The sequence below is a fragment of the Rhinoderma darwinii genome, chromosome 4 (assembly GCF_050947455.1).
Source record: "Rhinoderma darwinii isolate aRhiDar2 chromosome 4, aRhiDar2.hap1, whole genome shotgun sequence".
Classification (NCBI taxonomy): domain Eukaryota; kingdom Metazoa; phylum Chordata; class Amphibia; order Anura; family Rhinodermatidae; genus Rhinoderma; species Rhinoderma darwinii.
This window is the reverse complement of record NC_134690.1, coordinates 229,288,316-229,576,673: the sequence shown is the minus strand read 5'-3', so window position 1 is coordinate 229,576,673 and position 288,358 is coordinate 229,288,316. Positions and strand designations below refer to the sequence as shown.

The window sequence follows — 288,358 nt, the reverse complement described above, 5'->3', positions numbered from 1 at the left end:
CCTTGTATATAGTGCCACCCTGCTTCCCCCTTGTATATAGTGCCACCCTGCTCTCCCCCTTGTATATAGTGCCACCCTGCTCCCTCCTTGTATATAGTGCCACCCTGCTCCCCCATGTATATAGTGTCACCCTGCTCCCTCTTGTATATAGTGCCGCACAGCCCTCCTTGTATATAGAGCCACCATTCTCCCCCTTGTATATAGTGCCACCCTGCTCCCACCTTGTATATAATGCTGCCCTGCTCCCCCTTGTATATAGTGCCACCCTGCTCCTCCCCTTGTATATAGTGCCACCATGCTCCCCATTGTATATAGTGCCACCCTGCTCCCCCTTGTATATAGTGCAACCCTGCCCCCCCTTGTATATAGTACATAGTGCCACCCTGCTCCCCCTTGTATATATTGCCACCCTGCTCCCACCCTTGTATATAATGCTGCCCTGCACCCCCTTGTATATAGTGCCACCCTGCTCCCCCTTGTATATATTGCCACCCTGCTTCCCCCCCCTTGTATGTAGTGCCACCCTGCTCCCCCCTTGCATATAGTGCCACCCTGCTCCCCCTTGTATATAGTGCCACACTGATCCCCTTGTATATAATTTCACCCTACCCCCTTGTATATAGTGCCACCCTGCTCCCCCTTGTATATAGTGCCACCCTGCCCCCCTTTTATATAGTGCCACCCTGCTCCTCAATTGTATATTGTTCCTCCCTACTTCCCCCCGTGTATATACTGACACCCTGCTACACCCTTATATATAGTGCCACACAGCCCCCCTTGTATATAGAGCCACCCTGCTCCCCCTTGTATATAGTGCCACCCTGCTCCACCCTTATATATAGTGCCACATTTCTCCCCCCTTGTATATAGTGCCACTCTGCTCCCCCATATATATATATATATATATATATTGCCACCCTGTTTACCCCTTGTATATAGTGCCACCCTGCTCCCCCCTTGTATATAGCGCCACCCTGCTCCCCCTTGTATATAGTCCCACCCTTCTTCCCCCTTTGTATATAGTGCCACCCTGATCCCCCCTTGTATATAGTGCCACCCTGCTTTCCCCCTTGTATATTGTGCCACCCTACTCCCCCTTCTATATAGTGCCACCCTGCTATCCCCTTGTATATTGAGCCACCCTACTCCCCCTTCTATATAGTGCCACCCTGCTATCCCCTTGTATATTGAGCCACATGCTCCCCCTTGTATATAGTGTCACCCTGCTCCCCCTTGTATATAGTGTCACCCTGCTCCCCCCCTTGTATATAATGCCACCCTGCTCCCCCTTATATATAGTGCCACCTTGCTCCTCCCTTGTAAATGGTGCCTGCCTACTTCCCCCCTTATATATAGTGCCACACAGCCCCCCCTTGTATATAGAGCCACCCTGCTCCCCCTTGTATATAGTGTCCACTCTGCTCCCCCTTATATATATATATTGCCACCCTGATTCCCCCTTGTATATAGTGCCCCCCTGCTCCTCCTTGTATATAGTGCCCCCCTGCTCCCCCTTGTATATAGTGCCACCCTGCTCCCCCCTTGTATATAGTGCCAAACAGCCCTCCTTGTATATAGAGCCACCCTGCTCTCCCTTGTATATAGTGCAACTCTGCTCCCACCTTGTATCTAATGCTGCCCTGCTCCCCCTTGTATATAGTGCCACCCTGCTCCCTCTTGTATATAGTGCCACCCTGCCCCCTCTTGTATATAGTGTCACCCTGCTCCTCCCTTGTATATGGTGCCTCCCTACTTCCCCCCTTGTGTATAGTGCCACCCTGCTCCAGCCTTATATATAGTGCCACACAGCCCCCTTGTATATTGAGCAACCGTGCTCCCCCTTGTATATAGTGTCACCCTGCTCCACCCTTATATATAGTGCCACTCTGCTCCCCCCTTATATATATATTGCCACCCTGTTTCGCCCTTGTAGTGCCCCCCAGCTCCCCCTTGTATATAGCGCCCCCTGCTCCCCCTTGTATATAGTGCCACCCTGCTTCCCCCTTTGTATATAATGCCACCCTGATCCCCCCTTGTATATAGTTCCACCCTGCTTTCCCCCTTGTATATAGTGCCACCCTGCTCCCCCTTGTATAGAGTGTCACCCTGCTATCTCCCTTGTATATTGTGCCACCCTGCTCCCCCTTGTATATAGTGCCACCCTGCTCCACCCTTATATATAGTGCCACATTTCTCCCCCCTTGTATATAGTGCCACCCTGCTCCCCCTTGTATATAGTGCCACCCTGCTTCCCCCTTTGTATATAGTGCCAACCCCTTGTATATAGTGCCACCCTGCTTTCCCCCCTAGTATATAGTGCCACCCTACTCCCATTTGTATATAGTGCCACCCTGCCCCTTGTATATAGTGCCACCCTGCCCCTCTTGTATATAGTGCCACCCTGCTTCTCCCTTGTACATAGTGCTACCCTGCTCCTCTCTTGTATATAGTGCCCCCTTGTATATAGTGCCACCCTGCTCCCCCTTGTATATAGTGCCACACTGCTTTTCCCCCCTTGTATATAGAGCCACCCTGCTCCCCTTTGTATATAGTGCCACCCTTCTCCCCCTTGTTTTTAGTGCCACTCTGCTCCCCCCTTGTATATAGTGCCACCCTGCTCCCCCCTCGTATATAGTGCCACCCTGCTCTCCCCTTGTATATAGAACCTCCCTGCTCCTCTCTTGTATATAGTGCCACCCTGCTTTTCCTCCATGAAAATTATGCCACCCTGCTTCCCCCCCCTTGTATATAGTGCCACCCTGCTCCCCCCTTGTATATAGTGCCACCCTTGTATATAGTGCCATCCTGCTCCCCCTTGTATATAGTGCTACCCTGCTATCCCCCTTGTATATTGTGCCCCCCTTCTCCCCCTTGTATATAGAGCCACCCTTCTCCCCCCTTGTATATAGTGTCACTCTGCTCCCCCCTTGTATATAATGCCACCCTGCTCCCCTTTGTATATAGTGACACATAGCCCTCCTTGTATATAGAGCCACCCTGCTCCCCCTTGTATATAGTGCCACATAGCCCTCCTTGTATATAGAGCCACCCTGCTCCCCCTTGTATATAGGGCCACCCTGCTCCCACCTTGTATATAATGCTGCTCTGCTCCCCCTTGTATATAGTGCCACCCTGCTCTCCCCCTTGTATATAGTGCCACCCTGCTTCCCCCTTGTATATAGTGCCACCCTGCTCCCCCCTTGTATATAGTGTCACCCTTGTATATAGTACCATCCTGATCCCCCTTGTATATAGTGGCACCCTGCTATCCCCCCTTGTATATTGTGCCACCCTGCTCCCTCCTTGTATATAGTTCCACCCTGCTCCCTCATGTATATAGTGCCGCACAGCCCTCCTTGTTTATAGAGCCACCATGCTCCCCCTTGTATATAGTGCCACCATGCTCCCACCTTGTATATAATGCTGCCCTGCTCCCCCTTGTATATAGTGCCACCCTGCTCTCCCCCTTGTATATAGTGCCACCCTGCCCCATTCTTGTATATAGTGCCACCCTGCTTCCCCCTTGTAGGTAGTGCCACCCTGATCCCCCTTGTATATAGTGCCCCCTTGTATCTATTGCCACCCTGCTTTTCCCCCTTGTATGTAGTGCCACCCTGCTCCCCCCTTGCATATAGTGCCACCCTGCTCCCCCTTGTATATAATTTCACCCTGCCCCCCTTGTATATAGTGCCACCTACTCCCCCTTGTATATAGTGCCACCCTTCCCCCTTGTATATAGTGCCACCCTGCTCCTCAATTGTATATTTTTCCTCCCTACTTCCCCCCTTGTATATACTGCCACCCTGCTCCACCCTTATATATAGTGTCACACAGCCCCCCTTGTATATAGAGCCACCCTGCTCCCCCTTGTATATAGTGCCACCCTGCTCCACCCTTATATATAGTGCCACATTTCTCCCCCCTTGTATATAGTGCCACTCTGCTCCCCCTTATATATAGTGCCACACAGCCCCCCTTGTATATATTGCCACCCTGTTTCCCCCTTGTATATAGTGCCACCCTGCTCCCCCCCTTGTATATAGCGCCACCCTGCTCCCCCTTGTATATAGTCCCACCCTTCTTTCCCCTTTGTATATAGTGCCACCCTGATCCCCCCTTGTATATAGTGCCACCCTGTTTTCCCCCTTGTATATTGTGCCACCCTGCTCCCCCTTGTATATAGTGCCACCCTGCTATCCCCTTGTATATTGTGCCACCTGCTCCCCTTGTATATAGTGTCACCCTGCTCCCCCCTTGTTTATAATGTCACCCTGCTCCCCCTTGTATATAGTGCCACCCTGCTCCTCCCTTGTAAATGGTGCCTCCCTACTTCCCCCCTTGTATATAGTGCTACCCTGCTCCACCCTTATATATAGTGCCACGCAGCCCCCCTTGTATATAGAGCCACCCTGCTCCCCCTTGTATATAGTGCCACTCTGCTCCCCCCTTATATATATATATATTGCCACCCTGTTTCCCCCTTGCATATAGTGCCCCCCTGCTCCCCCTTGTATATAGTGCCACCCTGCTCTCCCCCTTGTATATAGTGCCACCCTGCCCCCCTCTTGTATATAGTGTCACCCTGCTTCCCCCTTGTAGGTAGTGCCACCCTGATCCCCCTTGTATATAGTGCCCCCTTGTATATATTGCCACCCTGCTTTTCCCCCTTGTATGTAGTGCCACCCTGCTCCCCCCTTGCATATAGTGCCACCCTGCTCCCCCTTGTATATAATTTCACCCTGCCCCCCTTGTATATAGTGCCACCTACTCCCCCTTGTATATAGTGCCACCCTGCCCCCTTGTATATAGTGCCACCCTGCTCCTCAATTGTATATTTTTCCTCCCTACTTCCCCCCTTGTATATACTGCCACCCTGCTCCACCCTTATATATAGTGTCACACAGCCCCCCTTGTATATAGAGCCACCCTGCTCCCCCTTGTATATAGTGCCACCCTGCTCCACCCTTATATATAGTGCCACATTTCTCCCCCCTTGTATATAGTGCCACTCTGCTCCCCCTTATATATAGTGCCACACAGCCCCCCTTGTATATATTGCCACCCTGTTTCCCCCTTGTATGTAGTGCCACCCTGCTCCCCCCTTGTATATAGCGCCACCCTGCTCCCCCTTGTATATATTCCCACCCTTCTTTCCCCTTTGTATATAGTGCCACCCTGATCCCCCCTTGTATATAGTGCCACCCTGTTTTCCCCCTTGTATATTGTGCCACCCTGCTCCCCCTTGTATATAGTGCCACCCTGCTATCCCCTTGTATATTGTGCCACCTGCTCCCCCTTGTATATAGTGTCACCCTGCTCCCCCCTTGTTTATAATGTCACCTTGCTCCCCCTTGTATATAGTGCCACCCTGCTCCTCCCTTGTAAATGGTGCCTCCCTACTTCCCCCCTTGTATATAGTGCTACCCTGCTCCACCCTTATATATAGTGCCACGCAGCCCCCCTTGTATATAGAGCCACCCTGCTCCCCCTTGTATATAGTGCCACTCTGCTCCCCCCTTATATATATATTGCCACCCTGTTTCCCCCTTGTATATAGTGCCCCCCTGCTCCCCCTTGTATATAGTGCCACCCTGCTCCCCCCTTGTATATAGTGCCACCCTGCTCCCTCTTGTATATAGTGCCAAACAGCCCTCCTTGTATATAGAGCCACCCTGCTCTCCCTTGTATATAGTGCCACTCTGCTCCCACCTTGTATATAATGCTGCCCTGCTCCCCCTTGTATATAGTGCCACCCTGCTCCCTCTTGTATATAGTGCCACCATGCCCCCTCTTATATATAGTGTCACCCTGCTCCACCCTTGTATATGGTGCTTCTCTACTTCCCCCCTTGTGTATAGTGCCACCCTGCTCCACCCTTATATATAGTGCCACACAGCCCCCCTTGTATATAGAGCCACCCTGCTCCCCCTTGTATATAGTGTCACCCTGCTCCACCCTTATATATAGTGCCACTCTGCTCCCCCTTTGTATATAATGCCACCCTGATCCCCCCTTGTATATATTGCCACCCTGTTTATCCCTTGTATATAGTGCCCCCCTGCTCCCCCTTGTATATAGCGCCCCCTGCTCCCCTTTGTATATAGTGCCACCCTGCTTCCCCCTTTGTATATAATGCCACCCTGATCCCCCCTTGTATATAGTGCCACCCTGCTTTCCCCCTTGTATATAGTGCCACCCTGCTCCCCCTTGTATATAGTGCCAACCTGCTATCTCCCTTGTATATTGTGCCACCCTGCTCCCCCTTGTATATAGTGCCACCCTGCCCCCCTTGTATATAGTGTCACCCTGCTCCCCCTTGTATATAGTGCCACCCTGCCCCCCCTTGTATATAGTGTCACCCTGCTCCCCCCTTGTATATAGTGCCACCCTGCTCCCTCTTGTATATAGTGCCAAACAGCCCTCCTTGTATATAGAGCCACCCTGCTCTCCCTTGTATATAGTGCCACCCTGCTCCCACCTTGTATATAATGCTGCCCTGCTCCCCCTTGTATATAGTGCCACCCTGCCCCCCTTGTATATAGTGCCAACCTGCTCCTCCCTTGTATATTGTTCCTCCCTACTTCCCCCCTTGTATATACTGCCACCCTGCTCCACCCTTATATATAGTGCCACGCAGCCCCTCCTTGTATATAGAGCCACCCTTCTCCCCCTTGTATATAGTGCCACCCTGCTCCACCCTTATATATAGTGCCACATTTCTCTCCCCTTGTATATAGTGCCACCCTGCTCCCCTTGTATATAGTGCCACCCTGCTTCCCCCTTTGTATATACTGCCAACCCCTTGTATATAGTGCCACCCTGCTTTCCCCCCTAGTATATAGTGCCACCCTGCTCCCCTTTGTATATAGTGCCACCCTGCCCCCTTGTATATAGTGCCACCTTGCTTCCCCCCTTGTATATGGTGCCACCCTGCTCCCCCCTTGTATATAGTGCCACCCTGCTCCCCCCTTGTATATAGTGCCACCTTGCTCCCCATTGTATATAGTGCCACCCTGCTTCCCCCTTGTATATAGTGCCACCCTGCCCCTCTTGTATATAGTGTCACCCTGCTTCCCCCTTGTACATAGTGCCACCCTGCTCCCCCTTGTATATAGTGCCACACTGCTTTTCCCCCCTTGTATATAGAGCCACCCTGCTTCCCCTTGTATATAGTGCCACCCTTCTTCTCCTTGTATATAGTGCCACTCTGCTCTCCCCTTGTACATAGTGCCACCTTGCTCCCCCCTTGTACATAGTGCCACCTTGCTCCCCATTGTATATAGTGCAACCCTGCTCCCCCCTTGTTTATAGTGCCCCTGCTCCTCCCTTGTATATAGTGCCACCGTGCTTCCCCCCTTGTATATAGTGCCACCGTGCTTCCCCCCTTGTATATAGTGCCACCCTTGTATATAGTGCCACCCTGCTTCCCCCTTGTATATAGTGCCACACTGCCCCCTTGTATATAGTGTCACCCTGCTCCCCCCTTGTATATAGTGCCACCCTGCTCCCCCCTTGTATATAGTGCCACCCTGCTCCTCCCCTTGTATATAGTGCCACCATGCTCCCCATTGTATATAGTGCCACCCTGCTCCCCCTTGTATATAGTGCAACCCTGCCCCCCCTTGTATATAGTGCCGCCTTGCTCCCCCCTCTGTATATTGCAACACTTCGTCGTCCCCCCCAAAAAAAAACAATATATTTTACTTACCTTGACCCGTTCCTGCGATAGATGGAGCACTGCACTGCCTCAGGGCGGGATGCATGCGCAGACCAGCGTGATGCAGTTACGTCATCACGCCAGCTTGTGCAGGGAGTCTTCCCAGCATATTATTGGCTTCAAGCCTAACGTGGCCAGCAGCCTAGAGTATTCATTTGTATCTGCGTCCTAAGGACGCAGATACAAGTGAATGTGGCTGTCGCTAGCCCCATGTCGCGGGCCCAGTAGTGGTGTCGCTACCGCTGTTGCAGCCATAACGGCTGCTAGCAGCGCCACCGGGCATGTGGCGACATGGGCCTCCTCATGATGCTGGCCCCGTTGTAGCCGCTACGGCTGCTACAGCGGTAGTTACGCCACTGCATATGGTATATACCAGGGGTCTCAAGCACGCGGCCCCTGGGGCAGTCATTTGCGGCCCGCGGGACACAGAGCCGCTAGTACAGGCTCTGCTCCGGGACTCTGTGGAATTCCCTGACATCGCTGTACACATATGGACAGAGATGTCTGGGGCTTCCCCAGAGCTGGAGTCCCGTGCAGAACGCTAGTATCGGCTCTGCTTCGGCACTGCGGAATTCCCTGACATCGCTGTCCATATATGGACAGTGTTGTCAGGGTCTTCCCCAGAGCGGAGTCCTGAGCAGAGCGCTAGTACAGGCGCTGCTCAGGGACTCTGGGGAATCCCCTGACATCGCTGTCCTCATATTGACAGCGATGTCTGGGGCTTCCCCAGAGCCTGAGTCCTGTGCAGAGCGCTAATATAGGCTCTGCTCCGAGACTCTGGGGAATCCCCTGACATCGCTGTCCTCATATTGACAGCGATGTCTGGGGCTTCCCCAGAGCTGAAGTCCCGTGCAGAGCGCTAGTATTGGCTCTGCTCCGGAACTCTGTGGAATTCCCTGACATCGCTGTCCATATATCGATAGTGATGTCAGGGTCTTCCCCAGAGCAGGAGTCCCAGTGATGTCAGAAGCACAGCTGGAGTGCCAGGAAGAGCCTACTAGCGCTCTGCCCGGGACTCCAGCTCTGGGGTTGCCCCTGATATCACATTCTCGTCCTGGAGAATCCCCTGACGTCACAGTGTATGGACAGTGAGGTTAGGGGCTCCAACAGCAGAGGAATTGCCGACGCTTTGGCTGGGGATTCCACTCCTAGAGGGAGAGCCAATGGAGCTATCTACTTGGGGTGTTTGTGGCAGCATATCTACAGTGGGGTGTGTGGCAGCATATCTACAGTGGGGTGTGTGGCAGCATATCTACAGAGGGGTGTGTGGCAGCATATCTAAAGAGGGGTGTGTGGCAGCATATCTACAGAGGGTTGTGTGGCAGCATATCTAAAGAGGGGTGTGTGGCAGCATATCTACAGAGGGGTGTGTGGCAGCATATCTACAGAGGGGTGTGTGGCAGCATATCTACAGAGGTGCGTGTGGCAGCATATCTACAGAGGGGTGTGTGGCAGCATATCTACAGAAGGGTGTGTGGCAGCATATCTACAGAAGGGTGTGTGGCAGCATATCTACAGAAGGGCACTGTGGCAGCATATCTACAGAGGGCACTGTGGCAGCATATCTACAGAGGGCACTGTGGCCGCATTATCTACAGAGGGCACTGTGGCAGCATTATCTACAGAGGGCACTGTGGCAGCATTATCTACAGAGGGCACTGTGGCAGCATTATCTACAGAGGGCACTGTGGCAGCATTATCTACAGAGGGCACTGTGGCAGCATTATCTACAGAGGGCACTGTGACGGCATTATCTACAGAGGGCACTGTGGCAGCATTATCTACAGAGGGCACTGTGGCGGCATTATCTACAGAGGGCACTGTGGCGGCATTATCTACAGAGGGCACTGTGGCGGCATTATCTACAGAGGGCACTGTGGCGACATTATCTACAGAGGGCACTGTGGCGGCATTATCTACAGAGGGCACTGTGGCGGCATTATCTACAGAGGGCACTGTGGCATTATCTAAAAAGGGGCTGCCCAATCTTGACATGTGTGTCTGCCAACTGATCCGCCGGACTGCATTTAGCGACACTTAAAATGGAAAACTGGATTGTTGAAATAAGCACGTGGAGAACTCTCTCAAATTTTAAACCTAGGGGTATTATTATAGTAATGTAGTATTATTATTATAGTAATATAGTGTTATAGTAGATCAAATAACTAATTGATTAACAATAATTTTGTATTGTATCAAATTTGAAAGTAATGCGGCCCGTCAACTTCCCATTTTTTCTATATGTGGCCCACTTACCCGGCCGAGTTTGAGACCCCTGGTATATACTATCTATATAGATGAGTTCCTTTTGACAGCTCTAGATTGTCCATGCTTAACATTTCTTCAAAACTGATGACAGTACACAACAGTCAAACATTTATAATATAGTTGCTTCTTCATTCGGTCCTTTCTTTTCTCTCTATTAGGCCAGATTCACACAAGCGTGTTCAGTCTGATATATACGGTCCGCAGGTCGGCCGCATTTCCCGGACCGAACACAGTGCAGGGAGCTGGGCTCTTATCGTCATCGTTATCTATGACGCTAGGAGTCCCTGCCTCTCTGCGGAACTACTGTCCCGTACTGAAAACATGTTTTCCGTACAGGACAGTTTTCCCGCAGCGAGGCAGCGGTTCCTAGCGTCATAGATAACGATGACGATAAGAGCCCAGCTCCCTGCAGTGTGCTCAGTCCGGGAAATGCGGCCGACCTGCGGACCGTATATCACGGCCTTAGAGAGCAATTGAGGGAAAATTGATGGATATGAGGGTGTTACTTTTTATGCAGTTCCCTGAGGCTACATGCACACAACCGTTGTTTTCGTCTGTGTGCTGTGTTTTTTTAACGGATATCACACTAACCCATTCATTTCTATGGCTCCATGCAGACTACCATGTTTCTCACTGATCCGTGTGGGGGCCTTGAGACCAGTCCGCAAAACTCAGAACAGGTCCTATTCCTGTCCGTGTTTGCGGCTCAGTCTCGTCTATTCAAGTCTAAGGCGACGTGAAAACCATGGACACCACACAGATGCCACATGTCAAATTCTCTTGCGAAAACGCTGTGGAATTTCCGCATGCAAATTACGGTCTGAAATTCCACTGGGTTAATGCTGTGTGTGGACGTACCCTAGTATATTTTGTGTTCATCTGACTTTTTCTGCCGCATTTTTGTAATGTAATAAATCATTTAAAGTATAACTAATTCGGTTAGTTGTATTGGTCAATGTTTTACAGCTGCAGTCGTTCTGTAGTCAGAAAGAAGTTAAATAAGAGGCTGATGATAAGTTTGGTTCTCCTGCAAGCACAAGTGATATTATTTGGCAAGGAAAGGATACACTGCACACCCTTCCTCTGCTGCTCGAGTAATTGACCTTCTACACAACTTTAGCATGAGAGCAGAATGAAAGGGAAGCACCTTTGGTCTAGTCAGGATATCTAACCCGGGCAGCAATCTAGGAACATAACAGTGTGTTTGATTGGAAACTAAGCAGCTTAGTGATATTTTTTTTTTTCAGAGATGGATGTTAGAATGTTAGTTGCGTTCATATTTATGTGGGCACCAGCTGTATATTACTTGCTCATTTAACTGAAAGGGATTTTCCAGGTTATAAATTAATAATATTGATGGCCTATCCCTATGGGAGGTCACTAATGTGTGATCGTGGAAGTATGACCGCCACAAAAGGCCTCACGCACATGCGGAGCCCTTCGCACGGTTCATGTGTGGAGCTTGTCCAGACTCCGTGCCCTTCCGTACATGCTCCATCGCACTCCGTGTGTACAGATACATTCTTCCGTAATGCTTCAAGGGGGAATACCTCTGTTCATATGGAGTATGATGGAGCATAGATTTGCTTCTATTGAATTCATACAGATTCTGACAGAATGTATGCCTGTGTCTGAAATTGGATGCATACAGAGGTACAGTAGTGGCCTCATGGACCTCTATGGCAGCCCTATTACCGCTCCATACAAAATGGAGCGTTTATATGGCCGTGTTCACTAGCCCTTTATACAACCATATGCACTTAGCTTAAAGAGGACTTGTCAACTCTTTCTAAATATCTATTTTAGAAAATAATTGTATTACCCATGAAATAAAAATTCTGGAACATCTTTTATTAGAACTCTACGTTGTGCCGTTCCTCTGTTACTTCTCCTAGAAATGTATGAATACATAGACAACTGGGCGTTACCAGTGTGTCCCTACACAGTCTGACTCTATCCAATCAGTGCTGTCAGAGGGTGTAGGGACACACCCCTTAGACAAGGGGAATGTTAACACCCAGTTTAACTCAATTTATTTAGATTTTTTTTTAGGAAGAATAACATAGGAACGGAATAATGCAGAGTTCTAAAAAAATATGTTCCAGATTTATTGTTTCATGGAGAATACAAGTATTTACTACAACGGACATGTCAGGAGTGGTGACAGGTTCTCTTTAACCCCTTCCCGACATCAGCCGTATATATGCGGCGCTGTCGGGCAGGGCTTCCCGCAAAGTGCAGTACCATTACGTTGCGGTGATAGTGCGGGCTCAGGAGCTGAGCCCACACCATCACCGCCAGGTGCCAGCTGTATGTTACCATACTAGCTAGCCTCGGATTCGGCCGATTAACCCCTCAGATGCTGCGTTCTATACAGATCTAAGAATGTGAGGGGTTTTTAGCCACCGGAACCCCAGCAACGTGATCGCTGGGTTGCCTGTGGCCGCAATGGCAACTGGAGGCCTAATACTGGCCTCCCGGTCTGCTAGCAACAGAAGCCTCCTATGCCCCACTCGGAGATGGGGCCTAAAAGGCTTCCGGGAACCATCGGCAAGGTGGCGCCGGCTCAGAAGCTGTAACAGCAGCTCCGATTCCTGCCATTAACCCCTTAGATGCAGCGATCGCTGCATCTTAGAGGTTTGTAGCAAATCGGCAGCCCTGCCATGCGATGGCAAGGCTGCCGACTGCTACTATGGCATCAGGAGGCCTAACAATAGCCTCCTGTCTGCCATTATGGAAGGCGATTAGGCTCCGATCGGAGGCGGAGGCTGATCGGCTTGCTGTCAGTGAACAACTGACAGTTCTAATACATTGCACTACATAGGTAGAACATCAATCAAACAGTTGGACCTTCAAGTCCCTTAGTGGGACTAAAGAAAAGTGTAAAAAAAAGTGTAAAAAAAGTAAAAATAAAAGTTGTAAGAAATAAAATAAAAGTTTCAAGCAATAAAATAAAACACAATCGCTCTTTTTCCCTTATCAAGTCATTAATTATTGAAAAAAATAAATAAAACCATACATATTTGGTATCGCTGCGTCCGTAACGACCTGAACTCTAAAAATATTATGTTATTTGTCCCACACAGTGAACGCCGTAAAATGAAACCTAGAAAATACTGCCAGAATTGCTGTTTTTTTGGTCACTTTGTCTTCCAAAAATGTAAATTAAAAGTGATAAAAAATTTGCATGTATCCAAAAATGGTACCTATAAAAACTATAGCTCGTCTCGAAAAATACAAGTCCTCATACAGCTCCGTCTACGAAAAAATTTAAAAGCTAACATGTAATTTATGACGCGTGGTGAACGCTATATAAAAAAACTATGCCAGAATTGCTGTTTTTGGTCACCTTGCCTCCCAAACAAAAATCTAAAAAGTGATCAAAAAGTTGCATGTACCCCAAAATGGTACCAAAAATAACTATAGCTCGTCCTGCAAAAAAACAGCCCTCATACCACTACGTCTATGAAAAAATGAAATAAGTTAAGGCTCCAATAAGTTAGGAAAGAAAAATATGCAGTTGTGCAGGCTCGAGGGGAACACTTCTTCTGTTTTAAGAGGCGATTTAACAAGGCCCTAAAATTAGGGAACCAGGAAGGGGAGGGCCCAAGCATATCTGTTGGAAGCGAGGGCGCACGTATTATGCCAGGACAACAGTTCCCAGCAAAATTCCCCAAACTGTAAAGGTGCAAAGTGTGTACCAAAAGGGGGATAAGAAAGGACACCATTTATCTGTTCGACACTGGCCTGGGCAGAAAGGATTGTTTCAAAGCGTACCAAACATCTATGGATTATTTTATTGTTTACCCTATTATTATACCACCTGACTTTGCCCCTGATGTACTCTGCCCAGCTTATATGTACCCCAAATTATAAACTGAAATACCGGTCATATTCAAACAAAACTACTACCAAGCAAAATCCACGCTCCAAAAGCTAAATGGCGCTCCCTCCCTTCGGAGCCCTATAGTGTACCCAAACAGCAGTTTACTTCCACATATATGGCATCACCATACCCAGGAGAACCTTTTTAACAATTTTTGGGGTGTATGTCTCCTGTAGCACAAGCTGGGCACAACATATTTCCCACTGAAATTTCACATCTAGGGAAAAATTTAAATTTTTACTCTGCACCATCCGCAGCGCAATCATTTATGGAAAAGACCCCTGGGGTGAAAATGTTCACTACACCCCTAATAAATGCCTTGCGGGGTGTAGTTTCCAAAATGGGTTCTCTCTGCAACATCGAGTGCACACTAATTTCTGCAAAACACCTGCGGGGTAAACATGCTCACTACACCCCGAGGTGAACACCTTGAGGGTGTAGTTTCCAAAATGGGGTCACATCTGGGGGGCTTCTACTGTTTTGGTCCCACAGGGGCTTTGCAAATGCGACATAGTAACCAATCCCGCAAAATCTATACTCCAAAAGCCAAATAGCGCTCCTTCCCTTCTCAGCCCTACTGTGTGCCCAAACAGCAGTTTATGACCACATATGGGGTATTGTCGTACTCGGGAGAAATTGCTTCACAAATGTTGGGGTTCTTTTTTTCCTTTATTTGTTGAGAAAATTAAGAATTTTGAGCTAAAGCTACGTCCTATTGAAGAAAAAGGATTTTTTTTATTTTCACTGCCCAATTCTAATAAAATTTATAAAACATCTGTGGGGTCAAAATGCTTACTACACCCATAGATGAATTCTTCAAAGGGTGTAGTTTCTTGAATGGAGTCACTTTTAGGGAGTTTCCACTGTACAGGTACCTTAGGGGCTTTGCAAATGCGACATGGTGCCAAGAAATCAGTCCAGCAAAATCTGTACTCCAAAAGCCAAATGGCGCTCCATCTCTTCTGATCCTTGCTGTGTGCCCAAACAGTAGTTTATGACCACATATGGGGTATTTCCGTACTCCAGAGAAGTTGTTTTACAAATGTTGGGGTTCTTTTTTTCCATTATTTGTTGAGAAAATTAAAAAATTTTAGCTAAAGCTACGTCTTATTGAAGAAAAAGGATTTTTTTTATTTTCACTGCCCAATTCCAATAAAATCTATGAAAACCCTGTGGAGTCGAAATGCTCACTACACCCGTAGATGAATTCCTCAAGTGGTGTAGGCTCCTAAATGAAGTCACTTTTTGGGCGTTTTTCTCTGTTTTGGTCCTTCAGGGGCTTTGCAAATGCGACATTGCCTCCGCAAATCATTCCTGCTAAATGTGATCTCCAAAAGCCAAGTAGCACTCTTTCCCTTCTAAGCCCTGCTGTGTTTCCAAACAGCCGTTTATGACCACATATGGGATAGCTAAACCTACATTTTCTTTGAAAGAATGTATATTTTCATTTTCACGGCCTACTTCCAATAATTTCTGCAAAAAACCTGTGGGGTCAAAATTGTCACTATACCCCTAGATAATTTCCTGAAGGGGTGTCGTTTCCAAAATGGGGTCACTTGTGGGGGGTTTCCGCTGTTTTGTCCCTTTGGGGGCTTTGCAAATGTGACATGGCCTCCGCAAACCATTCCTGCTAAATTTGAGCTCCAAAAGCAAAATGGCGCTCTTTCCCTTCTAAGCCCTGCCGTGTGTCCAAACAGCCATTTAGGACCACACATGTGGTATTGTTTTACTCGGGAAAAATTGCTTAACAAATGTTGTGGTGCTTTTTCTCCTTTAGTCCTTGTGGAAATTAGAAAAAATTAGCTAAACCTACATTTTCTTTGAAAGAATGTAGATTTAAATTTTCACTGCTTACTTTCAATACTTTCTGCAATAAACCTGTGGGGTCAAAATGCTCACTATACCCCTAGATAATTTCCTTGAGGGGTCCAGTTTCCCAAATTGGCTCACTTTTGGGGGAATTCCACTGTTTTCGCACCGCAAGAGTCCTTCAAACCTGACATGGTGCCTAAAATATATTCTAATAAAAAGGAGGCCCAAAATCCACTAGGTGCTCCTTTGCTTCTGAGGCCTGTGTTTCAGTCCAGTAGCACACTAGTACCACATGTGGGATATTTCTGAAAACTGCAGAACCTGGGTAATAAATATTGAGTTGCGTTTCTCTGTTAAAACCTTCTGTGTTACAAAAAAATGGATTAAAAATTAATTTCTGAAAATTAAAATGAAATTTGTACATTTCACCTCTACCTTGGTTTAATTGCTGTGAAACGTCTAAAGGGTTAAGAAAATTTTGAAATGCTGTTTTGAATACTTTGAGGGGTGAAGTTTTTAAAATGGGGTGAATTCCTGGGAGTTTCTAATATATAAGGCCCTCAAAGCCACTTCACAACTGAACTGGCCCCTGTAAAAATAGCCTTTTGAAATGTTCTTGAAAATGTGAGAACTTGCTACTAAAGTTCTAAGCCTTGTAATATCCTATAAAAATAAAAGGATATTCAAAAAATGATGCCAATCTAAAGTAGACATATGAGGGATGATAATTAGCAAGAATTTTGTGTGGTATAACTGCCTGTCTTACCAGCAGATACATTTAAATTTAAAAAAATGCAAATTTTTGCAATTTTTCACTACATTTTGGTGTTTTACACAATTGAATACTGAATACATCGAGCAAATTTTGCCAGTAACATAAAGTCCAATGTGTCACAAGAAAACAATCTCAGAACCACTTGGATAGGTAAAAGCATTCCAAAGTTATTACCACATAAAGTGAAACATGTCAGCTCTGTCAGGAAGGTCAAAAGTGGCCAAAGAGGGAAGGGGTTAAGTCATAGGAAGACTGAGCCTCATAACAAACAGAATCCAGAGAATGAAAGAAAAGATCAGATTGGTTGCTAAGATTTTCAGGCATGTTAATGCATTAATATATCATGATAGGGTGGTCATAGGTTGATTATGGGGAATTATATGATTTTAGAGAACCCTTCTGCAGAACATAATCTAATTATTTTAGAGTATCATGTTTACCTTTTATAATTTATTTTTTTAACCCCTATCCCTTTATATTTACATCAGTACCAATATATCTATTTGAATAGGCTATTTCCTCGTGAAGTTATTTTCTAATTCTTATAGATAATTGAAACTACTACTTCATTTATGACACAAAAGAAAAACCACACACTGGAAAATGCATTGTGTTCAGATGTGAGGAATAGGAAGTCAGCTGTTATGAGGTGGTAAGGTTTGACCAATGAATAGTGCCTCTGATCTCTTCATTATTGACTTACGGTATGGGTCATGTTCAGACTGAAAGAAATATGTTACCTGCAGTTGACAAGATGTTTGCAAAGTGAAAAGTGACTCAGGGTTTGATTGCATTACGCAGCCTGAAAACCAGTTATGCTGCAGATAAAGTGTAACCAGGGTAGGGTACTGCTGAGCTTGTTGATGAACTATATTCAGATAATGATGTCATTGTCAACAAGAAGAGCTTACCTTGAATTATTTCTTTCATGGACAAACCCCTGACGTCAGGTTGTCATTATATATAAGGGTATGTTCACACGGCTTATTTACGGACGTAATTCGGGCGTTTTACGCCTCGATTTACGTCCGAAAATGCGGATCGATAGCGTTGGCAAACATCTGCCCATTCATTAGAATGGGTCTTAAGATGTTCTGTGCACACGGTCATTTTTTTTACGCCCCGCTGTCAAAAGGCGGGGCGTAAAAAAGACACCCGCGTCAAAGAAGTGCCTGTCACTTCTTCAGATGTAAATGGAGCCGTTTTCCATGGACTCCATGGAAAACCAGCTCCATTCAACGTCCGTAATGGACGCAGCGAAAAGCGCCTCAACATGCCATTACGGCTGAAATTACGGTGCTGTTTTCTCCTGAAAACAGCCCCGTAATTTCAGACGTTACGGACGCTGCCGTGTGAACATACCCTCAGGGGCTTACAGGTAATCAAACTTTGATGGCCAACCCTTAGGGCTCATTCAGACGAGCGTTTTTCTCGTCCATGTGCTGTGCGTTGAAATAACTCACAACACACGGACCCATTCATTCCAATGGGGCTATTCAGACATGCGTGAGTGTCCGTTGCGTGAAACTCACTTCATGTCCTATATTAGTGCGTTTTTGCGCACATATTCGCCCATTGAAGTCTACATCCATGTGCTGTCCGTGTTTCACGCATCAGTTACAAAGTAATGCAGAAAAATAAAATGTTTTAAAAAATGTAAAAAACGGCATGCCACACGCAAAGCACACTGATGCCAATACGCAACACACAATGGTGGTACAGGGACATGAAATGTAGGAAAACGCTACGTTTTTTAGGTGCGCAAATAGGACACGGTCGTCTGAATGTAGCCTTAGGATCCCCATGGATCAGCAGAATGAAAGCCTTTTATTGTTTACACAGGCACAGCTGCCCGTCTGTACTGGTGGCTGTGCCTGGTACTGCAGCTCAGCTCCCTTTAATCCTGGGGCCTAAACAAATTGTTAAAGTTCCATAAGGGCTCCTGTAATTTTATACTGACTTTGGGAAAGGCTTTCCTGATCACACAGGATAGTATCCAATAAACTAGGGATTTATGTGAGACTTTAATCGTAGTCAAAAGCATAAATCTACTAAAAAACCCAAAATTCAATTGTTTGCAGTAAACCTAATATCTCCACTCCCCTCGTGTGACACTCCCAAGTGTCCAGGAAGCTGAGCTATGGGGATTTGTATGATGACGTCCTCTCTCTCTAATGCTCCTTAAGCCGTTCCTTTGTGCCAGTGACATGGGAGGACACACTGATCACTGGTTATTTAGCAGCTCTGCTTTTTTGCAAAAATATATTTTTTGTCTCCTTGACTCTGCGGCGCTATTTTATTCGTCCCTGTAGATAGTGCCATCTGTAGATAGTGCCACACACATTGCCATCTGTAGATAGTGCCACACACAGTGCCTCCCTTACACAGTAACACACAGTGCCCCCTGTGAATTCAGACCTCAAACCAGACTAAAAAAGAAAAACAATGTAATGAAATGAAAAAAAGATTTCTCACCTTTTAAATCCTTTTGCTGCTCCAGCGCCGACGTTCTGGTGGTCCCCGCCACTCCTCCGGTGATGATGTCACGTACATATTTTACGTGAAAACTGCAGTCAATCACGGGCCTTGACTGGCTGCTGCGGTCACATGAATGATGTACGCAACGTCATCGCTGCAGGACCTGCGGGATCTCATCCACTGTGTTATACCTAGGGCAGTGTCTAAGGGGAGGTCTATGACACAGAAATCCCCTCTCTGGTTTTCTTTTAAGCGGTTCCCGACCGCCGGCTGTATATATATTGCCGGCGGTCTGGGTCTTTAAAACCCGCGCCATAGAGTATTTACGGTGCAGGTTTTAGCTTGCTGCCTGAGCGATCAGGCAGCTGAATGTCGGGTCCCCGGTAGTCACTGACTACCTGGGACCCTGAGAAGATAGAAGCAGCTTTCGCTGCTTCTGTCTTCTCTGATCACTTCTACACTTTGCTCAGCGCCACTGATTCTATTGGTCCCAGTGATCATGTGACTGGTCACATGATCACCGGGTGCCATTTGTGGCAGGCTGCTGCTGGGTCTAACTGGACCCAGCACAGCCATATTATTGACAATAGTCACTATAAGGCGTCATTTACATGAGCGTAATATACGCGCGTGCGACGCGCGTGCTTTTCACGCGTGTCGTACGCACCTATATTACTCTATGGGGCAGTGCAGACGATGCGTGAATTTTGCGCAGCGCGAGTGCGTTGCGTAAAACTCACGACATGTTCTATAATCGTGCGTTTTTCGCACATCACGCACCCATTGAAATCAATGGGTGCGTGAAAACCACGAAGGTCGCACGGAAGCACTTCCGTGCGAACTGCGTGATTCGCGCAAGAGCTGTCAAACTGAATGTAAACAGAAAAGCACCACGTGCTTTTCTGTTTACAAACATCCGAACGGAGTGTCTTAGACATGAGCGAACCGAACTTTACCGGGTTCGGCCGAACTCGTTTTGACCGAACCCGGCAGGAGACAGTCACTGTGCAGGGTGCTGAAAGAGTTTAAACTGTTTCAGCACCCTGGACAGTGACTTCCGATTCCAATATACGTGAACGTGTAAAAAAAAAAAAAAGTTCTGACTTACCGATAACTCCCGGCTTCTTCCTCCAGTCTGACCTCCCGGGATGACAATTCAGTCCAAGTGACAGCTGCAGCCAATCACAAGCCAAGCACAGGCTGCAGCGGTCACATGGACTGCCGCATCATCCAGGGAGGTGGGGCCAGATGTCAAGAGAGGCGCGTCACCAAGGACGCGTCACCAAGGACGCGTCACCAAGGCAACGACCGGGAAGTTCTCGGTAAGTACGAACCTCTTTTTTTTTAAACAGGTTACTCGATATAGTGATCGGAATTCACTGTCGAGGGTGCTGAAAAAGTTACTGCCGATCAGTTAACTCTTTCAGCACCATGGACAGTGACTGACGTCGACTAGCCTCATCTCTATGATGGCGGCTGCGCGAAAATCACGGATCATACACGGATGACACACGGAGCTGTCAAGTGCCTTTTGCGCACGCAAAACGCTGCGTTTTTTGCGCGCGCAAAACGCACGCGCTCGTGTAAATGAGGCCTAAGGCTGGGTCCCCACAGGACGAATATGCTGTGTTCAAATCACGAAGCATGTCCAACCTGGAATCCCCAGGACATTCCGTCCAAAAAATTGCACTACATTGTGGTGAAATTTTTCAGACTGAAATTCCACTGCTGAGGAAAGCTGTTCATACTTACCTCCTCCCTCCTCTGACGTCTTCTTTGGCCTCCCTGGATGACATTTCAGTCACATGGGATACAACGTCATCCCAAGAGGCCAGACTGCAGGAAGAAGGAGGGAGTTCTGGGTAAGGCTGGATTCACATGAGTGTGTTCGGTCCATGATATACGAACCGTATTTCGGCAGTATTTCCCACACCGAACACACTGCAGGCAGCCGGGCTTTTATCGTCATAGTTATCTATGACGCTAGGAGTCCCTGCTTCGATGCGGGAAAACTGTCCCGTACTGTAATCATATTTTCAGTCCGGGACAGTTTTCACCCACTTTGCTGCTACTGTAAAGGCTGTGGAATTTCCGGACACAATTCCGTTGCGGAAATTCCGCAGCATTTACATTATGTGGGAACCCGGCCTAAGGGGGCTGATTTGCCCTGTAACTGGGGCTGCTGTGCAGTCCCAGTTACAGTAGAAAATTAAGGTATAAATAAAAAATAAAAATAATGTCCCCCAAAGGTCTTTTCTGACCTTTGAGGGACAGACCATAATAATAAAAAAATAAAAGTAAAATAAAGTGCAAATACACCCGCCCAAAATAAAAGTTGCCCCCTAATAATTGTCGTAACGCTAGCCCTGACCCAATTACCCTAAAATAGACATGTAAAATATAAAAATTTACGGTAGACAATGACGATCACAAATAAAAGGTCTATTTTAGGGTAAAACTATAATATCACCAGAAAAAAATAGCTGAAGAGTAAAAAAGCATGTTTTTTTACTATTAGTTTCAAACTTTAAGCCTAGAAATTCTAAAATAGCAAAAAGAATGTGTCTAAGGCCTGATTTACACGAGCGTGTGCGTTTTGCGTGCGCAAAATGCACTTAACAGCTGCGTGTGTCATCAGTGTATGATGCGCGGCTGCGTGATTTTCTTGCAGCCGCCATCATTATGACACTCCATTTGGATGTTTGTAAACAGAAAAGCACGTGGTGCTTTTCTGTTTACATTCAGAGTTTGACAGCTGATGCGTGAATCACGCAGTTCGCACGGAAGTGCTTCCGTGCGACCTGCGTGGTTTCACGCACCCATTGACTTCAATGGGTGCGTGATGCGCGAAAAACGCTGAAATATAGAACATGTCGTGAGTTTTACGCAGCGGATACACGCTGCGCAAAACCCACGGACTGTCTGCACTGCCCCATAGAGTAATATAGGTACGTACGACACGCGTGAAAAGCACGCACGTCGCACGCGCGTATATTACGCTCGTGTAAATGATGCCTAAGGGCGGATTTACACGAACTTGATATACGTCCGTGCAACCCTATGCAAGTCGCGCGGACCTATGCAAGTCTATGGGGCAGTACAGACTGTCCGTGAGTTTTGCGCAGCGTGAATCCAACGTGCTTTTCTGTTTACAAACATCCAAATGGAGTATCATAATGATGGCGGCTGCGTGAAAAGCATGCAGCCGCACATCCATATGAACATGACACACGGAGCTGTCAAGTGCCTTTTGCGCACGCAAAAGGCTGCGGTTTTTGCATGCGCAAAACGTACACGCTCGTGTAAATCCGCCCTTAAAATGATAAAAAAAAAAGAAACCTGCATTGTCTATGAAAAAAACAGCACAGAAATCACGTTGCTACTAATGGCTAAACGGTGTGATGGCTCAAAATAGCGTGGTCCTGAACTGGTTAACACCTGTGTCATGACCTTCCCTCTCAGGTTCTGCACTAAGGACAACACAATAGATCAATTTTGATGGCTGTTTTGCTTTAGGGTATGTTCACACACAAAGTCAAAAATGGCTAAAAATGGAGGAGCTGTTTTCAGAGAAAACAGCCTCTGATTTTCAGCCATTTTTTAAGCTGAAAACGTTTTTTGAGGCGTTTTTTCTAGACGATTTTAGAGCTGTTTTTCTATTGACACTATGAAAAACAGCTCCCAAACTGGCTCAAGAAGTGACATTCTCCTTCTTTTAGTGTGGCGTGTTATAACGCACCGTCTTTTAAAGCGTAAAAAAATGCCGCGTGTGAACATAACAGCGTTTTTCCAATTGATTTCAATCGGCAGATGTTTATAGGCGTTCCGCTACCGTTTTTTAGGCATATTTTGAGGGGTTTACGCCTCAAAACACAGCATGTGAACATACCCTCGACTTCGATCACATCTGAATTGTCGTTTTTCTAAAGAATTTCCATAAATAACGCTAAAAGGAGGACATTTATATAAACTACAGATACCAGATTCTAGCTTTCGTTTTTCAGTCCTAGTAAACAAGTAAAACCCAAATTTTGTTGTCTGCTCCATTTTTCATACCAGGCCTATTTTCCGCAGCACGGAGACAAAGTCTGGAACGTGACCCTAACCTTAAAAAGATTGGGCGTCTGGAATTTACTGATGCGTCCATGTTTTCACAAATGCAAAAAAAAAAAAATGAAAAATCTAAATCTGAATCTCATATTACAAAAACAGGAATAAAAAAAATAAAATGTGACAGAAAAACATCGGCCGTTGCCTAAAATAAGGAACTCATGCACCAAAAGAGGATGAGCCGCTTGGTTGTATGTACCTCATGTTCTAGCCTAATTTTGGCCGACAACCAAAATATTAATTTGTTCTGCTGAGGTCACTGGATAAAGCAAACGGATTCTTTTCTTGTGTTATTATGGCCGGTTGGCAGCATTCTTCGGCCTCATATGAATTCAGTTCTTTATGTACCGGTGTAGTATTGTGACTTTTTACAGTTTACATTATATTCTGTTTTTACTCTTCATATTTTATTTATGAAACACATTTGCAATTGGAAGGAGAAGTGTGACTGCACTGTAGAGACTTGAGCAGCGCATGTATAAGGAGCTCAGGGTTGTGTCTGGACACAGCTCCAGTCGTCAACGAGTTAAGACAGAAAAGAAAAAACTGTTTGCAGAGCCTGGTGTTTTTCAGAGCGTCTTGTTTTTCACAGACTGGATTCCCGCCCACATTACGTCAGGGTTGGCCGAAGGACCCGCCTTATTTCATCACTGTCTTCGAGCTCTACTCATTGGCTAAGCATTTAGCTCTGAGTGCATTTAGATTAGTCAAGCCTCCCATGGGGGCGTGTATAGTTGACTTGGCCCCGCCCCGCTAGTTGTTTATGAAGCTGAGCACTGGGCAGTGTTCGGTGTCTGTGTGCTGCAGAGAGGGGTGTGAGGCGGTTGAGCTCCACTGTACGAGTCATAACAATAGAGAAGGAGCGGACATTGTTCTTTGCGTACCTGAGCGAGTCTCCTCCTGTGACAGTCTCTAGAGTTGTGCCTGTGTCACTGACCATAATAAGGATGAGGTTGTCACCACGGGCGGCTGTGCCGGTTCCAGAAATCATCTGCAGTCGCTGCAGCGGAGTGTGCAACAACAAAGTCAAGGTGAGAGTCGTGCGCCCGTCCTGGAGATGCTGCAGAGCTCTGCTGCCCCGCTGTTGTGCGTCTCCTCAGCGGTATATGCGATGTGCTGTAGGATCAGCGGGACGCTGTACAGGGTTTAGCAATGTATTGTGTTATACTGACATCTGTGGTGAACGATCGCTTTCTAGGAATCTGCCGATCGTCACTGGGATCGTTGTGTTCTCTGATTCTGCTGCCCGATCCTGCCTTTTGTGCTCTAGAAAAGCCTATTCTCCCACATCCCTGTTTAAACCTTACGCCCCCTTTATCGAGAAGTTCTTGTCATTCATTTGTTTTGGAAGGGATCATGTCGTGCGATGTCGCAGTGTTGCATCAACTGAGCACAAAGCCAGGATCGCTCTGGGGTTGGCTTATTTTGTCTATAGGCTGGCTATACGGGATCCGCTACTTTGCCTGTGTTGTAGAGGATTCTGTCTGGTCAGGAGGAAGCGCAGGTCATGTGTAGGCAGCATTGGTCTCGGGGTACTCACCGATGGACCCCGAGCTCTGTGTAGTGTTACAGGCATGGGCTCACATCTTGGCATGGAGTACATTCCCACTGCAAACTAGTGTCGGTGAAGTAACCGATTCCTTTACGTTGTAGCTCTCCTGGATCTTGTGTACAAGTCGTTTAACATATGTAGCAGAGCTGTACAGTGCTTTACCTGCAGCCCTGTGTACGATCATAGATCAGGATGGCAACAAGAGTTGTCTAAACCCCCCTGGCTCTGCTGCATCTGTATATGATCATGTATCTCCGTCTCGGCCCATGCACTTGTCATTCAATGATTTTAAGTGATGCATTGCCTCTGCAGTAACACAGGCCAACTGTTCGGAAACAAAGGACTGTTTACAGTCATCCAACATGCACTGCCTGCTTCTTCCTCCAGAGGAAAGCGCTGCGAATAGTCAGTCATTTGATTCTTTACTCCAATTATAACGTCTCTTAAGAAAAGGAAAATGTTTTCCTAATATCTGACATTGAATCCTGCATATTCTGTACATAAAACGTATGTGCAGGGCAATTGTTAAAAAGATAGGGCAACGATGCTAAGACTGGGTCCGTATTGTACAATGTCATTAAAGTATTCCATGCATAACTTTAGTAGTTCCTGCCGTATGAAGGCGCAGTCTTGTATTGAATGCCATCCAGTGGGTTATACAACCGCTATATAATCCCAGGAAAGCCACTTGCCAATTCTGCTATGCTGTGTAGTTGCAATTTTATAAAAAAATAAAATAATGAATAGATGTTAAATAAAAAGTGCATGCATAGCGTTTCCTCTGAGTTATTCCCTGTCCAATGATCTTACAATTTGGCAGCATCACAACCGTGAATAGACTATGAAGTGATCTCTTAACGTCTCTGCAAGGAAATAACTTGGCTTGTCCTTTCTTGCAGGAATTGGGAATCCGAATCCCCCGCCCTGTCGGTCAAGGGCCTAGCAGATTCATCCCGGAAGATGAGGTTGGTAGTTTGGATTTGTTTTAGCTTATTGAAAAAATGATAACTTGTTACAATTCACTCAAGTTGGTATATGTATATATCCATTCATACCAACTTATAGCACGTACGACGGTTGTCTGTCCAGGACTATGCAAGGCCTCCGCTGACAGCCCAATGTATTGTCTGTTCTGGATGAGGGTTCTTCTAAGTGCATAGATCAACTCTTTACCTTTTTGTGAACTCTACAGATTCTACAAGTTGGCACAGAGGATGCAAACATGCACACCGTGTTAGTTGATGCTTTTGCGGATATTGGTCGCCTGGATAATATCACCCTGGTCATGGTTTTTCACCCGCAGTATTTAGAAAGCTTTCTGAAAACTCAGCATTACTTGTTGCAGATGGATGGCCCCCTGCCTGCATGCTATCAGCACTACATCGGTATTATGGTAAGTATAGTCTTTGGCGGTGGATTGCTGCTCCTCTTACTTTACACCTACGTATATTATGTATACATTTTAGACCAGACAGTCAGAAAATTTGGCAAATTTATCAAAGTGGCACGTTCTGTATGATCTACTTGGTGCATCTTGCTAGGCACTTTTCTCTTCCTTATACCACTTTAGTTCGCTTAGTTTACACTTGTTTTGCGCCCACGTTTTTATTGCAGTGTCCTGTTTTAAGCCATGCCTACTTTGTTAGCCGCACCCTGTCACGCTAAACACTACCTTGTCCAGAGTGTCAAAAAAAGTCTAGAACCGTTAACAAATGTGGTGCATGGCCTATAAGCCAGAATTCTGACGCGTTTTGAATAGTAAATCTGCCCCTACGTACTGACTGACGTTTCTATCTGTTTCTGTCTTTCAGGCTGCAGCCAGGCATCAGTGCTCTTATCTTGTTAATCTACATGTCAATGACTTTATTCAGAGTGGAGGGGACCAGAAATGGCTAAATGGGCTTGAAAATGCACCACTGAAGCTGCGTAATCTAGGAGAGCTGAACAAGCTGCTGGCGCACAGACCTTGGCTCATCACAAAAGAACACATTGAGGTAAATGCTCATAGGCTACTTTATAGAAGGAAAGCACTACTGCTGTAAAATCTTTCCAGTGTTGTGGTCCTCTATTGGTGTAGACTGACTTTTTTATTTAATTTTTTTGCAGCAATTGCTAAAAACGGGAGAGCATAGTTGGTCTCTGGCGGAGCTGATCCATGCAGTCGTTCTTCTTGCTCATTATCACTCGTTGGCCTCCTTCACGTTTGGCTGTGGTATAAGTCCTGAGATCAATAGTGATGCTTTTCGCCCCCCATCTGTCAGTAACTACTGCATTTGTGACATAACAAATGGCAACCATGAAGTTGATGAGAGCCGCCAGATAGCAGGAGGCCTGGTAAGTTGGCTTGTAGCCAGTTTTGGAGTGTTTACAGCCAGAGCACTCCATAGTAGGCAAATGTTTGTGTAACAACTGCCATCTGCCTCATCCAGACATATAGCAGCTGCTGAATTCAAATGGCTACCAGGCAAATTCTAGTGGTTGCTTTCTAACCTTCGTTGGGTTGTCTGCTCTGGGTTAGTCTATGGATCATGGGTTAGTGTATGGAAATCCCATGTTGTACATTAGAGCAAAAAAGGCTTTTAGTATCCAGACCCAATGACTTTTCTTCCTGAATGTTGATGCCTCGTCATGTGGCTATGTAACACAAGGACGTTGGCTCCTTTAAAGATAAGCCCTACGAAAAACCTATTGAACTGAGTTAATGTGCTTATTCTACAAGAATCTTATAGCCATCCTAGAAGAATACTATATATATAATTTTTTATTTGTCTCCTGTAGGGCTCAGATTCTTCTTGTGAAGTTGAAGTTCTTATGGAGAAAATGAAACAGCTTCAAGAATGCAGAGATGAAGAAGAAGCTAGTCAGGAAGAAATGGCAACTCGTTTTGAAAGAGAGAAGATTGAGAGCATGCTTGCTTTTGCTACAGGTAAGACTTGTTAGATGGCCCACACCAATACACACGCCAGTGTCCGTACAATACGGGCAAGTAAAATGCTGATAGTCTTTCTGTGTAAAATAAAGACCTATAAGCATTGCCACATTAGATCACTGTCTTTCACGCTCCATAGAAGATGAAGACCCCCCTCCAGCCAGAGAGGTCTCAAAGCATTTTGAAGACACAAGTTATGGCTACAAAGACTTCTCTCGCCGCGGGATGCATGTTCCCACATTCCGAGTACAGGTCAGTCTTCTGTAATCTGCATAGCAGGGGTGTTTTTTTTTATTGATGACATTTAATACTGTACTCTATATATACACACTTTGACAAATGTGTGAACCTATCAGAATTTATGGATATTCAATCGGTGGATCAGTTTCAGTCCATTGGCCTCACTGGTTTAATAAAATTAAAAAAAATACCAATCAAACTGGTGTGAATATGATCTACCATGTTCACCTTTTTGACACCATTTCATTTTGAGGTCCAAACTTCTGTGCTTACTAATTTTGATAATATATCTATAGGGATCATAACTCTATACAGACTGACGTAGTCTTGATTTTCAATGGAGCTGTAGAAATTTTTATGTAGTAATCTCCCCCTAGTGGTGGCTGTTTATCACTGGCTGTGTGACAGGGAGCAGGGGATTTTGAGTTCTGTATTGGAAAAATGGAACTTATATAAAGATACATTATGAAAGTAATTGGGATAGGATTTTGGAACCCTTTATATAAAGGTGAACATACACCTTTGATCACATTAAAATAATTTTCCAACCACAGGTGGGCTTTGTGTAATTTTATAAAGACCACTTTTAGTGAAATGTTTTATGGAATGTTTAGCCAATAAGGACCATCCTGAAGTGGTGGAAGAAATGCATAGTCTGTCCATGTGAATAGTATAGCTCTATAGTCCTACCATTAATAGACTGATATTCTTTTGTTTTTCCTACATGGCCCTTGCAGGAAAACTAAAGTAAAAGCAGCTTAGGCCTCATGCCCGCTTTAGTTTTTTTTTCCTTCAGGGTGCTCTCCGTTTTTTTGACTGATGGCACCCTGACCCATTCATTTCTATCAGCCCATGTACGCTTCCGTTATTTTCACGGATCCGTTCTGTCAAAAGTAGAGCATGTCCTACATTTGTCAGTGATTCCGTGACCGTGGGGCCCATAGAAGTCAATGGGTCAGTGAAAAAAAACTGACAGCACACGGAAGCCTTCCGTGTGCAATCTGTTTTTGACGGATCCGTTGCCCTAGCAACAGCAGGGCGTGCCAATGTTCACAGACTGGGACATGTGACAAGTTCAAATGAAGTTCAATACCTTCCGTTTTTTTACGGAAACACGGAAGCACAACGTCCGTTTGAAACAAACATGGAATGGACACTGAGTACACACGGATACCATAACGGACACACGGATTCGTGAAAACAGTGATGGAAGTGTGCATGAGGCCTTATAGGCAGTGGGGGGGGGGGGGGGACCTCGGGTTTTCATCAAATTAACCTGTAACCCATATAAGTATGTGCTGCATGATGAACCGCCATTAAGCCATTATTTTTTTTTTTATATTTCCAGGATTTCAGCTGGGAAGACCACGGCTACTCCTTGGTTAATCGTCTCTATCCAGACGTTGGGCAGCTACTAGATGAGAAGTTTCATATTGCATATAACCTAACTTATAACACCATGGCGATGCACAGTGATGTAGATACCTCAACACTGCGACGGGCCATATGGAACTATGTGCATTGTATGTTTGGAATAAGGTGAGATATTTTCAGGCATATCCTGCACAGCAGTTGTGACTAATACTATAATAACAATGGAAATGAAGTGTTCATATTTTAGGATTTGGTTGTATACCGAAATCCAGTTTTATTACTTACAAATATAGACCGAAATCCCCATCCTGATGTGTATGATAAAAGCAGGAGCAACTTAATTGTCTATACTTTAGCTATTCTATGATTAAGAGGTTTCGGTCTCGTGGTGTCGTCAATCTTATATGTAACTTTTTCCTAATTTCACAGGTATGATGATTATGACTATGGAGAAATAAATCAGTTACTGGACCGCAGCTTTAAAGTTTACATTAAAAATGTTGTATGCAGTCCGGAGAAGACAACCAAAAGAATGTATGACAGCTTCTGGAGGCAGTTTAGGCATTCTGAGAAGGTGCGCTATGGTCCACTATATCTTAATAGTACAGTTATCAGTTGTTTTCTTATACGGGTCACTTTTTAGATCAGCCTCTCTAAAGATTGGTTTCTAGTATAAAAGAAATAACCGCCATGTATTTCTACACTAGTGTCCTGTGCTATGCTCACGTTATATAAGGTAGGCTCCAGTGGCCACTATGCTAAGGAGACTTCTACAACCATTACTTAATGTTACCAAATTATATTTCAGGCTCCCATCTAGTTCTAGGAAATGATATGTCACATATGACGGATGCTTTATAGTCTAGTCTCTAGGTCATCTTCAGCTTCCCTGTTCTTTAGCCTTGGACCCCCACCAATAAAATCTTTGCGTCTGACCTATCAGATGTGTTTTACAATTTAATGAATGGTCTGAGTTGCTTAACATTGTGCGTAGTGTGTTTCCAGATATGACCGTTCTAATTGACCTAATATACATTGAACCTAATACATTGTTAGGGTTCTGCTTTTTTTTAATTTTGTTCTTAGTCACAAGACAAATACTGATGAACTTGTCAATTACTTAGTTTGATTCCATATAGCAGGGGAAAATGGGTTCGTATTAAAAAAAAAAATAATGTTGCTGTAAACCTTCCATTTCTTCCTTGCTCTTGTCCTGTAGGTTCATGTTAATTTGCTTCTTATGGAAGCGAGGATGCAAGCTGAACTCCTTTATGCTCTGAGAGCAATCACCTGGTATATGACCTGACTGCTCGGCCTTCAATGACATCCCACAATGAATGTTCCACAGGGAAATCTGCTCTCTGGACTGCCGACTTCCCTTGCCTTTTTGGTAGCTACCTTTTATCAGAAGTCCATTGTGCCATAATTCCCATCATATCCGCTGGTTGGTTTCTACTGGGCTGACAGTTGAATGTTGTGACAAACATGCCGCCTTGCAATCCTGCAACTCATGAACATATACAAGTCTGGTCTTTTGGAATCCAGCAATGTTGCGTCGTTTTGCGGTGATGAACACTTTGGAAGTATTGAGGATGGGCTGGGAAACTCGTGCTTGGTTTTCCCACTGGAACTATAGTGGTGCTGCTCTTCTGTTGACAAGATGTGAGCGTTCCTATTAAGCTAAATAAACACATGGATACTGCTACAACCTGAGCCTTGGTTTCACATCATACAGACCGTGTGCATTCCCATACACTCGTGCATGTTTTTGCCATATACAGCAATTGTCAAATCTCCAAGTATACATTGCAGATTTACAGCTAGATCTAGGCTGTGTATTGCTGTACAAAAAGCTGTGAGATATAGCATTTTGAATTGTGTCTTCCTTAAAATGTGTGCGTGTATATACATAGTTGTCTTCATGCTATAAAAGGTCTGTTCGATATTCTATGACTACAGGGAATGTGGAATACCTCTTGGTTTTGGGGTGCACACTTTGGAATATCACACTGCTGTGTTCTCTGGCAGCAATCTGGGTAGGGGGATGCAGTAAGCCTTTCTGATCTAGTGATTTACTAGTCATTTGCTGCTGCTGGAAAACACCCGTGGTTTACAGTTTCAAACTTGATTCAGATGTTAAATGAAAAAATATCTGGTTTTGGAAAATGTACGGAAGAGTTTGTAATATGGAAGTATAAACTGGTAAATATCTTTTGAAGCTTTTTCAGTATTGAAATTTTCTAAATAAAGAAGAAAAAAATGTGTTTTTTTTGTTTTTTTTTGTATTCAAGAGTTTAAATGGTATCTAGTTTAGGAAAACCATTTTAAAACACTATCAGGGCACTTTGAGTAAGTAAAGGGGATTTCCTATAATCTCAATCAATTAGCCAGTGGAGAGTGACTATAAAGAGCATCTCTGCAGGACCCAGCATGCTTTATTTCTTATTGGGCACCATTTTAATGCTTTCTTCCTCCTGTGGTGGCACTCCTGGAGAATTGAAGACTTCTTCTGGTTTCCAATGTATTACAGATTAATGTTGAGGATGCCTTGTGATCAACTTTGTTCATGGATTTCTCTAACGAATGGGGATCATAAGTAGCCAACCCCTTTAAATCGTACCTCCAATGGAAATGATAACAAAACACTAATGCTCAGATCCTTATGTGGTGCCTTTCCCTTCAAAGCTCCGTTGCTTGTGCTACAGACATCCTCCTAATTTACTTACCCATAATTGTTTTCTGCCATGTTAGGCTGGGTTCACACTGTTCTCGTGGGTTTTCTTTTTTGTTTAGATAGATAAGCACCCATGTCTCAGTGGTAGTTCATCCACCAAAATGAAACAAATGCAGCTAAAACTGGCTGTCTTCACATGTGTTGGCCTACATCTGACATGTTCAGAGCTTTACCCAGTGTATGTCAATTTAGGCTGTGAGGGATGCTGAGCGGTGGCATCAGTCACCCCTATGCTATAATGGTAGAAGTCTAACAGATCCCTCATTAACTGCCATGACCCGCTTCAGTTTAGGCTATAATGGCATCTGTTTAACGCTTAAAGGTATGGGAGTTAGAGAAACGGTGTAGCTCAGAGCATTCCACAATCCCATCCCCTGCACTGATTGTCCAACTGGATGCAGTGGCAAGTTGCTGCCTCACTAGGCAGGTTGGGGTACCCCGTTCAGGAGATGGGTGAAGGCAGACATTTATGGCATGTCCTGTGGACATGTCATGAATTTCTCAGACAACCCTTTTTAACTTCCACTTTTGAAGTTTTATTAAAATAGTGTTTTAATGCCCTGAAACAAGCTTTTTATGTGATTGATAACTGCTTTACAACACTAGCTGCTGTCGCTCATATTCTGGTCAGTAGTTTAAATCCTGATCTATTCTTTCACCAGAGCATTTGTAACCATGTGTATTGGGAAGAAGTTCCTGTTTAAAGGGTTTGGCCAGTTCAAAAAAAATCTATTTTTATATAATCTATTAGGGAATTCTGCAATACAGGTGTGTGGGGTACAATGTTCAGGATCCTCCATCTCTTGGCCAGAGGCGAGAGTGGTTACAAAGAGTGTACTGCATTACCCAGATGGCCTATTGATGAAAGTGGCTACTGTGTAATGCTGAATTTCCCCTGTTGTAGCCCTGCAGGGAAATGGACCACTTATGGCCAGTTTTCCCCACAAACCGCTAATGGCGGACACTCAAATTACGAAAGCAGCATAGTATGCGGTTTCTGTAACTACCGTTCAGTTCTATGGGTGTAACCAACAGCATAGCTCATTGAGTTATGCGGTTTCTGTAATTTTTGGTCTGAAAAGACACTTCTGCCACAACACAGCAATAGGATGGGATCTAAGGGGCCCCATTCTAGAAATAGATGCAGGTACCCACATCTGACATTCTTGATATACCTTGTGGATATGTCATGAATGTTCCTGATGGGAAAACCCCTTTTTAAGGGGCTTTTCTAACATGTAGGGATTGTCCGAAGTGGAGAACCAGCTTATGTAAACCATGCTGCTGAGCCTATAATGTGACAATGTAAGGGTATGTTCACACGGCCTATTTTCGGCTGTTTTTTGGGCCGTAAACTGACGAAAAATCGGAAGCAAAACGCCTCCGAACATCTGCCCATTGATTTCAATGGGAAAAACGGCTGCATAAAAAGTGCAGGTCACTTCTTGGGATGTTTTTGGAGCGGTTTTTTATGGTCTATTGAAAACAGCTCCCAAAATGGCTGTGTAAAACACGAGTGGCTTAAAAGTCTGAAAATCAGGACCTGTTTTCCTTTGCTTTTTTTTTGCCAAGCGTGTGAACATACCCTATGGGTTCTTCAGATAAGGAAGTGATTGCAAAAATTTTGTTTTTCCCCTCTACACCCTCCCATGACAGCACCACCAGGAGGGATTCCCTGCCTTCAAAGGGACAGGAAGTAGTTTAAATGCCCCCTACAGTTGTTTCCTGTCTTTTGAGACACAAAGCCAGATTGAGTTGCGTGGGAATCACAATTCTTTTCAGTCGCCCTGGTTTTTTGCTCCCCTGGATAAATGAGCAGTGTTTGTCAGGGAGGATGAGGGCAGGGAGCTGGGCTCTGAGCAGCAGTTGCCGCCTCTCCAGCACCTTGGCAAAAGTCCTGCAGTGTGGGCAGCCTTGGGCTTCTGGCCAGTACAAAGGTGGTAATGGGGGTCAGCACTAACCTGGCAGCACTAGACTCAGGGTTTTTCCTTTTCTTGGGTAAGGAAATCCCTTACTGCATGTGGGGATGGCATCTCTAGTTTCTGGTGTGTGCGTGCCTTAGCCAGCCTTCATAAAGGGATGAAGTAAAAATAATAATAATTTGTGCCTATATATGTGCACGCACACGCACACGTACACGTTTGGGGTCACCCAGACAATTTTGTGTTTTCCATGAAAAAATGACTAGAAAATATAGTCAAGACATTGACAAATGTGAAATAATTTTTTTTCTCAACTTTGCTTTCGTCAAAGAATGCTCCATTTGCAGCAATTACAGCATTGCAGACCTTTTGGCATTCTAGCTGTTAATTTGAGGAGGTAATCGGGAGAAATTTCACCCCATGCTTCCAGAAGCCCCTCCCACAAGTTGGATTGGCTTGATGGGCACTTCTTGCGTACCATACGGTCAAGCTGCTCCCACAACAGCTCTATGGGGTTGAGATCTGGTGACTGAGCTGGCCACTCCATTACAGATAGAATACCAGCTGCCTGCTTCTTCCCTAAATAGTTCTTGCATAATTTGGAGGTGTGCTTTCGGTCATGTTGTAGGAAGAAATTGGCTCCAATCAAGCGCTGTCCACAGGGTATTGCATGGCGTTGCAAAATGGAGTGATAGCCTTTCTTATTCAAAATCCCTTTTACCTTGTACAAATCTCCCTCTACCAGCACCAAAGCAACCCCAGACCATCACATTACCGCCACCATGCTTGACAGATGGCATCAGGCACTCTTCCAGCATCTTTTCAGTTCTGCGTCTCACAAATGTTCTTCTGTGTGATCCAAACACCTCAAACTTCGATTCGTCTGTCCGTAACACTTTTTTCCAATCGTCCTCTGTCCAATGTCTGTGTGCTTTTGCCCATATTAATCTTTTCCTTTTATTAGCCAGTCTCAGATATGGCTTTTTCTTTGTCACTCTGCCCTGAAGGCCAGCATCCCGGAGTCGCCTCGTCACTGTAGACGTTGACACTAGCGGTTTGCGGGTACTATTTAATGAAGCTGCCAGTTGAGGACCTGTGAGGTGTCTATTTGTCAAACGAGAGACTCTAATGTACTTGTCTTGTTGCTCAGTTGTGCAGCCGGGCCTCCCACTTCTCTTTCTACTCTGGTTAGAGCCTGTTTGTGCTGTCCTCTGAAGGGAGTAGTACACACCGTTGTAGGAAATCTTCAGTTTCTTGGCAATTTCTCACATGGAATAGCCTTCATTTCTAAGAACAAGAATAGACTGTCGAGTTTCACATGAAAGCTCTCTTTTTCTAGCCATTTTGAGAGTTTAATCGAACCCACAAATGTAATGCTCCAGATTCTCAACTAGCTCAAAGGAAGGTCAGTTTTATAGCTCCTCTAAACAGCAAAACTGTTTACAGCGGTGCTAACATAATTGCACAAGGGTTTTCAAGTGTTTTCTAATAATCCATTAGCCTTCTAACACAGCAAACACAATGTACCATTAGAACACTGGAGTGATGGTTGCTGGAAATGGGCCTCTATACACCTATGTAGATATTGCATTAAAAACCAGACGTTTGCAGCTAGAATAGTCATTTAGCACATTAACAATGTATAGAGTGTATTTCTGATCAAATTTAATGTTATCTTCATTGAAAAAAACGGCTTTTCTTTAAAAAAATAAGGAAATTTCTAAGTGACCCTAAACTTTTGAACAGGTGTGTGTGTGTGTGTGTGTGTGTGTGTGTGTGTGTGTGTGTGTGTGTGTGTGTATATATATATATATATTTTTTTTTTTTTTTATATTCCAGTAGTCCTGGTTTGTTTTTGAGTTTACTCAGTTCTGCTACTTGCTGAATTCTGTTTGAGTTTGACCAAGCCTCCAGGCTGGTAAGAACGTGGTTTATTTATTATATATAATTTTATATATATATATATATATATATATATATATATAACACCCACACCTCTCTCCCTCTGAAAATCCTCAGTACGTGAATGGAAAAATCTTACATATGTTTATTTTTCAGGGAGGTAAAGGGTGAGCTCAGACTGTCAGAAGTATTCGAAAGAAATGTGGTATTTGCAAAAATCGCTGCTTGTTACACTGAAGAAAGCAATTATGCCAGAGATGTTTTGAGAAGGTTGCAAATGAGTAATCCCCATCCCTTCTACAGAGCATCAGAAGTATATGTGAGGAGGTGGATACATCATTCTCAGGGCTGTCCACCACAAAAAAAGTCTGATAGAAAGAAGTGGTTTCCTTCTGATACCCGCTTCTTCCAGCAGAGATGGCCCTTTCAGAACCAAAGAAAAAAAACCCTCAAGAAACTAAGAGAGGACAAGCCAAGATGACAGAATCGGAGGCAGAAAAGCAGAGGGCTCATGTTTAAGGCCAATTCTGGAGAAGGTACCACCAGAAATGCTCAATGACGCCAGAATGTTTGTGGGGAGCAGATTAAAACTCTTCACTCATACATAGTGAAATATCTCGTGTCTCAAGGTTATCAACTGGAGTTCAGCTCGTTTCCTCCACAAAATGTTATAACTTCAATACTAACCCATTTTTCCCTTCAGGAAGAGCTGGAAATAGTAGATATTCTCTTACAACAGGTTGTGGTTCCAGTCCAGGTTTTTCAGCACAACCAGCGTTATTATTCCCCTTTGTTTCTAGTTCCCAAACCAAATGGGAAAGTCAGAGTAATAATAAACCTAAAATGTCTGAACTAACACATCCAGTACAAAAATTGTAGACAATTGCTTGTTGAATCAATCTACTCACAGCCCATTCCTTAATGGCTTCAATAGACCTACAGAATGCATATTTTTTATGTACCAATATGTCCAGACTCGCAAAGATTCCGAAGGTTTGCGCTAACGTTGAAGGGGGAAGTTTATCTTCAGTTCCAAGCCTTACCATTTGTCCTCTCATCTGCCTCTAAAATCTTCACAAAAACTATGTCAGAAGTCACAGCTTATATTCATCAAAAGGAAATTTTAATCACCCTATACTTGGATGATCTGTTAATCCCAGCACCTTCAGAACGGAAATTGAGTTCCCATCTAAAAACGACTTAACAACTGTTGTCATCCCTGGGCTGACTGATCAACCTGGAAAAGTCAGACCTGATTCCAAAACAATCAAAGAGCTTTCTAGGTTAGCATATTATACAGCAATTCAACTCAATAGTTGGTTAGAATTGGCTAATCCGTGCAAAAATTTTGAGATGGTGACAATTGCTAGGGATGCATATGGTCCGTCCTTTTTGTCTGACATTTGGCTTCCACAGCCTAAGATGTACAAAGCTCCTGAGTTCAATCCATTATTGAAAGGGGTTCTTGAAGTTTGGCATGAGAGACGTACAGTACTTGCACCTACCCCCTCCCCAGTGCGTCTCCTCCCTGAGTACATAGGTTGCAGGATGGCCTCAACGACGCCTATATGGAATTCTTTTGGTGCTTTATCTGTGCATGAAATGGTTACTGACATTGTGGTTCCTAATGAACCTTCTTTTAAACAACTGGTCTCTCCACTTCGCCCTAATTTTCTTCATTACCAACATTTTAAAAAGTCTTGTTCCCTGTTCCTGAAGTCGCATGAGGTTACTAGACCTTTCATGGAATTTGAGAAAGTAATTTCTGTTAAGTCTCCTGTTTCTAGGAGGATTTCGAAATTATACTGTAATTTTCTGGTTACCCCTACAGTTGGCAGACTGAATTTCCTATTAGCTTGGGAAAAGGAATTGAATATTATCTTGTCTGACTCAGAGTCCAAATTTATATTATCTCACGCACATGGCTTTTCTTCTTGTGTTTTGCTACAAGAAAACCATTATAAATTACTGACAAGATGGTACAGAACCCCGGCGGTTTTATTTAAATGCAACATTTCTAACTCCAATCTATGCTGGAGGTGTAAAGGTGGTGTGGGTTCCCTCTCACATATTTGGTGGAACTGTCTGGGTATTTTGTATTTTTGGGAACAAATCACGCAGAGTATACGTTCTATTATGGGCTTCGATTTGGTCTTAACCATAGATATGGTTGTATTGGCTAGACCAAGTACTCCGTCTAGATTCGAGGAACTATCCAGTTGGACAAATAGGACTCATGATAAATATAGGTCTACGTGGGCGCCATGGCACAAATATAACTTGGATGTGCGTTCTAGTTGATTTATCCTTTGCTTGGTTCTAGGGGTTCGTCTGGCAGAGGGAGTTTTCTCTCATGCTCATCTCTATTAAACTCTGGCGATTCTGGTATTTTGCAGATTGTACACGATCTTTGCATAACTTGTATACTTCCATTTTGTATTATTATCTCCACTCCCCCCCCCCCCTTCATCTCCACCCTCCCCCTTCGTCTCCTTTTTCACTTTCAATTGTCATTATTAGTTGTTGTCATTGCGTGTTGATGCAGAAAATATGTCACATGTAAATTGCATGTTCTTATTCTTGTTATATTTTATAAAATTCAATAAAAAATTTGAATAAAAAAAAAAAAGAGCTTTCTAGGGGTTCTCTTGAACTCACAAGTCCAGACTTCATTCCTACCAAGAGATAATAGAGACTAAATACTCCAGACAGTCACTTCCTTCAGTTATCAGACATCGGCTTCAATAAGGGAAATAATGTCAGTATTGGGGTTACTGACATCATCCATTCCAGCAATCAGATAGGCCCAGGCACACTCAAGACAGGAGTCTCTAAACAACAAGAAAAAGATCCCTTTCAGAGTGAAACAATCTCTAATGTGGTGGAGACAAAAATAAAATCTATTAAGAGCTGGCCCTTGGTCACAGAAGCATCCAGTAGTTATAACCACAGATACCATTCAATCCGGCTGGGGAGGCTACTCAGAGATTCTAGGATCCCTGAACCATGTTCAGACCTATCAAGAGCCTCGTCAAACCCAAGAGAACTGCAGTCTGTGAAGTTCTAAAAGCCTTAGAAGTACTATTAAAAGCCAAAGATATCAATATTTTTTCAGACATCTCTACAGTAGCATACCTGAACAAACAAGGGGGAAACAAGAAGCTGTTACCTTTGTCAGGTATCAGAACAAATCTTCAACTGGGCTGAAAATAATATCTGGTGTCTGACCAGCCATACATCTAAGAGGAACAGAAAGTCAGGCAGCCGACTACCTGAGCAGAGAGACCTTATTCCCAGGAGAATGGTGTTTAAATCTGCACATTTTCAAAGACATCACAAAGAGGTGTGGACAGCCGGAAATCGATTTGTTTGCAAACAAGAAGTTGTTGGGCCAATATGGGGCTATAAGAATAGTTTTTCCTCCCTTCTCCAAGAGGTCATGGTTCCCGCTGTTACTAAAGATGTCTCAGGAAGCCCCTTGGCATCTACCGCTCAGATGGGAGTTACTGTTCCAAGGTCTACTCCTACACACAGAGGTGAGTCGACTTCGTTCAACATCCAGGCTGTAAGATGGAGTTTATTGATGGATAGGGGTCTTTCAAAAAAGGTCGTAGATACCTTATTAAAAAGCAGGAAGAAGGATACCTCCAAGATTTACCACAAAGTATGGAGAACATTCGTCTCCTTCCTGAACCAAACCTCTTCATCAGATTCTTTATTTCAAGGCAAACAAAACTGTGGGCAGAATCCTCCAGCTCACCTTGACTGCAGGTTTTCTGTGATATGTGCCTGGATCTCCGTGACGGCTCACGGTGTTGAATGCAGGAAAACGAAAGAATGAAGGATCCAGCGCAGTTGATTAAAATTAAATAAAATTGGAACTTTGTTCTGAGTATTTAAAACAAGATTGGTCCCGAGTGTAAATGCTTGGAGATTAATAGAAAGGTGCCTACGCGTTTCAGACGCACACGACGTCCTTCCTCATGGCTTTTTGTTAAAAAAAAGCCATGAGGAAGGACGTGGTGTGCGTCTGAAACGCATAGGCACCTTTCTATTAATCTCCAAGCATTTACACTCGGGACCAATCTTGTTTTAAATACTCTAAATAAAATTGGAACTTTGTTCTATTTTAATCAACTGCGCTGGATCCTTCATTCTTTCGTTTTCCTGTCTTTATTTCAAGCCAAGATATCCACTATCCTTGATTTTCTGCAATCAGGTCTCGATTTAGGCTTAAAAACCAGCACTTTGAAGGTTCACGTTGCAGCTCTCAGTGCCTTCCTGGATCAGAAACTAGCTGACCATCTGTGGATTCAAATATTTTTTTTTTAGAGCAACATCACGTACTCATGGCGGCTCCAATAATTCCTAAAGTTCCTCTTTGGGATCTAAACTTGGTACTGACAACCCTTACCAAATATGCCTTCGAACCGATTCAAGACGCCTCATTAAAGTTCCTGACTTTGAAAATGGCTTTTCTTCTAGCAATTACATTTGCTCATAGAGTCGGGCAAATACAATCCTTCTCTTCTAGTCCTCCCTATCTTAACATTCTGAAAGATAGAGTTGTTCTAACACCTTTACCATCCTTTCTTCTAAAGGTGGTATCCAGATTTCACTGTCAATAAGAGATATATATCCCTTCCTCCCCTGAAAATGAAAAGGAGGCAGAATTTCATATGTTGGATGTAAGAAGATGTATCCTCACCTATCTGGAGAGATCAAAGTCCTTCAGATGTAAAGAGCAATTATTAATTCAGTTCCATGGCAAGAACTGGGAACACAAATCAAGCAAGATTTCTATTTCAAGATGAATAAAAGAGGCTATCTCCCAATCCTATAAGATCATTGAGAAAACTCCTCCTTTGCTGCTTAAGGCTCGTCGTCCCCGCCCCTAGAAAAATCCATGTTTATCCTCCTGGTGATGCGGTTGTGGAGGTGTATAGGGAAAAATTATTATTACTTACCAGTAATTTGATTTTCCTGTAACCTCCACAACACCAAGCTTTTTCACAATCTTTTCCATAAATTTATTAAAAGAATAATTACAATTCTTGGACCACATATTATCAAGTCTCAGGTATTAACTGGAGAGGGTTAGGAGGAGGGGGATTTAACCAGCTTCCTGTTGTTTCCTGTCCCTTTGAAGGCAGGGAATCTCACCTAGTGGTGCTGTTGTGGAGGTTAAAGGAAAATCAAAATCACCGGTACGTAGTAATCATTTTCTCATGGTCAATACTAGCCTTTAACCCCTTCCCTCTTTAGCCACTTTTGACCTTCCTGACCGAGCCTCATTTTTCAAATCTGACATCTGTCACTTTATGTGGTAATAACTCCGGAATGCTTTCACCTATCCAAGCGATTCTGAGATTGTTTTCTCGTGACACATTGGACTTTATGTTACTGGCAAAATTTGCTCGATATGTTCAGCATTTAATTGTGAAAAACACCAAAATTTAGCGAAAAATTGCAAAAATTAGCATTTTTCTCAATTTAAATGTATCTGTTTGTAAGACAGGCAGTTATACCACACAAAATTGTTTCTAATTAACATCACCCATATGTCTACTTTAGATTGGCATCGTTTTTTGAACATCCTTTTATTTTTCTATGACCTCACAAGGCTTAGAACTTTAGCAGCAATTTCTCACATTTTCAAGAAAATTTCAAAAGGCCATTTTTACAGGGGCCAGTTCAGTTGTGAAGTGGCTTTGAGGGCCTTATATATTAGAAACCCCCAAAAAGTCACCCCATTTTAAAAACTTCACCCCTCAAAGTATTCAAAACAGCATTTAGAAAATGTCTTAACCCTTTACACATGTCACAGGAATTAAAGCAATGTAGAGGTGAATTTTACAAATTTCATATTTTTTTGCAGAAATAAATTTTTAGTACAATTTTTTTTATAACACAGAAGGTTTTACCAGAGAAATGCAACTCAATATTTGTTGCCCAGTTTCTGCAGTTTTAGGAAATATCCCACATGTGGCCGTAGCGTGCTACTGGACTGAAGCACCGGCCTCAGAAGCAAAGGAGCACCTGGTGGATTTTGGGGCCTTATTTTTGTTAGAATAAATTTTAGGCACCATGTCAGGTTTGAAGGGCTCTTGCGGTGCCAAAACAGTCAAAATCCCCCAAAAGTGACCCCATCTGGGAAACTACACACCTCAAGGAAATTATCTAGGGGTACAGTGAGCATTTTGACCGCACAGCTTTTTTACAGAAATTATTAGAAGTAGGCCGTGAAAATTAAAATCAACATTTCTTCAAAGAAAATGTAGGTTTAGCGATTTTTTTTCTCATTTTCACAAAGACTAAAGGAGAAAAAGCACCGTAAAATTTGTAAACCAATCTCTCCCGAGTAAAACAATGCCCCACATGTGGTAATAAACGGTTGTTTGGAGACACGGCAGGGCTGAGAAGGGAAAGAGCGCTATTTGGCTTTTGGAGCTCAAGTTTAGCAGGAATGGTTTACGGAGGCCATGTCACATTTACGAAGTCCCTGAGGAGACAAAACAGTGGAAAACCCCCCACAAGTGACCCCATTTTGGAGACTACACCCATTGAGGAAATTATCTAGGGGTATAGTGAGCTTTTTGACCCCACATGTTTTTTGCAGAAATTATTGGAAGTAGGCCCTGAAAATAAAAATCAACATTTTTTCAAAGAAAATGTAGGTTTAGCTTATTTTTACTCATTTCCACAAGGACTGAAGGAGAAAAAGCACCACAAAATTTGTAAAGCAATTTCTCCCGAGTAAAACAATACCCCACGTGTGGTAATAAACGGCTGTTTGGAGACACGGCTTGGCTTAGAAGGGAAAGAGCGCTATTTGGCTTTTGGAGATCACATTGAGCAGGAATGGTTTGCGGCGGCCATGTCACATTTGCAAAGCCCCTGAGGGGAAAAAACAATGAAAACGCCCAAAAAGTGACACCATTTAGGAAACTACACCTCTTGAGGAATTCATCTAGGGGCGTAGTGAGCATTTTGACCCCACAGATGTTTCATAGAATTTATTAGAATTGGGCAGTGAAAATAAAAACAATCCTTTTTCTTCAATAAGACGTAGCTTTAGCGCAAATTTTTTCATTTTCGCAACAAATAAAGGAAAAAAAAGAACCCAACATTTGTAAAGCAATTTCTACCGAGTACGGCAATACCCCATATGTGGTCATAAACTGCTGTTTGGGCACACGGCAGGGCTCAGAAGGGAAGGACCGCCATTTGGAGTGCAGATGTTTCTGGATTGGTTTCTGGGCGCCTGTGGGCCCAAAACAGTGGAAACCCCCCAGAAGTGACCCCATTTTGGAAACTACACCCCTCAATGCTTTTACCTAGGGGTGTAGTGAGCATGTTAACCCTGCAGGTGTTTTGTAGAAATTAGTGTGAACTCGATGTTGCAGAGTGAAAATGGGATTTTTTCCACAGATATGTGGACAATATGTGGTGCCCAGCTTGTGCCACCATAACGAGACAGCTCTCTAATTATTATGCTGGGTTTCCTGGTTTTAGAAACACCCTACATGTGGCCCTAATCTCTTGCCTGGACAGTCGACCAGGCTCAGGAGTGAAAGCGTACCATGTAAAATTGAGGCCTAATTTGGCGATTTACAAAGTATTGGTTCACAACTGCAGAGGCTCAGATGTGAAATAATAAAAATAAACCCCTGGGAAGTGACCCCACTATGGAAACTGCACCCCTCAAGGCATTTATTAAGGGGTGTAGTGAGCATTTTCACCCCACAGATCTTTTCCATAAATGAATGCGCTGTGGATGGTGCAAATTAAAAATTTATATTTTTCCCTAGATATGCCATTCAGTGGCAAATATGTCGTGCCCAGCATATGCCACTGGAGACACACACCCCAAAAATTGCTAAAAGGGTTCTCCCGGGTATGACGATGCCATATATGTGGAAGGAAACTGCTGTTTGGGCACGCTGTAGGGTTCAGATGGGAGGAAATGCCATTTGGCTTTTGGAGCGTGGATTTTGCTTGGTAGTAGTTTTGTTTGGAGTCTTACTGGTGTTTCCGTTTATAATGTAGGGCATATGTAAGCCGGGCGGAGTATATAAGGGGCATAGTCAGGTGGTATAATAACGGGGTAAAAAAAAACAATAAAATAATCCATAGATGTGTGTTACGCTGTGAAGCAATCCTTTCTGCACAGGCCGGTGTCGCACTGATAAATGGTGTCATTTCTTATCCCCCTTTTGGTCCACACTCCGCGCCTTTGTAGTTTGGGGAATTTTGCTGGGAAAAATCGCCTCTTGAAACTGAAGAAATGTTCCCCTCGGGCACAACTGCATATTTTTTTATTTCCTGACTTATTGGAGCCATAACTAATTTTATTTTTCATAGACGTAGCGGTATGAGGGCTGGTTTGTTGCGGGACGAGCTGTAGTTATTATTGGTACCATTTTGGGGTACATGCGACTTTTTGATCACCTTTTATCCTATTTTTTGGGATGCCAGGTAAACAAAAAAACGCAATTCTGGCACAGCTTTTTTCGGGTTTTTTTTATACAGCGTTCACCATGCGTTATAAATTACATGTTAACTTTATTCTGCGGGTCAGTACGATTCCGGCGATACCTAATTTATAGAACTTTTTCATGTTTTACAACTTTTTTGCACAATAAAATTACTTTTGTAAAAAGAATGTATTTTTTCTGTCGCCAAGTTGTGAGAACCATAACTTTTTAATTTTTTTGTCGACGGAGGTGTATGAGGGCTTGTTTTTTGCGGGACGAGCTATAGTTTTTATAGGTACCATTTTTGGATACGTGCGACTTTTTGATCACTTTTTATTCTAATATTTGTAGGGCAAAGTGACCAAAAAACAGAAACTCTGGTAACGTTTTTTACGGTTTTTTTTACGCTGTTCACCGCGTGCAATAAATAATATAATATTTTGATACCTCCGGTCGTTACGGTCGTGGCGATACCAAATACATATGGTTTATTATTATTTTTCAATAATAAAGGACTTGATAAGAGTAAAAGGGGGATTGTGTTTTATTTGATTACTTGAAACTTTTACTGTTTTCAAACTTTTATTTTGTGCACTTTTTTTTACACTTTTTTATACTTTTTTTACACTTTTTCTCAAGTCCCACTAGGGGACTTGAAGTTCCAACGGTCAGATTTTTTTTTTTCTAATACATTGCACTACCTATGTAGTGCAATGTATTAGATCTGTCAGTCATTCACTGACAGCAAGCCGATTAGGCTTCGCCTCCCGGCGGGGCCTAAATCGGCTTCCGTAATGGCAGAGCAGGAGACCATTGTGTCTCCTGTTGCCATAACAGCAGTCGCCAGTCCCGATTGCCTGTCAGGGCTGGCGATCTGCTAGTAACCGCTACGATGCAGCAATCGCTTTCGATTGCTGCATCGAAGGGGTTAATGGCAGGGATCGGAGCTAGCTCCGGTTCCTGCCGTTACAGGTGGATGTCAGCTGTACAGTACAGCTGACTTCCACCGCTGATGACGCCGGATCAGCTCCTGACCCGGCGCCATCTTGCCGACAGCTACGGAAGCCGATCAGGCTCCGCCGCCGGGCGGATCTTGACCGGCTTCGGTGCTAGGCAGACCGGGAGGCCAGTATTAGGCCTCCGGTTGCCATTGCAGCCACCGGAACCCCGGCAATTTCATTACTGGGGTTCCGATGAGCTGCAAACACCTTAAGTGCAGCGATCGCGTTTGAGCGCTGCACTTAAGGGGTTAATGGCGGGGATCGAAGCTAATTTCGGTCCCCGCCGTTACAGTCGGATGTCAGCTGTAAGATACAGCTGAGATCCGGTGATGATGGGACCGGCTCAGCTTCTGAGCCGGTCCCAAACATTTGGCGTACATGTACGGCAAGATGCGGGAAGTCAGTACTTTCCATGACGTACATGTACGGCAAATGTCGGGAAGGGGTTAAAACAGGCGTAGGCAAACTTTGTGAGGCAGAGATTTACTGTAATAGAGACGATTCCTAAGGTCCATTGTGATATAAATGCTTTTTTTGTTTTTTTTCCACACAGAAAAGAAATGACCATTTTAAGACCATACACTGTACTTATATAAGGTGCTATTTTCCAAAATACAGCATATTCTCACAAAAGAACAAAATTGTTTAAATAGAAGAGGGAAGAATGTGTCTGGTAAACAAAAACAGAGGTTTTCTATTGACTATGGTGATAACAATTATTGATGCTTAAAGAGGCTCTGTCACCAGATTATAAGTGCCCTAACCCCTACATAATCTGATCGGCGCTGTAATGTAGATAACAGTGGTTTTTATTTTGAAAAACGATCATTTTTGAGCAAGTTATGAACAATTTTAGATTTATGCTAATTAGTTTCTTAACCCCTTAGTGTCTAAGCCTGTTTTGGCCTTCAGGACCAGCCCCATTTTTGCAAATCTGACATGTGTCACTTTATGTGGTAATAACTCCAGAATGCTTTTACCTATCCAAGCGATTCTGGGATTGTTTTCTCGTGACATGTTGTACTTTATGATACTGAAAAAATTTTGTCGTTAAATTCAATATTTATTTGTAAGAAACGCCAAGATTTAGAGAAAATTAGCAAAAATTAGCATTTTTCTAAATTTTTATGTATTTACTTGTAAAACAGATAGTAATACCACACAAAATAGTTACTAGTTTATATTTCCCATATGTCTACTTTATGTTTGCGTCGTTTTTTGAACATTCTTTTATTTTTCTAGGAAGTTACGAGGCTTAGAACTTTAGCAGCAATTTCTCATATTTTTAAGAAAATTTCAAAAGGCTATTTTTTCAGGGACCAGTTCAGTTCTGAAATGGCTTTGAGGGCCTTATATATTAGAAAGTCCCCAGAAGTCACCCCATTTTGAAAACTGCACCCATCAAAGTATTCAAAACAGCATTCACAAAGTGTTTTAGCCCTTTAGGCGTTTCACAGGAATTAAAGCAAAGTAGAGGTTGAAATTTACAAATTCCATTTTTTTCTTCAAAAATTCATTTCTAATACATTTTTTCTGTACCGCAGAAGGTTTTACCCAAGAAATGCAACTCAATATTTATTGCCCAGATTCTGCAGTTTTTAGAAATATCCCACATGTGGCCCTAGTGCGGTCATGGACTGAAACACAGGCCTCAGAAGCAAAGGAGCACCTAGTGCATTTTGGGCCTCCTTTTTTTAGAATATATTTTAGGTACCATGTCAGGTTTGAGGAGGTCTTGTGCTGCCAAAACAGTGGAAACCTCCCAAAAGTGACCCCATTTTGGAAACTATACCCCTCAATGAATTTATCTATGGGTATAGTTAGCATTTTGAACCCACAGTTTTTTTGCTACATTTATTTGAATTAGTATGTGAAGGTGAAAAAACGTAGAAATGTTAAATTTTTACAAGGAATAAAGTAGAAAAAACACCCCAACATATGTAAAGCAATTTCTTCCGATTATAGCAATACCCCATATGTGGTAATAAACTGCTGTTTGGACCCACAGCAGGCCTCAGAAGAGAAGGATCACCATTTGGATTTCTGATTTTGCTGGAATAGTTTTCAGTGCCGTGTCGCGTTTGCAATGCACTGGAAGGATGAAAACCATGGAAACTCCCCAATAGCTACACCCCTCAGGGCATTTTTCTAGGGGTAAAGTTAGCATTTTGACCCCACAGTTGTTTTGCTGAATTCATTGGAATTAGTCTGTAAAGGTAAAAATCTACTTTTTTTCTGAAAAAAGGTAGCCATTTTTAATTTTTACAAGGAATAAATGAGAAAAAGCACCCCAACATTTGTAAAACAATTTCTCCTGATTACGTAAATACCCCATATGTGGTAATAAACTGCTGTTTGGACCCACAGCAAGGCTTAGAAGGGAAGGAGCGCTATTTGGCTTTTGGAGCTCAAATTTAGCTGGAATAGTTTTTGGGTGTCATGTCGAATTTGCAAAGCCCCTGAGAGACCGAAACAGTGGAAGCCCCCCAAAAGTAACCTCATTTGGGAAACTACACCACTTAAGGAATCTATCTAGGGGTATAGTGAGCATTTAGGCCCCACACGTCTTTTGCAGAATTTATTAGAATTAGGGCGTGAAAATTAATATCAACATTATTTCCACTAAAATGTTGATTTTTTTCAATTTCACAAAGGATAAAGGAGAAAATGCACCCCAACATTTGTAAAGCAATTTCTCTCAAGTACGGCTATACCCCACATGTGGTCATAAAAGTTTTTTCATTCGAAAGTAATTAACCCTTTACGAACTGATTCATGTTTTGCTTTTTCGTTTTTCCTCCCCGCTTTCCGAGAGCCACTACTTTTTTATTTTTTTTGTCAATAGAGTGGTGTGAGGGCATATTTTTTGCGGGACGAGCTGTAGTTTTTATTGGTACCATTTTGGGGTACATGCGATTTTGTTGATCACTTTTTATTCAATTTTTCGGCAAGCCAGGTGACCAAAAACCATCAATTCTGACAATGATTTTTATTTATTTTTGACGGCGTTTACCCTGGGCTATAAATGACTATTATACTTTATTCTGCGGGTCGGTACGATTACGGCGATACCATATGTATATACGTTTTTTAATGTTTTGCAGCGTTTGCGCAATAAAATAACTTATTTAGAAAATAATTTATTTTCTGTGTCACCATATTCTGAGAGCCATAACTTTTTTATTTTTCAGTCAAAAAAGCTGTGTAAGGGCTTGTTTTTTGCGGGACGGGTTGTAGTTTTTATCGGTACTATTTTGGCATACATGCTACTTTTTGATCACTTTTTATTGTATATTTTGGGAGGGGTGGTGACCAAAAAATAGTGATTCTGACATTGTTTTTCGTTTATTTTTTTTTGCGGTGTTTACCGTGCGGGAAAAATAATATTATAGTCTTATAGTTGGGGTCGTTACGAACGCGGTGATACCAAATATGTGTACTTTTTTTTACGTATTCATTTTTTTTCCTATAATAAAAGACTTATAATAGGAAAAAAAGCAGTTCTTGTTTATGTCACTTATAACTTTTATTTTTACACTTTTTTTAAAACATTTTTATCCTTTTTTTTACTTGTCCCACTAGAGGACACTTAGACTTGCAGCTCTGATCGCTGCTGGAATACATTACACTACACACGTAGTGTAATGCATTCCAACTGTCATTGTGACGTGACAGTCACACTGACAGGAAGCCTACGACGACCACCCTCGGGGTGGTCCTCATAGGCTTCTGTACATGGCAACCCGGAAGCCATTGTCTGGCGTCCGGTTGCCATGGGTACCATCGCCAGCCCCCGTGATTTCACATGGGGGCTGCCGATCGGCGCTAAAGACCTTAATTGTGGTGTTCAAAATCGAGCGCCGCAATTAAGGGGTTAACTGCCGATATCAGCGGCGACAGGCCGCTGATCGGCAACGGGGAGAGCAGGGCTGACACCCTGCACAGTTAACCGCCGCTGCGGTGTAGCGCCGCGCGGCGGTTAACTGTCAAAGCACTGACGTAACTGTACGTCAAGGTGCGCGAACTTACTGCTCACCTTGACGTACAGTTACGTCATGGTGCGTTAAGGGGTTAATAGACAACTGGGCATGTTTTTACTTTTTACCAACTGGGAGTTGTACAGAGGAGTGTATGACGCTGACCAATCGCTGACCAATCAGTGTCCTACACTTCTCATTGTTCCAGCCCAGCTTCTTTCACTGCACAATCACACAACTTAGTGCAACTTTAACTCTAAGGCCTCATGCACACATCCTTCACGCCAGTCTAAAACGGATCCATGTGTCCGTTGTGACATCCGTGTGGTTTCCGTTGTCACGCCGCGTCCGTTCCGTTTTAAATGGATGTTGTGCTTCTGTTTGTAACGGTCCGTTAAAACCCATCTTGTGTGTTGAATGCAGGGAACTTTGATACGCCTTCCGTATGCCATCTGTTTTTTTTTACGGATCCACAGACTTCAATGGGCCCCACGGTCACTAAATGACGGACATGCACTACTTTTGACTGAACGGACAAACGGAACCGTCAAAACAACAGAAGTGTGCATGGCCCCATAGAAATGAATGTGTCAGGGTGCTATCAGTTAAAAAAACGGGTAGCACCCTGAAGAAAATAACTGAAGTGGGCATGAGGCCTAATAATCACTCATATATGAAAATCTTTTTTTCAATGTCAAAGGTGTCCGTAGTCTTTACATTTTTATTGAATAAATATAATTATTAGCTCTTTATGCTCCAAAACCTTATTCGTGAAAAAGCACCAGTTTCTGCTTGTTCTAGGGGCATTTTAACTTCAGTTTTGCTTTCAGCAAGTTAAATGAATGCCCGACCAGAAAGAGGTCAAGCTTCCTGTTATTGAGGCTTACATTGTGGTAGTCTTCTCTTTATAGTTGACTCTGACACGGATGCACCTACCTCATGGAGGGAGTTCTTGATCCAACCAACTGCGGTTAAGGCATTTTTCTTCACCAAGTAAAGAATTCTACGGTCATCCACCACAACTGTGTTGAAGTTCATCAGTGCTGCCTTCCTTTTTTAAAGTTCATTTGGCCTCACCTAACATTTTTGCTATCTCTCTGGTTTGTTTTGCAGCCTAATAATGCTCTTCATATGAAGTCAACAGCAACAGATTCCGTAGCAGTTGTCTGTTGGGCGGTCAATAATAATGTGGTTTTACCATGGGGTGCTCACGGCTTAAACACATTTAAACCATATACTTAAAACTGTACAACTGGTACAAGCCATGCAGGAAAAAAAGGCATTGCAAAACTGCAGCAATTTGCGTTAAAAATGTGTGTGGATTTGCGTTCCAGTTCTTGACAGCGCAGTCTAACACACCTGGACATGAAACAGCAGAGCAGCCAATTGTTTAAGGTTTGCTTCTAGGGGAGTATAACTCCATAACACCGCATGCAGGGATTCTTTTTCTTTGTCCGATTAAAAAGAAATCTAAAAGAGAAAACATCTGTATGCCTCTGTATGAAATAGGCAAACGGCGGTACAGTAGGGTCTCATAGAAGTCTTTACATTCCCTTTTACGGCTCTATACAACTTGGAGGCTTTTCAGAGGTGGTGAGTGATTGCCTTTATTTTAAGGACATTTTCCTTCCACAGAAGAAAGCGCTAGAGCTTTGGCTGAATTGCTTTTTTTTTTTTTCTCTATGCCTGGCTTTCACTTTATATATACACTATTCATCCACCTAGTATTGCAGCAAAGTCTGGTTCCACTTTTGCAGTCAGACCTAAAGTTGTGCATCCCCTAGTAGAAATAAGCCCAGGCTGTCTAGTGCTGGTGCTGATAAAGTAATTTAAATCATTAACACATCAGCACCCCTCCCTGGTTCCAAGATACAGAAATTGGCACCATAAGGCCAGTTTCACACACAGCACATGACTCGGATCTTCGTGGTATTTTTTCCCTGTGTTTTTTATGCGTTGGGGAGGTCAAAAACCATCTTTAACCCACTCCATGTAAATTAACGAGCTGATAGCATGGTTCCCGTGCCAGGGACCGGTCATATTACTTGCTGGCTTTGATTGCAATGCGCATTCAGTCTGATCTTATACTGTGATTGGAATTTTTTGCTGTTTTTGCGCTAGCGGTTTTGGGGTCTGTGGCATCTTTAGCAACACGCAGAAGTCCCTACATTTATGTCAGGGTAGTTAAAGTCCCCCACAATAATTACTTTGTTGTGACTTGCTGACTGATCTATTTGACTTTTTAGTCGATTTTTTGCAGCTTCCATTACACTTGGAGCCATAACAAATCAGGTTTCGGTTTCTTGCAGACATTTGGATAAGTCAACACCCAGTTTTTTTCTGAAAAGCACTAGAATAAAGTGAAAATAGGCTATGCAGTAAATTATTAATCTCCTGTTCATACCACCAAGTCACAAAAATATATTACAGTGATAAGGTCTGAAATCCTCAGCTATGCTTCAAATAAGATCTATAACAATGAAAAGATTTGGGAGAGACCCAGCTGGACCTGACACAATGACATCCGTTGTGGTGGTGATGTTGTGAAGTTACAAGTTATACATCACCTTAAAGAGGCTCTGTCACCAGTTTATAACTGTCCTATCTTCTACCTAATCTAATAGGCACTTTAATGTAGATAAGTAACGTGTTGTTTTTTTTTAAAAAAAAAAACACGTTTATTTTTGACAAAGTTATGAGCATTTTAAGTGTTATGCGAATTTGTTCTTAATGCCCAAGTGGGCGTTTTTTTTACTCTTGACCAGGTGGGCGTAGTAAAGAGAAGTGTATGACACTGTGCTGTCACTTACTCCCGTAGTTCCTTCACACAAGTGACAGGAGAATGACCGGACATGACCTCCAGGAGACGATCTCGCGAGATCAGGTTGTGCTGTGGATTAAGCTGGACATGAATGAAGAGAAATGACGCGGATTGGTCAGCATCATACACTTCTCTTTACAACACCCACTTGGTCAAGAGTAAAAAAAACTCCTACTTGGGCATTAAGAACAAATTTGCATAACACTTAAAATGTAAAAATGTCAAAAATAAATGTTTTTTAAAAAACAAAACATTACTTATCTACATTAAAAGCGCCTATTAGATTAGGTAGAAGATAGGGCAGTTATATACTGGTGACAGAGCCTCTTTAAGGAGTCTGTTTGTTCTGTGTGGTAGACAACAAGAAAAACTATTCCCCTTTCCTACGTTGGTTCCCCAGCAAGGACACATTGTGCTGGGAGAACATCATCATGATCTTTCATGCAGTGTGTTCTTTAGAAATGATCGCATAAATTTACTGCGTTGCAAAATGCTATTGCAGTGTTCATTTAACCACAATCAAGGTCACAAAATAAGGAGAGACATCTAAGGGCCATGTCTCCAGGGTGGGTTATCCACCAAACATGTTGGCTTATACGCCAAGAAAACATATTTAAGTTGGATACGTCTGCCTATACCAGAGTTTCCCAACCTTTTCAGACTCGAGACACCCCTGGGAAAAAAAAATTTCCTCAGGGCACCCCTACCAAAAATTGTTTAATGAAAGACAGAAAACAGCTAAAAACAAAACACTACATTCTTAGGGTATGTTCACACAGCGTTTTTTGTAAGGCAGAAAAAAATCTGCCTGAAAATTCCTTCAGGAATTTTGAGACAGATTTTGAATTTCACAGCGTTATTAGCAGGTTTTTTTTTTTTGCAGCTTTTGTTTTGCCCACGTTTTTTTAAGCTATTGAAGCAAATGGAAAAGACGCAGGCAAAAAAAGCACTCCAAACGTTTTGTCTGCCTCCTATTAAATTCATATGGAGGTCAGAGGTGGAAACCACTTGAAGACCATCAGCCCATCACTCTCACTAAAATGACCATCAGCCCGCCACTCACAGATGCCCCCTGTAGGTCGTGCCACGCAGCCCCCTTGCGGGTCGTGCCACGCAGCCCCCTTGCGGGTCGTGCCCCACAGCAACCTTGCGGGTCGTGCCCCACAGCAACCTTGCGGGTCGTGCCTTACAGCAACCTTGCGGGTCGTGCCCCACAGCAACCTTGTAAGTCGTGCCCCACAGCAACCTTGCAGGTCTTGCCACACTGTCCCCTTGTAGGTAGTGCCACACCCCCCTTCCTGTAGATAGCGCAACTGTAGCTCCCTAAAAGAGCGGAATCTCCCTGTGGCTGGGGATTCCGCTCCTGGACGGAGCGCTTGATGTCTCTGTCCATATATGGACAGTGACTTAGGGGCAACTCCTGAAACGGAATCGCCGTCCACAGCGTTACCGATGCTGTGACCGGGGATTCCACTCCAGGAGAAGCCCCTGACATCTCCATTTATGGATAGTGTCAGGAGCTTCTCCTGGAGCCAAATTACCGGCCACCGTGCCAGCAACGCTGTGGACGGGGATTCCGCTTCAGGAGTTGCCACTGATGTCCCTGTCCATATATGGACAGATATATCCAAAGCAGAAAATTACCACAGCACTGGACCACAAGTGGGTGCACGCCTCAATAGGACCGGATCCGCGGTTCCCGATATCAGATAGACAAAATAGACGAGGAGACAGCACTTCCAACATATGTCAGCTTTTTAATCACCCGTGCAACGTTTCAGTCCAGCAGGACCTTTCTCAAGCATAGTGAACACAGCAGTACAGGAGTATTTAAGGACTCAGAGTCAACAGTAATAAAAAATGTGATTAATACAAAAACAGTTTAAAAGGATCTGTGTATAATAAAGCAGTGTAATATAAAATCACAGTCAGACCACCTAGGTGCTTATGCATAGAACTATATAAGTTTTAACCCCTTAATGACCAGCCTATTTTAGACCTTAATGACCAAGCCATTTTTTAAGTTTTTCCATCGTCGCATTCCAAGAGCTATAACTCTTTTATTTTTGCGTCGACATAGCTGTATAAGGTCTTGTTTTTTGCGGGACAAGTTGTACTTTTTAATAGCACCATTTTGGGGGACATATTATTTGATTAACTTTTATTAACTTTTTTTTGGGGGGGAATAGAAAAAAACCTGAAATTTCGCCACTCTTTTTTGCGTCTTAAATGAACGGCGTTTACCGTGTGATATAAATAACACCATAACTTTATTCAGCGGGTTTTTACAATTGCAACGATAGCAAATTTGTATAGTTTTTGTATGTTTTACTACTTACACAGTAAAAACGCTTTTTTTTCAAAATTATTTGTTTTTGTGTCTCCATATTTGAAGAGCCGTAACGTTTTCATTTTTTCGCCGATGCGGTTGTATGAGGGCTTTTTTTTTTGCGGGAAGACTTGTAGTTTTTATTGGTACCATTTTTGAGTAGATGCGACTTTTTGATCACTTTTTCTAACATTTTTTTAAAGTCAGGATTCACAGAAAACAGCAATTTTTCCATAGTTTTTTATTAAATTTTTTACGGCGTTCACCGTGCGGGTTAAATAATGTTATAGATTTATAGTCGGGGTCGTTACGGACGCGGCGATACCAAATATGTTTAACTTTTTTACTTTATTTTGTTTTTTTAATAGTAAAGCATTGTGTAAGGGGAAAAGCTGGGTTTTCATTTTTTTTCACATTTTTTTTTTCATTAACTTTATTAAACTTTTTTTTTACTTTTTTACTAGTCCCACTAGGGGACTATAATATGCGATTCTCCGATCGCTATTGTAATACACTGCAATACTTTTGCATTGCAGTGTATTACTGCCTGTCCGTTTAAAACGGCCAGGCATCTGCTAGGTCATGCCTGCGGCATGATCTAGCAGGCAGTCGCTCCAGGCAGACCTGGGGGCCTTTATTAGGCCCCCGGCTGCCATTAGAGACACAGACACTCGGCGATCGTATCGCCGGGTGTCGGTGGGGGAGAGAGGGAGCTCCGTCCCTCTCTCCAAAACCACTCAGATGCGGTGCACGCTATTGCGCACCACATCTGAAGGGTTAAACGGGTGAGATCGATACTAATATCGATCTCACCCGGCAGAGCAGCGACGCTCCCAGCCCTCAGCTGCCTCTAGCAGCTGAGAGCGGGGAGATTTGACACTCCCTGCTCTGTTTACTTTATCCTGATGCAGTGCCGTAAAAAGGCATATGCATCAGAATAAAGCCCGTTAGTGGCCGCCGTTAAAAGGCGTATTGGCGGTCACTAACGGATTAAGGGACTGGTACATCAATAAGCAGTCCGAATAAACAAAAAATAATAATAAATAACAAACTCACCAAGTGTGTGTATAATCAAAAACGATTACAGGATATTATATCAAGATGCCAGATGGAACTACTCCTAATGGATAACGGCGTCCCGGAAGTCCAGATATCCACGTGTATAGGTTGAATAACATTCTATACTTCCTGTATTCAAAATGTGCATACTCTCGCGAGACTATGCTAATTAGTTCCCACACATGTGCAGTGCATCTAGTGACTGCACGGCGGCCATTTTAGAAAGTGGCAATGACGAACATTAGAGGAAGAAAAATAGGGAAAAATTGTCAGTATCATTTAAAAAGGGGGGGGGAGAGCATATTCTGTAGGACAACTAGGAGTTAGGGACAATGATATACTAATCAGTATTAAATCGTAAAAAACAGCACACACATGCTAATGTGTAAACATTCTGACAGGGTGTGTGTGTAAAACAATATCATTGAGTATATGTCCCACATAATGTCACAAAAAGTGTCCAATCCCACAAAAATGACAATGTATTATTATATCCCTTGGCCTCATACGTATGGAAAAAATTATTATATCTAACCACACGTTTCATAAATATTGTCGCCACAGGAAGAAATGTATTCGCAGGATTCCGAAAACCAGAAAAAGCAGTCCATTCAACAAATTGAATCTGTAATAATAATAATAAAAAAAATATGTGTGTATATATATATATATATATATATATATATAGTAATAAGACCTCATTAAGAATGTGTTCAATTCACATAAAAGGAGATGATGCATAAAAAATCAAGCAAGGTACATAAGGGAAAAATACGTTACAATATATGACATACTTAAGTGACTACACCGACTTTAAAATCAATGTTCAAACCATGTGGGGCAAGGCAATTTAACTTGAAAATCCATTCAAATTCTCTCCGTTTGAGTCTGGAGACCCTGTCCCCACCCCTACGGTGTAGGGGAATATGGTCAATGATCCAAAATTTAAGGTCGCTGACCATATGCCCCGCTGATACAAAATGTGCTGACACCGGGAGATCAAATTTTTTAGTTCTAATAGTCGATTTATGTTTATTAAGACGAGCCTGACATTCCTGGGTAGTCTCCCCCACATATAGCAACTTGCATGGAGACTGTAAAACATAAATGACATGAGATGATGCACGTGTCAGAAAATGTTTAATGGGGTAAGTCTTGCCATTAGTCGGATGAACCAACGTGTTCCCTTTAATCATATTATTGCAATTGACGCAATTAAGACACTGGAAACATCCCAATTTTTTGGGAGCCAGAGTCAACTGGCGGTTCATTTGAAAGGATCCGACATCAGCATGAACAAGACGATCCCTTAAATTTTTTTGTCATCTAAATGCCATCCTAGGAAGACAACCAAATTCAGGACCAGATTTAGTAAGATTTTTTAAAATATGCCACTCCTGGCGAATAATACTAGAAACTCTATTACCAATATCTGAATATGTAGAGACAAAAGTTAATCTATCAGATGATTCTCGTCTACGTGGTATAAGCAATTCTTCCCTAGTGATGGTTTGAACGCTGTCCCTCTATTTTTGTAAGAGGGACAAAGGATATTTACGTCTGGCAAATTTGTCACTCATTTCATCTAAATGTAGTGTAAGTTGTTGGGGTTCAGTCACTACACGTTTAAACCTTAACATCTGACTAAAAGGTAAGGACCATTCGGCGGGGATGTTGACTATCGTATCGCAGTAAACTGTTACGATCAGTCACTTTGTTGTAAACATCAGTAATTAACTTGTCACCCTCCCTATAAACTAGGGTATCCAAAAAAAATGTAGGTGTGTAGTTGATGATTCCATCGTAAATTTGATGTCATCATCGATGGAATTAAGGAACCCAAAAAAGTCTTCCAATTGTGACGTATTACCAGTCCAAATCACGAACACATCGTCTATGTACCTCCACCACCTCAGAACATGGCTGAAGTGGTGGGATACATAGACGTGGCGCTCCCACTTTTATAACCAGCCAGATACAACACAGCAGCAGCAGCAGCAGCCTAGCATTACAAGGGTGGGAAGGTCCACTGTTTTTGGCCCTTCCCAGCCTCATGATACCAGCCTGCGGCCGCCCCTGAGCCCGACCATCACAACAGATGGTCGGGTACTGGATCGTACCTGGCTCTTCCCGGCACCCCTAGTGGTGGTGGGTACCGGGGAAATAATGGTGGTTAGTGTTAGCCTCTGCGCCGGCTAACACTAAGCCTCCCCTTAGTAATGGACGTTGTCACTCAGACCGCGGCCATTACTAAAGTGGTAGTAATAAAACTTGAAAAGAAAAGATATAGATAAAATATTTTATTGAAATAAAGCACCCCCAACACAACCCTCATTAACCATTTTATTGTAGAAAAAAAAACTTAATCTACGTAGTCCTCGAAACCGACGTAGTCCAAACACCAAACCTGTAAAAAAATATATATATAAAAAAAAAAAAAGAAATAAAACATGTCGTAGGCTTAGTTTCAGTTTCATGTGTGATACTGACTGTTATACCATGTATAGAAGCCTGCCGCCAAGTTGACTTAGATACAGGGCGCCAGCAGACAGTAACATACATGGCCATACAGACATATATACAAACATGCACCGACAAACATACATACATGACAACATACATACATGACAACATACATACTAACATGCACATATATACATACAAACATACATACAAACATACATGCACACATATACATACATGCACATATACACATACATGCACATATACACATACATACATAACAACACACATACATACATGTAAACATACATACTAACATGCACATATATACTAACATGCACATATATACATACCAACATACATGACAACATGCATACATACATGACAACATACATACAAACATGCACATATACACATACATGCAAACATACATACATAATAACATGCACATATATACTAACATGCACATATATACTAACATGCACATATATACTAACATGCACATATATACTAACATGCACATATATACATGCCAACATACATACATACACATATATACATGACAACATACATGGCAACATGCATACATACACATATATACATGACAACATACATACATGGCAACATGCATACATACATGCACATGACAACATACATACATGCACATATACACATACATACATGCACATATACACATACATGACAACATACATACATGACAACATACACATACATACATGCAAACATATATACATAACATACATACATGGCAACATGCATACATACATACGCATGACAACATACATACATGCACATATACACATACATACATGCAAATATACACATACATGCACATATACACATACATACATACTAACATACATACCAACATGCACATATATACATGACAACATACATACATGGCAACATGCATACATACATACACGACAACATACATACATGGCAACATGCATACATACATGACAACATACATACATGGCAACATGCATACATACATAACATACATACATGCACATATACATACATGCACATATACACATACATGCAAACATACATACATGCAAACATACATACATGCAAACATACATACATGCAAACATACATATATAATAACATGCACATATATACTAACATGCACATATATACATACATGGCAACATACATACATGGCAACATACATACACATATACATGACAACATACATACATGGCAACATGCATACATACATACACATATACATGACAACATACATACATGCAAATATACACATACATGCAAACATACATACATGCACATATACGCGCTAACATACATACATACATGCCAACATACATACATGCACATATATACATGACAACATACATACATGGCAACATGCATACATACATACATACACATATATACATGACAACATACATACATGGCAACATGCATACATACATACATACATATACATAACATACATGCACATATACACATACATACATGCCAACATACATACATGCACATATACACATACATACATAAATAAACTCACCTAAGACGTTCCCACCAAGATTTGAACGGTCCCGTCACTTTTCTTCTTACTGCTCCCATTCACAATAACAGAGCGGTGGGCGCAGATGACGTAATCACGTGTGCCTGATATGATTACGTCATCTGCGCCACAACGCATTGTTACTATGAATGCGAGCGGCGCCAAGAAGAAGATGGCAAGTGACGGGACCTTTCAGAGCTCCGTAGGAACGTCTTAGGTGAGTTTATTTTTTTTATATATTTTTTGTTGTTCGCCGGGCGCTGATGCAGCATCGGTGCGGCGGCTACAAACATTACATGTAGTGACAGGGTGGGGGGGGGGGGGGGGGGGAGAAGTTGTTTGCCGAAACGGGGTGAATGTAGTGTAGTGTAGTGTAGTTGACATTCACGGTAAGTTCGTCTCAATCGGGCTTACCATGCCCGCTTGAGACGAACATTCTCCCGATGTTGCTAGAACTACAGTATCTAGCAACGTCGGGAGCGCGCACACTGTAGAGCAGAGCGGCTTGATTGACATCAAGCCGCTCACGCCCCTTTTTAGAAAAGCTAACCAGCACTTGCTGAGTTATCAAGTGTAAAAAAAAGGTACTTAGGGAATGAATTTTTAAAACATTTTAACAGCAAATGTTTTAAAATTCATTTCCTGCTTAGAATGTCTAAAAAAAAAAAAATTGAATCTGTAATAATAAAAAAATATGTATATATATATATAATGTGTGTGTGTGTATGTGTGTATATATATATATATATATATGGTAATAAGACATCATTAAGAATGTGTTCAATTCACATAAAAAGAGATGATGCATAAAAAATCAGGCAAGGTACATAAGGGAAAAATACGTTACAATATATGACATACTTCAGTGACTACACCGACTTTTAAAATCAATGTTCAAACCATGTGGGGCAAGGCAATTTAACTTGAAAATCCATTCAAGTTCTCTCCATCTGAGTCTGGAGACCCTGTCCCCACCCCTATAGTGTAGGGGAATATGGTCAATGATCCAAAATTTAAAGGGTTATTCCCAAGTTGACAGTGTCTTACTTTCTTTTTATCCCCAAAAGCCCCACTATGTCTTACTTTCGGGGTATGTCTTACATTGGCAAAAAATATTTTTTTTTTTTTTTTTTTTTCACAAACTTTATTTAACTGTTTTACATTTTTTTTTTTAGTCCCAGCAGGGGACTTCACTATGCGATGTGCCGATCGCATATATAATGCTTTGGTATACTTAGTATACCGAAGCATTATTGCCTGTCAGTGTAAAACTGACAGGCAACCTATTAGGTCATGCCTCCGGCATCGCCTAACAGGCAGATGCTGAAGGCAGACCTGGGGGTCTTTGTTAGACCCCCGGCTGTCATGGAAACCCGACGGCGACCCGCGATTTGTTTGCGGGGGCGCCGATCGGGTGACAGAGGGAGCTCCCCCCTCTGTCAAACACATTAAATGCCGCTGTCACTATTGACAGCGGCATTTAATGGGTTAAACTGCCGGAATCGGCGCGCGCTTCGTTTCCGGCAGTTGCAGCAGGAGCCAGGCTGTGTATAACAGCCGTGCTCCTGCCGCTGATCGCGTGGGTACAGTCTCAGTACCCGCGCTATCACAGGACGGATATATCCGTCCTCCGGCGCGAACTAGCAGCTGCTGAGGACGGATATATCCGTCCTTCGGCGTTAAGTGGGAGTGGAAGTGGGCAGGAGGCGGCAATACCCCCGTGTTTCCCCGAAAGTAAGACATATGTCTTACTTTCGGGGTACGGCTTATATTAGCCGACCCCCCTGAAACCCCCGATACGTCTTACAATCGGGGGTGTCTTACTATCGGGGAAACACGGTAGTTGTCCTACAGAATATGCTCTCCCCCCCCCCTTTTTAAATGATACTGACAATTTTTCCCTATTTTTCTTCCTCTAATGTTCGTCATTGCCACTTTCCAAAATGGCCGCTGTGCAGTCACTAGATGCACTGCACATGTGTGGGAACTAATTAGCATAGTCTCGCGAGAGTATGCACATTTTGAATACAGGAAGTATAGAATGTTATTCAACCTATACACGTGGATATCTGGACTTCCGGGACGCCGTTATCCATTAGGAGTAGTTCCATCTGGCATCTTGATATAATATCCTGTAATCGTTTTTGATTATACACACACTTGGTGAGTTTGTTATTTATTATTATTTTTTGTTTATTCGGACTGCTTATTGATGTACCAGTCCCTTAAAACTTATATAGTTCTATGCATAAGCACCTAGGTGGTCTGACTGTGATTTTATATTACACTGCTTTATTATACACAGATCCTTTTAAACTGTTTTTGTATTAATCAAATTTTTTATTATTGTTGACTCTGAGTCCTTAAAGAGGCTCTGTCACCAGATTTTGCAACCCCTATCTGCTATTGCAGCAGATAGGCGCTGCAATGTAGATTACAGTAACGTTTTTATTTTAAAAAAACGAGCATTTTTGGCCAAGTTATGACCATTTTTGTAGTTATGCAAATGAGGCTTGCAAAAGTCCAAGTGGGTGTGTTTAAAAGTAAAAGTCCAAGTGGGTGTGTATTATGTGCGTACATCGGGGCGTTTTTAATACTTTCACTAGCTGGGCGCTCTGATGAGAAGTAACATCCTCTTCTCTTCAGAACGCCCAGCTTCTGACAGTGCAGATCTGTGACGTCACTCACAGGTCCTGCATCGTGACGGCCACATCGGCACCAGAGGCTACAGTTGATTCTGCAGCAGCATCAGCGTTTGCAGGTAAGATCGACTACGAAAAACGTTACTGTAATCTACATTGCAGCGCCTATCTGCTGCAATAGCAGATAGGGGTTGCAAAATCTGGTGACAGAGCCTCTTTAAATACTCCTGTACTGCTGTGTTCACTATGCTTGAGAAAGGTCCTGCTGGACTGAAACGTCGCACGGGTGATTAAAAAGCTGACATATGTTGGAAGTGCTGTCTCCTCGTCTATTTTGTCTATCACATATGGACAGAGACATCAAGCGCTCCAGGAGCGGAATCTCTGGCCACAGGGGGATTACGCTCCTTCAGGGAGCTACAGTGGCGGTACAGGAAGGGTAGGGGGTGCGATCTACAAGGGGGCTGAAAAAAATCTCACATGCAATTTGCACTGTGAGGGGGAGGAGAGAAAGCACGGCAGTGGTTCAGAGGAGTGTCGCAGCATCCCTGGAGGGTTTGCGGCACCCCGTTTGGGAACCAATGGCCTATACATTCGGTGTGACCATTTCAAACCTAAAACACCTAACGCTGGGAAGCTCAAGACTTACATGGTGTGTACACCTGCATAGTACAGGCAGTGTAAATGTCTGATATTAATACTACCAAATTTAGGCAGATTAGCTGCATTGTGAGCATCTGGGCTTCTTGAATATTTGTATGCAAAATACATTATAATGTAAGAGGACCAGCCAGTCTTCCAATAATAAGGTTGAGATTAGGGTCAATAAGGTACTTGGTCTGACTTGTCAATATTTTCTGTTTCGAGAGTAAAAAAACCTTAGCCATGTCATAGTGACATGTCAGAAGTTTGGATCGGTGGAGGTCCGAGCATGGAGACCTCCACCGAGCGCTAAAACGAATCGGCGCTTGTTTCTGATAGGCTTTCTTCGGAAAGCCGATTGAGCAGCGTTCGGACTCTCACATGCTCTATTGAGACCGTGCACCACTCTGAGTAATGGCAATCAGAAACTATTGGTAGGTGTCTCCGTGCTAGGACCCCCACCGATCAAAACTTGTAACATGTCATTATGACATGTCATAAGTTCTTTTTAAAAGTTTAGTTACCCTTTAAGAATTCTGGAAGGCCTGGGTATTTAGGGTACTATGTAGCACAAATTAACTTTTAGGATGATTCAGTTTTACTGTTAAAAACACATGAAATCTAAGAAACATGTTCAAGAGTCAGCTTATGGAACTGTTAAATGAACATTTCATAAATTTTTTACATGAACAATTACTATTGAGAGTTTCATGAAATCACCATAAGAAGTATCATGTACACTCCAGCCATAATTTGCTATACATTTATTTCAGGATCTTGGAACTAAGTAATAGACACATTTTTTGAAGGTCAGCCAAGAATGTTCACCTATTTTTAATAAGGCTACACAGAACCAGGCAAGGTTTCCAGATATGAATGATGGCTGCGAATTTTGTCCAAGAGTAGTAAAGCCACAGGTTTAAATTCTACTTCCCAGCATTCCCTTTGGTAGTCCATTAAGTCTACATTCCATCGGCAATGAAGTGCGATTTGTTCATCTTTAACGGAAGAAAAACATAAAAAATATTGTTATAAAATTTGAGAAAACATTAATATAAAGTAACACTCACAAATAATGAAAACACATTTATAAGAGAACTGCTTTGAGCTTTGTCTTAGAAACCTCATTGCCCCTAAAACCTGATAAAGCTTGGAAGAAGAAAGACAATGGCTCTTCGATACCAATATAGATTTTAAAATTTGTGTTTTAGGACAAGAAGCACACATTGTCCCCCGCCCCAAGGTCTTACCAAGAAAGGAGGACAAGAGGTCCAAAAGTTTGTTGGTTTCTTCCAATCCAAGGTTTAGTCCTGTATCTGTCCCACTATCCATGAAATTCCAGAAAGCTTTGCACACTAATCCAGCTAGCTGCCAGTCTGAGCAGCCAAAGTCCCGCAAACACTCAACCAACCTGTGTTACAAATAATTATTTTACTGATCATTTTCATCTTGACATAACAAAAAACATTCTCACTGGGATGTTTCTGTAAATTCCATAAAGTTGTATAGAGCGGCTTGACCACCACTCCCATACAAATCCTCCTCATCACTAACGTGCCAATGTTGAGGATAGGTAATAAACATGGTTAGTTGAAAATCCCTTTAAAGTATTATTTACATAAAAAACTTAAAAAAAACGTAAAAAAATAATGTAACAATACAGACACCCCCTAAGTAAACTACTTATGCAAAACGCATTTTGGGGTGTGACACCGTGTGGGTAGATCAGCATACAATATGGGTAAGGAATAGTTTCCATACCAATAACTTATGTTACCCTGTATTATTACGGAGTTGGGCAATGGTAGTTGAGACATTTATATGTGCTATGATAAAACACATTGTTATGGTCATTTGTAAGTGACAATATATGTAATACGCATTGTTACGCTATACCGGGCCACCTACACTGTATTAGTTTACAATACTTCATCCCAATTGGCTCATATTTGGTATGTTTTTAACTATTTGTGTAAGAAAAAGCAGATTTTTTTTTTTATTTGATCAATGGTAGTATATAATTCATTTTTCTTTGTGTATGAACAATACAGACAATATAACGTCTTATTATAAGTTGTACATAAAAGAACATTATTCAATCCAGAGTCATTTTAAAAGTTATACTTACTTTACAACAGCCCCTTCTTCTTTCAGTAAAGTTTTTTTATTACTGTCGGTCGCCAGATTAATCAGAACCCCACAGGCGGAGAAGCAAATATCTTGTTGTCCAGAATCCAGTAAGGTAACGATGAATTTATATACTAGATGGTAAAACAACAATGCACAAAGATACATAGTATGTTCATTATTCAAGTTCATCTTGACACACATCTAAAATAATATAATTGGCTTTTTTATAAGGTTGTTCCTCTCTCCATTACCTATGTTGTAAGATTTATTAGCTTTTAAACAGTGTTCAAATAAATAGGATTGTACACTAAAAGGGAAGGTAATTGTTTTTATTTTTTTACATAATGAAAAACGAAAAAATTCCAGCTGGATGAAAATAAGCTTTTCAGTAGTTAGAAAGATCATACTTTACATTGGATGTGTTACGCATCAATGATGGCAAGGAATACGGGATCAATTTCATGGTATGTATTTATATTTGGGAAACTTATTTTTTGTCTACTACTTTGGAGAGACATCGATTGTTAGCGTATAGAGGTCTTTTTTCAATTATATAGCTTCAATAAATTGTTAAGAACCCATGGTGACCACACCAACCTATTCTGCATTGGAGTTGAGGTATGGAGACACTTTGAGATCCTCTGACATATGAACAGGGGCAGTAGCTATCTTTCTCCAACAAGCTTACAATGTGAAAAATCCGTTAAAGGGGATATCCAATCAACATTTATCACCTATTCACAGGATAGTTCATAATGTTAGATTGCTGGGGCACCAATCACTAATATGGGAGTCCTGAGTTCCCCGTTCCTCCTCACCAGCCTTTCCACGATAAGGAGTTTATAAAGAGCAAAGGTCGAGTATGCACACTCTATGGGACAAGTAGTGTCTAGATAGCAGCACTCATCTCTGTATAATCATCAAGTTCGGAGATCACCATGTGAGGTTTACACAAATCTTATTTACAGACACGTTAATTAAAAACTGCCATTTAAAATGTATTATGACGGGACACTACTACTTGTAATTAATAAAACAAGATGGTCTTGTTTTAACAAGCATGATCGCATGTATGTGCAGTTTACATCTACTGGCCAAAAAGAAAACTGCGACACACCCACAAAAAAACTGCTTATGAAAAGTATTAATACGTCTATTTACATTTTAATTGAAGTTTTAATAAATATGGCACAAATCCACAGACCAGACCCCTAATTGATTGAACCCCAGACCCAGGCCACAAAAATTCAGACCCCAGACTAGAGCCCTAAATTAATTCAGACCAGACATAAAACACTAAAATTAATTCAGACCCTAGACAAGACCTCTTAATTAATTTAGACCCCAGACCCCTCTACTCAGCTCTTTTTGCTCCCGGCTCTTCTTCAGCTCCGGGAACTGAAGCACACAGGGTCCTGAAGTAGGCAGCCTCAGGACGGTGTGTGTGTGTGTGCTGCCTGGTCCTGACACTGGACAGCGTCAGGACCCAGTATGGTGGCAAATGGAGTAAAAGAGGAGTCGGGAGCGGGGAGAGGTCCGGCGATTATCTGATTAATCTGTTATTTGTTGAAGCTATTTAAATGGGGCAATTGCCCCTATCGTCCCTCTCCCTAAATCCACCCCCGTATGTCGGAGATATTCTCCAGTAGAAGCAATGTTATCTTATAATTAGCATAGACCATAAACAGACACTCAAATGAAATATTTATATGAATTTATAAAAGATGGGATTTACTCTAAAAAAAAAAAAAAAAAGAATGATAGACAGTAATAATTTTGTAGTAGACATAACATTGCTTCTCACCTTTTTGTTCCAAAATAAAATCCTGTACATCTTGATATTGAGACAAATTCCCATATACTCGCGTAGCTTCAGAAATTCCCTCCATGTTGTTAGACAGCATTAATTGTAATAGAACTGTTAAGACAAGATATTTTATTATATTTTCTTCTGCTAAACCAGGAGTGGCACGAAAACCCAACAGCATCCAAGTGGAAGCCAGTGATGGAAATTCCTAGCATGATTCTAGGACGTGTTGAAATATAAATCATGTTTTAATTAGGAATGCACAAGATTTGTCGGACTTCTACCCCATAAAAAAAAATTAAGATCCTCTTAGTCTACATTCAAATATTGCAGTGTGATGTAGAAGCACAACAAATCCACAGATTCACATCCAGCAGCCGTGCGGATCTCCATAACAGATCCATATTGATTATCGATCATATCAACCTGCGCCACAGTCGCTATCTTCCTGGATCACTCTGTGTCACTCAAATCCTGGTGTGGCTATGTCACATTATAATGCATTAGGTCATTAGAGAACCAGGGGGGCAAGGATAGCACTGGGATGATAATCAGTTACAAAAATTGCCTCTACGTGAACGGTCCAAAAAAAATAAAAGGAAGTGAAGCAGCACAGGTCCTATTGAATGGGATGGTATCACGTTGTCCTGTGTCTGACAAACCCCAGCTGATCGTCTACAGTACTTACACCAGTGTTCAGACAACAGTACACAACACCGGTAGTATCCAAAAAAAAGTGGTATTTATTCGTCAAAAATCATATGCTAAACAGCAACGTTTCGACCCATTGTGCAAACTTTCTCAAGCCTATGTTAGGGAGCCGACGGAGCCTATGTGGTAGTACATGGAGGCTGTATGGATGCGTACTAAGGAGCTCATTAAAATCATTGCGGTGTACGCCTGGCAGTCAGCACTACAGTCGTTTCTAGTTGTCAGCATCGGAATGACCCTAAGATCTATGCCTAAATTGGTAGAGTAGACTTTTTGTGAAATAAGTTGTCTGGTTTTAATAATATAAAGCTCATTTGTTGAATAATGAAAGATTCTGAAACTTTCTAATGAACTTTTGTGTTCCTTACCATTTTGAAGATCTCTGTTTGCGGTCAGTGAATAAACACATTAATTGATTATTATCAGCATCATGCACAACAGACACTGGTGCATGAGTGGGCTCTGATACACAAGCTGTTCACCTATGTCAGCTGGACATAATCATCTAGAAGTGAATAATAAATATTTTAATTCACTGACAGCAATCAGATATTAAAATGGTGAAGAATTGAAACACAAAGAATATTAGAAAATAGTACACTTTTCTTTAAATAATGATTAAGCTTTATATACATATACTGGAAAACCTCTAAATAAAATGGTATCTTACCACGTCTGAAAACTTATGGGGGGGGGGGGTGAAATGTGCATGTAAAGCCGCATTTTAATACAGTCTCAATGTCAGATGATTCAAAGACAAAAAATTATTCAATAGAAATTAATTTAGTTCAACAGCAGGTTAAATGAAGGTGTGTGACAGCCTACTATGAGCAGAGTACACCTAATATACAGCGTGCACTATTAAAAATAATCACTTGAGTTTTCAGGATGGAAGAACTTATTGCAAAAATCCTAGATCATGCGGACACTTTCTTCACGCTGGTCTCCTTGGCTGTTATACCGAAAGAGTGACAGTTTCTCTGCTTGGTTATCTGCACATTAAATGTGGATATTGGGTGAGCACACATGCGCACAGTACTCCCCCCTTCTTTCCTTCCTTCCGCCTGTCCTTTCCCGTTCTTGTCTTTTCTACTACATTTCATAAATACCATTGTCTGTTGATGCTGCGGCTACGAGAGATATCTTAAAGGGGTTGTACCAGAATCAACAATTATCACCTATCCACAGGATAGGTGATAATTTTTTGATCGCAGGGGACACCACAGCTGGGACCCCCACTGATCGCAATAATGGGGGTCCAAAACCACCATTATTCCTACCGCATTGAGGAGGAGCTTTAAGTGGTGATCAAGTATGTCTAGTGGCGCTGTTTCTGGGGAAGGGGCAGACCTTTTTCCTAATCTGACAACCTCTTCAATATACATCTTTAGCTGTTAAAAGAAGGGATTGTGACAATAAGTACACTTCAACCCTTTTCTACAGCAGATCAAAATGCCTAATGCTTCAACAATTGTGCCAGGTCTCGCTTTTCAGTATTCAAGGTCTACTGTAAGGCATTTAGATGATCATTAGAAGAGTCACCTTCCCCCTTACCACAAATAAAATATACATTGAGGCCTTCTTTTGAACAGTCATGTGAGTTTTCTAAGAGCAGAATCAACTTCCTACAGTGTAACAATTCTTCTTACAGTCTAACAATAAAAGGGTTAAAATAGTAATGCAAATCTTTATAAGGGTATTCAGATTAAACTTACAATTAGAAATCTCCATTCTTCTTTTGGTAATAACAGAGCTGTCATTTTGATAGTAAGATAAATTGCTTAACGCTGCCAGAGTACTGATCACCAGTTCCTCACATTCATCAATTGACTTGTATTCTAATGTCAAAAGAAAATCAAAATCACTAAAAATAAATAAATAATTACAACATTGTAGCGTCTCGTCAAAAGGAGAACTGGAAAGAGAGAACTTACACAAATATGTACAACACACTTAAGAGTAATTACCATAGAAACTTATACCGTAGAGACTGGGATACAACAGACAGAGACCCCCCAGGCCTCATACATCAACACTCAGAGAAAAAGTGTCGCGGTCATCCAGAACAACAAATCAGAGCAGTGCAGAAAAAAATAAAAAAAAAGGTGGCTTCTTATTGGTTGTTATAGAAAAAAAAAAAACTATGGTATTAGATTACACTACAACCCGGGTGGGATACAGCCGGCTCGCCCCGGTTCTCTTGAACCGGTTAAAATTACTGCCAGTTCGTATAATTGAGGTAAAGCGGGAACCCGGGACCGGTCCCCTGCACTCAATTGTATAGGTGTCCTTAGAACGGGAATACACTTGATTTGTCTAGTCTAGCACTGCTTGGCCAGGCACATTATGCTTCGCCATTCGGGGCTTCAGCAATGATGCAGTTGGTCCAATGACGTCATTGGGTCGCTGCGTTGTTCCGCTGGACGAGGCCTGAGAGTTTCTGAAGGACGCCACGGGAACGGGGACAGGTGAGCATGTAATGTTTTCTTTTTTTTCTATTTCACTGGGCTGTTGCACTATCTACAGGGGAATCTACAGGGGGCACTATATACAACCTGTAGACTACAAAGGGCACTATCTACAGGGGACTTTATGGGGGCACGATCTACAGGGGGCTCTGTTAGGTGCCCGATCTACAGGGTGCACGGTTTGTCTGTGGTGCTTTAATTTACAGTGTTTACTCATAGCAACTGGATGCCAACCGGCAAAAAAAAACAACCTATTTCCCAACTACCGTGAACACGTTAAATTATAAATCTTTATTAAGCTATGAGAGCAAATAGACTATCCAAATAAATTGATTAAAATGCACTGCTAGAGTAGTATCTATACAGGGTGGGCCATTTATATGGATACACCTAAATAAAATGGGAATGGTTGGTGATATTAACTTCCTGTTTGTGGCACATTAGTATATGGGAGGGAGGAAACATTTCAAGCTGGGTGTTGCCCATAGCGGCCATTTTGAAGTCGGCCATTTTGTATCCAACTTTAGTTTTATCAATGGGAAGAGGGTCATGTGACATCAATCTTATCGAGAATTTCACAAGAAAAACAATGGTGTGCTTGGTTTTAACGTTACTTTATTCTTTCATGAGTTATTTACAAGTTTCTGACCACTTATAAAATGGGTTCAAAGTGCTGCCCATTGTGTTGGATTGTCAATGCAACCCTCTTCTCCCACTCTTCACACACTGATAGCAACACCGCAGAAGAAATGCTAGCACAGGCTTCCAGTATCCGTAGTTTCAGTTGCTGCACATCTCGTATCTTCACAGCATAGACAATTGCCTTCAGATGACCCCAAAGATAAAAGTCTAAGGGGGTCAGATCGGGAGACCTAGGGGGCCATTCAACTGGCCCACGACGACCAATCCAATTTCCAGGAAACTGTTCATCTAGGAATGCTCCGACCTGACACCCATAATGACATAAATAACTCATGAAAGAATAAAGTAACGTTAAAACCAAGCACACCATTGTTTTTCTTGTGAAATTCTCGATAAGTTTGATGTGTCACATGACCCTTTTCCCATTGAAAAAACTAAAGTTGGATACAAAATGGCCGACTTCAAAATGGCCGCCATGGTCAACACCCAGCTTGAAAAGTTTCCCCCCTCCCATATACTAATATGCCACAAACAGGAAGTTAATATCACCAACCGTTCCCATTTTATTTAGGTGTATCCATATAAATGGCCCACCCTGTATAGAGCAATGCTTAATAGATATGTGTGGTAGTAGTAAGCACTTAAGATAAAAGTGCATCGGAAGCCGGCAGCTGCAGAACGCTATAGCTACACTAACTGTTAAGTAACGGTGGATCTAGCAACAAAGCACGTAATTAAAAGTCAAAAAAGCCCCCCCCCCCTACATGGATTTCCTGTTGTTAAATAGGCCGGGCGTACTGAGCAGGTGGAGATTCCGTGAGAGGCAGCTTAATCGGCATTGCTATACTTAAACCCCGTTCATACACCTTCCTCTGCGCATGCGCGAAGGACGTCTTAGCACTGGTCACTTCAGTGGCAATTTCTATTGGTCTGTTCCTGTGTCCATCACATGGTAGGGGGCTCGACCGTCTGCACCAATTCCGTTGCCTGCCTCTCACGGAATCTCCACCTGCTCAGTACGTCTGGCCTATTTAACAGGAAATCCACGGCGTTCTGTCATTAGCCCCTGTACCCCTGAGGACGCTACATATGTAGTGAAACATGTCGGGGGGGGGGGGGTTAATTTTAATTACATGCTTTGTTGCTTGATCCACCGTTCCTTAACAGTTGGTGTAGCTATAGCGGTCTGCAGCCGCCGGCTACTTATGCACTTTTATTTTAAAGTGTAGCTAAACGTTTGACAAACTTCTGACGTCATAGTGACGTCAGAAGTTTGTATTTGTGGGGGTCCGAGCACGGAGACCCCCACCAATCGCTAGAACAAAGCAGCTGAAGCGTTCGTGTGAGCGCTCAGCTGCTTCGTTTGTTTGGCTTTTTCCGGAAATAAATGTATCGTGTACGGACTCAATAGAAAGTCTATGAGTCCGTACTCCAATACATTGGCTTTCCGGAAAAAGCCGAACAGAAACTAAGCTGCTAAGCGCTCACATGAACGCTTTGTTCTAGCGATTGGTGGGGGTCACCGTGCTCGGACCCCCACCAATACAAACTTCTGACATGTCACTATGACATGTCAGAAGTTTGTTGAACATTTAGCTTCACTATAAGTGCTTACTACTACCACACAGATCTATTAAGCATTGCTCTATATAGATCCTACTCTAGCAGCGCGCAGGGTACATTGTAATCAATTTATGTGGTTCGTCTATTTGCTCTCATTGCTTAATAAAGATTTATAATTTAACATGTTTACGGTAGTTGGGAAATAGGTTGTTTTTTTTGCCGGTTGGCATCCAGTTGCTATGTGTTTATAATGTGCCCGCCAACTACCAGGGTCTTTTTTTTCGTATTTGAGTATTACTTTACAGTGTTTGACACAATTTTATTCATGGACACAGTGTATGGTGCGATTATATTCAGGGGCACATTGTATTTGAGTGTGGCACCATGAGAATTTTATCTTCATTTATAGGTGCGGAAATGTTAGAAAAGTGAGCAGTCTAAGAAATCTGAGTGGCAAACTCTGCAGAAATGGGTTGTGGCCAGGAGGCGTCGTCATGGAGGTCTGACCGGATGGAAAAGAAAAGAGAAAAATAACTACTTGAATCTGAGAAGATGTCACCTGTGAGTCACTAAATGTAAAGGTTTATTCTCCCCGTGACTGATCAGCGAGATGATGGGTGTATTGTACTTTTTTGTGAAACAGCAACTCCCAGCATATCCTTATCATTGTTCAGGCTATACTGGGAGCTGTAGTTTTATATCATACAAACTTACATGGCAGGGGTTAAACTGAATTTGCAAATGATCTCTGTACTGAGCTTTATTTGTGCTTGTGCTGTATATATGTACTCTGCTTAGTTCTTGCATTGTATTTATGCACTGAGCTTGGTTCTGGAGCGGTTTGTATGTACTAAACTTGGTTATGGTGCTGTATATATGTACTGAGCTTGGTTCTGGTGCTGTATTTATGTACTGGGCTTGGTTCTGGCACAGTATGTGTGCATTGGCTGGGAGATTTGTTGCGGCCTACTGCGCACGCCGCACTGTCCTCCACCCTTCTAACAGTGCACAGCCTAACAAAATGGGCTGAGCACGCTTAGGATATTGAATGTGCACATATAGGTCTATACATAATGGGGGAGTTTAATATAATGAGTGTGGGTAGGTATGTATGCTTATGTAATTATATACATGGTGTGGCAATCCAGTTAAACATTATGTGCAGGGGATTTCTTTATTTAGAGTCCACTTTAATATAGGCTATATTTGAAATATTGTATTTGTTTTATATGATTAGAATAATTTTAAATTGCGAGATACACCGCGATCCTCCCGCGCATATGTCTTTGTCGGCAAAACAGAGAAACTGTTAAAAATTTGAATCCCACCCCTGATTACAACACAGATATGGATATAGTTGCATTAAATGGATCATGATGTTGCATGTAGCCCTATCACTTCTGGTTTAGAGTGGCCATGCGAATTATCACAGTAATAACTGCATTGTTAGATAATAAATTAATAAAACTAACACCCTGCAAACTAGACATCCATTTACATAGTCAAGTATGAAAACATGTACAATGGGCTTTACATTTGTTTATGAGCATAAAACAGGATATAGCACTTACCTAGAATCTGCATTAAACATAACACACAATCCTGGTCAGCTGCTAGGTCTTCGCCAACTTTCGGATGGACAGATAGGTTAGCCAGAAGACTTACTATTTTAATTATGATATCTTCTACTTCAGTGGGCTGTCTTTGGCCCTTGGGTTTTTCCTTTGCAGAAGGCATAACACTTTGTGCCTTTTTATCAAGGACACAGTAAGTGTGCAATAAACGTAAAAGAGTTTTAATGCTTCCTTCCAGTTCATAAAATTGTTTACGAGCCATATCACTCTTAGCTGTTAGATTCCCAAGTGTGAAAACTATGCGCACAAGAAGGTCCTAAGAATACAGAAATATAATTTTATATATATATATATATATATATATATATATAAATAAAACTAGTTAATGCAGAATTAAGCTTTTGTATTAGTACAAAGAAATTACAATAAAAATGAAACCATATGTACAGGGCTAAGCCACAAAAACTTAAAGGGTTGTCAAGGATAAGAAAACGAAAATGTTCTGCTTATTTTTTTCTACAAACAGTAGCTCTATTCCAGAGTCGTTAAAATTACAGATCATCTATATTTAGGTGAATGGGGCTGTGCAGTACCAGTCACAGCCCATGGACAAGAGTGGCACTGTTTCTAGGGGAAAAACAATCCTGGACTACCCCTTTACAGCAGGGCTTTGAATCTTATTATTAATGTTGGTCTTCATTTTTAGTAGTCAACCCAATCATGTTAGCTTTGATATGTTAGATATACTAGACACAACTCCGATATTGAGCGCCGCATCTGAAGGGTTAAACGTGTGAGATCGATACTGATAATCAATCTCACCCGTTAGAGCAGTGATGACCCCAGCCCTCTGCTACCTCTGGTAGCTGAGAACAGGGAGATTTAACGGCTCCCTGCTCTGTTTACTTATTCCGATGCGGCGACGTAAAAAGGCTACTGCATCGGAATAAAGCCCGTTAGTGGCCGCCGTAAAAACACTATGCGGCGATCACTAATGGGTTAAATATGTATTACAATAGTTTCAGATGTCTTCAGAACAGGAATATTGTTATTAAGTGAGAACTAATAACTTTCTTGGAAGAAGTAAATGAATAGACTATTAGCAAATATGACCTTGATTGGTATGGCAATAAAGCATGTTATAACTGCCTAAATAGCAATTCACACTGCCAACTATTCTCCGATTTCTAGGAAATGTTTGTCTGTCTCCTGCGCTAAAGAAAAATGGCTTTTCCCAGAGGAATATTCCATCTTGCTTGTATTAAATACTGGCAGACATTTCTTTCCATGCTTTCCTTCATGCGGTTGTCGTGAGGACGCTCAGTGGCTGGGTGTGGAATCCTAATGAGAATTAAAACTAACCAAACGAAAAACTTTATTGTAGATATAAACAGATTTTCTGATGTAATATAAAGGGTCTGTATGTAAAAGTAATCTGTCACGTTGAAAATGCAGACAGATCTGCGTGCAGCATGCTATAGAGCAGGAGTAGCGGAGAAGATTAATACATATTTTTGTATTAAAAGATTCAGTATAACTTGTAATTTATTTCTGTAACGGTTTGCTCATTCTGGGCGGTCCTAATCACTGAGTGACAGCTATCTCTGTATTCACACTCATACAGGGGACTGTCAATCACTGTGTAGGACCGTCCACTGCACTCCTAAGCCCAGAATGAGCAAAAGTTTACATAAGTCAATTACAAGTTATACTGAATCTTTTGCTAAAGAAACCATGCATCAACCTACTCATCTACTCCTGCTCTATAACATGCTGCCCGCAGATTGGATTTTCAACGTGACAGGTTCGCTTTCATATGAAGGAACATTGTAAATATTTATAGGAAAATAAAATATGATTGCATCTATACAATCCTTCATATAATAAACAATATGCAGCTTGTGCTAGGATACCACAGCCTACACAATTTTCGGCCTCTTGTCCAATAGCCGCCGCCACCCCCACCCGCACTGATGTAACCTGTTCCTGTTAAGAAACAAACAGGAATATTTCTGAAATAGTAAGAGGCAAGATATTAGGGATCAGGTACCCAATGAGTGTGAACACACTGCCAAAAGTACCAATACCTGGTTTAATAACCACAGTATCACTGCGCTTGATTGGCCAGCAAACTCACCCGACCTAAACCCCCAAGAGAATCTATGGGTTATTGTTAAGAAGATGATGAGACACCAGACCCAACAATGCAGACGAGCTGAAGGCCGCTATCAAAGCAACCTGGGCTTCCATAACACATAAGCAGTGCCACAGGCTGATCGCCTCCATGCCACGCCACATTGATGCAGTAATTCATGCAGATTCGGAACCCCGACCAAGTATGGGGGCATATACTGTATATACTTTTCAGTAGGCCTACATTTCGGTATTAAAAATCATTTTTTAAATTGGGCTTATAGAATATTCTAAATTTTCTGAGACACTAAATTTTGGGTTTTCATTAACTGTTACCACAATCATAAACATTAAAATAAAAAAATGCTGGAAATAGATCACTCTGTGTGTAATGAATCTATATAATATATGAGTTTCACTTTTTGAATTGAATTACTGAAATAAATTAACTTTCTGATATTCTGATTTGTTAAGAAGGACCTGTGTGTGTGTGTGTGTATATATATATATATATATATAAATCCTTTCAAAATACGAGACAGCACACCTTGATAGTGAAAACTACACACACACACACACATATATATATATATATATATATATATATATACACACACACACACTACCGTTCAAAAGTTTAGGGTCACTTAGAAATTTCCTTATTTTTGAAAGAAAAGCACAGTTTTTTTCAATGAAGATAACATTAAATTAATCAGAAATACACTCTATACATTGTTAATGTGCTAAATGACTATTCTAGCTGCAAACGTCTGGTTTTTAATGCAATATCTACACATAGGTGTATAGAGGCCCATTTCCAGCAACCATCACTCCAGTGTTCTAATGGTACATTGTGTTTGCTAACTGTGTTAGAAGGCTAATGGATGATTAGAAAACACTTGAAAACCCTTGTGCAATTATGTTAGCACCGCTGTAAACAGTTTTGCTGTTTAGAGGAGCTATAAAACGGACCTCCCTTTGAGCTAGTTGAGAATCTGGAGCATTACATTTGTGGGTTCGATTAAACTCAAAATGGCTAGAAAAAGAGAGCTTTCATGTGAAACTCGACAGTCTATTCTTGTTCTTAGAAATGAAGGCTATTCCATGCGAGAAATTGCCAAGAAACTGAAGATTTCCTACAACGGTGTGTACTACTCCCTTCAGAGGACAGCACACACAGGCTCTAACCAGAGTAGAAAGAGAAGTGGGAGGCCCCGCTGCACAACTGAGCAACAAGACAAGTACATTAGAGTCTCTAGTTTGAGAAATAGACGCCTCACAGGTCCTCAACTGGCAGCTTCATTAAATAGTACCCGCAAACCGCCAGTGTCAACGTCTACAGTGAAGAGGCGACTCCGGGGCTGGCCTTCAGGGCAGAGTGGCAAAGAAAAAGCCATATCTGAGACTGGCTAATAAAAGGAAAAGATTAATATGGGCAAAAGCACACAGACATTGGACAGAGGAAGATTGGAAAAAAGTGTTATGGACAGACGAATCGAAGTTTGAGGTGTTTGGATCACACAGAAGAACATTTGTGAGACACAGAACTACTGAAAAGATGCTGGAAGAGTGCCTGACGCCATCTGTCAAGCATGGTGGAGGTAATGTGATGGTCTGGGGTTGCTTTGGTGCTGGCAAAGTGGGAGATTTGTACAAGGTAAAAGGGATTTTCAGTAAGGAAGGCTATCACTCCATTTTGCAACGCCATGCCATACCCTGTGGACAGCGCTTGATTGGAGCCAATTTCATCCTACAAACAGGCCAATGACCCAAAGCACACCTCCAAATTATGCAAGAACTATTTAGGGAAGAAGCAGGCAGCTGGTATTCTATCTGTAATGGAGTGGCCAGCGCAGTCACCAGATCTCAACCCCATAGAGCTGTTGTGGGAGCAGCTTGACCGTATGGTACGCAAGAAGTGCCCATCAAGCCAATCCAACTTGTGGGAGGGCCTTCTGGAAGCATGGGGTGGAATTTCTCCCGATTACCTCAGAAAATTAACAGCTAGAATGCCAAAAGGTCTGCAATGCTGTAATTGCTGCAAATGGAGCATTCTTTGACGAAAGCAAAGTTTGAAGGAGAAAATTATTATTTGAAATAAAAATCATTATTTCTAACCTGGTCAATGTCGTGACTATATTTTCTAGTCATTTTGCAACTCATTTGATAAATATAAAAGTGTGAGTTTTCATGGAAAACACAAAATTGGCTGGGTGACCCCAAACTTTTGAACAGTAGTATATATACAATAAACCCTGAGAAATGCGCATTAGGGATAGAGGAAGCCAGATACTTTAGGTATACCATTGGCAGAGGGGTTAATCAAGCCATAGGTTAAAAAAGTTTAGGCAATACAGAACTGGTCTAGACCGCTGACAAATAATAAGGTCAGGGTTTTTCTCTACATCACTGGCTACCATCGTAGATTTGTGCCAAATTTTGCCTCAATTAGAGCCCCAGACTGACTGACTTGACAAATGTGGGAAGTCAGTAAAGGTGACAAGGACCTCAGAGGCCGAGAAGGCTTTACAAAGCCTTCAAAGTCAGTACTCATTACCCCTAATTTTAGTATGGATTTTCTAGTCCAGACGGAAGTTTCGGATGCAGGTTTGGGCACGGTACGGTCACAAGTGGTGAATGGGAGGAAAACTCGCTCATATATTTGAGCAGGAATTAGACTCCTGCTGAAAAAAATTATGTAATAGTTGAGCGTGAAAGCTTGGCTGTCAAGTGAGTATTACCTCCTTATTAGAAAGTTTATATGGTCAGATCATGTCCCCCTGGCATGGATGAACCAAAACAAGGATAAAAACCGCAAGGGTAATTAGGTGGTTTCTGTTGCTACAAAATGTAAATTTTGTTCTGGAACACAGATGGGGAAAATACAGGCTAATGTCAGTGCACGCTCTAAAGTGCATTGCTTGGAGGCTGAAAGTGCCGAACCTCCGGTTTGAAGAAAGGGGGGGGGGGTATGTAAGCCCGCAGAAGAAAAAGTACTGGAGGGGGTGTATATCTCACTCAGTTGGTTAAGATGGGTGAGATAAAGGAATCCAGTAAAGCTTTTGTAAAACGTGTGTACTGGGACTTAATTACTATAGAATGCCAGGTAGGATTGGTAGTGGGACCTGTCATTCCGCTCCCCACGCTAGTAAAGGCTTTACCACTAGCCCAGGTGAATCTACTGGGCTCCTTACCGAGCCATAAAAGTTCTACAGTTAGTGCAGAGAGGGTCAGAGCCGGGGAATCCACACAGGGATAGTGTGGAAAGCCTGATCCAAGGAACACTGTATTCATGGTGTACCATAGGTGAAGAAACCTGATGTTTAGTTAGTACCCAGATGGGCAAGGTGTTAGTCTTATTTATATGCGTACGTATCGAAGAAACATGCACATGAATGCGAGGACCCAAGCAGAACATTGGCCAGAGCATCACACTGTCTCCGCCAGCTTGCCTTCTTCCCATAGTGCATCATGGTGCCATCTTTTCCCCAGGTAAGCGATGCTCACGTATCCAGCCAACCTCATGATTTAAAAGCAAATGTGAGTCATCAGACCAGCTCATGTGCCCATTGTAGGTGCTTTTAACAGTGAAAATAGGTTAGCATGAGCACTCTCACCTGTCTGCGGCTACACAGTCCCAAACGCATCAAGTTGCAATGCACTGTGTGTTCATACTTTCTATCATAGCCAGCATGAACTCTTTCTGCAATTTGTGGTACAGTAGCTCTCCTGTGGGATCAGACAAGATGGGCTAGCCTTTGCTCTCCATGTGCGTCAATGAGCCTCAGACACCCATGACCCAGTCGCTGGTTCATCAGTTGCCCTTCCTTGGACTTTTGGTAGGTACTGGGAACATCCCACAAGACCTGCTGTTTTGGAGATGTTTTGACCCAGTCATCCAGCCATCACAATTTGTCCCTTGTCAAAGTTGCTCAGATCCTTATACTTGCTCAATTTTCCTGCTTCCAACACATCAACTTTAAGAACTGACAGTTCACTTGCTGCCTGATATATTCCACCCCTTGACAGGTGACATTGTAACGAGAGAAGAAATGTTATTCACTTTACCTGTCAGTGGCTGATCGGTGTGTGCATATAAGATGGGGCAAACATGCTAATATATCTAACTAATGTTGAGGAGATATTGATAAAGATATTACATATATGTATATACAAAGAGAAAAATATAGGGTAGTACATTGCTGACTCTATTCAGTGTTACAGTAACATTCTGAATCCCCTTTTTACTATGTGTAATAGGACTACAGAAAGAGAACTATATTCACAAACCAGAAACTATTTCACTCCTCAGCTCATATTAATAACGTAATATGAGGTTTACACACAATATACATTTAGAATGGAAACAAAACAAACAAACCTGTTTATTTGGATGTTTGTTTAGTGTGGACAAGAATATGGGGTAACAGTTGGAGCAATCTGCCAAAGCCATTGAACAATCGTGGTAGAGAGAGAGTTTGCTAAAAAAAAAAAAAAACAACAACAAAGAAAAACAGTTTTTTTTGTATATACAATGCTATAAGGCATAGTCATTTTCATTGTTCTGTTCAACATGTCCAGTCATTTAAAAAGACTATAATCTACTGAAACGGCATGCCCTTACAATAATGTAATTTCAAAGACAAAAGTAATGTCTGAATGTAACCACTTTATTGCATATTATGTAAAATAATAAAAACAATGAGAAACTGGTTATTAAAAATGTGCTAGAAAGTAAAGTATGACGCAATGAAAGAAAAAAACATCGGAGTATGACTTAGGAAGCTGCAGTTGTTTAATGGGTAATGACAATACAATAACATTAGTTCTCGATGGCAAGCAAAAGTCTAATCTCAATATGAATCATTCTATGATCACCTATAAGCCATGAATTACCACAGTTCTGTACATTATGACTCACTCTCCATATTGCAAGTCACATGCAAATATTAATATGAAGATTTTACTTTTTTTTTAATTAACTAGAGGCAGGAGATTAATGTTGGGTCATCTACTTTTAGAGAATCCCATGGCTGGTGCTAACATGGTCAGGCGGTGACAGGCCAATCTGGGTGAATGCATATTATATTGTGAATATTATTCTAAGTAATAATAAAACGAATGATAAATACCTTAGTATTCGTGAAACATTGGTGCATATATCTTTATCATGTATGTAATGCTCCAAGAGAACACACAACTCCATTAAAGCATTAGTTGCGAGAAACTTTGGACGTGACTTGGAAAGATCAGCAAGGTTCCTTAGTGTTGCGGTCAGCTGAGTGAAAGTTAAAAAAAACAACAACATTTTGTTTTAACTGTAACATTGACTTTGTTATTTATGCAACTGGAATATATTGGCATGAATGTAACTGGCGAGGGAACAGTATATCATAAAAAAAAGGCACAAGATTAAAAATTAATATGACTGCTGAGCAACCATAGCTACTGAAGATGAAAAACGACTAATGTGAATGTAGCCCTAGCTTAGTGCTACGTTAGGACAACTTCTGTTTCCTTTTTCATTACAGCTGGTACTAGCCCCCGTGACCGGGCCAAATAAAGAACACAATGCCACTGACCCCCATAAAATTAAAAGGGAAAAAATTTCTGCCTGCATCTAAGGGATTTATACAGCTAGTAATGAATTCAATGGGATCTCTATAAATCTGTATGTAATGTGCTCCCCTAGTGGTGTATGCAAGCAGCCAGAATTTTATCATGTAACTACAGTATATGACTATGCAAGCAGGGCATGTGTAGTTCTGTATTATACAAAAATGTAACTTTGTCCCCTATGAAGTTATATTATTATATTGGACCTATTGAGTGTAAATAAATTCAATTATAAGTACACAACCCCTTTACTGCCCTAGACCTCTACAAATAATGGCATTACCCTAAACAGCAGGAATCTCCCACTGGTTTATCATCAGGGAAAATATGCCTGTTTTCTCGCATTCCTACTTTGAAAAAATGGCGTTGACACAAACGTTATATTTATTAACCCCTTAATGAGCAGGTCTGAAAAGGCCTTAACGACCAGTTAATTTTTAAAAAAAAGGTTTTGCCTCTCTGCTTTTCAACAGCCGTAAGTTTTGAATTTGTTTCATTGACGTGGCTGTAAGGCCTTGTCTTATGTGAGAGAAATTGTATATTTTTCTTGCGCAGTTGGGGGATACAAACAAATTACTGTCTAATTCATGGAATTTATTTTTGCGGTGTAAATATAGAAAAAAGCGGTTGTTAAATTAATTCTTCTGGTTATTACGGTCATGGAGATACCCGATATGTGTAGTTTTTTGTTTTTTTATGTAATGTATCGGCAATAAAATATATTTTATACAAAGTAATTACTTTTTGTGGACATTTCTTTTTTTTGTTAATTTTTTTTTAAAATCCCATGAAGGGACAATTTTTTAATCACTATTTTTTACTTATAATGTATTAGCATACTCCTGTATGCTAATAAATTAAACTGTCACTTTGACAGAGGCTGCTGTTAGGGCAACACATAGTGTGAACGAACAGCAGGCTTACTGAGCAGACAGCCCCGGGGTCCTTTCTATGTCCCTAGGGCTGATTGCAGAGCATTCCCCAGTCTCCAATCGTTCCCTTTGATCATGCAGCAGTTACAGACCATGGCAATCAAAGATTAAACGGTTTGGATCTGAGGTTCCTACGATCCCAGACATATTTAGGAGGCTGCTCTAAGTACAGGAGTAGTTAATGATACAGTGAGGGATCATTCTCTAAGCAGGAGCTGTTACTCATTAGCCTTTTCTACAGTCGCTGTAGACTCTGGTCCGGAACCGCCCGCCGTCAAAAGACGGTGGGCAGCTGTGAAGGGGGTTAAACAGGTAGAGCACTTTTACACGGGCAAATTATCGGGCAAACGAGCATTCACAGAACACTCGTTACCGATCATTGCCATGTGTAAACAGGGCAACTATCAGCCGATAAATGAGCAAACGCTCGTTCATCGGCTGATTGTGTAGTTTTAAATGCCGAAAATATTATCGTTGTCGGCAGCACATCTCCATGTGTAAACAGGGAAACGTGCTGCCGACATGATAATAATGTATGAGGACGAGCGATCGTAGTAACGATACTAGCACTTTGTGAAAGGGGCAAACGATTGCCGATCAACGAGCGGTTTCGTTGATCGGCGCTCGTATACATGGCCCACATCGGGCTGTGTAAGACCACCTTAATTGTACTTTCAGAAAACGTTTGCAATATCAGAAGTTTTAATCTCTGGGTGTCTGGTTGCGGAGTCCCCACCATCGCTGGAAAAAAAGCGACAGATTGTGCTAAGCTGAGCGGCCTGCTGTGATCGGTGCCCCTCATTTGGCTGAAGATGTTCTATGTGAGCTCTCTTAAGGCTGATGAGGAGAGCCGATAACGCTGAGTGCCCCTTAGTTTCAGAAATAGTGGGGAATGGCATCCAGACCTCTACCAATCAAAACTTCTGATATGTCTCTTGATATAACAAAACTTTTCTGAAACTACAGTTACTCTCTAATCCCTCCCCCACCTGCAATTTTCTGAAATAAAAGTGACGTTTTTGTAAAATAAAGGGGATAACTCGTATCCCAGCCGTTGTAGCGGGTTGTTAGCGTCTGCTGCTGTTGGGCACAGAAGCGGTGTCTGTGCAATCCACTGGACATACTTTTATGTTCTGTTGCAGTAAGAGGTAACAGTATGTCCTTTGCGGGAAGGCGGTTAAAACAGTAACCTCTCTCAGTTTTAACATTTGACAGGTCTAGACCATTATTTTGTGTTAAGCGAAACAAAATTTTAGTGTTTTTGTGCCAAGCACAGTAGTCGTGTGTAAAACTATTTCTTCTGTGGCAGCACATGTTGCTGTGACAGCATATAGCACTACTAAGAGAACATAAGTGGAGGATAATGAAAAGTCAACAACCTAGTTTTGAGTGGTCTTTAAAAGTAAAAGAAATATTATAGTTGATAAACTACCATGAGCAGGTTAATGAGCCATGGTGGCTAATCTTCTGTTTTGCTGCCTCTGGCCATGCCTAAAGTCCCCCTTGAACACAACCTATTGAGATTCATTGTAACTACATAGGTAATAGAGCAGTCATGTGAAATTGCTACTCTTTTCCCTATTCAAGTATGGACATTCCAGAAGAGACAATGTGTAATTAACCCCTTAGTGACCAGCCTATTTTAGGCCTTAATGACCAAGCTATTTTATTCGTTTTTCTATAGTCGCATTCAAAGAGCTATAACTTTTTTATTTTTCCATCTACATAGCTGCATGGGACTTGTTTTTTGAGGGATTAGTTTTACTTTTTAATGGCACCATTTAGGGGTAAATTTTTTTTATTAACTTTTATCAACTTTTTTGGGGGAGAATAGAAAAAAACCCTGAAATTCCGCCATTGTTCTATGCGTTTTAAATTGACGCCGTTCACTGTGTGGCGTAAATAACACTGTGGCGTAGTAACGTTACCTTTATTCTATGGGTCGGTGCGATTACGACGATACCACATATGTATAGTTTTTTTATGTTTTATGACTTTTGCACAATAAAAACACTCTTGAACTAAAATTATTTGTTTTTGAATTGCCGCGTTCCAAGAGGCGTAATTTTTTTATTTTTCAATCTATGTAGAGATTTTTTGGGCTTGTTTTTTGCGGGACGAGACATAGTTTTGATTGGTACTGTTTTGGGGTACATTGGACTTTAACTTTTATGACTTTTTTGTGAGGCAATGAAAAAAAAAATAGCATTTTTGCCATTGTTTTTTGTGTTTTTTTTTTACGGTGTTCACCTTGCGGTTTAAATGACATATTAACTTTGTTTGGGTCATTACGCTGGCGGCGATACCATATATGTGTACTTTTATTTATTTTTTACACTTTTACTAAATAAATTTATGGAAAAAAATGTTTCATTTCACATTACTTACTTATTTTTTTAGTCCCACTAGGGAACTTTACTATGCGATCTTTAGATCGCTGCTATAATGCTTTGGTATACTTCGTATACCAGAGCATTATTGCCTGTCAGTGTAAATCTGACAGGTAATCTATTAGGATGTGCCTCCGATACATCCTAATAGGCATATGCCTAGGGCAGACCTAAAGGCTTTTTTCAGGCCCCCGGCTGCCATGGCACCCCATTGGAGGCCCACGATTGTATTTGCAGCCGCCCTCTGTAAACAAGTTAAATGCTGCGGTCGCTATCGACCACAGCATTTAACGGGTTAAACGGCCACGATCGAAGTAAACTTCGATCGCGGTCGTTGGAGCAGGAGTCTGGCTGTCATCAGATTGAGCCCCGGCTCCAGCCTGAACGGAACACCCGTGCAGGGCTTAGACTGGGAAGCCGTGAAAGGGCGACGGCCTAGCCTAAGGCCCCTTAGTGACCGTCATGAAAAGGCGTATTGGTGGTCACTAAGGGGTTAAAGGAACACTCTAGGCATACCTGATGAAGTGTGTTATGCCTAAATCAGGGCCTGACGGGGTGTTGTATGACAGAGTTGCTCTTTGAATTCCTGTCATTCACCAACCCCTCAGGCATTGTTTTAAGGTCTCATTCACTTTTGCATAAAGCAAGAGGTGGCAATAGTCAAGAACCTCTTTTATATTTCTGAACTAGAAAATCTCCAAAATCCTTTGTTTGTAGCCACTCTCCATGGGTTCTCCATCATTTGTACCACAAGAAGAACAAAGAGAAAAAAAAACAACACAACCATTTCCTAGGTTCCTATACACACAAACCTTAGCAGGCTAATATTGAGATCAGCAACCAAGGTTATAATTGTTATGAGTAAACAGACCTGAACTAGCAGATGGCTCATATTCGAAGAAGTATTTTCTGGAACAGTGTTAAATCGGATAATCTTCATTAACTCTATTAGTACTTCTACAGCTTCCTTATTGAGTAGTTCATTTAGAAGCACTGTATTACCAGACAGGAATTTGATAGTCCCCAAACAATACAAGAAAGCCTCACTGTTAGCTTGTGCATCCTCATTTTGCAGGACCTCAAGCAGCACACCTGCAAGAAACATTGGCAAGTCAGTATCAAAGTAAAGACTGTAGGAAGCGAATATAAAGCAAGGTACAGTTGTAAGAAAAAGTGAACTCTTTGGAATTACCAGTTTTTCTGCATTGATTTCTAATATAATGTGGTCTGATTGTTATCGAAGCCAGAATTATAGACAAACACAACGTAACTACACTGCTAACACAAAAAACAGTTGTACTGTTCATGTCTTTTATTCAGCACATTGAGTAAACATCCACAGTGCAGATGGAAAAAGTAAGTAAAACTGGTTAATGAGTTATCCAAGATGTAATTGGCAAAAGGTGTTTCAGTTAAGTAGATGAGATTGGAAGTGTGGGTTTCACAGATGCCTTGCCCGTTTAAGGCACACAAAGCCTGGTTACTGACAAATCTGTTCTCAAGAAAGATTGGTTATTGTGAACTGTGTCTCGAAGCAAACAACGTTCTAAAGACCTTAGTTCTAAAGACGCATAAAACTGGAAAAGGCTACAAAAAGCATTGCTAAAGACCTGGGTAAACATCCATCCAGAGTTAGAAAAATTGTCTTCAAATGGGGAATGTTTAGGACTGTAGCTACTTTCCCTAGAAGTAGGTGTTAAAATCACTCCAAGAGCAAAACCAGCAATCCTGAAAGAGGTGAGGAAGAATCCAATGTGAACAGCAAAATACCTACTGAAGACTACAAACGGCAAAAACCCATTTTCACGTGTCCACTATTAGGTAAACACTAAACAAGAAAGGCGTTCACAAAAAGGACACAACGAAAAAAGCAGCTGCTGTCCAAAAAAACCTATTTAAGTCCGTCACAAGTTTGCCCAACACCATATGAAAGCTCCACAATACTTTTGGGAAAATGTTCTATGGACAGATGAGATAAAAGTAGAACATTTAGCACAAATTTACACTGCTATGTTTGATGGAAAAAGAACACTGCACACCAAAAACTCATCCCAAGTATTAAGCATGGTGGAGGGGAGCATTATGAGTTGGGGCTGCTTTGCCCCCTCAGGGCAGGACACCTTGCAATCATCGAGTGTACAATGAATTCAAAGGGGTGTCAAAACATTTTACAAAATAATATTCCCGCTCCTTGACGTACTATTACGTCATGGCAGCTGTATCGTTCGCGCTCCATGCCGTAATAGTACGTCTCGGGAGTAACGGCCGTTTCGGCCGTCCTCCCGACACATACAGGAGCTGTGACGCTGCTGTCTTGTTCAGCAGCTGTCACAGCTCCTACAGCGGGGACCGATCGCTGTGTCCCCGCTGATTAACCCCTTAAAAGCCGCGTTCTATAGAGATCGCGGCTTTTTAGGGGTTAAGCTGCCATCGCCGGCCTGCTACGCGATAGCGGCCGGCGATGGTGACTATGGCAACCGGACACCAAACAATGGCGTCCGGCTATGCCATAGACGGAAGCCTAGTGGGTCCTGACAACGTCAGGACCCACTATGCTTGCTGTCAGTGAGTAGCTGACAGTTCTAATACACTGCACTACGCATGTAGTGCAGTGTATTAGAATAGCGATCAGGGCCTCCTGCCCTCATGTCCCCTAGTGGGACAAAGTAATAAAGTAAAAAAAAAGTTAAAAAAAGATGTGTAAAAATAAGAAAATAAAAGTTTTAAAAGTAATAAAAGTAAAAGTCCCACTTTTTCCCTTATCAGGCCTTTATTATTAATAAAAATATATAAACAAACAAATAAACTATACATAATTGGTATCGCCGCGTCCGTAACGGCCTGAACTACAAAATTATTTTGTTATTTATCCCGCACGGTGAACGCCGTAAAAAAAAATATTAATAAACCGTACCACAATCACAATTGTTTGGTCACTTCACCTCCCAAAAAATGGAATAAAAAGAGATCAAAAAGTCGCATGTACCTAAAAATGGTACTGATGGAAAATACAGTTCGTTACGCAAAAAATAAGTCCTCGCACGGCTTTATTGATTGAAAAATAAAAACGTTATGGCTCTTAGAATAAGGTAACACAAAAAGTGAATGATTGTTTACAAAACGTATTTTATTGTGCAAACGCCATAAGACATAAAAAAAAACTATAAACATCTGGTATCGCCGTGATCGTATCGCCCCGCAGAATAAAGTTAATATATCATTTATAGCGCACGGTGAACGCTGTAAAAAAAAAAGTATACAAAAACAATAGTAGAATTGCTGTTTATTAGTCACCACGCCACCTAAAAATGGAATAAAAACTGATCAAAAAGCCGCATGCACCCCATGAAAACTACAATGGATTCCTCAAGGGGTCTAGTTTCCAAATTGGGGTCACTTTTGGGGGGTTTCCAATGTTTTGGCACCACAAGACCTCTTCAAACCGGACATGGTGCCTAATAAAAAAGAGGGCTCAAAATCCGCTAGGTGCTCCTTTGCTTCGGAGGCCGGTGCTTCAGTCCATTACCGCCCGAGGGCCACATGTGGGATATTTCTCTAAACTGCAGAATCTGGGCAATAAGTATTGAGTTGCGTTTCTCTGATAAATCCTTTTGTGTTATAAAAAAAATGGTATAAAAAGAGTAAATGTCACCTCTACTTTGCTCTAAATTTCTGTGAAACACCTAAAGGGTTCATAAACTTTCTAAATGCTGTTGTGAATACTTTGAGGGGTCTAGTTTCTAAAATGGGGTGTTTGATAGGGGTTTCTAATATATGGGCCCCTCAAAGCAACTTCAGAAATGAACTGGAACCTAAAAAAATAAATAAATGAGGCAATACTTCGCTTCTTACATTATACTGATAATGAGCCGTGCCCACTCCGAGATGACCCCAGTTTTGACCGTTTGTATAAACGGAGACCCCTATTAGACCGTTCCAGTGCCCGGTTTTCCCAAGCATACACCCCCGAGAAGTGTTTTTCTATTGATGAGTCCCTGGTACATTTTAAAGGGAGGGTTCAATTCCGCCAGTACCTGCCAGGTAAGAGGGCAAGGTATGGCGTGAAGATGTATAAGCTGCGAGAGTGCATCAGGGTATACCTACAGATTTAGGATATATGAAGGAAAGGCCACCCCCAAACCAGACTGCATCCTGGACTACAATAGGTACATGGGAGGGATGGACTTGTCAAATCAAGTCCTGAAGCCCTACAGCGCCATGCGGTGAGGTATAAGAAGCTGGCCGGGCACATCATACAGATGGCATTGTACAATGCGTATGTGCTACGTCGATGTGCAGGCCAGAGGGGAACTTTCCTGGAATTTCAAGATCTAATCTTTAGGGACCAGGAAGGGGGGGCGCATCGTACCAGGGCAACACTTTCCAGGAGAAGGTCCCCAAACCGGTGGAAAGGGAAAGAGTCAAAAGAGGTGCAGAGTCTGCTATAAGAGGGGGATAAGGAAGAACACAATATACCAATGTGACACGTGTCCCGAAAAACCAGGGCTCTGTATAAAAGATTGTTTTAAAATGTATCATACATCCCTTGATTTTCAATTTACCCTGATGCACTCCGCACAGCTTACCCCCCTCATCTTTCCCTTCTGAGCCCTGCCGTATGCCCAGGCAGCTGATAACAGCCACATGTAGGGTATTGTCGTACCCAGGAGAACCCACATTACAATTTAAGGGGTGTATATCTCCGGTGGCGCATGCTGGGCACACTATATTGGACACTGAAATGGCATATACATATATAAAATTGCAAATCTCACACTGCACCATCTGCTGCGCATTATCTTTTACACAGTACCTGTGGGGTCAAAATGCTCACTACACCTCTAGATGAATGTCTTAAGGGGTGTAGTTTTTAAAATGGGGTCACTTCTCGGGGGTTTCAACTGTACTGGTACCTCAGGGGCTTCTGCACACATGACTTAGCACCAGAAAAGCTCCAGTAGGCCAAATGGTGGTCCTTTCCTTCTGAACCCCCCCCCTATCCCCAAAGGGCAGTTTATCACCACAAATGGGGTATTGCCGCACTAAGGACAAATTGGGCAACAAAATGGGGTATGTTGTTCCTTGTGAAAATAAGAAATTTTGATCAAAAATGACATCTTATTGGAAAAAATATCATTTTTTTCATTTCACAGCCCAATTCAAATAGGTGCTGTGAAAAAACTGTGCGGTCAAAATGATAACAAAAACCATAAATGAATTCCTTGAGGGGTGTAGTTTCCAAAATGGGGTCACTTCTGGTGGGTTTCCATTGCTTTGATACCTCTGGGGCTCTGCAAATGCAACATGGCACCCGAAAACCAATCCAGCAAAATCTGGACTCCAACAAACACATAGCGCTCCTTTCCGTCTGAGCCCTCCCATGGGCCCAAACGGCAGTTTATCACCACAAATGGGGTATTGCCGCACTAAGGACAAATTGGGCAACAAAATGGGGTATGTTGTTCCCTGTGAAAATAAGAAATTTTGATCAAAAATGACATCTTATTGGAAAAAATATAATTTTTTTCATTTCACAGCCCAATTCAAATAGGTGCTGTGAAAAACCTGTGCGGTCAAAATGATAACAAAAACCATAAATGAATTCCTTGAGGGGTGTAGTTTCCAAAATGGGGTCACTTCTGGTGGGTTTCCATTGCTTTGATACCTCTGGGGCTCTGCAAATGCGACATGGCACCCGAAAACCAATCCAGCAAAATCTGGACTCCAACAAACACATAGCGCTCCTTTCCTTCTGAGCCCTCCCATGGGCCCAAATGGCAGTTTATCACCACAAATGGGGTATTGCCGCACTAAGGACAAATTGGGCAACAAAATGGGGTATGTTGTTCCCTGTGAAAATAAGAAAATTTGATCAAAAATGACATTTTATTGGAAAAAATATCATTTTTTTCATTTCACAGCCCAATTCAAATAGGTGCTGTGAAAAAACTGTGCGGTCAAAATGATAACAAAAACCATAAATGAATTCCTTGAGGGGTGTAATTTCCAAAATGGGGTCACTTCTGGTGGGTTTCCATTGTTTTGATACCTCAACGCCTCTTCAAACCTGGCATGCTGCCTAAAATATATTCTAATAAAAAAGAGGCCTCAAAATGCACTAGGTGCTTCTTTGCTTCTAGGGCTTGTGTTTTAGTCCACGAGCGCAGTAGGGCCACATGTGGGACATTTCTAAAAACTGCAGAATCTGGACAATACATATTTAGTAGTGTTTCTCTGGTAAAACCTTCTCTGTTACTAAAAAAAAATTGAATAAAATTGAAATTCAGCAGAAAAAATGAAATTTGCAAATTTAATTTCCACTTTGCTTTAATTCCTGTGAAATGCCTGAAGGGTTAAAAAACTTTCTATATGCTGTTTTGAATACTTTGAGGGGTCTAGTTTTTAAAATGGGGTGTTTTATGGGGGTTTCTAACACATAGTCCCCTCAAATCCACTTCAGAACTGAACTGGCACCTTCAAAAAAAGGCTTTTGAAATTTTCTTAAGAATATGAGAAATTGCTGTTTATGTTCTAAACCTTGTAACGTCCAAGAAAAATAAAAGAATGTTCAAAAAACGATGCCAATGAAAAGTAGACATATGGGAAATGTGAACTAGTAACTATTTTGGGTGGTATAACCGTCTGTTTTTCAAGCAGATGCATTTAAATTCTGAAAAATGCTATTTTTTGTAAATTTTCTCTAAATTTTGCAATTTTTCACAAATAAAGACTGAATATATCGACCAAATTTTACCACGAACATGAAGCCCAAAGTGTCACGAGAAAACAATCTCAGAATCGCTTGGATAGGTTTAAGCATTCCGACGTTATTACCACATAAAGTGAAATATGTCAGATTTGAAAAATGGGCTCTGAGCCTTAAGGCCCAAACTAGGCTGCGTCCTTAAGGGGTTAAGGGCAGTAGTCCATGACCTCAAGCTGAAGAGATGTTGGGTGATGCAACAAGACAATGACCCTAAGCACGCAATTAAGAATGGTTTTAAAAGGAGAAGATTGAATCCTGACCTTAACCCTATGAAGATGCTGTGGCATGACATGTAGATGACTGTGCATGCAAATACTGATGAACTGAAACATTTGCAGGGAGGAATGGTCCAAAATTCGTCCTCAACGTTAGGCGAGTCTTATTTGCAGCGACAGGAAACGTGTCGTGGTGGCGATTGCTGCTAAAGGGGATCAACATGTTATTAAGTTCAAGGGTTCAATTACTTGAACTGTGGATGGTTACTTGTTGTGCTCAATAAGAAACATGATCAGTACAACTGTGTGTTATTAGTTTAGTTACATTTTGTTTGTCTATACTTGTGACTAAGATAACAAACAGATCTCATTTTATTACTAATCAATGCAGAAATCCCGATAATTCCAAAATACAATTTCACTTACTTTTCCTTGCAACTGTATAGATACAAATTCTTCAATAAAAACATATTTATTTATGCTTTACAATACATACAAATCTGCAATGGTTTGACAGCCATGGCTGATTCAAGTTATCAGATTATTTTTCAATCCATATCTCTTTATAAAAATGCAGATAGGTCAGATATTTATGCTGCCCTGTCTGAGGGCATCATAAAGCAGCGACAGACACGCTGATTTCCGTGTGCTGTCATTTATTCGGTAATGTTAATTAGTTTAGGAGTGTCGCAAGCATGAGTCCAAGTATATATGATTATACTTGAATGTGCGTGAATATATAAATATACTTGGACTCATACCAGTGGCGCTGGCCGAGCGCCACAAGTTCTAAATTTCCTAAAATTCTAAATTTTCTTCATGCTGCCCTGTCTGATCTATCCATTTTAACCCGTTAGTGACCGCCAATACGCCTTTTAACGGCGGCCACTAACGGGCTTTATTCTGATGCATAAGCCTTTTTACGGCACTGCATCAGGATAAAGTAAACAGAGCAGGGAGCCGTCAAATCTCCCTGCTCTCAGCTGCCAGAGGTAGCTGAGGGCTGGGAACTTCCCTGCTCTGCCGTGTGAGATCGATATAAGTATCGATCTCACTCGTTTAACCCCTCAGATGCGGTGCACAATAGCGTGCACCGCATCGGAGTGGTTTTGGAGAGAGGGAGGGAGCTCCCTCTCATCCCACTGACACCCGGCGATAAAATCGCAGAGTGTCTGTCTCCGATGGCAGCCGGGGGCCTAATAAAGGCCCCCAGGTCTGCCTGGAGCGAATGCCTGCTAGATCATGCCGCAGGCATGACCTAGCAGATGCCTGTCCGTTTTAAACGGACAAGCATAATACACTGCAATACGGAAGTATTGCAGTGTATTATAATAGCGATCGGAGAATCGCATATTATAGTCCCCTAGTGGGACTAGTAAAAAAGTAAAAAAAAGTTTAATAAAGTTCATTTTAAAAAAAAATGTGAAAAAAAAATTAAAAACCGACCTTTTCCCCTTACAAAATGCTTTACTATTAAAAAAACAAAATCAAGTAAAAAAGTTACACATATTTGGTATCGCCGCGTCCGTAACGACCCAGACTATAAATCTATTACATTATTTAACCCGCACGGTGAACGCCGTAAAAAATTTAATAAAAAACTATGGAAAAATTGCTGTTTTCTGTGAATCCGGACTTTAAAAAAATTTGATAAAAAGTGATCAAATAGTCGCATCTACTCCAAAATGGTACCAATAAAAACTACAAGTCTTCCCGCAAAAAAAAAGCCCTCATACAACCGCATCGGCGAAAAAATAAAAACGTTACGGCTCTTCAAATATGGAGACACAAAAACAAATAATTTTGAAAAAAAAGCGTTTTTACTGTGTAAAAGTAGTAAAACATACAAAAACTATACAAATTTGGTATCGTTGCAATCGTAACAACCCGCTGAATAAAGTTATTGTGTTATTTATATCACAGGGTAAACGGCGTTGATTTAATACGCGAAAAAGAGTGGCGAAATGTCAGGTTTTTTTCTATTCCCTCCCAAAAAAAAGTTAATAAAAGTTAATCAATAAATAATATGTCCCCCAAAATGGTGCTATTTAAAAATACAACTTGTCCCGCAAAAAACAAGACCTTATACAGCTATGTCGACGCAAAAATAAAAAAGTTATAGCTCTTGGAATGAGACGATGGAAAAACGTAAAAAATGACTTGGTCAATAAGGTTTAAAATAGGCTGGTCATTAAGGGGTTAAAACATATGCATTAAGAGATATGGAATATATTACTTGAAACCGTGAAAGACACGAACGACGATAAGATATCACAATACCTATAGTTGTATTCATTTTAAATACCCAATATGATGTCCAATCATCAGAAACGAAAATCTTTTATATTATTGATCACAAACAAGCTATGGCACGTGCCTGGAGAACGGTCATATCACAAAATGAATATCAATTCTTATGTTCATTTGTTGGGCTGGTTTCAAGCAGTAGAACTGTGTCTGTGGATGCTTTAATCTTACAGTAGTTCTCAAATGGTATATTCATTTGCTTTTAAAACCGGGTAAAAGTTGGCATTGCAGTGCTTTATTAGAGTGTCTGTTAACATATAAAAATCTGATAAAATATATATCATACTATATTAAAAAATCAAAACTGCAATGCTAGCATTTCTGGGGAAAATAGAGAAAAATAAAATAGGAATAAATGATCTCACCCATCATGTTGTCACTTTGGAAGAGGCAATCATTGTTCTCACTTCTGCTTATTTTAAATACAAGCTTGCAGATGTTTAAGAGGTTTTTGCCACTTACTCTCAACTGGGCAGAAAGAAACAAAAAGTTAAACTCACAATTCATAACATCTAACAGAAATGTGTAAATACGTTAAACATAATATTAGCCAATGGCTAATCAGCTTTCAGTGCACGAAATGAGCCTTTACTGCACAGTATGAGACAACTTTACAATGAGTAACACAATCTCTCCAGTCAGATTTCAGACTGATTCCTAAGATCACATTGGTGGCTCAGTGTGTACTACACCTAAAATCAAATATCTTTACACATTTTTTGAAAATGTGCCATTCCTGACTTATCACCCTCCAAAATATCCCATCCCCACTCGGTTTACCTTCCGTTGCTACCCCACACGTCCTCCAGTAATTCTCCCCTCTAGGTGGACCATGCTCAGTTCATCATGCATTACTCCTATGTAGTCACTGTCTCTCTGTCTTCAGCCCACAGGGCGAGCATGCGCAGAGAAGACCTGTGTCTCTCATCCCTGCATTCAGTAAGTTCCCATCGGATCCCCCTACCCACACTTAAAGAGGATCTGTCACTAGTTTATTAATTCCCTATCTCCTAACTAATCTAATAGGTGCTATGATGCTGAAAACTAGTGTGATTTGTTTTCAAAAACATTTATTATTTGCAAAGTTATGAGCATTTTTCTAAATATGCTAATTTGGCTATACTATGGGAGTTTATCCTTTTTTTTCTCTCTGGGCGGTGTAATGTTTTCTGTATGACGCTCACCAATCATCATGCAGCTTCTCCTCTTCCCAGCCCAGCAACACAGCCTGATCATATAGTACACAGCTTCTATTCCCGACTGCATGGGCGTAAATATGAAAGACTGGGCCCCATAGCAAACTTTTGGCTGGTCGCCCCCCTCCCTTCTCCTCCCCTGGGTGCCACACACAGCCCCCCTTGTAGATAGTGCCCCCCTGTAGATTGTGCCATACAGCCCACCCCTGTAGATTCTGCCATACAGCCTCCCACTACCCCCTGGTAGACAGTGCCCCCCACCTCCCCCTTGTTGATAGTACCATACAAACCCCCACCTCCGCCTGGTAAACAGTGCCCCCCAAACAAATAAAACAAAAAAAATTATACTCACCTAGGCCTCGTTCCCACAATGAACTGAGCTGTTCCACTAAGCCGACAGGATCCTTGCATAGGCCGGCGTGATCCAGTGACGTCGTACCTCCCTTCTCTGCCATAATGTTCAACAACATCTGCGTCCTAAGGATGCAGATACTATTGAATGTGGCGTCTCTACCACTGTAGCAGTCATAGCGGCTGCTACCGGCGCCACTGGGCATGGGCCCCCTCATGCCGTGGGCTCTTTAGCAGCTGCTATGGCTACTGCAGCGGTAGTTACGCTACTGCCGGCTGTGTTTTCAACGAAAGATACCTCTGTTTTTTTCACAGCTAGAACTGCCATATGTAAGGTGAGTCTCATATTTCATATGCCACTAGAAGCACTGTTCTAGGTGGTCCACAGTCGGAGATATGGCTATTTGAAATGATCCCCCTTCCCTCCAGCCTCAGTCTCTCACACTGTGTGAAGCAGCTTCATGCTGATAGGACAGCGTCAGAGGCTGTGAGGCAGCTGCACCTCAGGAGAATCGCTGCTGTTGACACCCATTTGTCCAGAATAGCCTAATTTGCATATTTAGAAAAAAGTTCATAACTTTTAAAATAATAAACGTCTTGGGACACAATTTTCACTTGCATTATTAGTGTGACAGTGCCTATTAGATTAGCTAGGAGATTGGGCATTACTAAACTAGTGGCAGATCCTCTTTAACCCTTTCACAGACAAAGTTGATTGTCTTATCAGGGCTTCTATAGTGATAGAGGCATATGTAGATATGTTTTGCAGAGCTCTCTCCCCTCCCCTCCTACTGCTTCTGCTTCTCACAAGCTCAGGGGGCAAACAAAAAGTTAATCTGCTCCTATTAACCCTTTCATGTGCACAGGAAGAGTTGTGCTGGTCTTAGTAGGGCTGAACATTGTATAGTGACAGAGGCACAAGTTGGTGACATGAACAGTACATACTACAAGGTGTGTGTGTGTGTGTGTGTGTGTGTGTGTGTGTGTGTGTGTGTGTGTGTGTGTGTGTGTGTCTAGAGAGGTTTACTTTTATCATTTCTGTCACCCCAGGGGACATATTGCTTTTATTTGTACCCAATCGTGGTGCTTTACTGATGTCTAGTGGTAAATGCATGAATATGGGAGGTGGTAGGTGCCTGGAGCCAGAAGGAGATGTAGTGTGCTTCTGGGAACGGTCGTTTCCCAGTTAGAAATGCTGGTCATGTGGGTAGAGCATCGGGACCGCCCTCTTTGCTCATTGAAGAAAGCTGCTCCAACCAGAGAAACGGAGTAAAAGTACGGTAAATAAAAGGGAAGCACATAGTAATTTTATTTGGGCAAGTGGTATTCTATTTTCTGATGCTAAGAGGGTACTGGGCTTTTGACAAAAACTTTGAATTGTGGGATAACCCCACACTAACAAGCTTCTGTACCCAAAGTTGCTTTTGTAGAACATAGATCGCATTTTAATTATTGAGCACTAGACATGATCTAACTTTGTAATTTGCTTAAACTGGCCATACACTAGAGATTTTGGATAGCCGAAAAGCCAGATTTAGACCATTTCCTGACAACTGTTGGTCTTTTTGGTGACATGAAAAAAGGTTGACAGACGGATATCTGTGGAAAAGTTGGATTTTTTCAGTTTTTTGTCGGGTGCAGTCATGTAAAGTCCTTTGTGGCAGATAGCCGATCAATTGGTGACTTTTGTTTTACCTATGGAGTGGTACTCCAGAATGACAACCTTCACAGATCAACTATGAACAACAAGTAAATCACAAAATGGCCATCTGAAATCTCTAACGTATGGCCTGCTTTACGGTCAGGGGCCACAGGTCCATTTATGAATGAATGTACACAAATACCGCGCCAGCTAGACCTGTAGTTCCCTTAGGCCCCACGTACACGACCGAGCCCGTAATCACGGTCTGTGATTATGGGCATGGCTGGCCGCGGACAGCCACCCGCATTTGCGGGACGTGCGCCCACTCTAAAGTATGAGAGCAGGGTCCGTAAAAAGCAAAAAACAGGACATGTCCTATCTTTTACGGAGCCTTTCTATGGCACAGACACTTTCCCATAAATATATGGGAAGGTATCTGTGGGCAATAGAAGTGAATGGGTCCGTAATAATTACGGATGAATTCTATGGACGTGTGCATGGGGCCTTAGAGATCAGCGGACCCATTTATCCCATACTGTGTTCTCCTCACTATCTCCTTTCAGTTTAAACAGATCTGAAAATAGGGGTCGAGTTGCAGATTCTGTGAGAAAGTAAAAGTTATAACTCAGAGGAAGGAGGGAGCAAGTAAGAATAAAAGATAGGCTCGGTCAGGTAATGCATGTTCATATGAACGTAAACCTAACTTTTTGACAACTCCTGTAGTCCAAGGCAGAGTAGTAGAACTACAACTGTAAATGGAAAAATTCAATGTGAATGTCTACTTGGCATTCATTTTAAAATATAAGGCGGCTAATGCCTTGTTCGCAATTACAACACAGCATGGTAGTGACTGGCATTATCTATATACTATTTGTATGTATTTGCGGTTTAGGCTGGGTTCACACGACCTATTTTCAGGCGTAAACGAGGCGTATTATGCCTCGATTTACGCCTGAAAATACGGCTCCAATACGTCGGCAAACATCTGCCCATTCATTTGAATGGGTTTGCCGACGTACTGTGCCGACGACCTGTAATTTACGCGTCGTCGTTTGACAGCTGTCAAAAGACGACGCGTAAAATTACAGCCTCGTCAAAAGAAGTGCAGGACACTTCTTGGGACGTTTTTGGAGCCGTTTTCTCATAGACTCTATTGAAAACCGCTCCAAAAACGGCCGAAAAAACAGCGCGAAAACGGCCCGAAAACCGCCGCGAAAAACGTGAGTTGCTCAAAAAATGTCTGAAAATCAGGTGCTGTTTTCCCTTGAAACCAGCTCCGTATTTTCAGACGTTTTTGGCTCAGCGTGTGAACATACCCTTAGTCACAAAACTGAACACTAAAAAAAAAAAATTGAACTGCAAGTCACCACTAGGTCCTAGAATATTAACAGATACAAAAAGTGCAGCCTGCTGTGTTACCCTAAAAATCTCAAGGTGAATATGAAACTATTTGGAACTGCAGCATTATTACATTTGTTTTTCTCTACTACAATGTATCTTAACTAATTACTAACAATACATGTATATTTATGGTTTAAGCAGTTTGTATGCTTACCTCTAAAATTAACTTCGCCAGGGTTAGATCAAGTCTATCTGAACCAACATCAACCAACTTGTACAAAGTCTTTAAGATGTGAGATCGCCTCTTGCATCTCTTTCCTAACATGCTGCCGTCATCCAAAGTCTTCCACAACTTGACACACAAACTGCACATGTCTTCAAGATGTCCATCTAACGTGAGAAGAAGAGCATACTCATTAAATGTGGGTAACTGTTGCTAAGAAAAGGAAATAAAACTGTTCAACAAACTAAGATTTTGAAATTTCATTTATATATAATCTGTCAGGCATTAAGATTTAAGAAATGAGGACTCTTAAAAATGGTGTGACTGTCACATGATATGACAACACTGGTGAATGGATAGAAGAGCTCAATGTACACAAGTGCTAAACGGGTGATGGAGATATAGAGGTTGTGCAGATTATGTACCCCTGCATTCGGATATTCAGAGGTTTCCAAACACCAGAAATAAGTAATGTGTAGCCACTTATGTGAGACTTTTTAAAGAAAGAGCCCTTTCTGACGGATGCCCACGATGACGCACAGTTCTTGTAAATACACTTCCAAGATTATCCATTAGAACATTGGCGACGAGCGATCCAACGCAGAGGTTGATGGCAGTTTTCGCAGTCCAGATTGTTTGCATGTAAATAGTGCGGTTTCATGAACTCCATGACGTCTGTTTTATTCGTACCAGCTATAATAGGCTGGAGTGTCTTCTCAAAGAAATGTCCATCCATTTTAATTTAAGGGCAACAAAAAATTGCAATTAATGGGGGAGATTTATCAAGCGGTCTTATAGGAAGAATTGTAAAGAATCTTCAAAAAACGGGACTGCGTGAGGCGCTGCTACTCAATGATGATTCAGTTGTAATGCATAATAATATTTATTGATAAAGGCTACGCGTTTCAATGCCGCACCGGCATCTTCATCAGGCCATATGAATTGCAGTCCAAACACCAGCCCTTTTGGGGGCGTGGCCTAGAGGTGAATGTGAGAGGACGTGTGTGACCGGAGCTCCTGCTGTAATCATCCTTTAAGGTCCATATATCCCGTAAAACTCGGGGAAAATAGCTTCCCTAGGGGCTTACCAGAGTCTGGAGGTGGAGGAGCACGAATACCCGGTCATAATGACGCGCTCTAAGAAGCAGAAGTCGCCGCCAGCGAGTCCCGGGTCCCGCGCTCAAGATGGCGCCGAGGAGAAGGAAGGCCGCAATAGAGGCCTCCGGCAGGAAGTTGTGGAAAAGCTGGAGAGGTTCGCCCGCACGCCGAGAGCAGGGGGGGCGGCTGCACAGCAGCGAAAGTCGGCTGGAGATCAGGCAGCTGGAAGCTCATCATATGGATCCAGGTATTCTCCTTTGGCGGGGGACATGAGAAGTGAGGAGGAGGAGGATGAGGAGGAGATGAGTGGCGCCATGCAGGATCAGCCAGGTGCTGGAGGGAAAAGTGGAGTAAGGAAGGAGGAACCCTCCCTAAAGGACATTTTGGCAGCGGTGAAGCAGAATTCTATGGTCCTTAATACCTTAGCAAGTCAGATGGGTGGATTGAAGGAGGACATTTTGCTGCTCAGGAATGATTTGCAGAAAGTTGCGGAACGCACCACTGCAGTGGAAGGGAGAGTCTCAGACATGGAGGATGCGATTCCTCACATAAAGCAGGATGTACAGGCACATTCGCAGGCAGTGGCGACATTGATGGCTAAGACAGACGATATGGAAAATCGGCTGAGACGAAATAATGTGCGCCTTGTGGGGGTTCCGGAAAGAGTGGAGGGAACGAATCCGGATGACTTCTTTGAAAAGTGGCTGATAGACACATTTGGTAGAGAGGAATTGACCCCTTTATTTGCGGTGGAGAGAGCGCACAGGGTGCCGACCAGACCTGGCCCTCCCGGAAGGCCGCCGAGACCGGTGCTGATAAAGATTCTACATTATAAAGATAGAGACAAGATCCTGAGGAAAGCTAGAGAACGTCAAGACATCTCCTTTAATGGGGTGAAAGTGTCCTTCTTCCCGGACTTCTCTTTGGAAGTACAACGGAAAAGATCACAGTTTATGGATATAAAAAGACGACTAAGGGCATTACAAGTGCAATATTCCATGATGTATCCTGCCCGTTTGAGAGTGGTGGCGCTGGGAACAACTTCCTTTTTTGAGACACCGAGAGAAGCGGTTAGATGGTTGGATAGCCATGAAAGTCAGCTGAGACCGGCAGAGGGACGGCGTTGATCCGGAACAGACCGGCTGGCAAAAGGAGGCTGGGGATGCAGGACTGAACCAGGTGTCGTAGGAAAAATTGCAAGATTTGGCATTTGATTGGACTTGGAGTTGGAGGGCATGGTTGCGGGGACCGCGGAAGACCGGAAGAGGAGGAATGTGTTTATGGACATTGAGGGGTATTGATATGCTGAAGGGATGGTAGTTTATTTGTAAGAAAATGGCAGCGGGAGGGATGGTCAGTTAAGCGGGAAAAGCACATAACGAGTTATGGCATTGTTGAATGTATGGTGGGCGGAGTTGACCTGCCGATGTTTGTTATGGGTAATGGCAGATACGTTCTGTTGCCCCAACCCTTGGAAAGGGGTAGGTTTACGGGGGAGGTTGCAGGGGGGGGAGGGGAGGTTGCAGGGGGGGGAGGGGAGGGAGGGAAAGGAGACCCAGCCGGTCGGATATGTAAAATTAAGAGAACAGGATAGGAGGAGCTGTGATATGTTGAGGGATGATGGGATCAATTAATTGTTTGTCCTGGAATGTACGGGGCCTGCGGGAAGCCAGAAAACGACAGGCGGTATTTGATTTTATTAGAAAACAGGAGTCGAGGGTGATAGGACTACAGGAGACACATATGACTAGGGATTCAGTTTCCATGATGCATAGGGCCTGGGTAGGCCATAGTTTTCATTCTTACCATACTACATATTCAAGGGGGGTGAGTCTTCTCATACATAGGGCAGTGCCATTTGTATGTCACGACTCCTTCCAGGATGGGGAGGGGCGGTATGTGGGGGTACACTGTACATTGTATCATTGGAATTGTGTGTTGGTGGTGTTGTATGTACCCCCTCCGTTTTCTAGTGGATGTATCAAGAAAGTGGTGGAGGAACTGGCTAGGTACCCGGAGGTGCCGTTAATAGTGATGGGGGATTTTAACGCAGTATTGAATACCAATATGGATAAATTTGGCATGACAGGGGGAGGTGTAACAGCTTTTGGCCATCTGGTTGCTGAAATGGGCTGGCGGGACATATGGAGGGATAAACATCCAAATAGCTTTCAGTATTCTTGTGCGTCTTCCACATATCAGTCTTTATCCAGGATAGACTTAATCTTGTGCTCACCGACAGCGGTACCATTTGTAGCTCAGATAGAATACTTGCAAAGAGCGTTATCGGATCATTCTCCTGTGTTAATGAAGGTAGAGACGGAGGAGAGGACAGGGCGGGGGCAAGGGTGTTGGAAACTTAATGCCTTTTGGCTAAAGCTGATAGACAATAAACAAATTTTAGACCTCATAAAGGAGTACTTTCAGTTCAATTCAGGAACGGTACCGCAAGAGATACTGTGGGACGCGATGAAGGCGTGGCTGAGAGGGGTGTTCATCCAGCACATTTCAGCAGTAAAAACACGGTCTAGACAATTAGGAGAAGCACTGTTGGGAAGGGTAGAGGAGACAGAAAGGCTGCATATAATAGATAACACAACAGACACATTGAAGCATTGGGTGGAGGCGCAGCGGTTGTTAAAGCAACATCAGTTGGAGAGGGCAGATAACAAAAGGATGTTTTTAAAACGCCAATATTATGAGGAGGGGGAAACCACTGGACGGTTACTGGCAAGGATGGCGCAGGCTCAGAGGGAGAATAATTACATACACACCATTAAAGGGGAGGGGGGGAGGTTGGAGACTGATACAGGACAGATTTTGAAAGTGTTTCAGCAGTTCTACTCGGATTTGTATGCCTCTAGGGCAGAGCACACGCCTCAGCAGCTGGAAGAGTATATAGGGGAGATAGAATTTCCTAGGTTGGGGGGGGAGGAGAGAGGGACATTGGAGGAGCCAATATCTCTGGAGGAAATACAGGCGGCTATAGGGATACTAGCCAGTGAAAAGGCGCCGGGGCCGGATGGTCTTCCGGTGGAAGTTTTTAAGGAATATGGGGAGGAGCTTGCGCCGCAGTTACTGGCCACTCTTTTAGATAGCTTCAATAGGGGGCGGCTTCCAGAAACAATGTATGAAGCGACTATAGTAGTTCTGCCTAAAGAGGGGAAGGATCCTCAACTCCCGGGCTCTTATAGACCAGTCTCACTGCTGACGGCGGATATTAAAATCATGGCGAAAGTATTGGCGCTTCGACTAGCTAAAGTAGTAGCTGGGGTGGTACACGGAGATCAGGCCGGTTTTATGCCATCCAAATCGACGGCGGTAAATCTGAGGCGGCTGTTTTTGAATCTACAAGTTATGCCGGATAATCGTGGGGGGAGAGCCATAATGTCCTTAGATGCGGCCAAAGCATTCGATTGTGTGGAGTGGAATTATTTGTGGTCAGTTCTGGAAAAAATGGGATTTGGCCCTAATTATATAAAATGGGTAAAATTGTTGTATGTAGCCCCGACAGCAAAGATAAGGGTGAATGGGGTGTTATCGGATCGGTTTGCGCTGGAGCGGGGAACGCGTCAGGGATGTCCATTGTCCCCATTGTTGTTTGCGTTGGCGGTGGAACCCTTGGCGTGTGCAGTGAGACAACATGAACACATTCAGGGGTTGAGATATGGGGGGGTGGAGGAAAGAATTGCATTATACGCAGATGATATGCTGCTATTCATGGCGGATACCGAACGCACATTACCGTTAGTGATGGCCCTAATTAAGCGGTTTGGGAAATATTCAGGACTACTCATTAATTGGTCAAAATCGGCCCTAATGCTCATGGACCCGGGGGATATTCAGAATGGGGAAGAGGAGGTGGAGATACCTGTGGTGAAGGAGTTTAAGTATTTGGGGGTGAGGGTGACGGCGAAAGTACAGGATTATATGTCCCTTAATGTAATGCCACTGTTAACAAAGATAAAAGCCAAAGTAGAGGCGTGGAATAAGTTGCCCCTATCGGCTCTGGGTAGGACAAATTTGATTAAAATGATCCTTATGCCCCAGGTGTTGTATGTCCTACATAACTCACCGGTATGGATCCCCAAATATTGGTTCAGGAGATTGCATAACCTTTTTAGAGACCTAGTATGGAAGAAGGGGGTACCTAGGATTAAACTGGAGAAATTACAGCTGCCAAAGGAGGAGGGGGGCCTGGCTGTTCCTAATGCTTGGGTGTATTATTTAGCTGCCCAATGTCAGCATTTCTGGGGGTGGGAGCAGGAAGAGACATGGGGGTCCAGTGCGCGCATCCTATCATATCTGGGGGGGGGGGAGAACCCGTTGGCAGGACTGGAAGCGCACAGATATAAACAGATGGCGAGTACCAGACCCACTCTGCTTCTCATACATAAGGTGTGGTGGCAGTGCAAGCAATTGCTGGGGATAGGGGAGTGCACTAAATATACACCGCTCTGGAGGAATGCTTATTTGGGGGAATTGGGTAAATTGGAAGGGATGCAGGGGTGGGAGCAGCAAGGCATAATACGGTTGAATCAGTTGTATGAGGGAGACATACTCAAATCTTTTCAGCAAGTAAGGGAGGAGTTTCAACTGGACTCCCGCATGTTTTATCAGTACCTGCAGATTCGGCACGCAGTGCAGACACAAGCGGTCAGTGTGGACCTGACGATGCATGCCGCGGGGGTGTTGGAGCATATTGCAAAGGCAGTATCATCAAAAGGATTAATCTCATTGGTTTATCGCAGGTTGTTGGTGGAACATCTGGGAGATCCTATGGCAACAGTGAAAGCAATATGGGAGAGGGATGTGGGTCCTATTACAACAGACCACTGGGAGGCGGTATTGGCAGCAACATGTACTTTGTCCATTAATGTAGCACAACGAAGATCGCAGTTGTTTCTGATACATAGGGTGTACAGGACCCCGTGGGTGCTGAAACAAATGGGATTAAGAGCGGATGCAAAGTGCCCTAGGTGCCCGGAAGAAAAAGCAGACATCCTTCATATGTTCTGGACATGTGGGAAGCTGGGGAGTCTGTGGACGGAAATATTGGAACTAGTGGGGAGAGTGTTTGAGGTACAGATCCCATGGGATCCGGTAGTAATGCTGCTAGGGTATGTTGGAGATTTGGGGGGAGATAGGATGTCAGGGTTGGCAATTGCTAAAATACTGTATCAAGTTCGGAAAGGAATTGCAAAGCACTGGCTGGATGCGGAGCCACCATCAAAACAAGAAATCATAGGGGCACTTAACTCACAGGTTCTGATGGAGTATAGGATATACTCCAAGAGGGGGTCCAGGGTCAAGTTCGACAAACAATGGGCTAGGTGGATTGATCAATCTGGGTATGCTTCTGTGGAGCTAATGACACTAAGGCAACAAGTGCAGGTATAGGGCCACTGAGGGGAGAGGATTGGAAAAGTGGTACTGAGGAGATCGGCTGGGGGGGATACAGGGGGGAGTTGGGGGGAAGGGAATGTTTGGTTAAATGTAAAGAATTGGGTCTGTTGAAAATTGCTTGTACACTGTATGAGAACGTACAATGACCTGTAATAATGTGGAGTTTTGTTGAATAAACTTGAACTGATTAAAAAAAAAACACCAGCCCTTTTAAATACACCACGCGGGACAAAAACCGCCAATGTAAACAGGGTCAGAGTGCACCAGTGACGTAATCACTGGAGGAAGTTATACTTAAAAATACATCAAAACCTACATTTGTCATACCAAACACATCATTAATTAGAACGAGAAAAGTAAAAGGTTAGAAAAAGCATAAAATATAAAATAGTCACATTTAGTAACAGTTAAAAAAAAATCTGACAAATTCTGTAGTATACATGCCGGTGAGTTAAACATAAGTTCAACCTCAAACAATCATCTGGATGTGCAGAAATTTTCCTATATCACATTTTCAATGTTTTACAGTACTAAACATTTAATTGGAAAGAAAACGAAATTAAAAGAAATAAAAGTAATGAATAAAAAAAGATTAAAACTACTGTCGAACTAAAACCAAGAGGAACTCAACTGGATGAAGAGAACAACCATCATGATGTCTATAATAATAAAAAAAACAATAACCATCCATTTGGATGGTCTTATTGATATTCTCAATAGTAACCATTTGGACATAGTTGCGATGATTCAGGCTTCCAAATACGTCCCCAGTGGAGACTTCCATCATAAATGAGTAAGAATATCAAGCATACAATTTGATGCAAATAAAAGGTAACAGAATATATGAAATACTGAAAATTAAAAGCAAGAAAGAAAGAAGCCACCTAATTGATATATAAATAAATCAACCTTGCCCATAGCAACCAGAGCCGAGCTTTCATTTTACCGGAGCTCATTACCCCTTCAGGATACAGCCGGTTTTGGCCTTCCGGACACATGATTTTTTTAAATCTGACATGTGTCGCTTTATGTGGTAATAACTCTGGAAAGCTTTCACCCATCCAAGAGATTCTGAGATTGTTTTCTCGTGACACATTGTACTTTATGTTAGTGAAAAAAATTGGTCACTAAATTCAATATTTGTGAAAAAGTTCCAATTTTTAGCGAAAATGTGCAAACATTTGCATTTTTCTAAATTTAAATGTATCTACTTGTAAAACAGATAGCAATACCACACAAAATAGTTACATATAAAGTAGACATATGGGAAATGTTATGTTTGCATCGTTTTTTTCACGTCATTTTATTTTTCTAGGAGGTTACAAGGCTTAGAACTTTAGCAGCAATTTCTCATATTTTCAAGAAAGTTTCAAAAGGCTATTTTTTCAGGGACCAGTTCAGTTCTGAAGTGGCTTGGTGGGCCTTATATATTAGAAAGTCCCCATAAATCACCCCATTTTGAAAACTGTACCCCTCAAAGTATTCAAAACAGCATTCAGAAAGTGTTTTAACACTTTAGGCATTTCACAGGAATTAAGGCAAAGTAGAGGTGAAATTTACAAATTACATTTTTTTTGCTGAAATTCATTTGTAATAATTTTTTTTTCTGTAACACAAGATTTTACCAGAGAAATGCAACTTAATATTTGTTGCCCTGATTCTGCAGTTTTTAGAAATATCCCACATGTGGCCCTAGTGTTCTACTGGACTGAAACACAAGCCTCAGAAGCAAAGGAGCACCTCTTGGATTTTGGGGCCTCCTTTTTTTAGGAATATATTTTAGACACCGTATCAGGTTTGAAGAGGTCTTGCGGTGCCCAAACAGTCGAAACCCCCGAAAAGTGACCCCATTTAGGAAACTACACCCCTCAAGGTGTTTCTCTAGGGGTATAGTTAGCATTTTGACCCCAAAGTTCTTTTGCAGAATTTAGTGGAATTAGTCTGTGAAGAGAAAAAGCACCCCAACATTTGTAAAGCAATTTCTCCCGATTACAGCAATACCCCATATGTGGTCATAAACTGATGTTTGGACTCACAACAGTGCTCAGATGGGAAGGAGCGCCTTTTGGATTTGAGCGCAGATTTAGCTGGATTGGTTTTCGGTGCCATGTCATGTTTGCAATGCTCTGGAGGGACCAAAACAGTGGAAACCCTCCAAAAGTGACCCCATTTTGGAAACTAAACCCCTCAAGGAATTTTTCTAGGGGTATAGTTAGCATTTTGACCCCACAGTTTTTTTGTAGAATTTAGTGGAATTAGGCCATGAAAATGAATATCAACATTTTTGTCCACTAAAATGTTGCATTTTTTTATTTTCACAAGGGATAAGAGAGAAAAATCACCCCCAAAATGTATAAAGCAATTTCTCCTGAGTACGGCAATACCCCACATGGTCATAAATGTTTTTTATTAGAAATTAACCTTTGCAGGACTGATCCTTTTTTGCTTTTTCATTTTCGTTTATCACTCTCCACCTTCTAAGAGCCATAACTTTTTTATTTTTCCATCAATAGAGCGATGTGAGTTATAGATTCTATTAACGCCATTTAAAGTACCATATAATGTACTCTGAAACTGAACAAAAATGATTTGCAGGCTGAAATTGGAAAAAACTGATTCCTCTATTGTTTTTGGGGTTTTGTTTTTACGTCTTTCACCGTGCGGTAAAAACGACGATAATAGTTTTATTCTGCATTTCAATATGATTACGGTGATACCAAATTTATATTTTTTTTATATTGTACTACTTTTACAAAGAAAATACTATTTGTTAAAAAAAATAAACAGTTTTGTATCATTACAGTCTGAGAGGTATAACTTTTATTTTTTAGTCGATTGAGCGGTGTGAGGGCTTATTTTTGGTGGGACGAGTTGTACCTTTTTTTTTTTTTTTTTTTTTTTTTAGAGCTGACCAAAAAACAGCGATTTTGGCGGTTTAAATTCTGTACTACGGCGTTCACCGTGCGCAATAAATTACATGGCATACCCGGAGGCCGTTGCCTGGCCTCCGGATGCCATAACAAGCATCAACCTCCACAATTGCATGTGGGATACCGATGTGCTGCAAACCTCCTAAACGCGGCGATCGCAATCGATCGCCGCATTTAAGGTATTAATTGCCAAAATCAGCGGCGATGAGCCACTGATCGGCAACACTGGAGTGTCGGGGACAGCTGACCTCCCGATGCGCACCTTGTCGCCAACAGTGTGCACCGGAAATAACTCAGTAACTATACGTCCTCGTGTAGGAAGTAACCGCCAGCGACGAAGTATAGTTACTGACTCGTGCGGATAGGGGTTAATATATGAAAGCTGTGGGATTACTATGGCCAACAAAGTACATTCTTACTATAAGACAGCTCAATAAATCTCCCCCAATATCAGAGGAAGCAGGGGGACATAAACTTCACTTGATCCCACTCCACAACATTAAAATCGCAAACACCAAGAAGGACAAGCTGTAAGGTTATGCAAATCAAGGAAGTAGAAGGTGTCGCGAAGATCTTCAAATGATCACATTTTCAAGCACCTAGCTCCAATCTGCGGCATGTGGAAGGGGCATAAAAGCCAGATTAAAAGCAAGGTTTCTAGCCACATGAAACCTCAAAAATCGGATGAAGTGTTGTGGAATGATTGTGCGATGCCTCCGGTTAGTCGACGTGACAGTTCTCGCAAACAGAGGGATAGAGTCCTTGAACTGAGAGACCTTTATCACTCCGGAAGATCGCTACGTGCTTATTGCCGAGATTTCAGCACTGTTCAATGTTGCGTGTCCCGTAGGTTGAGAGAACAATAACGAACGGGAATGACGGCAGCAGGTGCGCGGAGACGAACCTCTGCATACATAGATCGACTGATTGGAAGAACGGTGCGTAGAGATCCATTCTGTGCTGCAAGTGAAATTGGACATCACATCGCAAGCCTAGGGCTGTAACCAGTGTCGCCACAAACCATCACAAGGTGTTTGCACGACATTGGGCTACCGTTCAAAAGTTTAGGGTCACTTAGAAATTTCCTTATTTTTGCAAGAAAAGCACAGTTTTTTTTCAATGAAGATAACATTAAATTAATCAGAAATACACTCTATACATTGTTAATGTGCTAAAGGACTATTCTAGCTGCAAACGTCTGGTTTTGAATGCAATATCTACATAGGTGTATAGAGGCCCATTTCCAGCAACCATCACTCCAGTGTTCTAATGGTACATTGTGTTTGCTAACTGTGTTAGAAGGCTAATGGATGATTAGAAAACACTTGAAAACCCATTATGTTAGCACCGCTGTAAACAGTTTTGCTGTTTAGAGGAGCTATAAAACTGACCTTCCTTTGAGCTAGTTGAGAATCTGGAGCATTACATTTGTGGGTTCAATTAAACTCTCAAAATGGCTAGAAAAAGAGAGCTTTCATGTAAAACTCGACAGTCTATACTTGTTCTTAGAACTGAAGGCTATTCCATGCGAGAAATTGCCAAGAAACTGAAGATTTCCTACAACGGTGTGTACTACTCCCTTCAGAGGACAGCACACACAGGCTCTAACCAGAGTAGAAAGAGAAGTGGGAGGCCCCGCTGCACAACTGAGCAACAAGACAAGTACATTAGAGTCTCTAGTTTGAGAAATAGACGCCTCACAGGTCCTCAACTGGCAGCTTCATTAAATAGTACCCGCAAAACGCCAGTGTCAATGTCTACAGTGAAGAGGTGACTCCGGGATGCTGGCCTTCAGGGCAGAGTGGCAAAGAAAAAGCCATATCTGAGACTGGCTAATAAAAGGCAAAGATTAATATGGGCAAAAAGCACACAGACATTGGACAGAGGAAGATTGGAAAAAAGTGTTATGGACAGACGAATCGAAGTTTGAGGTGTTTGGATCACACAGAAGAACATTTGTGAGACGCAGAACAACTGAAAAGATGCTGGAAGAGTGCCTGACGCCATCTGTCAAGCATGGTGGAGGTAATGTGATTGTCTGGGGTTGCTTTGGTGCTGGTAAAGTGGGAGATTTGTACAAGGTAAAAGGGATTTTGAATAAGGAAGGCTATCACTCTATTTTGCAACGCCATGCCATACCCTGTGGACAGCGCTTGATTGGAGCCAATTTCATCCTACAACAGGACAATGACCCAAAGCACACCTCCAAATTATGCAAGAACTATTTAGGGAAAAAGCAGGCAGCTGGTATTCTATCTGTAATGGAGTGGCCAGCGCAGTCACCAGATCTCAACCCCATAGAGCTGTTGTCGGAGCAGCTTGACCATATGGTATGCAAGAAGTGCCCATCAAGCCAATCCAACTTGTGGGAGGGCCTTCTGGAAGATTGGGGTGAAATTTCTCCCGATTACCTCAGCAAATTAACAGCTAGAATGCCAAAGGTCTGCAATGCTGTAATTGCTGCAAATGGAGCATTCTTTGACAAAAGCAAAGTTTGAAGGAGAAAATTATTATTTCAAATAAAAATCATTATTTCTAACCTGGTCAATGTCTTGACTATATTTTCTAGTCATTTTGCAACTCATTTGATAAATATAAGTGTGAGTTTTCATGGAAAACACAAAATTTTCTGGGTGACCCCAAACTTTTGAACGGTATTGTATATATAACTTTATCGTCCACCCTCAAATTAAGCCTTCTGGCACGGGCTTATACTATTGCTTATCTATTGAACGCCCAATAGCCACTTAGGGCTGATATCTACTCAGAATAAAGAAAAATACATTTATATAGTAGATGGACTGTTAGTTTCCAGAATCACCAGAACTGATTTGTTTTAGGAGTTGCATTTCTGCTGTAAAATTAAATATCAAAGTCTTATCATTGACTCAATACCAGCCATTGGAGTTTTAGGTTACATATCCACAGGCTTTATGCCAATTCTCTAATTGCAATGAAATACATAGAAGAATAGGAAATTCCTAGAACTACAATAAGATCAGGACCCAAGCCAGAGGAGAACATTAGCAGATTATTAACAGAAGGTAATAAAATCTAAGGAACATTCACATTTCCTAGATCTGATAATGTTTACTTTTTGGTTAAAAACAAACTGAACTGGATCAATATTAATGAGGGCTGTTTTAACTAACTTAGGCTTCGTTCACATCTGCGCCAGGGCTCAGTTCCCGACGGAACGTCTGAGCTTTCCGGTCGGAATGGAGCCCTGACTGACACAAACAGAAACCATAGGTTTCTGTTTAACACCATTCATTTCAATGGTGACGGATCTGGTGCTAATGGTTTCCGTTTGTCTCAGTTGTGCGAGGGTTCCGTCGTTTAGACAGAATCAATAGCGTAGTCGACTACGCTATTGATTCCGTCAAAACAATGGAATGTGAATGAAGCCTAAGTAACATTTTTTTTTATAATACTGCAACTTGTTTTACATAGGACTGCCAATATATACAGGTTCTCTGTCACACATCATAGGATACAGTGTCCAGAGCTGGTAGGGTAAAGAGGGAGTATACTGTATCTGATGGCCAGTTTCTTTCTAAGTGTGGCCACCTTTATATTCATTAAGTTATTTAAAGTGCACCACCAGTCCTCTGAAATGGGCTACCCCGGACAATCAGATTAGTTCCCAAAATCAACAGATTTAGGCGTTCCCTGAAAACACATTTTTATGTTCTCAGGTCCTAGTTGGCATTCAGTTGGTATAATTCTGTCCACATTAACCTGGGCGAGTGACTAACTGGTCAGACCATAAGCAAATCCGATTTATTTTCAATATATTATGCTATAATTGTTTTGAGATATCAGAAGTTGAAGTTACAGGTCTGGTATAAGAAGAGTTACTTTACAACCACTTTCTCCCCATGTACCAGAGAAGCTTAGGATATGTTCACACGGCAGCCTCCGTTACGGCTGAAATTACGGAGCTGTTTTCAGGAGAAAACAGCTCCGGCATTTCAGACGTAATGGCAAGTGCAGGCGCTTTTCGCTGCGTCCATTACGGACGTAATTGGAGCTGTTTTTCCATGGTGTCAATGGAAAACGGCTCCAATTACGTCTCAAGAAGTGACAGGCACTTCTTTGACGCGGGGGTCTTTTTTACGCGCCGTCTTTTGACAGCGGCGCGTAAAAAAAATCACTGTCGGCACAGAATGGGCAGATGTTTGCCGGCGCATTGGAGCCGTATTTTCGGACGTAATTCGAGGTTAAAACGCCCGAATTACGTCCGTAAATAGGGTGTGTGAACCCAGCCTTAGTGTTAAACACAGACAAGAAAATGGAAAATAGCTCTGAATCGTTAATATGAGGCTAAGTGTCCCTAACCTAAGGTGTGGGAGCTCAAGAAAAAGAAGTTGTGTCATGGGGACAAAAGGAAAGTAGTGCAACTGGCATGCGGCTTGTAGGTTCAACTTTCAATAACACAGTAAAAACACAGGCTAACGGTATCACTAGTGCCCCATGACAACACTTACGGTGTGGTCATACAAATATTGTGTGGATCCACATACATCTGCATACCTATACACACACATTACCACTATTGAAGCCAGGTGGCATGTTAACACTGATATGACTAGAGGCTGCATACGTGGGAGTTGAGACTTAAAGCATTATTTAAATTTATAAGAATTTAGCTAATAAAACAACTTTTGCTAAATTTTAAATTTACACTATAGGCATATATTACATCTGGAACGTCTCTTAAGATGAAAATGATGGATGCTTCTCAATTCCTAAAAAAAGTAATTAGTACATACAGACTAAGGGCAGATTCAGACGAACGTTGCGTTTTTGCGCATGCAAATAACGCGGCGTTTTGAACGCGCAAAAAACATTTGACAGCTGCGTGTGTCATCCGTGTATGATGCGCGGCTGCGTGATTTTCGCGCAGCCGCCATCATAGAGATGAGGCTAGTCGACGCCCGTCACTGTCCAAGGTGCTGAAAGAGCTAACTGATCGGCAGTAACTCTTTCAGCACCCTCGACAGTGAATGCCGAACACAATATCGAGAAACCTGTTAAAAAAAAGAAAAAGTTCGTACTTACCGAGAACTTCCCTCCCGGCCGTTGCCTTGGTGACGCGTCCTTGGTGATGCGCCTCTCTTGACATCGGGCCCCACCTCCCTGGATGACGCGGCAGTCCATGTGACCGCTGCAGCCTGTGCTTGGCCTGTGATTGGCTGGAGCTGTCACTTGGACTGAATTGTCATCCCGGGAGGTCAGACTGGAGGAAGAAGCCGGGAGTTATCGGTAAGTCAGAACTTTGTTTTTTTTTTTACAGGTTCATGTATATTGGGATCGGAAGTCACTGTCCATGGTGCTGAAACAGTTTAACTCTTTCAGCAACCTGGACAGTGACTATCTCCTGACGTCGCGTACCGGAAATTTTTTTGCCGGGTTCGGCCAAAACGAGTTCGGCCGAACCCGGTGAAGTTCGGTTCGGTTGTCCGGGTTCGCTCATATCAAAGACACTCCGTTTGGATGTTTGGAAACAGAAAAGCACGTGGTGCTTTTCTGTTTACATTCATCCTTTTGACAGCTTGTGCGCTGCTTGTCGGTTCGCACAGAAGTGCTTCCGTGCGACCTGCGTGGTTTTCACGCACCCATTGACTTCAATGGGTGCGTGATGCGCGAAATACGCGGAGATATTGAACCTGACGCGTTTTGTACGCAGCGAACAAACGCTGCGCAAAAATCACGCACTGTTTGAACTGCCCCATTGACTTCTATAGGGCTGTGCGTGGCGCGCGAAAAAAATGCGGCCTGCACGCACGAAAATCACGCTCGTGTGAATCCCCCCTAAGGGTGAAAAATCTGTGCCTGCTCCATATGACTCAGACTCATACAGAAACTTTCTTGATTGTATTTCGGTTAACAGAATAAAACTAGTGTCATGTTTCATCGCATGCCATACACGGGAGAATATCTCGGTACATACAGCTCTCATTGGAGCCTGTAGGACAGCACATAGAAGCCGTGCAGTTTCAGATTAGGAAGTCGTACCGCCTCCATGTACATAATAGCATTGGATTTTCCCAACTAAGTATACTTAAATAACACATACAATTTCATCAGATTGACAAAAAAAAAAGGTCTAAGAGAACCTGTGATGTCTAACATGCTGTCCAGTCTGTGGGAAGCATGTTCTAGAGCAGGAGGAGTGAAACAATTGCATATATACATTTTTCTGGGAAATATTTCAGTATAATTTATTTTATTAATTACCCTGCTTAGTCTGGGATTAGTGGGCGGTTCTATTCAGTTTCTGACAACCTTCCCTCTGCGAGTGTACATATAGAAATAACGGTGGATCACTGAGTAGGACCGCCCACTGGACTCCTAAATCCAGAATGAGCAGGGATCAAATCAATTAAAATCAATAAATGACAATTATACTGAATAATTTCTCATAAAACTGCTATATAACACGCTGGCCACAGAGTGGACACTATGTCTAATGTGAATGGTTATCTTTCATTTTAAAAGGGTGTGTTTATCTTTAATTACCATTTTATATTTTATAAACAGATATAACCTAAACATAAAAAATGTTTAATCACATCATAATAAAGAGTTTTCACAGTTTCTGGTTGGTATTGGAAACAGGCAGTAAGCCCTTATTCACACGACAGGGTTTCCCGGCCTGGTGACGGCCGTTCACAAAACGGCCGTCACCCGGCTGCAGTAGGAACAATAGACCCCTAATGGGGCTATTCACACGACTGATTTTTTGACGGCCCGGGAAACCTGGCCGTCAAAAAATGGGACATGTCCTATTTTCGGCCGCTTACCCAGCTGCCCGGCTCCCATAGAAGTCTATGGGGCCGGGTAATACACGGCCATCACCGGAATGTGTCCCGAGTGATGGCCATGTACTCCGTCGCTCGCTCCCTCCTCACATCGCAGAGTGCATGTAAGGAGGAGGAGTTTATGCCATGGCTGTACGCTGGAGGTAAGTATATACACTGTGTGGCAGGGCTGGGGTGTACAGCAGGTGGAAGGGAGCACTGCGCTGGCTCCCTTCCCCTGCTGGTTTTAAAAGCGCCCTGGCCCAACGACACCTTCCATGGCCGATGGCGCCGCTAGCAGCTGCTGCGGCTGCTACTACTGTAGCGATGCCACTATAGCAGAGCAGGGAGGTATCTCCCTGCTATGCTATATGCTAGCCCCACTTTAGCTCCCTGAAGGAGCGGAATCCCCTGTGTTCGGTGATTCCGCTCCTGGACAGAGCGCTTGATGTCTCTGTCCATATCTGGGCAGTGACATCAGGGGAAACTCCTGAAGCGGAATCCCCGAACACTCTGTGACCGGGGATTCCACACCAGGCGAAGCCAGTAACGTTCAGTGTCCATAAATGGACACAGACGACAGGGGCTTTTCCTGAAGTGGAATCACCGGCCACATGGGGATTCCCCTTCAGGAGTTGCCCCTGATGTCACTGTCCAGATATGCCCGGCCCAGAACGGAAGCAAACTGGCCGGGAAAAAACGGCCGATTTTATCGGCCGACACTCGGGCTCGGGCGGGACCCTGTCGTGTGAATAAGGCATTAAGGCTGATCACGGACAATCCCCTAACAATTTGGCTAAGCTCCTATATTGCAGTGGGACAGTTGTGTTTTCCTACATCAGACTACTAAACAATGCCTGGTATAAAGATGACACTTTCCAGAATGCACCAGACAAAAGCTCTGTGGAGACATTGAGCCAGACACAGAGAGTTCAGCTATAAAACTTGCAAAATTGTGAGTCTGTAACTTAAGATTAGTACAAGATAAGTAATGCAATTTATTTACAATGTCACTAAACTCTTTATATAGATTAGTTCTAAAAGTAAACGGTAACATTTCAACCATATGGCTTTCTCTCAAGAAGTGGATCAATAAAACAGAAGGAAAGAGGTTAAATTTCACAATATCTGGGACAGATGCATAAACTCCTCAGCTACTGTCTATTCCCGTTGTCCATCTTTTCATGATATATGAAGCACATATCCACACCCTCAGATATGCTTTCCCCTTGTTTGGTTTGTGCCTCTCTCCGACACACCCTGTAAAATTACTCCCATTGTATACCGGTGTTCTTTCCCATCCACCTCTCCCCTTCTTTGAATTTGTATTCCTACTTTTGTGAGCTGTCTGTCTGCATTAGGTTGAAGGTACAACACGTGGGCACAATACACTACGGATAGTTTGTAACACATACGGAGAGAAAAAAAAAAAAAAAGAGAAACAAGTATCTCCTCCCAACTGTAATGGATACGAGGTAGGGAGACGACAGGTGAGCCCTAATCTACCCGCAACTCAGTCCCTGCCTACTTGCACGGCCCGTCCTAAGTGACGGCGTACAACTGGGCGACGGTCCCTACGCTCAGTAAGTGAAAGACAGACAACACGGGACAAGGGCACACAGAAGCAAGGGGAAGTTAGGGCAGTTGGCCACGGAAAACCGTGAGCAACAGGCAGTGGTGAACGAGCCGAATCAAACCAGGAGAGTACGTAGTAGCAAAACAGAGCAGGAGAATAGTCAGGCAAGCCAGGGTCAAAAGTTACAGCGGTCAATGAGGTAAATAGCAGGAACAGCAGAGCCAGAAAACAAGAGAATCACAGGCAAGGAACATGCTGCAAGTGAGGGTATAAATAGACCAAGGGCGGGAGCTAGAACCGTCAGGCCAGGCTGTGATAGGTTCTCCTTCTCCTCAGCCTGCAAGCCTGAGTGGTAACAGATTGCGTCATTCTAGCAGACCTTGGAGCTGACGAAGGCGGATTTACCCTGGGCGTCGACACAGAACCTGTGTCAGGCAAACCCTTTACACCAACTTGTTTGGGATGGGATACTTAAAGAGGCTCTGTCACCAGATTATAAGTGCCCTATCTCCTACATAATCTTATCGGCGCTGTAATGTAGATAACAATAGTGGTTTTTATTTTGAAAAACGATCATTTTTGAGCAAGTTATGAGCAATTTTAGATTTATGATAGTTTCTTAATAGACAACTGGGCGTGTTTTTACTTTTGACCAAGTGGGCGTTGTGCAGAGGAGTGTATGACGCTGACTAATTAGTGACCAATCAGCGTCATACACTTCTCATTGTTCCAGCCCAGCTACTTTCACTGCACAATCACGCTGGAGCAATGAGAAGTGTATGACGCTGATTGGTCACTGATTGGTCAGCGTCATACACTCCTCTGCACAACACCCACTTGGTCAAAAGTAAAAACACTCCCAGTTGTCTATTAAGAAACTAATCAGCATAAATCCAAAATTGCTCATAACTTGCTCAAAAATGATCGTTTTTCAAAATAAAAAACACTGTTGTTATCTACATTACAGCACCTATCAGATTATGTAGGAGATAGGGCACTTATAATGTGGTGACAGAGCCTCCTTAATCCCTGACCTAAAATGGGACTAATTATTATTTTGCTGAATATGTGTAAGAATCATAATATCCTCTTATTCTCGTCAAAAAGTTTTATATGTGATATTAAGGACCAGAGTTTCCTTTTATTTTATCCAATAAACGTTATTGTTAAATTTAGAAAAAAAATAAAACAAATTTACATTTCCGGTTCAAAAGGCAAACATACTATTTATATTCACAATGACTTTCGATATTAATAGTGACAAAAAAATGAAAACGCCCTTGGAATCATGGATTAATACAATAAGTAATACATGTTTTTATAACAGAAATTAGAGCATCCGACACTCAGCAAAAATGGTTACGTTTTGACAAAAAGATTAAAAACATAAAACCGAAAAAGCATCATAAAAAATCCTCCTTACCTTGCTGTGCTGCCTCCAGAGCCTGTAGAATTGGTGAAATGTTCTCATTCCAGTAACTCCTCTCCCATTCAGTTTCTGTTTCATTCGCTGCTGGTTTAGCTTCTGTTTTCAAAATAAAACACAGGTAAGAAATGAAGACAATGAAAAGTCTGATCAAATAAGCACAATTATTTTATTCAAATTCATGTGATGTGATGTGATGTCTGGGGCAGGAAATGATGTATGCGATCGCTGCTATTGGTTAGTAGTCACTGACTAACCAATAGCAGCGATCGCCAGGGCGGGACCACTGCAATTGGTCCCGGAGTATTGAGCTGTGATAGCCTTCTGTCAGAAACAGCAGGTATCACAGCTCGATGAAGCAGCGGGGGAAATGGCGATGCATTTTCCCCTGGACGTACTATTCCGGAGCTGAGCGCGAACGATGCACTTAGCGGTACGGAATAGTACGTCGCTGAGCGCGAAGGGGTTAAGCTTTCTGGAAACCTTGCAGCATAGACGAACACCTTTCCGCACATTTACAGCACAGACAGGAAGTAGTTCACATCAATTTACTGCATAGTGATGGTGCAGGCTTAGAAACTGTTCCCATGCCATAACTCATGGGAGTTGTAACCAACAGCTGACATCCTGTAGTTATGGCCAGGATCAGTAAAAGTGTCAAAAAAAGTTTGAGTTAAAAAACAAAAACTAAAATAAAAGAATAAACCCCCCCTTTTTATTTTTAAATTTTTTTACTAACCCCTTAAGGACCAACCCCAAAAGGTGGAATGCATATTAAAATCAATTCTTTCTTTGTCTTAATTTTTTTGGTTTACACAGTTCATTATTTACCTGAAATATTATAACTTTTTACATGTATGATGATAACAAATATGTATATATTTATTATTTATGGGGACTTTTATGACCAGAGGTGTTTTGGGCCTTCATGCTCAAAGCAAAATTTGACCTTCTGGAATGCTACATTCTAAGGTTGCGTTCACACACGAAGGAAATGCTGTGGACTTACCCGTGCGGAAAATCAGCAACGGATCGCAGTAATGCAAACAAATCAAATCCACTAACTGCGGAACATTTTCCACTGGAAATAAGAGCATTTTGCTCATTCTGTTGAGGCTGTTCAGAGTGTATTTAACCCTTTTCAACGTAGAAGGGGGGAAAATCTGCAGTAAATCCACCCCAAAATCCATACATAACAGGTTTTCATTTTAAGGCTGATTTGTTGCGAAAAATTCCTCAACAAATCAGCTACATGAGTGGCCATAAAAGGTACTTTTATGTTTCTTAGTCTACTCCAAAATGCATGGCTTTCTTATTGTTAATTTAAATTGGATTGGATATTAATTCATTTTGTAGTTTTTGTTTTTTTTAGGAAAAAACGGTCAGAAACCGGAAATTATCTGGTGCCTACATTGTGTAACTTATGATGTTGCTATAGCTAAGAGAACAAAAAACTAATTTTACCCTATTAACCCCTTCCCGACCACCCCAAGTAGATTAACAGGCTGCAGCGCTGGTCCTTGTGCCTGCAGCCCGTTAATCTACGTGTGCTCCTAACAGAGCACACAGGCGCTCCCCGCAGCCCGGCATCTCCCAGTACAGTCTGCTACTAGCAGCCCTAGTACTGGGGGAAAACATCGGGTCGGATCACAGCGGTGATCCGAACCGATTAACCCCTTAAATGCGGCAGTCAATAGCGACCGCCGCATTTAAGATGTTATAGCAACATCGGCACCCCGCTACGCGATTGCGGGGGCCGATTGTTGCGGGGGGGGGGGTGATTGCTATGGCAACCGGAAGCCTAACAAAGGCTTCCGGTCTGCCATCTATGGAAGGCAATTAGGTCCTGCCAGAGGCAGGACTTAATATGCCTCCTGTCAGTGTGAAACTGACAGGTATAATACCCTGCAATACATAAGTATTTCAGGGTATTCTAACAACGATCCAACAATTGGATCTAGGGACTAAAAAAAAAAAAAAAAAAAATTTACAAAAGTAAAATGTCAAAATAATACAATTTATTTCAAAAAATAAAAAAATAAATAAAAAATCACGCGCACCACATGGAAGCACTGATTCCGCGCAACAGCGGTCAAACTATGAATGTAAACAGAAAAGCACCACGTGCTTTTCTGTTTACAAACATCCAAACGGTGTCATAATGATGGCGACTGCGCGAAAATCACGCAGCCACGCATCATACGGGGCTGACACACTGAGCTTTTAAGTGCCTTTTGCGCAGACAAAATGCAGCGTTTTTTGCGTGCGCAAAAACGCACACGCTCGTGTGAATACGGCCTTAGAATATGGAGACACAAAAACAAAATATATATATTTTTTTTTAAACCGTGATTTTATCGTGCAAACACCGTAAAACATAAAAAACCTATATACATATGGTATCGCCGTAATTGCATCAACCCGGAAAATAAATTAAATGTCATTTATAGCGCACGGTGAACGCCGTAAAATTTTTTTATAAAAAACTATAGACGTTTTGACGGTCTAATTACACTAAATTCAGCAAAAAACCTATGGGATCAAAATGGCCACTATACCCCTAGACAAATTCATTTAGGGCTGTAGTTTCCCAAATGGGGTCACTTTTGGGGGGTGTCCACTGTTTTGGTCCCTCAGGGGCTTTGCAAATGCGACATGACACTCGAAAACCAATTGAGTAAACTTGAGCTCCAAAAGCCAAATAGTGCTCCTTCCCTTCTGAGCCCCGCCGTGTGTCCAAACAGCCATTTATGACCACTTGTGGGGTATTGCCGTAATCAGGAGAAATTGCTTTACAAATCTTCGAGAGCTTTTTCTTCTTTTTTCCTTGTAAAAATTGATAATTTCTACGTTTTATTGGGAGAAAAAAAATTAGATTTTCATTTTTACAGACTAATTCCTCTAAATTCAGCAAAAAACCTGTGTGGTTAAAATGCTCACTATACCCCTTGATGAATTCCTTGAGGGGTATAGTTTGCCAAATAATGTCTTTTTGGGCATGTTTCCACTGTTTTGGCACTACAAGACCTCTTCAAACCGGACATGGTGCCTAAAATATATTCTAATAAAAAGGAGACCCCAAAATCCTCTATGTGCTCCTCTACTTCTGAGGCCGATGTTTCAGTCCATTAGCACATTAGGGCCACATGCGGGATATTTATAAAAACTGCAGAATCTGGGCAATAAATATTGAGTTGTGTTTCTCTGGTAAAACCTTTTGTGTTACAGAAAAAAATAAAAAAAAAAATGGATTAAAATGGGCTTCCCGACAAAAAAAAAAAAAATTTGTACATTTCCCCTCTACTTTGCTTTAATTCCGGTGAAACACCTAAAGGCTTAAGAAACTTTCTAAATGCTGTATTAAATACTTTGTGGGGTGCAGTTTTTAAAATGGGGTGATTTATTGGCACTTTCTAATATATAAGGCCCTCAATGCCACTATAGAACTGAACTGGTACCTATATTGGAAATATTCTTGAAAATGTGAGAAATTGCTGCTAAATTTCTAAGCCTTGTAACGTTCTAGAAAAATAATAGGATGTTCAAAAAAATGATGCCAACATAAAGTAGACATATGGAAAATGTTAATTAGTAACTATTGTGTGTGGTATTACTATCAGTCTTACAAGCAAATGCTAATTTTTGCAAATTTTCTCTAAAGTTTGGTGATTTTCACAAACAAATACTGAATTTATTGATCAAATTTTTCCACTAACATGCAGTACAATATGTCACGAGAAAATCTCAGAATTGCTTGGATAGGTAAAAGAATTCCCAAGTTATTACCACATAAAGTGGTATGTCAGATTTGAAAAAATTGGCTGCGTCCACAAGTCCAAAACAGGCTCAGTCCTGAAGGGGTTAAAGGCGCAAAAGAAATAAGGGCCAGGGTAGAAAAGACTAAAATTGGTGGCCGTGGCATAATTATTTTGTTTGACATAACATACATTATGCCTGACAGGAATGTATTAATGCCTGAACACCTCATGTTCATACAAAACGCGTTTGTGTCACATAGAATGTCTACAATTGGTTCCTATTGGGTTAGAATGGTATTTCCCTTTTTTTGAAAGGGGGGAATTTAATTCCTTCACTTAATGGTTTGTTTTTTTATTTCCCATTTTACTGTAGTTATGTATTAATTATGTATTTTTACTATAGGGGCACAAGTTAGCAGGGAACACATGTGTTACCTTCTGTCCCCATATACAGATCCCTGCTCATAGTGATCTAATGGTAACAGCCCATTGGATCACTGTTTCTAATGACCTGTATAGCCAAACATACATAGAAGACGCACATTGCATCTTTTTTGCATGTCTCCAATCCCCCTCTGCACAGGAAATCCCTGTGACGTCATTACTGACATCACAGGATTCCCCAGCAACTACCCAAATGTGCAAGCAGCAGCTTCTACGTTTGGGAACTCATCACTCAATATAAACGCGGTGTCCAGGGTTTTTTGGTGAAAGGGACCTGATTATTTCTGTTATTATTACAGTATAGGGTCTGGCTGTCACACTGACAGCCTGATCCAGCTAATGACCATGATGCAGGAGTTGACAATGATGTAGAATTGTTTTTTGCTATTTTTATAGTATAAATGCAGCCTTTCTGCCACCAGTTACAGCCAAGTTGAAGTGAATTTACAAAGTGGGAGGTATAAATTTCTGGCTCAATTTCACAGCAAAGCACAAATCCAGCATGGCGGCACACAGAAAGCAAAGTGGACAATAGTAGAAGGGCTGAGACTATGTGCACCACAATCAATATTTTTATACATTTTTTTTGCACTGTTACATTCTTTGTAAACTCTTTCATTATATATTGTAGCAGTGCAGCTACTAAGAGCCAAGATTTGGGCCTAGAATGTAATAATCAAAAGGAATTTTACTAGAGAAAGTTTCTCCTTAGTGTGAGAAACCTGGAAAAAAAGGTATGGATTGCTGGAGTGGAAGAAAAGTTCCACTCCATCGTCAGGACAGTCCAGGGTTTGGGCTGTCTTATGAGTCACATTAGCCGCCAGCTGAGAGGGCTCCTTTAACCCCCTTCCCTCTTTGGCCACTTTTGACCTTCCTGACAGAGCCTCATTTTTCAAATCTGACATGTTTCATTTTATGTGGTAATAACTTCGGAATGCTTTTACCTATCCAAGCGATTCTGAGATTGTTTTCTCCTGACACATTGGACTTTATGTTACTGCCAAAATTTGCTCGATATGTTCAGTATTTAATTGTGAAAAACAAAATGTTGCGAAAAATTGCAAAAATTAGCATTTTTCACAATTTAAATGTATCTGCTTATAAGACAGGCAGTTATAACACACAAAATTGTACCTAATTAACATTCCCCATATGTCTACTTTAGATTGGCATCTTTTTTTGAACATCCTTTATTTTTCTAGGACGTTACAAGGCTTTGAACTTTAGCAGCAATTTCTCACATTTTCAAGAAAATTTCAAAAGGCTATTTTTACAGGGACCAGTTCAGTTGTGACGTGGCTTTGAGGGCCTTATTTATTAGAAACCGCCAAAAAGTCACCCCATTTTCAAAACTTCACCCCTCAAAGTATTCAAAACCGCATTTAGAAAATGTCTTAACCCTTTAGACATTTCACAGGAATTAAAGCAAAGTAGAGGTGTAATTTACAAAATGTCATATTTTTTTGCAGAAAGAAATTTTTAATACAATTTTTTTTATAACACAGAAGGTTTTACCAGAGAAATGCAACTTAATATTTATTGCCCGGGTTCTGCAGTTTTTGGAAATATCCCACATGTGGCCGTAGCGTGCTTCTGGAATGAAGCACTGGCCTCAGAAGTAAAGGAGTACCTAGTGGATTTTGGGGCCTGATTTTTGTTAGAATATATTTTAGGCACCATGTCAGGTTTGAAGGGCTCTTGCGGTGCCAAAACAGTGAAAATCCCCCAAAAGTGACCCCATTTGGGAAACTACACACCTCAAGGAAATTATCTAGGGGGTATAGTGAGCATTTTGATCGCACAGGTTTTTTGCAGAAATTATTGGATGTAGGCCGTGAAAATTAAAATCTACATTTTTTTCAAAGAAAATGTAGGTTTAGCGATTTTTTTCTCATTTCCATAAGGACTAAAGGAGAAAAAGCACCGCAAAGTTTGTAAAGCAATTTCTCCCGAGTAAAACAGTACCCCACATGTGGTAATACACGACTGTTTGGACACACGGCAGGGCTTAGAAGGGAAAGAGCGCTATTTGGCTTTTGGAGCTCAAATTTAGCAGGAATGGTTTGCGGAAACCATGTCACATTTACAAAGCCCCTGAGGGGACAAAACAGTGGAAACTCCCTACAAGTGACCCCATTTTGGAAACTACACCCATTGAGGAAATTATCTAGGGGTATAGTGAGCGTTTTTGACCCCACAGGTTTTTTGCAGAAATTATTGGAAGTAGGCCCTGAAAATGCCAATCTAAATTTTTTCAAAGAAAATGTAGGTTTAGCTAATTTTTTCGCATTTCCACAAGGACTGAAGGATAAAAAGCACTGCAAAATTTGTAAAGCAATTTCTCCCGAGTAAAACAGTACCCCACATGTGGTAATAACCAGCTGTTTGGACACACGGCAGGGCTTAGAAGGGAAAGAGCGCTATTTGGCTTTTGGTGATCACATTTAGCAGGAATGGTTTGCAGAGGCCATGTCACATTTGCAAAGCCCCTGAGGGGACAAAACAATGAAAACACCCAAAAAATTACTCCATTTAGGAACCTACACCTCTTGAGGAATTCATCGAGGGGTGTAGTAAGCATTTTAACCCCACAGATGTTTCATAGAATTTATTAGAATTGGGCAGTGAAAATAAAAACAATCCTTTTTCTTCAATAAGACGTAGCTTTAGCACAAAATTTTTCATTTTCTCAACAAATAAAGGAAAAAAAAGAACCCAACATTTGTAAAGCAATTTCTCTTGAGTACGGCAATACCCCATATGTGGTCATAAACTGCTTTTTGGGCACACGGCAGGGCTCAGAAGGGAAGGAGCGACATTTGGAGTGCAGATGTTGCTGGATTGGTTTCTGGGCGTCTGTGGGCCCAAAAGAGTGGAAACCCCCCAGAAGTGACCCAATTTTGGAAACTACACCCCTCATTTCATTTACCTAGGGGTGTAGTAAGCATTTTAACCCTGCAGGTGTTTTGTAGAAATTAGTGTGCACTCGATGTTGCAGAGTGAAAATGGGATTTTTTTTCATAGATATGCCAATATGTGGTGACCAGCTTGTGCCACCATAACAGGACAGCGCTCTAATTATTACGCAGTGTTTCCTGGTTTTAGAAACACTCTACATGGGGCACTAATCTTTTGCCTGGACATTCGACCAGGCTCAGGAGTGAAAGCGTACCATGTAAAATTGTGGCCTAATTTGTCGATTTACAAAGTATTGGTTCACAACTGCAGAGGCTCAGATGTGAAATAATAAAAAGAAACCCCTGAGAAGTGAACCCATTTGGAAACTACACCCCTCAAGGCATTTATTAAGGGGTGTAGTGAGCATTTTCACCCCACAGGTCTTTTTCATAAATTATTGCACTGCGGATGGTGCAAATTAAAAATTTATATTTTTCCCTAGATATGCCATTTTAGTGACAAATATGTCATGCCCAGCTTATGACACTGGAGACACACACTCCATAAATTGTTAAAAGGGTTCTCCCGGGTATGACGATGCCATATATGTGGAAGGAAATTGCGGTTTGGGCACATTGTAGGGTTCAGAGCTGAGGGAGTGCCATTTGGCTTTTGGAGAGCAAATTTTGCTTGGTAGTAGATTTGTTGTTTGATTATTGCTGGTGTTTCCATTTATAATGTGGGGGTACATGTAAGCTGGGCAGAGTACATCAGGGGCATAGTCAGGTGGTATAATAATGGGGTAAAAAAACAATAAAATGATCCATAGATGTGTGTTACGCTGTGACACAATCCTTTCTGTACAGGCCGGTGTCGCACTGATATATGGCGTCCTTTCTTATCCCCCTTTTGGTCCACACTCCGCACCTTTGCAGTTTGGGTAATTTTGCTGGGCAGTGTTCTGGTATAATACGGGCACCCTCGCTTCCAGCAGATATGTTTGGGCTCTCCCCTTCCTGGTTCCCTAATTTTAGGTCCTTGATAAATCGCCTCTTGAAACAGAAGAAATGTTCCCCTCGGGCCAGCACAACTGCATATTTTTTATTTCCTGACTTATTAGAGCCTTAACTAATTTTATTATTTCATAGACGTAGTGGTATGAGGGCTTTTTTTTGCGGCACGAGTTGTAGTACTATTGGTACCATTTTTTGCGGTACATGCGACTTTTTGATCACCTTTTATCCTATTTTTTGGGAGGCCAGATAAACAAAAAAATGCAATTCTGGCATAGTTTTTTTAGTTTTTTTTATATAGCGTTCACCACGCATTATAAATTACATGTTAGCTTTATTCTGCGGGTGAGTACGATTCAGGCGATACCTAATTTATAGCACTTTTTTATGTTTTACAACTTTTTGCACAATAAAATTACTTTGATAAAAAGAATGTATTTTTTCTGTCACCAAGTTGTGAGAACCATAACTTTTTAGTCGACAGAGCTGTATGAGGGCTTGTTTTTTGCGAGACTATCTATAGTTTTTATAGGTACCATTTTTTGGATACGTGCGACTTTTTGATCACTTTTTTTTTCCAATATTTGTAGGTCAAAGTGACCAAAAAAACAGAAACTCTGCAAAAGTTTAAGTTTTTTTTTTACGCTGTTCACCGCGTGCAATAAATAATATATTTTGATACCTCAGGTCGTTACGGTCGCGGCGATACCAAATACGTATGGTTTATTATTATTTTTCACTAATAAAGGACTTGATAAGAGAAAAAGGGCGATTGTGTTTTATTTTATGACTTGAAACTTTTATTGTTTTCAAACTTATTTTTTTCACTTTTTTTTTACACTTTTTCTCAAGACCCACTAGGGGCCTTGATGGTCCAACTGTCAGATTTATTTTTTTCTAAAATATTGCACTACCTACGTAGTGCAATGTATTAGATCTGTCAGTTATTCAATGACAGCAAGCAGATTAGGCTTCGCCTCCCGGCGGGGCCTAATCGGCTTCCGTAATGGCAGAGCAGGAGGCCAGTGTCTCCTGTTGCCATAGCAGCAGTCGCCAGTCCTGATTGCCTGTCAGGGCTGGCGATCTGCTAGCAACCGCTAAGATGTAGCGATCGCTTTCGATTGCTGCATCGAAGGGGTTAATGGCAGGGATCGGAGCTAGCTCCAGTTCCTGCCATTACAGGTGGATGTCAGCTGTAACATATAGTTGACTTCCACCGCTGAGGACGCCGGATCAATCAGCTCCTGAGCCGGCGCCATCTTGCCGGCAGCTACGGAAGCCGATCAGGCTCCGCCGCCGGGCGGATCTTGACCGGCTTTCGTGCTAGGCAGACCGGGAGGCCAGTATTAGGCCTCCGGTTGCCATTGCAGCCACCTGAACCCTGGCAATTTCATTGCTGGGGTTCCGATGAGATGCAAACAGCTTAAATGTAGAGATGAACGCTGCATTGAAGGGGTTAATGGCGGGGATCGAAGCTAATTTCGGTCCCCGCCATTACAGCCGGATGTCCGCTGTAAGATACAGCGGACATCCGGGGATGATGGCACCGACTCAGCTTCTGAGCCGGTGCCAAGCATTTAGCGTAAGTATACGACATTTTGCGGGAAGCACTGGCTTTCCATGTCGTATACTTACGACAAATGTCGGGAAGGGGTTAAGAAAGGTGTGATCTGTTCACACAATGCTCCCAGTCTGAGGAAGACAGGCATTGCCAGCCTGTGGGAGTTTGTTATGAGGTGATGGGCAGTATGCCTTTCACCCTGCTAGCCTAGGACTTATTTTGTATCATTTTGTAAAAAAAAACGCTTTTCATGTATGAAGACGCTGGTTGCGGCCAGTTTCAAACCGAATCCACTGTGTTGGAGTGAAAATTTTCAAGTGTGTCAACCATACATACAAGACTTGAGCGCACAAAAGTGTTTAGAGCCTCAGTGGGGGGTTTTGTAACTTGCAGCACTATTCTTGCCATCAAAATATGGGAATCCCTGACAGTACCCATTATAAGTCAATGAAATCCGTCACAGTGTCATAGCTTACATTATAAATGGAGGCCATGACGCTAGTGTGAACATAGCCTAAGGAAGCACATGTCAGAGTGGCTGTACAATAACAGCACTCATTTTTTTTTTGTTGCCTTTGCATAATGAGCAACGGTCCTTAGAAAACTGCATAAAAACCAAATGATCATTAAAACGAGAGGCAAGAAAGATGTTGAGGTTTATTAAGACAGTGACTGGATTATAATAGGTTAAAATGGAGTTCAACAGCACCAAGCTAGCACAGAAAATAATGTATGGAGTTTTGGACATTGGATTTGTACAAATTTTGAATGGAGGCTGCATTTAGTTAATATTCAATGCAAATCTTTTTCCAAAAACAAGTCATCACTTTTTTTCTTGTTTTACACTATGTCAATAGTCTTGAGAAGTGGTTTTGCATCTATCACTTTGGGTTTCAGATAATGAACAGGAAACTTGAAAAAAAATACAAAAACAAAATAGGTATTGAGGATTGCCGAGTTATTGCGGTCTCAGTGGTGTACTCACAACAGACATGACTCTACTGGTCCCAAAAACACTACCCAGTCTTCAGCGATTGGCTACTGTTTTTAGCACACAGTTTCAGAAGCCTTAGCAACACTGCAGCAGTTTAAAGCCTCTTTCACATAAACCTAACTTCTACATTGTTCTTGGTTGTCTCCTCAAAGTTCTCACCTCAAAAAAAAGAAATAAATTTGACAAACAAGTCTAAAAGCCTGCAGAAGATATAATTGTAGTATAAATATGGCAAACGGACGTATAAAAAGACCATTAGTCTCACAATCTATGAATTCCTGTAAAAACATGGTAAATAAATCAATTTGTAAAACATAATGGGGTAGATTTACTAATACTGTCTACATTTTAGACAGCAGAAACTTAGACAAGGCAGTCAGAAAATACGCCAAATTCATCAAAGTGTTGCATGCAGTATGATAAATTTGGTGCATCTAGCTAGACACTTTTCTCTCCCTTATACCACCTATTAGTTGGCTCAGTTTAAGCCAGTTTTTTTGCGACAAAATGTTCACACATTTTTGGTGTGCGGTGCCGTATATTAAACCATGCCCTCTGTGCTAGACCCCGCCCCTTCAGCTAAGCCACACACCCTCGTCGAGCATGTCTGAAAAAGTGTCTTAAACAGTTATTAAATGTGGCGCAAAGCATGTATGCCAGAATTGTGGCGCATTTTGAATAGTAAATCTTCCCCAATACGTTGCTCGTATGACTGTGGAACAAATAATAAACAAACAATAAAAAAAACATTCAAAATGGAATGCAACATAAGGCTATCTGAATATAAAACACAACATTATAGTAGCTTGAACCCATGAATTGACAGCAATAAACCCTTAAATGGCCACTAACTTTTCAAACAAGTTATGCTAATCTAATAGCATATCTGATGTTTATCAACTTTGTAATTTACTTACTGTTAACATTTTGTTGTTTAAAGAGGCTCTGTCACCAGATTTTGCAACCCCTATCTGCTATTGCAGCAGATAGGCGCTGCAATGTAGATTACAGTAACGTTTTTATTTTTTAAAAAACGAGCATTTTTGGCCAAGTTATGACCATTTTTGTAATTATGCAAATGAGGCTTGCAAAAGTCCAAGTGGGTGTGTTTAAAAGTACAAGTCCAAGTGGGTGTGTATTATGTGCGTACATCGGGGCGTTTTTAATACTTTTACTAGCTGGGCGCTGTGAAGAGAAGTAACATCCTCTTCTCTTCAGAACGCCCAGCTTGTGACAGTGCAGATCTGTGACGTCACTCACAGGTCCTGCATCGTGACGGCCACATCGGCACCAGAGGCTACAGTTGATTCTGCAGCAGCATCAGCGTTTGCAGGTAAGTCGATCTTACCTGCAAACGCTGATGCTGCTGCAGAATCAACTGTAGCCTCTGGTGCCGATGTGGCCGTCACGATGCAGGACCTGTGAGTGACGTCACAGATCTGCACTGTCACAAGCTGGGCGTTCTGAAGAGAAGAGGATGTTACTTCTCATCAGAGCGCCCAGCTAGTGAAAGTATTAAAAACGCCCCGATGTACGCACATAATACACACCCACTTGGACTTGTACTTTTAAACACACCCACTTGGACTTTTGCAAGCCTCATTTGCATAACTACAAAAATGGTCATAACTTGGCCAAAAATGCTCGTTTTTTAAAAATAAAAACGTTACTGTAATCTACATTGCAGCGCCTATCTGCTGCAATAGCAGATAGGGGTTGCAAAATCTGGTGACAGAGCCTCTTTAACCCATGCAAATTCTGTGTGTAGTTACTGGTGTATCCCTTCCTGTAAATCGGATGTCCACCGCCTGTTGTCAAACAAAATCTGTCTCTAGTTACAGAGCAGAGGAAACGGACTGCATGAAGTGGGGGGGGGGGGGGTGTCTCTTCATGGCCTGCCAATCGAAGTCTATGAAGAGGGGAGGAGAAGACGAGGAGAGAGCAGAGATAGATAGAGAGACAGAGACATGCTACCCATAGAAGTCTATGGAGAGAGGAAGGGAGAGGGAGGAGCAAACACAGTGAGAGACACAGACACGCTGCCGTAGAAGTCCATGTAGAGAGGAGCGTGGAGCAGGAGAAGGAAGCAGGTGTAAAAAAGGCAGACAAACTGCACATCAAAGTCTATAAGGGGAAGCAGGAGCTGAGAAGAGATACAGACACTATGCTCATAAAATTCTATGAAGGGGCAGGAGGAGGGAGCAGTGTGAGAGACAAATGCACACAGATGTGCTGCAGCTTCTGGTAAGAGTTATATGTCCCATCCCCCAAGTGCTGGATTCTCAGCAACAGAGGAAGGTTATATAAGCTTTATCTGTGTGCACTGATAATACTAAGCACTCAGCCCCCTCATGTATATTAGGTGTGAGTGTGGTTGTTCATCAGTATTGTGCACCTGTGTAACCTTACTCTATGTAGCATTTTGCTTGTCTGCACCCTGCTGGGAGCTGGCGATTGAGCTTGCCCTTCTATCGGTAAGTATGGCTTTTTTTTTTAGAAAATATATGTCCCCTTTTTCTGTAGTTTGTAATTTGAGAGTAGGACCCTTGACGCGAGTTGCGAGCTTGCGTATTTTGGCCAAAATATCAACTAATACCTCATGTTTATCATGGATATTTTTTAAGGATGCATTCAGGCTTTTAGAATTCTCGGGGATAGAGGGGTGACACTACATAGAGGGGTGCACCTAGATAGTGCTGGGCAGCCAGCCAAATCTATTAGTATGTCTATGATTAATAGGCTGCAAACTAGCATGGTGCACTAAACGTTACTATGTGACTGGCACCCTTGTATAAGCTTTATCTGTGTGCAATGATGATACTAAGCACCCACACCCCTAAAGAATAGTAGGTGGTTGTTCATCAGTATTCTGCAATTTGTCTAACCTTCCTCCATGTAGCATTGTGCTTGTCTGCTTCCTGCTAGGAGCTGGCGATTGAGCTTGCCCTTGTATCAGTAAGTATGGCTTTTTTCTGTGATTTTTTTAGTAAATATAGGTCCCCTTTTTCTGTGGTTTGTCAGTTAGACTCCTCCCACTAGCTCAGCAAAAACTGGGAATTAGAGACCGAACCTGCAGAGGGGAAAACTTATATAACGTGGCATATACAAGTCATATAATGTCCAGAAATAATGTTATTCCTCATGCACACACATTTTAAAACTGCAAAGGGGCTGATTCGCAAGGCCCTATTACAGAACCAAGTTGTAAGTATCTGAAATACAGCAACCATAGAAATCCATGGGCCCCCACCGCATGCCTCTAATTCCAAAAAAAGGCATGCAGAAGTTTTTGAGTGAAAAATAAAATAAAAAATAAAAAGTCACTTTGGCTCGTAAATCTTAAAATTTGAGAGTCTAAATTTTTTGGGGTTGGCAAATAAAAAAAACAAAAACTCCTCAACATTGTTACACTAGACGGTGGACGGACTAGCAGCAGCGTTTACACTAGACTAGTGGAAATGTTGCCACTGGTCAGTCCTCAGACTGCGGACTGAGCGACCAAAGTGTTTCCACTAGAGTGTGGACTGACTGGCAGCAGCATTTACAGTACACCGTGGACTGACCGGCGGCAAAGTTTACACTAGACTGCTGACGGAGCAGTGAAAGCGTTTACTGTGGACTGACCGGTGGCAGCATTTAAACTACACTGTGGACTGGCTGTCTAAATGCTGCTGTCCATCAGTTCACAGTCTAGTGGAAATGCTGCAGTCAAACTAGAATGTGGACTGACCCGCGGCACCATTTCCACTAGACTGTAGACTGACCGCAGATTTTACACTAGATTGTGTACCCTGTATGGTACACCACAGTGTCATTAGAGAGTCCAGAAATAATGCCAGCCACGAGGGGTAACTGGCCACAAATGCAGTAAGGGCAACACCAAAGGGCCACTAGTGTACCTTCACATTCAGCAGGGCTAACCCTAGATCCCCCCCCACCGTCACAGCCAGGAGGAACAACTTAAAAGCACTACCAGCTATCCTCTCACAGCCACCAAAGGCTACCAGATCCACCTACAACAACCAAAGGCAACTTTAGGCCACCCCCTCCAAACAGCCAACTGCTATAATGCACAGACCCAGAGACTCTACCAGTCACCCGGGCCAGTGCTAAACACCTAAGGCAATTACACATAGCTCTGAACATGTTAAGCAAAAGGATGGCAATCTCCTCCACAACAGAAATCAGTACCGTAAGTAAACTGTTGCTTTAATAGCCAACTATGGCGTTTTACTTGAATTTAAATAAGTATATTATTATTATTATTTACAGTACAAAGTGAAAAAATCAGGGCTACGGATGAATGTGTAGCAGGAGTGTTTTTTAGAGATGTATTAACACAGAATAGTGCTGGATTCTCTCTTATGGGAAAGACAAATAATACATCAGGAATAAGAAAAAAAACAAAAAAAAAACAACAAAAACACTCCAAACAAAAGGAAAGGCATAGACATCCATTGAAGATTTCTTCCCTGGTGATATCGTTAGTGGGCATAAGTAACATATAAATAACCTTTTCTTGCACCCTTGCCTTTATATTGAGATCTCAAAAAAAACAAAAAAACAGCCTTGCAACAAATGACAGACACATATCCCAGTTGTAGTAAAATAATATGGTACTCAAACCAATATGTCACACACATACTAGTTGTTTTACCTCTGTGTAAAGTCTTCTTGGTTTCATTTGGGGATAAAGATGTGCTCTTGTTTGCACCAATGTCCCTAAAACATCATTGATAGAGAAACAATGTGAGGGTTAATGTTTAATCAAAAAACAAAGCCCCCAAAATATAAATATATATATATATATATATATATATATATATATGGAGTGGAGTTTCACAACAAATCAAGAAGTAACTTCTGACAATAACCTGCTCTGCACTAGTTATATAATAAGTGCCTATGAACCAATAGTACTTCCCTATATGTCATTCTAAAGTCTAATCTGCCATACCTCATCAATATTTTTCATGTGGGGAAACTCCCTTCATCCTTAGGAATAGATTACATGTTCAACTTTAAACAATTGTCTACAGTTCATACATCTATAAAAATCTATAAAAGAAAGACGAGTAACTTTGCAACTAGTTTCCTGATCCTGCGTTACATTATAATCCAGCCCAGCAACATTTCACATGGTCTATAACTCCTGTTTTTGAGGAGTGGTGGTCTGCTGGAGTATACATCGTATGATCCTTTTCAGAGCTGCTAACTGGCTGAAAAGGATCATGCTATATACCTAGCGACTCCACAGTGTTTAGTCGATACAATTACACTCACACTAGTATACCTCTATTAGGCCTTGTTCCCACAGTGTAGATTTGTTGCAGATATTGCATGTATTTTTTTTTGGGATGAAACCAAAACAGATGAAACATATATAAGGAAGTCCTTTAACACTTTTGCTGCACACTTGTGACAAACACAAATAAAACCCAAAACTACAAAACTAAAAAAAAAATATCATATGCCTCCATATATTTTATGAACATAGGCACCTGGCGCATTGTAAAAATGCCACAGAGCACGTTTGGCCCTTGTCAAATGCAAGCCCGCACAAGTAAAGACTACACACGAGAGCTCCAACCAAAATATTGCACCTACGGGACGGCTGCGCTTGTGGGAAAAGCTGTACCAGATCGAGAATTGCTGCGGTTTAAAAATTAATCTACAGAATGACCAGAAAACGGAGGGCCTTTTGCATACAACTTGAAAGATCAGTCTGTTGCAGTAATTTGCCTGCGCACTCAAAAATCGCAAACAATGGCTGCTGGGATTTGTCCGGCACTGATATATCAGACATGTCGGAGAATACTAATACTAATAATAATAAGGCAAAAATATAACTTTTTTGTGGTACTTTCCGTTACTTCATACTTACTACTATTTATAGTCCTACTGTAGCTAGCATTTTTTCGATGACTAAGTCATTATTACACGAATTAATGGTGCTTGTTATTAAGGATGTATATTGCTTATAGGAAATGTATGATGTATTTTATTTTAGTTTCATTACTTAGATGTAAGTAGGCAGAGGAGAAATAATGTGACAGATTTACTACTGTCTGGGTTTAGAATGTGTGGAAAAATGCATAAAAGTTTTGATGTTTTCACCTCATAAGACACTTTTAAATCGTGCATTACTTAATAGAAAAAGTAAGCGTGTCTTAAACTGCACCAAAGTGCACTAAAATTGTGCAAAGATACTGGTGCAAAATAAGCCGCCAAATCAAAGGTGGTATAAGGCAGAAAAAAAAAGCGTCTAACATGTCAAGCAATGATAATACATCATGCCCCATTGCGATGAATTTGGTGTATTTTGTGACTGCCTGGTCTAAGTTTACACGGTCTTACTATATAACAGCATTAGTAAATGTGGCCCATGCAGGGTAAATGCAGAAAGTGTGTATAGTGTTGCAATCCTGCCTCATCTTGGACTCTAGAGGTACAATAGAGCGGTCACTGGTTATTAAACCCGTTGCCCTATAATGATAGAGATGACTCTGCTGTTCTGTCCCAATCTACATGACAAAAACCTTATGTAAAAATATACCCTTGTCTGATCATACATTCCCTTTAATTTTGATGAGGTATTTGTCATAACTGTATATTAAAAGAAAAACCCTTTATATTACCACTAGAGGTCTACCTTGTCAAATAAGAGCTTTAAGCAAAGAATTTATGGATTTCAAAATTCCAAGACTATGAAATCGGTGAAATGGCCTATGAATTAATTTTATCAGATAATCAGTTTAAATATATTTTTATATTGTTTAACTGTAGGGCAAACCTTAACATAATACAGTACATGGCCAAAAGTATATGGACACCAAAGCGTCACTTCCACATGTGACTGTTTAACATCTCATTCCAAATCCATGGGCATGAATGAGGTTTTCCACGGGAAATCAGGGCTGTAAAACTTTCTGCAAAGAGCAGACATAGGTCAAGCACAGATGAGAGAAAAAAAAAACCATTGACTTTATGAAGCTGGATATTAACAGGATCGTGGAAAACAACAAGGAAAAAATAAAATATTTAAATACATGCAAATATTACCAGTGTAAAGTAGTTATTTAAAAGAAATCTCAGGACACTGCAGAAGTCACAATCCCCAAATAAAAAAGGGTTTTAATTGAATCCCTACCTTTAGCCACAGGAGCTTTTCGATAATAGCAGAAAGGGCTGTGAAGAATTTCAAATTCCTCATGCTTGCCCTGCAATTGCCCAGGAACCCCCCTCTATTATACCGGAACGAAGAGTTACATCAGGATAATTGGGGTGTATATTGAAACGAATGGGCACTGTAGAAAAATGTGTTTGCCCTGCAGCTGTGCTTTTGTGTTCTCGCGCAACAGTAAATCTTGAAAAATATGATAGATAAATAATTAAGTAGTCGCACAACACAAACCAGCTCTTCTCGTTATTTTGTGGGTTTGATGTTTCTTCAGCTCTTCCTTGTGGTTCTGGGTTACCATAAATATTGCAGCCAAGCCGGGTTTCACGGTTATTTGAGGAAAGGGAAGTTAGATCTTCTTTAGCAGTATCCTCCTTCATAAAGTGTGTTTGTTTTGAGATGTTCAAACTCTTTTCTGTATTCGTAAACATTAAAAACAATAACATTTCTCAGAATCATGACTTCCAAGTCAAATACATTCAAAAGGCTATTAGGTACACTTTTGAGGGCTTTTTCTATCTATCTATCTATCTATATATATATATATATATATAAAAAAATCTATATAAAGATAGATAGATAGACAGACAGAGACAGACAGACAAGACAGACAAGACAGACAGCCATTAGGTACACTTTTGAGGGCTTTTTCTATCTATCTATCTATATATATATATATATATATATATATATATAAAAAAATCTATATAAAGATAGATAGATAGACAGACAGAGACAGACAGACAAGACAGACAGCCATTAGGTACACTTTTGAGGGCTTTTTTTCTTATATATCGTATTTTTCGGACTATAAGACGCACCCAGGTTTTAGACTACTATTCAGTTCTATGGGGGTTACGAAAACCCATGTACGCTGTTTTCGGAGCTACCGAGTTCCGGAACTGCCATTCACTTCTAAGGGAGTTACGGAAACAGCGTAGCTCAGTGAGAACTCGGATGTTTCCGTAACTCCTGACCACCTAACCAGGAAGTGGCCGGGAGGCAGCAGAATCGGGTAAGCTAGAACGGGGTTTAAGAGGCCCTATTCTAGATATAGGTGTGGGTCCCAGAGGTGGGACCCGCATCTATCTGACATTTATGGGAAGACCCCTATAAATGCCGCGGTTGCTATTGGCCGCGGCATTTAACTAGTTAAGTGGCCAGGAACAGCACCATCGCTGTTCCTGGGTGTTACAGCAGCGTGTCAGCTGTAAAACACAGCGGACACCTGCAGTGTATGGAGCGGGCTCAGCACGTGAGTTTGCACCAAACATCATCCATTCCCCACTCCATGATGTGCCGGTTAAGTAAGAAGCAGTCACGGAGCCCGGCGCTGCCAGGTCCCTGGACTGCCAACTATAAAACGCGACGCAGGGACTTTTTAGCAAGATTTATTCTTGCTAAAAACTGCATCTTATAGTCCGAATAATACGATATATATATATATATATAAAGTAGATTAGTCTGTGTGTTTAGTGTAACATTGTAATTAGTCTTTATTAAAAAATAGTTTTCCTTTGGAGATATAGCCGTTTTGTATTCTCTGTACAGAACAGCTGTATTGCTTGTTTTACACTGAATCTGTCAGCCCGCGGACCTGACTGGTTCAGTGTCGGCGGGTCCGGACACACCGAATCTACCTGTAATTGGATAATTTACAGGTGGATCCTGCGTGTGCGCCGCCGACACTGAACCCGTTAAGTTCGCGGGACCGACTGATTCAGTGTAAAGCGAACGATACAGCTGTACTGTATAGAGAATACAAAACAGCTGTATCTCCTAAAGTAAATGATTTTTTTATAAAGACTAATTACAAAGTTACACTAAACACACCGACTAATTTATTTAAAATCATATGAATTTAGCACTTTTTTTAATCAATTAAGCTCTCCGAAATAATGTAAATACACAATTAAAATATATGCATCTGGTCTTTAATGTATTTATTCGTCCCATTTAAAATGTCATTTAACATTGATCCTCAATGGTGCCACTGTAAAAATCATCGTAGCATCATAGCTTGTATGTTGTTACATTTACACAAGGCATTGAGAGCATGGTTCTTGCGGCTGGGAATTTTCCGTAAGATCCTTGGCCACGGTTTTTAAAGCCACTATTTGTGGCTGGTTTGAAAAATTGTGGTGTGTACATGTCCTTCAGAAAAAAAGGAACGTTTGTATTAGTACCATTAGATACCATAACTTGCACTACATTCTACAATTAATACATAATTTAAATTATACTAATAATAATACTTTCATGCATTTTATATTTTTTATTCAGATGCCAAGCCATCTAGTCACTTATAAACATGGGAATAAGATACTACCGGGGAGTGGTTTTAAAAACGTAATACTTATATACAGTACTTGTGTAAATTTAGAAGAACAGACTTCATAGAAAGAACAATAGGGATGCATTAAAATGTACGGCATTCAGATGCTATGAAATCAATGAAACCAAAATAATGTCCTTTTCAAAGTGCAACAAATCACATTCCAGACAGGTTTCCTATGGAAAAAGAAGTATACTGATACATTTTCTCTAACTATACTTTAGGACAGAAACTGGTTTCTCTCACTCTCTGAAGCTGGCAATCAAAGGGGTATTCCCATCACACAAAGCTATGGCTTATTGCGATCATAGGTCAACGCTTTGTGATTGGTGCAGCAGCATGGCAAATTCAAGTGAAAACGGGTTGACTGCAGTTTTCTGCACAGCGGGATGACCGAGAGCGCCGCTGTGCAAGGAAATTAGCGCTTCGGCCCCTTGATTCTTTGGGTCTGTAGGAGTCTTGGCAGTCAGAAAGAGAGTCCCTAGTCGCAAAGTGATGATATATAATAGCTATATACCATCACTTTGTGTGATGGGAATTACCCTTTAAACATGGTTGTAACTCTGGAAGTGACCACCTCTGCATAAAGAGAAATTTCCTATCTGTATTAAAAAGAGGCTCTGTCACCAGATTATCAAATCCCTATCTCCTATTACATGTGATCTGCGCTGCAATGTAGATAACAATAACGTGTGTTTTTTTTTTTTTTTAAACGATCAGTTTTGGCCAAGTTATGAGCAATTTTATATTTATGCAAATCAGCCTTTCTAATGGACAACTGGGCGTGTGTTGTTTTTATAGCACCTGGGCGTGTTTACTTCTTTCACTGTACAATCTCACTGTGCTGTGGATCATGCTGGGCTGGAACAATGAGAAGTGTAGGACACTGATTAGTCACTGATTGGTCAGCCTCATACACTCCTCTGTACAACGCCCAGTTGGTAAAAAGTAAAAACACGCCCAGTTGTCCATTGTGAAACTGATTAGCAGAAATCTAAACTAGCTCATAACTTGCTCAAAAATGATCGTTTTTTAAAATAAAAACCACTGCTGTTATCTACATTACAGCACCGATCAGATTATGTAGGAGATAGGGCATTTATAATCTGGTGACGGAGCCTCTTTAACCGCTTCCCGACCGCCCACTGTATATTCACGTCGGCATTTGCTGGGCTCTGTGCAGTGCCGACGTGAATTCACGGTGGGTGTTAAAAGCGCGATCCGGGTGTCTCAGAGTAGCGCTGACACCCGGATCGCGCTGTTATCACCTACCTCTGTTCCCGGAGATATGATCGGGACCTGCTTAGTTCAGGTCCCAGTCATGTGATCGCAGGGAAAGTGTGTTGTAGCAACGAACTGGAAAGTTTGTTGCTATAACAAACTGGAAAGTTTGTTGCTACAACAAACTTTCCCGGGGACCGATTGCTGGTGCTGCAGTCGGTTACAAGGCAGAACCGGGGGCCATATAACGGCCCCCGGGTCTGCCATGCACAGCAGCCTATGAGAACCAGCCGGATGCTGGTTCTCATAAGCTTCCTGTCAGTGTGACTTTCAGCGTCACACTGACAGTTTATAATACGTTACACTACCTAGTAGGTAGTGTAATGTATTATAGCAGCGATCAGTGCTGCCAGGCTTCAAGTAAAACAAGTAAAAAGTAAAAAATAAAGTCATAAAAAAGTTTTATAAAAGTGTAAAAACAAGTTATAAAAGTTACAAAAAAAAATAATGCTAATCAGTCTTTTATTATAGGAAAAAAATGAAAATGTTAAAAAAAAAGTACACATATTTGGTATTACCGCGTTCGTAACGACCCAATCTATAAAACTATAATATTATTTTTCCCGCACGGTGAACACCGCAAAAAAAATAATTAAAAAACAATGTCAGAATCACTTTTTTTTTGTCATCAACCCTCCCAAAATATAGAATAAAAAGTGATCAAAAAGTCGCATGTCCCCCAAAATAGTACCAATAAAAACTACAACCCGTCCCGCAAAAAACAAGCCCTTACACCGCTTTTTTGACGGAAAAATATAAAATTATGGCTCTCAGAATATGGTGACACAGAAAATAAATAATTTTATCAAAGTGATTTTATTGCGCAATCGCCACAAAACATAAAAAAACTATATACATATGGTATCGCCGTAATCGTACCGACCCGCAGAATAAAGTAAAATGTCATTTATACCGAACGGTGAATACTGTAAAAAAAAAAAAATACAAAAAACATTGTCAAAATTTATGTTTCTTTGTCACTTTGCTTCCAAAAAAATCTAATAAAAAGTGATTAAAAAAAATCACATGTACCCTAAAATGATACTAATGAAAAGTACAGATTGTCCCGCAACAAATAAGTCCTCGCACGGCTCCGTTAGAGAAAAAATAAAAAAGTTCTGGCTCTCAGAATATGGCGATGCAAAATGTGCAGAGTGTTCCAAAAGCGGATAGGATCAGGCACCATTTATCAGTGTGACACCGGCCACATATCTGCGAATTATTATTTATGTACCCCATTATTATACTCTCTTATTATGCCCTGATGTACCCCGCACAGCTTACATATGCCCCCACATCATAAACTGAAATACCAGCAAAACCCCAAACAGAACAGTTACCAAGCAAAATCTGCGCTCCAAAAGTCAAATGGTGTTCCCTCCCTTCTGAGCCCCACAGCGTGCCCAAACACCAGCTTACGTCCACATTTATGATATTTTATATCCGGGAGAACCCGCTCAACATTGTATGAGGTATTTGTCTTCAGTGGCACAAACTGGGCACAACGTATTGTGCATTAAAATGGCATATCAGTGGAAAATTTTAATTTTCACTTTGCACAATCCGTTGCGCATTAACGCCTTGGAGCACCACGACTTAATAGTATGTCGTGGTGCGAGGGGTTATATATGGAGCGGGCTCACGCTCCATATTCTGCAGCTGTCAGCTGTGTATTACAGCTGACACCCGGGACTAACGGACAGGAACAGCGATCGCGCTGTTACAGGAGCCTGTAAAATGATATTATACTGCAATACATTAGTACTGCAGTGTATTGTACCAGCGACCTAATGATCGCTCGTTCCAGTCCCCTAAAGGGACTTTTGGAGGTTTCCACTGTTTTGGTACCTCAGGGACTTTGCATATGCGACATGACACCCGAAAACCAGTCCAGCTAAATTTGAGCTCCAAAAGCCAAATATTGTTCCTTCCCTCCTGAGTCCTGCCGTGGGTCCAAACAGCAGTTTATTACCACATATGGCGTATTGCTGTAATCAGGACAAATTGCTTTACAAATTTTGGGGTAATTTTTCTCCTTTATTCATTGTAAAAATTAAACATCTCTATGTTTTTTCAGAAAAAAGTAGATTTTCATTTTCACGGCCTAATTCCACTAAATTCAGCAAAAAAACTGTGGGGTCAAAATGCTAACTATACCCCTAGAACAATTCCTTGAGGGGTGTAGTCTTCAAAATGGGGTACGTTTTGGGGGGATTCCACTGTTTTGCTTACTCCAGGGCGTTGCAAACCCGCCCCGGCACTGAAAACCAATCCAGCAAAATCTGTGCTTCAAAATCCAAATGGCGCTCCTTCCCTTCTGAGCTCTGCTGTGGGTCCAAACAGCAGTTTAGTACCACATATGGGGTATTGGCGTAATCGGGAGAAGTAGCTTTACAAGTTCTGGGGTGCTTTTTAATCTTTATTCCTTGCAAAGATTATTTTTTTTAAATATTTTTTCAGAAAAAAAGTAGATTTTCACTTTCACAGACAAACTCCAATAAATATAGCAGAAGACCTGTGGGGTCAAGATGCTAACTATACCCCTAGATAAATTCCTTGAGGTGTGTAGTTTCCAAAACCGTCTCACTTTTGGGGGATTTCCACTGTTTTGGTACCACAAGACCTCTTCAAACCTGACATGGTGCCTAAAATATATTCTAAAAAAAGGAGGCCCCAAAATCCACTAGGTGCTCCTTTGCTTCTGAGGCCTGTGTTTCAGTCCATTATCACACCAGAGCCACGTGTGGGATATTTCTAAAAACTGCAGAATCTGGGCAATAAATATTGAGTTGCATTTCTCGGGTAAAACCTTCTGTGTTACAGAATTTTTTTTATTACAAATGAATTTCAGCAAAAAAAATAAAATTTGTAAATTTCACCTCTACTTTGCTTTAATTCCTGTGAAGCGCCTAATGGGTTAAGAAACTTTCTGAATGCTATTTTTAATACTTTGAGGGGTGCAGTTTTTAATATGGGGCGATTTATGGGGTCTATCTAGTACATAAGGCCCTCAAAGCCACTTCAGAACTGAACTGGTCCCTGTAAAAATAGCCTTTTGAAATTTTCTTGAAAATGTGAGAAATTGCTGCTAAAGTTCTAAACGTTGTAACGTCCTAGAAAAAGAAAATAATGTTCAAAAAACTATGCAAATATAAAGTAGACATATGGAATATATAAAATAGTAACTATTTTGTGTGGTATTACTATATGTTTTACAAGCAGATACATTTAAAATGAGAAAAATCATAATTTTTGCAAATTTTCTCTAAATTTTGGTGTTTTTCACAAATAAGCAATGCATTTATTGACCAAATTTTTCCACTAACATAAAGTACAATATGTCACGAGAAAACAATCTCAGAATCGCTTGGATAGGCAAAAGCATTCCAGAGTTATTAACACATAAATTGACACATGTCAGATTTGAGAAAATGGGGCTGGTCATGAAGGTCAAAATGAGCTCGGTCTTGAAAGGGTTAAGCTGTATTTCCTAGCAGTCCACCCATTTGCGAATTTAGAAGGGTTCCACTGACAGTCTAATATATACAACACAGACCGACTTTCTCCTACCATCTCTTACGTGGAGGACGGGGGGGGGGGGGGTGCTCTGAACAATGGTTGAACAGGTTGGATTTCATCCCATCTGAATGTTTTGTTTTACCAGGAGATAATCCGCTCCAGATGTAAGCTTGGCCATGTCAAACGTGCATGTTTATTGGGGCTCGAGTAACATAACTATTGGTTAAAATGGCTAAAAAGTACTATCCCGAGGACATTGCCGCGTGAGAAGTCTGTATCACTTTTCGTCTAGGATTTTGAAAGAGAAACATAAAGGCAAGGGATCAATACTAGCCTCCAACTAATTGCAGTTTTACCCCTAGAAGACGCAGGCTAGACTAGTTTGGGCCGAAAGGTTCAGTGCCCATTTTTTTAAAATCTGACATGTGTCACTTTATGTGGTAATAACTCTGGAATTCTTATACCTATCCAAGCGATTCTGAAATAGTTTTGTCGTGACACATTGGACTTTGTTAGTGGTAAAATTTGTTCGCTATATTCAGTGTTTTGAATTTAGCATTTTTCTGAATTTAAATGTATCTGCTAGTAAGACAGATAGTAATACCACACAAAATAGTTACGAGTTCCCATTCCCCATAGGTCTACTATATGTTGGCATCATTTTTTGAACATTATTTTTTTTTCTAGGATATTATAAGGCTTAGAACATAAGCAGCAATTTCTCATAATTTTGAATAAGCTTTCAAGCGCTTTTTTTAGGTACCAGTTCAGTTCTGAAGTGGCTTTGAGAGGAATATATATTAGAAACCCCCATAAATCACCCCATTTTAAAAACAAAACCCCTTTAAAGTATCCAAAACAGTAAAAAGTTTCTTAACCCTTTAGGCGTTTCAAAGGAATTTAAAGCAAGCAAAGGTGAAAAAGGTGAAATTTACAAATGTAAATTTTTGCAGAAAAAACATTTTATTAATTTTTGTTTCTGTAAAACAGAAGGTTTTACCAGAGAAACGCAACTCAATATTTACTGCCCAGATTCTGCAGTTTTTAGAAATATCCCACATGTGGCCCTAGCGTGCGAATGGCCTGAAACACCGGCCTCAGAAGCAAAGGAGCAACTAGTGGATTTTGGAGCCTCCTTTTTATTAGAATATATTTTAGGTACCAGGTCAGGTTTGAAGAGGTCTTGTGGTGCCAAAACAGTGGAAACCCCCCAAAAGTGACCCCATTTGGCAAACTACACCCCTGAAGGAATTTATTGAGGGGTATAGAGAGAACATTTACACTCCACAGGTTTTTTTGCTGCATTTTGTGGAATTAGGCTGTGAAATTGAAAATCACATATTTTCCCGATAAAACGTGCAGATTTTAAATTTTACAAGGAATAATGGAGAAAAAGCACTCCAACATTTGAAAAGCAATTTGTCGCGATTACGCCAATACCCCATATGTGGTCATACACTGCTGGTTGGACAAACGGCAGGGCTCAGAAAGGCAGGAGCGCTATTTGGCATGTCGATTTTGCTGGATTGGTTTTTGGGCAGCATGTCGAATTGACAGAGCTTCTGAGGTACCAGTACATGGGAAACTCCTTAAAAGTGACCTCATTTTGGAATCTAGACCCATTGAGGAGTTCATTGTAGTTTTCATGTGCCTGCCACTTTTTGATCAGTTTTTATTCTATCTTCTATAGAGACGTGGTGACTAAAAAAAAAAGCAATTCTGCTATTGTTATTTATTCCTTTTTTTAACAGCGTTCACCGTGCGCTACAAACGACATTCACTTTATTCTGCGGGGCGATATGATTACGGCGATACCATGTTTATAGTTTTTTTTATGTCTTATGGTGTTTGCACAATAAAATACTTTTTAAAAAAAAAATTATTTACTTTTTGTGTTGCCATGTTCTAAGAACCATAACTTTTTATTTTTCAATCAAGAAAGCCGTGCGAGGACTTGTTTTTTACATAATGAACTGTAGTTTTGATCAGTAGCATTTTTAGGTACATGTGACTTTTTGATCTTTTTTTTATTTCATATTTTGAGAGGTGAAATGACCAAAAAAAATTGGATTCACTCTGCAGGATAAATAACAAAATACTTTTGTTGGTCAGGCCGTTACGGACGCGGCGATACCAATTATGTATAGTTTATTTTATTATTTTTTTAATAATAAAAGACTGATAAAAGGGAAAAAGGTGGATTTTTACTTTTATTACTTTAAAACTTATTTTTATGCAACTTTTTATTTACTTTTTTTTTGGCCCTCTAGGGGACTTGAAGGCAGGAGGCTCTGATCGCTATTCTAATATACCGCACTACATGCGTAGTGCAGTGTATTAGAGCTGTCAGCTACTCACTGACAGCAAGAATAGTGGGCCCTGCCTTTGTCAGAACCTACTAGGCTTCCGTAGATGGCATAGCCGGAGGCCATTGTCAGGCCTCCAGTTGCCATAGCAACCATCGGCGCCCGCGATCATGTCGCGGGGCGTCAATGGTGTTTTAACCCCTTAGAAGCCGCGACTGCTACTGAACGTGGCTTCTAAGGGGTTAATCGGCGGGGACCACTGCAATCGGTCCCTGGGGAAGAGCTGTGACAACTGCTGTGCGTGACAGCTATTGTCGCAGCTCATGAATGTGACGGAAAAGGAGGCAGAATGGCGGTTATTCCCAGGATGTACTATTAGGTCAGTAATCACGAGCGATGCGCTCAGCATGACCTAATAGTACGTCCTGGAGCGGGAAGTGGTTAAAGGAGTTCTCTGATTTAGACAATGCCTACTTGTTAGAAGGCTCCTTTGACCATAAACTGATCATAAACTGTCCTCCTGCTGGGACCCCCAGCAATCAACTGTAATCTATTGTGGCAACATAGCAGTCAATGGTTAATTTCTCTGCAGCGCCACCACAGGATAAATGAAACATTACACAGTGCCAATTCAAATCAATGGGTTGTCTGTATAATGCAGGACAGGTCCTCCAGAGTTATAGATTTTTTTGTAGCCACTCTCCACTCCTGCCAAGAGATGAGTATCGTTAACAGAGGGCCCCATCTATTAACTCAGGGTTTTCTGCACTAGACAACCCCTTTAAGGCAAGTTTATGCATCTCCTACACAGAGCTGCAGTAAGGCTGTCTGACTGCGGCCTTATGTTGCATCTGTAAACACAAAGACAGTGACAATATCCAATGTGCAAGAATAACAAATTGGCTACTTGCAGATATGATCAGCACTAGGAAGAATGTCATCAGTCTGTAGGTAATCTTGACATCAAGAAATGTCCAAATACCCCAACTCATAGTGCCATTATTATTATGGCTACTGCCTTATGCAATATTATTTATCAAAATCTGCAGACATACCCTCAGCTTTGTGAATTCCAGAATCAGCCAAGATATCTCCATGAGATGTGGCTATTAACAAGTGTGTACGGGTCCTACTGGGCCTTCTAGATGGCACTGCATGCGAAGGTGGCTGAGGGGTTGTTGGTTTAAGTTCATCATCTGTGTCTGGAGATGGAAGTTTAGGCTTCTGTCAAATGAAAAAAAAAAAAATGATATATTGTGTTTAGACATTTGTTTGAATCTAACCCTTCAGATTTAATGCATACAGTTTCTGCTGTCAGAAAAGCACCGCACCAATAATAAAGCCAGGTCCTGCCAGTAGATGGGAAGCCAGGTATAGCTCAAGAGTGTAAACGACTGCCCTTGGCAGCTGGGGAATTATGTCTTTAGCTCATGTCAGCCACTAATGCAAGACAGAAACACACAAATGCTTTATCAGCCTAAGAGGACGACCCCTTCAAGGCTAGGAAAAGTTTAAAATGTTGTATACAGAATGTTTAGTAGGCTGTATATAACACTACATGCCAATTTCCCTTATTAAGTGAAACGAGACTTTCGTCACATGGTGGGTATAACCACAGATGCCCATGGATAGAAGTGATGGACAGGGTAGTTGAATTTAGTTATACCTGGTCTTCATTGATGAATTTGAATACATTACTTAAACTATTTAAAAACTTTTAAAATATACCCATTACTTTGTTTCAAAAGGATCATTTTGCACATCTTAAAAGTAGGTTGTAAAAATACGTGGAAAGATAAAGCTAATGTTATTGGACTGCAAAGATAGAAGAGCCCGGGCCTCCTGTTGTCCGTCCTGCACGCTATACATAAACTGAAGAAAGAAAACACTATCTCCTAGACTCCAGTATTGAACGCAGGAGCCTCTGCTGCTCTCCTATTCATTGAGCCTTACAGAAAGTAATGTACTGAATACAGGAGCTAATTTACCACTTACAGTATGGACAGAAGGAGGCCTGTGCTGCAACAGAAGGTCTCTGCAGAGTAAAATACACCTGTGAAGTAGATTATGAAATTTATAGGCCTTTAAAGGACGAGTGTCACGAAAAAAATAATTTTTATATCAATTTGCATTTAGTGTTTTATTATAAAAATCTTTTATTTATTTGTGTTTGTGTTTTACTTTTTTCTTTTTTCTAACTTTTACTTCACTATGGGGGCTGACATTTTGTTTTTCTGCAGATAAGATGCGTCTCTGCATGTCCCACTCTCTATCTCACAGACCCCCGCTCTCGTGACCCCCGACGGGCCCCCCCCCTACAGCCGCCCCCCCCTTGTATGAAGGACACATGATGAAACTGTACTGGGAAAGCCCTGAACGATAAATCTCTAGTTGTGCTGAGACTGTTTGGGGATGTGACTAATGAACCTCTCAGTCTCAGCACAACTAGAGAGGTTTACCGTTCAGGGGTCTGGGAAAGCTGGGTGACCACCATTACCCCTCCTACTGGAGTATGTGAGGTTCATTAGTCACATCCCCAAACACACTCCAGTAGGAGTAATGGTGGTCACCCAGCTTTCCCAGACCCCTGAACGATAAATCTCTCTAGTTGTGCTGAGACTGAGAGGTTCATTAGTCACATTCACAAACAGTCTCAGCACAACTAGAGAGATTTACCGTTCAGGGGTCTGGTAAAGCTGGGTGACCACCATTACCCCTCCCACTGGAGTGTGAGCGGTTCATTAGTCACATCCCCAAACACACTCCAGTAGGAGGGGTAATGGTGGTCACCCAGCTTTCCCAGACGCTGATATAACCAGGAAAGGGCTGGATGGATGGGCTGAGGGTGCACAGGGTTTTTGGTGATCCCCCTCTGTCATGTGATCGGACCTAGGTTACCGGTTCATCAGACCGGGTGTTCATGTGACTATAAATCTGTCCATAACAAGAGACAGTGCACTCAGGACAAACCCTGCCCTCATGCCGTAGTTGTGTGGTTCTGTCTGCGGTGATGGCGGTGGGTGGCTCTGACACCCGCCTCCCCTGTCGGGTCATCTCAGGACAGAAGGGGTGTCCGGTTTGGAGACACAGCGCCGCACCTGTCCTCAGGTTGTGTCTGGTATTGCAGTTCACCTCCATTGAAGTGAATAGGACAGAGCTGTAATACCACACACGACCTGAGGACAGGTGCGGCACCATGTTTTCCTGGACGACCCCTTTAAGACTTTTCCCGTGTGTGTGTGGCAGAGCGGAGTGTGCACGGGCACCGCTGATACTTCATAGCCGCTTATCAGCTGTTTTGAAGAATCAGCGGCGAGCACCCCCCCCCCACCACACACACACACAAATCCCCCCAAACACGCAAAATCAAGTGTAAGCAAGCGTTTTTATGTGTTTTATTGCACGTAAAATGTGAAAAAAAAACATGTCAAATACACGGCGTGTGAACCGGTCAACTGAAAAGTCATTCACTTCACTTTCATCATTCTAAGGCCTCATGCACACGACCGTGCTCGTAATTACGACTCGTAATTACGAGCAAGGGCGGGCACGGCCGGCCACGGGCAGCCGGCCGCTTTTGCGAGCCGTGCTCCCATTATAGGAGCACGGCCCGTAAAATGAAAAAATAGAACATGTTCTATTTTTTTTTTAACGGCACGGGCACCTTCCCGTGAGAAAACGGAAAGGTGCCCGTGACTAACAGAAGTCTATGGGCCCGTTATTGCGGGTCGGAATTACGACCCGCAATAACGGGTGTTTTTACGGTCGTTTGCATGAGGCCTAAGGCTGGGTTCACACGACCTATTTTCAGGCGTAAACGAGGCGTTTTACGCCTCGATTTACGCCTGAAAAGACGGCTCCAATACGTCAGCAAACATCTGCCCATTCATTTGAAAGGGTTTGCCGACGACCTGTAATTTTACACGTCGCTGTCAAAAGACGGCGCGTAAAATAACAGCCTCGGCAAAGAAGTGCAGGACACTTGTATACATTATATGCAGGACACTTCTTGGGACGTAATTTGAGCCGTTTTTCATTGAATTCAATGAAGAACAGCTCCAAATTACGGCCGTAATTGACGCCTCGCAAAACGCGAGTACGAGCAATTACGTCTGAAATGACGGAGCGGTTTCCTCCTGAAAACAGCTCCGTCATTTCAGTCGTAAATGCAGTTAGCGTGTGCACATACCCTAAGGGTATGTTCACACACAATGTTTTCAGCTGAAAAATCGGAAGCAGAACGCCTACAAGCATCTGCCCATTGGTTTCAATGGGAAATACGGCGTTCTGTTCCGACAGGGCGTTTTTTACGTGGTAGTTTTCCAAAAACGGCACGTAAAAAGACGCCCGACCAAAATGAAGTGCACATCACTTCTTGGGACGTTTTTGGAGCCGTTTTTCATTGACTTTATAGAAAAACAGCTCCAAAAACGGCCGTTAAAAAACGCGAGTTTGATTAAAAAATGGCTGAAAATCAGGAGCTGTTTTCCTTTTGTTTAGTAAGCGTGTGAACATACACTTAGCCTTTTGGTGTGTCCTATAACTTCCTCCAGCTGCAGAATCACACCCAATATGGCTGCCGGACACTGCTTAGCAATTTGAAGACACCTTTTCCTGGCTTGTGAGAGGGGGGGGGGGTGAGGTTCCCTCCCACATTTACAGCAGCTGTGAGTCAGGTTGCTTTGCCTTATTCACCTTGCTGTAATTCTGGGAAGTGCTCCCCCTGGTGGCCAAAATTGGAAAACATGTCAAATTATTATTTAATTTTTAATACTTTCCACCATACGAAAAAAAAATAAAAAATACAGCAAAAAACTTAAAAAATATAATAGAAATAAGTAACGACACTTAAAAAAAAAGGTTTCATTTGCGACACATTCCCTTTAACATAGGACCCATTTTCAAACTATTTTATGACATATTAGGGGCATTTTCTTAGATGGCTGCCTTTACGGTCTACTTGTGTAGCGGCTTATCCCCGTCTCATCTCTGCTACCTTCTAGAAACCCAATCATATACATGACATAATACACGAATTGAAAAGCACTTCTCATGACAGGCAGAAGTCTGACTAGCCTTGCAAAGTAACAAAAGATCCAAAAATTAAGTTCAAAAGCTCGAAAACAATTAATAGGTATGCCCCTTAGAATGTATCTATGTCACATGCTCTACACACTACTTTGATTATGTGAGCATTACGGTTACTTTTAAATACAAAAACTGAATAGCATTTTAGGATACAATACAGTAATATGCCTAGATAAAATAAAGAATTATAACTCGCTCCAAGTTTCGGATATTCTAACAGTATCTCCTTTCTGCTCGAAAAATATAGTGGAATTCAAATGTATAGAGGCTGTAAAAGGAAAAATAAAAAATAGGGTGTAGTAAGATACTCACATGTGGCAAAGGGCTTAAACGTGTTCCAGAGACCGGTCTCGAATCAGGAGATTCAAAGCTACAGGATTGCAGGCTGGAAAGAGAAGAAAGATGCGAATACACACGCCAGAAGTGGAATTAATGCCAGTTAGGGCCATGTAAAAAGTGGTCAGTCTGAAAAGGTTGTGGGTAGGGATACTTTAACATCTATGTTTCTAAAACATTTTGTGAAATTTGTATAATACATTAGACATTCCACAGGTTTTAATAGTATAGAATTAAAAAGCAAGACAATGTAACATTTTATTCTTTCTTTATGAAATACAAAATATAGTGAACATTATGTCTTACTGTAGACATCATTAACCAGAGCAAGCAACGCAAGGATTGTGTGAACGGAATACTAAACTTTAGTGCATACCCACAACAAAAAACTAATTTCAAAATGAAGTCCTGTCTCACAACTTTTATTAGAAACAAAACTGGGCTACATATAGAAACAATAATACAGAAAATATATTAGTGAAAATATGATTATTTTGCCCATAGCAACCTGCACAAAAAAAAATTGGCAAAGGGTTGGCACAAGTAAGGCGTCAAATGTAGTCCCTGCAACTTAATTCTATGGCGCCTCAGCCTAGCGTATGGTGCCTCCATACAGTGCTGTATTCTCCCCTAGAAGTGGTGTACTTTTTATTTTAATTTTTTGTGGCATACATTAGGGCTATAGGCTTATATGGGTACCACGTTATGGCTCCAGACAACCTGTAGGTATACTTCAGTCCACTCTATCTGTGCGTGACAATTTGATTATAGAATGAAGAAGGGAACGCATGTATAAATATAAAACATAGCACCGATTTCTATCACTATTTATGCAATTATCAACTAGTGTGGGGAAGTAACGGACTGCAGTGATGAGCAGCCTATAGACCTTGTATTTGTTATGGAATATTTCGCATGGATTTTTGACTTTGGTTTAACAAATCCAGCATGTGCAACTCTTATTTCCCCCTCTACAGTATTTTTTTTTTTCCATTAAACTAATGAATAGCACAATTTATCAAAATTAACTTACATAGTATAAATAGGTTTCCCTATTTATACTTCAGGAGTTAATTTATCTTTGGCCACTTCTGCCCTTTAAACCAAGGGTAAACTTACTAGCCCATTCTATGATATGTCCTATACATATACATCAATAGATTCATAGGGGGAATACAGTGAATTCAAAACTCCTAGTAGGGTTCTAGTTATGGTTATTTATTCCCCTTGTCCAGAATATCAAAACGTTTTGTATTTGCATAATTTAACAAAATTAAATAAAAGAATCAACATCTCTTCTAGTATTTAAAGATAGATATAATATCATCAAAACACAAAGTATCCGGGCTGAGACTAAGGGTATGTTCACACGACAGCGCAAAATACGTCAGAAATTATGGAGCTGTTTTCAGGAGAAAACAGCTCCTGAATTTCAGACGTTTTTGTAAGTGCACGCGTTTTTCGCAGAGGATGTAATTGGAGCTGGTTTTCAATGGAGTCAATGAAAAACGACTCCAAAAAGGTCCCAAGAAGGGTCCTGCACTTCTTTGAGGCGGGCGTCTTTTTACGCGCCGTCTTTTGACAGCGACGCGTAAAATGATACCTCGTCTGAACAGAACATCGTAAAACCCATTGCAAGCAATGGGCAGATGTTTGCCGACGTATTGGAGCTGTCTTTTCAGGCGTAATTCGAGGCGTAAAACGCCTCCATTACTTCTGAAAATAGGCCGTGTGAACATACCCTTAGATGGAAACCTGCTAGAATGGGATAAAAGTATAACTTTCAGTAGGGCTCTTTTTTCCTTCTGAAAATCAGGTTAATAACTGTTGGCAGACCAGCTGGAAGTCCTAGCCCCTTAAGAGGTTAAGAAATATCAATCATTGCCACATTCAGTTTTGCTGTTTAGGAGTCTCACGAGTCTGGGAAAGCAGGAGTTCTGGTTGCTATTGAGTTTTTACCCAAACAGATATAACTAAAAAAACAGCTCAACTGAATTTAGGTCAGGGTAGATTCACACTTTTGTTTTATGAAGGTACAATTTTCTGCTCCGCAACTGATGTAAACAAACAGTTTTTTCTAATCCAACGCAAATTCATGTAGATCATTAAAAAAACAAAACAAGAAGCGCTTTAATAAAATGTTATTTATTATTAATAATCATAATAATAATTTTTTTTTAACAAGAAATGGTCATGATTTAAACTCATGAAGGCTGAAACAAACTTGCATAATTTTATTGTATTTTTTTATGTTGTATCCTGTTCATCTTTATGGAATTATACCAGAATCAACGGACCCCAACATGAGGTATTTACAGGATATCTAGCATAGGATGACAAAGTATGAATTTATATTTTTAAGCTTGAGATGCCAATACAGGTAAAAATAATGGTATACAACACAATGTGTATATTATTAAAATAATAAAAGAATAAGAAGTGCTTTGCATTGGAAATGTATTTTCAGCAATGCACATTAACCATATTAGCATATGCTGGTTACAACACTGGTCAGGTAGAAGAGAAATTGTCCTGTGTATTGTCCGCGTAGCGATTCTACTGTGGTTTTACTGAAATTCGAAAAAAAAACACGTGGCATAACACAACCCAAAAACTGTGCTGAGGTGTGGTCACAAACTGCAACCGCACACGATTTTACAATGTGCATTTTGGGTCATGCCATTTTACAGGTGAAAGACCTTTAGAAATTACCATGCAAGTTTATGGTAAAAACAGATGCGGTTGTGCATTCTTTATCACATCGCTACCACACCTTGGCTGCTACATGCGGCCTCACCCTTAGGACTAAACACTGCTGTATGTCTACACCATTAGGCTTGGTTCACATAGCGCAACAAAAATGCACATTCAAACCGCTGCCAAAAAAAGCATATTAAAAGAGGAAGCGTTTTTACAGTGTTTTAGCTGTAATGTGGTTTTCAATGTAATGGTTAAAGGCTTACAGTTGAAAAGCTTTGTAAAAAAAAAAAAAAAACACGTATTTAAAAAAAACATGCATTTTTTTTTTTTTAGGTGTATGATGTGAACCCAGCCTAATAATTAGCGAAACATATAAAACGTGCAATAGATTGTCTCATAGTACTTCGGCACTAAGCTTAAACAACATATTGGATCAGATTTACTAGTGTGTCTAGGTCTAGAATGTATCGAAAAATGTGCCAAATTTTGGTGCAAATTGGTGCAATTTTGATGATTGCACCTCACTAGACACTTGTGTCTTAATTGCACTTGTGGCTTAATTGCAAAGGGCGTGGCTTACAGAAAAAGGTGTGTGACTTCAATGCACCAATAAAAAAAAAAAATATTAAAAAAAAGGACATAAAAAACAAACAAAATTCGACCACAAAAAAAGCCAAATCAAAGGTGGTATAAGGTAGATGAATCAAGATGCACTAAAAATCATATAGCATGCACCGTGATAAATTTGAAGCATTTAGTAACAGCCTGGTCTAAAGTTTACCTTATCTAACTAAGATCTCATTAGTTAATGCGGGCCATATTGCATTCTTGGATCTGTTCGGTGTCGATTGTACTTGTAAACATGCACGGTTGCATTGTTCATTTCAACACCAAGTAAATTTTGAAATAAACATAATCTCACACAGAAAACGAGAGCATGTGGGAGTTCTAGTAATACCAGAATGACTAAACTGAAACCATATGTTGTAGCAAAATAACAACAGATCTCCAAGATGCTGTCATTCTGCAGTTGGCACAATCTTTGGTTGTTGGTTCTTTATGGAGGACGCTGAAAAGCAGTGCTTTCTTTATCAATTGAATTCTAGAAATTAAAGGAAATTAAAGTGTGCAGGTATAAATTCAATAAAAATGTCATGATGATACCGCTCGCATTTACACTGGATAAAGAACTACAGTATGTCCTCAGAAAGACAAAGGATGAACAAGGAGAGTGCGCAGGTTACAAGGAGTGACCATGAAAAGGGAAGTGCAATGAGTAAAAATAAGAAATAATGCGCCACAATACTTGGCCCTATATTGAAAAAAAGGACTTCACAAATGCCATTCAAAGACCTAGCTAGGGTGGGTGCAGCTTGCTGTTATTTGAACAAAGCTTTTTGATTGTGATCAGTATGTTGCATCTTTCATTAGCCCATGAGCTACTTCTCTAAAAAGGCTTTTATTTAAATGAACAACAGACAAGGGTAGAGTAAATATCGGGTGGTGGGCTAGTTAACATTGGTTAGACCACACATTTGTCATCATGGTATTATGCTGGTTTCTAATACCCAAGGCTGATTGGGAAGTGGTGCATGATGAAACGGAAGGGAAACATTTACCTTAGATGACACATAGTGAAGGAAGAAAAAGCTGAATAGGAAAAGGAAACAAATAAACACAAAAGAGGAGAAAACCCCAAGAAATAATGTCTCGCTGATAAGGGGAGAAATGAAGGTATAGAATTCTGTACCTTTTATGAACTCTGAATTCCTCAGGGGCGCATGTAAACATTGCAGCCGCACTCATCTCGTACATGGCCTCTCAACATTGTACACAGTACAGAAGCTATACGATCTGGTCATGTGGCTGATATGTTTACATGTGACTGTGGCCACCCAGTGGGGAATTCTACAAGAATAAAGCGAAAGGGAACCCTTCTGGGAGCCTTAATTACAGATGCCAAAGGCATTTGTGCCCAATTTGCTAACTCTACTCCTCCAGTACGACCTAACCTCCTCTAGCTTTATCAGAATATCTAGATAGAATCAATCTCCCCTCTCTATCGGGAGAGGAGTAACTATTTGGGTTCACCTATTACGGAGTAAATTATTCAGCACACCATTTTTACCATGACCACTCATAAATCCCCTGGACCGGATGGGTGTCCAGTCAAATGGTACAAAAAGTGCAAGAAGGAACTGTGAACATCCCCACTCCCCGTTTTAGCATACCTTTGACATTAGGACTCTCCCCTCCTCTTTCTATGATGCCACTTTAGAGTTTCAGCCACAAACTGTGGAAGCCTCCCGATCAGTGTTCTTATAGACCAATATCAATAATTATTCTTGATGGGAAGATATTGGCAAAAAAAATAGCCCGTAGACTAAGAATGGTGATCCTCTTGATCGTTGGTACAGACCAATCGGGCTTTATGCCAGACAAGATAACAAACATAAACTTGAGAAGGCTTTTTACAAGTCTTCTGGTTAGTCATGATAATGCTGGTAGGTGGGTTATTGTGTCACTTTATAATGAGAAGATTTTTAACTCAGTGGAGTGGGATATTATGTAAGAGACTTTAATGGTTGCACTTATTGTACACACACAAGTAAATGGCTATATATTCGATCCATTCTATTTTTTGATTGCGTAAATAATACACTGCAATACTTCTGTCATCAGGGCCGAATAGCTCACGTCCATGGCGGACCTGGGGGCTTTAAGTCCCCCGGTTGCCATGGCAACTCATAAGCACCCCACAATTACATCACAGGGGCACGAATGGACTGTAGAACCACTTAAAAACAACGGTTACTATTGACTGCAGCATCTAAGAGGTTAAACGGTCGAGATCGGAGTTGAACGCAAGCTACGTGCTGTACATATACATCGCTCTGCGGTAACTACTTCCCACTATCGTCGTAAATGTATGGCGTGGTGCTGGAGGGGGTAACCAGGATTTGCTCACAAAGTATAACAGCGGACATATATTAGTAAATCAGAAGTTAAAGTGATAGCCAAAATTGGGAAGTTACATCACTTTCACTTAAAAATATTGGCATACTTCAGTTTTGCTGCAGCAGCCATTTTTACTGGTGTCAACAAGACGTGCAGTCATATTGGTTGTTACCTTTGAATTCTTTTCTCAGAAACAGTTGAGCAACTGTAATTTTGTCATTGGGAATCATTTTGGAACTAACTGAAAAGTGACAACCAGCATGGCTCTACTAAAGCCTCCTCTCTCCACTCCAGCTGTCAGCTATCTGTAACAGACAGTCACTGAGACAATACTCACCACCCCTCTTATTGTTCAGATAGTAATAGAGGCATATGGACAGGGGTGGTCTTTGTGAGGCGGTGCCTTCATTGAGAATCAGGGCTTAAAGAGGCTCTGTCACCAGATTATAAAATCCTTATCTCCTATTGAATGTGATCGGCGCTGCAATGTAGATAATAGCAAAGTTTTTTGTTTAAAAACAATGATTTTTGCCCAAGTTATGAGCAATTTTATATTTATGCAAATCAGCTTTTCAATGGACAACTGGGCGTGTTTTCTCGGTTTACCAACTGGGCGTGTATTGTGTTTTTACCAACTGGGCGTGTATTGTGTTTTTACCAACTGGGCGTTGTGAATAGAAGTGTATGACACTGATAAATCAGCATCATACACTTCTCATCGTTCCCACCCAGCTTCTTTCACAGCAGACACAGCGTGACGTCACCCACAGGTCCTTCAACCTTGTCGTCGGACAGAGAAGACACATGGGCTCCAGGCGTCCAAAAGGTTAATATGCTTGTCTCTAGGGAGTTTTCTATGCTTACCTGCACATACCCTGCACTGTACTCTCTGACGCCTGGAGATGATGTGTCTTCTCTCTTCCGACGCCAAGGTTGAAGGACCTGTGGGTGACGTCATCATTCCCAGCCAGCTTCTTTCACTCCAGACACACAGCGTGACGTCACCCACAGGTCCTTCAACCTTGGCGTTGGAAGAGAGAAAACACATCCACTCCAGGCGTCAGAGAGTACAGTTGAATTTGCAGCAGCATCACCATGTGCAGGTAAGCATAGAAAACTCCCTAGAGACAAGCATATTAACCTTTTGGACGCCTGGAGCCGATGTATCTCCTTTGTCCGACGACAAGGTTGAAGGACCTGTTTGTGACGTCACGCTGTGTCTGCTGTGAAAGAAGCTGGGTGGGAACGATGAGAAGTGTATGATGCTGATTTGTCAGCGTCATACACTTCTATTCACAACGCCCAGTTGGTAAAAACACAATACACGCCCAGTTGGTAAAAACACAATCAAGATCAATGGCACTAGTGCGAGGTGGACAATCGTGCCTGCGGCGCCTTGGCTGTGGCTCGTCGTCATTAGTGCTAGTGGACTATGACATTAAAAATTGCTCATCAGTCACTTGCACTTTCGGTATCCGAGCAGATCATGGCGTAGGCCTCTTCTGCCGTATACAGACGCTCAGCCATGCTAATCTTACTAACCTAATGCTGGCCCTAACTATTTCTAACTAATTTGCCCCCTAACTAACACCCCTACCACACAATAAACCGAATGCTGATAGATACTCCCTAACACTAGCCCTAACTATTTTTAACTAAATTGCCCCCCTAAAGCCCTACAACTAACGCTAACTAAACGCTATATATATATATATATATATATATATATATATATATATATATATATATATATATATATATATATATATATATATATATATAAAAGCACAAAGGAGGGGGAAGGGTAGTAAATAGGGTAGTGGGGGTGATCAAAATACTTTTTTTTATACTGTAAACAGGAGAGAAAGAACACAGATACGTTCTTCACAAAAATCTGACAGGAATGTGGAGAACGGAGCGGTTTGCCCTTCCTCCCTGACTTTAGATGCTGTGATTGGTCAGTCAAATCTGACTGACCAATCACAGCAATCGCCATACGGGGACTACTGTGATTGGTCCCCTGACGGCGTCAGAGTGTGTTTACACACAGTGCCAGTTGAAGTGAATGACGGATATAGCCGTCACTCTGTGGGAAGTAGCACCCGCCGGAGACGGATATTAAGAGGTTAAAATGACCCATCTGTACAATTCCATTGAAAAACAAACTAAAATAATTTAGAGAGGAAAAATAAAAATAACAAACCTACAATAATGTGGTTGCATAAGTGTGAACACCCTCTTATAATTGGATAATTCTGAACACAACCACATCCCCAATCACATTTAAACTCATGTTAAATAGTAGTAGTCAGTACACAGCTGGCATTATTTAAAGTGATTCTGAGTAACCCCATATAAAGTTCAGCTGTTCTATTAGGATTTTCCTGACATTTTCTTTGTTGCATGTGACAACAAAAGCCATGGTCCGTAAAGAGCTTACAACACATCAAAGGGATCCGATTGTTAAAAGGCATCAGTCAGGAGAAGGGTACCGAAGAATTTCCAAGGCATTACATATACCATGGAACACCGTGAAGAAGGTCATCAAGCAGTGGCTTACATTTGGCACAACAGTGACGTTACCAAGAACTGGACGTCCCTCAAAACTTGATGAAAAGACAAGAAGAAAATTGGTCCGGGAGGCTACCAAGAAACCTACAGCAACATTAAAGGAGCTGCAGGACTTTCTAGCAGATACTGGTTGTGTAGTGCATGTGACAACAATCTCCCGTATTCTTTATATGTCTGAGCTGTGGGGTAGGGTGGCAAGATGGAAGCCTTTTCTAACAAAGAATAACATCCAAGCTCGGCTATGTTTTGCTAAGCCCTACATCAAGTCTGCCAAAGGCATGTGGGAAAACGTGTTACGGTCTAATGAGACCAAGGTTGAACTTTTTGGCCATAATGCCAAAAGGTATGTTGGGCGCAAAGCCAACACTGCACATCACCAAAAGAAAACCATACCCGCAGTGAAGCATGGTGGAGGCAGCATTTTGCTTTGGGGCGTTTTTTCTGCAGCTGGAACTGGGGCTTTAGTCAAGGTGGAGTGAATTATGAACAGTTCTAAATATCGGTCAATATTGGCACAAAACTTAGTAGGTCTGTGCTAAAAAGCTCAAGATGAATTTCACCTTTCAGAATGACAACGACCCAAAGCATACCTCCAAATCAACAAAAGAATGGCTTCACAAGAAGAACATCAAAGTTTTGGAATGGCCCAGGCAGAGCCCAGACCTGTATCCCATTTAAAATCTGTGTGGTTACCTGAAGGGGGCTGTACACAAGAGAAGCCCTCGCCATCTGATAGATTTGAAGTGCTTTTGCAAGGGAAGAGTAGGCAACAATTGCCAAGTCAAGATTTGCCATGCTGATAGACTTGTACCCAAAAAGTCTAAACGCTGTCATAAAGTCAAAGGGTAATTCAACAAAGTATTAGTTTAAGGGTGTGCATATTTATACAACCATATTATTTTTGTTCTTTATGTTTATTTTTCCACCCTAAGGCCCCATGCACACAACTGTAAAAAAAAATACGGACCCGCCCGAATCTGTTGGCCACGGACACCTTTCCGTATCGCTATGGAAGGGTGTCCGCGCCATAGAACTGTGCCGTGAATTATGGAGCATGTCCCACTTTTCAGTTTTTAATGGGCCGTGCGCCCATACCTTGTATGAGAATGAGAGCACGGCCTGAAAATGCGGCCCGTGGCAGTCGGCCGTGCTCACAATTGCGGGCCGTGATTACAGGCACGGCCGTGTGCATGAGGCCTAAAAGATTTCAGTTTGTTTTTCAAATACATTTGTTCAGATTATAGATGACATTAAAAAGGTGGGAAAAGTTCTGAAATTTTCAATCTTGGACTGATTTTGTAACATGACAAAAAAACAGACATTTTAGCAGGGGTGTGTAGTCTTTTTATATCCACTATATATACAGTCGTGGACAAAATTGTTGGTATCCTTCTGTTAAAGAAAGAAAAACCCACAATGGTTACTGAAATAACTTGAACTGACAAGTAATAATACATTTTAATTTACTGAAAATCAACTAATGTAAATCAGACATTGCTTTTGAATTGTGGTTCAACAGAAAAATAAAAAAATAAAAAATATTGAAAACTGGCCTGGACAAAAATGATGGTACCCTTTACTTAATAGTTTGTTGCACAACCTTTTGAGGCAAATCACTGCAAACAAACGATTTCTGTAACTCTCAATGGAGACTTCTGCACTTGTCCACCGGGATTTTGGGCCACTCCTCTTGAGCAAACTGCTCCAGCTGTCTCAGGTTTGAGGAGTGTCTTCTCCAGACTGCAGGTTTCAGCTCCTTCCACAGGTGTTCAATAGGATTTAGATCAGGACTCATGGAAGGCCACTTCAGAATAGTCCAAATGCTTTGCTCTTAGCCTTTCTTGGATGTTATTAGTGGTGTGTTTTGGGTCATTATACTGGTGGAGGACCCATGACCTGCGACTGAGACCAAGCTTCCTGACGCTGGTCAACACATTTCGCTCCAGAATGCCTTGATAGTCTTGAGACTTCGTTTTACCCTGCACAGATTCAAGACACCCTGTGCCAGATGCAGCAAAGCAGCCCCAAAACATAACTGAGCCTCCCCCATGTTTCACAGTAGGTACAATGTTCTTTTCTTTGTAGGCTTTATTTTCTAAAGTTTACAATAATTTTTGTCCAGCAAATCATAAAAAAAGCAAGACTGGAATTTGCCAAAATGCATATTGACAAGCCCCAAAACTTCTGGGAGAACATCCTTTGGACAGATGAGACAAAACTGGAGCTTTTTAGCAAATCACATCAGCTCAATGTTCAGACGCAAAAATGAAGCATACAAAGAATAGAACATTGTACCTACTGTGAAACATGGAGGAGGCTCGCTTATGTTTTGGGGCTGCTTTACTGCCTTTACATTAGTAGTTTTTCAGTAAATTAAAATGTATTATTACCTTTGTCAGTTTCAAGTTATTTCAGTGACCATCGTAGGTTTTGCTTTCTTTAACAATTTACCAACAATTTTTTTCCACGACTGTATATGGCTATATATTTGCCTTGTCGTGGCAGGTGGGCAAACACTTTTTGATCACAATGTGCAAAGAACATGGGAGCTCCATCTCATCCCACTGACACCCGGCGATAAGATCGCCGAGTGTCTGTCTCCGATGGCAGCCGGGGGCCTAATAAAGGCCCCCAGGTCTGCCTGTAGTGAATGCCTACACGGACAGGCATAATACACTGCAATACAGAAGTATTGCAGTGTATTATAAATGCGATCGGATAATCGCATAGTAAAGTCCCCTAGTAAAGTCCACTAGTAAAAAAAAAAAAAAGTTTAATGAAAAGTGGAAAAAAATGTAAAAAAAAAAAGTGACAAAAAAAAAATAAAATGAAAAACCCACTTTTCCCCCCTTACAAACGGCTTTATTATTAAAAATAAATAAACAAAGTGAAAAAGTTACACGTATTTAGTATCCGTAACAACCCAAACTATAAATTTATTACATCATTTAACCCGCACGGTGAACGTCGCAAAAAATAAAATAACAAAAAACATGCAAAAATTGCTGTTTTCTTTGAATCCAGCCTTAACCAAAATGTGATAAAAAGTAAATCAAAAAGTCGCATCTACTCCAAAATGGTACCGATAAAAACTACAAGTCGTCCCGCAAAAAAAAAAGCCCTCATACTACTTTTCACTGTGTAAAAGTAGTAAAACATACAAAAACGATACAACTTTGGCATCGTTGCAATCGCAACAACCCACTGAATAAAGTTATTTTGTGTTATTTATACCACACAGTAAATGGCGTAAATTTAGGATGCACAAAAAGTGTGGTGAAATTGCAGGTTTTTTTCTATCCCCCCCCAAAAAAAAAGTTAATCAAATTCTGTGTACCCCAAAATGGTGCTATTAAAAATTACAACTTGTCCCACAAAAAACAAGACCTTATACAGCTATATCGACGCAAAAATAAAATAAAAAGTCATAGCTCTTTGAATGAAATAATGGAGAAACGTAAAAAAATGGTTTGGTCATTAAGGTCTAAAATAGACAACTGGGCGTGTTTTTACTTTTTACCAACTGGGCGTTGTACAGAGGAGTGTATGAGGCTGACCAATCAGTGATCAATCAGCGTCATACACTTCTCATTGTTCCAGCCCAGCTTCTTTCACTGCACAATCACACTGTCCTGTGGATCATGCAGGGCTGGAACAATGAGAAGTGTATGACGCTGATTGGTCAGCGTCATACACTCCTCTGTACAACGCCAAGTTGGTAAAAAGTAAAAACACGTCGAGTTGTCTATTAAGAAACTAATTAGCATAAATCTAAAATGGTTTATAACTTGGTCAAAAATTATCGTTTTTCAAAACAAAAACCACTGTTATCTACATTACAGCGCCAATCAGCTTATGTAGGAGATAGGGCATTTATAATCTGGTGACAGAACCCAAACACGCGTTGGCGGTGTTGCACAGTGTATTGGCAGTAAATATGGCTTATGGTGGGTGAAGTATCATGCGATATAGGGTCCCATGGTTCTTTGAGAAGTATCTATATTGGTTTTGGTATGGTGTAACTAGGACAACACCCGCCCTGGACTGGCGATGTTCTTAACTACAGCTCCAATGAGGATGCTGCCACAACAGAGACTTGTCTCCCTCCTCCACCAGGTCTATGGAATATTAGCCTTTTGTCCTAAACGGCCCTTGTAAGTTCCGGGTGTAGCCAGCAGGGGACTGCCGAATGGCTCCTAGTGAGACCACACAAGCACAGACATAGAGCCTTACTGGCTCAATGTGCCGGCGCCTGACTGATGTCATTATGAGCCGCCTAACAGTGCCACGCTGGCGGCACAGTACGAGAGTTTGAAGAAGTACATATTAACTCTGGTCTGTGCCATCGGTGACGTCCTCTTGCTCATAATGAATACTTACAAGACAGATTTCAAAGCATTCAGGGGCCTTTACAGGCATCAATGATGCTTGTAGAGGCGTTATTGCGACCTCTGCTACAGGCTGTGGTAAAACCTGCAATTTGTAGTCAGCTGTTTTGGATAGTAATGCAAATTATGAAATCCAGCATTGCCATGTTGCTAAAATGGAATATTGTTTCTACATAGAAAAAAAAGCATATTGGGAAATTGCTAAAAAAAAAACTAAATAGTTTATTAAGCTCCAAAAAGAGGGAAGAACACTTCAACCAATTATTAGTGGGTATCAACTCCATACTTCAAATCTAGAGCAGGAAGAACAAGGCACCAAGCATTTGTTTACAGTCAAAGGAAATGAAAAAAAAAAAATACGTATTCCAGGTTTTTTTTGTAATAAACAGTGTACAGTATATTTATATAGACGGTTTTGTGGAGAAAATAACGTGCACAGGGAGTCCACATCTGCTCATTATTTTTTTTAAATCTAAACAATCGCAGGGAAAAATGGAACAGGTCACTTACCTAAATGAGGAAGGCGGTCTGTTGTCCGGTGTCCTACATGATAAAGGACCAAACAGTTTTCTTTGATCTTCTCTCGGTGTAAAGGGTCTTTTGGTTTTCAGTGTCCGAAGAGAATTTCTGGCTTCATTTATTATTTCAGCACTAGTCTTTTGGGCAGAATTTGGAGGTTTATAAAAAGGATCTGATCTCTTATCATGCGACGAGTACATCTTCTGGAAACAATCTGGTTCTAGTGTCAAGTCACAATAACAACCTAAACGACAATAAATAAGAATGGTCAAAGAGAACAGATAATTCAAGGTGAGAAATACACTTATCCCCCCCCCCCCCCCACTTGGCCTTTCCAGAAGAAAGAAGCAGTCAATAATCGGGCAATACCAACAAATGTAAGTTGTTTGGTCTTAACTTCTTAATAGCACACATATTTTGACACCTTCAGAGCAGAACGAGAAAAACCCACCGCAAAAAACAATGATGGAATTACATGTTTTGCAAAGTCAGTTTAAAAAGGGGTATTCCCATCTCGGCCGCAAATGTCCGTTAGATGCAGGTCCCACCTCTGGAACCCGCAACGCTCTCTAGAACTTTGAAAAGATTTCGAACAAACATCCATTTAACCTGATGACCCTGACGCTGGATTACCAACAAAAAGCAGTAGGTAACTCAAAGCAGAAACTAAATACCACCAACCGAGGAACTCTCATAAATCAACAGACAACGCAAAGACCACGAAAGGAAGAAAAAACAAAAACAAAAACAAATTCCTGAGGGAAGCACTATCTACAGAACAGAATATACAGATGGCAGTAATCATATACAAGATCTCGTTATACCCCTCGAGGATACAACGAATCACCAGATTTCTCAGCCTCCAGCTCAAGGAGTGACACACAAAGTGGAAGGACGGTACCTACAAATCTATCTTTTTTAGGCAGACGCCAAAGAATGAATGGAAGACGACAAGACGAGGCAGAGGCAGGCAACAAGTACAATCATGCACCTGACCCCAGCGCATATGTCTCTATTCCAGGAAAAAAATAAATTATTTTTTTTTCCCCGCAAGCAGTTTTGACACATTTAGCTCAGATCAGGACTTACCATACGGTCTATGAAAGGTTACCTTTTTACCCACTAAATCTAACACAATGGCAAAAAGCATGGTGTTTTGGACAACTATCTTGGAAAAGGGGTAATTGACAAGATAGTATATGAAATTTTACAAAACTTCCCCATTATCCCAGTAATATACCTTACTGTGCAAAAGTAGGCAGTTGTGGAAAAATGCTGCAAAGTAAGAATGGTTTCAAAAATAAAAAAAAGTGTTAATAGGTTTTTATTTATTAAATTAAGAAAAATACAAAGTGAATGAACAGAAGAGAAATCTAAATCAAATCAATATTTGGTGTGACCACCCTTTGCCTTCAAAACAGCATCAATTCTTCTATGTACACTTGCACAAAGTCATGGATTTTGTAGGATTATAGTCAGGCGTATGATTAACTAATTATACCAAACCGGTGATAATAATCATCATTTTCATATGTAGGTTGAAGCTGTAATAGAAACAGCTGTGTATGAGGCTTAAAACTGGGTGAGTAACAGCCAAACTCTGCTACAAAGGAGAGGTTGTGGAAGACTTCATAACACAGGTCCACCATGGCAAAACGGAGCACAGCAACAAGACACAAGGTAATTATACCGTATCTACAAGGTCTCTCCCAGGCAAAGATTTCAAAGCAGACTGGGGTTTCAAGATGTGCAGTTCAAGCTCTTTTGAAGAAGCACAAAGAAACGAGCTACGTTGAGGACCGTAGACGCAGTGATAGGCCAAGGAAACCGTACAACACATTAAAGACACATTATGCTTACTTTCCTTCGACATCGGAAGATGTCCAGCAATGCCATCAACTCAGAACTGGCAGAAACCAGTAGGACCCAGGTACATCCATCTATTGTTCGGAGAAGTCTGGCCAGAAGTGGTCCTCATAGAAGGATTGCGGCCAAAAAGCCATGCTATGTGAAAACAAGGCCAAACGACTCAACCATGCACGAAAACATAGGAACTGGGGTGCAGAATAGCGTCAGCAGGTGATCTGGACTAATGAGTCAAAACTTTAAATATTCGGCTGTAAGGGTATGTTCACACGACCTATTTTCAGACGTAATTCAGGCGTATTACGCCTCGAATTACGCCTGAAAAGACGGCTCCATTACATCTGCAAACATCTGCCCATTGCTTGCAATGGGTTTTACGATGTTCTGTTCAGACGAGGTGTAAATTTACGCGTCGCTGTCAAAAGACGGCGAGTAAAAATACGCCTGCGTCAAAGAAGTGCAGGACACTTCTAGGGATGTTTTTGGAGCCGTTTTTCATTGACTCCAATGAAAAAAAGCTCCAATTACGTCCGTAAAAGACGCCACGAAAAACGCGAGTACTTGCAATTACGTCTGAAATTCAGGAGCTGTTTTCGCCTGAAAACAGCTCCGTAATGTCAGACGTATTTTGCGTTTGCGTGTGAACATACCCTAACAGAAGGCAGTTTATTTGCCGAAGGGATGGAGAGCGGTACAATAATGACTGTCAGTAGGCAACAGCGAAGCATGGTGGAGGTTCATTGCAAGTTTGGGGCTGCAATTCAGCAAACGGAGTTATGGATTTGGTCAGGATTAATGGTGTCCTTAATTAGGAGAAATACAAGCAGATACTTATCCATCACGCAATACCATCAGGGAGGCATCTGATTTACTCCAAATGTATTCTGCAGCAGGACAACAGCTCCAAACGAACAACAAATGTCATTAAAGGGAATGTGTTGCCAGAAAAACATGTTTGTTTTTTTTTAATTAAACATTTAGTGTGTAGGTGATTAAACATTGTTCAAATTTTTTTTATTTTTTTCACGAGCCAGGAAATATTATAAATTAGATTCTAATTTATAATATTTCCCATTGCTGGTCACTAGATGGAGCTATTCCCAAAATTGCAGCATTGCAAGTGGTAAAGCAACCACATTGCTTTTTGCTGCAAAATTGGGTAAAAAGCCCTCGCTCTAGTGAGCTCTCAGCATCCCCCCCTCCTTTATCCTGGCTAGTGCCGGGATAAACGAGGGGTTTGAACGGTCTAACCTCCTACACTGTGTGTCGCCATTTTTTGAGCTAACACACAGTGTAGTAGGTTTACATACAGTAGTAAACGTACACAAACACGAACATACATTGAAATCTCTTACCTGCTCCTGCCGCCGCGGCTCCCTCCGGCCCGTCCGCTCCGTCTGCTGCCGCTGGTCCAAGTGCACAAGTCCGGAAGCCGCGACCGGAAGTAGTAATCTTACTGTCCGGCCGCGACTTCCGGTCCACAGGAAAATGGCGCCGGACGGCGCCAATTTCAAATTGGACTGTGTGGGAGCGGCGCATGCGCAGTTCCCACACAGACGGCGTACACAGAAGTGGATGGGACGGGAGCCATTCGCAGTCCCTATGGGACTGTGGCTGCCGTATTCCATGTCTGTATGTGTCGTTAATCGACACATACAGAAATGGAACAAAAAATGGCAGCCCCCATAGGGAAGAAAAAGTGTAAAAATAAGAAAAAGTAAAACACAAACACACAAATAAATATAAACGTTTTTAATAAAGCACTAACATCTTTAACATATCAAAAAGAAATTTGTGATGACACTGTTCCTTTAAGAACTACGTTCAGTGTAAAGAACAAGGGGATTATATGGCCCCCACAGAGCCTGATCTCAACATCATCAAGTCTGTCTGGGATTATATGAAGAGACAAAAGGATTTGAGGAAGCCTACACCCACAGAAGATGGTTATTTCTCCAATATGTTTGGAACAACCTCACTGCCGAGTTCCTTCAAAAACTGCGTACAAGTGTACCTAGAAGAATTGATGCTATTTTGAAGGCAAAGGGTGGTCACACTAAATATTGATTTGATTTCGATTTCTCTTCTGTTCATTCACTTTGTAACTTGTTTATTGATAAAAAAAAAAAAACTATTAACAGTTCTATTTTTTAAAGCATTCTTACTTTGCAGCGTTTTTCCACAACTGCCTAAAACTTTTGCACAGTACTGTAGATATTACCAAAGACCGATCATAGCCTCCATTGATTCAGTAGCCTCACCCCTTTCAAAAGTATTAGAGAAGGTATTGACACCTATGAGTGAACAAACAAGATCCTTCCTTCTTGACACCTCCACATTTCTTCAACTGATTAAAAGCATGCAAGACCTAGGCCTAGCAGCTGCAAGCTCAATGCTACAGTCTTCAGCCCTGACCAAAGAGGTCATCAACTTTTACAATTGGTCTTGACAGGGGATTATTTTTTTCTTTCATGATACTTTTTATGGCCAAAGGAGGAGTATAGCAATGAGGTACAATGTGGCCCTCTTTATGCAAATTGCTCCATGAGTAACTTTGAGGGGAAAAAAATCACATATATCCGAACGATCTTTTTATCAGACATGCAAAAGTCCGGAAAAGGTATATTGATGATATATTTTGCATATGGGGGGCACATTGTATACCCTACTACAAGTGCATACTGATCTAGATTCAATTTAGCCAAAACTCCAGTGTACTATACACCGTGACCAAAAGAAAATAAACGTTCTTGATACCATAGTACAGTAGGACCTTAAAAAGGTATCCTCTTCACTGACCTCTATACAAAGAGTAAGGTTTGTAACAACCACTTTTATTCTCCAGGGCCATGAAACAGTCACTTCCTAAATCACAACTTCAGAGAGTTCAGAGGATAGTGAGTATTCCAGAAACAAGGGAGTTACGCTAAAGAGAATCTGTCACCAGATTTATGTTGTCTTATCTGAAGGAAGCATAAAGTAGTGCCAGAGACCCTGATTCACTTACTTTTTTGCAAGATCACTATGTGCTGAGTAAATGAATGGAGAGAAGTGCATGATGCTGATTGGTCACTGATTGGTCAGCCTCATACACTCCTCTGTACAACGCCCACATGGTCAAAAGTAAAAACTCGCCCAGTTGGGCATTAAGAAAGTCATTAGCATAAAGCTAAAATCACTCCTGACGTGGTGAAAACAGATCGTTTTCTAAATAAAAAGCACTGCTGTCACCTACATTATAGCGCCCATCTCCTTATGTAGAAAATAGGGCACTTATAAGGTGGTGACAGAGCCTCTTTAATAGAATAGCTATGAACCTGGTATCATTTGAAACCTAAGATTCTGGGATTTATAATAAGATATCAACTCTAGCCCTTATATACTAGCCGTGTCAAGCGTTAGACTATGGACACCTATGGGGTCTTTGGGGGGGAATTAAAAGCATTTATTTAGCGATAAAAATCACTTTTTTAATTTACTTTTATTTTTTTTTAAATGCTCTATGTATCACAGTACCTAGGAGCTGCAGAATCCTGTTCTCAGCCGAATGGCACAGTAAGGCTATGTTCACACGCACTGTTTTCAGACGTAATTCGGGCATTTTACGCCTCGAATTACTCCTGAAAAAACGGCTCCATTACGCCAACATCTGCCCATTGCTTTCAATGGGTTTTACGATGTTCTGTTCCCACGAGGTGTAATTTTACACGTCGCTGTCAAAAGACGGCGCGTAAAAAGACGCCCGCGTCAAAGGAGTGCATGTCACTTCTTGGGACGTTTTTGGAGCCGTTTTTCATTGACTCCATTGAAAAACAGCTCCAATAACGTCAGTAAAATACACCTCGGAAATGCGAGTTGTTAAAAAACGTCTGAAAATCAGGAGCTGTTTTCAGGCGAAAACAGCTCCATAATTTCATACGTATTTTGCAACTGCGTGTGAACATACCCTAAGCTTCCCTGATCACTCGGCTGACAGTGGCTCGTGTGTCCTCCCCTTTAACTTGATCAGAACGGAGCTTAGAACCGCTATCAGCCGAGTCATTAGACCCGCATACTGACAAATTCAGCAAAGAGCGGCTTCCTGCAGCTTCTATGTACTGTGATAAATAGAAGCTGCAGAAGTGAAACGGTGCATTTTGTTTTAATAAAAGTAAATTACAAAACTTATTTTTATCACTACAGGGTCGTTAAAACTGTATAATAAACCCCCTTAAAGGGGCTGTCCCACAAAGGACATTGATCACCCATTTACAGGATAAGTGATAAATGTCTGACTGCTGGGACCCCACCAATTACTTGTACGGGGTCCCGGGACAACCCTTCCTCCTCCCTGAAGGCCCGCAGCTAGGAGGAGTTTGAATGGAGCAATGTTCACGAATGTGCCCTGTCGCTCCATTCAAGGTCTATGGGGGGCATCTGTAGCCGCCCAATGCGCTTATGGGGGCATCTGTGACTAGGTTCATACAGATCTGAATGTTGGACTGAATGCAGAATAAAAAGTTCACTACAAGTCCAAACACTTGTCATTTATTACTTTCCAGCTATGACTAAGTTGTAAAGTGCAATTCAAGTTTCAAATTCTTTATTAGCTTGAATAATTCAGAGCCGGCTAAGCAGACACAATACACTGGTGGAGCACGTACATCAATATGTAACGTGACATTATAAGCTGGTGACTGAGAGCGGCGTGAGCGGTCACCATGGTAACGAACTAGAACACTTCCTCCCGCTCCCTATTCAGCTTTATAACCTACGCCATAGCAGCTGCAGACAATGTCCATGTGTAACCAGGTGATAAAACCGAACCCCCGTATGGACAGAACTCACCTTTCCTCTCCGGTTCCGAGTAGACCGATGCCGAATAACTAAGTAACGCAACCCGCCACCGTCTCCACAGAGGGGGCTGCACTGCGCCTGCGCTCTGGCCTGATAAGGGGGTGGAGCCTGCTGTGTTGTTGTTACCTGTTACTGCGCTGCGAGGGCGGGGACTGATATCAGGTGTGACTTTCTGCAGCAACATCGCTCTGCGAGAAGATCTAGCCGGCATGTTGTCTGCCATAGCTTTGTAGGATTTTTCCTCTAATTGACATCAAGTGTTTACATGTGGTACCACATTCCACATTGCAGTGAACAACAGAAGCCGTTCAAGTAATAGATTGCAGCAAAACCGCGTGAGCGGTATTGATGCGACTTTTTCACATTTTAAGGTGGGGCTTACCACGATTTCTGCTGTGAAGTCTCTGGCACTACTGGGTTGTGTAACTAGGTTTAGGGCCAGTGGCGTCACTAGCATCGGGCCTTCGGAGCCCAAGCCCAGATCTTGCAATTGCAACCGGGCCGCGGCCACCCGCACCACATCTCTAAAAGTTTTATAGTAACTGGGGCCTATGTAATCAAATACTTGGGCCCGTTACTATAGTAACGACACATACCCATCTTCCTTCCCGAGCGCAGCGGAAGTCCTGATGTAACGACGCTGTGCGCCGCGGATGATGTCACGACTCTAGATGGTGTTGGGACATCCGCTGCACCCAGAGCCAAAGAGGGGTTAAGTGTAACATTACGGTCTGCTGGGGTCCTGTATCTAAGCCTGCCTTGTGTTACCCTTAGATACATGGTCTAACACAGTATCACACATGGGCCTGTATCTAAGCCTACCACGTGTTACTAATGGCTTTTTTTTGTCTGTGTTTTTTTACAGGTACGGTCATTGGACTACGTCGGATTCGAGGACTACTTCCATGACCCTGGTAATGCTAGGCTGCTGCTGCTGTGTTGTATCTGGCTGGTTATGAAAATTGGGGGGACCCCACATCATTTTTTTAATTTATTTATTTTTTAAATAAATAATTGGAAAAAGCGACCTCCCATTTTTTATAACCAGCCAGATAAAGCACAGCAGTGTTGCAGCACTGTACCTAAGTCTATCATGTGTGATACTGTGCTGGGCCATGTATCTAAGCCTATCAGGTGTGATACTGTCTGCTGGGGCCATGTATCTAAGCCTATAATGTGTGATACTGTCTGCTGGGGCCATGTATCTAAGCCTATCATGTGTGATACGGTCTGCTGGGGCCATGTATCTAAGCCTATCATGTATAGTACTGTCTACAGAGACAAGGTGGGTATATGGGAGTACCTACAGGGGACTGCATAGCACTGTCTACAAGGGGAATGTATGGGAGGGGGACTGTGTGTGGAACCATACAGGGGGTTGTGACACTATACAGGGGGCATTGTTTGGGGAACTCTCTACAGGTGTCTCTGGTTAGAGCCCCGAGAAATAACTTTGCTTGGGGCCCCAGAAATGCCAAATTTGCCCCTGAGGGTTAGTACAAGGATACTTAGGGTATGTTCTCACACACACTAATTACGGACGTAATTCGGGCGTTTTTGCCCCGAATTACGTCCGAAAAATGCGCCTCAATAGCGTTGACAAACATCTGCCCATTGAAAGCAATGGGCTGACGTTTGCCTGTTCACACGAGGCGTATATTTACGCGCCGCTGTCAAATGACGGCGCGTAAATAGACGCCCGCGTCAAAGAAGTGACCTGTCACTTCTTGGGGCGTAATTGGAGCCGTTATTCATTGACTCCAATGAAAAGCAGCGCCAATTACGTCCGTAATGGACGCGGCGTTCAAGCGCCTGCACATGCCGTTACGGCTGAAATTACGGGGATGTTTCCTCCTGAAAACATCCCCGTAATTTCATTCGTTACGGACGCTGTCGTGTGAACATACCCTTACTGTTGGGGCCCTGTATCTAAGGCTACATTCACATAAGTGTGACAGATTTAAGTGCGTAATTCTGGTCGTGTGCGTTGCGTTTTCACGCTCGTCTGAATGAGCCCTAAGTCTATCATGTATGATACTGTCTGCTGGGGCTATGTATCTAAGCCTATGATGTATGATACTGTCTGCTGGGTCTATGTATCTAAGCCTATGATGCATGATACTGTCTGCTGGGGCCATGTATCTAAGCCTATCATGTATGATACTGTATGCTGAGACAATGCATCCAATTCTATCCAGCGGTGAAGCTATAGGAGCCTTAGAGTATGATCACACGGCCGTTTTTCGGGCCGTAAACGCCCGGAAAATCGGAAGCAGAATGCCTCCAAACATCTGCCCATTGATTGCAATGGGAAAAACGGCGTTCTGTTCCGACGCCCATTTTTTTGAAAAATGGCCGCGTAAAAAAACGGCCACGAAAAAGAAGTGCAGGTCACTTCTTGGCACGTTTTTGGAGCTGTTTTTCATAGATTCTATTTAAAAAAGCTCCAAAAACGGCAGTAAAAAACGCAGCGAAAATCGCGAGTGGCTTAAAAACCGTCTGAAAATCAGGAGCTGTTTTCCCTTGAAAACAGCTCTGTATTTTCTGACGTTTTTGACTCAGCATGTGAACATACCCTCAGTCTTATAGATATGCTATCTCCGATATATATGTAAAAAAAATATTATATTTAGGGGGGGTACTGTGCCCCTGATCTTTTAAGACCCTAGCAACGCCCCTGGTTAGGACAAAGTACTGATACACAGTGCCTGCCATACTGTCCGCCTGCACCATGCCACTGATGTCCTTGCTGGAAGAGGCCTAAGCCAATTTGGAAGCTTATTGTGGCAACGGGGTTAGGGGAGTATGAGTTTCATTATTTTTACGGCCATTATTATTGTGTGTGGGGCACAAAAGGGGGACATTAATGCTGTGTGGGGCACAAATAAAAATCCAGACGTGTTGAAAAAATTTGTATGATTACATTTTGCCATTACAGACTTGTTGGAAAGGCTAATATTGGGGTACAAATGAGGAATTATTTCTTGTCTTAACCCCTTGCGTACCTTCGCCGTAATAGTACGTCGCTGGCCGCTTATGCCAGCGTACCTTCGACGTACTATTACGGCGCAGGAATAAACTGTCACTATGTGAAATCACATAGTGACAGAACAGCGGCGGCAGCTGTCATTGACAGCTAACCGTCTCTGCTACCGGCCTGGGGACCAATTAGCAGTCCCCAATGCCGGCGATTGCTGTGATTGGTCAGTCTCTGAAGACTGATCAATCACAGCCGTCTGTGACGTCGTCTGCAGGAGAAAGCTCCTGTCACTTTCTCTGATCTCCTCACTTCTGTGAGATGCGTGAGGAGATCAGAGAAAGCGGTGTAAAAAAAAAAACACACTATTTTTGTTAACCCCTTCCCGAAAATGGGCGTATAGTAACGCCCTGAGGATGAAGCGGGCACAGGAGCTGTGCTCGCTCCATCTTCATCGGATGTCGGCTGTAATATACAGCCGACATCCCACTGCAACTACAGCGATCACTGTCCTCTCCGATCGCTGTAGTTTAACCCCTTAAATGCCGCTGTCCTGGTTGCCAGGTACAGGAGCCTATTAGATCCTGCCCAAGGCAGGACGTAATAGGCTCAACTGTCAGTTGTAAAATGACAGTTACAATACACTGCACTACATCAGTACATACAGAAGTAGTGCAGTGTATTGTGCAGGGGATCAGAAGATCAGATCTTCCAGTCCCCTAGTATGTGTAAAATAAAAAGTGAAAAAAAAGTTAAAAAAAAGTTTTAGATAAATAAATAAATACAAGTTTTACGTAATAAAAACAATAATCGCCTTGTTTCCCTGATCAAGCCCTTTATAATTAGAAAAAAAATGAAAAAAAAGACAAAAACTAGACATAATAGGTATCGCCGCGTTCGTATTGGCCTGACCTAAAAAAATATATTATTATTTATCCCGCACGGTGAACACCGTAAAAAAAATACCATAAAAAACAATGGCAGAATTTCCTTTTTTGGTCACGTTGTTTCCCAAAAAATTGAATAAAAAGTGATCAAAAAGTCACGCGTAGCCAAACATGGTACAAATAAAAACTACAATGTGTCACGCAAAAAACAAGCCCTCACAAAGCTCCGTCGACAAAAAAATAAAAAAGTTATGGCTCTCCGGACATGGTGACACTAAAACATTTTATTTAGAAAAAAGTTTTTTTTTTTTTGTAAAAGTAGTAAAACATATAAAAACTATATAAATTTGGTATTGCCATAATCGTATCAAACCGTAGAATAAAGTAAACATGTTGTTTATACTGCACAGAGAACGCCGGTAAAAAATTATAAAAAAAATAGTGAAAGAATTTCTGGTATTTGGTCTCTTCACCTCATAAAAAATGGAATAAAAACTGATCAAATTATCGCATGTACCCCAAAATGATACTAATAAAAACGACAGCTCGTTCCATGAAAATCAAGCACTCACACAGCTCGTCAACGGAAAAATAAAAAGTTATGACTCTTGGAACGCAATAATGCAAAACGACGGCCCAGACTAATTTATGTGTGCAGCAGTTCTTCACCTAAAACCCCACGTCATCATTTGTAGCCCCCACTGGTAGACCCTGTAAATCCAGCGAAAACGATGACGTTTTGGGGTCTGTGCTACATATGGGGCTAGTGAAGAAGTCAAAGATTAGGCAATGCTGGAGTGCGGATATTTTGTACAACACCACAGACACCCTTTAGAAGTGCGACTCCTGCACCCAATAATCCGGCCTGTGCATGAAGGATTGGTTCAAAGCGTACGTCACTATACAGGGATAATTAATTTTATTATTCATTCTCCCCATTATTACATCATCCTATTATGACCTGTTGCACTCCGCACAGTTTACATATAACCTGATACACTCCGCCCAGCTTACATATACCCTGATGTACTCCGCACAGTTTACATATACCCTGATGTACTCCGCACAGCTTACATATACCCTGATGTACTCCACACAGCTTACATATACCCTGATGTACTCCGCACAGCTTACATATACCCTGATGTACTCCGCACATATTACATATACCCTGATGTACTCCGCACAGCTTACATATACCCTGATGTACTCCGCCCATCTTACATATACCCTGATGTACTCCGCCCATCTTACATATACCCTGATGTACTCCGCACATATTACATATACCCTGATGTACTCCTCACAGCTTACATATACCCTGATGTACTCCGCACAGCTTACATATACCCTGATGTACTCCGCCCAGCTTACATATACCCTGATGTACTCCTCACATATTACATATACCCTGATGTACTCCGCACAGCTTACATATACCCTGATGTACTCCTCACATATTACATATACCCTGATGTACTCCTCACAGATTACATATACACTGATGTACTCCGCACAGTTTACATATAACCTGATACACTCCCCCCAGCTTACATATACCCTGATGTACTCCACACAGCTTACATATACCCTGATGAACTCCGCACAGCTTACATATACCCTGATGTACTCCGCACAGATTACATATACCCTGATGTACTCCTCACATATTACATATACCCTGATGTACTCCTCACATATTACATATACCCTGATGTACTCCGCACAGCTTACATATACCCTGATGTACTCCGCACAGCTTACATATACCCTGATGTACTCCGCACAGTTTACATATAACCTGATACACTCCGCCCAGCTTACATATACCCTGATGTACTCCACACAGCTTACATATACCCTGATGAACTCCGCACAGCTTACATATACCCTAATGTACTCCGCACATATTACATATACCCTGATGTACTCCTCACAGCTTACATATACCCTGATGTACTCCGCACAGCTTACATATACCCTGATGTACTCCTCACATATTACATATACCCTGATGTACTCCGCACAGCTTACATATACCCTGATGTACTCCTCACATATTACATATACCCTGATGTACTCCGCACATATTACATATACCCTGATGTACTCCTCACATATTACATATACCCTGATGTACTCCGCACAGCTTACATATACCCTGATGTACTCCGCACAGCTTACATATACCCTGATGTACTCCGCACAGCTTACATATACCCTGATGTACTCCGCACAGCTTACATATACCCTGATGTACTCCTCACATATTACATATATCCTGATGTACTCTGCCCAACTTACATATACCCTGATGTTCTCCGCACAGATTACATATGCCCCCACATTATAAACTGAAACACCAGTAAAACACTAAACAAAACTACTACCAAGCAAAATCTGCGCTCCAAAAGCCAAATGGCGCTCCTTCTGGGCCTGGCAGTGTGCCCAAACAGCGGTTTATGACCACATATGGGGTATTACCGTACTCTGGAGAACCGCTTAACAATTTATGGGGCGTATGTCTCCAGTGGTACAAGCTGGGCCCAACGCATTGGGCACTGAAATAGCATATATGTGGAAAATGTCAATTTTCAATCTGCAACATCCACTGTGCACTAATTTCTGCAAAACCTTTGGGGGTCAAAATGCTCACTACACTTCTAGATGAATTCCTTGAGGGGTGTAGTTTCCTAAATGGGGTCACTTCTCGGGAGTTTTCACTGTACTGGTGCCTCAGCGCAATGCAACATGGCGTCAAAAACAAATTTTGTAAAATCTCCACTCCAAAAACGAAATTGCACTTTTTCCGTTTAGACCCTTGCCGTATGTCCAAATAGCCGTTTACAACCACATATGGGGTATTTCCGTAATCAGGAGAAATTGTGTAACACATTTTGGGGTGTCTTTTCTCCTGTATTCCTTGTGGAAATGAAAAATTCTAAGCTAAAGCTACAGGTTATTGGAAAAAAAAAATGTTTTCATTTTCACGGACCAATTCTAATAAAATCTATAAAACACCTGAGGGCTCAAAATGCTCACTACACCTCTAATTTAATTCTTTAAGGGGTATAGTCTCCAAATTGGGATCACATCTGGGGAATTTCTACTGTACTGGTACTTCAGGGACTCTGCAAATGCGACATGGCCCCCAGAAACCAATTCAGCAAAATCTGAGCTGCAAAATCCAAATGGTGCTCCGTCCCTTCTGAGCCCTGCCGTGGGTCCAAACAGCAGTTTATTACCACATAATGGGGTATTTCCGTAATCAGGAGAAATTGCTTTACAAATTTTGGGGTGCTTTTTCTCCTTTATTCCTTATAAAAATTAGAAAATTCTGTGTTTTTTAAAAAAAAAAGTCTCTTTTCATCTTCACAGACTAATTCCAATAAATTCAGCAAAAAACCTGTGGGGTCAAAATGCTAACTATACCACTAGAATTTTTTTTTGAGGGGTATAGTTTCCAAAATGGGGTCACTTTTGGGGGGATTCCACTGTTTAGGTCCCTCCAGGGCGTTGCAAACGTGACACGGCACTGAAAACCATTCCAGTAAAATCAGAGCTCCAAAATCCAAATGGGGGTCATTCCCTTCTGAGCCCTGCTGTGGGTCCAAACAGCAGTTTATTACCACATATGGGGTATTTCCGTAATCGCGAGAAATTGCTTTACAAATTTTGGGGTGCTTTCTCTCCTTTATTTCTTGCAAAAATTAGAAATTTTTACGTTTTTCCAGAAAAAAAGTAGATTTTCATTTTCACAGACTAACTCCAGAAAATATAGCAAAATACCTGTGGGGTCAAAATGCTAACTATACCCCTAGATAAATTCCCTGAGGGGTGTAGTTTAAAAAATGGGGGTCACTTTTGGGGGTTTCCACTGTTTTGGCACCACAAGACCTCTTCAAACCTGACATGGTGCCTAAAATATATTCTGAAAAAAGGAGGCCCCAAAATCCAAGAGGTGCTCCTTTGCTTCTGAGGCCTGTGTTTCAGTCCATTAGCGCACTAGGGCCACATGTGGGATATTTCTAAAAACTGCAGAATCTGGGCAATAAATATTGAGTTGCGTTTCTCAGGTAAAACCTTCTGTGGTACAGAAGAAAATGTATTACATATGAATTTTTTTTAAAAAAATGAAATTTGAAAATTTCAGCTCTACTTTCCTTCAATTCCTGTAAAACGCCTAAAGGGTTGAAACACTTTCTGAATGCTGTTTTGGATACTTTGAGGGGTGCAGTTTTCAAAATGGGGTGTTTTATGGGGGTTTCTAATATATAGGGTACTCAAAACCACTTCAGAACTGAACTCGTCCCTGAAAAAATTGCTTTTTGAAATTTTCTTAAAAATATGAGAAATTGCTGCTAAAGTTCTAAGCCTTGTGAGGTCATAGAAAAATAAAAGGATGTTCAAAAAACGATGCAAACATAAAGTAGACATATGGGAGATGTTAATTGGTAACTATTTTGTGTGGTATTACCATCTGTTTTACAAGCAGATACATTTAAAATTGGAAAAATCATAATTTCTTCATATTTTCGCTAAATGTTGGTGTTTTTCACAAATAAGCAATGAATTTATCGACCAAATTTTTGCACTAAACTAAAGTACAATATGTCACGAGAAAACAATCTCAGAATCAATTGGATAGGTAAAAGCATTCCGGAGTTATTACCACATAAAGTGATACATGTCAGATTTGAAAAAATGGGTCTGGTCCTCAAGGCCAAAATGAGCTGGGTACTCAAGGAGTTAAAGAGGCTCTGTCACCAGATTTTGCAACCCCTATCTGCTATTGCAGCAGATCGGCGCTGCAATGTAGATTACAGTAACGTTTTTATTTTTAAAAAACGAGCATTTTTGGCCAAGTTATGATCATTTTTGTAGTTATGCAAATGAGGCTTGCAAAAGTCCAAGTGGGTGTGTTTAAAAGTAAAAGTCCAAGTGGGCGTGTATTATGTGCGTACATCGGGGCGTTTTTAATACTTTTACTAGCTGGGCGTTCTGATGAGAAGTATCATCCACTTCTCTTCACAACGCCCAGCTTCTGCCAGATCACGCTGTGACGTCACTCACAGGTCCTGCATCGTGTCAGACGAGCGAGGACACATCGGCACCAGAGGCTTCAGTTGATTCTGCAGCAGCATCGGCGTTAGCAGGTAAGTCCATGTAGCTACTTACCTGCAAATGCTGATGCTGCTGCACAATCATATGTAGCCTCTGGTGCCGATGTGTCCTCGCTCGTCTGACACGATGCAGGACCTGTGAGTGACGTCACAGCGTGATCTGGCAGAAGCTGGGCGTTCTGAAGAGAAGTGGATGATACTTCTCATCAGAACGCCCAGCTAGTAAAAGTATTAAAAACGCCCCGATGTACGCACATAATACACGCCCACTTGGACTTTTGCAAGCCTCATTTGCATAACTACAAAAATGGTCATAACTTGGCCAAAAATGCTCGTTTTTTAAAAATAAAAACGTTACTGTAATCTACATTGCAGCGCCTATCTGCTGCAATAGCAGATAGGGGTTGCAAGATCTGGTGACAGAGCCTCTTTAAGGTGATGATTTTGTATGTGGTCAGGATCAGGAAAGCTTACAGGAAATTTTGCAAACATCAAAATAGCACCCCACCCCCCAACCATCAAGAAAAGGCTGTACTCAAATGTAAAAGTCTCTGCATGCAACATTCACAAATCTAATTTTGCTGAATATTTTTGAAATATATAAGCCACAGAAAAAAGTGGAACACAGAAACACCTAATCACCAGTTAAAGACAGGGACAAGTGTATGCTACCAATATATTACTATCGCCATACAGTGACCATATAGTAGTCAGATACCAGTTCTACAAAGGTGGTCTGCGGAGGATCGTCATTCTGTCGACCATTCAAGAGAATACAGGAATGATATTAAATAAAGTGACTCACAGGTGATGTCTTCTCTGATTGTAATAGTTGACTTCACTTTTCTTCTCCATCAGGCTCAGACCGTTATGACAGCTTCTCCCGAAAGCTGCATTGTTTGCTGCCCAGGCATCTTTGGCCCCTCACTTTGGCAGCCCATCCCCAACCTCTGTTGCAACACTAATTCAGGCCCCTAAATTAAATCAGACCCCTAACGAAATTCAGACCAGACCCCCTAAATTTATTCAGACCTTTCTATAGAGTGCTTTGCATGTGACTGCCATATAACTAAGTTTAATAGAAAACTTTACAAACTTAATTTTAATAAGACACAAAGTTAAAATGTTCACCCACTTGGCTTCAGAGAACTTAGTCCTATTTTATTAAACCACTTTCAAGAATGTGTTATTGACATAAACATGACTGTTTATGAAAGTTAGAAATAAGCTGTAGCGGATACAGTACGTTTACTGCACCCATTGAAAAGTACATGTGGATACGCCCTATCCGTAGGGTAGGGGGAACCTTGCTGATCTGTGGGTGTCCGACAGCTGGGACCACCACCGTTTACGAGAACGGGGATCCCGAACCCCTCGTTTGAACCGAGCGGCAGGTCGTGCTTGAGCACTGTTGCACCATTCATTCTCTTGGCAGCACCGGAAATAGCCGAACGATGCACTTGGCTATCTCTGACTCTCCAATAGAGAATGAATGGAGCGGCAGTGCACCTGCGCAACCTGCCACTCGGTTCAAACGAGGGGTTTGGGATCCCCATTCTCGTAAACGTTGGTAGGCCCAGCTGTCGGACACCGACCGATCAGCAAGTTACCCCCTACCCTAACAGAGATACCTCCCTGCCTTGCCATAGTGTACAATAGTACCTGTGTCCTAAGGACACAGGTACTATTCAATGTGGTGTGGGGGGGCTGTGCCATCGGGTGGCACGGGCCCCCTCAGGCCGCGGCCCCGTAGCAACTGCTATGGCTGCTACAGCAGTAGTTACGCCAATGATTGCTGATACCACACTCTGCAGTACTTATGTATTGCAGTGTATGGTATTATAACACTGCCTCTGGCTGGGCTTAATAGGAGGATAAACATAGCAGACCGTCATTAGGCCCACAGGCTGCCATGATAAGCATCGTCATCCCGCAATCACATCACCCCACAATGGGATGACATAGTTGGTCCACCCTCTATCTATTGACCATAGTATCAGTAATTAAACAATCGGGATCGTACAGAACAGGATCAGCCTGTGAGCTGGCTCCATACTTCTCCTCACCCATTATGACGTACAGCAGGGTTCAGCAACCTATGGCACGTGTACCACAGCTGGCATGCGGAACATGTTTGCATGGCACCCCACAAATTCTTTCCGGCCTAATGCTACCCCCTTTGCTTGGTTGATAGCTTTAGCGTGCGCTAACTTCACTGGTTTCTTTAGGGCCACTGAACGCACATCGCTTGTGTGAGATTTCACTTAAGAAACCAGTGACGTCAGTGCAAGGCAAGAGGGTGGCGTTTGTCCTGAGTTTAGATGCCAGTCTTATGTACACAGTGCAATTCTATGAATGGCGGCTATCGTCGCTGATGCAACATATCCGCTCATCCTTTATAGGCCACATAACCCTTGCAAAGAACAAAGAAAGATCTTGTGTCTTATGTAACACACATGGTAAGACTTTGGGTTATATGACTTTTTTGTATGGCACACTACTTCACCTTAGATTTTTTTTTTTTTTAATCGGCACTGCATACAAGAAGGGTTACCTACCCCTGACGTACAGTTATGTCATGATGGGTTAAGGGGTTAATCTTGTGTAGCATCAGTCCTATGTGTGTGCACTTGTGTGATATATATAAGTGGTGTGTGGGTGCCATGTGTCCTTTGTGTGAGTGGTGTGTGTGTCATGAGTTCAGTGTATGAGTGGCATGTGCGCAGTGTCCTATGTGCTAGTGGCATGTGTGGAATGTTTCAGTGTGTATGTCTTGTGTATAGCATGTATGTGCATGTATATATTTATCTCTGTCTAGCGGTCGGTGTATACGCCAGGAAATTCTACAGGATAGGGGATACATGTGTGATCGCTGGGGGTCCGACCACTGGGACTCCTACCGATAAGGAGAACGGGGGGAACAAAAGTCCCCCGAAGTGTCTGGCTTGTGTCTCTGGCTTGTGTGTCTGGCAACTCTGTAGAAATGAATGGAGCTCCACCAATCACACATGTATCCCCTATCCTGTGGATAAGGGATACATGTGTTTTGTAGGACAACCACTTTAACTAGGCTACAGGCCGTTTTTGTTTTGGTGGGTTGGGGCTGTATGGTGCTATCTACAGGACGGGGGCTGTATGACGCCATCTACAGGAGGGGGGTTGTATGGCGCTATCTACAGTGAGGGGGCTATATGGTACTATCTACAGTGAGGGCTGTATGGCGCTATCTAGAGGGAGGGGGCTGTATGGGGCTATCTACAGGAGGGGGGCTGTATGGCGCTATCTACAGGGAAGGGGCTGTATGGCGCTATCTACAGGGAGGGGGCTGTATGGCGCGATCTACAAGGTGGCTGTATGGCGCGATCTACCGGGAGGGGGCTGTATGGCGCTATCTACAGGGGGAACTATATGGCGCTATCTACAGAGGGGGCTGTATGGCGCTATCTACAGGAGGGGGGCTGTATAGTGCTATCTAGAGGGAGGGGCTGTATGGCGCTATCTACAGGAGGGGGGCTGTATGGCGCTATCTACAGGGAGGGGGCTGTATGGTGCTATCTACAGGAGGGGGGCTATATGGCGCTATCTACAGGAGGGGGCTTTATGGCGCTATCTACAGTGAGGGGACTATATTGTGATATCTACAGGGAGTGGGCTGTATGGCGCTATCTACAGGGAGGGGGCTGTATGGCTATATCTACAGGGGACTGTATGGTGCCATCTACAGGAGGAAGGCTGTATGGCGCTATCTACAGGAGGGGGCTGTATGGCGCTATCTACAGGGAGGTGGCTGTATGGCGCTATCTACAGGGAGGGGGCTGTATGGATCTATCTACAGGAGGCTGTATGGCGCTATCTACAAGGGGGAACTCTATGGCACTATCTACAGGGGGGAACTGTATGCCACTATCTACAGGAGGTGGGCTGTATGGCGCTATCTATAGGAGGGGGCTGTATGGCGCTATTTACAGAAGAAGGGGCTGCTTGGCGCTATCTATAGGAGGGGGTGTATGGTGCTATCTACAGGAGGGGGGACTGTATGGCATTATCTACAAGGTGGAGGTGGGGGGCGCTATATACAGGTGGGTGTGACTATACAGGGGTGCTGTATAGCACAATCTACAGGAAGGTCTACTTTTTTTCTGGAAAAACATAGAATTTTCAAATTTTTGCAAGGAATAAAGGAGAAAAAGCACCCCAACATTTGTAAAGCAATTTCTCCCGATTACAGAAATACCCCATGTGTGGTAATAAACTGCTGTTTGGACCCACAGCAGGGCTCAGAAGGGAAGGAGCGCCATTTGGATTTTGGAGTGCATATTTTACTGGTGCCATGCCGCGTTTGCAATGCACTGGAGGGACCTAAACAGTGGAAACCCCCCAAAAGTGACATCATTTTGGAAACTACACCCCTCAAGGAATTTTTCTAGTGGTATAGTTAGCATTTTGACCTCGCAGTTTTTTTGCTGAATTTATTGGAATTAGTCAGGGAAGGTGGGCCATTTGGAAGTGTAGCAAAGATTTTGCTGAATTGGTCTCTGGGGGCCATGTCGCATTTGCAGTGCCCCTGAAGTTACCAGTACAGTAGAAATTCCCCAGGTGTGATCCCATTTTGGAGACTATACCCCTCAAATTATTAAATTAGAGGTGTAGGGAGCATTTTGATCCCTCAGGTGTTTTATATATTTTATTAGAATTGAGCCGTGAAAATGAAAAAATATAGTTTTTCCAATAATATGTAGGATTTAGCTCATACTTTTTCATTTCCAGAAGGAATACAGGAGAAAAAACACCCCAAAATTTGTTACACAATTTCTTCTGAGTAAGGAAATTTCCCATATGTGGTTGTAAACTGCTATTTGGACACACGGCAAGGGTCTAAAGGGAAAAAGCGCTATTAGGTTTTTGAAGTGGAGATTTTGCAAAATTGTTTTTTGACACCATGTTGCATTGCACTGAGGTACCAGTACAGTGAAAAGCCACTGAGAAGTGACCCCATTTGTCAAACTATACCCCTTTAAGGAATTTATCATTAAGGTGTAGTGAGCATTTTGATCCCACAGATTTTGGAGAAATTAGTATACAATAGATGTTGCAGATTTAAAATTGCTATTTTCCACAGATATGCCATTTCAGTGACCAATATGTTGTGCTCAGAATGTGCACTTTAGACATACACCCCATAAATTGTTAAGTGGGTTCTCCAGAGTACAGTAATACCCCATATGTGGTCATTAACTGCTGTTTGGGCACACTGCCAGGCCCAGAAGGAGCACAATTTGACTTTTCGAGAGCAGGTTTTTGCTTGGTAGTAGTTTTGTTTAGTGTTTTACTGGTGCATCAGTTTATAATGTGGGGGCATATGTAATCTGTGTGGAGTACATCAGGGTATTTGTAAGCTGGGCGGAGTGCATCAGGGTATATATAAGCTGTGAGGAGTACATCAGGGTATATGTAAGCTGGGCGGAGTACATCAGGGTATATGTAAGCTGTGCGGAGTACATCAGGGTATATGTAAGCTGTGCGGAGTACATCAGGGTATATGTAAGCTGTGCGGAGTACATCAGGGTATATGTAAGCTGTGCGTGCGGAGTACATCAGGGTATACTAAATGGGTTCTTCCGCTCTGTATATACAACAGAAGAAGGAGCAGCTGATGTAGCCGCTGCCGGTGCTGTTAATATATCAGTTGATATACTGAATTGGATGAATGTAGATATGGTCCAAGCTAAATTAAATAAAATAAATGTGCACAAGGCCCCGGGACCAGATGGGTTACACCCTAGAGTTCTTAAAGAGCTTAGTTCAGTTATTTCTGTCCCCCTCTTCATAATATTTAGAGAGTCTCTCATGAGTGGTATAGTGCCAAGGGACTGGCGCAGGGCAAATGTGGTGCCTATTTTCAAAAAGGGCTCTAGTTCTTCGCCGGGTAATTATAGACCAGTAAGCTTAACATCAATTGTGGGGAAAATGTTTGAGGGGCTATTGAGGGACTATATACAGAATTATGTGACAATAAATAGTATTATAAGTGACAGCCAGCATGGTTTTACAAAGGACAGAAGCTGTCAAACCAACCTGATTTGTTTTTATGAAGAGGTAAGCAGAAGCCTAGACAGAGGGGCCGCTGTGGATATAGTGTTTTTGGACTTTGCAAAGGCATTTGACACTGTCCCTCATAGACATCTAATGGGTAAATTAAGGACTATAGGTTTAGAAAGTATAGTTTGTAATTGGATTGAGAATTGGCTCAAGGACCGTATCCAGAGAGTTGTGGTCAATGATTCCTACTCTGAATGGTCCCCAGTTATAAGTGGTGTACCCCAGGGTTCAGTGCTGGGACCACTATTATTCAACTTATTTATTAATGATATAGAGGATGGGATTAATAGCACTATTTCTATTTTTGTAGATGACACCAAGCTATGCAATATAGTTCAGACTATGGAAGATGTTTGTGAATTGCAGGCAGATTTAAACAAACTAAGTGTTTGGGCGTCCACTTGGCAAATGAAGTTTAATGTAGATAAATGTAAAGTTATGCATCTGGGTACGAAAAACCTGCAAGCATCATATGTCCTAGGGGGAGCTACACTGGGGGAGTCAATTGTTGAGAAGGTTCTGGGTGTACTTGTAAATCATAAACTAAATTTCAGCATGCAGTGTCAATCAGCTGCTTCAAAGGCCAGCAAAATATTGTCGTGTATCAAAAGAGGCATGGACTCGCGGGACAGGGATGTAATATTACCACTTTACAAAGCATTAGTGAGGCCTCATCTAGAATATGCAGTCCAGTTCTGGGCTCCAGTTCATAGAAAGGATGCCCTGGAGTTGGAAAAAATACAAAGAAGAGCAACGAAGCTAATAAGGGGCATGGAGAATCTAAGTTATGAGGAAAGATTAAAAGAACTAAACCTATTTAGCCTTGAGAAAAGACGACTAAGGGGGGACATGATTAACTTATATAAATATATGAATGGCGCATACAAAAAATATGGTGAAATCCTGTTCCATGTAAAACCCCCTCAAAAAACAAGGGGGCACTCCCTCCGTCTGGAGAAAAAAAGGTTCAACCTACAGAGGCGACAAGCCTTCTTTACTGTGAGAACTGTGAATCTATGGAATAGCCTACCGCAGGAGCTGGTCGCAGCAGGGACAGTAGATGGCTTTAAAAAAGGCTTAGATAATTTCCTAGAACAAAAAAATATTAACTGCTATGTGTAGAAATTTTTTACTTCCCCTTTCCCATCCCTTGGTTGAACTTGATGGACATGTGTCTTTTTTCAACCATACAAACTATGTAACTATGTAAGCTGTGCGGAGTACATCAGGGTATATGCGGTCTGTGAGTACATCAGGGTATATGTAAGCTGGGCGGAGTACATCAGGGTATATGCAGTCTGTGAGGAGTACATCAGGGTATATGTAAGCTGTGAGGAGTACATCTGGGTATGTGTAAGCTGGGCAGAGTACATCAGGGTATATGCAGTCTGTGAGGAGTACATCAAGGTATATGTAAGCTGGGCGAAGTACATCATGGTATACTGTATGTAAACTGTGCGGAGTACATCATGGTATATGTAAGCTGTGAGGAGTACATCGGGGTATATGTAAGCTGGGCGCAGTGCATCAGGGTATATGTAAGCTGTGAGGAGTACATCAGGGTATATGTAAGCTGGGCGGAGTACATCAGAGTATATGTAAGTTGTGAGAAGTACATCAGAGTATTTGTAAGCTGGGCGGAGTATATCAGGGTATATGTAATCTGTGCGGAGTACATCAGGGTATATGTAAGCTGGGCGGAGTACATCAGGGTATATGTAAGCTGGGCGGAGTACATCAGGGTATATGTAAGCTGGGCGGAGTACATCAGGGTATATGTAAGCTGGGCGGAGTACATCAGGGTATATGTAAGCTGGGCGGAGTACATCAGGATATATGTAAACTGTGCGGAGTACATCAGGGTATATGTAAGCTGTGTGGAGTACATCAGGGTATATGTAAGCTGTGCGGAGTACATCAGGGTATATGCGGTGTGTGAGGAGTACATAAGGGTATATGTAAGCTGGGCGGAGTACATCAGGGTATATGTAAGCTGCGCGGAGTACATCTGGGTATGTGTAAGCTGGGCGGAGTACATCAGGGTATATGCAGTCTGTGAGGAGTACATCAGGGTATATGTAAGCTGGGCGGAGTACATCATGGTATACTGTATGTAAGCTGTGCAGAGTACATCATGGTATATGTAAGCTGGGTGGAGTACATCAGGGTATATGTAAGCTTGGCCGAGTACATCAGGGTATATGTAAGCTGTGCAGAGTACATCAGGGTATATGCAGTCTGTGAGGAGTACATCAGGGTATATGCAGTCTGTGAGGAGTACATCAGGGTATATGTAAGCTGGGCGGAGTACATCAGGGTATATGCAGTCTGTGAGGAGTACATCAGGGTATATGTAAGCTGGGCGGAGTACATCATGGTATACTGTATGTAAGCTGTGCAGAGTACATCATCGTATATGTAAGCTGGGTGGAGTACATCAGGGTATATGTAAGCTTGGCCGAGTACATCAGGGTATATGTAAGCTGTGCAGAGTACATCAGGGTATATGCAGTCTGTGAGGAGTACATCAGGGTATATGTAAGCTGTGCGGAGTACATCAGGGTATATGTAAGCTGTGCGGAGTACATCAGGGTATATGCAGTCTGAGGAGTACATCAGGGTATATGTAAGCTGTGAGGAGTACATCAGGGTATATGTAAGCTGTGCGGAGTACTTCAGGGTATATGTAAGCTGTGAGGAGTACATCATGGTATATGTAGTCTGTGAGGAGTACATCATGGTATATGTAAGCTGTGCGGAGTACATCAGGGTATATGTAAGCTGTGCGGAGTACATCAGGGTATATGTAAGCTGTGCGGAGTACATCAGGGTATATGTAAGCTGTGCGGAGTACATCAGGGTATATGTAAGCTGTGCGGAGTACATCAGGGTATATGTAAGCTGTGCGGAGTACATCAGGGTATATGTAAGCTGTGCGGAGTACATCAGGGTATATGTAAGCTGTGTGTAGTACATCAGCGTATATGTAAGCTGTGTGTAGTACATCAGCGTATATGTAAGCTGTGAGGAGTACATCAGGGTATATGTAAGCTGTGCGGAGTACATCAGGGTATATGTAAGCTGTGCGGAGTACATCAGGGTATATGTAAGCTGTGTGTAGTACATCAGCGTATATGTAAGCTGTGTGTAGTACATCAGCGTATATGTAAGCTGTGAGGAGTACATCAGGGTATATGTAAGCTGTGCGGAGTACATCAGGGTATATGTAAGCTGTGCGGAGTACATCAGGGTATATGTAAGCTGTGCGGAGTACATCAGGGTATATGTAAGCTGTGTGTAGTACATCAGCGTATATGTAAGCTGTGAGGAGTACATCATGGTATATGTAAGCTGTGAGGAGTACATCAGGTTATATGTAAGCTGGGTGGAGTACATCAGGGTATATGTAAGCTTGGCCGAGTACATCAGGGTATATGTAAGCTGTGCAGAGTACATCAGGGTATATGCAGTCTGTGAGGAGTACATCAGGGTATATGTAAGCTGTGCGGAGTACATCAGGGTATATGTAAGCTGTGCGGAGTACATCAGGGTATATGCAGTCTGAGGAGTACATCAGGGTATATGTAAGCTGTGAGGAGTACATCAGGGTATATGTAAGCTGTGCGGAGTACTTCAGGGTATATGTAAGCTGTGAGGAGTACATCATGGTATATGTAGTCTGTGAGGAGTACATCATGGTATATGTAAGCTGTGCGGAGTACATCAGGGTATATGTAAGCTGTGCGGAGTACATCAGGGTATATGTAAGCTGTGCGGAGTACATCAGGGTATATGTAAGCTGTGCGGAGTACATCAGGGTATATGTAAGCTGTGCGGAGTACATCAGGGTATATGTAAGCTGTGCGGAGTACATCAGGGTATATGTAAGCTGTGCGGAGTACATCAGGGTATATGTAAGCTGTGTGTAGTACATCAGCGTATATGTAAGCTGTGTGTAGTACATCAGCGTATATGTAAGCTGTGAGGAGTACATCAGGGTATATGTAAGCTGTGCGGAGTACATCAGGGTATATGTAAGCTGTGCGGAGTACATCAGGGTATATGTAAGCTGTGTGTAGTACATCAGCGTATATGTAAGCTGTGTGTAGTACATCAGCGTATATGTAAGCTGTGAGGAGTACATCAGGGTATATGTAAGCTGTGCGGAGTACATCAGGGTATATGTAAGCTGTGCGGAGTACATCAGGGTATATGTAAGCTGTGCGGAGTACATCAGGGTATATGTAAGCTGTGTGTAGTACATCAGCGTATATGTAAGCTGTGAGGAGTACATCATGGTATATGTAAGCTGTGAGGAGTACATCAGGTTATATGTAAGCTGGGTGGAGTACATCAGGGTATATGTAAGCTTGGCCGAGTACATCAGGGTATATGTAAGCTGTGCAGAGTACATCAGGGTATATGCAGTCTGTGAGGAGTACATCAGGGTATATGTAAGCTGTGCGGAGTACATCAGGGTATATGTAAGCTGTGCGGAGTACATCAGGGTATATGCAGTCTGAGGAGTACATCAGGGTATATGTAAGCTGTGAGGAGTACATCAGGGTATATGTAAGCTGTGCGGAGTACTTCAGGGTATATGTAAGCTGTGAGGAGTACATCATGGTATATGTAGTCTGTGAGGAGTACATCATGGTATATGTAAGCTGTGCGGAGTACATCAGGGTATATGTAAGCTGTGCGGAGTACATCAGGGTATATGTAAGCTGTGCGGAGTACATCAGGGTATATGTAAGCTGTGCGGAGTACATCAGGGTATATGTAAGCTGTGCGGAGTACATCAGGGTATATGTAAGCTGTGCGGAGTACATCAGGGTATATGTAAGCTGTGCGGAGTACATCAGGGTATATGTAAGCTGTGTGTAGTACATCAGCGTATATGTAAGCTGTGTGTAGTACATCAGCGTATATGTAAGCTGTGAGGAGTACATCAGGGTATATGTAAGCTGTGCGGAGTACATCAGGGTATATGTAAGCTGTGCGGAGTACATCAGGGTATATGTAAGCTGTGCGGAGTACATCAGGGTATATGTAAGCTGTGTGTAGTACATCAGCGTATATGTAAGCTGTGAGGAGTACATCATGGTATATGTAAGCTGTGAGGAGTACATCAGGTTATATGTAAGCTGGGCGGAGTGCATCAGGGTATATGTAAGCTGTCCGGAGTACATCAGGGTATATGTAAGCTGGGCGGAGTGCATCAGGGTATATGTAAGCTGTCCGGAGTACATCAGGTTATATGTAAGCTGGGCGGAGTGCATCAGGGTATATGTAAGCTGTCCGGAGTACATAAGGGTATATGTAAGCTAGGTGTCACTGCCTCTCCGCAGAACTACTGTTCCGTGCTGAAAACATGATTACAGTACGGGACAGTTTTCCGGCAGCGAGGCAGTGACACCTAGTGTCATACGTAACTATGATGCTAGGAGCCCGGCTCCCTGCAGTGTATTCGATCCGGGAAATGCGGCCGAAATACGGACCAAACACGCTCGTGTGTGGGAGGCCTTAATAGTAGAGCTCAGAAAATGCTAATACACTGCAATAGATAATTGTTGCAGTGTATTGCATGAGTGATCTAAAGATCAAATGGTAAAGTCCCATGGGGAGACTGGAAAAAAAAGTTTATAATATTCAATAAAATAAATGTTAAAAAAAAAAAGCTAAAGTTAAAAAAAATTATTATTTTCCTCCGATTTTCACTAAAATATCACGTTATTTAACCCAAAGGAAAAATGAAAAAAAAAAAAAGACTACACTCACCTCCCCTGATAATCCCATATCTAAGGGTATGTTCACACGGCAGCGTCCGTTACGGCTGAAATTACGGTACTGTTTTCATGAGAAAACAGCACCATAATTTCAGCCGTAATGGCATGTGCAGGCGCTTTTTGCTGCGTCCATTACAGACGTAATTGGAGCTGTTTTTCCATGGAGTCCATGGAAAACTGCTCCATTTACGTCTGAAGAAGTGACAGGCACTTCTTTGACGCAGGCGTCTTTTTTACGCGCCGCCTTTTGACAGCAGCGCGTAAAAAAAATGACCGTCGGCACAGAACATCGTAAGACCCGTTCAAATGAATGGGCAGATGATTGCGGACGCTTATGAGCCGCATTTTCGGACGTAATTCGGGGCTAAAATGCCCGAATTACGTCCGGAAATAGTGTGTGTGAACCCAGCCTCAGAGTCGATGCATGCTTCCTCATTTTTTTTTTGCTTCGGATATGCAGCTAATCCGTAACATTTGCCATTTATTTTGGATTTTCACTTCCCAATTGAACTCAATGGGCAAAATAGTCAACAAATACGCGACCATTCGGTGACAGCAATTGACACGCTACTGATTCCAAAATCCACACCGCAGGTCAATATTCCCATGGAAATTTTCTGCAGGATGTGGATGAGATTTGTTAAAATATCATCCACTTTGCTGATACTATAATACACTGTGGATTTTCCACCTACAAATCCAGATGGAAAATCTGCAGCAATTCTGCAAAGTGTAAACATGGCATAATAAAGCTAAATATACAGTGTAAACAAATAAGAATAACATCTTGTTTGCTACAAAGTATAGTTACACAAAAAAAACCCAAAAACAAATAAGCAGTATGCAAGTAGTATGTAATAAATAATCTGCAGCTATGGCATAAACATTTTCTGTGGCTGCTAGATGTGGAGCTAGTGTGGGCACACATCCTACCTGACTAATAACAGAGCTGTCCTATGCCCACTGAGGTCATGTCATTTCAGGGTAATATAGTGGCAGAAGGTTATTGTAGACGTACTATAATATCTGGGTCAGTGAAGACGTTTGCTTGGTAACTTCTTTTCACTTCTTGAATCATTTAGTTTGACAAGATTTCACTCTTTGTTTGTATTATTATTAACCTTTTTTCTCCTTTTTTTTTTTTTTAAACAGACAACACGGCTTGCATCATTTGGCTGAGATTTAAATAGCTATACATGACCTGCTTCTCCTGGATACACAGCACCCAATCGGTCATCACGTCAGTTGCTCCCTACCTATCATCTCACTTAAGCCATTTCTTCTCAGCCATTAGCAGCAGAGGCCTCGAATCAGACACAGACCAATGGCTTTGCTGTCACTAAGGGAGGGAAATACAGAGAGCTATTGAAGGTCTGTGGTATGTGTCAGAGCTTTATATTGTAGAGCTGAGAATTTGCTTTTTTGTGCGGATTTCACAAAAGAATAGCACGATCTGGTTTTCAAACTCATCCGTGCTTTGAAAAGACAGATCTCTGCGTGGTTAATCTAAAATAAAACTTTAAAAACGAATTATAATACAGTTCAGTTTAAAAAATGGACAGCTTTATGCTTATGTTTTTACCTTATGCTACAAATTGGAAAGATTGCTGCTATATGATATTCCGACTCGATTCATACACCTTACATCTAATGCGTTATTCTTAAATACATCTCAAAATAATGAACAAGTGAAACGGATGAAGATTTATTTATTTAAAAAAATTATAATTTCATAGTAAGATCTGGAGTGTGATACATTTTACTGCAGAATTAAAGTCGTTTCCAATTCACTTATTGATGCAGAATATACATATTTTGGGACATAAAAAAAACACTCCTATTGTGTGCAGTGGGTTTTTTAGGTTCAACTTGTCAAAGCCTTGCTATTCCATACAATCTAGTACTCCCTTTATTGTATATACAATAAATAATAAAAGTGACATGGCAACAAATATACAATTTAGACGACCAGGTATAAATTTGTGCATGAAAATGTACTTGTCGGGTATTAATAAAAAAAAACAACTAAAAAAAACGTTATGCAGCATGGCATATTTTAAAAAAGGGTATGAAATTTAAAGATGAAGAGAGACATGAGAAGCCTGCTCAGAATCGTATCTACAAGATACACCTAGCACTAACACATTAAGCAGCGTTATACATTTTATAAGGAGCATGCAAGGAGCCCCTCCAGACTCTTCAAACAGAAAATGCATCCAAAATGCCTAATACATCACACAAGATGTTATATTATACGTATAGGTTGAGGTATTATACTAAGGAGTAATTATTTTGGAAGACTTAGACTATGTATAAAAGCTCATCATTCTATGAATGAAAGAGTTAATTTTTTTCTCAATTTTTTTTTCTTGCCATATTACTTGCTTGGTTTACATTTGCATTGTTTTTTTTCATGTTGTTGTTTTTTTGCACAAGTAATCCAATCTGACTGGACAAATGATTCATAAAATGATGTCAGTCTGCATCAATTATTTTATCAGTTTTTGATGACGTAGCATGCAGCTTTATTTTATGAATATTGTAAAACAAAAATAATTTGGACTGAACTGATAAAAGAATAAGAAAACCGGTGCATTTTGCATAATTTGACATAGAAATGAATAGGATCCTACCTTGCTATATGTTGGATACATTTTTAAGAATTAGGAATTATTAGGTTAGTTATAGATTTGAATTAATGATAAATATAATAAAAAAGAAACAACAAATTTTATTGGAAGAAAATGGAATTCAAATGGTTAAATTATGAAGGGAATTTACGATCACAGCATCTATTGTTTTAGTAGATGACTTATCAACAGATAATAGCAGCTACTGGGATAAGCTGTCAAATTCAAATTGTAGCATGCTATATTACAAAGCGTGAGCACATTCTAAAAACTATTTTTAAGTACAGTGCAGGTCTTAAAAAAACATCAATTTTTTCCCTGTATATAAAATGGCAGATGCTAAATGGACATTCCCTTTGATACATAGATCTACATATATAGTTGTGTGTGGTAATTAGTTATGCAAGTACAGTGATAGAGAGAGATCTGATGAGAAATGTGGAATTATATTACTGCATTTAGTTAACTGATATACAGTTCGTGCTATGCATGTCTGCATAGGTATTTGTATAAAAGGAGCTTAAAAAGTACTACAAATAATATATTGGAAAACCAAAAAATATTTCTAATCCCAACTCCTGTGAAACGTACACTATTTTATAGAGTTGGTAAATCAGAATTTTCATAATTGGTAAATTAGAATTTTCTGTCTCCCCGCAAGTCTAAGGATAGATCAAGTTATACTTATGTGTCGTAATGCTAAACTAAGTAACCAATTTAGTAATGACATCCATTATTATTGCTTATAATGGGACAAAATAACTAATACCGTCTGAAATTTAGGTAGCTTAGAATTAAACTAGATGCGCCAATTTTGTCACAGTGGCTCATGCTGAATGATGAATTTGTCGCATCTTTAGACACACTTCTCTCTAACCATATACCATATCTATGTTGGCTTACTTTAGCCCACTTTATTTTGGGGCAAACAGGGGTTTTGCTAAAGTAGGATAGATGAACTAGGCATCACACACTAGGGGGGATTTATTAAGACTGGTGTTTCTTATACCGGTCTTAATAGAAAGAAAGTTGGAGTAAATTTGTCGCATCTTTTGTCCGGCTTTGCACCCATCATTCCCCCCTTCCTATCGGATATAAAATTAAAAACAAAAGGCATACTCACCTCACCGCTCATCTTTTCACCGCCGGGTTCCCTCAGGCTTCCTTAGCAAGCCATGGGACTCATACAAGGTCCTAACGATGAGCAGCGTCAATACGTTGTATGAGCCGCAACATGCTGAGGGAGCATGAGGGGACCGGCAGAGAGAAGAGGAGCAATGAGGTGAGTATGGGCTTTTTTTTGTTATTTTCCATTTAACTGTGGGGGAAGAATTTGATGGGGTGGGGAAGGTACGGGGCCCGGCACGGGCCTCTAACTTGCTACATCACACAGAGTGAAATCTACACCAGCTAGGAGCTAGCTTGTATTTCCACTATAATTTACACCAGTTTTGTGGCGTAAATTATAATAAATTTGTTGGGCTGCTATGGCTATGCCCCCTTTTTGCAAAGCCATGCCGCTTTTAATAAAGTGACAAAAGTCCAAAAGTCGCAAGAAAGCTGGCGTAAAAAGGTTAGTACATTTCCCCCTTAATTGCTACTGCAAACTCCATACAGTATTTTCCTTTACTTTCATTTAGCAAAGTGTTACTGAAGACATCATAGGTCTCCCAGTGCCGGCCTTATCTCTCACCCCCCAGTCACGTTGCTTTGTCAGAGCAACTGGTGCAACCCAATTACATCATCTGTCGTGTGCTGCTCGATTTGATTATTTTGGCATCTGCTCCGTTTTCTTTGTCCTCTTGCGCCTTTTTACTCAATTGTCTGCATTTGGTTGTCTTCTAGAACAGTGCCTGACTTTTGGCTTGGTTCGAGTCTTCTCTTGGCTCCAACTCGAATTATTCTTTTGGCTCCAGCTTCAGCTCCGGCATTCTGACTCCACTTTCTGTTGGTCCTACTCTGTTGTATTTCTGATTCCTAGAAAAGACTACACCTACAGTTCTTGCGTCTTGGCAGCCGACTATTCTAACGGCCTTGTACTTGGCGTTTCTGTGTAGTAATGACATTTGTTGAAGTTAATGGTGAAGGCCAGGGGTTCCTTAGACACTGCAGTTTTAGTTAGCCTGCACCAATACCATCATGGCACAGGAGGTCCCCTTTCCAGGTCTGTAACAGAAACCATTGTCAGCAGACCAAAGGACCATGAATAGTTTGTCATATTGAAAATGTTTTTGCCTGTACTCACTGGGTGCTAAATACATGTAATCCTCTGCCTGTCATCCATGTAAACAAACTAGTGTCATTTTTTTTTTTTTTTACAAAAAACAACTAATACTAGAAACTGCTCCAAAAAGAACATAGTAAATTTGTACATTTATTATGTGATGATTGACTAGAACTCAAGTTTGTATAAGGTAAACTTAACAAAGGGCAAAGCATCAATGTAAACAATTATGACTAACATAGGCGAATGAAATAGACAAACTACAATAAAGATTGATAGACACATATTGATAGCGCATATAATACAAAAAAGACAAATAACATTCAGCCTAGTAGAAAGGAAAAATCTCTTTACCTGCAGGATATGAAAGCACACTCAGGGTTAATGAAAGGCTGAGATGTCTTTGGTGGGAGTTGCTGCTAACAATCTCCGCAGCTTCTCTGTGGACCGGCTACAATATTATCTGTATATAGTCTCCTTGCTGCACAACAGTGAATTGGGGTCAGTAAGAAACGGACTACTGCTCACAGAATGTGGGAGTGGGACAGTCAGAGCTTAGCAGGTAAGCAGATCATACTAAATTATAGGTCCGTGATAAATAGTCAAGCGTTGTTCAAAACATATTTGATATATATTTTTGGTATTTATGGGTGGTGTTTGTGAGTTTCGGGCAGTGGGTTTAGGAAAGCACTTATCTTACCCTTAATGTCCACTGCAAAATACTTGGTCCAGTACAAGAAACATGCCAGAGGATAGTTTTCAATGCCATTTAAATAGATAAGGGCTAGTTTACATGGCTGTATTTATGGTCTGTGTTCACATGCATATGTTCTTAAAAAAATTGGATTGGATCAAAATACAGGAAATACAGAATCAAATTGTGATCTTCACAAAATATATAAAAATACAAGTGTAAACATGGACCACATGTGCCACTCTGCAAACATGCTCTAAAGTGGTATTTCCTCTTCTTATTAGGATGTCAGTTAAACCAATGCCTCTACCCTGTGCCAGTCACTGCACTGCTTGCCCATTCACTTTAGAATTTAATTTAAAAGCGTATTACTCTCACCCACAAAACTCTCCACAGTGCTGCACCTCCTTACATATCCCTCATCTCTGTCTACCACCCAACCCGTGCTCTACGATCTGCCAACGATCTAAGAAAAACATCCTTGATATTGCAAACCTCCCATTCTCGTCTCCACAATTTTTCTCGTTCTATACCATTCCTCTAGAATGCCCAGAACCCCAGTCAGTTAGATTAATTTCCAACATCCACAGTTTTAGGCGGTGCCTGAAACATCTTTGTAGGCAGGCCTATCACATTCCCTAAACTAAATACTTTCCTTTGCCCCCCCTCCCACTAAATTATCCTTCAGAACCTGACCCCCTCATTCAACAGTATGTCCACACTCTTTGCACTCTAAAACACTTCATACCTGTGCATACATAGATACTGTCTGGTGACCGGCTAATGCAGCTTAATGTACCCTTGTATTTTTTGTTAAAAAAAGATGGCTGGACCATTGTACGAAGCAAGTGCTTTTACCTGTTGTATAACCCCCTATTTTCTCAAAGATTGTAAGCTCTTTTGCGAGCAGAGCCCTTATTGCTTTTGTTTGTGACTACGCAATGTCTCTGATTTTGTCTATACATGTCATCTCTGAATTGCGAAGCGCTGCGAAATATGCTGGCGCCATATAAATAAAGATTATCAGTATTAGTACATACACATGGCCTGTCCACAAATCATGCCGCTTATGTATATTTGTCCAAAAAGGAATAGTTAATTACCCTTTTAACATGAGTTCAGGTAGACCGATTCTGCTAGTTCTTGGTGGTCAAACAGTTAGGCCACTTTCACACAAGCATATTGAGAAGCCATATGGCAAAAACCGCATTGCAATACCACTGTAATTTGTGCACAGCTTTGGCGAGCGTTACTTTGCTGCATGGAAAAAAGTCGGTGCCATTGGGCACATGTCAAAGCACTTTAAAAGTAAGGCCACATCTGGTGTATTTGCTGCAGAATTTTATGTGCAGAAAATCCAATTTTTTTACAGTGACTGCAAAGTGGATGACATTTGAACAAATCTCATCCACGTACTGTGGATAAAACATGCAGAAATCGACTTCCTCTATGTAATTTACAATTCGCAACATTTCTTTTCATGTTGCGAAATCCTGCTGCGAATACGCCACCTGTGGCTTAAACCTAAGGCCTTGTAAAAAAAGATTAAACAGTTAAATAAGGTTCTTTTAATATATATATAAAACCATTATGTAACGAGGTGCAGATTTTGTATGCAGATTTTTATCCAAAACTAAGATTGGATCCAGGAGAGGGGACACTTAGACCACTCGTTTGACCCCTTAGATGTCGCGGTCAATAGCGACATGGCGTCTAAGCCATTAAAATTGAGGGGGCGGTCCCCTGTGATGTGTTATCGGCTTCCCCACAATGCGGTTTGTCATGGCAGCCTAGGGGCCTAATGAAGGCCCCCAGGTCTGCCATCTTTGCACTCCTATTAAAGCCCTGGGCATAGGCAGGGCTTAATAGGTGGATGTCAGAATCACGATATACTGCAATACAATAGTATTGCAGTATATTGTGTGAATGATTCAGGGATCGCTTATTCAAGTCCCCAAGGGGGACTAGTAAAAAAAAACATTAAACAGTTAAATTAAGTTCTCTTATTTTTGTCACCAGATTTTGCAACCCCTATCTGCTATTGCAGCAGATAGGCGCTGCAATGTAGATTACAGTAACGTTTTTATTTTTAAAAAACGAGCATTTTTGGCCAAGTTATGACCATTTTTGTATTTATGCAAATGAGGCTTGCAAAAGTAAAACTGGGCGTGTTGAAAAGTAAAAGTACAACTGGGCGTGTATTATGTGCATACATCGGGGCGTTTTTACTTCTTTTACTAGCTGGGCGTTCTGACGAGTAGTATCATCCACTTCTCTTCAGAACATCCAGCTTCTGGCAGTGCAGACAGCGTGTTCTCGAGAGATCACGCTGTGACGTCACTCACAGGTCCTGCATCGTGTCGGACGAGCGAGGACACATCGGCACCAGAGGCTACAGATGATTCTGCAGCAGCATCGGCGTTTGCAGGTAAGTCGATGTAGCTACTTACCTGCAAACGCTGATGCTGCTGCAAAAGCAAAGAGCAAAAGATGCCAAAATTATTCGATGTTGAGAGACTGATAGACTTGTGCAGGACCGACTTGAGCTTTGGGACACCAGTGCAGACCTCTATCATCAGAGTAAAAAAAGACGCCACTTGGAAAAAGGTTGCAAAGGATCTATTGCAACATCAATGGGATAGGAGACACCATCAGACAAAGACAATATTGGTTAGTGCAGCCATAGCTGTGCCCCTATGTCCATCAAATGCAAAAGTAACTGGCCCCTTAATGCTGTCCTGTGTGCCTGATAGTTCACAATATCTAAAACTCAATTTACATACCTTGGACAGCACCCTCCTCTGCTTAAAAATAATAAATTAAAAGAATTATAAGTTTTGAAAAGTTATTAAAATTGTACAAAATAAAAATGTCACAAAGGTCTTAATTTTTTTTTTTGCGTGAATATTGAGGGTCATGACACTGATAAACCGATAGATACCCCGGTGCCCAACACATCTGAAGAGGAGGATACAGCAGAGACAGACCCTTTCTCACATGCCGCAGAAAATTCCCTTCCTCCCATCAGGTTGTAGACTAGGCAGCAGAAGAAGAAGGCGTACCCCCACAGTAGCAGCCGAGGTAGATAATCAAGTTTTACTTTGCCTGAACTGTAATATGGAAGAACACGGGTCAGGGAGCTTGCCCGAACCCTAGTGCCACATCTCAGACATATACCGGAGGACAGGTGGCTGCGTAAACAGGCTGTCATGTTAATTTTATTGGAGGCAGCCACTCCTCTCAATGACCCCCAATAGCGCTTCCGGGCACTTAAACAGTGGCAAGTCAATGGCCATACCACCTCACCAACCTGTGTGGCTGCCTATAGCCCAGCCACTTAAACTCATCCTCAACAACGCTATTATCAGTATAGGGGGCATGCTCTGACACAGTCTATGATACATGAACAGTCCTCTGATAGGGCATATTAAGGGCCTGGTCACCAGGAAGCCTATTATGGCCCTCCTGCAACAGCCCCCTCCTTCAGTAGGCAAGCTCATGGCTCCCATGGGTCTCAGAAAGAGAGTTAGCAGACATATGACTGTTCAGAGGAGTCTAGTGGACGACCTGACTATTCTCTCTCCCCTATCTTTAACTTATCATTTCTTAGGCTACATTTTCCTTTGACAGCCTTTCAGTATTTTTGTATTTTACTATTTAAACTGTTTTATAAAAGTTTTAAACAAAAATATGAGGTTTTTTTGTGTGTGTAATTTTCAGGGTTTGGGGGCAGTGTGGAGAGATAAGGTTGGTGAGACCAATTGTTAAGGATCTGCCAGGCACAGCTTCTGTATCCACGCCCATAGGTAATCAGTCTGCACCTGCTTCTATGTCTGTGAGACTGACTCCATCTTCCACCACTCAGGATGGCAGGCTTAGGAGTGGGAGAGCCTATCACAGCCTGGCCAGACGGAGCTAGCTCCCGCCCTCTGTCTATTTATACCTGCCTTTCCTGTTCCTCCTTTGCTTGTGATTCTTCTCTGTTGGTTTCCTGGCCCTGCTGCAGCTTCTGTACTATTTGACCCTGCTTCATATGACCCTGGCTTACTGACTACTCTTCTGCTCTGCGTTTGGTACCTCGTACACTCCTGGTTTGACCCTGGCTTTACTGACTACGCTCCTGCTCTGCGTTTGGTACCTCGTACACTCTTGGTTTGACTCGGCTCGTTCACCACTCTAGTTGCTCACGGTGTTGCCATGGGCAACTGCCCCATTTCGCTTTGTTCTGTGTTTCCTTGTCTGGTTGTCTGTCGTGCACTTACTGAGTGTAGGGACCGTCGCCCAGTTGTACCCCGTCGCCTAGGGCGGGTCGTTGCAAGTAGGCAGGGACTGAGTGGCGGGTAGATTAGGGCTCACTTGTCTGTTTCCCTATCCCTGTCATTACACTAATCATGTGGATGCACACTTGGAGAAGGGTACCAACTCTGGTTTCACAAAATCTATTTGTGTCTGAATGTTTACAATATGTGCAGCATTCTCTTGTGTGGATAAACTAAAGCAATTCCTTTACCCTCTTGTTTGCTAGTAATGTGGTTTACCCCTTAATGCCCTATGACGTACTATCAGGTCACAGGCGTTGGCCTATTAACGCGAAATTCCGTACTATAATTAACGGGCTACTGTGTCTGCAACGCTATCACTGCTGCAAAACCAGGACCGGATCTAGCTTTCAATCTGGCTGATTAACCCCTTAGATGCAGCGCTTAAAAGCGAGAGCTGCATCTATGGGGTTACCGGTTTTGATGGCTGCTTTGGCAACCGGAGGCCTAACAATGGCCTCCTGTCTGACAATTACAGAGGCCTGTTAGGCCCCGCCTGTTAGGCCTGCGCCATCAGCCGCTGGCGTCAGCTGTATGCTACAGTTGACACCCTGCTGTAACGGCAGGGAACGGAGCTAGCTCCGCTTTCTGCCATTAACCACTTAGAGGCCACGATCAAAAGTGATAGCGACATCTTAGTGATTGTAAACAATCGGCATCGCCACGATGCGATCACGGAGCTGCCGTGGTTGCTATGGCAATCGGAGGCCTAACAATAGCCTCTTGATCTGCCACCTACGGAAGCCCTTTAGGTCCCGCCCAGAGGCAGAGCCCAATAGGCTTGCTGTCAGTGAATGACTGACAGCGCTAATGCATTGCACTACGTGGGTAGTGCAATGCATTAGAATAAAGATCAGAGGACTTCAAGTTCCCTAGGGGGGAAAAAACTAAAAGTTAATAAAAATGTTGTACAAAAGTATAAAAATAAAAGTTATAAGTTGAAAAAAAAAACTGTGTCTTTTCCTATGTCTTTTATTATAGGAAAAAAATGTAACTGCTAAAAAAAAGTACACATATTTGGTATCCCCGCATTTGTAACGACCCAAACTATAAAATGATAATGTTATTTTTCCTGCACGGTGAACACCGCAAAAACAATAAAAAGTTATGACTCTCAGAATAAATTTAAAAAAACAGAATCCATTTTTAAAAAAATAAGTCATTTTATTGTGCAAACGCTGGAGAAAAAAAAACCAAAACTATATACATATGATATCGCCGTAAGCGTATCGACCCACAGAATAAAGTAACATTTTCAGTCAATAGAATACTTTGTCAGAATTATTGGTTCTTGGTCACCTTGCTTGCCAAAATATGGAACAAAAAGTGATCAAAAAAATCGCATGTACCCTAGAATGGTACCAATGAAAACTACAGATTGCCCCGCTACAAATAAGCCCTCACACAGCATCGGTGGAGAAAAAATAAAAAAGTTCTGGCTCTCAGGATATGGCGACGCAAAATGTGCAGAGTGTTCCAAAAGAGGGATAAGATTGGGCACCATTTATCAGTGCGATACTGGCCACATATCTATGAATAATTATTTATTTACCCCATTATTATACCCTCTTATTATGCCCTGATGTACCCCTCACAGCTTACATATGCCCCCACATTATAAACTGAAATACCAGTAAAACCCCAAACAGAACTACTAGCAAGCAAAATCTGCTCTCCAAAAACAAGATGGCGCTCCGTCTTTTCTGAGCGCTACAGTGTGCCTAAACATCAGTTTACGCCCACACATATGGCATCGCAATAACCGTGAGAACCTGCTTAACAGTTTATGAGATATTTGTATTCGGTGGCACAAACTGAGCACAACATATTGTGCACTAAAATGGCATATCAGCGGAAAATTGCCATTTTTACTTTACACCATCCGCTGAGCATTAATTTCTAATGAAAAAACACCTGTCGGGGCAAAATGCTCACAACACACCATAAAATGCCTTAAGGGGTGTAGTTTCCAAAATAAGGGTCACATCTAAGGGGTTTGTTTTACTATTTGACCTCAGAGTCCTGCAATTGTGGGCCAATGCTTTGGAAATCACAAAATAGGCCTCAAATGCGCATGTTGCTCTTCTTCTGAGCCCTGTCATATGTCCAGGCAAATTATAAATGCCTTGAGGGGTGTCGTTTCCAAAATGGGGTCACTTTTTGTGGGCTTCCACTGTACTCTGGTACTTTGGGGTTTTGCAAATATGGGGTATTGTCGTAATCGGGAGAAATAGTTTTTCAAATGTTGGAGTTTTTTTCTCCTTTATGCCTTGTAAAAAATGAAAATGTCTACGTTTTATTGGAAATAGATTTTCATTTTCACTGCCTCATTCAACAAAATTCAGCAAAAAATCTGTGGAGTCAAAATACCCACTATACCCCTTGATAAATTCCTTGAGCGTGTAGTTTGCCAAATGGGGTCACTTTTGGGGGATTTCCACTGTTTTGGCACCGCAAGACCTCTTCAAACCTGACGTGGTGCCTCAAATATATTCTATTAAAAAGGAGGCCCCAAAATCCACTAGGTGCTCCTTTGTTTCTGAGGCCTGTGTTTCAGTCCATTAGCACACTAGGGCCACATGTGGGATATTTCCAAAAGCTGCAGAACCTGGGCAATAAATATTGGGTTGTGTTTCCATGATAAAACCTTCTCTGTTACAGAAAAAAATGAATTAACACAGATTTTCTCCAAAAAAAATGAAATTTGTAAATTTCACCTCCAATTTGCTTTAAGTCCTGTGAAACGCCTAAAGGGTTAAGAAACTTTCTAAATGCTGTTTTGAATACTTTGAGGGGTGCAGTTTTTAAAATGGGGGGATTTATGGGTCTATCTAATATATAAGGCCCTCAAAACCACTTCAGATCTAAAAAAATAGGCTTATGACATTTTATTGAAAATGTGAGGAATTGCTGCTAAAGTTCTAAGCCTTGTAACGTCCTCTAAAAAGAAAAGGATGTTCAAAAAACAGTGCAAACATAACGTAGACATATGGGATATGTAAACTAGTAACTATTTTGTGTGGTATTACTATCTGTCTTACAAGCAGATACATTTAAATTAAAAAAAAATGCAAATTTTTGCTAATTTTCTCTCAATTTTGGTGTTTTTCTCAAACAAACACTGAACGTATCGACTAAATTTTACTCCTATCTTAAAGAACGACGTGTCACGAGAAAAAAAAAAACAATCTCAGAATCGCTTGGATAGGTGAAAGCATTCCAAAGTTATTACCACATAAAGTGACACGTCAGATTTGAAAAATGGGGCTGCGTTCTGAACATGCCAACTAGTCAATGTCTTTAAGTGGTTAATCTATAGAGGGTAGTCCTACACATGTTGGTTTTTTTTTTGTACACCCAATGGTACATATCCTATATAGGTGGTAGTACAAAGAAAAGACACAGACACTGTTGAGTAGCTTTTATTTAAAAAAACAACAACAAAAAAACCTCCAGATGCTGAACCTAAAATGAGGTATTAGTTGATATTTTGGCCAAAATACACAAGCAGATAAAGCTTGTAGACCTGATAGTCATATGATGACGTGATGGTCACCAAGCCACCTTATATCCTATTGGTCAAGCCATAACAGAACAACCGCCTAGCACCTTCGATTAGTGACACAACATTCTCCACCAGCATCACAAAGCCAGACTGGTACCTGCAAAAATATAAATTTTATGTATTTTTTTTTTCCTCTCAGAATCCAAATGCTGCATCAGTGTGTGATACGATTGTATTCCGGGACAGAAGGTGGGACAGAATTATATTCAGGGTCACAGTGTGTGGCTGTATATTCAGAGGCATAGTACATGGTGCTATTATATACAGGGGTGTAGCGTGTGGCACCATGGGGATTTTGTATTACTTTATAGATATGTTGTAAAAATGAGGAGCCAAAGACATCTGAGCGGTAAACTCTATAGAGAGGAGTCATGACCAGGAAATTCGTCATGGTGGTCTGGACCGGATGAAAAAGAAAAGAGAATGACTCCAATCTGAGAAGACGTCACCTGTGAGTTCCTGAATGTAAATGTTTATACTGCATCTGACTGATAAGTACTGTATTCACTGTATGATCTTAAGTGAGATAATGGGTTATATCATTATTTTTTTTGCTAGGGCGAGTGAAAGAAGGGACCACTTAACAGATAAAACTATGTTGAACACCATAACCACAATTAGATCCATAGGCACTTTTGAGGAAAATGCCACTGAGGTTAATTCCATTCTACACACATATTGGTCAATTCTGAAGGCTGATCGAGTATCACCTACCATTGTGGGAAAAAGTTACGCGATTATCTTGTTCACAGCCATTTAGAAAGTAAAAGGGAAAATCCATCAACGTGACTTAGAGCCACGGTTATAGGCTCACTCCCCTGTGGCACATGTCCTTTTTATCACTTTATGGTGAAAACCAAAGACTTTGTTAAACCATCTGATGGCAAAAAATATGATTATATGAGAATTTATTAACTGTCGAAGTAAGGGCATCATTTACATGGCCAAATGTATGTGTCCAAACATCTATGTTGGAAAGACCATTCAAGAGTTGTGACGTTGCATCTCTAAACATTTGAGTTCCATCAATACGGGTGATGATACACTGTTAGCAAGACAAATTCGCCATGCACATAAAGGTTAGCCAGCCCCTGAATTCTTTCTATTGCTCCAAGGGGGAACCTACTTATGTCATCCTGTGGACACCTCCAAACTGCAGCCCTTTGACCCCAGATATTGGCCTCCACACTCTGCTTCTGTGGATCAAGCAGAGGCTATGTGAATAAATCTAGAGATATTCACTCTATTGTTCCTATTTCTTCAAATGGTTTGATAGGAAGTTTATTAAGTCATGTTTTCCCCTATGTCTGGGAGGTATAGATAACCTCCCTATTCTTCTGCTTCTTGCCATATTTAGCATGTGTCTTTATATGCAGTGAAGCTATTTATTATTAATGGATCGTGCTGTTGATATGCATCTAAATAAGTCATCTACTATAGGATTACGCCCCGTGTAGTATTTTATTTTATTATGTGTTCATTTGATGTAACATCCTATTGATGTTTGGCATTAGATGTTTAAACCAACCATTGTGGTGCTACTATATTGTGTATTTGCAACAAAAAATACAGTTAAAATTAAAATTGGAGAAAAGAAAATCTGCACCAAACTTGTGTGAAACTGACCATAGGATGTTTTGCAGGCTGTTTAGTAAAGAATTTTGTGACTGTGCCGTTTGCTCACTAATGCCTACTGGATACAATACTGGATTTCCACTCCTGGCTGAGGGGAAGCAACACTGGAGAGGGGACTGCAAGGTAAATATTCTATAACTAAATTTGTAGATCTTGAGGGGGCCAAGATGGACTAGTAGGATACATATCTTTTTTCTGCTGGAATATTTTATAAAACCTAGAGCTCTTGTGTGGTTTGATGCTTAGACACAATTTGTATTTTACAGCTTTGGCCTATAGATGGCAGTAAATTGTCGTTATTTATGTTGCATTTCCACTACAGTTGTTTCTGTAGGGAAACAAGCATGAAACACGTGTTAGCATTTGTAGTGCAGGATGACGTATTTTATGCATCAAAACAATAATACAAATACTTTTTATTTAGCAATTTTTCAAAATAAATACATATAATAAACCTTAGAGGCCAGTTTATTATGACCAGTGGGACATTTTATATTAAGTGGTTATTATGCAGATATTGATGACATCAGATCATTGGCAGGTATTAAAAGGTGAATGCGAGAGCATTCAGCACTACCAGAGTATATAGATAATATACTTGCACATATATGGTATTGTTGTGATCGTAACGTCCCGAACAATAAAGTTAACACGTTAGTTAAACCGCATGGTTAATGCCCTACAAAAAATAATGCAAAGCAAAAAGGCAAAATGCTTTTTTTTCCATCCCCCCGAAAAAAAATATAATAAAAGTTAATCAATAATTTCCATCTACCCTAAAAGGATACTAATGAAAACGACACCACGTGCCGCTAAAATCAAGCCCACATATGTCTACATCGACGGAAAAAATACAAAAGTTATGGCCCTTAAAATGTGGCAATGCAAAAACAAATAATTTTTGTTTGAAAGTGTTTTCATTGTGCAATAGTAGTAAAACATAAAAAACCTATACAGATTTGTGTCGCTGTAATCATGCCGACCCATACAATAAAAGCAACAACGTAAATTAACAACACAAAAAAACAATGCAGCAATAGCTGTTTTTTTTTATAATTCCATCCCCCAAAAAAAGTTAATAAAATGTAATCAATATATTATATGTACCCAAAAATAGACCTATTAAAAAATTTAAGTTGTTCCGCAAAAAACAAGACCCCATACGGCTATGTAGACGGAAAAGATAAAGAGGTTATGGCACTTTGAATGCGACAATTAAAAAAACGAAAAAGAATGCTTGGTCATTAAAGCCTATGTAAAGCTTTGAACACTTAGTTTAATTTAAAAAAAGCAATAAAAAACATTTTTATTTTGTTTAATGCAACTTTTGAATTTGTTTTTATTCCAATTTATTTTTACTTTTTGAGATACAGCTTCTATGTATCCTGGATACATAGAAGCTGTATCTTGAGCTGAAACCCGAATCCGTCATGTCAGCGGGACTGGTGGCATCGGTAACAGCGGGTCCTGTGTGTCTCTGTCACATCGATCAAAACTAAAATACCTCCCAACCGTCCTGGATTAAGTGGGACAGTCCCTCAGGTCGCAGACACAGCTGAATCCAATGCTGAAGCAGGGAACCATCAGCTCCCTGCTCCAACATTCAACTATGGAGTCCCAGGCCAGAGCAGTGCAAGCTCTTTGGCCAGAATTCCTTTTTTGGGAAAGCTCTTGACGTCACTGTCCATATAAGGACAGTGATTACAGTGGCTCCTCCAGGAGCGGAATCCCCGGCCACAGCATTGCCGACGCTCTGGCGGGGGATTCCCCTCCTGGAGAAGCCCCTGCCTTCACTGTCCATATATGGACAGTGATGGCAGGGGCTCTTCCTGAAGTGGAATCCCTGGCTAGAGCGTTGCCAACACGCTTGCTGGGGATCCGCTCCTTTGAGAAGCCTCTGGCGTCACTGTCCATATATAGACAGTGATGTCAGAGGCTCCTCCTGAAGCGGAATCCCCGGCCAGAGCATTGCTGATGCTCTGGCCGGGGATTCCGCTCCTAGAGGGACCCCCCAATGGAGCTATCTACAGGGAAAGTGGCGCTATCTTCAAGGGCAGTATGGCACTATCTACATGGGCACTGTGGCACTATATGGGCACCATCTACATCGGCACAGTGGGCACTGGCACTTTATATGTAGGCACTGGCACTTAATATGTGGGCACTGTGGGCACTATCTACATGGGCACTGTGGCACTTTATGGGCACCATCTACATGGGCACTGTGGCACTATGTTGGCACTGGCACTTTATATTTGGGCACTGGCACTTTATATGTGGGCATTGTGGCGGTATGTGGGCACTGGCACCATCTATGTGGACACTATCTACAGTGCAAGGCACTATCTACAGGGCATTGTGGCACTATGGGGCATTATACTGTATGGGTTCATCTGTTTGGGCATTATACTGTATGGAGGCAGCTGTGGGGGCATTATGCTGCATGGAGAAAGCTATGGGGCTTTATACTGTATGGGGGCATCTGTGTGGGCATTATACTGTATGGGGGCATCTGTGTTGGCGTTATACTGTTTGGGTGCATCTATGGGGCATTGTACCATATGGTGGCATTATACTGTGTGGGGGCAGCTATTTGGCATTATACTGTGTGGGGGGGGGGAGATATTTGGCATTATACTGTGTGGGGTAGCTATAGTGGCCTTATACTGTGTGGAGGTTCCATGGGAGCATTATACTGTGGGGAAGCACTATGGGAGCATGATACTGTGTGGGCTAAACCAGGTGTGTATAGGCGGGGATTGGGCGGATTAGAGGCATGGCTTAAAAGGAAAAAAACTGCCACAACTCACTACACGCGCCATATCGGTTGTCCCTCTTTGCGATACTTGAAAGTTGCGAGGTATGCATCTAAGTTCATTACTCAGATGTCAGAGACACACGGGACTTGCTATCACCGAAGTCGGATTCGGGATTGAGGCTCGTTCGTACTTGCACACGCTATGATTTTCGTAGCAGGTGTGCATGGTATTGCAGCATTGTCCAATTCACTTAAATGGGTTTAATGCTGAAATTCCATGCACTGCCACTTCAAACAGCTGGTCCCCTCACCGATCTAATATTGGATAGACTGTCAATTTTTAAAGTGTGGATAACCCCTTTGAGGCCACTTTCTTTCATGGACTGGATACTACCAGAGAAACTGCCTAGCTGGAGATTACATTTACAACAATATAATGCTATAATGCATAAATTAAGAGGTATCCCTTGAATAATTTATCAATCATCGTCATCGACATCTTCAAAGATTTTTCAAGTCACACACACATAACCCAACAGAGAGGTGTGGTGATTTGTTCCAGCCCCAAATGTGGCCCCATGCACACGTACGTGCAGTATTTACGGTCAGTAAATACTGCACAGAGGGGCTGCGGAGTGTCATCCACATTTGCGGATCATGCTCACAGTAATAAGTATAGGAGCACTGTCCGTAAATGCGAAAAATAGGACTATTTTTTGCAGGTCATTTCTACGGCCCGTACACACATCCATAAATATATCTGGGAAGGTGTCCGTGGCTGATAGAAATGAATGGGTCGATGTTTTATCCGTATCCATGAATTGCAAATAAAAACTACGGACGTGTGCATGGGGCATGAGCAAGGACTTTACTCATTTACAAAATATCTTTTTGCTACAAATGAAAACGACATTGCGCAAAGTTTATACTTTTTATATGTACTGTAATGTCTAATAGGAAAAAAGTCTGCACCTTCATAAAAACATCGGAAAACCAATCCTTAATCCTTAGGAAAACAGAAAGGTTGGCAAAATTTGTTATTGTTGGAATGTAATCTATGTCATGATCGGTCACAGAGGACAACAAATATTTGCTTGTATCAGGATGCATATTGTCCTTTTTGTAGTCATATGCATGGCGGTAAAACCACCATCTGGTCTACCACCTGCACTTTTATTGTTACAGGTTATGTGCTATAAAAAATATTAAAACATTTTTGGACCAGCGGTGCTCACTAACCTAGAGGGGGATAATACACAAGCATACAGACAAAAACATAGTAGTACAAAAGAAAAAACAAAACAATCATGCATAAAATGTGTAAAATGGGTGCTCATTTCATATTAAAATGTTAGACAATTTCTAGGTTCATGAAATTGGCAAGCCTGTCTATCTCATTTAGAATATTACAATACTTTTATTTTAAGAATATATTAACGGTCACAAATACAGTATATTAATATATTACTTGACATATCCAATAATACAGAAATTAAAGTTTTTGGATTTAGGGCGACAGCTCTCAGGTAAGTAATTGGGGGTCATTTAGATGAGTCATTAGTGTACAAGTCCTAAAGACTATAAGGTTAATTTGCAATTGTTACTTAAAAGGTTAAGATTGGTTAAATCCCACTCGTATCTTTTAACCCATGACTACCAGTACCTAATATGATTTGATTCTATGAATTGTAAAAATCAGCTGTTATTCCAGCTATTATATTGTACTGTGGGACGCTAGCGATGAACCAGCTTGATAATTATAGAATGGAAATGTATACATTCTTAACTTGTTATTATAGTTAAGTCATATGATGCACCCTTTTCAGCTGACATTTATTTTTATTCTCTCCCACCCTGGGCAGAGCCTATGTGGAACATGACTGTGTGTGTCTGCCAACTAGCATCTAACTAAAGGTCCATTTGCACAAGCAGATATTCATATTAGCGATCTTCCATATGATTGCTGTAAGCGATTGAACAGCGTTTATTTAGAGACAATGTTATTGTCTCAATAATTGTTAACCCCTTCCCGCTTTGGCCACTTTTGACCTTCCTGACAGAGCCTCATTTTTCAAATCTGTTTCATGTGTTAATAACTTTGCAATGCTTTTACCTATCCAAGCGATTCTGAGAATGTTTTCTCGTGACACATTGGACTTTATGTTAATAGAAAAAAATTGCTCAATACATTCAGTATTTATTTGTAAAAAACACAAAAATGTAGAGAAAAATTGCAAAAACTAGCATTTTTCTAAATTTTAATGTATCTGCTTGTAAGACAGGCAGTTATACCACACAAAATTGCTGCTAATTAACATCCCCCATATGTCTACTTTAGATTGGCATCGTTTTTTGATCATTTTATTTTTCTAGGACATTACAAGGCTTAGAACTTAAGAAGAAATTTCTCACATTTTCAAGAAAATTTCAAAAGGCTATTTTTTCATGGGCCAGTTCATTTGTGAAGTGGCTTTGAGGGCCTTATATATTAGAAACCCCCAATAAGTCACCCCATTTTATAAACTTCACCCCTCAAAGTAATCAAAACAGCATTTAGAAAGTTTCTTAACTCTAGACGTTTCACAGGAATTAAAGCAAAGTAGAGGTAAAATGTACAAATTCCATTTTTTTTTGTTGCAGAAATTAATTTTTAATCCATTTATTTTGTAACACAGAAGGTTTTACCAGAGAAACGCAACTCAATATTTATTCCCCAGGTTCTGTAGTTTTAGAAAATATCCCACATGTGGTCCTAGTGTGCTTAGGCACTGAAGCACAGGCCTCAGAAGCAAAGGAGCACCTAGAGAATTTTGGGGCCTCCTTTTTATTACAATATATTTTAGGCACCATGTCAGGTTTGAAGGGCTCTTGCGGTGCCAAAACTGTAAAAATCCCCCAAAAGTGACCCCATTTTGGAAACTAAATTCCTCAAGGAAATTATCTAGGGGTATAGTGAGCATTTTGACCCCACAGGTTTTTTGCAGAAATTATTGGAAGTATGCCATGAAAATCTAAATTTTTTCAAAGAAGATCTAGGTTAAGCTAATTTTTTGCTCATTTCTCCAAGGACTAAAAGAGAAAAAGCACCACCACAATTGTAAATCAATTTCTCCAGAGTACGGCAATGCCCCATATGTGGTCATAAACTGCTGTTTGGACACACGGCAGGGCTCAAAAGGGAAGGAGCGCCTTTTGGCTTTTGCAGTGCAGATTTTGCTGCATTGGTTTCTGGGCGCGATGTCACATTTGCAAAGCCCCTGTGAGACCAAAACAGTGGAAACCCCCCCAGAAGTGACCCTATTTTGGAAACTACACCCCTCAAGGTATTCACCTAGGGGTGTAGTGAGCATGTTAACCCCACAGGTGTTATGCAGAAATTAGTGTGCACTCGATGTTGCAGAGTGAAAATGGGACTTTTTGCATAGATATGACAATATGTGGTGCCCAGCTTGTGCCACCATAACAAGACAGCTCTCTAATTATTATGCTGTGTTTCCCGGTTTTAGAAACACCCTACATGTGGCCCTAATCTTTTGCCTGGACATTCGACCAGGCTCAGGAGTGAAAGAGTACTATGCGAAGTTGAGGCCTAATTTGGTGACTTACACAGTATTGGTTCACAATTGCAGAGGCTCTGATGTGAAATAATAAAAGAAACCCCTAAGAAGTAAACACATTTTGGACACTACACCCCTCAAGGCATTTATTAAGGGGTGTAGTGAGCATTTTCACCCACACGTATTTTCCATAAATGATTGCACTGCGGATTGTGCAACGTAAAAATTTAAATTTTTCCCTAGATTTGCCATTTCAATGGCAAATATGTTGTGCCCAGCTTGTGCCACTGGAGACACACACCCCAAAAATTGTTATGAGGGTTCTCCCGGGTATGGCGATGCCATATATGTGGAAGTAAACTGCTGTTTGGGCATGCTGTAGGGTTCAGAAGGGAGGGAGTGCCATTTGGCTTTTGGAGCGTGTATTTTGCTTGGTAGTAGTTTTGTTTGGAGTTTTACTGGTATTTCAGTTTATAATGTGGGGGAATATGTAAGCTGGGCAGAGTACATCAGGGGCAAAGTCAGGTGGTATAATAATTGGGTAAAATAATCCATAGATGTGTGTTACGCTGTGAAGCAATCCTTTATGCACAGGCCGGTGTCGCACTGATAAATGGTGTCCTTTCTTATCCCCCTTTTGGTACACACTCCGCACCTTTGCAGTTTGGGGAATTTTGCTGGGAAAGTGTTGTCCTGGTATAATACCAGCGCCCTCGCTTCCAGCAGATATTTTATCGTACTATCATTCCTGATTCCCTAATTTTAGGGCCTTGATAAATCGCTTTTTGAAACAGAAGAAATGTTCCCCCTCGGGCCTGCACTACTGCATATTTTTCTTTCCTAACTTATTGGAGCCTTAACGAATTACTTTTTTCATAGACGTAGTGGCATTTAGGCTGTAGTTATTATTGGTACCATTATGGGGTACATGCGACTTTCTGATCACTTTTTATCCTATTTTTTGGGAGGAAAGGTGACTAAAAACCAGCAATTCTGGCATAGTTTTTTTTTTACGCCGTTCACCATGCGTTATAAATTACATGTTAACTTTATTCTGCAGGCCAGTACAATTCCGGCAATACCAAATTTATATAATTTTTTATGTTTTACAACTTTTTGCACAATAAAATTACTTTTGTAAAAAGAATGTATTTTTCCTGTCGCCATGTTGTGAGAACCATAACTTTTTAATTGTTTTGTCGACGAAATGAGGGCTTGTTTTTTGCAAGACGAGCTATAGCTTTTATAGGTACCATTTTTGGATACATGCGACTTTTTGATCACTATTTATTCCAATTATTGTAGGGCAAAGTGAACAAGAAAACTTAATTCTGGCATTGCTTTTTAAGGTTTTTTTTAAGCCGTTCACCGCGTGGAATAAATAACATAATATTTTTATAGTTCAGGCCATTACGGACACGACGATAGCAAATATGTATGGTTTATTTTTTTTTTTCAATAATAAAGGACTTGATAATGGAAAAAGGGTAATTGTGTTTTATTTTACTACTTGAAACTTTTATTATACTTTTTTTTACGCTTTTCTTTAGTCCCACTAGGGGACTTGAAGGTCCAACTGACTGCTGAGGGCTCTAGGGGAAGAAGTATACTGCAATTGTGGGGTCTGACTCTGACTGCTGAGGGCTCTGGGCATTGAGCAGTCATAGATGCTCAGACCCCCTTGCATATAATCCCCCCATAGAGCCCTTTGCAGTCAGCGAGATACTTAGACCCCCCTTGCAAACAGTCAAAATCCCTCCTTGCAGCCAAAATCCCCCCTGCAAACAGCCAAAACCCTCCCTTGCTAACAGTCAAAACTCCCCTTGCTAACAGCCAAAATCCCCCCCCCCCTTGCAAACAGCCAAAATCCCCCCCCCCCCCAATCCCTAGAATCGGCCGGCGATTACTTTTTTAAGTTAATAACAAGCAGGGGGGCAGGAGGTTGAGTGCAGTGAGCCCGGCTGCCTCTCCTCTGTGTCTTCTTTCTGGCGCTCCTGCTCCGCTCTGGCGGTGCGGGCAGCATCAGGAAAGAGGAGGGGCGTGTTCTAGCAGATGTGCCTAACACCGAACGTCTGCTAGATAAGGAACAGACACGGCGGTGGGAGGGTAGGCAAAAAATATGGAGAAGAGACCTAAAAGTTTACTGGGGGACCGGCCCGGGGGGCACCTGCCCCCTGCCCAGTCCGACCCTGGACTCCCCGGGGAAGCCAGGAAGGCAGCCATCAGAAGAGCCATGATGGCAGCATCAGCACCCGAGGGTAGTGGGCCCCGGCACTTGACCGGGTGCTGACGCCGGCCCTGCTACAATGTATAAACCATATTGTAACCGTAAATACAGAGAGTATAATGCAATGCACAAGAGACACATACAAACACTAAGGGCCTGTTCACATCAGCGTTCGGGATGAATGGAACGCTGAACAGAAATTATTGCTTTTATCGCTAATGCTTCCATTTCCGTTTGTTTCAGTTTGTTTGTTTAACATAAAGTTTCAGTTTTTTTCTCAGCAACAATAGTTGACTGCGCTGTTGTTTCCATGAAAAAAACCTGAAACGGAAGCATCGCTATTGAAATCAATGGTAATGCAAACGGAAGCGATAGTTTCCGTTCAATTTTCCGTTCATCTGTTCCTCTAACTGAAAGGTTGAACGGAACCAGAACGCTGATGTGAAAAGGCCCTAAATGATTTTATTCCATTTACCTATTGAAGTCTTCCCTAATTTTTCTAATGGTCATTGGTACCTACAGGAGTTGTCCACTTAGGACAAACCTCACTTGTTTGAAGGGTCGCTTGACAATGAGATCACAAAGTATCCCCCTGCCGGGACACCCAGTGATTAGCTATTCTCTATGGGAAAATATGGCAGTGTGGGTTGTTTGCAAATGATGCAAGATAGAAAAGGTCCCCCGGGGTGAGAGGTGCTCTCTGTAACTGCTCTACAATCTGGCCAAGAGAGGAGGTAGCCAAGAGATGAGGATCCTGAACATTGTACCCTTCTCTATTAACTCAGAATTCCATAATAGGGTATATGGAAATTGGTTTTCTAAACTGGACAACCCCTTAAGGACTGAACCTGTTTTGGCCTTAAAGGGAACCTGTCACCAGCATTTCACCTATTGAACTCTCCTCACCCCTCATAGGCCAATGCTGTCAAAAGTTCATTGCCATTATACCCTCTCCTAAACACCTAATTCGACCGTAAATAACGGTCTGTAAACATTTTGCGCCTTTTATGGTACTAATCCAGCAGTCTCGTTTGTTCCTCTTCTTATGCCCGCCCACCGCTAAAAACTGGCCCGGCCTGAATGCCAAAATTTAATCTGAGATAGCGCGCATGCGCCCGTCATGTATTGTCCGATACTCTTCCCTGCTTTGTGCCTCAAATCTAGTTACTGCGCATGCTCCACTATGGTGTCCCGTTCTGCTCAAGCACCAGAACAGGGCATCGATGCACAAGCACGAAATTTCCTGTGTGATGGGGGTAGGCGAGGAGCTGTCAATCAAAAGGAAGGAGGCAGGGTAAACTTGGAAAAGCTTGATAAATTAAGATGTGACTCTTTTCTAATGAAGATATGACTCTTTTATGCTCATTAGCATATGTCACAGGGACACTAACAACTGAATATTAAAGGTACAGAGCCGACTTAGAAGATAATTATAGGTGACATAAAAGTGATTTTTCACCCACTTCCACCAGGTATTGCTGGTTTATTAGGTGAAATGCTGGTGACAGGTTCCCTTTAAGGACCAAGCCACATTTTGACAATCTGGCATGTGTGAACATTTTGCAAAATAACTCTGTAATGGTTTCATGTATCCAAGTGATTCTGACATATCACGGCATATGCCTCCTCTGCACTATAGAATCTTTGGGCCATAATAAAATTCCCTAACAACCATTTTTTTAATGGTTTTTTTTAATATATTTTTTTAACAAAAAGAACCAGCAAAAAGTAATATAAGAGCGGGATGGAGCACACTGTACATAGGTCACAAAGGTCAGGTAACGGGTCATATATAAAGTAGTGCTATCCCTAACAAGACCCCCTAACACTTGAGTAGCAATTGCAAAGTAAACATTTTTGGATTTTGTGTGTATATATATATATATATATATATATATATATATATATATATATACACATATATATATATATATATATATATATTCTTTATTTTTTTTATGCAAGAATAAAAACCTCCCTAAAAACGAACAAAGCACACAGGTGGGGACAGAAGTCAGCAGGTGACAGAGGTGAGCAAATGAAAGTGTGCAGCTCGGGACAGAAGCCAGGTGACAGGGTGAGGGGTCAGTATAGGAAGAATTGGGGCAATACTTTTCTTTTTCTTTTATGATTTTTGTCAGAAAAACTGTGACAGACACAATACTATATTAGATGACCGGCTCTGAGAAGCTCTGAAACAGAAATGAGCTTCTCAGTACCGGTAAATGACTATATTCCGTTATTGACAGCTGTGTTTGGTTAGTCACACGGACTGACCAATCACAGCGATCGCCATCACAGGACCGCTCTGATTGGTCCCGTTCCGGCTAACTGTGATAGTTAGCTGTCACAGACAGCAACAGCGTTTGTAAAGTCACTATGTCTTTTGATACTCTTTTGACATGGTTACAGTTTAATGCCATGGCGTAACTATACGCCCTTTTGTTACACCAGGGCGTAACTGTATGCACTGCTAAAAAGGACATATAGTAACGCCCAAATATGGGAAGGGGTTACATAGTTGCATAGTTAGTATGGCTGAAAAAAGACATACTGTATGTCCATCAAGTTCAACCGGGATGGGAGAAAGGAACTGACACCAGTGTCAAACATACCGTGTTTTTCGAACTATAAGATGCACCTGACTATAAGGCGCACCCAGGTTTTAGACAACAGAAAATAGGAAAAAATTTCATATTTTACTACTTTTACAAAGAAAAAACTATTTGTTAAAAAAACTTTTGTTCTGTTTCACCACAAGGGATGTCTAATCTGCATGTTTGATTGATTTTTTTATTAATTATTTCAGATGAATGTGTGAATAAAGAATCTATACTTTAACCGCACCAGTCTTAGGTGTGCAACAAAAAATTTGTAAAAGTGGGCAGAAAGACAAATTATCCTACACAAATCTCATGCATCAAATAGGCTTAGGACTGAAAAAGTCTACAGTGATTTACGCCTCATGCACACAACCGTGTGCGCCGGCCGAGTCCCGTCAATGATCCGAGGAAAGATAGAACATGTCCTATCTTTCCTCGGATCGAAGGCTCGAATCATTTTTCACGGACACGATTCACTCACTAAAGTGAATGGGTCCATGAAGACTATCGGGTGCCACTCAGATACTGTCAAAAATGGGCCGAGTGGCACAACGGTAATGTGATTGAGGCAGTAGTTAAAGCGATAAGTCCGGGCCTAAATATAAGAAATATTTTTGAGATGAAAGAAGAATTTAGGGTATGTTCACACGCTTAACCAAAAACGTCTGAAAATACAGAGCTATTTTCAAGGGAAAACAGCTCCTGATTTTCAGACGTTTTTTATGCCCATTTGCGATTTTCGCTGCGTTTTTCATTGCCGTTTTTGAAGCTGTTTTCTATAGAGTCAATGAAAAACTGCTCCAAAAACCTCCCAAGAAATGACCTGCAATTTTTCGTGGCCGTTTTTTTACGTAAAAAAACAGGCCATCGGAACAGAATGCCGTTTTTCCCATTAAAATCAATGGGCAGATGTTTGGAGGCATTCTGCTTCCGATTTTTCGGCCATTTTTCGGGCATTTACGGCGGTGTGAACATAACCTAACACTGCCAAAGCTGAAGATCATCTTAAAAGTACACTATAAAGAGGAGTGTGCCCCTGACTTATACAATTGACTAAAAAATATCTCTCAAGATATCAGAAACTCCTCAAAAATATCTCTTCAGAGCAATACAACTAAGGGGGGATTCACACGAACGTGTATTCGGTCCGTGCGGGCCGCGTGGTTTTCACGCGCCACGCACAGACCAATACAAGTCTATGGGGCAGTACAGACAGTCCGTGCTTTTTGCGCAGCGTTTGTCAGCTGCGCAAAAAACGCGTCATGTTCAATATCTCCGCGTATTTCGCGCATCACGCACCCATTGAAGTCAATGGGTGCGTGAAAACCACGCAGGTCGCACGGAAGCACTTCCGTGCGAACCGACTGAAACAGCGCACCAGCTGTCAAAAGGCTGAATGTAAACAGAAAAGCACCACGTGCTTTTCTGTTTCCAAACATCCAAACGGAGTGTCTTTTTAGAAGAGCGAACCCGGACAACCGAACCGAACTTCACCGGGTTCGGCCGAACTCGTTTTGGCCGAACCCGGCAAAAAAATTTCCGCTACGCGACGTCAGGAGATAGTCACTGTCCAGGGTGCTGAAAGAGTTAAACTGTTTCAGCACCATGGACAGTGACTTCCGATCCCAATATACATGAACCTGTAAAAAAAAAAAACGAAGTTCTGACTTACCGATAACTCCCGGCTTCTTCCTCCAGTCTGACCTCCCGGGATGACAATTCAGTCCAAGTGACAGCTCCAGCCAATCACAGGCCAAGCACAGGCTGCAGCGGTCACATGGACTGCCGCGTCATCCAGGGAGGTGGGGCCCGATGTCAAGAGAGGCGCGTCACCAAGGACGCGTCACCAAGGCAACGGCTGGGAGGGAAGTTCTCGGTAAGTACGAACTTTTTCTTTTTTTTTAACAGGTTGCTGTATATTGTGTTCGGCATTCACTGTCGAGGGTGCTGAAAGAGTTACTGCCGATCAGTTAGCTCTTTCAGCACCTTGGACAGTGACGGGCGTCGACTAGCCTCATCTCTATGATGGCGGCTGCGCAAAAATCACGCAGCCGCGCATCATACACGGATGACACACACAGCTGTCAAATGTTTTTTGCGCGCGCAAAACGCTGCGTTGTTTGCGCGCGCAAAAACGCAACGTTCGTCTGAATCTGCCCTAAAGGACAGACTTCTGTTTGTCTCTAGGGAAGTCGGAGCAGAGGAATAATTTGGAGCTTATTTATTTCAAAAGAAATTCCTGAGATATGTAAGAACAGGACTTCTCAGTGATCACATCAAATTTCAATTGAAACACAATTGGGATGACCACACAGTCACTGATGATGTATTAATTGACAAAATGAATGGAGCTGCCAGTTTAGAAGTAGAGAGGGAACAGAAATTAAAGAAGTACTCCTACAGTAAAATCACCAAATCTAATGAAATGCAGGCTAGTATTCAGACCCCCCAACCAGGATTGCCCACAAAAGTAGAATCATCTGCTACTCAAGTGGCTCTACCTGCACTGAAAGCAAAGCAAGTCCCAATTTAGGTAAAAATTTTACGGACAAACTGGGAGAAGGCTGTGAGAGATTTGAGAAATTAGATGGCAGAAATAAAAAAGCTACTCATGATTTTTCAAGTGCCAAGGTCTGCTGCATCCCAAGTGACTTCAAGAAGTAAGCAGAATCCAATTTGTGAAGCCTGTAAGACATCAAACCAAGGTAATAATTGTTGTCAGTGCTATAAGTGCGGCAAAGAAGAACATTATGCTAGACGGAAGTTGTACACCCAGACCTACACAGTTAACTCCTTGGCGACGTGATGTAACTGTTCTCACTACAACTAAATTAAATACAACTGGCCAGGGGTTTAGCTAAAGGCTCATGGGTCCGGTGCAAAAGTCCTTCATGGCTCCCCCAACTTCTCCTCATGGCCGACGGTCCGCAGCTTTCAGCTGCATCGCTGGGTCTCCTAAGTAATCCAACGATGTAGCACCAGCAGCCAGGGGCAATAGCCCCAAAAAAAATTATGTGTGTGCGTGTATGTATATGTGTATATATATATATATATATATATATATATATATATATGAGACAGCATATCTATTGCACTACGACCCTATAGCTTTGGATAGGATTAGATACAGCGGCTCAGCAGACAGTATCACACTTGATAGGATTAGATACAGGGCCCGGCTCGCTGACATTGTGCCTGCAGCGCTGGACCCAGGAAAGGTAAGTATAATAATTGTTTTGCTTTTTTATGTGTTACAGATTTATTTATTTTTGTGTTTTTTTTACAGGTTCGGTTGTTGGACCACGTCGGATTCGAGGACTGCTTCGATGACTGCGTTTTTTTACTCTCAATAAAATGGTTAACTTGGGTTGTGTGTTTTTTTTAAAATCTCAATAAAATAATTTTTCTGTCTTTGTATTTGTTTAAACTTTATTACTACTGTCTTAGTAATAGCTGCTGGCTGATTGACAGCTTCCATTACTATGGCGGGGCTCCACACAATCCTGTCTCTGAGCTTTAGGCCTCGTTTACACGAACGTATTATACGCGCGTGCGACGCGCGTGCTTTGCACGCATGTCGTACGCACCTATATTAGTCAATGGGGCTGTTTAGACGATGCGTGAATTGCGCTCAGCGCGTGTGCGCAGAAAAAAACTCACGACATGTTCTATAATCGTGCGTTTTTCGCGCACTCACGCACCCATTGAAGTCAATGGGTGCGTGAAAACCACGCATGCCGCACGGAAGCACTTCCGTGCGAACTGCGTGATTCGCGCAAGAGCTGTCAAACTCCTGAATGTAAACAGATAAGCACCACGTGCTTTTCTGTTTACAAACATCCAAACGGAGTGTCAAATTCGAGATGAGCGCACCGAACTTCACCGGGTTCGGCCAAACTCGTTTTGACCGAAACCGGTAAAAAATGTTCGGGTACGCGACGTCAGGAGACAGTCACTGTCCACGGTGCTGAAAGCGTTAAACTGGTTCAGCACCATGGACAGTGACTTCCGCTCCGAAAATCCATGAACCTGTAAAAAAAAAAAGACGTTCTGACTTACCGATAACTCCGGTCCGACCTCCCGGGATGACAGTTCAGTCCAAATGACAGCTGCAGCCAATCACAGGCCAAGCACAGGCTGCAGCCAATCACAGGCTGCAGCGGTCTCATGGACTGCGGCGTCATCCTGGGAGGTGGGGCCGGATGACAAGAGAGGGACGCGTCACCAAGGCAACGGCCGGGAGCCCGGACTGGGGGAAGCAGGAAGTTCTTGGTAAGTATGAAAGTCTTTTTATATTCACAGGTTGGTGTATATTGTGTTCGGCATGCACTGTCGAGGGTGCTGAAAGAGTTACTGCCGATCAGTTAGCTCTTTCAGCACCTTGGACAGTGACGGGCGTCGACTAGCCTCATCTCTATGATGGCGGCTGCGCGAAAATCTCGCAGCCGCGCATCATACACGGATGACACACGGAGCAGTCAAATGCCTTTTGCGCGTTTAAAACGCAACAAGGCTGCGTATACGCAGTGCATACGCCATACAAACGTGCGCAAAACGCAGCGTTTTTTGCGCGCGCAAAACGCACACGCTCGTGTAAATGAGGCCTTACAGGCAGTTCTTTCCTCCTCACGGCTTGGTTTTTGCTATGATATGCATTGTCAGCTGTAAGACCTTATATAGACAGGGGTGTGTCTAATCAAATCATGTCCAATCAATTGAATTTACCACAGGTGGAGTCTAATAAAGGTGTAGATACATTTCAAAGTGTGAGGCCTCCAGAGCTAAATTTCAAGTGTCATAGCAAAGGGTCTGAATACTTATGTCCATGCAAAATTTGAGATTTTAATTTTTTCATAAATTTGCAAAAATTTCTAAAATGCTGTTTTTACTTTGTCATTATGGGGTTTTGATTGTAGAAAGTATAGATGGGGAAAAAACATATTTTTTTTTTATTTTAGGAAAAGGCATCAACAGAACAAAATGTGAAAAAAATTAAAGGGTCTGAAGACTTTCCGAATTAGTTACATAAGCGTGCCAGTCACAAGGTTACACGTAGTGCACCATGCTGGCTAACAGCCTATTGATAGTCAGCAACATTGTCACAACTTATCCTTAAGAAATGGTATTCATAGACTTTTTGCATCTAGAAAGATGTAACGGTGGATATGAGTACATCCAGTGGCGTAGCTATTGGGGTCGCAATGGTCACACTTGCAAGCCCAAGCAGGCGCGATGTAGTGACGTCATTGTACCTGTCTGCTCGGAGTCAATCACAGCACAGAACAGAGTAGAAGGATTCTCCACCCGTCATGAGAACGGGGATAGGTAAGTAATTATGTTATTATTTTTCGATTAGGTACGTACATATTGGGGCATTATACTGGGTATGGGAGGGGGGATCATATGGGGGCATTATACTGGGTATGGGAGGGGGGCTCATATGGTAGCTGCTGAGGGGGCATTATACTATATGGGGTGCATTATACTGTATAGGACAGCTGAGGGGGGCATTATACTGTATGGGGGCATTATACTGTATGGGACAGCTATGGGGGGCATTATACTGTATGGGGGGGTTATACTCTATGGGACAGCTATGGGGGCTTTATACTGTATGGGGGCATTATACTGTATGTGGCAGCTATGGGGGGCATTATACTGTGTGGGGCACTATACTGTATGGGACAGCTATGGGGGCATTATACTGTATGGGGGGTTTATACTGTATGGGACAGCTACTGTATGTGGCATTATACTGTGTGGGGCATTATACTGTATGGGACAGTTATGATGGGCATTATACTGTGGGGGGCATTATACTGTATGAGGGCATTATACTGTATGTGGCAGCTATGGGGGGCATTATACTGTGTGGGGCATTATACAGTATGGGACAGCTATGGGGGCATTATACTGTATGGGGGGTTTATACTGTATGGGACAGCTACTGTATGTGGCATTATACTGTGTGGGGCATTATACTGTATGGGACAGTTATGATGGGCATTATACTGTGGGGGGCATTATACTGTATGAGGGCATTATACTGTATGTGGCAGCTATGGGGGGCATTATACTGTGTGGGGCATTATACAGTATGGGACAGCTATGGGGGCATTATACTGTATGGGGGGTTTATACTGTATGGGACAGCTACTGTATGTGGCATTATACATTATACTATGTGGGGCATTATACTGTATGGGACAGTTATGATGGGCATTATACTGTGTGGGGCATTATACTGTATGGGGGCATTATACCATATGTGGCAGCTATTGGGGGCATTATACTGTGTGGGGCATTATACTGTATGGGACAGCTATGCGGGTATAATACTGTATGGGGGGTGTTATACTGTATGTAGCAGCTATGGAGGGCATTATACTGTATGGGGCATTACACTGTATGTGGCAGCTATGGAAGGCATTATACTGTATGGGGCAGATATAGGGGGCATTATACTGTATGGGGCATTATACTGTGTGGGACAGCTATGGGGGGCATTATACTGTATGGGGGCATTATACTGTATGTGGCAACTATGGAGGGCATTATACTGTATGTGGCAGCTATAGGGGGCATTATACTGTATGGGGGGGCATTATACTGTATGGGACAGCTATGGGGGGCTTTATACTGTATGGGGCATTACACTGTATGTGGCAGCTATGGGAGGCATTATACTGTATAGGGGCATTATATTGTATGGGGCATCTATGGTCTGAAGACTTTCCGAATTCACTACATAAGCGTGCCAGTCACAAGGTTACACGTAGTGCACCATGCAGGCTAACAGCCTATTGATAGTCAGCAACATTGTCACAACTTATCTTTAAGAAATGGTATTCATTGACTTTTTGCATCTGGAAAGATGTAACGGTGGATATGAGTACATCCTGTGGCGTAGCTATTGGGGTCGCAACGGTCACACTTGCAAGCCCAAGCAGGCGCGATGTAGTGACGTCATTGTACCTGTCTGCTCGGAGTCACTCACAGCACAGACGAGAGGAGAAGGATTCTCCACCCGTCGTGAGAACGGGGATAGGTATGTAATTATGTTATTATTTTTCTATTAGGTACGTACATATTGGGGCATTATACTGGGTATGGGAGGGGGGATCATATGGGGGCATTATACTGGGTATGGGAGGGGGGCTCATATGGTAGCTGCTGAGGGGGCATTATACTATATGGGGTGCATTATACTGTATAGGACAGCTGAGGGGGGCATTATACTGTATGGGACAGCTATGGGGGCATTATACTGTATGGGGGGTTTATACTCTAGGGGACAGCTATGGGGGCTTTATACTGTATGGGGGCATTATACTGTATGTGGCAGATATGGGGGGCATTATACTGTGTGGGGCATTATACTGTATGGGACAGCTATGGGGGAATTATACTGTATGGGAGGTTTATACTGTATGGGACAGCTACTGTATGGGGCATTATACATTATACTGTGTTGGGCATTATACTGTATGGGACAGCTATGGGGGCATTATACTGTATGGGGGTTTATACTGTATGGGACAGCTACTGTATGGGGCATTATACATTATACTGTGTGGGGCATTATACTGTATGGGGGCATTATACCATATGTGGCAGCTATGGGGGCATTATACTGTGTGGGCATTATACTGTATGGGACAGCTATGCGGGTATAACACTGTATGGGGGGTGTTATACTGTATGTAGCAGCTATGGAGGGCATTATACTGTATGGGGCATTACACTGTATGTGGCAGCTATGGAAGGCATTATACTGTATGGGGCAGATATAGGGGGCGTTATACTGTATGGGGCATTATACTGTGTGGGACAGCTATGGGGGGCATTATACTGTATGGGGGCATTATACTGTATGTGGCAGCTATGGAGGGCATTATACTGTATGTGGTAGTTATAGGGGGCATTATACTGTATGGGGGGCATTATACTGTATTGGACAGCTATGGGGGGTTTTATACTGTATGGGGCATTACACTGAATGTGGCAGCTATGGGAGGCATTATACTGTATGGGGCAGATATAGGGGGCGTTATACTGTATGGGGCATTATACTGTGTGGGACAGCTATGGGGGGCATTATACTGTATGGGGGCATTATACTGTATGTGGCAGCTATGGAGGGCATTATACTGTATGTGGTAGTTATAGGGGGCATTATACTGTATGGGGGGCATTATACTGTATTGGACAGCTATGGGGGGTTTTATACTGTATGGGGCATTACACTGAATGTGGCAGCTATGGGAGGCATTATACTGTATGGGGGCATTATATTGTATGAAGTGCATTATACTGTATGGGGGCATTATACTGTATGGGGGCATTAAACTGAATGTGGCAGCTATGGGAGGCATTATACTGTATGGGGGTATTATATTGTATGAAGTGCATTATACTGTATGGGGGCATTATACTGTATGGGGGCATTAAACTGAATGTGGCAGCTATGGGTGGCAATATACTGTGGGGACAGCTATGGGGACATTATACTGTGTGGGGGCATCTATGGGGGCATTATACTGTGTGAGCAGCTGTGGGGGGCTTTATACTGTGTGTGGGCAGCTATGGGGGGCATTATACTGTGTGGGGGCAGCTACGGGGGATTATACTGTGGGGTCAGCTATGGGGAGCATTATACTGTGGAGGAATTTATGGGGTCTGTCGGGCATGGCGGCTGGGCATAGGCATGTGCAGGGGTCTGGTGCTGTTGGGAAGGGGTAGGGGGCCCAAGCTGAATTATTGCACCAAGGCCTATGAGCCTTTAGCTACACTCCTGAGTACATCCAGCTATAGATGTGAAAACAGACACTTCTGATCAACAGCCGTTAAGAAGATCTTCTGTTGTCAGAGAGAGGTGAAGGTTTACAAAACTTATTTACAATACCATGGGAGAACCAAATAGGGTACCCAAAACATTTAATGCTGAGCAGGTAGTGGCAACCATGGGCCAAGAGAAACAACCTGAATGGTACTTAGCACCTGGGCTGTATTTAGAGTCCATGCCCGAGCCACACATGGCACTGGGGTTTTCTGGGCTCTGAAATAAAAAATAAAGTCCTACATCCACTTGACAGTGTTAGTGGATGTAGTGAAGGTAATATTTTAACTACCTACAAAAGACCACACACTCACTTTGCTACCCAAAAAAATTTTTTTAAATTAATGACTAGTACATATAAAAAAAATATAAATATAAAAGATACACATTCCCCAAGAAAAATGGATCCCCTCATTGGCCCGGTACTTAAAACCCCATCCACATAGTGCAATAAGAGGCTAGTAAGCCATGTAAATATAAGTGAATAGTGGATAGTACCTTCCACAATAATATATTGTCAATAATGGTCAAAAAGTCAAGTAAGGTAAATGAGGTATACATACCAGAACAAAGGGGAGATCCATCCCCAAAACGTGTTTCGCACGTAGCTTCTTCCAGGGGCCATGAAGGTAATATCTTGTTAAGTTTTTCTTACCATTATCCTGGTACCCAGTGTGCGTACTTGCTTCACGAAGAAGGGTGGGTCAGTAAATTCAAGGATACGCTGAAAACGAACAGTTGAATGTGTGGAATGAGCTTTCAAATGTAAAGGAACTGAAACACCTTCTATCGTATAACACTCCGTAATAACAGACTAGATCTATCTTGCAAGTGTGGCTGTAATGATGGGGGTAAGGAAACAGACAAGTGAGCCCTAATCTACCCGCCACTCAGTCCCTGCCTACTTGCAACGACCTGCCCAAGGCGACGGGGTACAACTGGGCGACGGTCCCTACGCTCAATAAGTGCCCGACAGACAAACAGACAAGGGTACACAGAAGCAAGGGAAAAGGGGCAGTTGCCCACGGCAACACCGTGAGCAACAAGAGTGGTGAACGAGCCGAGTCAAACCAGGAGTGTACAAGGTACCAAACGCAGAGCAGGAGAGTAGTGAACAAGCCGAGTCAAACCAGGAGTGTAGTCAGTAAGCCAGGGTCAATATGAAGCAGGGTCAAATGGTTCAAGAAGCTGCAGCAGGGCCAGGAAACAAAACAAGAATCACAAGCAAGGAGGAACAGGAAAGGCAGGTATAAATAGACAGAGGGCGGGAGCTAGCTCTGTCTGGCCAGGCTGTGATAGGCTCTCCCACTCCTAAGCCTGCCATCCTGAGTGGTGGAAGATGGAGTCAGTCTCACAGACATAGAAGCAGGTGCAGACTGATTACCTATGGGCGTGGATACAGAAGCTGTGCCTGGCAGGTCCTTAACAGTACCCCCCCTTTTATGAGGGGCCACCGGACCCTTTCTAGAGTGACCTGGTTTATTGGGGAAACGAAGGTGGAACTTCCTGACCAATACCCCAGCGTGAACCTACCGGGCGGGTACCCAAGTCCTCTCAGGCCCGTATCCTCTCCAATGGACCAGGTACTGGAGGGAGCCTTGGACCATTTTGCTGTCCACAATCTTGGCCACCTCGAATTCTACCCCCTCAGGGGTGAGAACGGGGACAGGAGGTTTCCTCGAGGGAGCCAAGGACGGGGAGCAGCGTTTAAGGAGGGAGGCCTGAAACACGTCGTGTACTCGAAAAGATGGGGGCAACTTCAGTCGGAAGGAGACAGGATTGAGGACTTCAATGACCTTGTACGGCCCTATACACCGGGGAGCAAACTTCTTGGACGGGACTTTAAGGCGCACGTTCTTTGACGATAGCCACACCAGATCCCCGACCATAAACAAGGGGTTAGCAGAACGTCTTCTATCTGCCTGAGTTTTTTGTATTCTCTGGGACGCCTCTAGGTTCTTCTGAACCTGGGCCCAGACTGTGCACAGTTCCCAATGAACGACCTCTACCTCGGGATTGTTGGAACTACCAGGTGAAACGGAGGAGAACCGTGGATTAAACCCAAAATTACAGAAAAAGGGGGAGACCCCTGACGAGTTACTGACCCGGTTATTAAGGGAAAATTCGGCGAGGGGAATGAATGAGACCCAATCATATTGACAGTCAGAGATAAAACACCTTAAATATTGTTCTAGAGACTGATTAGTCATCTCGGTTTGGCCATTAGTTTCAGGATGGAAGGCAGAGGAGAAGGACAGATCAATCTCCAACTTTTTACAGAAGGCTCTCCAAAACAAAGAAACAAATTGTACCCCTCTGTCAGAAACAATATTGACAGGGACCCCATGGAGACGCAGGATGTGTTTGACAAACAAGGTAGCTAACGTCTTAGCATTGGGTAGTTTTTTGAGGGGCACAAAGTGGCACATCTTACTGAAGCAGTCTACTACAACCCACACCACCGACTTGCCTTTAGATGGAGGCAAATTGGTGATAAAATCCATGGAGATATGGGTCCAAGGTCTCTGGGGAATGGGCAAAGAACGTAGTAAGCCCGCTGGTCGGGACCTGGGAGTCTTGGACCTAGTACAAACCTCACAAGCGGCGACGTAGGCCTTAAGGTCTTTAGGCAACCCAGGCCACCAATAGTTTCTGGCAATGAGGTGCTTGGTACCCAGGATGCCTGGATGACCAGATAGTGCGGAGTCATGATTTTCCCTAAGTACCCTTAGCCGGAATTGCAGGGGAACAAACAGCTTGTTCTCAGGAAGGTTCCTGGGAGCTGAACCTTGATCAGCAGCAATTTCAGAGACTAAATCAGAATCAATAGAGGAAATGTTTATACCTGGAGGCAAAATACAAGCAGGATCTTCCTCCGAAGGAGGGCTGGCCATGAAGCTACGCGACAGTGCATCAGCCTTAATATTTTTAGACCCAGCCCTATAGGTAACCAAAAAATTTAATCTGGTAAAAAACTAACGCCCATCGAGCTTGTCTCGGGTTTAGCCTCCGGGCAGATTCTAGGAAAACCAGATTCTTGTGGTCGGTAAGGACCGTTACCTGGTGCCTAGCCCCCTCCAGGAAGTGGTGCCACTCTTCAAATGCCCATTTAATGGCTAAGAGTTCGCGGTTGCCAATATCATAGTTACTCTCAGTGGGCGAAAACTTCCTGGAGAAGTAGGCACAGGGACGGAGATGGGTGAGGGACCTGGTACCCTGGGACAAGACAGCCCCCACTCCCTCCTCGGACGCGTCAACCTCCACGATAAATGGCTCCATTTGGTTGGGCTGAACCAAAACCGGGGCTGAGATAAAGCACTTCTTAAGGACCTCAAAAGCCTGGACAGCCTCAGGAGGCCAGCGGAGGAGATCAGCACCCTTGCGAGTGAGGTTCGTAAGAGGCTTAGCAATGACCGAGAAGTTAGCAATAAATCTCCTGTAATAATTAGCGAACCCCAAGAAGCACTGTAACGCCTTCAGGGAGGCAGGTTGGACCCATTCCGCCACAGCCTGGACCTTGGCGGGGTCCATGCGGAATTCATGAGGAGTGAGGATTTGACCTAATAATTGTATCTCCTGCACCCCAAACACACATTTTTCGGTCTTCACAAACAGTTTGTTTTCCCGAAGGACCTGGAGCACCTTCCTGACATGCTCAATGTGGGAGGACCTGTACTTGGAAAACACAAGTATGTCATCAAGGTACACTACAAGAAATACCCCCAGGCAATCTCTTAAAATCTCATTTATGAAATTCTGGAAGACCGTGGGAGCATTACACAACCCAAAGGGCATGACGAGGTATTCGAAATGACCTTCAGGCGTGTTAAACGCAGTCTTCCACTCATCCCCCTCTTTGATGCGGATAAAGTTATCAAACTTAGAGAATCATTGGGCCCCCTGAACCTGATTAAAGAGATCAGGAATCAAAGGAAGGGGATACTGGTTCCTTACAGTGACCTTATTCAAGTTACGGTAGTCAATGCATGGCCTAAGACCACCATCCTTCTTCCCTACGAAGAAGAAGCCAGCACCTACCGGAGACGTAGAGGGGCGAATGTAACCCTTGGCCAGGCATTCCTGGATATACTCTCTCATGGCTTCACGTTCGGGACAAGAGAGATTAAATATCCTACCCTTAGGGAGCTTAGCTCCTTCTACCAAATCGATAGCGCAATCGTATTCTCTATGAGGAGGTAACACTTCGGAGGCCTCCTTAGAGAAAACATCAGCGAAGTCCTGAACAAACTCAGGTAGAGTGTTCACCTCCTCAGGGGGAGAAATAGAATTAACAGAAAATTATGACGTCAAGCATCCATTACCCCATTTGGTAAGATCCCCAGTATTCCAGTCAAACGTGGGATTATGCAACTGCAACCAGGGAAGGCCTAAAACCAAATCGGACGATAATCCCTGCATCAACAGTACAGAGCACTGCTCCAAATGCATGGAGCCAACAAGGAGTTCAAAAACAGGGGTATGCTGTGTAAAATAACCATTAGCAAGAGGAGTGGAGTCGATACCCACTACCGGGACAGGTTTAGGCAAATCAATCAAAGGCATAGCTAGAGACATAGCAAATTCCACATACATGATATTAGCAGACGACCCTGAATCCACGAAGGCACTGCCGGTAGCAGACCTACCACCAAAAGAGACCTGAAAGGGAAGCAAGATTTTATTATGTTTCATATTTACGGTAAATACCTGTGCGCCCAAGTGACCTCCCCGATGATCACTTAGGCGCGGAAGTTTTCCGGCTGCTTATTCTTACACCTAGGACAGGTGTTCACTTGATGCTTATCATCCCCACAATAGAAGCAGAGACCATTCTTCCTGCGGAACTCTCTACGTTGTTGGGGGGACACGGAGGCCCTGAGTTGCATAGGTAACTCCGAGTCTTCCGTGGAAGAATGAAGCAACGGAACCTCGGGAGGCATCATGGGGGAGTCAGAGGAGAAAACACAAAAACGTTCACGTTGTCGTTCCCTGAGACGTCGGTCAAGTCGTACCGCTAAAGCCATAACCTGGTCTAGGGAGTCAGAAGAGGGATAGCTAACTAGCAGGTCTTTCAGGGCGTTCGACAGACCCAACCTAAACTGACACCTTAAGGCAGGGTCATTCCACCGAGAAGTTACGCACCACTTCCTAAAGTCAGAGCAATACTCCTCAACAGGTCTCTTACCCTGACGTAAGGTCACCAGCTGACTCTCGGCAAAGGCAGTCCTGTCAGTCTCGTCATAAATGAGTCCGAGAGCAGAAAAGAAAAGATCAACGGAGGAAAGTTCAGGGGCGTCAGGAGCCAAGGAGAAGGCCCATTCTTGGGGCCCTTCCTGGAGCCGTGACATAATTATACCCACCCGCTGGCTCTCAGAACCTGAGGAGTGGGGCTTTAAACGAAAATAGAGCCTACAACTCTCCCGAAAGGAGAGAAAAGTCTTCCGGTCCCCTGAGAACCGGTCAGGCAACTTGAGGTGGGATTCAAAATGTGAGGTGAGGGGCACTACCATGGTAGCATCAGGCTGGTTGACCCTCTGAGCCAGGGCCTGGACCTGTAGGGAGAGACCCTGCATTTGCTGAACCAGGGTCTCAAGGGGGTCCATAGTAGTGTGAGGGACCAGGGTAGAGTAGGTATATGGGCTTGTGATTATGTAATGATGGGGGTAAGGAAACAGACAAGTGAGCCCTAATCTACCCGCCACTCAGTCCCTGCCTACTTGCAACGACCCGCCCTAGGCGACGGGGTACAACTGGGCGACGGTCCCTACGCTCAATAAGTGCCCGACAGACAAACAGACAAGGGTACACAGAAGCAAGGGAAAAGGGGCAGTTGCCCACGGGAACACCGTGAGCAACAAGAGTGGTGAACGAGCCGAGTCAAACCAGGAGTGTATGAGGTACCAAACGCAGAAAAAGAGAGTAGTGAACAAGCCGAGTCAAACCAGGAGTGTAGTCAGTAAGCCGGGTCAATATGAAGCAGGGTCAAATGGTTCAAGAAGCTGCAGCAGGGCCAGGAAACAAAACAAGAATCACAAGCAAGGAGGAACAGGAAAGGCAGGTATAAATAGACAGAGGGCGGTAGCTAGCTCCGTCTGGCCAGGCTGTGATAGGCTCTCCCACTCCTAAGCCTGCCATCCTGAGTGGTGGAAGATGGAGTCAGTCTCACAGACATAGAAGCAGGTGCAGACTGATTACCTATGGGCGTGGATACAGAAGCTGTGCCTGGCAGATCCTTAACAGTGGCTTTCCCTGCTCTTTTAATTTGTTATGGCTTTGGTACTGAAGGAACAGAAATTATTCACGCCTGAAGTCTCCACTCTTTGTAGGTAAGTACGAACTGCTATTCTGACATCTGAAAGATTGACTTGATTGTTTTGTTATTTCATAAATTGAATTCAAAAGCGGAAGACAGATTTCCTAATTAAAAGAAAGGAAAAAGAAACAAAGTTTGACAGAGTTCTGAGGATTGAGCAATCAGAAATATTTCCTAAGGCCCCATGCACACGACCATATTTTCATCAATCCCGGAATACTGTCCGTAAATACGGATTCATAAGGCACCATGCACACGACCGTAAAAAACCTCAGTCTAGACCGTATTTGCGGATACCATTCAGCAGAAATGGGTACGTTGCAGATGATTTGCTGATGACCATAAAGGAATACGGAACCGTATTTACGGTCAGAATTTGCGGTTACGGTCGTATACATGGGGCCTTAGCATCCGTATTTCATCCGTATATACGGATCCGTAAAAACAGATGGAGGATGCAAATGATGTCATCAGCATGTTGCATAGCAACGCTTCCGTAAATACAGATGGTATACGGATGCCTTAGGCCCCATGCACACGACCGTAAAAAACCTCAGCTTTTGCGGACCGCAATTGCGGTCCGCAAAAACGGACCCATTCACTTCCATTGAATGTGGGCACCTTTCCGTATTGCTACGGATGGGTGTCCATGCCATAGAAATGTTCCAAAAATTATGGAACATGTCCGTTCCTTTGCATTTTGCGGGCTGTGCTCCCATACTTTGTATGGGAGCGTGGCCCAAAAATGAGAGTGGCAGTCGGCGGCCGGCTGTGCCCGCAATTGCGGGCAGTGATTACGGGCACGGCCGTGTGCATGGGGCCTATATGTGGAGATTTGCAAGAAAAAGCTTAGAGTTTATGTAATGCCCGCTGGGGTCTCCTTCCCCACGGATGCCAGCGCGTTCTGCTCCCTCCTCTGCCTTTGCCCGTAGGGTGCACACACTCGTCCCTGGTGTTAAGGGGCCAGTGCGCGAAACAGGAATATTGCTCCAAAATAATCCCAGCACACCCTGGACTTTAAAAGGAACTCGGCTCACTTCCTTAGTGCCTGAGCAATGATGTGGCTAACCCTGTGTTAGTCTGCAAAGGTTCCATAGCTTGTTCCTGTATCCCATATCCGTGTCCAGTCCAGTGACCGTGACGACTTTAGTATCCGTGTGCGGTGTCCATGTCAAGTGCAGTGTTGTCCGTGACGACTTCAGTATCCGTGTCAAGTCCAGTGTCCGTGATGACTTCAGTATCCGTGTCAAGTCCAGTGTCCATGATGACTTCAGTATCCTTGTCCGTGTCAAGTCCAGTGTCCATGACGACTTCAGTATCCGTGTGCGGTGTCCATGTCAAGTCCAGTGTCCGTGACGACTTCAGTATCCATGTCCTGTATCCAACACAAGCCAGCTTCCGATTATCCAGCACAAGCCAGCTTCCAATTATCCAGCACAAGCCAGCTTCCGATAAACCTGCAGAAAACAGCTATCCAGGTACTATCGTCACAGTGACTGTTACTGACATTTGTTTGACCAGCTGCTATTGTGTTACGGCGGAGTGGCCCAGTGGGTCCACATTCCCCTGAGCCGTGACAGCTCACTTAGTCGACGAACTGTAGTAATTGCCACAAAAAAACACATCTTCCAAGAGAGGTATTTCATATCCACTTCTTGAAAAGGTTCAAATGGTTCTTGATCCAAGATTTTTAGAACAAGACTCGGGTTCCAAGAATGGTACGGATTATGGATAGGAGTTGTCAAAATTTGAATAGCTCTAAAGGGTTATTCATATCTCAGACATATATGGCATATCCACAGGATATGCAATAAATGTCTGATTGATGCGGGTTCCAGCTCTGGGACCTGCACCTATATCAATAACGGGGTTCAGTCGTCCCCCGGCCCGCCTGATGAGGTGGTTGCAGGCCGTCGATTCCATACGGGGATTATGTAGGGAGGTGGCTTCGCATGCGCACAGCTCTCTCCATTCTGTTTAATGGAAGTTAGGGAAAAAGCCGAGCACCGTCTGTTTCCATAACTCCCATAAGATAAAATAGAGAGAGATGCCACCTCTTCACATACTCCACGACTCCACATACTCCTCCTTATGGTTCCTTACGGCCATATTTCCCACTCGTCACTCTTAAAATAGAAAACCATGCCCTGCGAGGGCAATATGAGGCAATCACAATGGTAATTGTTTTCTCTGTTTTTTCAAGAATTTCAGTATTAGGGGAGGTGGAGAGAATACATAGATTAACTTGTTCTTTCATCTGATAGACAGACCATCCAGGGCTACTGGGTGATCGTTCTTGTGCAGGGAGCAAAATTTAGGCAATTGAGATTGTCCCTGGTAGCGAGTTTATCTAGTTTAGGGCATCCATCTGGGACCCAACCCACTGGAACACTTGATAATTCAGGAATCACTTCTCCCAGCTTGAAAGCATTTCTGCTCAACCAGTCCTCTTTTATGCTTATACAACCTCTAATGTCGTCTGCTTAGATATTCTTTAGGTTTTCCACCCACTGCATGATCTGGGCACACTCTCTTGATAACAGGTATCTTTGTGTTCCTCTTTCCTTATTGATATAATAAAAAATAGTGTAGTACCGTGTTAGCCTTTAATACTTGCTTGGTTAGACTTGATCCAGGTCCTTGTATTGTATCACTTAGGGAATTAATCTCATTTTGGATGGTTCTTTTCTTGTTGTAAAAAAATCCAATAAAGTGATTCCGCAGTCTTTCAGATGATCTGTAGCAAAGTTTCTGTGAAAAGTGAGTGTTGTAGGTATATTCCGTTGGGTTCTTGATCATGAGACCTTTGGGGATAAGATTCTCCTTTTTGCATCTGGTTAGGAAGAATATGTCGCTATTCAGTTGTGCCAGTTTCTTCAGTAGGATTTTAAGATCCATCTGTGTTCGGTACATTGGGGTATCCTCCATTTTCACGAAGTACAGTAAAAAATAGTGTAGTACCGTGTTAGCCAGAGACAATATGAAATGTTAAATACTTTTGTGTCAAAAAAGACAAAAGTATAATAGGTATGATACCTTTATTGGCTAACCATAAAAGTTCTATATGCAGCTTTCAGAGCGCAAAGGCTCCTTCTTCAGGCAGTTTACAAATGAATGACTTAGAAAAAAGCACAACATTTAGATGTTACACAAAGACAATTAGTACATGAGGTGATACATCATTAAGATAAGCCGGGGCAATAAAACTGAGGTTATCCATCCGAGACACATAAAGAAATCCATCATCTACAGCCAGGCTCTGCGATACATACGGATCTGTTCAGACTGTGAAGACACAAAACAACACCTGCTATCACTGAGGAATACATTCTTACAACAGGGATACCATCCAAGGATTATAGATGATCAGATCTACAGAGCAACAAGAATTCCAAGGAGCAATCTTCTGGAGTACAAAAAGAAGGAAGACAACAGCAGGGTTCCCCTAGTGGTCATATACAACCCCCAAATGAACATCTTGAGGAAAATTGCTGCTGATCTCCAACCTATATTTAACAAAGACAATAAACTGAAGGAAATATTCCCAGATTTACCACTCCTTGCCTACAAACAGCCACCAAACCTAAGGAATCTCCTGGTCAGAAGTGCCCTCTCACCACCATCAGAGACTGGCACTTTTCCTTGCAACAGTAGAAAATGCAAGACCTGTACCAACATCTGGTCATCAAACACCATCCAGATACCAAACACGCAGCAGGACTATAAAATTACTGGCACGTTCTCCTGTACATCCTCCAATGTAGTTTACATGATCCTGTGTACAAGGTGCATAGATAAAGGAATCTACATTGGAGAAACAATACAAAAACGACAAACCAGGATGAATCTTCACAGACATACACTAAAACAGGAGGTGGATACACCCGTGGGAAAACATTTCTCTGGACCTGATCACAGTTTGGCAGATTTAAAGGTACTCATTCTGAAGGGTAATTTTAAAAACAACAGAGAAAGAAAAATTTGGGAATTCAAGATGATGATAAAATTCCAGTCTTTGACACAAGGCCTCAATCTAACACCAGGATTTATGAGCCACTACATGGACACACGTCACGTCCCCCATCAGACTGACTCCAGATCCCTTAACTCCTAAGTCATCACCCCTATAACCTCAGTTTTATTGCCCCGGCTTATCTTAATGATGTATCACCTCATGTACTAATTGTCTTTGTGTAACATCTAAATGCTGTGCTTTTTTCTAAGTCATTCATTTGTAAATTGCCTGAAGAAGGAGCCTGTGCGCTCTGAAAGCTTGCATATAGAACTTTTATGGTTAGCCAATAAAGGTATCATACCTTCTATACTTTTGTCTTTTTTGACACAAAAGTATTTAACATTTCTTATTGATATAAAAAAGACTCAGAAAAAGTTGTCTGACTATACAAGAACTTCCTTGTCCTGCAGGATCTTTTTGAAATTAAGGAGTGCCAGTTTGATATCTCTCAGTTCTTTGAAGTTTGAGGACAACATAGAATTTTAAGACGTCCACTGTTTCTGAATCCACAAGTCATATACATGTGTATCATCAAAAACTCAATCTGAGGCATCCAAGGTGAGCACTATCTGGAGTGTTCTATTCAACGCTTTCCCCCGGAAGTTGGTTTTCAACGACCACATTACATCTCAGATTGTTGATGATGAGAGATGCATTGTGTTGTCCAGTGTCCCTGGAAGTCTGGACCATTAATTGACGATGTTTGCCTGAAATTTCCTCATATGAGCTTTTGCCAAACGAACCGATTTTATTGACAAAGAAAGCATCCCGAGAAATTTCATTGACATGCTTCATAGACATTATTTTCCTAACCGAGGTTTTCACAAGTTTTATTCTGTTGTTGGTCAGTCTCAGGATAATTTTGTTGGTATCTAGGCCAAAACCCAGGAGTAGTATCCTTCCTTTTGGAGCAAGATGGGATTTCTCTATGTTGATTAGGAAACCATGTATTTACAATATTTAAAACATAAGATTCAGATGTTTTCTAAGTATATGCTCTAATTTGGGCTTTATTAGCCAGTTGTCTAAATATTGGACTACATACACTCCACTTAATCTTAAGGCTGCTGTTAGAACTACTGACACTTTGGTAAAGACGCTCGACGTGGAAATATGCCACTCTTGAGCCCTGTCTGATTGCGATTCTTATAAATCTTTTGTGAGCTTGAAGAATAGGAATATGGAGGTAGGCGTTATTTAGGTTTCTTGTAGCCATGGAGTCTTTTTCTTTTATCATAAGTACAGACTGTCACGTTGCGGGTTTGTGGACCCACTAGGCCGTACCGCCGTAGCGGGGAGGCAGCTAGCCAAACAACAGGAAACCCCAGCAATACAATGTCCCGCACAAGGGTACCTGGATAGTCCAGACAGTGGTCGCAGCTCTGGCACTGATGAAGATGGGTGCAGCAAGTAACGCCAAACGTGGCGGATGACACAGGTGCCGCAGGTTGCGCCAGACGTGTCGAATTCCTCTGGACGTGGCAGATGACACAGGACATGGCGGATTTCTCTGGATGTGGCAGATGACACAGGACGTGACACGACTCCGACACTAGTAGGCACAGGAACAAGAACAGCACGGGATCCAGGAACAGGTAACAGGTCACGGGTAATGACTGGAATGGGAAACACTAAGGGACCATTTGAAAGACAGACTTGGGATAACTAACAATGCTCAGGCAAGGATCAGAAGGGCTGGGGCCTTCTTATAGACCAGGAAATCATGGGCAGTTGATAATGATGATTTCCTACAGGACACAGCAGACCGGAGCGGAAGTGAGCGCTAGCGTCTCCTAGGAAGGAGATCGGGACCAGCGCTCACGGATCCATGGCTGCAGGCGTCGGGAGGTGAGTAAACCCGACGGCCCGTGGCCATGGATGCTACACGGACTTTATAGACTCCATCTTTCATTTTCTCTTCTCAATGAATGTGTTCAAGCAAGATCTATCACCAACCACCACTTTTCTCCTTGCTTGGCAACTGGAAAGACCTGAGAATATTTCCTATTTGTGTTAAGAAAACTGGTTCCAATGCACCTTTGTGAACAAACTCTTCTATAAGCTGAAAAAATACTTGATTGACCGAAGAATGCAGGAAGAATTTTTCTGGATGGAAGCTTTGAATTGTTTTGGGTAGCCCCTTAAGAATACTGACATTACTTCCGATGCTGGAATAAAATCTGTTCAATATTCCTCCTACTTGGGGCAATCTGGGCCTCACGTCATAACTCCTGATTTTTTAACCACAATGGAAATTCTTCCTGAATACTGAAGACTGCTATTGTGATCTGGATTTGTATTTTCTCTGTTTATAAATTTTAACATTTCTTCTTGCTCTCGGCGACCTTTTAAACTGAGAACGAAAGACTGACAAAATTGTTACCTTATCTTCATTCAGAGACTCCAATATCTTCTCTAGCTGCGAACCAATTAAACTGCCTGGTTGAAAAGGAAGTGCACAAAATTGATTCTTAGAGGGCATTTTAGATTTTTAGAAGAGAATCGGAGGACATCTTATGAAGAAAGTCCGCTGCTATCTTCGGAGTAGGCAGATCATTCGTTAGCTGGCTAAGCCATACTCTTAATGCTCTAGCCACAATAACAGTTGGCATGGCTATATCAGAAGTTGTAGCTAAAGACAAATAGGACTTATTTTTAACAGTGAGTTTACTTTATGATCCATTGCATCTTCTATGACTCTTCCAATGGGAATATGGATTTCATCACTCTTTTAGCCACTGCAATGTCCACTTTAGGAAGAGAGTCCCAGGAGGTAGTTGCTTTAAACCTTGGGCCAATATCAACATTTTTTTCATCCAGTTTTTGCCAGTCTTTCTTGGACAGATTCACCAGTACAGGATGTTCTGGAAAAACTTTAGACTTTGTCTAAGGAAAGTTAAATAAACTGTCTTTCTTAGAATTATCTTTGGAATATTTGTCAGATTCCAAGGTTTCCTTTAGTGATCTAACCAACTTTCCTGAGCTGTCTCAGTTAAACAAATAAAAGTCATCGGTGTCTGAAGATGAATCTTCCAATAAAACATTACCCGTCGAGAGGCTAAAATAGGTGCACCAGTAGAGGAATTTAGAAGAAGGGCTTGCAGCTTTTTTTTTTATAAGAGGACTTGCGCTTGACAGATGAAGATGATGCTACTTCCTTTAATGTTTCAGATATCTGCTATTTTTATCACACAAAGAACTGCTTAGCTTCTGTATTAGTTGAAGATTGTTCCTGAACTGCACTATCGCTGCATTTTTCCCCTTCAGTCTCCTCTGGCAGAGGTTGCTGACATTCCTGACAAAATCTATGGCAAAATTTCCCCTTTCCTTTTCCTTCCTTCTGATGAACGGCTGGACATCTAGGAGGAGATGATATAAGCCATAAGTATATCATATCCAAAGGATAGAAACAAGATCAGTAGCATAGGGAAACATACAAAATTGTTATAGGTATTAGCAAATGAATGCCTGGCTGAGTATTGTGTCTTAATATTGCACCACTGAGTTCGAGTAGTGCACTGAGCACATCACCCGACACCAGCATGCCCTAATGTCGCGTCACCACAAAATTACACAATGACTTCAGTCTTAACTATAGGCGCATAAGAAAGCAATCCCTCCAGTATCACCACGCAACAAAGTGATGACATAGGGACCAAGCAGCACCTATACAGAACGCATAGATGAACACCAACACAAATCTTGATGCAGCCGGGACCCCTCCGCAATAACGAGGGCAAGAAAAGAGGCCTATATGTTTAATAAACCAGCCTTTCTAATGGTAAATACTGAGCAGAGAACATAAGAAACACATATACATGACCGCAGTGTTCTCTATGCGGAAAGCGAAAGGAGCATGGATGATAGAGACCAAACTCTGTTTTCACTTGTTTAGGCTTTCTTCACGCATACATATTTTCTGGCATTTCAAAATTGTCATTTTACACATGTTTTTTTCTGGCGTATCTGAAGTCCTATATAGAAGCCTATGGGAAAAAATCACCTGAAAAAAAACGCTACACCCAGGGCATGCTGCGTTTTGAAAAAAACGCCACTAGCCACAAAATTTGCCATAAAAACGCCACAAACAAAACTCAGTGCATGTAATGATTTTATACTTTACTATAGACTTTAATGTAACATCTGGCTGAACAAAAAATTCACCACAAAAATCAAAATAAAAATATTATTTAAAAAAAAAAAAGCATAAAAACCCAGTGTGTGAAACCCACCTCAAAGTAATAAATCACTATACTCCTGGACAGGCCACCCAGGGCCGGCTCCGGGTTTATGTGGGCCCTTTAGCGACACAAACTTAGTGGGCCCCTTGCGGGCCCTGTAGCTAACGCCATACAGCCCCCTGTAGATAACGCCATACAGCCCCCTATAGATAATGCCATACAGCCCCATATAGATAGTGTCGTATAGCCAACCTGTAGAGAGCGCCAAATAGCCCCCCATGTAAAAAGTGGCATACAGCCCCCCTGTAGATAGCGCCATACAGCCCCCCTATATATAGCGCCATACAGCCCCCACCTGTAGATAGCGCCATACAGCCCCCCTGTAGATAGCGCCAAACCGCTCCCCTGTAGATAGCACCATGCAGCCCCCCTGTAGATAGCGCCATGCAGCCCCCCTGTATGTAGCACCATACAGCCCCCCTCCTGTAGATAGCGCCATATAGAGACACCCCACCTCCTGTAGATAGCGCCATATAGCGACCCCCCCTGTAGATAGCACCATATAGCGACTCCCAAACAAATGAAACATAAAAAGTTCATACTCCCCTAAGCGCCGTTCCCGCGATGAATGGAGCGAATCAACACCGACGGGATCCTTGCGTAGGCTTGCGTGATCCAGAAACGTCATCACGCCGGCACTGCGCATGATAGGCTGCAGTTGGGAGATATCTCCCTGCTCTGCCGACACAGATACTATTGAATGTCGCGTCGCTAATGATGTAGCAGCCATGGCAGCTGCTGGCGGCGCCACCAGGCATAGCGGGGGCCAAGGCGGTGGGCGGAACGAGCCCCCTCATGTTGCGAGCCCTGTAGCAGCCGCTATGGATGCTACAGCGGTAGTTACGCCGCCTCTTAGACAGGGACTCCCTCTAGAAACAGAATCCACGGCAAAAGTGTCGGCAAAGCTTTGGCCGGGCATTCCACTCATGAAGGAGCCAAAAGGGCAGCGTCAGCACTCGGCGGCCGAGTGGGCCCCCAGAAGGGTAGTGGGCCCCAGAACTTGCCCAGGTTCACAGGGTGATGACGCCGTCCCTGAGGCTACCCAATCCTGAGTTGTAGTTGTCTCCCACAAGGAAAGCAGAAAAAAGAGACGTGATTTTATTGAATGTGGGGTACTATATAGTGTAAGGGCTGCTCGTACACCGGTTGAGCAACAGAACTAAAAGTGCACATGGTTTACCGCAAATTGCTGTGGTTTCGTGGCAAGTACAGTTGAAGCACATAGAAACCATGTGCCCCCTGTAGATAACGCCATACAGCCCCCTATAGATAACGCCATACAGCCCCCTCTGTAGATAGTGGCGTATAGCCAACCTGTAGAGAGCGCCAAATAGCCCCCCGTGTAAAAAGTGGCATACAGCCCCCCTGTAGATAGCGCAATACAGCCCCCTGTATATAGCGCCATACAGCCCCCACCTGTAGATAGCGCCATACAGCCCCCCTGTAGATAGTGCCAAACAGCCCCCCTGTAGATAGCGCCATGCAGCCCCCCTGTAGATAGCGCCATACAGCCCCCTTGTATGTAGCACCATACAGCCCCCCTCCTGTAGATAGCGCCATATAGAGACACCCCACCTCCTGTAGATAGCACCATATAGCGACCCCCCCTGTAGATAGCACCATATAGCGACTCCCAAACAAATGAAACATAAAAAGTTCATACTCACCTAAGCGCCGTTCCCGCGATGAATGGAGCAAATCAACACCGACGTGATCCTTGCTTAGGCTGGCGTGATCCAGAAACGTCATCACGCTGGCCCTGCGCATGATAGGCTGCAGTTGGGAGATACTATTGAATGTCGCGTCGCTAATGATGTAGCAGCCATGGCAGCGCCACCAGGCATAGCGGGGGCCATGGCGGCGGGCAGAACGAGCCCCCTCATGTTGCGAGCCCTGTAGCAGCCGCTATGGATGCTACAGCGGTAGTTACGCCGCCTCTTAGACAGGGACTCCCTCTAGAAACAGAATCCACGGCAAAAGCGTCGGCAAAGCTTTGGCCGGGGATTTCACTCATGAAGGAGCCAAAAGGTCAGCGTAAGCACTCGGCGGCCAAGTGGGCCCCCACAAGGGTAATGGGCCCCAGAACTTGCCCAGGTTCACAGGGTGATGACGCCGTCCCTGAGGCCACTCAATCCTGAGTTGTAGTTGTCTCTCACAAGGAAAGCAGAAAAAAGAGACGTGATTTTATTGAATGTGGGGTATTATATAGTGTAAGGGCTGCTTGTACACCGGTTGAGCAACAGAACTAAAAGTGCACATGGTTTACGGCAAATTGCTGTGGTTTAGTGGCAAGTACAGTTGAAGCACATAGAAACCATGTGTTTCACGTGTACCCTCCGCAATAAACCGCCGTCATTTCGTGTTGCACGGTTCTACGCCGCGTGGCAATCACAGCGGTACAACCAGTACGTGTGCGAGCAGCCTAAGGGCTAAGAGTTTAAGTATAATTGGGTATTGTTTACTAACTTGTTGTTTTCTGCCTAATAGGATGAGATCTGGACAACCAGAAAATATTACTTAAAAATCTTAAAAAATTAAAACTCTTTAAAGAGGCTCTGTCACCACATTATAAGTGCCCTATCTCCTACATATCCCCTTGAGAAAGCTACAGGCGAAACGCGCGTCGGGGCGCTCTTCCACACCTTGGGTCACACTAATCTCCTATACATGGGTAAGTGCATCTGTTAGACCTATTCTGGCTTTATGCCGTTTTTCAAAGGCACTAGTCACTTTAAGTAATTACAGGTTTTGACTCTTGAGTTTTGTATACTCTGTTTTTTGTACCACTTGTACTTTAAACTACTAATATAGATGCACCCCGTGTTGGAGTTACATTGAGCTATATTAATCTTACATACTACATGCGTAATGTATATATATACTGTAATCAATGTATATATTGGTGATCCAGACAAGGATTTATTTTTGTTATTTTTTGTATTTGATGTTATCAATAAAGATGTTCCATTTTTTCATACTTTGATATGTATCGCCTCTTTTTTCTCTAGTTTATATTATCTATTGTTAGAGTCTTTATCTCTAATTATTTGTATGGGTGGTTGAGATTTGTCTCCCACCTTGATACGTATATGTCCTGTGAGACTTCTTGTCTAATCATAATGTGATAGGTGTTGTAATGTAGGTAACAGCAGTGTTTTTTATTTAGAAAAGCGATCAATTTTCACCAAGTTATGACGTATTTCAGCTTTATGCTAATGACTTTCTTAATGCCCATTTGGGCATGTTTTTACTTTTGACCAAGTGGGCGTTGTAAAGAGAAGTGTATGATGCTGACCAATCAGCATCATACACTTCTCTCCATTCATTCCATTTGTACTCAGCACATCGTGTGCTGTCACTTACACATTAACGTCACTGAAGTGTCTTGAGAGTAAATATAGACATCTTGCGAGATCATGCTGTAAATGACAGTAAGCGTGATCTCGAGTAAGTGACACACATTAAAGCTACCGAAGTGTCAGGAGTGTTTAATAGACATCACGTCCTGGCTGGAAGCGATGTCTATTTACTCTCAAGACACTTCAGTAACGTTAATGTGTAAGTAAGTGACAGCAAGCTGTGTGTGAGTACATGAATGGAGAGAAGTGCATGATGCTGATTGGACTTATTAAGAAAGTCATTAGCATAAAGCTAAAATAGGTCATAACTTGGTGAAAGTTGATAGTTCTTCTAATTAAAAACCACTGTTATCTACATTACAGCGCCGATCACATTATGTAGGAGATAAGGCACTTATAATGTGGTGACAGAGTCTCTGTAAACATGAAGAACACATCAGATCTGATACTAATGATCCATCTTAGGGTATGTTAACACTGAGTTTTTTGCAGGCAGAAAATTTTGCCTGGAAAAAATCAGCTCTGGTTTTTTTAAGTGGTTTTTCACCACACGCGTTTTTTCACGCGATTTGTGTCACGTTTTTTTAGTTTTTTTTTTTTTTTAGCTATCTCTTCAACAGAAAGATAGAATAACCGCGAGCGTTTTTGTTTTTTTTTGCCAAAAAATGCGTCAAAGATAGGGCATGTCGCTTCTTTTTACCGCGAGCGTTTTTTCTGCTTGCGGTAAAAAAAACGACTCCACCTCCCATTGAAATCAATAGGAGTAAGTTTCGGACGTTTTTTGCCACGGTTTCTGCGGCAAAAACCATGGCAAAAAACCCAGTGTGAGCAGGGCCTAAGGCCTCATTTAGACGGGCGTTTTTTAGATCAGTATTTAACATTAGTATGTGTATTCCTAAACCAGTGGAACCTAAACAGAGAAAAAGCATAATGGAAACATTTGTAAATTTTCTGTGTTTAGGATCCACTACTGTTTTACTCTTACAAATGCTGATGCTAAATACTGAAGAAAATACACCTGTGTGAATGAGGCTTTAGCTGCCTTGGAGATCCATCACTGCTAAAAAGAACACAGGAGTATTGCCAGGGTATGGCACCTTCGGAAAATATGAAATATTCAGCAATGGTTTCTCTTACGAAGACATCAGAAGTGGATGGACATGTGACTTTTTGTCTGAATCCAATTGGATGACCATGGCTCTTCGGTTATTCCACTGATTACTCATAATTCAGAAGGTACACACCACGAAGCATTGTGCCAGGCTCAGCTGATGTTTAAAAATACTGCTCTGGTCATTGAGTCGTGCAGAAGATCGGCGATCAAAGGGAAAGCCTCATCTGATACCATCACAAAGTGGACTGGAAGCATGGTATGCGGAAAAAATCTGGCAGCTGGGGGCAACACGTAATCTCAAATAAATTGCTCTCCTCTTTATCATGATTTCAGCACCCAGGATGTTAGGGATCTGCCAGGTACTACGTCTAGGTATACTCCTGGGATTAATCAATCCACACCTGAGGCCAGACCTGTTCGACTGACACCATCTCCCACCAACCAGGGTGGCAGGCTCAGGAGTGGGAGAGCCTATCGCGGCCTGGTCAGTCTGAGTTAGCCCGCCCCCTGTCTTTATTACCTGCTGTGTTCTCCTCCTCAGTGCTTGTAATTCTTTTGGATTCCTGGCCCCACTGCTGCTTGCTCCAGCCTGCTCCTGCCGTGCTTCTGCCTTGCTGCTGTTCTGCTTAACCCGCTTTGCTTTGCCTCCGGCTTGCTTCCTCCTCCGTGCTCACTTGGGTATACTCCACTTCATCCTGGTCCTGACAACTCATTCACCGCTCCGTTTCCTCGGCGTTCCGTGGGCTACTGCCCCTTCCCTTGCGTGTTCCCTGTTTGTTCTCCCGTGCACTTAGACAGCGTAGGGACCGCTGCCCAGTTGTACCCCGTCGCCTAGGGCAGGTCGTTGCAAGTAGGCAGGGACAGGGCGGTGGGTAGATTAGGGCTCACTTTCCCTTCCTCCTTCCTGCCATTACATAATTACAAGCCCCTTACCTAGTCTACCATTTCCCCTACGCTGACGCTATCATGGACCCCCTTGAGACCCTGACCCAGCAGATGCAGGGCCTCTCCCTACAGGTCCAGGCCCTGGCCCAGAGGGTCAACCAGGGTGACGCTGCCTTAGTAGTTCCCCTCACCTCACCTCTAGAACCCGACCTCAAGTTACCTGACCGGTTCTCAGGGGACCGTAAGACGTTTCTCTCCTTCCGGGAGAGTTGCAGACTGTATTTCCGCCTTAAACCCCACTCCTCAGGTTCCGAGAACCAGCGGGAGGGTATCATCATATCCCGACTCCAGGAAGGGCCCCAAGAGTGGGCCTTCTCCTTGGCTCCTGACGCCCCTGAACTTTCCTCTGTTGATCGCTTTTTCTCTGCCCTCGGACTCATTTACGACGAGACTGACAGGACTGCTTTAGCCGAGAGTCAGCTGGTGACCTTACGTCAGGGTAGGAGACCGGTTGAGGAGTACTGTTCTGATTTTAGAAAGTGGTGCGTAGCTTCTCGGTGGAACGATCCGGCCCTAAGGTGCCAGTTTAGGTTAGGATTATCTGACGCCCTGAAGGATCTGCTGGTTAGCTACCCCTCTTCTGACTCCCTTGACCAGGTTATGGCCCTAGCAGTACGACTTGACCGACGTCTCAGGGAACGTCAGCTTGAACGCTTCAATGTGCTCCCCTCTGACTTTTCTGCGATCCCCCCCGAGGTCCCGTCTCCTCGCCCCTCCACGGAGGACTCGGAGGTACCTATGCAACTCGGGGCCTCCATGTCCCCTCGACAACGTAGGGAGTTTCGCAGAATGAATGGTCTCTGCTTCTACTGTGGGGACGACAAGCATCTTCTGAACACCTGTCCCAGGCGCAAGAATAAAAAGCCGGAAAACTTCCGCGCCTAAGTGATCATCGGGGAGGTCACTTGGGCGCACAGGTATTTCCCGTTAATGTGAAACGCAATAAAATTTTGCTTCCCTTTCAGGTCTCGTTTGCTGGCCGGTCTGCCACTGGCAGTGCCTTCGTGGATTCTGGCTCATCTGCTAATATCATGTCTGTGGAATTTGCTATGTCTCTAAAAATGCCTTTTATTGATTTACCTTATCCTGGCCCTGTAGTAGGTATCGACTCAACTCCCCTTGCTAATGGTTATTTTACTCAGCATACTCCTGTTTTTGAACTCCTGGTTGGCTCCATGCATTTGGAGCAGTGCTCTGTACTGGTGATGCAGGGATTATCGTCTGATCTGGTATTAGGTCTTCCCTGGTTGCAGTTGCATAATCCCACGTTTGATTGGAATACTGGGGATCTCACCAAATGGGGTAGTGAATGTCTTATGTCATGTCTTTCTGTTAACTCTATTTCTCCCCGGGAGGAGGTAAACACGCTTCCTGAGTTTGTTCAGGACTTCGCCGATGTGTTTTCTAAGGAGGCCTCCGAGGTGTTGCCCCCCCATAGAGATTACGATTGCGCCATCGATTTGGTGCCTGGTGCCAAGCTTCCTAAGGGTAGGATATTTAATCTTTCATCTCCTGAACGTGAAGCTATGAGGGTGTATATCCAAGAATGCCTGGCCAAGGGTTTCATTCGCCCCTCGACTTCTCCTGTAGGTGCTGGCTTCTTCTTTGTGGGGAAGAAGGATGGTGGTCTTAGGCCGTGCATTGATTATCGTAACCTGAATAAGGTCACCGTAAGGAACCAGTACCCACTTCCTTTGATTCCGGATCTTTTTAATCAGGTTCAGGGAGCCCAATGGTTTTCTAAGTTCGATCTACGGGGGGCATATAACCTTATCCGCATCAAAGAGGGGGATGAGTGGAAAACTGCGTTCAACACACCCGAGGGTCATTTCGAATACCTGGTCATGCCCTTTGGGTTGTGTAATGCCCCTGCTGTCTTCCAGAATTTTATTAATGAAATCCTGAGAGATTACCTGGGTAATTTTCTTGTTGTGTACCTTGATGACATACTGGTGTTTACCAAGGACTGGTCCTCCCACGTGGAGCATGTCAAGAAGGTGCTCCAGGTCCTTCGGGAGAATAATCTGTTTGCTAAGACTGAAAAATGTGTCTTTGGGGTACAGGAGATACCATTTTTAGGGCAAATCCTCACTCCTCATGAATTCCGCATGGACCCTGCCAAGGTTCAGGCTGTGGCGGAATGGGTCCAACCTGCCTCCCTTAAGGCATTACAGTGTTTTTTAGGGTTCGCCAACTATTACAGGAGATTTATTGCCAACTTCTCCGTCGTCGCTAAGCCTCTTACGGACCTTACTCGCAAGGGTGCTGATGTCCTCCATTGGCCCCCTGAGGCCGTCCAGGCCTTTGAGACGCTCAAGAAGTGCTTTATCTCGGCCCCCGTGCTGATTCAGCCCAACCAAGAGGAGCCATTTATTGTGGAGGTTGACGCATCCGAGGTGGGAGTGGGGGCCGTCTTGTCCCAGGGTACCAGCTCCCTCACCCATCTCCGCCCCTGTGCTTACTTCTCTAGGAAGTTTTCGCCTACGGAGAGTAACTATGATATTGGCAACCGCGAACTTCTAGCCATTAAATGGGCTTTTGAAGAGTGGCGGCACTTCCTGGAGGGGGCCAGACACCAGGTAACGGTCCTTACGGATAACAAGAATCTGGTTTTCCTAGAATCGGCCCGGAGGCTTAATCCTAGACAAGCTCGGTGGGCACTATTCTTTACCAGATTTAATTTCTTGGTTACCTATAGGGCTGGGTCCAAGAATATTAAGGCTGATGCCCTGTCACGTAGTTTCATGGCCAATCCTCCTTCCGAGAAGGATCCTGCTTGTATTTTACCCCCTGGTATAATCGTTTCTGCCACGGATTCTGATTTAGCTTCTGATATCGCGGCTGATCAGGGTGCAGCTCCCGGGAACGTCCCTGGGGACAAACTGTTTGTTCCCCTGCAATACCGGCTAAGGGTACTCAGGGAAAACCATGACTCCGCTCTATCTGGTCATCCTGGCATCTTGGGCACCAAACACCTCATTACCAGAAACTATTGGTGGCCTGGGTTGCCTAAAGACGTTAGGGCTTACGTCGCCCCTTGTGAGGTTTGCGCTAGGTCCAAAACCCCTAGGTCCCGACCTGCGGGCTTACTACGTTCCTTGCCCATTCCCCAGAGACCTTGGACCCATATCTCCATGGATTTTATCACCGATTTGCCTCCATCTCAGGGCAAGTCGGTGGTGTGGGTGGTAGTAGACCGCTTCAGCAAGATGTGCCACTTTGTGCCCCTTAAGAAGCTACCTAACGCCAAGACGTTAGCTTCTTTGTTTGTGAAACACATCCTGCGTCTCCATGGGGCCCCAGTCAATATCGTTTCTGACAGAGGGGTACAATTTGTTTCCTTATTTTGGAGAGCCTTTTGTAAAAAGTTGGAGATTGATCTGTCCTTCTCCTCCGCCTTCCATCCCGAAACTAAAGGCCAAACGGAGAGGACTAACCAGTCCCTGGAACAATATTTAAGGTGTTTCATCTCTGACTGTCAATTCGATTGGGTCTCATTCCTTCCCCTTGCTGAATTTTCCCTGAATAACCGGGTCAGTAACTCGTCAGGGGTCTCCCCGTTTTTCTGTAATTTCGGGTTTAACCCAAGGTTCTCCTCCGTTTCCCCTGGTTGTTCCAATAATCCTGAGGTAGAGGATGTTCATCGGGAACTGTGCACTGTCTGGGCCCAGGTGCAGAAGAACCTAGAGGCGTCCCAGAGCGCACAAAAGATTCAGGCGAATAGTAGACGTTCTGCTAACCCCCGGTTTGTCATCGGGGATTTGGTCTGGTTGTCGTCCAGGAACTTACGCCTTAAGGTCCCGTCCAGGAAGTTTGCTCCCCGATTTATTGGGCCTTATAAGATCATTGAAGTCCTCAACCCTGTATCCTTCCGTCTGGAGCTGCCCCCATCCTTTCGCATACATGACGTCTTCCATGCCTCCCTCCTTAAACGCTGCTCCCCGTCCTGGTCCCCCTCGAGGAAACCTCCTGTTCCCGTTCTCACCCCTGAGGGGGTGGAATTCGAGGTGGCCAAGATTATGGACAGTAGGATGGTCCAGGGCTCCCTCCAGTACCTGGTCCATTGGAGAGGGTATGGGCCGGAGGAGAGGACTTGGGTACATGCCCCTGATGTTCACGCTGGGGTATTGATCAGGAGGTTCCACCTTCTCTTCCCTACTAAACCGGGTCCTCTTAGTAAGGGTCCGGTGGCCCCTCATAAAAGGGGGAGTACTGTTAGGGATCTGCCAGGTACTACGTCTAGGTATACTCCTGGGATTAATCAATCCACACCTGAGGCCAGACCTGTTCGACTGACACCATCTCCCACCAACCAGGGTGGCAGGCTCAGGAGTGGGAGAGCCTATCGCGGCCTGGTCAGTCTGAGTTAGCCCGCCCCCTGTCTTTATTACCTGCTGTGTTCTCCTCCTCAGTGCTTGTAATTCTTTTGGATTCCTGGCCCCACTGCTGCTTGCTCCAGCCTGCTCCTGCCGTGCTTCTGCCTTGCTGCTGTTCTGCTTAACCCGCTTTGCTTTGCCTCCGGCTTGCTTCCTCCTCCGTGCTCACTTGGGTATACTCCACTTCATCCTGGTCCTGACAACTCATTCACCGCTCCGTTTCCTCGGCGTTCCGTGGGCTACTGCCCCTTCCCTTGCGTGTTCCCTGTTTGTTCTCCCGTGCACTTAGACAGCGTAGGGACCGCTGCCCAGTTGTACCCCGTCGCCTAGGGCGGGTCGTTGCAAGTAGGCAGGGACAGGGCGGTGGGTAGATTAGGGCTCACTTTCCCTTCCTCCTTCCTGCCATTACACAGGAGTCCTCAGTTCTGCAATAGGTGCCAACTTCGATGACAACACATTTAGAATGCGCATCAGCTACTGTCAGTCAGGGCCACAGTTGGGGAAATTGATCACAAACTGAAAGCCTTCTGCGATGAATAGGCAAATCTCCTTGGTGGGGCAAGTTGTCACAATGGATTCAACCAGGGATGGGATTCAAATTTTTAACAACAGGTTCTCTGTTTTCCCCTCAAAATACTTCCGGGTTGGGGGGGCTTGTCGCAGTGTTTCGCGGTGTATCGCGCCATGGAAACTGATTCTAATAATCAAATAAAACAATTACACTATTTCAAATACACCCTATATTAAAGTGGGCTCTAAATAAAGAAATTCTCTGTCCAGAATGTTTAACTGGATTGCCACAAAATGTATATAATTACATAAGCATACATACCTACCTACACATTATATTAAACTCACCCATTACGTATAGACCTATATGCTCATATTCAATATCCTAAGCGTGCTTAGCTCATTTAGTTAGGCTATGCACTGTGGGGAAGGTGGAGGACAGTGCGGTGTGCACAGTAAGCCATGACAAATCTCCCCGCTAATGCACAGATACGGTGCCAGAACCAAGCTCAGTACATATATACAGTGCCAAAACAAAACTCAGTACATGTTAGGGATCTGCCAGGTACTACGTCTAGGTATACTCCTGGGATTAATCAATCCACACCTGAGGCCAGACCTGTTAGACTGACACCGTCTCCCACCAACCAGGGTGGCAGGCTCAGGAGTGGGAGAGCCTATCGCGGCCTGGTCAGTCGGAGTTAGCTCCGCCCCCTGTCCTTTATTACCTGCCGTGTTCTCTTCCTCAGTGCTTGTAATTCTTCTGGATTCCTGGCCTCACTGCTGCTTGCTCCAGCCTGCTTCTGCCGTGCTTCTGCCTTGCTGCAGTTCCGCTTTACCTGCTTCGCTTTGCCCCTGGCTTGCTTCCTTCTCCGTGCTCACGTTGGTATACTCCACTTCATCCTGGTCCTGACTATTCGTTCACCGCTCCGTTTCCTCGCGGCGTTCCGTGGGCTACTGCCCCTTCCCTTGCGTGTTCCCTGTTTGTTCTCCCGTGCACTTAGACAGCGTAGGGACCGCCGCCCAGTTGTACCCCGTCGCCTAGGGCGGGTCGTTGCAAGTAGGCAGGGACAGGGCGGTGGGTAGATTAGGGCTCACTTTCCCTTCACCTCCTTCCTGCCATTACAGTACATATATACAGTACCAGAACCAAGCTCAGTACATAAATACAGCACCAGAACAAATCTCACTACATATATACAGCACCAGCTTAGTACATATATACAGCACCAGAACAAAGCTCAGTATATAAATACAGCACCAGAACCAAGCTCAGTACATAAATGCAATACCAGAACAAAGCTCAGTACATATATACGGCACCAGAACAAAGCTCAGTATATAAATACAACACCAGAACCAAGCTCAGTACATATATACAGCGCTAGAACAAAGCTCACACATAAATAGAGCCCCAGAACCAAACTTAGTACATAAATATAGCACCAGAACCGAGCTCAGTACATAAATACACACCAGAACCAAGCTCAGTACATATATAGAGCACAAATACAGCTCAGTACAGAGATCATTTGCAACTTCAATTTAACCCCTGTCATATAAGTTTGTACAACATAAAACTACATCTGCCAGTATAGCCTGAACAATGGTAAGGATATGCTGGGAGTTAATGTTTAAACAAAAAAGAATGATACAGCCATCATGTTGCTGCAGATCATACAGTGATTACAGTACTGATCAGTCACAGGGAGAATAAACATTTACATTTAGTGACTCACAGGTGATGACTTCTCAGATTGGAGTCGTTCCTTTTCTCTTTTCTTTTCTATCCGATCCAGACCTCCATGACGTCGCCTCCTGGCCACAACCCATTTCTGCAGAGTTTGCCGCTTAGATGGCTTTGGCTCCTCACTTTTCCAAAATTTCCGCACCATTAAGCAAACATAAAATTCTCATGGTGCCACATTCTATACCCCTGAATATAATAGTATCATACACTGTGTCCTTGAATATAATAGCACCATACACTGTGCCCCTAAATATAATAGTACCATACACTGTGCCCCTGAATATAATAGTACCATACACTGTGCCCATGAATACAATTGTGTCAAACACTGTAAAGTAAAGCACCACACACACACACACACACACACACACACACACACACAGTGCCCCCTGCATATAGTGCCACTCACAATGCCTCATGTAGATCATGACCCTCAGAGCCACCTATAGTGCCTCTTATAGAGTCCTCTGTAGATAATGCTCCCTATAGAGCCTCCTGTAGATAGTGCCCCCATGGAGTTCCTTGTAGATAGTGCCCCCATAGGTCACCCTGTAGATAGGACCCCCATAGAGTCCCCTGTAGATAGTCCATCTGTAGTCTACAGCCTGTAGATAATGCCCTCTGTAGAGTCCCCTGTAGATAGGGCCCCCTGTAGATAGGGTACCCCATAGAGTCCCCTTTATATAGGCCCCTCTGTAGTCTACAGGCTGTAGATAGTGCTCCCTGTAGATAGGGCCCCCATAGACAGTGCCCTCTGTAGATAGTGCCCTCTGTAGAGTCCCCTGTAGATAGGCCCCCCATAGAGTCCCCTGTAGATAGTGCCCCCTGTAGTCTACAGGCTGTAGATAGTGCCCCCTGTATAGTCCCCTGTAGATAGTGCCCTCTGTAGATAGTGCCCCCTGTAAATAGTGCCCTCAGTAGATAGTGCCCCCAACACGGCCCACTGAAAAATATTACATGCCCACCTGTCTCGGTTCCCGCTCCGTCCTCCTGTGACGCCATGGCTCATCCAGCGGAACGATGCAGCGGCGCAACTGCATCATTGCTAAAGCATCGATTGGTGCGGCATCCTGAGCCTCGCCAGGCAGCGCTAAACTAATCAATTGTATCCGCTTCCTAAGGACGCGGATACAATAGAGTGCTGAGGTCCGGTTCCGGGATCCTGCTTCACCCCTCGGTTCCACGAGCCGGCTGTATTTTTCTGGAGAACCGGAGAGAACCGGCTGGATCCCACCCCTGGCTGCAACTGCTGCCAGATAACGATCTGGGGCATGTGTACTTCACAATTATGGACGATTAGTCCACCCAAAATTGGAGGTGCAGGGATATGCAAAGCATTCTCATGAGGCAAAAAATCTGAAAGAGAAAGAGGAAAGCACATTTAAAAAATACCACAAAAGAAATAAACTCCTCAGGAGACCAAAGGAAGGAAGAAGGAGAAGAAAATTGCTAAGTACAAATTGAAATATTAGTCTGTAATAAAAAAAACATTTTAATAATTTGCCTCCACAAATCGCCAAACAGCATGACAAAATGACTTTTCTGTGGTCGCTTCAGCAGGGAGGTGTGAACCCACTTTCTCTGACGCCTTCTTACTTGCTCCTGGGGAAATGTAACAATTGAAAAATTAAATTTATTTAAAAAAAAGATTCCACTTCACTTTCATATTAAACAACAGAAAGTGAACTACATCATTTTAAAGGCCTTTGTATACTATTTGCCTCCATTAGTTTATTTTTGTCACAGGAAAACTTTTTAATTGTTCATGTATGCAGAGAAAATGGCATCTGGTGAGGAAAAGGGATAGTACAGGAACTTTGTCATAGGAAATTACATAAAAAGGGGTGTTTTTACTTTCTTTTTTGATAATCTGCACTAAAATCCACTGGAAAATCAACAGAAATTCCTCCTATGCTATTCCGCACAACACAGAAAATCTGCACCCAGATCTGTTAAACATGCGGATTTGGGGGAAGATTTTCTGCAGAACTTGTATGTAACTATTCTGCCACGTCTGAACTCACCCAAAGAAAATTGCTTTGTTTCTATTTTTTGGGGGAGAAATGTTTCCTTTCACAAGTAGATATTTTAGTTAGAGGGGAGTTCACACTAAATCTTAGAGGTTCTCCAGTCCAGTTGTACAGGAGACAGTAATAGTTCACCATAATATATAAATCATCTATTAAAGACAGATATTTACAGGAAAGGGGGAGAGGACGGCTGCAGCCATTAGGAAATATTTTGAGAGCCTGTTAACAGTCTCCTGGCTCTACGGAAGAAGTTGTCCATCGTTTGCTTAATCTGGCTCTAAAGAGATGCTCTGGACAATCCCTACTTGTTAGAAGGGTCCCTTGATAATAAGCTGATTCCAAAAGTGTCCCTCTGCTGGGACCCCCAGCGAACAGCTGTAGTCTGTGAAGAAACTTGGCAGTAATTGTTAAATTTTCATGCAGGGCCACCACAGGGGAAGCTAAACATTACACAGTGTCCATTCTAATCAATAGATTATCTGTGTAATGCACGACAGGTTCTCAAAAGCGAGAGATGCTCTTTGTAACTGCAATCCATTCTAGCCAAGAGATGTGGATTCTGAACATGGGCCCCCTCTATTAAAGAGGCTCTGTCACCAGAGTATAAGTGCCCTATCTCCTACATAATCTGATTGGCGCTGTAATGTAGATAACAACAGTGGTTTTTATTTTGAAAAACTATAATTTTTGAGCAAGTTATGAGCAATTTTAGATTTATGCTAATTAGTTTCTTAAAGGAACAGTGTCACGAAAAAAAATTTTTTTACATCAGTTTGATTTTAGTGTTTTATTAAAAACTTTTAGATTTATTTGTGTGTTTGTGTTTTACTTTTTTTTATTTTTAAACTTTTTCTTCCCTATGGGGGCTGCCATTTTTTTTTCCATTTCTGTATGTGTCGATTAACGACACATACAGACATGGAATACGGCAGCTACAGTCCCATAGTGAATGCGAATGGGGCCCGTTCCATCCACTATGCTGTACGCCGTATGAGTGGGAACGGCGCATGCGCCGCTCCCACACAGTCTAAGTTGAACTGTGCGCCGTCCGGCGCCATTTTCCTGTAGACCAGAAGTCGCGGCCGGACAGTAAGATTACTACTTCCGGTCGCGGCTTCCGGACTTGTGCACTTGGAGCGGCGGTAGCAGACGGAGCGGACGGACCGGAGGGAGCCGTGGCGACTGTAGCAGGTAAGTTATTTCTGTGTATGTAAGTGTTTTACTGTGTGTTTACTAGTGTATGTAAACCTACTACACTGTGCGTTAGCTCAAAAAATGGCGACACACAGTGTAGGAGGTTTGACCGTTCAATCCCCTCGTTTCTCCCGGCACTATCCAGGATAAAGGAGGGGGGGATTCTGAGAGCTCACTAGAGCGAGTGAGTTTTCTCAAATTTTGCAGCATAAAGCAATGTGGTTGCTTTACCACATGCAATGCTGCAATTTTGGGAATTGCTCCATCTAGTGACCAGCACTGGGAAATATTATAAATTAGAATCTAATTTATAATATTTCCTGACTCGTGAAAAAAATTAAAAAAATTAGAACAATGTTTAATCACCTATACACTAATTGTTTAACTAAAAAAAAAAAATACATTTTTTTCTAGCGTCACATTCCCTTTAATAGACAACTGGGCGTGTTTTTACTTTTTACCAACTGGGCGTTGTGAAGAGAAGTGTATGACGCTGACCAATCAGTGACCAATCAGTGTCCTGCACTTCTCATTGTTCCAGCCCAGCCCACTGCACAATCACGCTGTAACAATGGGCTGGAACAATGAGAAGTGTATGATGCTGATTGGTCACTGATTGTTCAGCGTCATACACTTCTCTGTACAACGCCCAGTTGGTAAAAAGTAAAAACACGCCCAGTTGTCTATTAAGAAACTAATTAGCATAAATCTAAAATTGCTTATAACTTTCTCAAAAATGATCGTTTTAAAAAAAAAAAAAAAAATGTTGTTATCTACATTACAACGCCGATCAGATTATGTAGGAGATAGGGCATTTATAATCTGGTGACAGAGCCTCTTTAACTCAGAATTCCCTTCTAGAGTATATACAAATGGGTTTTCCAAAATGGACAACCCCTTTAATGCTGAGAACAGCTCAGCCTATACCATCGGGCTCCAAAGATGCATATCAGGGAGCCTGGAAGTCAAGGGGAACCAGTATTTCCAGAGCACTAGTGATTGGGTAGAATGATCATGAATCGACCTGACAAATCATAGAGATAAATGTGTGGCTGTTAAATCGGAGCAGCACGATCATCCCTTCCTCCTGCCCTCAGGAATAAGATGCTTAATGACAAGAGCACATTGCATTCTGCTACCTGTCATAAGCTGCAGAAAGATTACTGGAGCCTGATGGACTATGTCAGAAGTATACTTTTGGTTAGCAAGAAAAAATATCAAAAAGTATCCTGTGATGTATCCATAGGTTTCTATAGGTCAGACATATGCTAAAAGAATGTCGTTTTGGCATACATTTTTGACTACTAAACATTTGGGTATTGTTTCTTGACAGAAAAAAATATTTAAAAAAAATTTGTCATTACTTTCTTTTTATTACTAAATACCTTTTACTTTCCGTTACTTTTATTTTTTTTACTGTATATTATATATATATATATATATATATATATATATATATATATATATATATTATTTTTTTATTTATTTTTTTGCTTTATTCATTTTATGGAGGCAGACATCTTCTATACAGCTGTTGTTCCAAACTGGGCTGTGGCTGACCGCTAAAGGGGTACTGTAGTTGGCAGTTATAGGGGGGACTGTGGCTGGCAATTATGGGGGGATTGCCTGGCAATTATGGGAGGCAAACTGTGGCTGTCAGTTATATGGGAAATGTGGCTGGCAATTATAGGGGCTGTGGCTGGCAGTTATAAGGGGGGACTATTATGGTAGGGGGTGTGTGGCTGGCAGTTATAGGGAGTACTGTGACTAGCAATTATGGGAGGGGACTGGGGCTGCCAATTATGGGAGGGGGAATATTGCTGTCAATTATGGGGGGGAACAGTGGCTGTCAATTATGGGGGGACTGTGGCTGGCAATATTGGGCCGGGGACTGTGGCTGGCAACTATGGAAGGTTGTGGCTGGAAATTATGGGTTAATGTGGCTGACAATTATGGGAGGGGGGCTTGGCAGGCTTTTATAGGGGGCTGTGGCTGGCTGTTATAGGGGGGCTGTGGCTGGCAATTTTGGGGGTGAACTATCACTGACAATTATAGAAGTACTTGTGGCTTGATACCTATGGGGACAACTGTTGCTGGACATGTATTGGGGACACCAGCAGCTAGACTCCCATTGGGGCACCTATCACTAAACACAGGTGCCCTCAAAATTGACACCCACAGATGTACCATTAATTGTTAGTCACCTATGGGGGAACCTGTGACTACCAATTATGAGGAAAAACTGTGGCGCTATGCTATTACCGTAGGCACAGCAAAAAAAGAATATATATTTCTTTGTGTACAAGCAAATACTAATGTACATCATAAATTAGCATTTTGGAAAAAAAATAATTTATATATAGAGATTAGATTGAATCTATCTGATGATTTTGTTGAACTGATTTTATTGCAAGAGATAGTTGGAATAGAGATCTTACTACGTAAATCAGTAAAAATAGTGGAATAGACAGTGAGTAAACAAGCAACCAGACAAGCCAATTATGACAAAAAACTGCAATTAGGGAACTATAGGCTATTTAATGAATGTTGCTGAAAGCATTTCCCAAAGAATAAGAAGTTCCCAGAATCGTTAGGAGATTCCTCTCTACATTAAAAACACATGGGACCTAAAATAACCTTTTATTTGGCTGTTGCAAACATTGGCATAGTCTTGTACATTCTAAATACCGCAATTAAATTATGTTTGCAATGAACATGTGCATCCTAATTTTTACTTTTCTCTTACATCTTAAGAAATTTTTATGACCCATTTTAGACTCAGATAAGGAATACTGATAAAATGAGTGGGGTGTATACAAATTAGTGGGGTGTATATACCAACGTCTTGACTAGAACTTTCTTTTCCAATCTACCAGGTCGAATAGTTCTGCACTTTCAGCTAATAATTGAAGAAAGTAAATCAATAATAAATGTAATATACAGTATTGCTATACTAAATGCAATAGCATATTAATGTGTCATTATGTGGTTTGAAGCACAATGATAAAAGAAGCCTTTAAAATACATAGAAACTTGAGAAATGTGTGAACTATTTGGCGTTATTGGTGCATTTAGTATTACAACATTTGTGTAAACAATTGTGGGAAAGAAACACAATCATGGGGAAAAATAATCCTTGAGGGTCCATGCACATGGCTGTAATACGGGTACATTTTGTATGGATCCATAATACAGCACCCATATAGTACAATGGGATCATACTATACCTCTGTGTGCAGAAGGCCAATATACCAAATAGATCAGCCTCAGCAGTATTCCACATGCCCTTCAGATGATTATTAGCCTGGAGACACAGGTATCTCGGAGGTTTTGGGACACAGATTCCTCACTCCAAATAAAAAATGGCCAGCACAGCGTGTCTTCATAAATCTTAAAAAGGCCGCATGGGAAGAATTGCTGTAACTGTGTGCCTATGATTTTACACAGAGGTGTGTTTTTTTCATTTTCAAATAAATATTTTGGTGGTATTGTCCCCTAAAAGGATAGCTTCATGGGAAAAATACAGAGGCACACAGAGTTCTTACAGCTCTGTAATAAGGACTCATGAGTTGTGTCCAAAGTTTCATCTAATGTGCACGCTATTTATTTTTTTTCAAAGCTTCTTTTTTTTTTATAATGCTGGCGACACCTAACACTAAAATATCAACATTTTTCTACTATTAGTGTGTGTATATATATGTATATACATATGTATATTATTGTGAGGTATAAGTCTTTGTTATTGAGATTATTAGTGATTATATTAGTGATTATATTATAGAGATTTATCAGTGATTATATTATGAGGTATTGGTGTTAATATTATAGTGAGGTAATAGTGTCTATTTGATAATGAGTTAAAAATTTAAGTTTTAAGTTAAAAAAAACAATAACGGCCTTTTTTCCCATAATAAGTCTTTTATTATAGGAATAACCGGAAAACATAAAAAAAAAGGACACATATGTGGTATCCCCGCGTCCGTAATGACCCGAACTATAAAAATATCATGCTATTTTACCTCCATGGTGAACAAAATAAAATAAAAAACAATTCCAGAATCACTGTTTTTTGGTCACTACCCCTCCCAAAACAGAATAAAAAAAGTGACCATTAAAATTATACCATTAAAAACTACTGCCCGTCCCACAAAAAATAAGCCCTCCCACAGCTTTTTTTAACGGAAAAATAAAAATGGCTCTCAGAATATGGTGACACAAAAAATAAATTATTTGAAACAAAACTATACACATATGGCATCGCCATATCCTGGGAGAACCTACTTAACAGTTTGAGGTATTTGTCTTCAGTGGCACGAACTGGGCACAACATATTGTGCACTAAAATGGCATACCTGTGGAAAATTGAAATTTTCACTTTGCACCATCCACTGAGTGTTCATTTCTAATAAAAAAAAGCAACCTGTGCGGTCAAAATAATCACTACACCCCTTAAAAAATGCCTTGAGGGGTGAAGTTTCTAAAATGGAGGCCACTACTTGGGGTTTGTTTTACTATTTGACCCCAGAGCCCTGCGATTTTGGGTCAATGCTGTGAAAATCACCAAAATAGGCCTCAAATGCGACATGGGGCCCATACACCAGTCCATAAAAATCTGCGCTCTAAAAGCCAAATGGCGCTCCTTCCATTTTGAGCTCTGCCATGTGTCCAAACAGCAGTTTAGGGCCACACATGGGGTATTACCATACTCTGGAAAAATTGGCTAACAAATTACGTGGTGTATTTTCTCCTGTTATCACTTGTGACGATAAAAAATTGGGAGCAAAAACTACATATTTTTGGAAAAAATAGAATTTTTCATTTTCACTGCCTAATTCTAATAAAATCTATGAAACACCTGTGGGATCAAAATGCTCACTACACCACTAGATGCAGAGGCGTAGCTAGGTTCTCCAGCACCCGGGGCAAAGATTCAGTTTGGCGCCCCCCCCCAACCTCTTTCCCGACATCTCCTTCCCCCTCGCCGTGTTTGTTTTCTCTACCAATCGACGTGTCATTGCTTTTTATGTAACACATTTGTACATCTTACAAGCAATATGGTTCTATACACAACACCAGAACCAAGCTCAGTACATATATACAGCACCAGCACCAGCACAAATAAAGCACAAATAGTGCAACCCCTGCCGTATAGGTATGTACGGCGTAAAACTACAGCTTCCAGCATGGCCCGAACAATGGTAAGGATATGCTGGGAGATGCTGTTTCACAAAAATAAATCCTATCATAATCATCTCGCTGCAGATCATACAGTGACTACATTACTGATTAGTGGCAGAATAAACATTTACATTAAGTGACTCACCGGTGACGTCTCAAATTCTAGTTCTTTTTCTCCATCCGGTCCAGACCTCTATGATGAATTCTCCCGGTCAAAGCCCATTTCTGCAGTTTGCCGCTCACATGTCTTCAGCTTCTCACTTTTCCAACATTTCTACACCTATAAATAAAGATAAAGTTATCATTATACCACACACTACACCCCTAAATATAATAGTGCCATACACTGCACCTCTAATTATAATAGCTCCATACACCGTGTCCCACACACACACTGTGCCCCCTGTAGATAGTGCCCCCATATAGCCCACCCCTGTATATAGTGTCCCACAAATAACTCCCCCTATAGTGCTCTACAGATAGCCCACCCCTGTATATAGCCCCCTGTAGATATAGCCCAGCCCTGTATAGTGCTCCACGTATAGCCCAACCCTGTATATAGCCCCCTGTAGATATAGCCTACCCCTGTATATAGTGCTCCACAGATAGCCCAACCATGTATGTAGCCCCCCTGTAGATATAGCCCACCCCTGTATATAGCCCCCCTGTAGATATAGCCCACCCCTGTACATAGTGCTCTACAGATAACCCACCCCAGTATATAGCCCCCCTTTAGATATAGCCCACCCCTGTATATAATGCTCCACATATAGTCCACCCCTGTATATAGTACTCCACATATAGCCCACCCCTGTATATAATGCTCCACATATAGCCCACCCCTGTATATTGCCCCCTGTACATATAGCCCACCCCTGTATATAGCCCCCTGTACATATAGTCCACCCCTGTATATAGTGCTCCACTAGATACTCCACCCCTGTATATAGTGCTCCACAGATGGCCCACCCCTGTACATACTATTTGGGATATCTGTGGAGCACTATATACAGGGGTTGACTATATGTTCAAGGGGGCTATATACAGGGGTGGGATTTCTGTGGAGCACTATAGGGGGAGCTATTTGTGGGATACTATATACAGTGGTGGGCTATATCTACAGGGGGACTATATCTACAGGGGGACTATATCTACAGGGGGGCTATATCTACAGGGGGGCTATATCTACAGGGGGGCTATATCTACAGGTGGACTATATCTACAGGGGGACTATATCTACAGGGGGACTATATCTACAGGGGTGGGCTATATACAGGGGGACTATATCTACAGGGGGACTATATCTACAGGGGGACTATATCTACAGGTGGGCTATATACAGGGGTGGGCTATATCTACAGGGGGGCTATATCTTCAGGGGGACTATATCTACAGGGGGCTATATCTACAGGGGGCTATATCTACAGGGGGACTATATCTACAGGTGGACTATATCTACAGGGGTGGATTATATACAGGGGTGGGCTATATACAGGGGTGGGACTATATACAGGGGGGGACTATATCTACAGGGGGGGACTATATCTACAGGGGGGCTATATCTACAGGGGTGGGCTATATCTACAGGGGGGGCTATATCTACAGGGGTGGGCTATATACTATATAGCCCCCCCTGTAGCTATAGCCCACCCCTGTATATGGTGCTCCATAGATAGCCCACCCCAGTATATAGCCCCCCCTGTAGATAGACACCCCCCCCCGTAGATAAAGCCCCCCGCGTGTAGATAAAGCCCCCCCGTAGATAAAGCCCCCCGCGTGTAGATAAAGTCCCCCTTGTAGATGAAGGCCCCCCCCCCCCGTGAAGAAAAAGTCCCCCCCGTAGATAAAGTCCCCCCTGTAGATACAGCCCACCCCTGTACATAGTGCTCTACAGATAACCCACCCCAGTATATAGCCCCCCTGTAGATATAGCCCACCCCTGTATATAATGCTCCACATATAGTCCACCCCTGTATATAGTACTCCACATATAGCCCACCCCTGTATATAGTGCTCCACATATAGCCCACCCCTGTATATTGCCCCCTGTACATATAGCCCACCCCTGTATATAGCCCCCCTGTACATATAGTCCACCCCTGTATATAGTGCTCCACTAGATACTCCACCCCTGTATATAGTGCTCCACAGATGGCCCACCCCTGTATATACTATATCTGTGGAGCACTATATACAGGGGTTGACTATATGTACAAGGGGGCTATATACAGGGGTGGGATTTCTGTGGAGCACTATAGGGGGAGCTATTTGTGGGATACTATATACAGGGGTGGGCTATATCTACAGGGGGACTATATCTACAGGGGGACTATATCTACAGGGGGGCTATATCTACAGGGGGACTATATCTACAGGGGGACTATATCTACAGGGGGGCTATATCTACAGGGGGGCTATATCTACAGGGGGACTATATCTACAGGGGTGGGCTATATACAGGGGGACTATATCTACAGGGGGACTATATCTACAGGGGGACTATATCTACAGGGGGACTATATCTACAGGGGGGCTATATACAGGGGTGGGCTATATACAGGGGTGGGCTATATACAGGGGTGGGCTATATACAGGGGTGGGCTATATACAGGGGGGGACTATATACAGGGGGGACTATATCTACAGGGGGGCTATATCTACAGGGGTGGGCTATATCTACAGGGGTGGGCTATATCTACAGGGGTGGGCTATATCTACAGGGGTGGGCTATATCTACAGGGGTGGGCTATATCTACAGGGGTGGGCTATATCTACAGGGGTGGGCTATATCTACAGGGGTGGGCTATATCTACAGGGGTGGGCTATATACTATATAGCCCCCCTGTAGCTATAGCCCACCCCTGTATATGGTGCTCCATAGATAGCCCACCCCAGTATATAGCCCCCCCTGTAGATAGACACCCCCCCGTAGATAAAGCCCCCCGCGTGTAGATAAAGCCCCCCGTAGATAAAGCCCCACGCATATAGATAAAGTCCCCCTTGTAGATGAAGGCCCCCCGTGAAGAAAAAGTCCCCCCCCCGTAGATAAAGTCCCCCCTGTAGATACAATTAAAAAAAAAAAAAAAAACAATTCAAACTCACCTTAATCCCGCTCCCACACCGTCCGGCAGCCATGGAGACCTGCTCTCTTCTGCGCAGGTCTCTTGGGGGTTGAACGCAGCGTCTATGAAAGGCACTGATTGGCTGGGCAGGATGACTTTCCCTGTCAATCAGCGCCTTTCATCGACGGAAGCGTCACTGGTACAAAAGGTACCAGTCGCTTCATTCGTGGAAAGGCGCTGAATGGCCGGGCACGGAACGTGCCCGGTCATTCATTGCTTCTAATTATACCTGTGTCCTTGCGACACATGTACAATTATAATGCAGGAGGAGGTGGCGCTGGCGCCCCCTCTAAACTGCGCCCTGGGCACATGCCCCGCCTGCCCCCCCTAGCTACGCCCCTGCTAGATGAATGCCCTGAGGGGTATAGTTTCCAAAATGGAGTCACTTCTCAGGGGTTTCTACTGTACTGGTACCACAGGGGCGCTGCAAATACAACATGACGCCAAAAACAAAAAAAAGTGTAAAGGATCTGCCAGGCACAGCTTCTGTGTCAACGCCCATAGGTAATCAGTCTGCACCTGCTTCTATGTCTGTGAGACTGACTCCATCTTCCACCACTCAGGATGGCAGGCTTAGGAGTGGGAGAGCCTATCACAGCCTGGCCAAACGGAGGTAGCTCCCGCCCTCTGTCTATTTATACCTGCCTTTCCTGTTCCTCCTTGCTTGTGATTCTTCTCGTTTGGTTTCCTGGCCCTGCTGCAGCTTCTTGAACTATTTGTCCCTGCTTCATACTGACCCTGGCTTACTGACTACTCTCCTGCTCTGCGTTTGGTACCTCGTACACTCCTGGTTTGACTCGGCTTGTTCACTACTCTCCTGCTTTGCGTTTGGTACCTCGTACACTCCTGGTTTGACTCGGCTCGTTCACCACTCTTGTTGCTCACGGTGTTGCCGTGGGCAACTGCCCCATTTCCCTTAGCTTCTTTGTACCCTTGTTTGTTTGTCTGTCGTGCACTTATTGAGCGTAGGGACCGTCGCCCAGTTGTACCCCGTCGCCTAGGACGGGTCGTTGCAAGTAGGCAGGGACTGAGTGGCGGATAGATTAGGGCTCACTTGTCTGTTTCCCTACCCCCATCATTACAAAAAGTTAAAATTTTAGTGGAAAAAATTTAGATTTTCATTTTTACTGCCTAATTCCAATAAATTCAGCAAAAAAACAGTGGGGTCAAAATGGTTGGTATACCACTAGATAAATTCCTTGAGGGGTGTAGTTTCCCAAATGGGGGTCACTTTTGCGGGGTTTGCACTGTTTTGGCCCCTCAGGGGCTTTGCAAATGTGACATGGCGCTGCAAACCATGAGCTCCAAAAGTCAAATTGTGCTCCTTCCCTGCCCGGTCTCCAAACAGCAGTTTATTACCACATATGAGGTATTGCTGTGATCAGAAGAGTTTGCTTTATAAATGTTGGGGTACTTTTTCACCTTTTTCTATTGTAAAAATGAAAAAATATGAGCTAAAACTACATTTTATTAGAAAAAATATAAATTTTCAATTTCACGGCCTAATTCCAATAAATTCTACAAAAAACCTGTGGGGTCAAAATGCTCAGTATAGCTCAAGATACATTTCTTGTGGGGTATAGCTTCCAAAATGGGGTCACTTTTTGTGGGTTTTCACTGTTTTGGTCCCTCCAGGGTGTTGCAAACACAACACGGCACTGAAAACCATTCCAGCAAAATCTGCGCTCCAAGATCCAAATGGCGCTCCTTCCCTTCTGAGCCCTGTTGTGGGTACATAGAGGAAGTTTATTACCACATATGGGGTATTGCCGTAATCGGGAGAAATTGCTTTACAAATGTTGGGGTGCTTTTTCTCCTTTATTCCTTGTCAAAATGAAAAACGTTTTAATTTTTACAGACTTATTCCAATACGTTTAGCAAAAAAACTGTGGGGTCAAAATGCTAACTATACCCCTAGATAAATTTCTTGAGGGCACAAACAGAAAAAATGGGACATAAAGATCATCAAAACCACAAAAAAGGCCATACTCACTAGGTAGGTGGGTGGGTGAAAACCCGTTCCCATCAGGACGCAGACGGGTCAAAGAATGCTGCAGAAGGAGTGTGCATTAAGTAGTGATAGCCCCTCCCACTAGTCTTGAGGGGAGTGGCGGACTAAGTGCTCAAAGGTGTGCGATAAATGAGTGTCAGTGTAGTGCTAGGGTGTGAATGGATGGTAAAAAATAAATATGTATGTATGAAAGTGTGTAATAATGTAAAAAAATAAATAAATAAATAAATGTGATAAATAGGGGTCAGTGCTGTGAATAGTACATGGGGTGTCAGTACTATGTGTAATACGTGGAGGGATAATGTGCTGGTCGTCAGGCATGGCGTATCTTGCCGAATAACAGCCTATTTGTAACGCCGCTAGTGTTAGCTAAAGCGGGCTGCTCTGCATTCCAAACCAAACGCCAGCACATCATGCCCTCCCAGCATATAAGACCCGGCTGCGTCCTGAAAAAAAGTGTAGTATACGTAGTAAGAAATATCCATGAAACATGGGGTATTAGTTGTTATTTTGGCCAAAATACGCAAAGCTCGCAACCCAACGTCAAGGGTCCCCAGTGCCTTGCGAGTCCCTAACCAGAACTTTTCGTTCCTAATTTAAAAACACAAACAGAAAAAATGGGACATAAAGATCATCAAAACCACAAAAAAGGCCATACTCACTAGGTAGGTGGGTGGGTGAAAACCCGTTCCCATCAGGACGCAGACGGGTCAAAGAATGCTGCAGAAGGAGTGTGCATTAAGTAGTGATAGCCCCTCCCACTAGTCTTGAGGGGAGTGGCGGACTAAGTGCTCAAAGGTGTGCGATAAATGAGTGTCAGTGTAGTGCTAGGGTGTGAATGGATGGTAAAAAATAAATATGTATGTATGAAAGTGTGTAATAATGTAAAAAAATAAATAAATAAATAAATGTGATAAATAGGGGTCAGTGCTGTGAATAGTACATGGGGTGTCAGTACTATGTGTAATACGTGGAGGGATAATGTGCTGGTCGTCAGGCATGGCGTATCTTGCCGAATAACAGCCTATTTGTAACGTCGCTAGTGTTAGCTAAAGCGGGCTGCTCTGCATTCCAAACCAAACGCCAGCACATCATGCCCTCCCAGCATATAAGACCCGGCTGCGTCCTGAAAAAAAGTGTAGTATACGTAGTAAGAAATATCCATGAAACATGGGGTATTAGTTGTTATTTTGGCCAAAATACGCAAAGCTCGCAACCCAACGTCAAGGGTCCCCAGTGCCTTGCGAGTCCCTAACCAGAACTTTTCGTTCCTAATTTAAAAACACAAACAGAAAAAATGGGACATAAAGATCATCAAAACCACAAAAAAGGCCATACTCACTAGGTAGGTGGGTGGGTGAAAACCCGTTCCCATCAGGACGCAGACGGGTCAAAGAATGCTGCAGAAGGAGTGTGCATTAAGTAGTGATAGCCCCTCCCACTAGTCTTGAGGGGAGTGGCGGACTAAGTGCTCAAAGGTGTGCGATAAATGAGTGTCAGTGTAGTGCTAGGGTGTGAATGGATGGTAAAAAATAAATATGTATGTATGAAAGTGTGTAATAATGTAAAAAAATAAATAAATAAATAAATGTGATAAATAGGGGTCAGTGCTGTGAATAGTACATGGGGTGTCAGTACTATGTGTAATACGTGGAGGGATAATGTGCTGGTCGTCAGGCATGGCGTATCTTGCCGAATAACAGCCTATTTGTAACGCCGCTAGTGTTAGCTAAAGCGGGCTGCTCTGCATTCCAAACCAAACGCCAGCACATCATGCCCTCCCAGCATATAAGACCCGGCTGCGTCCTGAAAAAAAGTGTAGTATACGTAGTAAGAAATATCCATGAAACATGGGGTATTAGTTGTTATTTTGGCCAAAATACGCAAAGCTCGCAACCCAACGTCAAGGGTCCCCAGTGCCTTGCGAGTCCCTAACCAGAACTTTTCGTTCCTAATTTAAAAACACAAACAGAAAAAATGGGACATAAAGATCATCAAAACCACAAAAAAGGCCATACTCACTAGGTAGGTGGGTGGGTGAAAACCCGTTCCCATCAGGACGCAGACGGGTCAAAGAATGCTGCAGAAGGAGTGTGCATTAAGTAGTGATAGCCCCTCCCACTAGTCTTGAGGGGAGTGGCGGACTAAGTGCTCAAAGGTGTGCGATAAATGAGTGTCAGTGTAGTGCTAGGGTGTGAATGGATGGTAAAAAATAAATATGTATGTATGAAAGTGTGTAATAATGTAAAAAAATAAATAAATAAATAAATGTGATAAATAGGGGTCAGTGCTGTGAATAGTACATGGGGTGTCAGTACTATGTGTAATACGTGGAGGGATAATGTGCTGGTCGTCAGGCATGGCGTATCTTGCCGAATAACAGCCTATTTGTAACGCCGCTAGTGTTAGCTAAAGCGGGCTGCTCTGCATTCCAAACCAAACGCCAGCACATCATGCCCTCCCAGCATATAAGACCCGGCTGCGTCCTGAAAAAAAGTGTAGTATACGTAGTAAGAAATATCCATGAAACATGGGGTATTAGTTGTTATTTTGGCCAAAATACGCAAAGCTCGCAACCCAACGTCAAGGGTCCCCAGTGCCTTGCGAGTCCCTAACCAGAACTTTTCGTTCCTAATTTAAAAACACAAACAGAAAAAATGGGACATAAAGATCATCAAAACCACAAAAAAGGCCATACTCACTAGGTAGGTGGGTGGGTGAAAACCCGTTCCCATCAGGACGCAGACGGGTCAAAGAATGCTGCAGAAGGAGTGTGCATTAAGTAGTGATAGCCCCTCCCACTAGTCTTGAGGGGAGTGGCGGACTAAGTGCTCAAAGGTGTGCGATAAATGAGTGTCAGTGTAGTGCTAGGGTGTGAATGGATGGTAAAAAATAAATATGTATGTATGAAAGTGTGTAATAATGTAAAAAAAATAAATAAATAAATAAATGTGATAAATAGGGGTCAGTGCTGTGAATAGTACATGGGGTGTCAGTACTATGTGTAATACGTGGAGGGATAATGTGCTGGTCGTCAGGCATGGCGTATCTTGCCGAATAACAGCCTATTTGTAACGCCGCTAGTGTTAGCTAAAGCGGGCTGCTCTGCATTCCAAACCAAACGCCAGCACATCATGCCCTCCCAGCATATAAGACCCGGCTGCGTCCTGAAAAAAAGTGTAGTATACGTAGTAAGAAATATCCATGAAACATGGGGTATTAGTTGTTATTTTGGCCAAAATACGCAAAGCTCGCAACCCAACGTCAAGGGTCCCCAGTGCCTTGCGAGTCCCTAACCAGAACTTTTCGTTCCTAATTTAAAAACACAAACAGAAAAAAATGGGACATAAAGATCATCAAAACCACAAAAAAGGCCATACTCACTAGGTAGGTGGGTGGGTGAAAACCCGTTCCCATCAGGACGCAGACGGGTCAAAGAATGCTGCAGAAGGAGTGTGCATTAAGTAGTGATAGCCCCTCCCACTAGTCTTGAGGGGAGTGGCGGACTAAGTGCTCAAAGGTGTGCGATAAATGAGTGTCAGTGTAGTGCTAGGGTGTGAATGGATGGTAAAAAATAAATATGTATGTATGAAAGTGTGTAATAATGTAAAAAAATAAATAAATAAATAAATGTGATAAATAGGGGTCAGTGCTGTGAATAGTACATGGGGTGTCAGTACTATGTGTAATACGTGGAGGGATAATGTGCTGGTCGTCAGGCATGGCGTATCTTGCCGAATAACAGCCTATTTGTAACGCCGCTAGTGTTAGCTAAAGCGGGCTGCTCTGCATTCCAAACCAAACGCCAGCACATCATGCCCTCCCAGCATATAAGACCCGGCTGCGTCCTGAAAAAAAGTGTAGTATACGTAGTAAGAAATATCCATGAAACATGGGGTATTAGTTGTTATTTTGGCCAAAATACGCAAAGCTCGCAACCCAACGTCAAGGGTCCCCAGTGCCTTGCGAGTCCCTAACCAGAACTTTTCGTTCCTAATTTAAAAACACAAACAGAAAAAATGGGACATAAAGATCATCAAAACCACAAAAAAGGCCATACTCACTAGGTAGGTGGGTGGGTGAAAACCCGTTCCCATCAGGACGCAGACGGGTCAAAGAATGCTGCAGAAGGAGTGTGCATTAAGTAGTGATAGCCCCTCCCACTAGTCTTGAGGGGAGTGGCGGACTAAGTGCTCAAAGGTGTGCGATAAATGAGTGTCAGTGTAGTGCTAGGGTGTGAATGGATGGTAAAAAATAAATATGTATGTATGAAAGTGTGTAATAATGTAAAAAAATAAATAAATAAATGTGATAAATAGGGGTCAGTGCTGTGAATAGTACATGGGGTGTCAGTACTATGTGTAATACGTGGAGGGATAATGTGCTGGTCGTCAGGCATGGCGTATCTTGCCGAATAACAGCCTATTTGTAACGCCGCTAGTGTTAGCTAAAGCGGGCTGCTCTGCATTCCAAACCAAACGCCAGCACATCATGCCCTCCCAGCATATAAGACCCGGCTGCGTCCTGAAAAAAAGTGTAGTATACGTAGTAAGAAATATCCATGAAACATGGGGTATTAGTTGTTATTTTGGCCAAAATACGCAAAGCTCGCAACCCAACGTCAAGGGTCCCCAGTGCCTTGCGAGTCCCTAACCAGAACTTTTCGTTCCTAATTTAAAAACACAAACAGAAAAAATGGGACATAAAGATCATCAAAACCACAAAAAAGGCCATACTCACTAGGTAGGTGGGTGGGTGAAAACCCGTTCCCATCAGGACGCAGACGGGTCAAAGAATGCTGCAGAAGGAGTGTGCATTAAGTAGTGATAGCCCCTCCCACTAGTCTTGAGGGGAGTGGCGGACTAAGTGCTCAAAGGTGTGCGATAAATGAGTGTCAGTGTAGTGCTAGGGTGTGAATGGATGGTAAAAAATAAATATGTATGTATGAAAGTGTGTAATAATGTAAAAAAATAAATAAATAAATAAATGTGATAAATAGGGGTCAGTGCTGTGAATAGTACATGGGGTGTCAGTACTATGTGTAATACGTGGAGGGATAATGTGCTGGTCGTCAGGCATGGCGTATCTTGCCGAATAACAGCCTATTTGTAACGCCGCTAGTGTTAGCTAAAGCGGGCTGCTCTGCATTCCAAACCAAACGCCAGCACATCATGCCCTCCCAGCATATAAGACCCGGCTGCGTCCTGAAAAAAAGTGTAGTATACGTAGTAAGAAATATCCATGAAACATGGGGTATTAGTTGTTATTTTGGCCAAAATACGCAAAGCTCGCAACCCAACGTCAAGGGTCCCCAGTGCCTTGCGAGTCCCTAACCAGAACTTTTCGTTCCTAATTTAAAAACACAAACAGAAAAAATGGGACATAAAGATCATCAAAACCACAAAAAAGGCCATACTCACTAGGTAGGTGGGTGGGTGAAAACCCGTTCCCATCAGGACGCAGACGGGTCAAAGAATGCTGCAGAAGGAGTGTGCATTAAGTAGTGATAGCCCCTCCCACTAGTCTTGAGGGGAGTGGCGGACTAAGTGCTCAAAGGTGTGCGATAAATGAGTGTCAGTGTAGTGCTAGGGTGTGAATGGATGGTAAAAAATAAATATGTATGTATGAAAGTGTGTAATAATGTAAAAAAATAAATAAATAAATAAATGTGATAAATAGGGGTCAGTGCTGTGAATAGTACATGGGGTGTCAGTACTATGTGTAATACGTGGAGGGATAATGTGCTGGTCGTCAGGCATGGCGTATCTTGCCGAATAACAGCCTATTTGTAACGCCGCTAGTGTTAGCTAAAGCGGGCTGCTCTGCATTCCAAACCAAACGCCAGCACATCATGCCCTCCCAGCATATAAGACCCGGCTGCGTCCTGAAAAAAAGTGTAGTATACGTAGTAAGAAATATCCATGAAACATGGGGTATTAGTTGTTATTTTGGCCAAAATACGCAAAGCTCGCAACCCAACGTCAAGGGTCCCCAGTGCCTTGCGAGTCCCTAACCAGAACTTTTCGTTCCTAATTTAAAAACACAAACAGAAAAAATGGGACATAAAGATCATCAAAACCACAAAAAAGGCCATACTCACTAGGTAGGTGGGTGGGTGAAAACCCGTTCCCATCAGGACGCAGACGGGTCAAAGAATGCTGCAGAAGGAGTGTGCATTAAGTAGTGATAGCCCCTCCCACTAGTCTTGAGGGGAGTGGCGGACTAAGTGCTCAAAGGTGTGCGATAAATGAGTGTCAGTGTAGTGCTAGGGTGTGAATGGATGGTAAAAAATAAATATGTATGTATGAAAGTGTGTAATAATGTAAAAAAATAAATAAATAAATAAATGTGATAAATAGGGGTCAGTGCTGTGAATAGTACATGGGGTGTCAGTACTATGTGTAATACGTGGAGGGATAATGTGCTGGTCGTCAGGCATGGCGTATCTTGCCGAATAACAGCCTATTTGTAACGCCGCTAGTGTTAGCTAAAGCGGGCTGCTCTGCATTCCAAACCAAACGCCAGCACATCATGCCCTCCCAGCATATAAGACCCGGCTGCGTCCTGAAAAAAAGTGTAGTATACGTAGTAAGAAATATCCATGAAACATGGGGTATTAGTTGTTATTTTGGCCAAAATACGCAAAGCTCGCAACCCAACGTCAAGGGTCCCCAGTGCCTTGCGAGTCCCTAACCAGAACTTTTCGTTCCTAATTTAAAAACACAAACAGAAAAAATGGGACATAAAGATCATCAAAACCACAAAAAAGGCCATACTCACTAGGTAGGTGGGTGGGTGAAAACCCGTTCCCATCAGGACGCAGACGGGTCAAAGAATGCTGCAGAAGGAGTGTGCATTAAGTAGTGATAGCCCCTCCCACTAGTCTTGAGGGGAGTGGCGGACTAAGTGCTCAAAGGTGTGCGATAAATGAGTGTCAGTGTAGTGCTAGGGTGTGAATGGATGGTAAAAAATAAATATGTATGTATGAAAGTGTGTAATAATGTAAAAAAATAAATAAATAAATGTGATAAATAGGGGTCAGTGCTGTGAATAGTACATGGGGTGTCAGTACTATGTGTAATACGTGGAGGGATAATGTGCTGGTCGTCAGGCATGGCGTATCTTGCCGAATAACAGCCTATTTGTAACGCCGCTAGTGTTAGCTAAAGCGGGCTGCTCTGCATTCCAAACCAAACGCCAGCACATCATGCCCTCCCAGCATATAAGACCCGGCTGCGTCCTGAAAAAAAGTGTAGTATACGTAGTAAGAAATATCCATGAAACATGGGGTATTAGTTGTTATTTTGGCCAAAATACGCAAAGCTCGCAACCCAACGTCAAGGGTCCCCAGTGCCTTGCGAGTCCCTAACCAGAACTTTTCGTTCCTAATTTAAAAACACAAACAGAAAAAATGGGACATAAAGATCATCAAAACCACAAAAAAGGCCATACTCACTAGGTAGGTGGGTGGGTGAAAACCCGTTCCCATCAGGACGCAGACGGGTCAAAGAATGCTGCAGAAGGAGTGTGCATTAAGTAGTGATAGCCCCTCCCACTAGTCTTGAGGGGAGTGGCGGACTAAGTGCTCAAAGGTGTGCGATAAATGAGTGTCAGTGTAGTGCTAGGGTGTGAATGGATGGTAAAAAATAAATATGTATGTATGAAAGTGTGTAATAATGTAAAAAAATAAATAAATAAATAAATGTGATAAATAGGGGTCAGTGCTGTGAATAGTACATGGGGTGTCAGTACTATGTGTAATACGTGGAGGGATAATGTGCTGGTCGTCAGGCATGGCGTATCTTGCCGAATAACAGCCTATTTGTAACGCCGCTAGTGTTAGCTAAAGCGGGCTGCTCTGCATTCCAAACCAAACGCCAGCACATCATGCCCTCCCAGCATATAAGACCCGGCTGCGTCCTGAAAAAAAGTGTAGTATACGTAGTAAGAAATATCCATGAAACATGGGGTATTAGTTGTTATTTTGGCCAAAATACGCAAAGCTCGCAACCCAACGTCAAGGGTCCCCAGTGCCTTGCGAGTCCCTAACCAGAACTTTTCGTTCCTAATTTAAAAACACAAACAGAAAAAATGGGACATAAAGATCATCAAAACCACAAAAAAGGCCATACTCACTAGGTAGGTGGGTGGGTGAAAACCCGTTCCCATCAGGACGCAGACGGGTCAAAGAATGCTGCAGAAGGAGTGTGCATTAAGTAGTGATAGCCCCTCCCACTAGTCTTGAGGGGAGTGGCGGACTAAGTGCTCAAAGGTGTGCGATAAATGAGTGTCAGTGTAGTGCTAGGGTGTGAATGGATGGTAAAAAATAAATATGTATGTATGAAAGTGTGTAATAATGTAAAAAAATAAATAAATAAATAAATGTGATAAATAGGGGTCAGTGCTGTGAATAGTACATGGGGTGTCAGTACTATGTGTAATACGTGGAGGGATAATGTGCTGGTCGTCAGGCATGGCGTATCTTGCCGAATAACAGCCTATTTGTAACGCCGCTAGTGTTAGCTAAAGCGGGCTGCTCTGCATTCCAAACCAAACGCCAGCACATCATGCCCTCCCAGCATATAAGACCCGGCTGCGTCCTGAAAAAAAGTGTAGTATACGTAGTAAGAAATATCCATGAAACATGGGGTATTAGTTGTTATTTTGGCCAAAATACGCAAAGCTCGCAACCCAACGTCAAGGGTCCCCAGTGCCTTGCGAGTCCCTAACCAGAACTTTTCGTTCCTAATTTAAAAACACAAACAGAAAAAATGGGACATAAAGATCATCAAAACCACAAAAAAGGCCATACTCACTAGGTAGGTGGGTGGGTGAAAACCCGTTCCCATCAGGACGCAGACGGGTCAAAGAATGCTGCAGAAGGAGTGTGCATTAAGTAGTGATAGCCCCTCCCACTAGTCTTGAGGGGAGTGGCGGACTAAGTGCTCAAAGGTGTGCGATAAATGAGTGTCAGTGTAGTGCTAGGGTGTGAATGGATGGTAAAAAATAAATATGTATGTATGAAAGTGTGTAATAATGTAAAAAATAAATAAATAAATAAATGTGATAAATAGGGGTCAGTGCTGTGAATAGTACATGGGGTGTCAGTACTATGTGTAATACGTGGAGGGATAATGTGCTGGTCGTCAGGCATGGCGTATCTTGCCGAATAACAGCCTATTTGTAACGCCGCTAGTGTTAGCTAAAGCGGGCTGCTCTGCATTCCAAACCAAACGCCAGCACATCATGCCCTCCCAGCATATAAGACCCGGCTGCGTCCTGAAAAAAAGTGTAGTATACGTAGTAAGAAATATCCATGAAACATGGGGTATTAGTTGTTATTTTGGCCAAAATACGCAAAGCTCGCAACCCAACGTCAAGGGTCCCCAGTGCCTTGCGAGTCCCTAACCAGAACTTTTCGTTCCTAATTTAAAAACACAAACAGAAAAAATGGGACATAAAGATCATCAAAACCACAAAAAAGGCCATACTCACTAGGTAGGTGGGTGGGTGAAAACCCGTTCCCATCAGGACGCAGACGGGTCAAAGAATGCTGCAGAAGGAGTGTGCATTAAGTAGTGATAGCCCCTCCCACTAGTCTTGAGGGGAGTGGCGGACTAAGTGCTCAAAGGTGTGCGATAAATGAGTGTCAGTGTAGTGCTAGGGTGTGAATGGATGGTAAAAAATAAATATGTATGTATGAAAGTGTGTAATAATGTAAAAAAATAAATAAATAAATGTGATAAATAGGGGTCAGTGCTGTGAATAGTACATGGGGTGTCAGTACTATGTGTAATACGTGGAGGGATAATGTGCTGGTCGTCAGGCATGGCGTATCTTGCCGAATAACAGCCTATTTGTAACGCCGCTAGTGTTAGCTAAAGCGGGCTGCTCTGCATTCCAAACCAAACGCCAGCACATCATGCCCTCCCAGCATATAAGACCCGGCTGCGTCCTGAAAAAAAGTGTAGTATACGTAGTAAGAAATATCCATGAAACATGGGGTATTAGTTGTTATTTTGGCCAAAATACGCAAAGCTCGCAACCCAACGTCAAGGGTCCCCAGTGCCTTGCGAGTCCCTAACCAGAACTTTTCGTTCCTAATTTAAAAACACAAACAGAAAAAATGGGACATAAAGATCATCAAAACCACAAAAAAGGCCATACTCACTAGGTAGGTGGGTGGGTGAAAACCCGTTCCCATCAGGACGCAGACGGGTCAAAGAATGCTGCAGAAGGAGTGTGCATTAAGTAGTGATAGCCCCTCCCACTAGTCTTGAGGGGAGTGGCGGACTAAGTGCTCAAAGGTGTGCGATAAATGAGTGTCAGTGTAGTGCTAGGGTGTGAATGGATGGTAAAAAATAAATATGTATGTATGAAAGTGTGTAATAATGTAAAAAAATAAATAAATAAATAAATGTGATAAATAGGGGTCAGTGCTGTGAATAGTACATGGGGTGTCAGTACTATGTGTAATACGTGGAGGGATAATGTGCTGGTCGTCAGGCATGGCGTATCTTGCCGAATAACAGCCTATTTGTAACGCCGCTAGTGTTAGCTAAAGCGGGCTGCTCTGCATTCCAAACCAAACGCCAGCACATCATGCCCTCCCAGCATATAAGACCCGGCTGCGTCCTGAAAAAAAGTGTAGTATACGTAGTAAGAAATATCCATGAAACATGGGGTATTAGTTGTTATTTTGGCCAAAATACGCAAAGCTCGCAACCCAACGTCAAGGGTCCCCAGTGCCTTGCGAGTCCCTAACCAGAACTTTTCGTTCCTAATTTAAAAACACAAACAGAAAAAATGGGACATAAAGATCATCAAAACCACAAAAAAGGCCATACTCACTAGGTAGGTGGGTGGGTGAAAACCCGTTCCCATCAGGACGCAGACGGGTCAAAGAATGCTGCAGAAGGAGTGTGCATTAAGTAGTGATAGCCCCTCCCACTAGTCTTGAGGGGAGTGGCGGACTAAGTGCTCAAAGGTGTGCGATAAATGAGTGTCAGTGTAGTGCTAGGGTGTGAATGGATGGTAAAAAATAAATATGTATGTATGAAAGTGTGTAATAATGTAAAAAAATAAATAAATAAATAAATGTGATAAATAGGGGTCAGTGCTGTGAATAGTACATGGGGTGTCAGTACTATGTGTAATACGTGGAGGGATAATGTGCTGGTCGTCAGGCATGGCGTATCTTGCCGAATAACAGCCTATTTGTAACGCCGCTAGTGTTAGCTAAAGCGGGCTGCTCTGCATTCCAAACCAAACGCCAGCACATCATGCCCTCCCAGCATATAAGACCCGGCTGCGTCCTGAAAAAAAGTGTAGTATACGTAGTAAGAAATATCCATGAAACATGGGGTATTAGTTGTTATTTTGGCCAAAATACGCAAAGCTCGCAACCCAACGTCAAGGGTCCCCAGTGCCTTGCGAGTCCCTAACCAGAACTTTTCGTTCCTAATTTAAAAACACAAACAGAAAAAATGGGACATAAAGATCATCAAAACCACAAAAAAGGCCATACTCACTAGGTAGGTGGGTGGGTGAAAACCCGTTCCCATCAGGACGCAGACGGGTCAAAGAATGCTGCAGAAGGAGTGTGCATTAAGTAGTGATAGCCCCTCCCACTAGTCTTGAGGGGAGTGGCGGACTAAGTGCTCAAAGGTGTGCGATAAATGAGTGTCAGTGTAGTGCTAGGGTGTGAATGGATGGTAAAAAATAAATATGTATGTATGAAAGTGTGTAATAATGTAAAAAAATAAATAAATAAATAAATGTGATAAATAGGGGTCAGTGCTGTGAATAGTACATGGGGTGTCAGTACTATGTGTAATACGTGGAGGGATAATGTGCTGGTCGTCAGGCATGGCGTATCTTGCCGAATAACAGCCTATTTGTAACGCCGCTAGTGTTAGCTAAAGCGGGCTGCTCTGCATTCCAAACCAAACGCCAGCACATCATGCCCTCCCAGCATATAAGACCCGGCTGCGTCCTGAAAAAAAGTGTAGTATACGTAGTAAGAAATATCCATGAAACATGGGGTATTAGTTGTTATTTTGGCCAAAATACGCAAAGCTCGCAACCCAACGTCAAGGGTCCCCAGTGCCTTGCGAGTCCCTAACCAGAACTTTCTTTGACCCGTCAGCATTCTTTGACCCGTCTGCGTCCTGATGGGAACGGGTTTTCACCCACCCACCTACCTAGTGAGTATGGCCTTTTTTGTGGTTTTGAAAATTTCTTGAGGGGTCACTTTTGGGGGGTTTCCACTGTTTTGGCACCACAAGACCTCTTCAAACCTGACGTGGTGCCTAAAATATATTCTAAAAAAAAGAAGGCCCCAAATTCAGTAGGTACTCCTTTGCTTCTGAGGCCTATGCTTCAGTCCATTAGGACACTAAGGCCACATGTGGGATATTTCTAAAAACTGCGGAATCTGGGCAATAAATATTGAGTTACGTTTCTCTGGTAAAACCTTCTGTATTACAGAAAAATATGTATTACAAATGAATTTTTGCAAAAAAAAATTTAATTGTAAATTTCACCTCTGCTTTGCTTTAATTCATGTGAAACGACTAAGGGGTTAATACAATTTTCTGAATGCTGTTTTGAATACTTTGAAGGGTGCAGTTTTTAAAATGGGGTGATTTATGGGGACTTTCTAATATATAAGGCCCTCAAAACCACTTCAGAACTGAACTGGTCCCTGAAAAAATAGCCTTTTGAAATTTTCTTGAAAATCGGAGAAATTGCTGCTAAAGTTCTAAGCCTCGTAACGTCCTAGAAAAATAAAAGGACTTTTAAAAAACAATGCCAACATAAAGTAGACATATGGTAAATGTTAACTAGTAACTATTTTGTGTGGTATTTTCACGATCTAGGAGTATGGGGACCCAATAGGTATCGCCGCGTCCGTAACGACCCCGACTATAAATCTATAACATTATTTAACCCGCACGGTGAACGACGTAAAAAATTAGATGGGAAAATTGCTGTTTTCTGTGAATCCTGACTTTAAAAAAATGTGATTAAAAAATTATCAAAAAGTCGCATCTACTCCAAAATGGTACCAATAAAAATCCAGCCTGGACGTCATGTGTATTCAGAATCCTGACACTTCTGACTCTTTTCATTGAGATTTCCAGCAAGGGAAACGAAATCTCGTTTAGCTCCGTAATCTCACGAGATTACGTGCGGTTTGCTGGAAATCTCAAAGAAAAGAGTCAGAAGTGTCAGGATTCTGAATACACATGACGTCCAGGCTGGATTTCATGTGTATTCATTATCAGGACACTTGATTAACGTTAATCTCTGTGTGTGTGGCTGCACATCGCTGCTGTGTAAATGAATGGAGAGGAGTGTATGACGCTGACTGGTCACTGATTGGTCAGTGTCATACACGTAAACACGCCCAGTTAAAAACACAATACACGCCCAGTTGGACATAACAAAAAAAAACGCCCAATTGTACATTTCAAAGCTCATTTGAATATATATAAAATAGCTCATAACTTGGCCAAAAATGAACGTTTTTAAAAAACAAAAACGTTACTGTTATCTACATTGCAGCGCCGATCACATGCAATAGGAGATAGGGATTTGAGAATCTGGTGACAGAGCCTCTTTAACATAAAAGTGATGACAAACTTTCACATTTCACACATGACATCAGTAGAAATACACATAGCTGTGCTATCCTGACAGCTCTATTTGTTAAAAACTCTAATCTATTATTATTGTTTCGATGAAATCTCCTGATTATCATCCTACTTTATCATACCTTTCAAGTTACTTAGAGAAGAAAAAGTAACCACAATGTGTGGTGCAGGGGTGGACATTCCATATGTGTAGCTACACAGGGGGATCAACAAATAAAGGGACCCACTGCTATAGTTCACAGGTCCCGTAAATGGTATCCTTCTCAAGACAGACTAGAGCATCTCACAGGCCAGGCCTTATTCATACATTTCCTGGAGTAATAACAGAAGATTGTCAGATCCTGACAGATGCTCTATAAATCCAGTGACTCACAGGTGACCTCACCTTTGACGGGAGTTATTTTCTTTACTTTTCTTCTTAATCCGCCCCAAACCTCCATGACGACTTCTCTTGCTGACTGCAGAGTTTGCCGTAGAGGCATCATTGGCTTTTCGCTTCTACAGCTACTCCAAGACTCTGTAGCAAAACAAATAAATTCAGACCCCATACAAGACCCCGAAATTAATTCGGACCTCAGACCAGATCTGCAGTTGTCATAGTATGCCGGGAGTTTTAGTTTCCCTGAAGAATTAATGGAAAGCACAGGTATCTGACCTGAGCAAGCAAAGGTACAGTAACATCTGGGATGCCAGCAGTTGCAGAGCACTAGTGTGTGACATGATGCTCCAATCAGTTCTACTGACTCAGTTCTATGGACACAGATAAGAGGCAGGGAGCTGTGTGTGACATGTCCACCACTTCCCTGCAGGAAGCCCAGATAATAGGCCAGAGCAGGCCACCCTGTGCTCTCCCTAGTTGACAGGCCATGTCCTCTCAAAGCCTCCAGCACACAAAAGCGGCTGCCCTTTCTTCTCGCCGCCTTATCTCCCTCTCCAGCCCCATGAACAGTCTCCTACATGCTGTAATGTCGGGGTAGGGAGACAGACAGGTGAGCCCTAATCTACCCGCCACGCAGTCCCTGCCTAGTTGCAACGACCCGCCCTAGGCGACGGGGTACAACTGGGCGACGGTCCCTACACTCAATAGGTGCACGACAGACAAACAGACAAGGGTACAAAGAAGCCAGGGAAATGGGAAGCTGCCCACGGGGACACCGTGAGCAACAAGCGAAGTGAACGAGCCGAGTCAAACCAGGAGATGAGCGAGGTACAAAAACGCAGAGCAGAAGAGTGGTCAGTAAAGCCAAGGTCAATCACAAGCAGAGGATCAGTAGTTCAAGAAGCTGCAGCAGGGCCAGGAAACCAGCAGAGAAGAATCACAAGCAAAGGAGGAACAGGAAAGGCAGGTATAAATAGACAGAGGGCGGGAGCTAGCTCCGTCTGGCCAGGCTGTGATAGGCTCTCCCACTCCTAAGCCTGCCATCCTGGGTGGTGGAAGATGGAGTCAGTCTCACAGACATAGAAGCAGGTGCAGACTGATTAACTATGGGCGTCGACACAGAAGTTGTGTCTGGCAGATCCTTTACACATGCAGGTTAAAAAGTCCTTACCCATCTGCTCCCTGGCTGGGCCTGCGTTTGCAGATCCTCTGTCGATAGCTCTCCTATACAGGAAGGCTTTTAAAAATGGCTCCTTTGTCCAGCATGATCACGACTTCCCCAGCCAGCAGTCACCATGGCAGCACCTCTTCCACAGTACAACAGAGGCAGGGCCTGCTTTAGATGTATTGGTTGCTCCACCAGGCAGCAATAGCCTGGCAGTGCAAGTGATGTAACGTAGTCATCACTGGGAAGGAGGGGCACACGTAAGTGTTTGTCCCTCGACGGGCCGACAGTATAGATACATAACAGGCAGCCGCTTTATGTATCTATACCATAGAGAGCTGTACAATTCTCCACCGCAGTCGCTGCAGACTCTGGCGAAGTTGTATGTCGGGGACCCTACTGAACTAGGGGGAAAGCAGGGACTGGGGCCCAGCAGAGCCCTCCTTAACCAGGGGGAAAGCGGGAACTGGAGCTCCAATGATAATCCAGCCCTGCACTCAGGCAACAAGTGAAGGCCCAGGCTGGTTTAAAATAGCACAGCTGAAAAACCTCATGATGGAAGCAGTCAGTGGAAGGCATGGCTGCAATGCAACACAGCACAGACAGAGTTAAACAACACAAACTCTAGCAGCAGTGTGTGGTCACATATCCAAGGAAGCCGGAGTAGCATAGTTCAGCCCAAGGATTCCAGCAGATTCAAATGATGATGTTTCAGTGACACCAGCGGCGCACAGCCTAACCATATGGCGTGAAACGTTTGCTGGAGCGTAGCGAGGTGATTAACAGCAGGATCAGCTCTGTTTGTGACACCCTTCTTCTTTCTATCCTCTGTGCCTGTCATCTTAGTCAATGTAATGACCAGACATCGCCTTGTTACTTCCTTATGTACCTCACGGAATTTGACAGAGTTGCCAGAAATTTTTATTTTAGTTGTAGATAAACTGGACCATAGCTTATAGCGGTGACCAGAGCTTTTAAATTTAAAGTAGTAGCAAAAGCAACAGCATCCAATTCAAAAATCCAAGTTTATTGTTCCCGAATTGTCATACAGCAGATAAGCCTCTCCTGAGTTTCAGAACATGATCTATTATTCTATATCTTAATAGACTTACATTATATTCTTTGTCTAAAGCATGTTCTACCACTGGTAGATCTAATTTCTTAGTTCTGATTGTACACTTCTGTTTATGATTGCAAATATTTACTTCTGTGGTAATTTCATCTATATACAGTGGATATAAAAAGTCTACACACCCCTGTTAAAATGCCAGTTTTTGTCATGTTATAGAATCAGTACAAGATTAATAATTTCAGCACTTTTTCCACCTTTAGGCCTCATGCACACGACCGTAGCCGTGTGCACGGCCGTGATTTTCGGGTCGGCCGGCCACAAATCGTAGGACATGCACATGGCCACCGTCATTGTTTTCAATGAGCCCGGACCGCAGAAGACGGCCGTAATAGGACATACCCGTTCTTTCTGCGGTGCGGGTTCCCGGGCCGTGCAAAGACCGCAAAAACTACGGTCGTGTGCATGGCCCCATAGAAATGAAAGGGGCCGCAATTCTCCCGTGGATTTTCGGGGGAATTGCGGCCGCAAAAACACGTTCGTGTGAATGTGGCCTTAATGTGACCCATAATCTGTACAATTCCATTCAATTCTAAAATCTTTTTAGGTTGGAAAAAAAAAAGAAAGACAAAAAAAAAAAGAATGTGGTTGCATAAATATGCACACCCTTAAACTAATACTAAGTGCTCCAAATCTGTCAGATTGCGAGGGTATCTCCTGAGTACAGCCCTCTTCAGGTCACCCCACAGATTTTCAATGGGGTTCAGGCCTGGGCTTTGGCTGGGCCATTCCAAAACGTTGATCTTCTTCTGGTGGAGCCATTCTTTTGTTGATTTGGAGATATGCTTTGGGTCGTTGTCATGCTGAAAGGTGAAATTCCTCTTCATCTTCAGTTTTTACCAGAGGCCTGCAGGTTTTGTGCCAATATTGACTGATATTTGGAGCTCTTCATATTTCCCTCCACCTTGACTAAAGCTCCAGTTCCAGCTGCAGAAAAATAGCCCCAAAGCAAAATGCTGCCTCCACCATGCTTCACTGTGGGTATGGTGTTCTTTTGGGGATGTGCAGTTTTTGCTTTGCGACAAACATACCTTTTGGAATTATGGCCAAAAAGTTCAACCTTGGTCTCATCAGACCATAACACGTTTTCCCACATGCTTTTGGCAGACTTGATGTAGGTCTTTGCAAAACATAGCCAGGCTTGTATGTTTTTATTTGTTAGAAAATGCTTTCATCTTGCCAACCTACCCCACAGCCCGAACATATGAAGAAAACGGGAGATTGTTGTCACATGAACTGCACAACCAGTACCTGCCAGAATGTCCTGCAGCTCCTTTAATGTTGCTGTAGGCCTCTTGGTAGCCCCCTGGACCAATATTCGTCTTGTCTTTTCATCAAGTTTTGAGGGACGTCCAGTTCTTAGTAATGTCACTGTTGTGCCAAATGTAATTCACTTCTTAATGACAGTCTTTACTGTGTTCCATGGTTTATCTAATGCCTTGGAAATTCTTTGGTACCCTTCTCCTGACTGATGCCTTTCAACAATCAGATCCCTTTGATGTGTTGTAAGATCTTTACGGACCATGGCTTTTGCTGTCACATGCAACAAAGAAAATGTCAGGAAAATCCTAATAGAACAACTTATATGGGGTTACTCAGAATCACTTTAAATAATGGCAGCTGTGTACTGACTACTATTTAACATGAGTTTAAATGTGATTGGCTAATTCTGAACAAAACCACATCCCCAATTATATGAGGGTGTTCACATGTATGCAACCACTTTATTTTTGTTTTTTATTTTTCCCCTATAAATAATTTCAGTTTGTTTTTTAATGGAATTGTACAGATTATGGGTCACATTAATGGTGGAAAAAGTTCTGAAATGATTTTGTAACATGACAAAAACTGGCATTTTAACAGGGGTGTGTAGACGTTTTATATCCACTGAATGCCAATATAAATCACATCATTTGATTCACATGTACACCAATTCTTTATGTGATCATTTTTTCCTCTTTGGATGATGGAATGTGTCACCTTTAATAAGGTAGTTGAAATTGCAAAAAAAATGTGAAATGGCAAGCAAGAGAAATTACCCTTTTTCTGAGGACATAACTATGTGTGTCTTTTCTCTTGGAGCCCTAATCAGTTTTTACCAGTTTATCCCCTAAATTCCTACCCCTCCTATATGTCATAATAGGAGTTGATAAGAACTCCATGATTGAGGCACCCAAATCCTCCTTTAGTAATGCCCATTCACTCCTAACTATCTGGGCAATCCTGCTACTCAGTGCACTGTATCATCTTATGTACTTGTGTTTTATATCTATCTAAGATGGACTTCGAATAACCACGTTGTAAAACTTTCTTATAGATCCTATCCACATGATCTGTGAATTTGTCCTCTTTAGTAAATATTCTGCATACTCTCAAAAATTTACTCCATGGTAGAGAATCTAGTCAGTACACACTGATTATCCTTTACATAGACTAGTGTATCCAGAAATTGCAGTTCACTGGTGGAACTAGTGATTGTGAACTGTAGCTCTGGATAGATATCATTCAACCACTGGTAACTCTCTGGATAGATATTATTCAATAACTGTTCAATTGATCGTTTCCAGATAATGAACACATCATCTATGTATCTTAACCATCTGTGAAAGTGCCCCATAATAGGGTCAGATTATATAAACATTTTCTCTACAGACGTCATATGAATATTAGCTTACGTAGGGGCCACATTAGATTGGTTTATTACTGTAGCACTATAAATTGATCAATGTCTACTTAAATACACTGTATTTGTAACGGTTGTTGCTTAAGCTCGAGAAAGACCGAATCACTGTAACGGGTCGAAACATTGCTTATCTTCTGTATGAATACTTGGACACAATAAACTTGGATTTTTTTTAAGTGGATGCTGTTGTTTTCACTACAACTTTAGATTTAGGATTGAGAGTGGAGGCCTTCCCATTTACGCGTAGTTGCATTACTTTACTGCCGTGGTCTGTTGCTGTCTCATCACATGATCTCTTGGATGGATTTTGGCCTTCAGGGACTTGCATGACTTAATGAAAGCAGACACGAAGGGTGAGTTACAACTTCCACATGTTGAACCTTTCATGAAGATATTGCCCAATATATTTGTATATATAGAAAGGGGGGGGGGTCTTAAAAAGAGCTCCATTTTTAAGTGTACCACCATCAAATGTGGACATAAGAAAAAAATAATATGACGCAAAAATGCAGAGAGTAATTTCAACTGAATTACATCTAACAACTTTGACAGAGTATTATTGAGTACATAGGATTCCTAGAGGGATGTGACCACATCGTTTGCTACAAATGAATTATTCTGTCAGAGATTTGAGATGATATCAAACAAACAGGCATTTGACATGATACTTTTGATCATACAATTTTTATAGTTGGTTACAGTTGTATCAATTGTGTACTGACTTGAAATAATTTGCTACATTATAACCGCAATCACCCCCAACTCATGGTAGATTCTCCACTATGGAGTACATTTTTGAGGTTTTGCAGAAGAGGACAAATTCACAGATAATGTGGACAGGATGCGTAAGAAATTTTTAAATTGTGGTTATCCAAAACCCATCTTAGATAGACATAAGACTCGAGTAAATAACATAACCAAAGACATGTCGGTTCTTAACTCCTTAATGACCGGGCATGTTTGTACCTTAATGACCAAGCCACATTTGTCAAATCTGGTATGTCTGACTTTATCAGCGAATAACTGTGTGAAAGTTTTGAATATCCAAGTAATTCTGACATTGTTTTTTCGTCACATGTTGTACTTTATTTTAGTGGTAAAAGTAGACTGATACGATTTGCGGAAATTAATTAAAAAATAGAGAAATTGAAGAAATTTTGTAAAAATTATCATTTTTCCCTATTTTTAACTGCAATATGTCACATATGTACACACATACTGCACAATTTTTTTAATTAAATATATATTTCCATCTCTTTACTCTATTTTGGCAGCACTTTTGGAAAAAAAATTTTTTTTTTGAGCAATTTGGAAGACTTACAAATTTAGTAATCATTTTATACATTTTGAAGTACATTTTGTTTTCCTGCACCAAGCCAGGTTTTCAGAGGCTCATAGGTGTCAGAATGGTGGAAACCCCCACAAGTGACACCATTTTGAAAACTACACCCCTTAAGGTATTTATTAAGGGGTGTTGTAAGTATTTTGACCCCACAGTTTTTTTGTAAGAATTCATGCAAAGCAGGCGTAAAAAAATATAATTTCACTTTTTTCATAAAAGTATCACTTTGAAGACCGATTTCTGTGTAAAGCGACCATGAGAATGAAGAAACACACCCCAAAATATATCACCCTGTTTCTCCTGTTTTCAAAAATGCCCCCATTGTGACCCTAATGCGCTGCCTGGACACACTACAGGGCCCGAAAGGGAGGGAGCACCCGGAGGCTTTCAGGACTCATATTTTGCTTGAAAATGTTTTAGGCCCCACTGTACATTTGGAGAGGCTTTGAGCTGCCAGAACGATAGAAACTCCCCATAAACGACCCCATTTAGAAAACTAGACCCCATAAGGTATTTATTTAGGGGTATAGTAAGTATTTTGACCCCACAGTTTTTTGCTAAATTTAATGCATATCAGGTGAAAAAAAATAAATTTCACTTTTTTCATAAAAGTATTTGTTTGAAGACCGATTTCTTTGTAAAGCGAACATGAAAATGAAGAAACACACCCCAAAATCTATCACCCTCTTTCTCCTGTTTTCAAAAATACCCACATAGTGGCCCTAATGCGTTGTTTGGACACACGGCAGGGCCCCAAAGGAAGGGAGCACCCGGAGGCTTTCAGGACTCATATTTTGCTTGAAAATGTTTTAGGCCCCACTGTACATTTGGAGAGGCTTTGAGCTGCCAGAATGATAGAAACTCCCCATAAACGACCCCATTTCTAAAACTAGACCCCTTAAGGTATTTATCTAGGTGTATAGTTAGCATTTTGACCACACAGGTTTTTCGCTAAATATATTGGAATTAGTCTGTAAAAATTAAAATGTACTTTTTTTTCTGAAGCAACATATAAATTTTTATTATTTACAAGGAATAACGAAGAAAATGCACCCCAACATTTGTAAAGCAATGTCTCCCGATTACGACAATACCCCATATGTGGTAATAAACTGCTGTTTGGACCCACAGCAGGGCTCAGAAGGGAAGGAGCGCCATTTGGATTTATGATTTTGCTGGAATGGTTTTCGGTGCCATGTCGCATTTGCAATGCACTGGAGGGACCAAAACAGTGGAAACCCACCAAAAGTGACCCCATTTTGGAATAACCTTCAAGGAATTTTTCTAGGGGTATAGTGAGCATTTACACCCCACGGGTCTTTTGCAGAGTTTATTAGAATTAGGGCGCGAAAATTAATATCAAATTTTTTTCCACTAAAATGTTGCATTTTCTCATTTTCACAAGGGTTAAAGAAGGAAAAAAAACAACCATTTTTTATAAAGCAATTTC

General features: G+C 42.4%; 2 protein-coding genes and 1 long non-coding RNA gene across 8 annotated transcripts; 2 read left to right on the top strand and 1 right to left on the bottom strand.

The window, feature by feature from the left end:
- The first annotated feature begins 23,820 nt into the window (after positions 1-23,820).
- Positions 23,821-31,405, top strand: SESN1 (sestrin 1). Of its 2 annotated transcripts, none has more exons than XM_075862252.1 (10): positions 23,821-24,077; positions 25,498-25,563; positions 25,791-25,991; positions 26,410-26,592; positions 26,705-26,932; positions 27,377-27,524; positions 27,667-27,779; positions 29,116-29,306; positions 29,571-29,715; positions 30,361-31,405. In XM_075862252.1, exons 1-10 carry the CDS (start codon positions 23,994-23,996, stop codon positions 30,445-30,447), a joined length of 1,446 nt encoding a protein of 481 aa, XP_075718367.1. In that variant the 5' UTR covers positions 23,821-23,993; the 3' UTR covers positions 30,448-31,405. The 2 variants fall into 2 exon arrangements, with proteins under 2 accessions (XP_075718367.1, XP_075718366.1); XM_075862251.1 differs by having other exon boundaries at positions 23,903-24,077; positions 27,670-27,779.
- A 32,012-nt stretch (positions 31,406-63,417) lies between these two features.
- Positions 63,418-170,536, bottom strand: ARMC2 (armadillo repeat containing 2). 2 transcript variants are annotated; one of them, XM_075862249.1, is made up of 18 exons: positions 170,460-170,536; positions 163,758-164,010; positions 150,607-150,679; positions 146,262-146,430; positions 135,991-136,180; positions 133,243-133,307; positions 117,915-118,016; positions 98,667-98,842; positions 94,288-94,390; positions 85,506-85,726; positions 80,829-80,974; positions 80,078-80,177; positions 73,561-73,879; positions 69,032-69,154; positions 66,603-66,716; positions 64,797-64,929; positions 63,919-64,079; positions 63,418-63,666 (listed from the first exon to the last, which is right to left on the bottom strand). In XM_075862249.1, exons 2-18 carry the CDS (start codon positions 163,964-163,966, stop codon positions 63,512-63,514), a joined length of 2,559 nt encoding a protein of 852 aa, XP_075718364.1. In that variant the 5' UTR covers positions 163,967-164,010; positions 170,460-170,536; the 3' UTR covers positions 63,418-63,511. The 2 variants fall into 2 exon arrangements, with proteins under 2 accessions (XP_075718364.1, XP_075718365.1); XM_075862250.1 differs by having other exon boundaries at positions 136,000-136,180.
- On the top strand, positions 170,264-220,940 carry LOC142759740 (uncharacterized). Of its 4 annotated transcripts, none has more exons than XR_012883189.1 (5): positions 170,264-170,423; positions 171,334-171,382; positions 192,496-192,721; positions 206,419-206,533; positions 220,842-220,940. It is a non-coding gene; the product is annotated as an uncharacterized LOC142759740 (long non-coding RNA). The 4 variants fall into 4 exon arrangements; XR_012883190.1 differs by lacking the exon at positions 170,264-170,423 and adding an exon at positions 170,565-170,630; XR_012883192.1 differs by lacking the exon at positions 170,264-170,423 and adding an exon at positions 170,642-170,839.
- Positions 220,941-288,358: the final 67,418 nt, after the last annotated feature.

Coding starts and splice junctions, on each gene's coding strand:
- SESN1 (XM_075862252.1), top strand. CDS start 23,994: ATGAGGTTGTCACCACGGGCGGCTGTGCCGGTTCCAGAAATCATCTGC. Junction 27,525..27,666: donor CATGCTTGCTTTTGCTACAG/GTAAGACTTGTT, acceptor CACGCTCCATAG/AAGATGAAGACCCCCCTCCA. Junction 29,716..30,360: donor AGTTTAGGCATTCTGAGAAG/GTGCGCTATGGT, acceptor CTTGTCCTGTAG/GTTCATGTTAATTTGCTTCT.
- ARMC2 (XM_075862249.1), bottom strand. CDS start 163,966: ATGTACTCGTCGCATGATAAGAGATCAGATCCTTTTTATAAACCTCCA. Junction 150,680..163,757: donor AGACCGCCTTCCTCATTTAG/GTAAGTGACCTG, acceptor TTCTCTTTCCAG/CCTGCAATCCTGTAGCTTTG. Junction 80,975..85,505: donor TGAGCCATCTGCTAGTTCAG/GTCTGTTTACTC, acceptor ACTTTCACTCAG/CTGACCGCAACACTAAGGAA.